This window comes from Ixodes scapularis, unplaced genomic scaffold (assembly GCF_016920785.2).
Source record: "Ixodes scapularis isolate PalLabHiFi unplaced genomic scaffold, ASM1692078v2 PGA_scaffold12__126_contigs__length_90152505, whole genome shotgun sequence".
NCBI classification, from domain to species: Eukaryota; Metazoa; Arthropoda; class Arachnida; order Ixodida; family Ixodidae; genus Ixodes; species Ixodes scapularis.
Genome location: NW_024609838.1, coordinates 33,134,823 through 33,385,441, shown reverse-complemented (window position 1 = coordinate 33,385,441; position 250,619 = coordinate 33,134,823). Strand labels below are relative to the sequence as shown.

The 250,619-nt window shown below is 45.9% G+C and overlaps 7 protein-coding genes, 1 long non-coding RNA gene and 1 pseudogene across 14 annotated transcripts; 5 read left to right on the top strand and 4 right to left on the bottom strand.

Moving 5' to 3' along the window:
* Positions 1–23,392: 23,392 nt before the first annotated feature.
* On the bottom strand, positions 23,393–24,620 carry LOC120842932. The gene is made up of 3 exons (XR_005716056.3): positions 24,560–24,620; positions 24,168–24,269; positions 23,393–23,416 (listed from the first exon to the last, which is right to left on the bottom strand). It is a non-coding gene; the product is annotated as an uncharacterized LOC120842932 (long non-coding RNA).
* A 2,965-nt stretch (positions 24,621–27,585) lies between these two features.
* On the bottom strand, positions 27,586–40,535 carry LOC8036252 (F-box only protein 30-like). Its single transcript, XM_029988616.4, is given in 9 exon segments — positions 27,586–28,073; positions 28,075–28,197; positions 29,785–29,946; positions 32,954–33,068; positions 34,689–34,942; positions 36,448–36,714; positions 39,030–39,308; positions 39,705–39,925; positions 40,372–40,535. Coding segments are annotated over 8 exon segments (1,464 nt in total). The 5' UTR covers positions 39,891–39,925; positions 40,372–40,535; the 3' UTR covers positions 27,586–27,995.
* A 9,709-nt stretch (positions 40,536–50,244) lies between these two features.
* Positions 50,245–66,812, top strand: LOC8027458 (F-box/WD repeat-containing protein 9). Its single transcript, XM_029988615.3, has 9 exons — positions 50,245–50,952; positions 51,040–51,252; positions 51,311–51,453; positions 52,274–52,405; positions 56,249–56,361; positions 57,289–57,529; positions 60,129–60,242; positions 62,257–62,424; positions 65,645–66,812. The coding sequence occupies exons 2-9, from the start codon at positions 51,048–51,050 to the stop codon at positions 65,720–65,722; spliced, it is 1,194 nt and encodes a 397-aa protein (XP_029844475.2). The 5' UTR covers positions 50,245–50,952; positions 51,040–51,047; the 3' UTR covers positions 65,723–66,812.
* Positions 66,813–68,983: 2,171 nt separating this feature from the next.
* On the top strand, positions 68,984–194,855 carry LOC8031429 (ceramide phosphoethanolamine synthase). Of its 5 annotated transcripts, XM_040214151.3 has the most exons (9): positions 68,984–69,076; positions 72,704–72,756; positions 119,333–119,378; positions 147,030–147,346; positions 157,028–157,406; positions 167,482–167,636; positions 187,311–187,433; positions 187,750–187,830; positions 190,257–194,855. In XM_040214151.3, the coding sequence occupies exons 4-9, from the start codon at positions 147,110–147,112 to the stop codon at positions 190,275–190,277; spliced, it is 996 nt and encodes a 331-aa protein (XP_040070085.1). In that variant the 5' UTR covers positions 68,984–69,076; positions 72,704–72,756; positions 119,333–119,378; positions 147,030–147,109; the 3' UTR covers positions 190,278–194,855. The 5 variants fall into 5 exon arrangements, with proteins under 5 accessions (XP_040070085.1, XP_029844472.2, XP_040070087.1 ...); XM_029988612.4 differs by lacking the exon at positions 72,704–72,756; XM_029988613.3 differs by lacking the exons at positions 68,984–69,076; positions 72,704–72,756 and adding an exon at positions 111,886–112,136.
* On the top strand, positions 172,870–183,977 carry LOC115308474 (annotated as a pseudogene).
* Positions 173,511–176,296, top strand: LOC121047226. The gene has a single exon (XM_040502323.2). It carries the CDS (start codon positions 173,625–173,627, stop codon positions 175,635–175,637), a length of 2,013 nt encoding a protein of 670 aa, XP_040358257.1. The 5' UTR covers positions 173,511–173,624; the 3' UTR covers positions 175,638–176,296.
* Positions 194,802–197,400, bottom strand: LOC8031427 (kelch-like protein 3). Its single transcript, XM_002405560.4, has 2 exons — positions 197,172–197,400; positions 194,802–197,084 (listed from the first exon to the last, which is right to left on the bottom strand). Exons 1-2 carry the CDS (start codon positions 197,198–197,200, stop codon positions 195,182–195,184), a joined length of 1,932 nt encoding a protein of 643 aa, XP_002405604.2. The 5' UTR covers positions 197,201–197,400; the 3' UTR covers positions 194,802–195,181.
* Positions 197,401–197,629: 229 nt separating this feature from the next.
* Positions 197,630–208,850, top strand: LOC8031430 (histone H2A deubiquitinase MYSM1). Of its 3 annotated transcripts, none has more exons than XM_029988611.4 (13): positions 197,630–197,856; positions 198,000–198,081; positions 198,174–198,250; positions 198,337–198,442; positions 198,849–198,947; positions 199,058–199,632; positions 200,079–200,245; positions 200,336–200,458; positions 200,755–200,918; positions 201,135–201,321; positions 203,227–203,508; positions 206,287–206,477; positions 207,599–208,850. In XM_029988611.4, exons 1-13 carry the CDS (start codon positions 197,774–197,776, stop codon positions 207,698–207,700), a joined length of 2,238 nt encoding a protein of 745 aa, XP_029844471.2. In that variant the 5' UTR covers positions 197,630–197,773; the 3' UTR covers positions 207,701–208,850. The 3 variants fall into 3 exon arrangements, with proteins under 3 accessions (XP_029844471.2, XP_029844470.2, XP_040358256.1); XM_029988610.4 differs by having other exon boundaries at positions 197,680–197,856; positions 198,000–198,117; positions 207,599–208,597; XM_040502322.2 differs by lacking the exon at positions 198,000–198,081 and having other exon boundaries at positions 197,680–197,856; positions 207,599–208,344.
* Positions 208,851–212,120: 3,270 nt separating this feature from the next.
* On the bottom strand, positions 212,121–241,338 carry LOC8031431 (cystathionine gamma-lyase). Its single transcript, XM_040214154.3, has 11 exons — positions 240,939–241,338; positions 222,595–222,676; positions 217,673–217,768; positions 217,096–217,205; positions 215,860–215,991; positions 215,686–215,743; positions 215,265–215,342; positions 215,045–215,197; positions 214,312–214,486; positions 213,543–213,681; positions 212,121–212,212 (listed from the first exon to the last, which is right to left on the bottom strand). Exons 1-11 carry the CDS (start codon positions 241,197–241,199, stop codon positions 212,201–212,203), a joined length of 1,296 nt encoding a protein of 431 aa, XP_040070088.1. The 5' UTR covers positions 241,200–241,338; the 3' UTR covers positions 212,121–212,200.
* Between the last annotated feature and the right edge of the window lie 9,281 nt (positions 241,339–250,619).

Below are 250,619 nucleotides of genomic sequence, written 5' to 3'. Positions count from 1 at the left end.
CCCCACTGACGCTGTATTTCTCGACTTTGCTAAAACTTTTGACAAAGTTCCGCATAACAGACTGCTTCTAAAACTATCGTCATTAAACCTCGATAATAATGTTCTCTCCTGGATTGAATCTTTTCTCTCTCAGCGTCATCAGTTTGTTCATGTTAATAATTGTTCTACTTTAGCACCCGTAACATCTGGCGTGCCTCAGGGAACGGTGCTTGGTCGGTTACTTTTCCTCATCTACATAAACGATCTTCCTCTTCAGGTATCTTCACCCATGTGCCTATTTGCCGACGACTGTGTTCTTGACCGAAAAATAACATCCCCTCATGACTCTTTAACCCTACAAAATGACCTCGCGACCTAGTTCAGAGCTGGTGTACTAACTGGCAGATGACGCTTAACGTCAGCAAATGTAAATGCATGCGCTTCTCTCGTTCCACTTTTCGAACCTCTCCTGTTCATTTTCTCAATGGCATCCCTCTTCAACCCACGGATATGCATAAATACCTCGGCGTTCTTCTAACTTCAGACCCCTCCTAGGGAAACCATATTAATTCAGTCGTGAGTTCCGCTAACAGAAGCTTGGGTTTCCTTCGTCGCAATTTCAGATCCGCCCCTTCTCAACTAAAACGGCTCCTCTATCTTGCCCTAGTCCGGTCTAAATTAGAATACGCATCTTTAATCTGGCACCCTCATCAAGCTACATTAACAGACTACATTGAACCTGTTCAAAACCGTGCTGCGCGTTTTGTTCAGTCTGATTACTCCAGTTTTTCTAGTGTTTCCCTCATGAAATCAAACCTCTCTCCCCCATTGCTTTTCACCCGTCGAAAAATATCCCGTCTCCGCCTTCTGCATAAAGTTTTTTATTCACCACTTTTAAATCAGTCTCTTCTTTCGCCACCGGCTTATCTTTCCTCTAGACTCGATCATTGCAATAAAATAGCCCGGCCAAAGTGTTTTTCCACAGCGCGTCAGCACGCCCCTCTTCCTAGACTTCTTCCAAAACCGGCGCGCCCCATCGCGGCGAAATGCGACGCAGTGCACTCTGGGAACTAGTTGGCCACTCAGTTTCTGTTTCGAGTAAGCAGGTCACCGTGGAGCAGGTTCATCTCATGCTGTCACGCCGCGACCGAACGCGCTGATTGCGTTTTCGATTATCTGACTTTTACGAATGTACAACACACTCATTCTCGAGCGATACAAAACGAAGACAGGGGCACTTTTTTTGGTTCCCGAAACACCAGATATTGTGCGTGCGTATGCAAACTAGTAAGACGTGGCTTAGTCACCTCACCCACGAGTGCATCTTTGAGCTCGATGTCAGTAATCCCGTCTAGTACGAGTGATTTAAAACTGAAATTTGGTCAAATTAAGCCCTACACGTATTTCCTTTGCCAAACGTCCGCTTCGTTTTTTATTAATTATAATGCAATTAAATGCAAAGGTGCAAGCGAACTGGACAACAAGCTGTAATTGGAGATTTGTGTTTGTCCTTTGTGCCTCTTGTTCCCCCTCTTTAGGGATTCTTTTCGTCCGTTTCTTGTTACTTCATTAGGCGAAAAGCAAGCCGCATCTTCACAGGATTATCGAAAATGAGCCCAGCGTTGGCGCATGAACTTTTAAGGAAACGCAATAAATTCGACCTCACTACTGCACAAAAGTTACTATGATGTCTTCCTCATGTCATCACATATCTCACACTCAAATTTTATGCTGATAGAAGATTAAGTTTTCGCAAACGCTGAGATCGGCTTGCTACGACGGAGGCCCTAACAAGCGTCCCCTACTCCTCGGTAAACCCTTTTGGACGAGCTTTTCCTGACGCCCAAGATCAGTGCCTGAACGGTGTGTCTGAAATTATCTCGGCGTACTCAGTCAGGAAGAAAGCAAACACATAACAAATATTTTATCCATTAGCAACCGCCAAATGCGCTTTGAATAATTTCGTTCGTTTGGCGCACCGCATAGGGATTCATGCCGGTCCGGCGCACTTCCGGCGAACGGTGCGACACTCTTCACACAAGTGCTCGATATTTGCTATATGGTTGCAGGATAACTTTATGCGCATACGCGATGTTTAATATTAGTGGAAGGGAATGCAAGCGGGTGGAAACTTCACTTCGTGCAGTGATGGGGTGCAGTACAGATAAGAGGTGAGAAGTGTGTTCAAATCGAGCTTTTCAATGGCGCCTCCGAGTTTTACCTCGCGTACTAACGCGTATTAAGAAAAACAGTAATCGCAAAAAGTTATATTTCGTCTACGGACGCACGAAACAAACTTCCTGATGAACATTATTAATGTAAAGGCTCGAGCTCGAGTATGCATACTTATTGGTTGTGCTAAACATTCGAAGTCTGGCCATTTAGGTTAGTTTATCAGTTTAGTGACCACAAATGACGCTCTCGGGACCAGAAAGTATTAAATAACGGCCGTTCCACGCTCTGTGTGTGACCTTTTGTCGACGTGTCGATCGAAACCGAAACCATGCCACTGTCCTCCATGGCCAACTAGTTCCCAGAGTGCAACGCGCGCCGTGTTGCATGCAGGGCTTTATGGAAGTAGTCGGAATGACCTTCCCGAAGACATCGACACCATTCAGGATCCCATCAGATTCTGAGAAGCAGTATCAACCATTGTACTGAACACCCACTCCCCTCTCTAACGCCTTATGGCCCTGAGGGTAAGGGTATTGTAAATAAATAAATAAATAAATAAATAAAATACCCGGGGGAGGGGGGCGGGGGCGCAGATCCTTCGTGTTAGAGAAAACAAAAAGAAGGGCAGGATAATGAATATATATAGAGAGGCGGGGGAAGAAGAGGATGGCAGGAACGGGAAAACACAAGTGCACATCAGTCACACGCTCAACTGTCCACCAAGGAGTCGCATTGGCTATGATCCAGTAGACATAAGAACAACCCTCTTTTACTTTATAGCAGTAAATCGCGATAATAACAGTCACAACACCCAGAGGAAAAAAAAATCGGTATAACAACAAACCTTTGTACGCTGCACAAATTTGGTATGACGTACTTACAATGCAGAGGTACAGAGCGATGGTGAACCAATCATCTTCCAGGTTCTGCATACAGAAAAATATTACTTTAGGTTGATTAATCCGACGAAGCACTGTCAGTCGACTCCTTTGGCATCACATCAGCACAAACCCACCACGTGCGACACGTCGCCTATATAGACGCTGACGTTGGTAGTTTCGGAGCCTGCGTTAACGGGGCGCTGGCTGGAGTCGTATCTGGACGGATCAAACAGCTTCGCCCGAACATGTTGAATGTGCGCTACATACTCTTCTCGCACTGCCTCGTCTGCAAAAAAAAAAGAACGTTAAGTACATTGAATTGTTCTCCAGCTAAATTGAATTCACTCCAGCTAAATTGTGAACCACAAATGGGCAACATAAATACAAAGTTTGTGTGTGACTGGGAAAGGGTGGGGGGATGGGGGGACAGCCTTAATTAGCTATTATTACTGGCAAATAGGGAATTTTATTTTAGTAGGTTGTTTCGATATCTCTGGTCATAATATCCGTGGATAAGCCGTAAAAAACAAAGTAGCGAAGAAGCAGCTTTTTTTTCCTCGTTTCCTCGGCATAACGCAAAAAAAATAAATAAATAATAATAATAATAAGAGGAAGGTTCGTTGTATGGCCGTTTTCTGTCTGCCGCTGCATTCAAGATCACACGCGTTTAGCCAAACAACTGAGAGCAAGGTCGCAGCACACGACAGATGCCCAAAAACGCAGAAGCAAGTGAATTTCAATCCAACCCCCCCCCCCCCCCCCCCCAAAAAAAAAAAAAAAGAAAAAATCTTTGTCAGAAGTGTTATTGAACTAGGGAAGCAATTAGAAAGTGATATTATTCCTTTCTAAATCAGGCGCGTAGTTTCTATCATCAACCTTTTGGGCAGTGGTAACTACGCAATTGTAATGAATTACCCCCTTTCGAAGCTAAGTGTAATCATAATTTAGAAAATGCTCACCAAATCCGCTCGTATGGTATTACTGACGATATCAGATGATGTTATCGTTCGTTTGGATGACTGATAGGAACTGCGTTACTCGCTCTGGGCTAACCCATGGTCGTTGAGGGAACAAAAAGTGATTATAGCTTACCACACGTTGCGTATCCAAGCTGCCAGCCAATCAGGGCGAAGATGGAGATCAGGTGTGCCTTCATCTGGAATAACCTACTATATTGACTCCGCGCAGACAGAGGTTCGTACGAATTGAACCTCTTCGAGGGGTGGTGTTCGTTCGGAGATCGGAGACGTTCTCTGGTGTATCGTGTGACGTTTCAAGATCTTTCTCCCGGTGGGCGTTTCTCCCGGTGGGCGTTACAATCGTTTTTCAGAGCGCACCATATCGAATTTCGCCACTTGCAGGTCAATGAACTGGGTGGATTAACCAACCAGCACCGTTCCAAGAAGGTACGTATCATTTCGTGGAAACACGTTTCGTGGACAAGTTTTCATCGACGCACGCGTTTCGTCATATATGGTCGATGAAGCTCGCTGGGCCCCGGTCGAATGACCCCGGTCGAAATGACCCCGAACAAATTGTTCCCGGTCAAAATGGTACCAGTGAATTTTCGAAGTTCGAATCATCTTTAATGTTTGTAGTAAATTTCTACTCTGAAGATTAATTCGACACGCCTTCAGGGTATGTTTCAGTGCTTTAAAACAATTTTGTGATTATCATGCAGTCTTCTCCAAGAGTTCTTTAGTCTCTGAGTATATATATATAAAATTTACGCATACGTGCTCCCGAGCCGAGGTTGACTTTGTTGACGTCACGGTCATTGTGGTGGGAGAGACTCTGAAAACAAAACTCTGCAGGAAGCCTAGAGATGGCTCGAAATGTTTGCATTACAGCAGTTGCCACCCCCGCCACTGTAAAACTATAGTGTTCCGTACGGTCAGGCGCACAGATTCCGTACGGATAGGCTCGGACGAGCATATCAGTCTTTTTAGAGCGCAGCTCTTAGGCGCCCGTTTCCGGGTTGAGCGGCGTAACCGCGCGCGTTCCATTATGGGACGTCACAGTTTCCCCGCTAAATTTAGCGGGGAAACTGAATTGGTGTTGAGGCATCAATTTCCCCGCTGAATTTAGCGGCGTCTATGCCAACTAAACGGTTTATTTATTAAAGAAACGTGCATGATGTTTTTGTGAGTGATCTTTCTAATGAATAAAAGCAACTAAAAGTTTAATTTTTAATATTAAAAATCTTTAAAAATGTAAAAAAAAAAAAAAAAAAAGCTGGAGCTGGAGCTTCACGTCACAGTCTGCACGCCGTGAGTCAGGGCTATTCACAGCCTCTCCGATTCTTGTTCTTGTTTTTTTGTTTTTTTTTTTCTTTTTCGGATCTGTGAAGGCCCCCGTAGCAAAAGGTTTTCCATCCTCAAGGGTAAATGACGTACTGTCTTCTTAGCTGTGCAGCGTTACAAATCGCCGCACACCTGTTTTAGCTACATTGAGCTTGCCGGTACCGACGCTTCCATTCAAGTGTGACTTGACAGCATGCTGGCGAGCAAATGCTCGTCAGCGACTGACGAAATCGAATACGTGCCAAAGAAGTCTGTTGCATCGCGACTTCTTTGAGAGAAGAGCAGAAATTTGCGTAACTTTTTAAAATTTTCGGTAATAGACCGACAAGTTCAAGCGATTGATTAATTTGTGCTCTCCACTTTTTACTAAGAACTGTTTTCGAATTTAAAATCGCTAGCTGAAGAGCACACCACGCATTATGCGCAATTATTTGGGTCTGCAAAATTAAACGTGCAAACAGGACTAATTCGTAGGAGGTGTATACGTGCTACAAATTATTCCCGCCGAAGTGTCACCAACTTACTAGATTTAACAGACTTTGATCTCGAGGGGGGCCCCACACGTTTCGCGTCGACAGTGTGAATAAGCAGGGATTTAGCTGAAACGACTCCGGAAGCCAGACACCGCTTCTTCCTGCCAGTTATCTTGAGTAAATGTTCGTTTACTGGTTTACAAATTTAAAAAAAAAGGAGCCAATTTGGAACTAGTAAGAGACCAGCACCCACAGAACGCATTGGAACCAACAGGATGCACGGAGTCGCTTTCACTGAAGTCTTTACTACACACGCGGGAGGCTCTCGAATTTCGCTTTCTATATTTTCAATTTTATGACACCTCTTTCACAGTGTTATTTTGTCTGAACCATAATAAAAAAATACACCGTATTCGCCGTAATAGATGTTGTAGTGGGGCTAAAGCGCTGGATATTCTATTTTCATTATCCAGCCTTTTGTACTGGGATACAGAACAGCACACCACCATCCCAGCGCTTCGACACCTCAGCGCCAAAAATGTTTGTAAGCACGACTACGCGTGCCACGTTTTCAAGCTTTAGTAAAATGTCCTATTACAAATATCATTCCACCAAATTTGCCGCGCGCTACCCAAACAACGCATGAAGCGAGTTGACGAGCTGAGGGATCAAGACGGTCTGTCCTACCCACTGGTCCTACCCGTGACGTCACAAACGATGATGATGATGATAGCTAGAGTAGCGCCCCCTGTAGTTCGCGCACGCCGCCAATACTATATAGTGTTTGATTTTAATTCGGGTATATCTTTAAAGAAGACGGCACCCGTGAAACTCTTAGTCCATCCTTTTTATTTTTTTTTTTTTTATTTACAGTTACAAATAAAAGATCTGTCAAAATACTAGTGTGGTCTTTGCAGGCGAGTTATACGATCAGATGAATATATTATTAGAGGGCGAAGTCACGATAGGTTGACATTAACTTTTAATTTGTGAAGAAATACATACATGATTCCAACTACAAACTTGCTGAGCGTCATCGAAAACTATTAACTCTGTCAATTTTAGAGTAGCCTGGAGCGCGCGAGGAGCATTCTGGTGCGCTGAAGTTCCACTCCTGCAACAGGCGCAAGGCCGCGAGTACGGAAGCGCGCCCGCTAGTCGGGGCGAAGCAGCCAAGGCGGGGGAACAGCTCGGGTAGGTCAGAAGCGGGATAGGCGCTTCATAAGTCCTCCTTTATTATACGGCGTAGACTTTCCATTTTTCCGGGGGGGGAGGGGGGGGGGGGGGTGCTGCGCGTTACCTTTTCGCCAGAACTGGAGATCGAAGCTAACGAAAGCACGCTGGGATTCCATTTCCCATGTATTTTGTCAATAAAGGCAACTTGGCCATTATTTTGTTTACATGCCATATACGATAGAAGCTCGTTACATGGCACGTAAACAGCGTCTCGGTAAAGATCATAGCCCAAGCCCAGGGGGGGGGGGGGGGGGGGGGGGGGGTTCGGATTTCACAACCCGAAGTCTACGCCTATGCGTGCCACCATGTCAAAGCCCTTACAGCGCATGCTACTTTCATTGTCCGCTTGTCCGGCCGCGTTTAGAGCTTGCACCTGTAATATGGAACTCTGTTCGCAATAGTAGTTTTTGTAGCTCTAATTCTATTTTGGCAGGCATAAACCTTTAGACTCTTCAGGAGAGGAGGCTTGCACCTGATCCCATTTTTACGCCCAGTTAGGCACGTCACCCTTGTGGCGTCGCTGTGTTTCCGGAAAGCCTGTAAATGTTTTCACACGTTTTATAAAAAGAAATTCAAGAGTTCAATGACACGGTTACAATACACATACAATGCGATGTTTTTGCAAGCTTACATTTTTAGTTTTGCTTATGTGCCCGTGCCAACGACGATGTTTAAGGAAAAAAACATTTTTACATGTTATGCTATCTCTATTGTACCCCTGGAAACTAGTAAATTGTGTACGGATTCCTATTCAAGCCTAACCAGATGCCGAAGTTTCAATAGTAACCGTTACATTATTCAAAATTTGATTTTTTTGAAAATTTCAAGGGAATAATGGCGTCCATTCTCGGTAACTGGTGCGATTCAGCTCCATGTGTTCGAGGACTCACTTGGCCACCATTTTCTCCATTAAAAACTTCCGTAAATTACTTATAACTTCTCGAATAAAATAATGGCTGGTTTTGAAACTGTGGCATCTGGTTCAGACTGTTAGTGCTACAGTTGGGCGGAGACTGAGCGTCCGGTGATGCTTAATTTTTGCAATAAAAACCCTGCATTTTCTTTTCTGGAGGTGGGGGGGGGGGGGGGGGGGATGAAATGTTTTTAAGAGAAGAGTTTATGCCTGCTTATTGTAGTGAACGACAAGTTTCAGGAAGAATTGCAGACCAGTTAATAAAAGCTATTGTCAGACCCTTTTACAAAGGCGAGACAAATCAAATTCAAAAGTATTGACCTATCTTTCTGCATACCTGCACTGGTGTTAAAGCAGCATAACCACAACGCAATTGCTTCCTCAATATGTTTGAGTATTTGATATTTCATCCCTAAACCAACATGCGGGTCTTTACATCAGGAAAAATGGTGCAATCATTGTTGAGGGCGTTTCTGACTAACCATTTTGTTTAGATTTAATTTTCATTCACTAGAACGTACGTGTCAATTTTTTTGTGTAGAATATTTATGGGGAATTTTTGGTTTTGATCTGCTCTTGCGTCTCTACCATGTTTAAGGTCAACACAAATTGACTGACAGTGAGCTTAAAAAAAATACATAGGGTTTCCCGAAACTTAGATGGCTGAGCAACTTGACATCCTTTGCAACCCTCAAACTGGCAAAGCGGTGTTTTGCCTTCGAGTCAACCAAATAAGCAAGGATACCATATTAATGCGAAAGCATCAACTGCCTTATGGAGCGAGCCAACGTTATCAGCTTTGAAACCACGCCTAACGGCTCTTTTACACCGCTGCGATCCCATTGGCTAGCGCGCGCCCACAGCCAATGGCACCTTTTACACCGCTTCGATCCTATTGGCTAGCGCGCGCCCACAGCCGACGGCACCTTTTACACCACTTCGATCCTATTGGCTAGCGCGCGCCCAAAGCCAGCGGCACCTTTTACACCGCTGCGATCCCATAGGAAGCGAGCAAGCCGGCCGTGTCGCGGCGGTCGCCTATTGTTCGCCGCGACATGGCGGTAGCCGCCGCAGGAGGATCGGGCAGCAATGGCGACGAACAGCACGGCGGACAGTGTCCCCGTCGTGATTACGACGGAATTTAAGGCAGTTACGAGTTCGGAAAGTTCCTTCGGAAGCCGGTGCCGCCGGCTCAGAATCATCGCGAAGTAATAGCAACGAACAGCACAGAGGACAGTGGGCGACTAAGAATCCGGAAAGCTTCTTTGGTAGCCGGTGCAGAATCATCGGGGGAAGCAGTGGCGATTAGCAGCACAGCGGACACTGTTCCCGGGGTGATTACGACGGGGTTTAAGGCGGTTACGAATCCAGAAAGCTTCTTCCGTGGTGCCAATATGACGAAGAGAAAACTGTTTCATGAATCTGGCCGCGTGTGCGACGTGAAGGAGGTCCGTTTCGACGGACAAGTGGATGTCACGGAGCGCCGTATACTCTGCAAAAAAAATTAAGCGCGCCCGGAAAAAAATTTCGTTGGCGTTGAGTGGACTGCGGTAATTATGTACGTTTATTTCTGAATCAGCTTGACAATAACTGGGCAATTTTTTTCGCGCCGTTCCGCGATTCTCTTTACTGTCTTCCTGTGGGCTGATGTAAACATCCAACGGTAGGCTTAGGAGGGCGACCGCATTCCGCTTCTCGGTTCCGGTGAAGTATTTGCTGCATACTTTAGAGTTTGCCGTCGATGTCGATGCTGTTCCATTGTCGCTAGAAGAGAAAAAGTTAATTGTATTATTCGTCAGCAGCTTAAACAAAGCGCGACCTGGAAGGTAAGAAACACCACTAACCTGTATGGACGCACAAGTCGTACCCAGGTCGCGCAGTACTCCGCCTCGTACGGCTTCGAAGGGACGATGTAGTACTTCGTGCCGTGCGCGATCTTGCCGACCACGCAGCAATTGTTGCGGCTTTCTTGGTGCGGAATAGTAATCTCAGAAATTACAGCGCTAACCCACTACAACGCACAACCAACGCAGCGACTGGCAGAAGATGCCCGATGCAACGGACCCGTTTGCCGCTAGGGGCGCCCTGGTCGGGGCTTGAATTAGATCCGCACGGTTCCTATTGGCTAGCGCGTGTCCATAGCCAACGGCACCTTTTACACCTCTGCGATCCCATTGGCTAGCGCGCGTCGACCAGGCTTCATTCGCCGGGCACTCAGCGCTAAAGTTCCCACAGAAGAGCAATTCCTACAACTAGCGACATTCTTTGACGCGCCGACTGCATGACGTTGCAGGTTTTAGGAAGCGAATGGCGGCGTACAGCAGAGGTTTGAACTGAATGCCACCATTTTGTTCCAGTGGCGTCGTGGCACAGCATGGTGAAGTGGCGCAGTCGTCAGCTTGCTGGTGGCTGGACATCTTTTCCGGTTCATTTTGTTCATGCTGCTCTTTGCAGCTTGTTGACTGTGCTGCAAACAAGTAAGAGAAGTATAACTTTTTAGTTTTCTTTTTACCTGTTAACATGGCTCTTAGAACACACTCGAAAAGAAGTCTGAGTAAACAATTACAGAACCAACTGCGCCAATAATAAATATATATATTTTTCGAAATTTTACGACAGCTTTCTCATCGACAGCTCAGCATAGTCTCTCCAAGCTAACAACAGCAACCGCTGCTCGGAGGCGAGCCAAACACGGCCTGCTGATTGTGTTTTCTAAGTTTTAACGTAAACAAGCTTTTTGAAAAAACTAGGTTGCTAAAAAGCTAGTTTTTTTTTTTTTTATGTCGGTGATGTTAGTCGCGCTGGAGTTACTAGTCTGGCCGAGGAGCACTACCTTCTTTGTTCATCGTGACAGAAGTTTGCACCCTTCTCGTATAGTTAATAATTTCTAGAGAGATAATCCTGCACAGAGCGTATACACGACTCAAACATTTTAAGACTGCGTTTTATTAATGGTGAGCACTGGCGCTGGGCACGGAAATGCCCAGAGTTGCTGAGTACGTCAGTGAAGACAGACGGGGCTCTAATAGAAACGTTGCTAAATTCGTCAGACAGATTTTCCTTTGTGAGGACTTAAACATTCGTGAGTGGGTGCGTCTCTCACTCTCACTGTTGCCTTCGTTCATGAGGCACTTCATTCGCCTCAACAAGATCAGTCATTTTGCTCAACGGGGTCCTGTTGAGGTGCCACGCTATCGTCTACAAACAGACTTCATAGAATGATACCGACACGTGCTGCTATATAGAGACTTTTAATGAAAAGGATATGAATAATTTAACCAACTAAACTGAGATCTGGAATGAATGAATTCAACAACGAAGAAAAATACTACAAGGTCAGTTTACTCGTTTTTTTTCTTGGAAGGATCACATTATGTGAATGAAACGGCCTCTAGGAAGCCTTCATACAAGCACTGAACGTCCCTGAATTGACTCATCCAATCACCAAACCAGTACCGATGTGCACGGTGGACCCCTTCTTTCGTTTCTAATAAATTGCACTGTTCTCTCTTTCTATACTGCTCCGGCAATTTATGGGGTTCTAAAATAGCGGTGTCGTTTGCAGTGGAGGATCCAAGGGGGGGGGCGGTGGGGGCGATCGCCCCCCCGAACGCCTCGCCAGGCACCCCCCCCCCCCCGGGGTTCTTCGTCAGCTCGAAGAAAAAACGTAAGCAATCGACGCAGGATGCAGCTTGTCCAACCAGGTGACCAATTGCTTTTCTTCTCAACTGAGAGAGGAAGCAAATGCTCTGGGTACAGTGTAGTCTGGGTCTGAGCTTCTCCTGAAGACGCTCCGGACTTCCCCACGACCTTGGCTTAAACATAAGACCGCTTTCGTCCTCGCCTCCATCCCTCACTGAGGATCAGATCAGCGCCGCAGCGTGGAATACAGAAAGAAGCCGACGAGCGCCAGAAGAGGGAGATGTTTTCTCTAATGGGCTTCATACTGCCTGCGGTACGACTTCTCGTGGCGGGAAGCTAATAAAAGAAAGATAAACGGTACGAGCACTCTAAAGGCTGGAGGCTGCTTACGCTAGGGAGCCTTCATGTGCGCTCATGAAGGCACCCTAGCTTACACGGGGTCCTCAAGCCGACGCCGTAGGCATTTATTTGTATACAATGCCGTTTCAACTTAGGGTGGCGGGACATACTTTAGGAAAGGCGCCCGCTACCCCTTGTCTTCCCTTGGCGCCGTCTTTACTTTTCGAGTTAAACGCGGCTTCTGTGGATTGACGGCAGAGCTTTCGCGCGGCTTTGCAGGAGCGAATATGTGTGTGTCTAATGGAACAGACGCGGGGCTTGCTGGTTTCCGACTGCGGCTTCGAATTCCCTACCTAAGGGACTTGGGGAAAACGAGCCTTTTCAAAGATCCGACTATACATAAATTAAATAGAGAGTGCCTGTGCCCCTTCGAGGGAACACCAACTCCCAAACATCCATGCTGCAGTCGTGATCGGCCTTTAGCCCAGTTGAGATTCGCCGACCGGACAACCGCTCTGCCCCATCATATCTCTGCACCTGTCCTCTCGACCCTGACGAATGAGCTAACTACCCAGAAACAAGTGTTCTTTTCACACAGAAAATATCCAGACGAATTGCAATTGAATATAATTTGGAAGGATCCATTGCTGGTTTAAGGTCTTATCTAAGTTTAAAAGTTATAGTTGCAGAACTGCAACATGCTTTCATAAATATTCAACAATTATTCGCTTTCGTTCTCTCAAGTTGCATCCAGAACACGTGAAAACACGAGTTTGGGTTGGCAATGCCGCATGTGCTGCGCTCTAGACATTCCAAATATACGGCGAACAACCGACGAACTTGCCTGACAGCTTTCATTTCGCTCGCTGCGTCAACAGTGTTTTGACGCCGCGAGCAGCGTCGAAGCCGCCGGGCCATTTTTGTCGCTTGTTTGCAACGTACTCGCTCCATTGATTTAAGCCGCTCTTCCCGTTGCCGCAGCAGTTAAGCACTAGCTCCAACCAGAATGTCAGCCAAGGCAATGTCTTTAAGCTGCCCTAAATCGACTGCTCACGTAGTGTCGGTCTGAAACCCAAGTTTCAGAAAGGATAGTCCCACCACAATTTTCGAGATACTTGCCTCTAGCGTGGTCACCTGAAAGGTTTTAATTCAAAGAGTTCATCCCCGACAGGTAAACCAGTACAAAAGCTCTCAAGATCTATATTATGTAATCAGAGTTTAGTAAAAACGATAACTCTACAAAAAATATAAACACTCCCTCCCCGCCGTTTTACATTGAGGAACCGCCCCCCCTAAAATGGAGGTCTGGATCCGCCCCTGGTCGTTTGCATGGGCACCGACAGGACCTTCTTTCTAACATTTGTCACACATTCAGTTTTAATATCCAGCCACTAAACTACCAGTATATACCATGGAAAAGTTAAAAATATTTTCACAATTTGGACACTCAAAAAAACTTCAAATTAATTAATCAGATAGCATGAATGATGTGAAATGACCGAAATCTGATATTCGTCCACCCGAGTAAGTTACCAAGCTTTCACCTAATTACGAAAGATAAAGGCAATGTCACTGATGGGTCCGGCTACCAGAGGGCCAGTACTTCTGAGGACTTTCCTGCGAGCTTGGATGCAAGCAAGTCAGTCGTTCAGCTCGATCACTAGGTAGATAGACTTACCTACCTATCTCAACAAGCTGAAAGCCAACCTGAAGGTTCCTGCTCCATGGAATTGCCATGCACTTTGTTATTTCTCAGGATTCATCATCTATAGCATGCAAGCTGCCTGCCTCAAATGTTTCAGCTATTGGCTCCATTCAACCACCTGCTCCGGAAAAATGTGAAATAGAGGTGTGTATTAAAGGAAGACGACGGCTTTAACAAGGCAAAGCAGACACTGCTGCGTCAGGCTCCTGGTGTATCGCAACCACACTGAGGAACTGATCCTGAATGACCTCCAGAGGCAGTTGGACCAGTGTCGTCACACAACATCCACGGAGTCAAAAGGCCCATAGGAGGTTAACCTTCTTCCAAGAATTCCATGACACACGCATGGGTATCAACGCAATGAGGTAAGGCAATGGTTGATGCCGTACAACCTTGAACAATATGCCAACAGGCTGCATTAATGCCACCAGAAGCAGAGCCACAAGCTTGGCCAGAACCAACGGCTTTATGGACAAGAATTTACATGGACTGCACTGCACCTATCGAAGGTAGAACGGTGCTAATTGTGGTAAACAGTTACCAAGATTGAAAGAAACCACTGGCATCAGCAGCCAGCCAACTCTACTGCAACAGTCGAATATCTGAGGAACACGGTCGCCTGGTTAGGACTTCCTGTTTGCTTGGTGTCCAATAATGGAACACCATTCCCCGGCACGCTGTTTACCGACTTCATTACTCAAAATGGAATTGGCCACCTAAGGACTGCACCTAACTATCCACAGTCAAACAGACTTCCCGAGAGAGCTGTCAGAACGATCAAGGACAGTCTAAAGAAACTCTCGGGTGGTTCTTTGGCCGCATACTTGCCAAGATGGCTCCTTGTGTACCGTCGTACACCGCCTACCACAGGAGGACAATCTCCAACAGAGCTCGTGTTCAACTTTTGTCCTAGAGTTTGCTGCATGGACCTCATCACCGAGACCCAGGAGCCAAAGGTAGACCTGGAAAGACCTAGCAACCTTAAAGAAAGCAGCCCTGTTTTCGAAAGAAACATGGGAGCTGTAGAACAATGGGGACCAAGATCATCTTCCAGGTTGTCGAAAACTGCATGACTTTGGTAAAATCCACCATGGCACAATGAAGCACCACCTGGGCCAGTTGTGCCCCAGACGCTTTAACTCAACTCATTTTTAGTCAGATGATGAAATTACCACTGGGCACTAACTTGATTGGCAGTTAACAAGTGAAAGAACCAGGCTAGGAACCAGGAACTGAGCAGGCATTTTAAGCAGTGCAAGGATGCCCCACTCAGGCACGGGGGACACCAACCAAGATGAACCTTTAGCTTGTGCGGCAAAGTGTTGGATCAGGCCACCACCAGGGGTCAGTGTTTCTGGGGGCTTCCCTGTGCAACGGCCATGGGCTTTCTCTCTTTTCCCACACTTTATAATGACCATGTAACAAACATGTATGACACAGCCATGTCAATTATTCCCTAATAAACAAATAGGTATGATCCTTGCACTCCATGGATGAAGCAGCCACCAACAATTTCAACATTGGTCTGTATGGAGTCAAAAAACAAGGAAATAAAGGATCTTCTGACACACAACTATTCTTGATGCATGCACACAATAGACTACTTCCATAAAGCCCTGCATGCAACACGGCGCGCGTTGCACTCTGGGAACTAGTTGGCCAGGGAGGAGAGTGGCATGGTTTCGGTTTCGATTGACACGTCGACCGGAGATTACACACAGAGCGTGGACTATAAACGGTCATTATCTCATGTTTTCTGGTCCCGAGAGCGTCATTTGTGGTCTATAAACTAACCTAAATGGCAAGACCTCGAAGCTTTAGCACAAGCCCGAGACGTATATAGCTTCTCTTAACACATGCTTGTTCTATTTTTGTACTTGAGCCTTTTTGTTAGCGTTTCGAGGTATCTGGACGAGCCAGTGCTAGGAATCTCGACGCTGCGAAGCTCGGGGATCTTGCTTATGTACGAATCAACAGGCTGTAGCAACCAATAAGTATGCATACATCAAGCTTGTGCCTTTACATTATATGTTGTTGATCAGGAAGTTTGTTCGTTTCGTGCGTCCATAGAAGAAATATTACTTTTTGTAATTACTGTTTTCTTAATACGCCTGTGTACGCGAAGTAAAACTCGGATGTGCCATTGAAAAGCTCAATTATAACACACTTCTTATCTCTTATCTGTACTGACCCGCAGCACTGCACGAAGCGAAGTCCCCACCCACTTGCATTTTACTAATATTCAACATTGCGTATGCACGTAAAGTTATCCTGCAATCGTATAGGCACATTCACGCATACAAAGTGTTTTAAGAAAGCAAAAGTCGAGCACTTGTGTGAAAAATGTTGCACCATTCGCCAGAAGTACGCCGGACGGGTATGAACCCCTATGCGGTGCGCCAAACGAATGAAATTATTCAAAGTGCATTTGACGGTTGCTAATGGCCATAATATTTGTCATGTGTTAGCTTTCTTCCTGCCTGAGTATGCCGCGATAATTTCGGACACACCGTTCAGGCACAGATCTTGGGCGCCAGTAAAAGCTCGTCCAAAAAGGCTTAGCGAGGAGTAGGGGACGCTTGTTAGGGCCTCCGTCGTAGCTAGCCCATCTCCGCGTTTGCGAAAACTTAATCGTCTATCAGCATAAAATTTGAGTGGGAGATATATGATGACACGAGGAAGACATCATAGTAACTTTGGTGCAGTAGTGAGGTTGAATTTATTGCGTTTCCTTAAAAGTTTACGCGTCAACGCTGGGCTTAACTTTGATACTCCTGTGAGGATGCGGCTTGCTTTTCGCCCAATGAAGTAACAAGAAGCGGACATTTGGCAAACAAAATATGTGTAATGCTCCAGGTGACCGAATTTCACTTGTAGTTCAATGGTACTAGACGGGATTATTGAAATTGAACTCAAAGATGATGTGACTAAGCCACGTCCTACTACGTTTGCATACACACTCAAATATCCGGTGTTTCGGGAACCAAAAAAAGTGCCCCGGCCTTCGTTTTGTATCGCTCGAGAATGAGTATATTGTACATTCATAAAAAAGTCAGATAATCGAAATTGCAAGCAGTGCGTTCGGTCGCGGCGTGATAGCATGAGATGAATCTGCTCAGTCGAATCCGAAACTGAGTGGCCAACTAGTTCCCAGAATGCACTGCATGGTATTTCGCCGCAATGGGGCGCGTCGGTTTTGGAAGAAGTCCATTGGCCAGCAGTCTCCTTGCAACATCCTGGACACAGCAACAAAACCCAGCCCTTGCACCTGTTACACTGAGTACGAGCGTCTGACAAAAACTAACTCACGGAAAGGAAATGGCGGCAGTTAGGTCTACTGCAAACGAACTAACACACAGATACCTGACAATAATTAAGTCTGCAACTACAATGAAATAAAATGAGACAGACCCAAAAGCTGCAACCGATGACCATGGAGAGGACATGGGTCTCGTGCCTCTGCAAGAAAAAACACAGAAACTGCAAAATTAAAATAGGCAAGTGGATAAACCAAAAGGGTCGGAGGCAAAGCATAGGCTCCCAGAAGCGTAAAGGTGCTGCACGGTGAAGGCTCACATGGAAAGCTCATGAAGTAAAGGGATGGCTTGCAAATGTCTTAAGCAAGTGCAGAAGTGAAAAACTTGAGGATACAGAGAGAGTGCATATTTCGAGGTGTGCGAATGACACGAGGAAAGTGAACAGAAGAATGACAGGGGAAAAGACAAGCTAACATGGGCAGGAAGTCTCTGCATAGGCTTTCATGCAAGACACCAGGAAGGAAAGTGTAGGCTACAAACATCCACATGAAGCAAAAAGGGATGAGTGAAACATAAGCAGTGCACAGCACAAGAAGGAGGACAAGAAAAAAAAAAACATGATACAGAAGAGCAAGTTTGCATGACAGCGAAAGCTTCACATAGGCCTACACGCAGAGCAGAAGAAAAAGTGCTCCCCACAAAGAACCGTAGCAAGCGTAAAAAAATTCAGAGGCTTCATGCAGCCATACGCACAGAGCACAATAAAAAGAAAAGCTTCCCACAAACATGTGAAGCAAGCGTAAAAGTAAAAGAATATTCTGGGACTTCACTCAGGCTTACATGCAGAGCATAAGAAAAAGCAAGCTTCCCACAGAGCTGAAGAAAGTGTGAAAAAAATTTAGATGCTTCACGCAAACTTACACGCAGAGCACAAGAAAAAGAAAGGATTCCCACAAACATCTGAAGCAAGCATGAAAAAAATCCAGAGGCTGCATGCAGGCTTGCACATAGAGCATAAGAAAAGAGCTTCCCACAAACATCTCTAGTAAGCGTAAAAAAAATTCAGAGGCCTCACACAAGTTTACAGGCAGAGCCTAAGAAAAAAAGCATTGCACAAAGACCCATAGCAAGCGTAAAAAAATTCAGAGGCCTCAGGCAGAGCACAAGAAAATGGGCCTCTCACAGACCCGTAGCAAGCATAAAAAAATTACAGATGCTTACAAGCACAGCACAAGAAACTTCCCACAAACATGTGTAGCAAGCATAAAAAAAAAAATGCAGAGGCTTCACGTAGGCTTACATGGAGATCACAAGAAAAAGGGCCTCGCACAAACAACCGTTGCAAGAGTAAAAAAAGTTCAGAAGTGCCTCGGTAAACAAGGAACGCAAAAAATGAAAGCTGCCCTTAACACAAAGAAGAAAGCAAAGTAAAAAAAAATGAGAACGGGACAACAGTTTCATCAACTAAGGCAATCTAAAACACTAATTAGTTCTCCGGGGTCCTGCCATCGACTGCCGAAGTCCCTGCGTTCAGCTGCCCCAGCCGCCAACTCGCGACTTTTTTCCCGCAGGAACAGTTGCAGCCGTGCATGGCAGAATGGCCTGATGAGCTTCATTTTGATTTCATGGCAGTCGGGCAGCTGAACACATTGGCTCTCTGCAGCCATCCTCGCCGATAGGCCGTCCAGGATGCCCCGTGCATGCATCAAATCCGCAATGAGGCTGCGAAAGACACTTTCACAAATTGTGAAGAGGGTGCGTGCAGCTTCAGAGGGGCAGGTCAGAGCGTCAGGGACATAACTCTTTAGCCTGAGGAGGCTATTTGCAGGTGCCATGGGGACTTGAACAGCTGCAGCACACGTGTCAGATGCAGCATTATTTTTTACAACTCTTCGTACCACATACCCGCGTAATAGTCAAAGCTATTCTCCTCAGGTTGTGACATGGTGAGTTCTACCTCCTCAAGAAAAATGCCGGTGGGCACAGCAGGTTGTACATCCAAGTCTGCGAGGTCAGCCAGGTAAAAGGAGGCATCGTCCAGTTCGTAGGACCCTGCCTTGGACGCCTTCAGGTACTGCGAGTGTGTGATGATTTTCAAGGTCATCTTAAACTCCAAGAAGTTGGGATAGGGTTGCCCTGTCGCACTACCGAAAACAAGTTTTCAAGGCAGTCCTGCGTGAATCTGGATATGAGCACAAATGAAAAAGAATGTCTCTCAATGAGACTTTGCTGCAGGTCCAGAATGGACTTGGTAGAGAGGATTACCCCCGCCTGCACTGGCTTGAACGCCCCATCCCCAATAGTGAGGTGAAGAAAAAGATCCTTAAATTTGACCAGAAAGTCAAGGGTGTTCTTGTAGCAGGCCTCATTTTGCCTGCTGATCGCAAGGACTGGGTGCCTGCTGCTCATAAGATCAAACCATTTGTTGACCTGTTCCAAGAACCAAGCCGTGGTGAGGAAGTTGGTGCTCCAGCCATGATTCTCCACCAGGAAGCGCAGGGCAGTGGCCGTGGAGTGACTGAGGACCCGTAGGGCAGTGCTCACCTACAAACACAGAACTGCTTTAGATCATCAAGTGTATGCAATGTTTGGTAAACTGGACTGAAGGAATCAATGATTTGAAACTTCCCCCTCAGTCAATAAAAGAACAGCATGGGCACTAAACGAAGAAAAGGCTACTAACTTCCATTCCTGTTGTCCATACGAATGGTTTTTGCTGGTTTTTTACGAGTTTTTTCCACTCTCTTAAAGTTGGCAGTTCCACTTCATGAGCAAAGGTGATGAATGCCAGCACTGAAGTAAAGTACACTCCATGGTTACTTTGGTAGCTGTGCGTTGCTAAAAGTGTCACCGACTCCGATTTGTGAACCACTGACTGATTTTGTTGAAAACACTTTAAGGGAAGCTAAAGAGGTTCACCAAAAAAAATGAGTTAGAGGTAAATTCTTCCGTATTTGTATCCTGCAAATTTGAATATGCACTATTTGCTCAAGAAGTATCACCCAACGCAAAGAAATATTTAAATTCACTCGGCATGATGTCACGTCAAGAACTTTCACCTGGCCACCGAAGCTCAAGCACCATCTCTCGTGCAGTGTTCCGGCACATGTGACCAGCCTTGCCCAATGCAGCGCTTTTTTTATTCTCGTGAAATGGTGCGTCATCTGCTACAGACGCCTAGTTCCCGCTACAATCTTTCACGCCTGACCAACATCCGCTAAATCTTTTATGAAAGTTTATAGGTGTACTAAACTTACGCCAAACAAACAGGCGAGCGAAAATCGTGAGCATGAGGTGAATCACACACAATTTGTCGACCACTCAAATAAGCTTGCAATAGCTGCAGAGATTCCGAGGATCCTTGTTGCGACGCTGCTGTCTCTCAGAAATTTCCTCCTAGCTTCTTACACCTCGGGAGGGCGGGGCTTCAGCGCTACGGTCAAAATGCTTTGATGGCTACTCCGGGCCTCAAATTGACAAATAATTTTAATATTCGTGATACTGGAGGCCATATGAAGATGATGCAAGTGTTTTTTAAAGGTACAAAACCGCTTTAGTTTCCCCTTAAGCAGGCACGTGCGAATAACGGATTTTACGTTTCAAGCGAATAAGAAGCTAATAGTGACTTGGGTCGAATAATTTCGAATCGCATATTGAATACTTGCGGTGCCTTTCTGATACTGCCATTGCGCTCAGCTTCCGCCATCTTGACAGTGTTGATCTCAAGATGGCGGAAGGTAGCTTAGCTTAATGGAAGCTGACCTAAGTTAGCTTCCAGTCGTGTGTAACTAGCTTAGCTAGCTACAAACAAGCTAAGCTACATGCTAACTTAGCTTAGCACTCTTACCTTAGTACACATTTTTCAAAACATTATAGTATTTGAGTGATGGATGAGTGTGAACGAGTATGAATAAAAAGTCATTTTAGATATGATATAAAGACTATCATACCTAAAACACCTAATATCAAGGGGCACACAGTAATCCACTGAAATGAGGTTAGACAAGAGTAATTTTGAGTATGTTTTGTTCACGTTCTCAAGGATCTGCGTAAATTCTGCTGTTGTTAATCGAAGCAACAAATGAAGCTTGTCATTTAGTTCTCCTTGTCAACAGCATTTTTCCTGTAGAGATAGCTTTCTAGTACACAAACTCAGCATGTCAGCAATGATTATACTTTGTAAAGGAAAATCTAGCTGGTTTCATTTAGGTTATTCTCAAGTATCTGCCTACGCACTGCCAAGGCTCAGTTAATTCTGATCTAAATTACTGAATGACTCTCGCTTCAAATAAATCAAGCCCTACATAGAGATTGTAAGTAGATGAGAGATTTGTCAGTCCTCTTGCTATACCCAAATATTTGTTTTAAATCTTAGACTAAAGAGATGATGAGCAATGATGCACACTGCTTGACGGGACCTCAATTGTAGAGTAACACATATTCATGGTAAAAGTCAGTTTTTTTTTTTTTTTTTGGCCTTGAGGTAAGCACTCATATTGACCAGGAACATGAACAATCATTATGCTACATTACAATGTTTTCCTGAATTCGTCGCACACGCACGTGACCTCTTCTTCTCTGGAGGTGTGCCTTCCACTCAATGCACAATCGCAGTGCCTGCGAAATACGCACGATCACGGTGTTTTCTGTGTAAGTGTCGCTTCTGCACAGCACACCGGTGTTCGTTAAGAAGCGCACTCAACTGCGCTAACTCGCTGCAATCGCGACTTTGCCAGCACTTAGAAACTGTGCACATCACCGAACGAACGGCACGCGGCCAACTCATCGCGAGTCCCAAGGGCAACTGATAAGAGCGCTAGAGTGATCTCGACATCACAGGACACAGGACACACACGATTGGTAGGTGAGATGATGACGTTTTATTCTAGTAGGGCCGCGCCAATCACGGGGTGCAGATTAGACCTACCTTCCACTACATTAATGGGACGCTTAGCACCTGGGAATGGTGACTAGAATGACGTCACATGAGAACTGTGTATAGCCATAGGCTGGGGATGGCAACATGTGCAGCATGTGCTGAGCTGTAAACAATGTTTAATTTTGGCCATTCGTGTGCAGAGATTAGTCATGAGCTGCCCAAATGTTTGCCGAGGCACTTATTGTCACGAACCCAAGTCAAGTGCTCATGCAGTGCTCGTATGGAATCCATAAGCCTCATTCGACCATCATCACCACAGGGTGCTCTCCTAGACACCGTCAGCATAATTACCTCCATGGTCGCATCAGCAAGGTCCCCCTCTAAACTTGAATTCACATCTCGACGCGTGCAAGATACTGAGGTCAAACTAGTGCTGTATGCCTGCGATGAGAGAATCATTCCAACACAATATCAATAATCTACCCCTTCATACCACACTGCAACTAAGTGAAAAAGGAACCATGACACCAACTTATCATTTAAAAATAAATTGTGTAAAATACAAAAACACTACAGTTACTAACAAGGATATTATATCTGTAAATAATCAACAGGGAGCTTTGAAGCATTTGAGTAGCCTGACAACAAACTTGCCTTCCAGCCGCCGCCCCAGAGTTCTAGACGACGGCAATGGGAAGCTCCCCTCCAGTAGCAAGTCGTAGCCCAAGCTGCCACATGCAAATCGCATCTGCAGCGACTTCTTCACCGTCTCATTAGACCACTTGGACCCCCTGTTGCTGGATCTCGATAGAGCTGCCAGTTGGTCCGCAGTGAAGAACTTGTGCAAGTGAGACCGGAATGTCGCTTCCCTTGTCTTTTGTAAGGCAGCCTGCCTCACCAAGCGATGATTCTCGTTCTCCAGCAGCTTGATCTTCCGGCTCATCTGAAGAAAGACATCTTCAGTGAGCCTAGGTGAAACGGGTCATGGAGAAAGAGGCTGTAGGGTTCGCTCAGAGGTCTTGGCCGCTGGTTGCCACAAACACGGTACAAGAATTGAGTGTTGCCCACCTCATGAGATCACTCCAAGCAGTGCAAGAACCATGACACATACCCAGCTGGTGGAGGCCGCCGACACCAAGGTGCCGAGGGCAGCTGCGCTGGCCTGGCCGCGCTGGTTGTCACTGGTCACCTGCAGCGAAGGGTGCGGTGGTATTGCTACACGGGGGTACGCAGGACCCTGGAAGATGCTTACGAAGCACGCCCCGCTAGTGGTGGGGAGCGGCTGCGTTAGCAGGCCGCCCTGCAGGGCCGCTCCAGAGGTCCTGGCTGCTGGTTGCTGCAAACACGGTATGAGAATCGGGTGATTCCCACCTCACAAGATCACTCCAAGCCGTGCAAGAACCACATACCCAGCTGGTGGAGTGTGCCGACACCAAGGTGCCGTGGGCAGCTGAGCTGGCCTGGCCGCGCTGGTTGTCACTGGTCACCTGCGGCGAAGAGCGTGGTGGTATTGCTACACGGGGGTGCGCAGGACCCTGGAAGATGCTTACGAAGCACGCCCCGCTGGTGGTGGGGAGCGGCTGCGTCAGCAGGCCGACCTGCAGGGTCACTCCGGAGGTCCTGGCCGCTGGTTGCTGCAAACACGGTACGAGAATCCTCGTTTTGCAGAAATATGGGTTCGAGAATAAATGGATTTGTCGCCCTTTCTCTCTTCATGCTGGCCGAGCAAAGAGGGACGAAGGCTTCTTTGTATTTACCTCGGGGTGAAAGATAATCCTCAAGGGGGACAAAAGTGGTTTCGGGGGAGCTCTATCTAAGTCACTGCGACACAATAAGCCAACGGGACGCAGTGGACGTGCCTGCGGCCAGGGAACTCTCGTCTTTTAGCCATGCACTCTCGAACCACTAATTCTGCAAATGGTCCATTGGGTGTTGCCCACCTCACGAGATCACTCCAAGCCATGCAAGAACCATGACAGATACTTAGCTGGTGAGGCTGTCATAACATTACAAGGCAGCTGAGAGTGATGAATGCCTTATGCATAAACTTAATAGAAGCAACAGAATATGAGTTATTGGGTTGACTTACATTTCCATGAGGCGGGGTTTTGTGCTGTGTCAGGCTGCAACACTGAACGATGGTGTCTCATGCACTCTTGCACAAGGACCACTCCGATTTAAAAAAAAAAAAAAGGTCTCTGACATGGAACAGAGATGTCAACAGCCTACCAAGTCCACATTATTATAGGTCACCTGTGCCTCTTTCAAATCATATCAGTAAAAACATCTTAACACAAGATAAATTATTGCTGTTAATTCACTCTCATAATCTAGGTAAATACCAAAAGAACAAAAATCTCACTTATCCCCGTTACACGCACTCACTTGACTTTCAGAATGCAGAAACAAGCTCGGAACAGCTGTGGCTTTTAGCCTCCTCCAGCCGTCAGAGCACCTCGTCTGGAACTGGGAGGGCTCGAAGTGGTCCTGCAGCGAATAACGTTTTGGTAGACGTCAAAACTGTGTATTCAGCCGCTCGCGTCACAGTACAGTTATTCCGCTGACGAGAGGCTCACGCTTTCAAAATACGCGATCTTACAAATCCATCATCGCACGACCGCCACAGGCCTGAACCACTCGTCTTTCTGCGGTGAAGCGAAAGCGCACAGGACGCTTCCACGGCAGTAGAGAATAGATCACAAAATACACGGTTTTGTCACAGTGCACTCGCGTCCACTGTGCTCGCGTCACAATATTAACAATGAACAATACCTCACCTCGCAAAGGTACGTTCTGTCGGGAGGTTTCCACCCCGCGCCACGCTTGATTCCTGAAAGCCACAGTTTCCGTCTCCTCGGGGATTTCGGCAGCTTGAACAAGCGAATTCCCCTGGAAGCTCTGTTCCGGCACTTCAGAGCACAACAAAGACCCATTTTTCAAACAAGACCGGAACGGCGGAACTACCGCGGCTACACAAACTTTTGTTTACGTTATTTCAACGCACGTGTCCGCGTGCGCATTCGTTTATTCTACCATTGAAGAAGGCTATGACGAAAAGCTCACATGCACCAAGTTTTCAGTCACCGAGCGTTAACTTTTTTAACTCTAGCGACGCTAAAATGAAATTACCGAACCCTGCTTTACTTTTGAGGCTCACGACCACCGCTAGGGGAGGTTTTGCGGCTTGTGATTGGCCACGAGTGGCCTGTCAATCAACTATTCGACCAATAGATTTTCGCCCCATTGATACCAATGAATGGCCAAACTCTCCCAATATACGGCTCTGCTCTGGGGGGAACAGTGACGCCCTCTTCCTGCGTATCGTTTTTCCTAGAGCGTCCGCAGCTGGAAGTGACTGGCGCGCCTCAGGATTCATGGCCCCACCGATTTGCTGTGTAAAGACAAGATGAAAAGCGTTATACACAAGATAATTTGTGGTTATATTTATGCAGGATATTCATCACATATCGCACATAATATATATAACGGGACTTGTATAACGGGTATAATGGGACACGCATTTTTTGTTTCTTTCGCTCTTTAAATTTTTAGGCGTTAAAAGTTCACGGGGGTGCATCAAGATCATTTGATGGGCTAGTTACTAGTTGGTTGAACATCAAGACTCTGCATTAAAATCGCAAAGGACTAAGAAGACAAGAAGGGGACAGAACAGCTAGGGCGCTTACTTACGACCGATGTAAGTAAGCCCTCTGTCCCGCCCAGTTCTTTTCCTCTTAGTCGTTTGCGCTTTTTAGTCCACAGTCTAGATGTTCGCAGGGGTGACCCAGCGGCAATACACAAAACGTACCTGAAGAATCTGAACCGGTGCGCTGGTGACTCGGAGCGCCTTTTCTTTGATGTTTGTTACTGCTTCGAGCACATCGGCTCGGGTATAGTCTGGACGGTGGTTCTCATGGGGTTTCAACGAGACGACCTCGTGCTCCCCATTAAATGCATCGCGTACAGTAACGACACGACCCCGACATTCACCATATTGTTCAGATTCCTAGTAAACCCGGCAGTCGACTTTCTTGTCAACTACGTACGCGTAGCCATCGAGACAGAGCTTCGGCTTGCCACGCGTGGTCTCCCGCATCTCCATATCAACGAATCCTTACCGGGTGAACCATTTTATAGCCCACCTCGAACACGAAGCTTGTAAATCCCGGATCCTGTGTGGTAAATTACAAAAGAAGACATCGGTTTGTCTTCCAGTTTGAGTTGCCCTTTGTTTACTGACTTCGGCCCACAGAGTATGTTTTCTGGTAACATAAGCTGCTGTTCACCACACACTTTCTTGTCTTTTGTCCCCAAAACAAGCCTAGACAGGAACCACCTCCCCTTCACTGTAATCCTTATCACCAACCCTCTTGCCCATAAATGATCTTCAGGACGCCTTCTGAGGAAGGCCGACCCGCACCAGACAATAGTGAAGACCTGAGTGCACTCTGTCACCCAAGAAGACTGAACCCTTCCGGATCCTCACATAACCCAAGGTTACACATACATGCTGTCAGACAATAAAACACTACCCGCTTCTCGGAAAGCACATCGTGCTTCGTTTTTTTGTCTCATTTTTAATTGTTTCGTGTGACATGGGGATGGGTCATTGTTTCATAGAGGCTTTCTTCTCGAAGCAGGATATGTTCATGACGGAACTTATCTCGTCACTGCACGCTGGGATATAAAAACAAAACAAAAAAACAGAAAGAATTAGATTAAGTTGTGTATAAAAATATAAATAAATTACAAAAATATTACAGGCTGCAACGGCGTTTGATGAAAAGGCGTTCGATGAAACGGCTTCGATGAAACGCCATTCGATGAAACGGCGTTCTGTGAAACGGCGTTCGATGAAACGGCGTTCGATGAAACGGCGTTCGATGAAACGGCGTTCGATGAAATGTCCGGACCCAAAATAGTTTGATACAAGGGGCCTATATTCGCGCCAGTTTTCGTTCCTGTCATAGGCGAATGTCTCAGTCTCGCTCGCGTCTTGTTGCTCGTAGTCTGCCTTCTTTCTCATTCCCACGCCGCCGGCGTGACGGCATCAGGGGTCAAAATCGAGCTGGTTGGGTTCCGATTGCATCCTCTGATCAAGGCGGAGAAGGCTCTCCTTACGAATCTTGACCGCTAGCATAATTGCTTACAGTATGCATCGGTCAAACAGGACAATCCATCAATGAAGGAATGAGTGAGCACAACCTACCTTTCCTTGTTCAGACAGTGTCATTGGCATTAAAAAAATATACAAATTACTGGAAAAGGCAAACATTAACTAGAGGGGGGAATTGCTAGAGGTTTATGCATGGGCGTGTATATAAACTATTTTTGAGGTATACATTTTTTTTTTACTTTGTAATTGCAGACAAGGCAAAAGCAAGAGGGGTGGCTTTCCCCCTCCTGACACCCATGGGACCATGAGAAAAAACAAAACAATGAAAGACAGATAACTGACAGTCAGTCATTCCCTAATCTAAGAGTAAAGAAGGCACTCTACATTTTTGAGATGCCACAGAAAGTTGTCCTTGAGTATAGTTGAACCTTTCCTGCTTTACAATTCCATGTTTTTATGTAGCAACAGAATAATCAAAAAAAGTATTTTGTTGTTAAACTTATTTTGGAAAAATATTTTTGAAAATAATGCAGATCCAGGCTCATTTGCTGTGGAAACACTAGAACAACCAAAATGATGGGTTTTGCAGATGCCCAAGAACCAGCAGATTCAGGAGCGAGGTTGAAAAGCCGCGGAATATAATCAGTAGCATACTGAACATGAGTCAAGCAAAGGTAAAACCAGGGACCAGTCTAAAAAGATGCAGTTTAATTTCACTTTGAAGAAAAGAAAATTCTCTTGCAATGCCAAACACCCACATATATCACATGCATAGAGAACGCAGTTCCCAGTCTTACATATCATAAAAGCCATAAATATTGCACGCAAAAGATGCAAAAAAAGTTAGTCCTGTTAGTAGCACAACAGTTGCTCACTTTCTCACCGGATCAATGTGGGCACCAGACAACGTGCACGCCGGATCATCTGCACACCGGGTCGATGTGCACGCCGGATCAATCTGTACACCGGGTCAACGGGCACACCAGATCAATGCAGACACTGGTTCAGCACACATACCAGATCAATGTGGACACCAGATCAACGTGCATGCCACACCAATGTGGACACCGGGTAGTTGTGGTCAACAGTTTGTTCGTCTAGAACGAGATCTGCAGTAGTTCCTTCCGCTTGCGATTGGACGAGGGCATCCCGTTGTGGAGAGTGAAGCAGTAAGTAATGAGGCCTTGTTTTGATGTTCCTCTTGAAGAAGGGGCAGTCTTTGAGGTGGTTCGACATGTTGTCCTCTTCCGAAAAGTACCACTTGCTGATGGGCGTGAAGGCGTTGCTGAAGAACCACCGCTGGAAACACAAGACGATTGACAAATTTAATCGTACGCATAAGAAAAAACGAGGGTGCTGTTGGAACAATGAGTCTAAAGCTCCTTGACGAGTTTGTGTGTCTCACGGGTAGCGTTAAACATGCCAGTGTGAGGATTGTGCCTCGTGTGGCCCTTGGATAAAAATGGGGGCAAAGTACTCGCGTGTGGCCCGTGTCTCACGCGTTCACGCAACACTGGTTCTTGATGCTTGTATGAAATGCAAAGTGAAAGTTTTATCAAGGGGCTGCAGAAAAGTCTAACAAATGGTAGTTCAAGCAAAAGGGGCAAAAGGCATCCACCCGAGCTGTCACGCTTTATTTGCATCCTTGCCACTTTTAATGTGGCACATCATTTTTTCCACTTATACTTCCATTCACTCATACGAAATCACTGTTCTAATAATAAAGCATTCAAGATTGTTGAGTTATACTTTTGCTTGGTTTTGTGGAACAGTAGTCAGAAAAGTAAGTAAAAAACACCAATATAAAAAAAGCCTTATAACTATGCATTACCTTTTTGCTAATTCGGCATAATCATATAAGGTAACTTGTCCCAAAGACTCATTAGTTGTTCTCAATGCAATGTACATTCAGAAAAAAAGTGTGTCCTTGTGCATACGTGAGGCATGGCAATGCCCAAAAAAGAGGCCAAGTAAAATAAACTAATTCAATCCTTTTAAAGGGATACTTCAACAAAATTCGAAATATACCCGTCATGTTCAGAAATAGGTTGAGCACGATCCGAATATCCGTAAACGACAATCACGCATTTCTATTTTGAGCTTGGTGGCTCTATTATTTGTTTAACCCCCATAACAAGAAGGAGGTTCCTTCTTGTTACGGGGGGGTTAAACAGAACTTAGGAGGGAGTATGTGTTAGTTCGAAGCTATATATATATGATTGTTTTGACAAATAAAGACCAGTCGCAAGTGCGCTCTTGTCTGTTTACTTCCTCGTCCTTGTATTCCTTGCGCTTCTTTAGCTGATCATGAACCAACTGGTCCAAATTGCTACCTTAATGACCAGAACAAGAGAGAGTGATCGTGTATCGGGCCCAGATGTCTTTTTTCTGCTTGTCCTTTTTTTAGTTTCCGCTCCAGAGTGGTCTGCTGTTTGTGTGTTGATGCTTTTGCTTCGTGCGCATTACTCTGCTTACGGGCGGCCGAGGAGCTCACACCGAAGAAAAAGAAACTACCAGACAAGCAGCGTGGTGCTGCTGCGTATCTGTGAAGTCATCAAGTGGATTGCAAACGCGACAGTGAGGAGGACCTGAGCAGTGAGAATGAGTGCAGTCAGAACATCACCAAGATTTCTTCAATTCTATTCCCTTTTCACTTCTGCTAATCACCCGAGTGTGATAACTTTATGCGACCTCAGCTCGTGTTATAATAGCTATAGTTTTTTTCTTTTTGAGGACATTATAACCTGCCCTCGCGTTATATTCGTGCAAATACGGTACATCTTAATTAACCACAAAGAGAGAGACATTTTCACTGAGCTTCTCGAGGTGAATACTAGTATAGAAAGCGGCGATGCTCAACGAGAAAGGACAGTGAGCAAGCCCCACCTTGGAGCCGACCCTCCAGCCTGCGGCCTGCCGCTCCCACTTGAGCACCACCATGCCCCTGCTCTTGAGCAGGCTGCAGGACACGTCCCTACACCGCTGTGACACCAGCGAGAAGTTGTTGAGGCTGAAGCCGTCCAGGAACTGGGCTATGTGCTGCAGGACCTGCAACAAGTACCAGTTTCCAGGTCTGGGTCCGGTGAATAGTGTGCCAAAAAAAAAAAATCTTTTGAGTGGAAAGAAAAAGTGTTTTCCCCAAGATTATGCATTTTCAAACATTTTAATGCTGAGGAACCCCAATTTTTCTTGATTTGATAGCCGAGCAACACTTTGCAGTCTCGGCATTAATACAACAAAGTGGTGAGGAAGCCTACAGGCCATCAAAGCAGTCATGTCTCGTTAATACCGGCCCCGTTTAAGGCCATAAAATGATTTTTCAAAATCTTCCATCTCAGCTTAGGTACAGGGGGAAGAGTATACTGCTGGCAGTTCAAGATGAAGGAAAGGGAGAAACTCCCCTCTAGCTCAAACCCTCGTTTGTGTGCTCGAACTCTCTATTGTGTACTCGAACATTGCCATCCTAGGAGATTAGCCCGTCGCTCAAAATTTGGACGAAAGTTGTTTTCCCTTTCCCCTGCCCGTGGCTTTTGCAGTAGTGTGTGTGCAACTATCCTCCATTCCCTCCTAAGCTGACAGCGCTGTCGAAGCTACGTGCCCGTTGGGCCAGCCATGCTCCCATCTTCTGCTACGTGATCACGCTCCCTCGTGCATATCCAAGCGTAGAGAACGAGGTCAGGTGATGAAGGGGAGGCGGCCGATTGGTCCAGAAAGCGCGTAGCTCCCACTGCACTGTAGCTTATGCTAAAACGGAGGATAGCGAGATAGTATGGTGACGTAGTCCTCATGACCAATGCATGAGCTGGTGCCGGCCGACGTGCTTTGGCTACCGCGGATGTATCACAGTGAAAAAGTCGAGACCTTTCGAAGGAAGAGAGGTACGGAATAGTCTGCCACGCTTTCATATTCTCGTACCAAAAAGCAGGCTCTTGACTTTCTACTCTCTTTCTTGTGGCCCACTAAGCAATATGCTATTAGTAAAATCCACAGATATCTCGCCATGTATAGACAACACTTTCGGGTACGAACTGGGTAAATTTGTGCATTTTTGTCTCATTATTATGAACACCTCACATTATGAAAGCTTTCTTGGAGGAACGGAGGTGTCCGTATTAACGGGACATCCCTGTAACATTAAACATACTAGGGAGTGATTGGCTGATTGTTATGCGTTGGTGGGGGGCTGCAACCTTCCGAAATAGAACTTAAACAGGAAGAGTGATTTACATAGGGATGGAGATGATCAAGGAAATTTGGGAGTTCGGTAAATTCCAGAGAGATCCCTGAACCCGGGGGTTCTTAGAGCACCCAGGTGACCTTGACTGTCCCTGCCTCTAAGTGAAGCACTTTTTCTGTTTGAGTGCTAGTTTAACAAACCCGAGCCACACGCTGATGTCTGCTATATTCGAGAAAATTCAAACTTTGCGTAATTTGCTCTATCTACTGCACAAACTCAAGTATCTTTGGTGATCGTGGCTGGAACCTCTTGACGTACCAAGGTTGACGCACGGCTGAGCAGTCTACATTTATGAGCGGGATCACCGAGAGGGCAAAGTATGCTATCACAGAGACCTAGCACAATGAACGGAAGCAGTGGCGGATCCAAGGGGGGGGGCGACGGGGGTGGCCGCCCCCCTAAACAAAGTTGACCCCCCCCCCCTCCCCCTTCTCGGAGGGCAATTCGCCATTGGCGGACCCCCCGGTGCACAAGAAAGAATAAGAGAATAGTACCCTTACAAATTCCCCCCCCCCCCCCCCCCCGGATCCACCCCTGAACGGAAGCAGGGTCTGCAGAAGCTCTTCACTTCTTGTGCACACGAAAAATTAAAGACTTTTCCGTCACGCAACAGACCAGGTCGGCATGGGCAATGGAATGTTGACTCCAACCTAACGCCCTTGGAAAATGTCTCGCCTGCATGGACTTGCAGGTCAGAGCTGCTCTGTTGAATTTGAAAGCGCCGACGGCCACTTTTTCTAACTCTACTAACACTATGCTACAGAGAGCTATGAGAAGCGACTGACAAAGCACGCGTGGCGGAAGGAGGCTATATTTGTCCTTTTTGCAATATCAATAAAGGCATGCGGCACAAACAATCAAACGTCCTTTTGCCGGCGACGCCAGACATGCTGCCACTGGCACTTTGTTTCCGCATTCACCAGAGCTCGGATGTTCTTTGAACGATCGTCCCAAACTACTCGCTCGGAGGCTCAGACCAAAGTTTGTAGTACACGTCGAGCACAATTTGCGCGCTTCTCTTCCAAGTGCGGATATTTTCCCCCCGAAAACTCTCTAAAAGCAAGCTGGCGAAAGAAATACAGGGGCCCCCGGCAAAGACGTCTGCGTACATTACGGCAAACAAAAGTGAAAGCACAGTTGCACTTGTCAGGTGGCATTTTAAACAGACAGCAAGGTCATTCTAAAGTTCAAATTATTTGTTCCAATAAATATCCAACTCGGGCTCAGTTTGCAGATAATCACATTTAAATATGAAGCCTTCAATCTGAAGATATTTTTCTTAAAGGTGCGTCGCATCGGCTATGGTGCCATGAATGTTGAGTAAGTGAAAGTGACGGCAACGACGGCATTGCCAACCAGAAGTCTAGTTTCCTCTAACGTGCTACATATTTATATATTAAATGCTGCGTTTGAGAGCTTCATTAGAACATAAATTATGTTTCACTGGTACAAAACACAAACATTACATTAAGGACAAAGGCCACGTGCCTTGTACTATCAGACTTTCTTGCACTACTTTGCGATGCGTAAGAATGCCTTGCCAAGGCCGTATCACAGCTCCTAGCCTTCTGCTTCAGTTCGACACAAGATTAAACAAAGCGTAGCGGCGGGGATGGTGTTTTCTCGCTTGTAAGTTATCAATAGCAGAGCTGCGAAACAGATGTTCATAAAACTGCTGGCAAATCACCGTGGTGTCTCATCGCCTCGATTGAGAAAACAAAGTTCATTGTAAGGGATATTTTTCTGGCAAAACAAAGTGTCCTCTTCGTTCTACCTGCCAGTTGAACAGGAGCATTCCCCAGAGTTTGCAACACACACCTCGTAAGGGAAGTCCGTAAATTCCAGCTCCCTACCCCGCCTGGGGACACGGCGAGGTTCATTGTGACCGTTGCACATGGGAGGCCCCTGAGAAGAGCGGACCAAGGACCTAGACCTGAAAGTAGTTTGGAAATTACTATGATGTCAGGGACAACCTAAAGCTACTCAGAGTAACCATGAGTACAAAAACTGCACTGGACAGAGGGAGGGAGGGGGAGAGAGAGCGAGAGATATAGAAAGAGAACATTTGAGAGGTTCCTGTCCAAAATGAGCAAAATCCAGAAACCGAAACTAAGCCAATTTCGGCTGAAATTTGAAGTATATCTGGGGGGTCCATTGTTTACAAAAGGCCTTAATCTGAAATCGGTCATATTATGCGGGAAAAACCCACATAAATGTGGCTGTGGTACAGGGCTCAAAACTAGTTTGATAAGCCCACATCCCTGTTTATCTTAGTTTCACTTCACATTGATTTAAACAATTACCGAAAAAAAAAAAAAAAAAACTCTATTTATTTATAAGTTTGGAGCTCCATTGCGGTAGCCTACCAATCCTCCCTGAGTAAGCCCTTAAAACGTTGAACAACTTTCTATTGGAGAAAACAGAGCGCAGGAATGGACCAAACAACGCGTCTTTCATCACTGAGACTAAAGAGCTACGTTCAGAATATATCAGCAATCTTTATCCCCTTCATCAAACGCAGAGATTCATCCATTTTCTACGTGCCAGAGGTTCGTGGGAGCTGCCATTAAGGTCTCTGCTGATGACAGATCTGGTTTGGAATGGGACTCTGGCATAGCCACTTTGCTCAGTCGCGAAAGGAAACAGAAAGCACCTCCCAAACTTCCTGTTGCACAGGTAGGAAAAAGCTGGTGACAACTGGTGTCGCCGATCTCATTCAATACAATGCACTTCGTGACATTGCTCTCAAACATAATTTATTTGCTGGAGCTAACGCTACTAAGGAGGTGACAAAATAAAACCATTGCATGCAGCTCCCTTCAGCAGCAGAAACTTGTATACCTTTACTTTTATATGCATTATCCGTATCTCAAAGTGCAGAAGCCTAAAAAACTGGAAAGACGTTTACACATGCACATCACACGATTGGCACAAAAGATGTAGCGGATTGCGGATGCAGCAATTTGCTTTATAAGGTGCGAAGGGCACGAGGAAAGCCGCCACGAGTGTCATGAGAACCGACACTGCAGATTGCAGCACACTCGCATGTCACGAAGCGAGAAATATGCGGGATCAACCCGCATGTCGCGGGAAGCAATATAACAGTGTGTGCAGATTGCGGACAAAAAACGCGGGAACCCGCTATGGATCCGCATGCCATGGGGACCGACACCGCAGATTACGAACTTAGAAGACTAACATTTCACAACGCAATAAACACGTGGCATCAACTTGCACGTCCTCTACGCACACCAAGACTGCATGTGTGCGTATATCACAGAAAAAAACCTGTGAACCCCACTACGAGCTCCCTTGTCACACGTACCCGTACCGCAGATCGCACAATGTCCGACGCCCCGTTAGACATTGTGCATTCACAAATTTTTATGTTCTATCTATTTAGCCAGAGAAACTGGACGGCCGACCTCTCGGGGCACGGCGCTCTTACGGAATTTTACGGTAGGTTGCATCTTGGACCCTGGCCGAATTCGCCAACATCTCTACTGACCCAAGCTGGGCCAACACCGGATCCCCTGGATGGATGCCCACTCACGATTCTGCAGCACCTTGTCGGTTTTCTGGGGACCGAGATCTTCGGTGCTGGGCAGTAAAAGTGACGCCGAAGCTCTCGAGGAGCTCGCTGTGCACGATCTCCGTTCCCCGCGGCGCGGGGACGAAGCGTCGTCTCGAGAAGCCGCAGCCGTACTGTGCCAGGGGGCAGCGCTGCTCCAGCCAGCCGTTCAGGCCGCCGTGGATGTCCCGGTGGACGTTCTGGTAGTGCCAGGCATATTCGTCGCGCCGGAAACCCTGCAGCCGAGGACGTCGGAAGGTGAAACTTTAGACGCGTCGAAGTGATGTTGCGCTCCGTGCAGTGTTTGCCGTGCTCCATCTGCCTCAAGCCTCATTCTAGCGAGAGGAACGTGCATGTACAGTGGAATCTCGTTGATACGATTCGGCATAATATATTTTTCGGTACCAATACGTTTTTTTTCATTCTCGGCCAACATCCCATAGCAGCAATGTATTTCGATATGAACAATACAATTTTATTTTTGCTTGGAATCGGATAATACTATTCCAAAAGCTGGTTCTCAGGGGCATTAAAAAAAATTATGCCTTTACATTCCAGTATATATACTGGAATCACAAGCTCGAATCCAATTCTAACGAGCCACGAACGGCCCATTGCGCGGCTACAGCAGGAGAGCCACAGTTGGCACTGGGGTGTTCCAACATGGCCGCCCAGTCGGGCGTTGCCGTTCGTCATCAACCAAGCGGAAAGTAGCGCACCCTGGTTTCACGTGGCTAGGTGCGCATTGCGCCTGGTAGGTAGCGTTGGCGGTGATGGCCGCCTCTCGCATAATTTTTGCATCTCCGAGCATTTTCTTACATTTCCCGAATGTGCTGTCTTGCTTTGTCTGTTTGCTATTCACGGCTCTTGTGGTATCGTTAACCACCGTGACAATGTCAAGGAAACGCAAGCCGCTGTCTCTAAAAGAAAAAAAAAAAAGGACATTATCCACAAGGTCGAAGAAGACCCGAAGAAGAAGCGTGTAGACCTGGCACGTGAACTAGGCTTGCCGGTTTCTACTTTTAACACTATCGTCGGCAAGCGGGAACAAATCCACAACAAGGTGCAAGCCTTCGGCGCAAGTGTCAAGCAAACGAGAGGTGCGCAGCATGCACAGATGAAAGAGATCCTCGTGGCTTGGTTTAAAAAAGTATGAGGAGGACATATGAACGCCGACGGTAAAGTTCTCCGCGAGAAGGCCGGGATCTTTTTTTTTTTACTTTCAAAAGAACTTGTTTATCGATGTCGAAAAGAAGAAAGCCCAAACCCAAATGTCCGACAATTTCAAGGCTGCGGAATAAAAACAAGTTTCTCACCGGGTATGCATATTTGAAATTTTTTAGCTCATTTCGGATAATACGATTTTCGGGTGATATGTTTTATTTTTTGGTTCCTGTGAAAATTGAATCAATGAGATTCCACTGTACCACAATCAATCAGCCTCACACACATAGTTTCTCAGGAAATGCAGTCATGTAGCACTAAAATTGATGCACAGTTCTTTCACACTGCATACACCCTACGGTATCACTAAAATGAATAGATAGTCACATGCCAGCCTAACCTTACCTACAGCTCCTGCGTCACGAGTCTATGGGCAACAGGCTAATCCGCACCAACAACTTCCTCTCTCCTTTTTGTCCTACATCAGTCCCTCCCCGACTCAATATCTCACTCTCTGTGTTTCACAAATACAATGAGAACAAGAAGGAAAGCACGAAAAATGGCCAAAGTCACATGCCTGAGCACAAGGAAAAGTGTGCAGGCTCTCGGGCTTCGTCTGGTACCGGGTGAGGAATTCAAGATGAAGCTCCACCTCCGGGGTCGCCAGAGGCTTGGAGAGGTAGCACGTGCCGGAAGCGGTGAGCAGCCGGTAGTCGCCCACGCCACAATTGCCCCCACTGTTCACACTGCATTCGTCCACGTTCATCGCATCCGGCGCACTCTCGCAAGACTTGTCCACGCCATCGCAGTTCCTGAGTTGTGGCGCGGCCTGTCCGTTCTGCAGCTGCATTTGGAAATGTTTGGTTAGCCTAATCTCGTGTTACTGCAGCCATTTTTTTTATTTTTCTTATTGCTGATTATATGGCTTGTTAGAAAGCCCCTGTTTTTGATTTGTATTTATGCATAGTTTTACATTCCTGTAACAGCCCCAGAAGGGGCTGATAGTAAAAGTAAATAACATATAAAAATTAACACACAGATACTGAAATCAGATGCAACATCAAAGTGCTTTTCTCATAGCCATCAAAGTAAGCGACTATTGTAAGGTGCGCAGAGTTTGGAACTTGCATCGACCACGTCATGAACACGAAGCTACAGATGTGTTATCAGCTACTCCAAGCACATAGCGCCACACCGTTATCACGAGCAAGCGATTAGCAGATTTTTTCTTACAAATCGAGGGTTATCGTCAAAACTGCTTTGGTAAGAGAAAGAACCCCCTCGGGGCACTATGTCAAAATAAAAATTAGTGCTCGCCAAAACCCTGTGCAATTAAAATGTGAAAAAGCACCAGCATCCACAAGCTATTTCGTACAGTGTACGTGCTATATGAAAACCGAATGTGAACTCGTGGAGGATTGTCACCAGGGGGGTGACAGCAACATTTCGGACGCTCATAATGCTAGTTTGGGTCCCATTCTTGAGGCCAACTGCATTTTTCATGCTTTTCTCGATATCAGGGCTCTTTGAGCAAATCGTGACAATCGGCCGTCTGTGTGCTACATGAAAAATCAGACATGGAGTCCTTATTGGGGAGAAAGCTACGCAATATATTTTAATTTGGAGCTTATATAACTTATTATTTTTAAAAAAAATATATTTTTTCTGCATGGCGCACAAACTGTGCTGGGAACACAGGTAAAGTTTGTAGAAAAAAAATTTATGAAATTTACAAAGGCTAATTTGATAAATAAATACTGATTATCAATCTAGATAAATGCAGATTTATCTCCAGTTGGCTCAGGTGTACCCCAGGGCTCGGTTCTGGGGCCCTTACTTTTTCTCATGAATAATAACGACCTGCCCACTGATATATGTTCATCCTTCAGCCTCTTTGCCGATGACTGCGTCATTTATCGTGAAATTAACAGTGATTCTGACGTCTCACTTCTTCAGTCAGATATTAACAGTGTTTCTGAGTGGTGTGATTTGTGGAAAATGAAACTAAACATTAATAAGTGTAAATCTATGCGTGTTTCCCGTCTTGATACTCCGTGTGCTTCTTATCGTCTAAATAATCTCTCTTTCGAAACCGTATCATTGTATAAATATCTGGGTGTGCACATATCTGCTAATCTGTCCTGGTCGTGTAACATTGAATATATTGTAAATAACACCAACTGCATGCTTGGATATCTCCGAAGAAATTTTGGTCTTGCTCCCAGCTCGTTAAAATTACTTTTATATAAAACATTAGTTCGTACTAAGTTGGAATATGCAGCTTCGGTTTGGGATCCTGGTCAAGAATCACTTATCTCCGAATTAGAAGAGATTCTAATTCGGAGATAATTGTAAGTTCAAATCGAAACTGAAACCACTTTCCAAATCAATAGGGGCAGTAATCTGGTGGCTCAAAATAAGATTACAGCGAGTATGATTCAGCTAGTTTATCGAGGACAAGAGGCGATTAAAAGTCACTGGCAGACATAAATGGCAAAACTTTAAGATATATCTCCATCTGGTCACGATCCGCCGGCGTTGCCTCTGAGAAGATCAATGACTGTGCTCTCGATCTGCCGGTATGTTAACTCGTATACCACATGGAAAGCATTAGGGTCTAAAAAATTTCATTTGATGCAGTGAACGACCTGGCTTTTCACCGGCCTAATATCTCCTGAACTCTGCATGATTGTGCCCAGCTTTTGGTAAGCCTAAGAACACCTCAATGTGCATGTTATACTTGCAGAATTCAGGCATCAAGTATGTAGGCATAGTCAGAGTAAATTTGGCTAGTCCTAGTCGAACTATGAAGGCAACATTCCCTGTTCACAGCTCGGATCCACACCAGTGCTGTGCAGAATCTGCTGCGGTTCATCGTAAGGTGAAAGAGTAGAGTGATCGTTTACAACCGAAAGGAAACATATCTGGGGCAACAAACTCTTACCCTCACATGACACAACCGACAGCGCTTAACTCTGTTTACCTCTAAGGTGGCAGTGTTTAGGGCAGTTCAGGGCTGCTTTCCTTTCATAACTTGAACCCGTTCTGTGCAAATCTGGGCAGAAGTATGATCACGTGGCAAAACAGGTTCAACGAGCACGTAACTTCTGCCACACTGTCAGCATGGGGGTGAACGGAGTACAATAAAGAGAAACTCACAGCGGAGTCTCGGCACGCGACTCCCTCCGCCGTCTTGCACGTGCCGCCGTTGCTCTGGCGTAGAGAGCGTAGATCACGCATGGCAAGCGCGAGATCCAGCTGAAGTCTGCCCGTGTGCTGACTGCACGCTGTCCTTGCTCCGTTGCCGGTGTCCAGGATCCAGCGGTTCCACTCGACCGTGCATGACAGGATGCTGGCGGGGCAGTGCTGAAGATGGCTTCCGAGCTGACTGCGCAGAAGCGAGGCTGGACACCCATTGACTGCATTCGAGCATGGCACCTGGACCAAGAAAGCCATTCTCAGTGACCCTCGCATATTTTTAATACAGTATGTGTTACATCAATGCTTCCCAAACTCCAGCCCACTTCGACCCGTGAAAACTATGAAATTGGCGAGTCTGCTTTAGTGCCAGTATGCTCTGAAAAGAAACCAGTTACCCAATCCAATTCAGACGTCACTGGAAGAGTAAACATAGGGACAGACACGACGAGACATCTTTTGTGTGTTCCGTCGTGTCCGTCCACATGTTTATTCTTTCAGCAACACGTAATTTCACCAACGTGCTCCCCTTCTGAACTTACTCCAATCCATGTAGTAAAAAAAAAAAAAAAGATTGCTGACGAAACGTTACAGGTGCACGTGAGCAAGAAAGGGCAGTGGACGGAAACTTCCCACCTTGACGTTTGGACACAGCAGTTGATGCTCTTGGCACTTGCAGGAGTGGAAACTCGCCCCACAATCCAACTTGCACGCGACGATTTGGCAGCTCTTCCGCTGCTCGGAGCGGGCGTTGCACTTGACGATGCTAATGCAGTTGAGGCAGTGCGGGTGAATCGAGTCGGCGTCCGATTCCGCAGACATCCTTTCTCGGAGGGCACCACTGCAACCTACCGTTCCTGCCAAAAAGAGGGAACTTCACATTGCAAAGCAGACAAAAGGCATAGCCGTCGTGACGCCGGACGCCAACGGGTTTTCAAGCAGGGTAAACTGACACGAATAGGAAACGAAATAGCCCACAAACTGGGATGTAAAGTCGGTCTCATATGATCTCGAATCGTACTTTTCTTGTTTGTTTTTCAATGCCACACATCTGAGAAGTTTTCGCTGTGTCACGAGAGAAAGTGAGGTTACAACGTAATGACACTTTAAACTGGACGTGGTTGACCGTTGAAAGTGAGTTACCTAGAAAACAAAAACTATCGGAAAGTTTTAACAAACTGCGTCCTCGAATGATCGAAGCAACAGACCTTACCGCTCGGTTGAACGAACCGTTGACATAAAAGGACTGACATACGTTAGTGGCTTCGGAGACTGCAAGTACAAGCCGCAGCCAGATGCTCACCTGAGTGGATGATTGTAGAAGTGGCAAGCTAGAACGGGGGCGCCGGTGTTACAAATAATGTAACAAAACAGGGCAATTCATGATTAGGAGCATTCAGATGCTCGGAGCGGCGCTAGACACAGCCGACACAGCTTTGACAAAGGAATGGAATAATAACACATACAACCAGCTGATTGCCCAGAGTTGTCGATAAACGCATCTCAAACTTGAAGGAGGCGCTGTATTTAGCGCCAGTCCTAATAAACTTGCTATTAACGACAAACGTAAGATATAAACATGGTTGTGACTGTACAATGCACATAGTTATGTGCGAGAATGTGTATTTCAGTTTTGAACCGAAAAATAAAAACAAAATTGTTGGGAATACATTTAAAGTGTTATCGATTTCAATGAAACCGAAACCGAAACTAGTATAGAAGAGCGCGCGTATTTTTGCGCTTCAAGTTAAATGTATTGGCCTCGCATTTCCTCGTAACGCTGTTAATTCATTAATTTTATTAATCCGTGCAATTCATTACCCAGCGGTGAGATTAAATATTTTATATTTTGAAAAACAATTGTATAGTGCCTTCATTCACCCGATTTCGTTAGCGATATTGGTGGAAAAGGGAAATGAGGCAATAGTGTGTGAGCTCCATGGGCTTACTTGTCATTGCTAGTGTGACTGGTGACTGAATGCTGTGTCAGTACCAAATTTCCATTCTTTAGTGCTTTGCCAACAACAGACGCACCTAGCCGAGTATGTTTCGATTTGCTGTGGCTTCACTGGACGGTAGAAACAGCAGACATGTACAAATTACTCAAAAAAGGTAGTTAAGTTAAGTTACTGAGTATCGACGCCAAAAGTAGTTGGAGTAGAGTAGAAATTACACATTTGTAATAGTAATTGAGTAAACTACTAACTACTGTAAAAAAGTAGCGAATTACTTTGAAGTTACTTTTGAAGTTACTTTTTACGTTTTTGTGGCAGCAAAATGAACAGAAGTTTTGATCAGTGAAAAACCCTGCGAGCCGGAAATAAATGAAGTCATTTTATGACTTCCAAAATAGTTTATTCGCTCGCCAAAGCAATTGTTTTTCAAAGTTGTTATCCGAGAGTTTTCCTATTTTCCTTCTAGTGGCGACCTCAGTCAAGCTAAAAAGACGTTCCACCGTGGCGCTGGATGCAAAGACAGCGTTCAATTTTAGAAGCAGGCTGTGCAGGGTCGGGTAAGCGAGTGTCGGCGTCTTTGGTGTCCATGACGAAACACGTAAGGCTTGCCTCGGCTGGAGAGTCTCTCCTTTTTCTTTTTTCTTTTTTTCTTTTTTTCTTTGGCAAGTTGAGATTGTTATGACTGGCCCCTCTTTATTCCCACGACGTTCGGAGATTTCGCCGAGCGAGTGCACCTGACCGTCAAGGGATCAAGTCTCGCGCCACGACGATGAGATCATCCGGACGACTGCGCGTCTCGTTGCAATGTTATAGCTACGCCACTGAAAAAAGAAAGAAAAAAAAAAGAAATTGCTTTTCGCCGTTGACGTTGGGTCCAACAAAAGGATCTCCCAAGGGTGACTCAAAATCCTCGCCGGCGACTGCGGTATCCTGACGCGCCTGACAAGTAAAACGTTTTCAACAATGAGGAGGTCTCCCTGGCGTGGAAGGTCGGAAAGACGCGAAGGATTACGTGAACAAGCATCGGCGCTCATGCAGTTGCAGCTGGAAGCGGGAACGTGCTCCCATGAACGGATTATCCGTGTCTGCGTTTGTGCGCGGAGGAGTCCGGCTTTGCAAGGAAGTATGCGCTGACGACGAGGCGACCATGGGAACAGGCGCCCGACTGCGAGGTCATCCCAGTGGCGCCTACCGTGGAACCTACCACTTGAGTCAGGACTCACTAAAGGCATACAACATGAAAACAACAACAACCCTCGAAGTGTCCCCGTCTTTCACGGTTGCAGCTGGAAACGCGGCGCTTGCGTGCATTACCGGATTAGGTCAACACCCGACCAAGGCTTGTCAAGTATCTCTGGCTGCGTTCGTGCGCGCCGGTGTTATGTTTTGGATGCTTGTCGTCGCCACCTTGGCCCAAGGACGCCTGTGATACAGTTTCGAGGGCTGCCGAGTGTAAGTGCGTGGGAACGGAATGTGAGGGGGCCCCTTGCTCGTGAATACCACTTAATCTGCCAGCGTCTTATTTATTTCTGCACTCAAACTTTTGCGATGAAAATAAATAGGATTAATTTCGAAAGTAGTTGGTAATTTGAGTAGAAGTTACCTGAAAAACGTAGTTAAATTAAACTACTAATTACCCGAATAAATTTGTAATTGAAAGTTAGCAAGTTACTCGGAAAAGTAGTTAAACTACAGTAGTTTGAGTAGAGTAGTTGAACTACGTCCAAGTCTGAGAAATAGTGTGGCACGTGTAACGTCACTAGTACAATATTTTTTTATTTTTTTTTCGAATCGCCGCCATAAGTTGCGAATTCAGGGATCCTGGGTTCAATCCCCTCCCCTGCGGCTTTCGAATTGGATGAGCATAGTACCCATATGCGGATCCAAAGAGACGTCCTGACCCCCCCTCCCCCCCCCCCCCCCTTAACTTTTCTAATTTTTTTTTTTTTTTATGCGAAAGCATTAATTGTTTGATAGAGCGAACCGACATTATCAGCTTTGAAGCCATGCCAAACGGCCCCTTCTCCTGTCCCTATGTTGTCAGTAGCAGAAATAGTAATAATAATAATATTAATATAATAATAATAATAATAATAATAATAATTTTTATTTTTGCATCTGTACAGGTTACAGACGCCGGAGCCACGGACAAAACGTCAACGCATGGTGACTTGCCGAGGTCCAGGCCCCGTGCACTTTGGCAGATCGCTACGGGAACACAAAAATAACTGCAGAGATTATAGCAACAGGCAACAAGTAAAATACATACGTAAAAGAGCTAGGTTTCATAGGTTTACACAAAAATTCTATAGAAAAAGTAAGTACAACGGTTTAGGGTTTATATTTATTATTTTTATTTTTATTTTGAAATACTACTGGCTCCACTCAAGGAGTCAAGGTAGGAGTGGGTGCAAACATGTAAACAAGATTCAAATTTATAAAAGAAAACTCAATTAAGTATAAATTCAAGAGCAGATACAAAATTAGCAACAGTTGTGTTGACGACGACATCATTTGGTAGCTCGTTCCATTTTTTAATTGCCCGAGGGAAACAAGGATATCTAAAACAGTCGTTTTTGAACTTGTATTCTTTTAACGCTCTTGTGTGGTTTAGACGTCAGGACCCAGTCGATAATGGTTGTATATAGTTAGAGCTTTGAACATGAAGAGTGCCGTTAAGTATTATTGAACAGTAATCTTAATCCATCAATTTTTGCTTTTATTTGCAACGGCTGAAGCTTCGTTCTAATAAATAATTCAGTGGACGATGTTTCTCTACGATAATCATTAAAAATAAACCGAGCAGCTAAATTTTAGATACTTTCAAGCTTCTTAATGTGCCATTTTGTGTGAAAGAGCAGCATACTAAACTACCATATTCTAGCACAGGCCTAATAAGACTTTTATAAGCAATAACTTTAGTGTCAAAATCAGCAAATTTTAATTTCCTGCGACACGCAAACAAAGTGCCCTCGCTTTGTTAACCGTCAATTTTAAGTGCTGGTTCCAGTTCAGTTTCCTAAATACTTGTCCTCCTCGACCCGCTTTACTGGTTGTTCATCAAGTAAGTAACTAAATGTCCACGTAACCTACATGATATTTGTTGAGCAATGAAGGTCGATTATGTTTTAAAGACTGGTAACTGTAGTTCGTACGAAACGGAGACACTTTCCATACCTCTGAGTAGATGGATGCGGATGGCGTTCATGTTTTTGACCAATCCTGATGTCTGTTTTAGAAAACTAATACATGCATTCAGGGGAAGAAAATCGAAAAGACCGAGTCGAAAGGTACTCATAAAATAGATGTATATTTACAATTTTGTATCCTGAAAATAGAACTTCTGTGTGGGCTAAGAAATGAACGTTTCCAACAAAGCGCAAAACACTTTTTACAGCGGAGCTGTTAAGGGCTAGTTTCCCCAGAATCGTGTCCGGTACCAAAGAAATGTCGACACAACACTCTGGTTGCCGCCGTCGCTCACAGATGGCGGCAACATTTCTTCGGAGGAAGAAGAGGTATAACGGAACGAGCGGCGATGTGCGCAGCAGCGCGAATGGTTCGGCAACTGCTGCGAGGCCTAAAGTTACACTGCGTCGAGCGCTTCAGAACCCCTTCCGAAAGAAGAGCAGAACGCTTGCCTGGAAAGCCACCGCTGAGAACAGAAGCTACACTCCGCTGCTCTTCCTTCTTCACCAAAGCAGAAAGACTGAAAGTTTTTTTTTTTTTTTTTTCTAGTAATGATATTTTGTTCAAATTTGTCCATGAGGTCGTTCGTTCCCCAAACGAGATGACAATAAGCTATTTGGAATTTAAATAACGGATGATATATCTGAAGTTTTATTTTTTTCCGGGAGAATGCCTCTACAACGTGCAAGTACATCAACAATTCTGCATAATTTATTGACAACCTAGTTCGCGTGCTTATCCCATTGTAAGTTTTCTGAAAATATAATTCCTAATGTTTTATGTTCTTTCACTAATGCAATCGGTATAGATTGAAAACGGAGAGTTTCATTTATATTTACGTGTTTACTGAACGATTTGAATAGAATTGCCTTTTTTGTTTCATTATTATATAAGCCCTTTTGGTTGCGACCACAAAAAAAAAAAAAAAACTATACAATATAAAGTTTGCTTTGGTTATTAGGTTATCCGCATTTGCGTCACTGGGGAACAGACTGTCGCCGACATACAAGACAAAAAGGACATTTTCGGTAATATTCAAAAGATCACTGATATAAATATTAAAAAGAAATGGACCCAAAATACTACCTTGTGGCACGCCGTACTTTATCTGTAACATTGATGAGAAATGGCCATCGATTACTACAGATTGCCTATGAGGATAAAAGTGAAAGTTATGTACCACGTATACCATATCTGCTTAGCTTGTCGATAAGTATGTTATGATTGAAGCAATTTAAAAACTTTACTGAAATTGATCAAAATGCCAAGTAGCAAGAGTTTGTTTTTCATATTCTGTAATATTATATCTTTCAGTAAAAGAAGTTCGGATTCAGTAGATTTTCTTTTTCTTTATAGCCAAACTGGAATTTTGTAATTACAGAGTGTTTCTGGAGAAAACTATCACGACGACAAACGATAATCTTTTCAATTCCGTTAAAAAAAACAGGCAAAACGGATATGGGTCTATAACTTGGCAGAACATTTCTGTCGCCTCCCTTATATATCATAGACACTTTGGCAAGTTTCATTTTTTTTTTTGTGTGGGAATTACCTGCATGAAAAACACAAATTAAAAAAAAAAATATGTATAAGGCATGGTGTAATTATACCAAGAACAAATTTAATCGGTTTTATTTGAAGATCGTCAATATCACAAGTTTTGCTGTTTTTTTACGCCCATAAATACGCGAAACGCTTCATGTTCGCTTGTTGGATTAAAAAACAGAGATTCACTAATAATTTGAGAAATGCCATTTATTGCAGCACTGCAGTATGAACTCGAAGCCACGTTCAGAAAGTGAGAGTTACACACTCGGCCAATATGGCTCCAGACAGCAAACTTCCATCTACCTCGAGTTACCCTAAATAATTATGTTGTTTATCACGCTGGAGAATATATCATTTATTGATTTCCAGACAACATACCTGGACGTTTATTTTTTTATTTTTTTAAACATTTCTTGAATAAAGTTTTGTAGTAGTCATATTTGGCCTTTTTGTGTTCGAAGTCAGCGGCTCAGAGCATTACGATACTTTTTAAATATTATCAATATATTAGGGTCCCTTGTAGTAAGAAACATTCTGTATAAACATTTTTATGCATGACTTTTTTAGGTGTAAAAACGTAATCTAAGGTTTTCGGTTTTTTTTTTTTTGACTCAGTAATTGTTTTATAAGGAAAGCATCTGTGATAGGCTTTTCTTTTAATGCTAAGGAACGTCATCAATGTTTGCTTGTAACGTAACTGGCGTCCAATTTATGTCTGCCATCTCGTTTCCAAACGCCAGCAAGTTTTTATCAGATATGTCCTGAAAAGAAAAACTTTTTTTTTTCTCATTTTATTTTTTATGTTTAAATCACAGAAAGAAACAAAAATCGGAGCATGGTCACCATACCTCGGCAAACCTCACTCATGAGGGCCCTCACTCACCCTCACTCACCCTCATCTTCACAGGTGAGGTGAGGGTGAGTGAGTTTCCGAACCAGGAATATTCATGAGTGTGAGGGTGAGTGAGGGCCGTGAGGGCGGTGAGGGCTCTGAGGGCCGTGAGGGCTGTGAGGGCGGTGAGGGCCGTGAGGGCTGTGAGGGCCGTGAGGGCTGTGAGGGCCGTGAGGGCCGTGAGGGTGGTGAGGGCTGTGAGGGCCATGAGGGCCATGAGGGCGGTGAGGGCGGTAAGGGGCATGAGGGCCATGAGTGCGTGAGGGGCGTGAGGGCGGTGAGTGGCGTGAGGGCGGTGAGTGCGTGAGGGGTGTGAGGGCCATGAGTGCGTGAGGGCAGTGAGTGGCATGAGAGGCGAGAGGGCCGTGAGGGCGGTGAGTGCATGAGGTGTGTGAGGGCCATGAGTGCGTGAGGGCGGTGAGTGCGTGAGGCTCCCTTCAAATCGAGCATCTTTCTCACCAATTTTGGTGTTAATGGTGGGTTGTTCTCTAGCTTTCCCTAGATCAACACGAATTGCTGAGATCGGGTCCGGCTCGAAATAAGCAAGCAACTCGGAGCAATTCGAATGCGTTTGAAGCGGCTGCATCCAATCAGGGACGCAAAATTTTCACGTGATACCTCGTGCCGGTGATGATGACACCGAAAGACTTGGCTCGGGTTTGAAATTGATCGTTTTTTTGGAAATAAACTGTTTCAGAAAGGTGCATTAGTATTCTTAACGAGATTTAAATGCATAAAAACACGTTTATAACGCGTAATTTTGTCTAAATAGTGCAAGAAAAATAAAATTTTATGATGACGATGGCAAATTGCTGCAATTGGTTGCTGCGTGGTGATCGCGGGCCGGCCCGTGTTGCTGGTGTTGCGACGTGAAGTTTCTGGCGAAATTGCCCCATCTGAAGCTGGCCTGAGTGGCGTGAGCGCCATCAGTGCGTGAGGGGCGTGAGGGGTGTGAGGGCCGCAAGGGCGGTGAGGGCCGTGAGGGCGGTGAGTGGCGTGAGGGCGGTGAGTGGTGTGAGGGCGGTGAGGGCCGTGAGGGCGGTGAGGGCCGTGAGGGCGGTGAATGGCGTGAGGGCTATGAGTGCGTGAGAGCCGTGAGGGCGGTGAGGGCCGTGAGGGCGGTGAGGGCCGTGAGGGCGGTGAATGGCGTGAGGGCTATGAGTGCGTGAGAGCCGTGAGGGCGGTGAGGGCCGTGAGGGCGGTGAGGGCCGTGAGGGCCGTGAGGGCGGTGAGGGCCGTGAGGGCGGTGAGGGCCGTGAAGGCGGTGAGGGCGGTGAGTGGCGTGAGGGCCGTGAGGGCGGTGAGGGGCGTGAGGGGCGTGAGCGCCGTGAGGGCCGTGAGGTTCAGTGAGGGTGAGCGAAGGGCTGAAGGTGAGTGTGACTGTGAGGGTGAGGGTGAGTGAGGGGCTGAAGGTGAGTGTAGCTGTGAGGGTGAGTGAGGGGTTTAGGTGAGTGTGGCTTTGAGGGTGAGGGTGAGTGAGGGCGACCTAAAATGCCGACCTCTGATGGTCACTAATGTCGTTAGAAATTGTGCCAGCACTGTTTACTCGCTTACCTCCATTTGTAACAAAAAGCTCGATTATACTTTCCGACGAATCATGTTGTTCTAGCGGGCGACGAGATAATGTTCAAAAACCTGTAGGAAGCAATAGTGTTATTTAGTTGCAGTGACAGACTCGATTTTTTTTTTTTGCATGTCAACATTAGAATTAGCTCTTACGATAACTGATAAATTATTTGTAGACGCAAATTCTAAATAGCTGTCCAACAAAGAAAAACAAATTGCCAAAATCTGTTGGAGGCGGACGATAAACAACAGAAAACAGTGTATTTTTACATTTCAAACTCAAGATTTCGAATTCCTCTGTAATTTGCGTAAACGAAAGTAGCTTTTCCCACTGAAAGTCCCTATTTACCATAATTGAAACATTACCCCCTCTGCGTCCACTTCTATTCAGGGAAAAGTTATTATAGCTTGGTAAGATTAACACATCCTGGTCAGATTGACACCAAGTTTCGGAAAACATCATTACGTCAAAAGTAACTTTACAAACATCTCAAAAAGAGTGACAATGTAATCTACTTTATGTTTTACGGAGCGGGCATTGAGATGAAAAACAGTGGTACCTTTTGCACCAAAACAAGTATCAATATTAACGGTAAAACTAAATCGATCGTAATAGTTTATAAACAAAACAAAGAACTACCAGCTTTAGAAATCAACTAGTGAATTCGGACAAGGTCATCCTCATGGGCAGTAGCGTCACGAGGGTCAGCGGTACCCAGGGCGGCAGCCCGCCGCGACAGGCCCCCCCCACCCCCCTTCCCCCCCCCCCCCCCCCCCCCCCCCCCCCCCCCGCTCTCGTAGCCCGCCGCGACACCCCCCTGAGCGCTGCACCCAGGGGGGTGTCAAGCTCAGGGGGTGTCGCGCTGCCGCCAGTCTCTGTAACGCTAGCGAAACCGCAACTTGTTTATGAACAAGATGGCCGTCCGGCGGTTTCCCTCGCGGGAGCGGGAAGAGATCAGCGCACGCCACATTCAAACATCAATACAACACAGCACACTAACCCAATCACTACTTCTGTGCTCCGCGTTGGTACGGATTTTCTGTTTGAAAACAAGACTTTCAAGCAGACGACAGGAAAACCCTCCCTTCATCCCGTCGTTACTGGCGGGATGCCGGGGCTCCCCGCTACGCGGCTGACAGAAAAACCCGAAAAACTTGGCTTCCCTGGCGCCAAGAGCGGAGAGAATCAGAGGGCTTCTTCCATTCTTCGCACGCGCGGCGACGATAACAGACGACGTCAAAACGTCTGCAAAGTGTCGCCCGTAAACCTTTTTGTTGGGGCGCCTCTTTGTACCAGTGGTCCTGCCGGCCAAAGCGCATCCTTATTCGAATCACGAAGGTGGACCAAATAGCAGAGTAGCGCAATCCTTTGAACTCCGTGTTTTGCCGACAACATGGCCGACAGAGCGGCTCGGCGCGAGTCACGTGGTACTCAGGGTTCCAGGAGGCAGACCAGGAGGCGGCCCGCCCTATGGGAGAATACATGGAGATCGACATAACATGGCTGATTAAAAAACTAACGGCGAGTTCACATTTTTCAAAACTAGCCTGTCTTGAAGTTAGTAAAGCGCTAAACACTTTATCAAAGTTTCAATAATATCGGATGCGTGTGCAAAGTTTGAGAAGGCAATTTCCAAGGCAATGGCGTTTGAAGCAGACGATTTTGGCTCGCAGCGGAGATGGGCTTTTCGGGTTGGCCGGAGCGGGTCACGTGAATGGTGTGACGTCGCCGTGTCGTCTGCTGCATGATGCCGCTCAGGCAATTTTTAAAAAAAAGTTACGTCCTTGTATGGCACAAAACTTATCGCATATTATTCTAAAATGTTTCATTATTATGTCAAAAATGATTTCCATTCCGCAGATCCCCACAAAACTGAAGAAACGACGATTTTCTCACGTTCTCCATGCATTTCTGACCGCAGTTGGAACCTCCGGGCGTTCGCCGCTAGTCGCCGAGAGACGGCGTTCTAGATTGCGCTACTCTGCTCTAGACCAAATAACGCCAGCTTGCACCACACTTCCCTCTGCTACTTCAAGCCTACGAGCATAGAGATCATACATACTAACTCCTACGAGAGAGGCGAGGTGGTGCAGATATGCGTTCTAATAGGAAACCGAAACTTCCTATCCTTCGGGCGATATTTGAAGTGAATGAGGAGGTAAATTTTAAAAAATAAAGTTAACATACAAAAAAATTCAAATTCAAAGAAATTAATTGATAGAACTTTGATAGGTTCGCAGTTCCTGTAAATTGTTCATTTATTAAAATCCCCACATGCTAGGCGGCGCTATATGTAACCCTACTGTTATATTGGAACTTTATTTTTTCTAGACTGACTGTCGGTGCTTCTCCTTCCTCAAACAGCTGTACCGCTGTTTCTGTGCTGCGACCCGGCTGGTAGTGCTGGTAGCGAACAACGTCGTACCCGTTTCTACCAACCAGCAAGTCAGGCAAGCTTCCAGCTTTGACGAGCTGGAAGCTGGAAGCACACTGCACTGGATACAGAGTGTGTGCGCCATTTTCGATTCTTTTGAAAACCCCGATCGTGTGTTGTGCCGCGCGCGATTCCGCGATGCTACAGCCTCTGTCACTGGTTCGTGAAATGGGACACAGCAAAGACACTTGCCCCTGAAACGAACGTGAAAAGCTTACGTAAGCCTTTGTTCCGAATTTGTTTACGCTTGCACATAGCGAACGCCTACCAGAGTCGCCCTTGTCGCTGATGCCAACTAGGTGAGCACCAAAGAAAACAATGATACATAGCAGAGTGTGGGTGTATGTATTTACTCGAAATTGCTCTTTTTCGTGACTCGTTTTCAGGTTTAAGGATGACGACGACAAGGCCTGCGCAGGCGTGCTTCGAGGCCCTACCGAACGAAATACTCTTTCGGATATTTTATTCGCTGGACGCCAAGTTTGTGGTCAGCGTAGTGAGTAAAGTGTGCACGCGTTTTTCGGCCGTGCTGAGCGACTCCAGCTTCTGGCAACAGAAGCTGTTCCTAAGGTGGCCCAAGAAGTATCCGGTAGCACCAGGTGAGAGTGCGGCGAACTTTGAAACGGTTTATTTTAATTTAACTCCATCTTTCCGCAGACAACGAAAGCGTTGATTGGAAGGAAACCTGCCTTGAGAGGGAGCGCCAGTTCGAGCAATGGACCGACTGGGAAAACAAGATGGCAAAAATAACCATTCGTGACCCCCACGAAGGGTCGCTCAATTCTGTTTTGCTGATAGATGTGAGTGGTTAGTTTCTGCTGTCACCTGTTTGCTTCAAGCAGCCAAAAAGTTTACCTTGATCCAGTCAGTTTTCATCAGTTCCTTTTCGGCTATGCCCCTTTAACACCTAAGCTGTCACCGGACCACCTTCCTTTCGTTGCCTGACCCCCCTTTCTCCGTGTGGGTTTTAAGCAAAAACGTGATAATGTGGCAAAAGATAAATGTAGGGCTGGTCCAATGAGCACATAGCTTCCTCTACACTGTCAGTTTAGGAGCAAATGTTGTATATACCCTTCCGTAACCTTTAAAACACATAATTCACATTCGTTATGATAATTTCTTTTATCTTCCGTGCCGTTAGTGCCAACTTAGGAGCGGTAAGGATAACGCCACAGATAGAGTACTATGCCACGGACTTTGTTACCTCGAACTCGCGAGTTCCAGCCACTCCATGCTGTTGAACATCACCACGCCTAAGAAACTGCCCAAAATTCGTCACTTGTGTATCTCCCCACCTTTTTAACATCACTAAGAAAGCAGCAAACTACACTCTGTTGCATGTTAAGAATGCTAAAAAGAAAAAAAAAAGCCGGGCAAGATTTTCGTGCAAAGTCTCCACTCTTCACTTTGGCGAGTGAACACTAAAGAGGAGGCGGGAGAAGAGGCAAGTTCACTCGCATCCTCTCCAGTGTTTGCTCTGTTAAAGTGGAAAACCTTGAAGGCTATCCTGCTTTTCTTCACCTGCAATTGTGTGCATTAGTTCGGATAACTGTGAAATTTATCAAATGAAAAAGGAAATGTCACGGCTCCCAGAGGTCATACCTTTACCTCAAATTCCAGAAAGGCTCTGTCTGTGCCACGACATCCAGGGACCACGACCTGCACATCTGGGATGTTCGAGAGAAGACCAGCGCTCCAGAAAGTTGCAGCAGGCAGGAGCGACTGGTGCACTCGGTGGTGGATGCCCATGACGTAAGTCGTAGTTGACGAGGGCCGCTCACTGTTTCACGGATTAAAAATGTATGTGTGTGAAGCGTGGACCAGCCCACTGGACGTGTCATAGCTAGTGCGCACGTTTCCGTCAAGGAGCCACGCTGGCACAACCTACCTGGTTGGCCTGGAACACTTTCAATCTTCGTATATATTTTTATAACTGTTTACAGATCATTCTCATACTGTACGCTTGGAATAATTCTGACAATGTTATAAGCGAGCGTTTGTCATAAATGGTTTGTAGATTATATCTTAGAAGTACTCTACAAAACCTTTAGTGTAGTTATATGTGGATTGGAAACATTGCAGTGCTATCTGATAGATGGGACCGCTGCCTTCTCTCATCGTAAACAGTTGAAAGTGAGCACAGTAAACATAAGCCCAATCAGAGCTCAAACGTGCGAAGCAACCTTTATGCTAACTGCAAAAGTGTGACCAGACACACAGTTCAAGAGTGCTACAAACTCTTCAGGTAGGTCTCGAAACCGCTCATGCAGTCAGCTAATGTAACGACGGTCGAGTTAGCTGCACTGTCTCCTCTTGATGATGTGCATACACTCTTCACACTCTTGAATCTTTTTTTAAATTTTTTTAAGGTTTTTATTGAATCAGGTTTTTGTGGTCTTTATCATCAATGCCATCTCTCTTTTGCCGGCTGAGGCCCTATTGCCGCACCCATGACCGAGAAGGAACGCTTCTCTATACTTCTGGACGATTCGAGATTACTCTTGCCCCGAGTGTAAAAGAAAAGGAAGCCAACATGACCATGACTCTTGAACATTCTAGGGCCAACGTTTGAGATGCCGAGCGTAGCAGATAAGAAGCCCGACAGAGCCTTGCCAACTTGCTGTCCCGACGACGAGGCACATTCACCCTCGCAGTCTTGTTCCAGCCAGTTGTCACGCCGACGCTGCGACGTTGGTTGCTGCCGTTTCGGAACTCATTCTTTCTTTTGTTTCTGGCATAAGTTCGCCAGTTATACTTTTCTTTTCAGTTTACGCTTGTTGATCTGTTTTCACCCGCTAGATATCTGTTGGAGGTGCGGGGTAACTTTTTGTGTCCTTTCCTCGTATGCTTTTAAAGAACCACCGGACCAGATCGATTTGAAGCACCGGAAAACTTCCTTCTGTGGAGCAAGCCGATGCCTGAGCAAGCTGCTGTACTTGAGGCCAACTGCCGAAATTTGGTCCAGTGGTGAAACAACCAAGAAAGAAGTCTACGAACCCCAAAATGCTTTCTCGGGGCCAGCTGACCAAGACCCTTGTTGCTGTATCCCCTGTTACGTTCCTGCCCGCCGCACCCCGTACGCCAACGCTCTTCCGCGGCGAAGTTTACGAAGGCATTGACAACCAGACGGAACAGTATAAGCAAGTTGCCCGTCACAATGGGCGGATGCCGGAGAAACGCCCGCAGAGTGTCTACTTCTCTCTCTCAAGGGAACGGCACATACCTGGTATGAAAGCCAAGAGGTGGCAATCACCACCTGGGAAGCTTGCAAGGACGAGCTCTGCCGAGTGTTTGGGACCTAGCGGCGACGGGAACGCGCCGAGGAGCTGCTTCGGGCAAGGGTTCCAGGCCCCAACCAAAGTATTGTCGGCTTCGTTGAGGACGTGCTTTGACTCGGCAGCCGAGCAGATCCCGAGGCGAAGAAATTTATGATCCTCGTACGGGTGGTCAAAGAAAATATCCTTAGGGGTCTCATGCGCAGTACACCCGCGACCGCCAAACAATTCATGACGGAGGCCACGGACATCGAACATGCCTTCTGGGCACTGGCCTCGCATTATCGGCTACTACCTGGTCCAGTACGTCGGACATATGTGGAATCGTCTGGGACGTCGTCCGAGAGGAGCCCTGAAAGCTACTCCTCTCCGACGAATGCCCGACCTTGCCTTCGGTTACCGAGATCGTACGCAACGAGGTCCAGTGGGCCTTGCGACCGGAAGCTCTCGTCGACATGGCCGCCCCAGAGGAGCCAGCGTCGACCTATGCCGCCCGCTGCGACCCAACAACTTTGCCGGTTGCCTGCCGGTACCCGGCCACTTCTCGATGCTACGCGCACATACCCCAAAACGTTTGACGTCGGGAGGAACAACCCCGGTATGTCCGTCGAGAACGGTCGGCGCCAAGGAAGACGGACATCCGGAGAACGGCCGACCGACGCCCACCGTGCTTCCGCTGCGGGGAAGTCTACCACATTTATCGCCGACGCCCTTGCAGGCCAATGGGGATGCGCAAGTTCTATCTGGGTGACCCGTGCCGCTTTGTGCGACGACCGCCCGCAAGAAATGAACAAGTGTCTTCGCCGTCCATTGTTCACCGCGCTTGCCTTGTCCCGAGGAGCTTGCTCGCCTTTGCTGCGATGCCCCGCATAGCCTCCTCATAGGTCATGCCGGGAAGGCCCGTCTCCCCTGCATCGCGAGGAAAACTACGTGCAGCAACACAGGGGTGTGGTATTGCCAAGGACGAACGACGCAAAGGAGCTGCATGAATGTTGGAGGGCTCCCACTCCAGGAACGGGACACATCGAAAAGACGCTCCCGCGAAGGTGTTAAATAACCTCGACGTGGTAGTCGACGAACGAAACGCGACGACGCTCATCGACACTGGAGCAGACTATTCCCTTTTAAGTGGGAAGCTCTCTCGCCGCCTTAGAAAAGTGACGATGCCGTGGGATTGTCCACGAATTTTAACCGCCAGAGGACACCTCATCACGCCAGGGGAGGTGTGCGGCTTGCGTCGAGATCCACAGTGAAACATTTCCAGGAAATTTGTCGTCCTCAATGACTGTGCAAGGAACGTCATTCTCAGAATAGACTTTACATGCGAATACTAGTCATGGACTAGTCGTGGAATACTAAAATACTGGTCATGGAATAGTCGTCGACCTCAGAGCGAACCGTTTGACGCAGCGAAAACCTGTCCCGACTCCAAAGAAAGCCAGAACGACGCCAGCCGCCATCCGAATCATTGCCAGCTTCGCAAACCTGCCGCCACGATCGAGCGTTTTCATAGTTCAGATGACCCCATGGTCTACTGCAAACGGTCATTTGCTTTAGCTTTGTTTTATTTCAAGTAGCGTCCGGACGTTGCGCTTTTCAGGGTGGGAGTAATGCCGCGTGCATGACCGAGAAGGAACACTTCTCTGAACTTCTAGAAGATTCAGGCTTACTCTTATCTAGAGTGCAAAAGATAAGGAGCTCAACATGACCTTGCTGACTCATTCTCTTAACGTGGAGGTGCGCATTCACTCTCGCAGTCTCATTCAAGTCAGCTGCCATGCCGACGCCGCGGTTATTTTGATGCTTGTTCTTTCTCGTTTCTGGCAATAGTTGGCGGATTAAACCTTTATTTTCAGTTTACGCTTGCCAATTTGTTTCCATCATTGACAATACGATAGAGACTGGATTTTTTTTAGTTACAGCTGTGCACGCTGGTTGTAACCTTTATTACAAGTTATTTATAAGAAACAAATTGACCCTGTCTTTTCTTTCCTTCTGCCTCTATTGTCATGTCTTCTGCTGAGTTTGTTAAAGAAATATTCTTGGGGCTGACTGGAATGTCTCCCTCTTTAGTCAATGTCAGGGTAAACGCTTGGTAGCTACTCCGCCTCGAGCACGAGCTTTCTGCTTTCAATTGCACTTCGTCGAATGTGCAGCCAAAGGCAACGAGTGTGTGTTAGAGGCAATGCACCTACCGGATTCTTAACTCCTCACCGACCACGGAGTATCTCTCCACTCGTAGCTCGAGAATTACGGGCCTATAGCAAAGAAGGGGGACTCAAGATGCCGGCCTCTTAGTCTGCCTCATTTCTTGTCGCAGGGCTGGCTCTGGAGCCTACACAATGTCGATGGCGTTCTCATCACCAGTTCGTTCGATCGCACCGTAAAATTCTGGGACCTCGACCACGCCTTGCAGTGCCTCGGCTCCTTCAAGTGAGGGGCTCTTTCACCACCGAACGAGTTGTACAGATCAAAACTCGCTTTAAACAAATCGCAAAAGCAAGATACCCTCCACGACACTTCGATATTGTCGCAGATCACACGCGCCGTCTGGTTGCACCCACTTGGCAACTTACAATGTTGTGGCAGATACAATCAGTTTGATTCACTAGGTGGAGCTGGCAACCATATTTTTCACATGAGGGGGTCAACCCTAGAATTGCGGGTGGGTAGGGGTTTGGGCAACGCCACCTAGAAGTCGAGGTCTGGCAAGAAGTCATAGTTAGAAGTATCCCTGACCCGCCCCAAGCGGCAGACATGTCCGCCCTGGCGTCTCTGCATGCTGAAGTCACGCTTGTGAAGCGACGCTGGTGCGAGGTAGGCGATGCAGCGGGGATCCACTAGTAATGATGTCTGGAGGAAGGAAAGTGCAGGGCTTGTCTTCTAGGTGGTATAGGGGTGAGAGGAGGAGGAGGGGGAGGGGGGGGGCAACTGCCCCCATTCCTTTGCACCCCCACCTCCAGACACCGATGGTTACAGGAGAGCTTCACCATAGTTTCACTTACTGTTGCGAAGTTTCAGTACCTTCTACGCCTGGTACGAGCTATTAGCCAAGGCAGTTTGATGCTTTATTTTGTTCTGTCTTCTTTTATGTTACTTTTTTAAAATTTTTTCTAGGTTGGGATGTGGGTGAGAGTTGGCTCGTAGAAAAGTTTCCTCTTTCTCTTTTACGTATTAAGCCAGGTAACTTCACATTCCCAAACTTCCCTAGTCCATTTCTACTGCAAATTTTGCATTCCGACAGTGTTTCACCTTTTTGCGACGCATAGCTTATTTACGCGGGTCTAAAAACGCCGTTCACTTTTACCGTCAAACGCCACGTTCCCGACATCTCGTTTTTCATGCGCCCCCCTCCCCCAGATTCCGGAGCATAGTGCTATCGATCTGTGACGCCGACGGCCTGCTGTGCTTCGGCACCTTTGACGGCACCGTCTACTGCCACGACCCGAGGGAGGGCAAGGAGCCCACGCCGCGCTACAACCGTGGAACGGGCTGCGTCACCTGCCTGGCAACCGACGGACGGAGCCTCGTGGCAGGCTGCGACTCGCACTGGCTACGTGTCTTCGACCAGCGCGCTCGCAGACTCAGGCAGCAGATCAAGGTTCGAGGACCGCCGGAGCTTCCCGTGTCTCCCGTCGTCTGCAAATGCCGCGAAACCTTCAGTCTATAGTCCGTTGCAACTCAAGAAGGTAGGGTGAGGGAAAGGAAGGCCAGGGAGGAGGATGCAGATGAAATGCTGGGGAAGAGAGGGGGAAACTTTCTCCTCTCCTTAGCGTTCCGTCTGCTTCCTCTTCCCTGGCCTTCCGTTCCTTGCCCTACCCTTATGAGTTGCAATGGACAGCAGTTGTGCGTAATTCCAGGGCTGGCTAGTAGATGACACCACAGCGTCCTCTCGTGGCGAGCAGTTTCAAAGGGATCGGTGTTGTGCAGTGTACATATAAAAAGCACTCGAAGTTAAGTACAAAGTAAATTAGAGGTTATGTGCTTCAAATGAAGTTGTAACTACGTCGGGCACAATGTACATGAAGTAAAATACTAGTATAAATACAGCATACTTTTGAAGTCAAGCACACATAATGCCTTTTCATTCCCCTATACAGTGTTTTCTTATTGGAGCACGCATGGCCACAAGGGTACTCTGGGAGCATCAGCTATTTTCTGAAATGGTGATGAATATTGGATAATATTGAGTGGCCACAGAGTAGTTGTTTTACTCGCTGACAAACTTTTTAACACAATCAACTTACAAGGCACTTATTTGTTATCAAAGCATCATTTTGTATTACAAATTTAAGAGTAGCAAATTTGGGGAATGTACTTTGAACTTAGAGTTGTACTTTCCTCTGAAAGTAACAGAAAAAAATATAGTTCACTAAAAATATATATTTTTAGTGAAGTTCAAGTGCATACTCAGAAATTGTACTTCAAACAGAGTACAAGTTTTCTAACCCTACTTGAACTAGTACCTTAGGTACAATGTACAACACTGGAAGGGACGCAGGGCACGCGAGCTCACTGAAACTCTGAACAAGCCTTTATGGCTGTGAAACGTCACGGAAGTGTCGCAGTCGATACCGACAAGGTAACGATCAATTGAATGGCAGACGGAGGATTGAGCCAGTAGTGCTGCTTGCGTGCCGTTTTGGTAGCCGGCAGTCAGCGTGTTCAACTGGAACGTCGGAGCCGGCTTGCTAGTCTTGGCTAAAACTCTGTGAACAAGCCTTGGATATGGAAGCACTTGGGACCTGACTTTGTGTGTTACCCCGCTTGTACGCTACTACCTCTGGCAGTGCTTTCTTTCGTGCAGTCTTAGCTAAGACTCTGTTTCTAGATTGCTCGCCCAGATGTTCTCACGTAAAAGTTCAGAGAAAATCTTCTCTAACGTTAAACAACGAAAGTAAAAAGATGCGGCATACTTTATTTTTTGAGAATCGTTCGTTGCCACTAAGTAGTTGGTTCAACTTGCAAACCCAGGGCCCATTTCTGAGAGTCCAAATGTTTGTGTCGGAGGCCCTTCTTAAATTATTTTTTCTGGGTGGGGGAATCAAATTTATACGTCTCATAGTCGCTGATACGACAGGACGTCTTGCGTCTTATAATGGCTGACATCCTAAAAAGCTTGGGGCATAACGGTTCCCTGGCATCTTTTTATTGCTTTATCGCTTGTCAGCCAATGAGACTATGGTGTTAACCGACAAGGACTCCGAAGAACGAATCGCAAACCAGCAAGAAGAACTTGTGGTTAAAGGACCCATGAAACGAATTTTGGGCTGGAGTAAATCAATTTATATTGGGATTTTACTAATGGCACATCGTTCAGTGGGCCAAAAAAACAAAGCTAGAAAGTCAGAAGCCTGACTTTTGCTACAAAAATTTGCAAAACATAGCGGACTATTTCGTACCTCCTTCCCTTCGTAAACTCTCCGCCTTTTCACTGTGATACATCCGCGGACCCCGCAGCGCGTCACTGGGTTACTAGCCACCATAACCGGGCCCCCGCAGCGCGTCACCAGGGCCCAAGCGCACTTCACACGACACCGGACCTCACTTAATCCCTTTACCCCTAAGCTGACATTGCGGTGGAAGCTACGCGCTTGCCGGACCAATCAGCCACCTCCCTTTCATCACCTGACCTCATTCTCTGCGGGTCGGTATGCGCGAGAGGGCGTGATCACGTGGAAAATGTGTGGCTGGCCCAACGAGCACGTAGCTTCCACAGCACTGTCAGCTTCGGGGTGAACGGGGTGGGGAAAGCAACTAGTCGGAATTTTGAGCGACGGGTTAATCTTCTAGGGGGACAATGGCTGTGTCCGGGCTACACAAGCGAGATTCCGAGCAAGAGGGGACTCCCTTCTTTCCGACTTCTTGAACTGTTTGGTACAATGCGCGATTTATGAGTTGAGGAGGAAAGCTAAACAGAAAAAAGTTGAAAAAGCGTTTCATGACTCCTTTAAGCTAGCTGATGAACGTTATGAAGCATGGTGTAAGGTGCAAAAAACAATGGACACAAGGAAGAAGGCACGCACACAGCTGCTTTACACCATGCTTCTTTTTTGTGCCCATTGTTTTCTGTGCATTACACTGTGCTTCATAGCAAAGCATGAGCACGATGAGCCACGCCCTAACGTTCCTTGAGCTGTTCGTGACAAGTTTGTCGCATTGCTGATGAGGTAATTAAATTCCCGCGTATCCCTGTGCAGTTCGCTTCGCACCCGTCGGCGCTGTCTTTCGACTCGCGACAGCTGTGGGTTGGATCGAAGGGTGGCGGCGTTCACATCATGGACATGACCACCGGGAGCGCCAAGGAACTCCAGGTACAGCCACGGGCTTTTCTCTACTGTTTTCTTTAAAGCAGTGCTTCAACGAAATTTGAAATGTACCTGTCGTGTTCAGAAATAGGCTGAATATGGTCCACAATATCCCTAAATGACAATTGCATGTTTTTTTTTGAGCCTGATGGCTGTATTTTTTCTTATTAACGGCCCACTCTGGCAAGCTCTCGGAGAGCAGCCAGCGGAGAGTACGTCTCATCCGGCGCAGTCGTGACCAGGGTGTAAGATAGACAGGTGGTGAAACGAGAGCCAAATGAGCGACCGCATTGTGTCCCCCTCGGTTTTCTCTTTTTTTGTGGCGCCATCTATGTGGAGCACCGCGAACTCTCACTCCGGGTGGGCAACCGGTGGCGACCGGCTAAACTGACGGAGATTATTTCTCATGGATTTTCAATGAAGGAATATCGTGCTCTCGGTTTATTTTGCACACTCTCCCATAAAGTTCCATGCAAATTCGATTCCAATTTTTTTCCTCTCGCCGCAGCGCCATCTGTCGCAAATCGGGGGTACCCGCAAGCAGACGAGTACACAATCTGGTCACGGCGCTGCGGTAGGCTTCTATGGGCCGTTTCCCCACCTGTCTATCTTACACCCTGGTCGTGACGTAGATTGTCTCAGGACGAGCAAAGCTGCGGCGAGGCTGACGTCATCAGGATACCCTAGCCGTTCCAGCCACCGAAGCGGTCGAAGCACGCCAGCGATTGAGCCACCGCAACTATCCACAAAGCTGCTTTTGTGTGAATTTTGAGTGACGGGTTAATCTTCTATAATCTTGTAGAGGGACAATGGCGACATCTGGGTAAGTCTGCGACACACAAGAGAGAATCTTGGTGAGAGGAGAGTTTGTCCCTCCCTTCTTCTCTCATGCTGGTCGGAGAGCCGTCGGGATGACGTCAGGTTCAAGGCGCGTATAGTTCTAGGCGAGACGGGCATCCTCACTACCTGTCAAGGTTCCTAGACGGGCATCACAAATGAGGCTTTAGCGACATCCACCAGGTGCCATTTCCTAATCGTTTAATTTGTTTTAAATTTCCTTTTCGTGTCTTTTTTCACAAGATATTGGTGTGTCCGATGTGATACTGCTACTTTGAACAGGTATAGACGAAAAAATAAGTGCCGAAATTTCGTCGTAGTATTCCTTTCAATCTTCAGTCTTGTTTTTGAGCACAGTTTTTCGTTCTGATTACTTTTTAAAGAATGCACAAGCTTACATAGATTATAACTCTTTCTGCATTTTTTTTTGAGACACCTTTACAGTTGTCATTTTTCATTTGTGGTTGCAGCCAGGTCACATTTGTGCTTTGCACTTGGTGGCTTTTGGCAAGTGTTAAAATCAAGATTCTCTGAAACAGTCTAAAGCTTTTTGTTAATTGAGTCTTGTTAGTGTACAAAAAAATTGAGAAAGCTAAGGTTTAATTTTTTTTTTTTTTTTTACTTATAGTTATGAAACACGTAAACGGGTACCAGTCTTGATCATCGCACATGCATCAAAAGCGCCTGTCAAATCCACAAGCTCGTGGTGGCACGTTTGTCAAATTTCCGCATGCTTCATCCACACTCATAGTTAGAATGCGGTGTAGCCAGTTAGGAGTTGGCCACATTACGTCCAAACGCCACACAAAATGTCCAGAGGTTTGAGAACCTCCCTGCTTGTCAGACCTTGGAGAAAGTATGCATTTTGCCCACACAACTCAAAAATCACCACTCCACAGGGACACTTCCACTCGAGCGCCTTGAAGTGGTTCGGCACATACGATCCTTCTCCTCCAGCGAAGATTTGGCGGCAAAAGGGAAAGGAATGTGCTTTTCTGGCTCCGTTATTTAGTTAAGGCTTAAGTCTGCTTACACCCGGAGAGGCTAAAGGCCGGTTTTTAAGCCTTTCGTGACTGCTTACGACCCTCTGCGGACCAGCCCAGCCGGTCAGAAGCAGTCGCCAAAATGTGAACCATCCTTTACGCTCATGGCGTGTGCTGTGGTCTGTGCTTGGGTTTCGCAGTGTGTCAGCGTGGATGTTGGGGTTGACCGGTCGAAAGTCTCGACCGGGATCTACCACTCACTGAGCAGCGTCCTCGTGTCTTACATGGGAGGGCCCATCCTTGTGCTGGAGCCCAGCCTGGACCCAGAAGTCATCTCGAAAGGCGTCGTGGGACAAACGGTCTCCAGGGTGCGTTTCGGTCACGAGCGGGCTGTAGGCTTTCCGGTTCCAACCAAGAAGCACCGAGAAACGTCCGTGGGTGTCAAAAATGTGAAATCGGGTGAAACCGAAAAACACAGACAAACATCCGTTGGTGTCAAAAATACATACTTTAATATCCTGAGAGATGCCCCACCCCCGAAAGATAGCCTGCCTCTATTTTTGGCTCGGTTTGCTGTTTTCTTTTAAACACTGAAAGATAGCCCACTCCTAGTAATTATAGTGTTCGGATCAGTGTTGGCCATGGCATAAATGTGTCTATTGAGCTATGGTGTATAAGCGAACATTGCTGACTGGGAAGTACATGCAGTGATACTTGCTTTCTTGCCCCCCCCCTGGTAACAAGTTTGACAGAGACAGATTTAAAAGTAGCATTTTTTTAACTTTTCTTGATTGTACACTGAAAGTTGGCTCACTCCTTATTTTCACCAAATTTTCTCTTGGTTTTAGGTGGGCTATCTCTTAAGATTTTACGGTAATCGGATCAAACCGAGAAACACTGAATACATTTGCTTTAGCTAGGACTGTTTTTGTTGAAACCCATCCCTCTTAGACTGGAATTCTCAGTTTTGACAGCTTTTAGTGGGAACCTCCTCGGCAAATAGTGCCTTCGTCCTTCGCAAAAGCTTCTGGTGCTTTGAGCATGCAGGCGTTTGAAAAGAGATGCCGTTCTTACTTTGATGCCATAGCCAAAACCCTGATGGGCCAGCGCGTGCGCACAACGATCCAAGCAGACAAACTCGCGTGCCGTACGGCTAGATCTCGAAAGTTTGTAGCGGGTTCTAAAAGCACGACTTCCAGTTACGGGGTGCTGAGGACTCGTCGTAGACAACGTATGGTTTGGTCACGGAAGTTGAATCAAGAGCAGAAGCGAAAATGGCGTGAAGGTCCCCAAGTTTGGGCTTGGGAGTACGTGTAGAAACGCCCCAGAATGATGGCGAATGGCGCGAGTGCCAAGATGACATCGCTACAACACATGTGATGCGATAGCGGAAGTGCACTCCTAGTTTTAGGGGCGAAGCTCCTTAGGGGGCCAACCATGTCCGTCCGCCGTCGGGTGCACGTGCCCCTGCTCGTGAGCTCACACGCTCACGAGTACTTGAGGACGTGCTCCCGTGCTCGTGTAGAGAAAAAAAACAACCGCATCTCCACGTAGTGAATGATGTTGATTGGGGCGAAGCTCTGGTGGTGCTTGTCTGCGTAGACGGTGAGCCGCAGCATGCCGAGCTTTTCGTTCGTTTTCATCCATGTGAGAAAGAGAATGTGTGGTATGGAACGTGGTTATATACGCATTTGAGCATTTGACCGCAGCGTGACATAGATGAAAACGAACGAAAGGCTCAACATGCTGTGGCTCGGCGTCGAGCAGACAAGCACCACCAGAGCTTCGCCCCAATCAACATCATTCACCACGTGGAGATGCGTTTTTTTTTATTATAGATTTTTTTATCAATAATTACCGTTCTTAGTGTGCGTTTGAAGCAGGTCGCCGAAATAGTATGCCAATATTTTAGAAAGAAATTAACAACGAAAAAGCATCCGCCAATTTCCCTTCTAAATTAACCCCGAAAAACCTATGACCTGGGTTTGAAGCATTTTGTCAAGCGACGTTTTTTAGCTACCATAACTAACTATGATTTATGAATACCTGGCCCTTACCCTTTTCCACATGGGCTCTAAATTCAGAATAGTTACTGTGAAATCGCCAAATGAAGGCCATGCGAAAATCTACATTCAGATGTACCCGTGCGCCCGTGCTTCTCAGTACGGTGATGTTGCTGGCAGGCAGGCTTGCAGGTCAAGCGGGCACTCTAGAAAAGCGAGTAAGCCACGCATTCGTTTTGTACTGGTGCGGAAATGCTGGAGCGAGCTGCCAGAGCATTCATTTGTCACCATCAAACTTCTTGTAGTCATTTGGGTACAAATTCTATTTCCCAGAGTGAACCCGTGTCTGCCACTGGCATCACTTTTTCGTTGTTGCCAATAAAGACTTCCAGCGTAAAAAAAAAAAAAAAGTGAGCACCAACTTTTTTAATAGGTTTCTTGAAAAATAATATTTTTGCCTAATATTTGGGCTTAGTTCAGCTATGTTTATTGGTGTGTTTAGGCAATTTTGAGGAAAATTGAGAAAATGAAATAAATGCTGGAGTACCCCTTTAACACCTTACAGCTACCAATCACGACGAGTGTCACTTGGTCCATCCAGTATGGACCAGAAAGGTCTTATCACCAGTGTGGCTCATGTTTCGGAACTTTTAAACTCTTCCTGCAGATGGGAGCACTACCGCCATCGTTCAGCCCCTCTCAAATTATTTTGGTGTTTGTTTCAAACATTCAGAGAGAGAGGGCTCTTTTGTGTCGGGAAAGAAAACAAAAATTGATGACTGCAAGCATGGGGAAAGGTGGTGCGACCTCAATGCGGAGGTTTGCTTTTAATGCGAAAGCATTAACCGGTCCCATGTAGCCGAGCCGGCGTTGTCCGTAACCGCGAAAAACGGCCGAGAAATTCCCTCCGCGGAACGGCTATTAAAATGGTTGCGACGGATTGGCCGCACCAAAATGGCTGCGGCCCGCGCGCCGCAGCACTTTTTCTAGTGCCTGGCCGGCCGGCCTCCGCAGAGTGTAGCGGGGCGCGCAGCTTGTTATTAATGTGCTATGCGTACGTATGCTTTCGCATTCCCACACGTAAGCCGTCTTAGGCGCCGTCTTGTCATTTTTTTAGCTGATGAAGAAATACGGGAAACTTTGCTTTGTTTTTTTAGGCGCCCTCACTTTTGAAGTGACGGATTCTCGGACATCGGCCGCCCTTTAAGACATTGCTATAGAATTGAAAATGCTCGAAAGTCCCTTAACGTCGTACGGTGCCCAGGACTCTTCTCCAACTGGCGACTTTACCGCATCCTAAAAATTGGTTCTTAGATTTCTGCCCCATGAGGTTGCAGAAGTGTCTTGTTGCCGGCTACAATCCTGGCGTTGTCGGAGCAACGATGGGGGTGGGGCAGACGCCCGACAGTCCGCCGAAGCTCCGGCAGCCAGGAGTCATTTTGTGGCCCTTCAGGACCAATTTTTACTGTGTGGGCGGAATAGGACGCCAAATACGCCAGTCAGAGACTCGTTTCGGGCACCGTGGGAACCCCGCCCATTTTCGGCTGCGTCATTTTGTCGCATTTGTGTCTCATTTCGCTTGCAGTTCCACGTGTGCGACCGGACCTTGGCCACGGTCGGAACCGACCTGCTCGAAGTTTGGAGACCCAGATTTTTGGAATGAGGCGCGAAGAACTAAACTACCTGCTTAGGTCATTAATACCCCACCCAGTCAAGGAGGGGACCGTGAAACAAGATGGTGGCATTTACAAACTGGGCGACCTTTACACTTACCACGGGCAATTTTCTCGTCAAGAGGAGACTGGGTCCTGGTGCGACGTAGGCACTTTAAACAACTACCAGCTGCAGTTTTCTTTTTTTAATAGCATTTCTGAGTGAGCCCTACACACTTTCGCGTCCATATGTCCATATATTCGTTTGCAGCCAAGGTAGCAAGTGGAACGCATCTTACGTGTCCACACTGCCACTAGGCATACAAGGGGTAATGTTGCCAATGAATGTGATGTGATATATAAAAGTATCTGAATGGCAAATACAGTTAACAAGGGTCTTAATATGTTTATATGCAGATGTGTTTTTGTCGGTATAGTAAAAGAGGTATGTTTTAATCGCAGTAATGCTACGATAGAGGTCGTTGGTTCGTTGCACGAGGCCTGTCCACAGGAAGTGTAAAATGAGATCAGACATTGATGGAAGATATTCCCAGAAGCAGTCTCAGGTTTTCCTTTTCTTCTTCTTTTACTACTGAAAGCAGTGGCATAGTAGTAGGTGTGCAACTTCCACCAAATTTGTTTGGGTGGATTTTCTGTCGCCAAGAGATACTGTGTATCTTTTCTTTTTCTTTCTTTAGTGTAAAGGACCATCTTTTTGGGAGTAAATATAAAGAAGAGCAAAAAGGGTGGCCAGCCTCGTTAATACTCTTGCTAAAAATAAAATAAAAAAAGAATACTTCATGCAGATATACACAAAATTGTTTCATGGTCCGTTTAACTGTTATGTCAGTTATCTCGGAAAACTGATGGTTGCCTTTCGCCGGTGCAATCATTAATGTTTGGGGCTTGACAGCTCCTGGCACCGGTGTTTCGTTCTGACTCAAAGTGCCTCCGTTTGTTCTTTCTAACATAACTAATTCATTTAACTTATTGAACATATTCTGGTGTATATGCTTTTGTATATAAAATCTTCCCTTACTGACTTTTCTTCTTTTTCTTTTTTTTTTACAAATGTTTAAATAAAGTGATATTCCGCTGTTGTCTCAGTGTGGCAGTTTGTTTCCTCTTAACAACTCGCCATTGACCTGTGGGCTTTAGATTGTACCCTGCTACTTTCAAATCTTTCAAATAAATGTCCACAGTGTAATGAGGTATCTGAGCTTTTCTTTGTTGCCAAATTGTGCTGTAATGCTAAGGACCTATAGTTAGCTCTGTTGTAGATAATTTCTAGCATATAGTACATTGAATACTCTTGGCTGAGTGGTTTCAGCTGCCATCCGATTCAAAGAATGGGCGAATGGGCGTGCTTTGTTTGTGGGGGCGACGGTTTAATCATTTCTTTATGGTTATAGGGCGAGCAAGTGTTCTGAAATGCGTCTTTGGTACACCGGAATGCAAAGAGGTGCATGCCAATCAAAGGACAGCATGGAGAATGCGCAGGGAATGCGAGATGACGAGGCAGCCAAGCACATGCTGTCGGTGGAGGTCGGAGGGGAAAAGAGCATGGTCTCATTTCGGGGGTAAACAGACGCACGAAGTGCACAATGGGCAGACGAACTTGCATGCTGTATAACCTCTTGCAGGTTAAGAAAGGCAGGGCAAGCTCCTCTTGCAAAGCCCTCCACTCTTTCCGTTTTAATGGAGCAAATCTGGAGAGGAGGAAACAACCGATGAAGTACTTCACTGCACCATTCTTGCCACGACTATGGAGGTAACCAATCGCTGGGAGGCATTCACTTGATTGAATGACGTTTTAGCAAACCCCCACGTTTCATTGAATGACACTTTAGCGAATAGTCGGTCGCCGCGAAGCGTCGTTTTCGGGTGGGCCAAATGGGTTCACATTTTTGTAATGAGCCGCCGCAGACTGTCGCCGCAAAGCGGCGTAAGCGAAGCGCGGCGAATGGGTTGACGCGCGCCCCCGTTATTCGCTCAAATGTCGCTGTTCGCTAAAACGTCATTCGCTCATGTGATATGAACCCCCAATCGCTGGTGCTCCCGGAGTCCACTGGAAGTGAAGAAACTGGAGAAGGTAACGTGTCCTCGGGGGGAAGAGGGGCTGCTGCTTATGCAGGACTGGCCTCGCTACACGTGGTTGCATCAACTTTTGGTTAGTGTGGAATGGCTGAGTGGTGAAACAAGATGAATTGGGGCCATGGTTATCTCTTCATTTAGGTTGTTATATTGTTGCAGGTGGTTACCAATATAGAATTTTCTAGGAATTTAGTCCTGTTGCACGCTAGATATTGCTTGAAAGGAAAACTGGTATGGGTCACAAATATTGGACAGAACAATCCATGTTTCATCAAAATTTCTGAAAACTTGGCGACAGAGCGGTTTCAGCATTGCAATGTTGTTTTTCTGCATAAATCTTACATGTGTAAACAAAAAAGAAAAAAAAAAAGGTGCTAACGTGATCATGCTGACAAAGACGGGAGCACCAGAGGTGTTGTGAATGAGCTGAGCACATGCTACGCGTGTGTGAAGTCTCATGACCGTGACGTCACATGACGGACGTCGCACAACGTCATCGTTAGCATTATTAGATTACCGCAGTTACGGACCTGCCCACAGACGCTGCTTGCACAAGCAGTACACCCCCCCCCCCCCCCCCCCCCCCCCACACACACACACACACACACGCACACACACGCACGCGCGCGCGCGCGCGGCTTTCGCATTTTGTTGTTTGACGCGTCACCGTTTTTGGGGTGATAGCAGTGTACTGTACGGAATGCGTGTGTCGATTCACAGCTTTTTTTTTTATCTTCTTATCATCATCAGCTTTTTTTTTTTATCTGGTCTTTTCCTGGTTTCTTGTCCTCGTGTAGAAACCCAAAGAATCTTACTTTGCTTGAATTTCCCGGTAATTTCGTGCTGAAGTGGACAAACAAAAAGAAGCTGACGCCGCGTTGTAGAAACGACATTTAAAAATAAAATCGGTAGAGCTCATTTTCACATTCGGCGCAACATATAAACGTTAATTTTGTCATCCTTATTAAATTTGCGGTGATCGTTTGTTTTTATTGCGGCGCAATGTCGCGCCCCTATCGGTAGATTCCCGTACTGAGGCACTCACTAGCGCGCCGCGTATGGAAGCAGGGTCCGTGCTAGGAGGTGGTCGCGACGGCAGCGCAGAAGGCGGCCGTCGAACAAACTATTCCCGCGCATGACCAATGACGAGCGTAGTTTTCATTCGCGAATGCCTCCACTCGCGGATGAGAGCCAGCCACATGTGATCCCGCCTATGGATCATCAACATACTTCGCTGATCCGCCAGGACGCCGAGAAGCTGGCAAGATCCAGTGAGTCCGCATTTCGCTGTTCCCTAGATCGAATACCCGGGGTTCAAACCTCGCGTTTAAACACCGGGAGCAAAAGAAAAGACAAAAATAAGAATGAAAATACGCGCGCACGGGTCAGAGAACAGGCGGAGTAGTCGAGGATTTGATTGGCTGCGCTTTCGGTATGCTCCGAGGCTTGGAGCGCTTGATTCGTTTGTCGTGTGATGAGCTGTCTTCCGGCGTGGCTATTTTGAGTGGGACAGGGCGGGAAATATGCTTGGGTGGATTCGTGTGGAGCATGAATATGTATATAAGATATGCATTGGTAAACTGGGGTATTTACCTGTCACATCCCGGGTTTGTGGAGGCAAAAGAGGACGATTGTGTTCTTTTTTTTTCTCTCTCTCTCTCCCCCACTTTTCCAAACCTTTTTTTTTTTTTTTGCTGGTGGGGGAATTTTGATTCGTGTTTGGGGTTTATTTTACTTCGTGGGTCAATATAAAAAAATTAGAAAAAGAAATGGTGTGGAGATGTCTGCTGATAAATTCGACTAATTATTGAGCATGATGTTTTAAACACGAGACTGTGGTGAGAAAAAATAAACGTTTTAGCTTCGTTTCAGACTTCTTCTCCTGTGCCTTCTTCTTCCGCTTCAGAGTTTGCTATTTTTTCCCCTCATCACAGTCTCGGGTTTTAAACGTCAGGATTACTATCGCCTGCACGCTCACAGTCTTCTTATTAATTATTAATAAAATTATGCGGCTTGATTGAGAGATATTTATCGAATTAGTAGACCGACCTGCAGCTCCCAGGAGACATTATCGAAGGAAAGTGGTGAAGGTATACAGACGCTGAAGCCCCATAAGCTCCCCCACCCACTGGCTACGCTACCGTCGTGTAGTATGTTATGAAGACAGCAGGAAGTTAATCAGCACCCCCCACGGACGTCTGGTGTCTCGGCTGTAGATCAGACACTTATCCAGTGAAGTACTCCTGCTAGCCTGGGATTGCTTAACATAGCATCACGCAGTAGTGATTCGCGACCTCATGCACGCCGGTTATACGGTGCTCCCCAGATCAAAGCGGACAGAACTGGGGATTGAACTTGGGATCCCTAATCCCTGCGCACACATTACCGCGATACGTGCTTCCCTTGTCATTCTCGTATTCATTCCAAGAACCTTAACAAAGAAAGGTCCGGCTCCTTGCAAGTCGTTACTTTAATTTCTTTTTTCCTCCTTTGGATTTTAGGCGCATTGTGCGCCGTAGATTAGCTTTATGTTATTTTATCATTGCGTACGCGTCTCAAACGCCAAAATCATCGCTTCTTCCTTCTACGACCAAGCATTGTACGAGAACTACTTCGCGCAGCGCACGAGTAATGCGCAAAACGTCTCACGCTGTTTTGACGTCACGCCGTTGTGGTGGCGCTACTGTCGGCGCTTGTGGAGACGCTTCACTTCCCGGGCAAGCGCGGGCATGTTCGTAAACAGCTTGTTCATGTTCTGAATTAACATTCATTTTTCTAAATCATGAAACGAGAATAAGTTTTGGTTTACACGAACTAGCTGGTTCCTGCTAAGAGAAAAAGGTGGAGCGTTTTATAAGGTTTAGATTCCTTTTTATCCCTATCTTCCACTTTTTACCCCTCGTTCGGACGACCCCATGGCTAGATTTTGTAGCGCAGCCCGTTTAATTAATACTCGGGGACATGTTAAATTAAAGTACACGGGGGCGGGCCGTTGCTGCCAACCTTCGTACCTTCATTAATTAGTTCGCTAAACGGGTGCCCTCTCGGGCCGAAAAGGCACGTCTTTCTTTTCCGTGGTTTCGTTTTTGGATGTTTCCTCGTTTATTCTATGGCTCGCAGGAAATTATTTTCCAACCTCGGAAAGGTAGAATCTCATTTCCGGTTCCGCGTTCGCGTTGTTATATATATTTATTTTTATTTTCAGAAAAAAGGGGCGTGCTTTGGAAGTGGTCGCGCACTTTTATTTTTTCCCTTTCACCCACATAAAATAACCGCAAGTCATTTATGTATTTTATGTGCTAAGTGGTCAGAAAGCTACGTATTTTTGTGAAGAAGAAACTGAACTTTGTGGTGTAGCGAGCAAGAAAAGCGTGTGACTGTTATACTGTTGTTGTTTAAGCGTATGCGGAGTTGTCTTGAAGAGGTCGACAACATTTCCGCTAGGAAATCTGCATCACTGCCTCCTCTTCCCAGAATTTTCTACCCAAAGTACACAAACCTATGGTAAACCCCAGAGATGGCAGTAATGACATTACTGTAATGACATTACAGTAATTAAATTACTTTTTGGAGTAATGAGTAATGTAATGAATTACTTCTCTAGGCTAGTAATTTAGTAATGTAATGAATTACTTTCAGGCAGTAATTTTGAGAAAATTACTCATTACTTTTGAAATTACTTTTGTCCTAAATTAAAAAAATTCGTTTGCAAGTTTTAAGAAAAAATAGAACAATTATTTTGCATGGGGAAATGTTGTGAAAGAGTATCAGAGGAAATAATCGACGGCCACTTGAGTGCAAAGCCTTGTACGAAGAGCTGGACAGACTCACAAAGGAGGGCTGGAAAGGCGAAGAAGAAAAGCTTGCGTGTAGACATCGCTGGAAGGCAACGGCGTACGAACTCCAGGCACGACATATTCACGGCGTCACGTCATCACGACGATACTACGCTTCGTTCATCCCTAAGCTGACAGTGCTGTGGGAGCTGAAAGCTAGCCAGAACCAATCAAACACCTTCTTTTAATAACGTGTACCATCCCTTCCTCTGTGCGTGGGTATACGAACGAGAGCGTGGCTACGTGGCGAACGATAGACGTGTGACTGCTCCAACAGGCACGTAGCTTCCACCGTTCATCCCTAAGCTGAGAGTGCGTCAGCTTAGGGATGAACGGCTCATGGGCTACAAGGCGACGGGCATATCACCTGAGAGGACAGGACAAACAGATCCCCAGCCTTGTACTTTCGTCAAGCAAGGTGAAACCGTAAGTTTCGACCATTGTGAACAACAAACAACCGGAATAAATAGTTAATTCCAAATGCCTTGTCAAAGCCCCAGAACGTTTCGTGCGTCCTCGAGCAAAGCATGCAGGTGCCGCTCGCGGTATGTCTCGCTGCCTTCGCTTGGGAAGTTTTCTGGGGAATAAGCCTAAAGCAGATATCGTCCCCCGTTTGCTGGGAAAGTACACAATTTAGGAAGCTCGCGCCATTCCTCAACTGGCGACGCTTGTGCTTAGCAATTATCCGGGCCCTTTGTGTGACAATGCACAAAAGCTTGGACTCTTCGGGTGTTTCGGAAAAATGCTCCTTGAAAGGAATGACCGAGAATAGGTCAACTATACTCGGCGACAAATGTTCTTGGCAATGCAGTGGAGGGTACAGGCACGCGTTCCCCCTCCCATTTTGAGCGCTGAATAAAGCTGTGCGCGGGCTCTCCTCCTCTCCACTGCATTGCCAAGAAAGTTATCGCCAAGTACAGTGCTTTCGGGAGAATAGGTTGTATTTACTGGCGGTCATGGCTGAGCTCACTCCTGCTTTCGAACCACCGGTGTAGAGAGAAAGAGGGGAAAGCTGCTTTTGTACGAATTTTGAGTGAAAGTTAATCTTCTATGATCTTCTAGATGGAGAATAGGGACGTCTGGGGGAGGCCGGGGACATACAAAGGAAAGTCTTGGTGAGAAGAGAGTTTTTCCTTACTTCTCTTGTGATTGCCCGAGAGCTGACGGGAAACTCCTCCTGAGCATGCGCTGTGAGCAGTTACCTCAAATATGGCGTCCAGGGAATACCTCCTATAGAATTAGATGGTGCCCGAGGCGGAAGAGAAACATTTCACGTGACGACTCTTTGTAAGAACGAGCTGCCATTGTCCGACTTAACAAACTGACACAAACTACAACTTCTAAATCAGGAAGACGGAAACATATCACCCTTTTAGTAAAAACCTTCGCCGTTGAATGAACAGCGAAACCGGTGTGTCGACTGTTTTTCTCAGTCACATATAAAGAAGCTATTCATCATGTTTAACACTTATGTTATGCGCGCCAGCAAAACCACTGTTCAGTATGGTTCAATTTGAGGCACATAGGGTTGTTGCGGTGTAAACAGGAAGATATGAGTTTCGATACATCGAGACCAACTCAGCTCTTTGACGTCACATCACTGCGGCGGCGCTGCTATTCGCGACTCCAACTAACTATAGGTGGCGCCACTCATTTTCCAAGATGGCGGGTTTAGTGAGGGTCAGAGATGTGTGCCGCTGTTGAGCCTGTCTAGTGTGCTGGCTTCACTGAGCGACATAAATTATTTCTGGTAATACGAGGAAGCTAATGTTTGATGAGCGCAGGTCACCTCTTTAACCCGAAAACAAGAACGGTGTTTAGCGTATTAATTACGGAAGGATGCGCGTTTTAATATTGGAGCGAAACCGAAACTTACCTCTATTTTGGATTTAATTTCTCGGCAGATGTCTTAATTTCGGATTCTTTCATGACTCAAGATGTGTCTCACATCGTAATTATTTACTTAGAAAAGTTGTTCGCGGAAACTTTATTTTGTGACATACTGTTCGATCCAGGCTGATATTCGCCGTTGTTGAAAAAATCAGTGCCGATATTTGTGCGTTCTCGCTGCCTTTTTCTCTCTCAGATAATTGTCATGGGAAATAATTACAATTATCCCAGCCTTATCCACGAATAAGAGAATAATTTCAATTTTTACAATATGTCCACGAAACGCATAAACTAATAAACGCTGCTCTCACTGCAACAACCCAAGTCGAAATCCGAGTCAGACAGCTGAAGTGTGTGTGTGTTTTTATAGCACCGCGTGACGCGTAGGACTTCATATTAAATCCAGCGTTTAACTGTTTGTCTATCTTGATAACTATGTAAGAGTTTTTTATATGCTATAAAGAAAACAGAATTATACCTTTCTAGAAAGACTATAATGGTTAAACAGAGTATTCTCGTGATCTTGGCGTTAATTAGAGGCATACATTGCCGCGATTTGTATTATAATAATAATATTAAAATTCGCATATTTGAATAAGTAATTATTCAAGCTCTAATGTAATTTGTTGCTTATGATCTAATTTTAAACGCGCGAAGAAATATGACAATGAAAACTGTGCTAATTATCATCACTGGTTCCAATTGTTGCATTATAATTACAAATAAAAAAATAGTCTAAAATCAATAAAGACATTCTAGCTAATGTGAGAAATCCATGTAAAGTTACATTAATTGTGGGTAAAGTATATTGTGCTATCAAAATCGCGACTTTTGACAATCGGCGAAACGCCCAAAGTCGTCGCCAATATATTTCCAGACTAAATGCCCAAAAGTTAAAAAAAAGCCTTTTTTTTTAATTACTAGATTTTCATAACATTTATTTACTTTTGTATTTGCTCGCCGTTGTTTGGCCAATCTCAGCCTTTCCAGTTCGAAGGAACGCCTACCTGCTTGCACGTCTGCTCACTGCAGCACGTTTCGTTGGCGTTGGAAGCCGGTGAAACAGTAGTGAGTTTTAATATTGCGTATACGAGCGAACTCAAGCCCTGTGTATTTCCGTTAGCTTTGCGCGTTCCACACTGCGCGTGCGCGGAGCACGAAATTGTGGTCTTGGATGGCGCATGGCGATGAGGCGCACGCACTAACGTGGGGCACGCAACTCTAACGCAAACGCACACCGCTTGCGTTTGCTTCTATGCGCAATGCTAAAACTCTCCAGCAAGGTGCAATCCCATACCGGCTGCAGCACTACGTTGGGACAGTGAAGAGTGTTGTTTGCATTCGGAAACGACATTTCGCGAGCCATGATCGCGAGCAGTTCCGCCATGCCCGCTGAGCAGGAGAATCGGGGGACCCTCACTAGAGCGCTTCCCGTTTCCGCCGCGGGAGGGCGAGCGTCGAGCTGGAGACGCGAATAGACCTTTTTTCGCAAGGGCGCCGCCATCTTGAATTGTCGTCACTTCCAGTATGGGCGAAAACATTGTTTTGCCGTCGCCACGCCAATAGAAGGCATTTAGGACATTAACGTAACCGTCACGCATTCTCGTTTTGCCTCCCCTCTGTTTTTTTACTATTTGCAGGTTGAAACGTTCTGATATTTTTTCGTCGCCCATACCGGATATGCCTGCTTGGCTGTCGGGGGCGAGAGTAGGCGGAAAAGGTCTATAGGCACTGCGCATGCGCAGCGCCTCGCTTCTCCCGGATCTGGTTCCTGCACACGCGCTGTGGGGGCAAACGATGGCTTGTTTTTTAAACACTGTTGGTGTACACGGTAAATAAAATGAGCGCGAATTACTGCCTCAATATATTTAAAAGTAATGCCAAAGTAATTTGAAAGTAATTTCATTACTTTGGGAAAGTAATTGTAATATAATGTCATTACCTTTAGTCTGTGGTAATTTGTAATGTAATTTAATTCCATTTTTACCGTTTTCAGAAAAGTAATTAGTAATGTAATTTAATTACTTTTTGAAAGTAATTGTGCCATCTCTGATAAACCCCTTTCCCCTGGTAGTATAGTACTAGGTACCCCGTCCAAAAATTTGCCCCTTTCCAGGTAGGCAGTTCCGGAGAAATCTCTGCATGGGGATCTGGTGGCCTATCCGCCATATTTGTGTCCTTGATACAGACGAGAAAGTCTTTCAATGAGAATGCGCGACAGCTAATTGATGATTAACGGTTGTTTTTTTGTATACGAGGGCGAAGAGGACAACCTGCATGAATGCCCGTTTACCGCTCCGCGAGAAAGAAAAAAGAAGTAGGGTCGCCGTGGTTGTCCTTTGCTATCGCGAAACCAGTTATAGATCTATACTTCATCATGCTGTTGGTCATGTTTCTTTACGTGTTCTATCATCGCTGAACCAATCATAAACAGAAATGATCCTGTGACCTGCGCTTGGTGTCATTAGCCGTCGCTGCGTCTCGACTTCAGCTGAAATAAAGTATAGCGGCCGTTGCCCTTACTCCCTCTCTCGATGGTTGGCTGCCTTCTGCGGGCTGCGGTAGCTCTCTTCTGCGAAACGTCAGACGCCACGCATACGTCAAAAGCCCAATGACTAGGCAATTTTCGCCCGGGTGATAAACGATGGGAAGGTATGTACCTTCCGTGATGCTTCGCTGCATATGCGAGCTACATCAGGTGCAATCTTCGTGCACACTAGAATGTCTTAGACTCCTAACGGTGCTTTTCGGTGTTTCCCAGGGCTAATACCCCAAGGGTGTTCCAGCAGCAACCTAAAGGTGCTGCTGGAACACCCTTAGGTTTTAAATGTCTATTGTTTATAGGGCCAGCTCTTAGCGTTTTCGCGTCCGCCCTGCAGCCTCCATAGTTAAGACAGGTTCCTCCACACAATTATTTCGTCCTGGACTCAGCGATTTATTTTAATTTCGCTTTATATATTAGAGAGGGGGAGTGGGGAGGCAATGATTAGCAACCATATCTGGGGAAACACAAGTAAAAGAAAATTCAAATTAATAGGTTAACTATAACTCTTCCCTGAACAGATGACAGTCGGCAATCGAAACAACAGAGACTGGGAGATGGTTCCACTCGAGGAAGGCTCATAAAACGCATTGAAATTGGTATGAGGAATTCCTGCCTTATGGTGGTAATCGCTACGCGAGAAGTGAAATGGCCCGTTTTGCGCAGTGTAATGTGGTAATAAATTTTATAAAATAAGCTAAGAAGAGCTATTTTTCTGCGGAATAGTAAGATCAGAGATATGCTCCTTTTCTTTCGCCATATTTCACGTGAAACGTAATTTCTCGAGGCTCGTAAACTGTATCTCGAGGGGGAAAATAACAAGACAAAAGGAAGCACCTACAGATGTTTCTCTACATACTCCCTAAAACAACCTCCACTGAAGCGCGTGTTGATTGTCGCTTTCAGGCACTGTATCAGTATTGCACCCTTTTAGCACCCTTTCAACAAAGGAAAGACGATAAAAAATATATTACGCGGAAGGGAGGTGCGTAAGGTGTGTAAAGCGCTCTTTGCAAGTCGTCTGAGCTCCTAACACGCAAAAGGGTGTAATAAAAAAAACTTAGCGTGTGGGAGTACAACACGATACTGAAACAAGAGTTATAACGCTCTCTACCTCGGTGAGGGCGACAAACAGAACTTTATGTCCTCCTTTTCGGTGTGTGCACGTCTTTTGACGGTGTTCCACTATACCAAAATTTAGTCTTGGGCGAAGGAACTGTACTTCGTTTCAACTAACCCCTTTCTAACGCCGTTCACCATTTATCGTGGAAAACATTTTCTTCGCAAACTCGGTTTGTGAAGAAAATTTGCGGTAAAATTTTCTCCACAAACTCTGGTAGCTACACTTAGAGTATACAATGCCGCTAAAATTGATCAAAGGGTGCGTATTTTCGGCACCGATTTGAAGTCCAGGGGGCGCGGCCAGTGACGTCATAGACGTACAGATGCTTTGATGTAAACACGTTTTATTTTGGATGCCGCCGACTGCATTTTGAAATGTCGCTCGGTCGGCGAGTATGTGCGCGTGGTCGGGTGCTCGGGGGCTCGGCGGTGTACTCGCTGGTGTGTGTCGACGTGCCGCCTGTGCTCGTCGCGTATCCAGAAACAGTGTTTTCCAATTTCGTTCGCCCGATGCCGTCGGTCACTCCTGTTGCAAAAGAAAATTCGTAGTGACTACAGTACCGTCCGACGGCACTTTTGCAGAGCGTTCACGTGCCGTCCGACGGTACTCCACCGGCGGTACTCCGCGTTAAGTGCCGTCCGAAAGTCTCGTATAAAGCGAATTGTCAAAACGTGATTTCTGAAGCTGTAGCGTGGCTTAGGGGTTAAAATGTCTGTCTCATACGCAAGCGGTCGTGAGTTCGATCGGCAGTGGAGGCTTAAATTTTCTTTTTTTTTTTTTTTCGGAACTTTGGTTTTGTTGGGGCATTTGGTGATATTTACATTTCTTTTTTACGAATAACACTGAAAAAAAAAAAAAGAATGATGTCGACGACAGTGCTAAAAGCGCGGGCTAGTTGCTTTGGATCGCGCGGCACGAGCGCTCCTGCAGCGGGTGCAGTCATGCCAGTCAAGGCCACTCGCTCGCAGCTTGCACGGCCTTTGCAGCTATTGTATGCAAGGGTGATAATCCGTCGTACCGCGCACAAGTACAGCTCCAGAAAAATGACTACAAAATTACTGCGGCTGGGCTCTGTCGCCTCCGGTACACGTAATCTTCGTTTGCAATAGGAGTGACGGACGGCACCGGGCGAAGTTTGAAAATGGAGAACGCCTATTTTGATGTTCCTGAGAACGCGGCAACGTTGACAACACGCACCAGTGCGGACACCGCCGAGCCGCCGAGCACCCGGCCACACACACGGCGAGCGACCGACATTTCAAAATGCAGTCAGCGTCATCGAATAAAACCTGTCTTTGACGTCAAAATAAAAACTGTTATTTTGACGTCTGTGACGTCATTGACCACGCCGCCTGGCCCCCAATCGGAGCCGAAAATACGCAGCCTTGATCAAACGACTCAATATACAATATATTCCCGAAAAAAACAACGACGACAGTGTTTCATAGATGTACACATTTGTGTACGTAGCGTTTGAAAGGGTTATTAAGTCCATATGTAGCCGACACTACGAGCTGGTGGGATCAACGAGACAGCGTCAAATAGCAAACCCACAAAGAAAACGATCGCCGTGACGATGTACTTTTTGGCTCTGCTTGACTGGCTCTATCGAATCGTGTACACCTTTTCCACAAGGGCGCAGCCATTTTGAATGTCGTCACTTCCGGTATGCGGTAAAACATCGTTTGATCTCTCCACGCCGCTGGAAGCTGTTTACGAAAAATGCATGGTTGTCACACATCCTGGTTTTGCCTCCCCTATATTCTCTCGCATATTCCAGGTTCAAATGTTCTATTATCTTTTTTCGTCCAGCATACCAGATACTAAACAGACGTGACTGAGAACGGCAGGAAACAGAAAACGTGCGAGCGTCCACAGTTGTCTTGCAACGTACATTCCGCACCATCACGATTGCCTGTCTCGGCTAATGTGAGCTCGTTCTGAGCATCCGCTCTAAAGATCGCCCCCAAATATGGCGTTCAGTAGATATCTCCCTCTTCGAATGTTACGCACTCTTATGGTCTACTGAAGAAAACACTGCACAATGGTGTGCGCAAGAAACACCATAAAAATAGCAGGTCTGTCAATTGCATACGGCCTCTTAGAAATGGGCGTTATATCAGTTATAGAATTGCCATCTCGTTGGTATTCTTTTTTCTTTTTTTTTTGCGCACGCCACTGTTTAGTATTTTTATATCGACCGTAAGAGGACGTGCCATTTAATGGTCAATATATCAGTCCGTATCAGCGTTTCAAGGATTTATGTGACACCCTCAAATGCGTAACGCATAGAAGCTTGTAAGTCTCGTCGCGGTGACAACGAACTGGCTTCTGGAATGTTCACGCTCCGCGTGGGTGGCCTCTCCGAATTCTTTCTTCACCATCCACTGAAAGGCCGCCATTTGCATCTATGATACACTTAGCTGATGATAGTTATCAATGTGGCCAGACTTAATACGAAGGATAGACGTTAATGACCTCGCAAGTGCGCACAGGTGTTTTTACGCTCACTGTCGCGGAGATGCACGCCTTCAGAGGACGGTTCCTCTCCTTGAAGGTGGTGACGATGGGGGGAGAATCTCCTGTCGTGGCGTAAGAGATAATGCACATTCTTCTTGTTTGGACCCATGCCCTTTTTTGCGCGCGTTTCTCCTCTGCGTGGATGGTCGCTGCAGTTTTCGGCTTTGCACTGTCCCTGGAGAAGTGACCGGGCTGGTCGCAATTAAAGCAGTTACTCTGCCTCGTGCGTTTGAACGGTTTCGGTGATAGGACATTCGTCGGGGTGCCCGTCGTTTGCTGCATTAATGTCACATGTTCGTGCGTGCCTTATTTGCGTCGTTGCGTCTTTTCTCTGGGACGGCGGTGGTCCAGAGTCGTCGCGCAGTCAATCAGTTCGAGGACCGACTTACAGCCTTGCGCTGCCAGGGGATTGGTCCACTGGTCTTCAAAGATTCTGTGTACGATTAAGGAGATCCGTTCGCTGGCTCCTAGCTCACAGGGAGCTCGCTCGAGCGTGGCTTTCTTCGTGTACTAGATATGCTGTACAATGCTCTCGTTGTGGCGGAGCTGTCGATGTTGTTGGTACTCCAAGAAGTGTTTAAATCCCATTTTTCGTTGGAAGCGTTCCTTGATGGCTTCCTTCCATACTTCCCAGTCGTTGATCCGGGAACTGTATATGACTTGTGTCAGTCTCGTGCGGCACCGTGAAGGCGGCTGTCGGCATTGAGCAAGGTGAGGTTTGGTGTCCCATTTGCGTGGAGTCACCCGTTCGATTTTTCGAAGCCACTCAGCGACGTTTTCGTATGACTTCCCCTCGAACCTGGAAATCGCGTGCGAAGTGTCGCTCGTGGAGTGGACGTGGAGGGGCCTTATGGACTGTCGTAGGGTCTCGGCCAGTTGTTGTTGCGTTTGGACGATGGCCGACAGCAAATCGACCGTTGTTGCGCTGCCGCTCACCTTCGTTGTCGTGCCCAACGCAGAAGCATCCGTCGTGATTAATTCTCGTTCTGCTCCGTTCCCGTCCGTCACGTTGACGCCATTTTCTGGTTACCGTGTAGAAAGTGCGTTGTTGAAGGCCACGGTTAACTGCTAGAGCTGAATTTTGATGTTTTGTATCTCCTGACGCATGGTCTCTTGATTGGTGACTTCCGTTCCGTTGTTGGAGTCCGTGATCAGAGCGTGGTCACCGGTTTCTTTGGATTCTGCGGGTCGGGTGCTGACGTTTCGTTCATTGGAAATGCGACGTTGGTTTGTGAAGGAATAAAATAGCATTTATTTTACTGCATTAACTTTTATTACGTGAATAGGTCTCTTCCGTGTCCGTCACGTGCGGGTCGTTCTGTCGCCGGAACGGTCTCTTATTCCCACGCAGATGCTATGGGCACGGAGTCCTAATCGAGTGGCCGTGCTATGGGTAAGGTTCTGTTCTCCAAATTGCGAACGTGCGCTTTCCCACAAACCGCGAAAGGGGATTTTAGTGGAACTTGATCCTGGCGCGCTCACGAAGCGTGACGTGTTGAGGATATACGTTACATCTTGTGTGAAATCGACAGGCAGGCCGAGGCTAGACAAACAAGTTGGGCTAGCTAACACACCTCTAGAGAAAACAGCTTCTGGTTTAGTGGTAGCGTTGCGTGCGAGCGTACAATTGTGTTAGATATGTCTTTCATAAAGTGCGACCCTAGCATAATTTTATGACCCCTTAATATAGAGCAACGAAACTATACTCCGTTTCACCTTATGTTGTACCGCAGCGAAGGCTAGAAGCGCGAGCTCATATAGCGTTGGCAGCAGCCCTTAGGCCTGGTTCACACTTACAGCTTATCCGCTGCCGCCGAAGCGGAATCGGCCGCGGCAATGCACAGTGGACGCTACGCCCGGTGGCCGAATCCTTGCAGATTCGCCCGCCGATTCGCAAGTGTGAACCAGGCCTTACCGCTCATTCACACTGGAAGCGGATCCGCGTTCGCAAAGCGGTTGCGAACGCGGTTGTATAAAGATCGAGTACAATTTCACGCGCACTTGATGTCATCAAGTGCGCGTGCAATTGTACTGAATCTTTATACAACCGCGTTCGCAACCGCTTTGCGAACGCGGATCCGCTTCCAGTGTGAATGAGCGGTTAGTGCGCGAGAGCTTCTGCCGCCGAGATGTGCCCTAGAGCAAGGAGTTCGCGCTTGTAGCCTTTCCTGCGGTACATCATAAGGTGAAATAGAGTATAGCCTTTGATTCCTGCCAACACAACAACAAAAATGATGGCGCGCCGTTTGTTCTGCCGTTCGCCGTTTTGACGCAAAAGTTATTGTGCGTAATTGCATTTCCTGCTTCACGAGCTGTGGCGATTGCTATGCAGTCCCCTGCTGTGGCGTGAGCGGCTGTCAATTTTTTTTTTTCAACCTCACCCGTTTTTTGTTGTACTCAGACCGTAGCTGCGATTTTGACTCAACAGGATGTTTAAAAAAATGCAACCATTGAGACACCGTAACGTAATGAGTGTGTGAGCAATCCTCAAAACTTACATTACAAAAAGTAAGAAAAAAAAAGTATGTTTGTGTTATTTTACGCTTATGTATTTTATTTTATTGGCATAAACACAGACACATTCAGCGACACGTCATTTCAAACTACTTAAAATAAACAAATATGCATTTTTTTCTTCAATTTTGTCATTTCACACAGGTGTACCACACGTTTGGCGGACCAAGCGGCCAAAAGCAGTACGGTTGCTAATTTATGAGCACATAAAATATAAAAAAAAACAAAAAACAGGATTTTTTTAAAGTACGTCTGAATTATCTTTATTGGAGGTGTTAATACAAAGTAGCTATACAGCTATCAATGCCTATCCTTTGAAAATAACAAATAGGCATATCGACAAAAAATTAATAAAATAGCTATAGGCATTAAGAGTGTGCGTGAGGGCATATCGATGAGGTAGCCGTACGAGCACTTTGCTTGAGGTTGAGAAGAAACAGACAGACACCTGTGAGCATACTTAGCTGACGAAGAGATGCGCAAAGTGCGCAGTTAGAGGGTTCATTTAGCGCAAATTGTTCAGTAGTAACTTTGAAAACATACCTGTTCCGTAATGGTTTCTTGTGTCAGCGCGACAGAGAGCCCGAAATATTGCCCGAGAAACTATTTGGTGTGCATGGACGCTTGTAGAGGACAGCGTGTCTACTACACGCTTGTACCCGGTCCTCACGGCGCTACACTGAGCAGAAGGAATACGCGAAGGGAAAGTATGCAGGCGCCGCCTGGCGGGCATGGTAGGAAACATCATCATCTAACCCATGATGCACGGAGAAATCAAATAACGGACAAGTTGTTTGTTTCTGGATACATAGTCCCAAGTACCACAAAACGTATACCCACTATGTTACTAAAACGTTGCCTACTAACGTTGCAAAACGTTGCTAATGTCCAAAAAGATCTACCATCCAGTAACGTTGCAAAAATGTATCAGCAAACGTTAACTGGAGGTTGCGTCAAGAATGTTGCTTGGACGTTGTGGAATAACATCGCCAAACGTTGCTAATAAAAAAAAAAGTTACTATCCAGTAACGCTACATTGAAACGTTGCAATAATGTTGCTCAAGATGCAGTTGCACCAGGGGCCCTATGTTTGACTTCAATGTCATTGCATTTCAAAACGTCATGGAAGTGACGTAGCAGCCTCCGATGCCTCCGATTCGTTAAAGGAGAAACTGACGCCATTTTTCTTACAAAGATGATGGCGGACTTGACTCACGTTGCTTGAAAACCAGTAAATTGCTTCCATGTCGTTTTAAAAACACAATGACATTGAAGTCCAACATAGGGCTCCTGGAAGGTGTTCAGAAAAAGCTGTCGAATGTCACACATACTTAAGACTGAAAAAGTAGACAAACATTAAATTTATAAATATTTTGGGTTAAGAACATGAAGCACAAATTTGCTATGAAATATACCAAGGAAAGATACAAAGAGTGATGAACCAAAAAGACAACTGGTAGTGCAAGCGTTTTGTTTATTTTCTGTATGTTTGAAGGACAACAGCAAGCTCCCCGAATCGTAGCAAACATTGTCCTGTGTCTGTCCAATGCGGGACATGAACAAATGGATGCTACTAAAAAAATCGGTGCATTGAAGTGGAAGAACTGGTACTCTGGTAACAAGCAAAAAAAAAAAAAAAAAGTAATAAAGATAAATTTATTTGGAAAATAAACTTTTTTACAAAGTTGCAGACTATTCATCATAGTTTTATACAGGTTATTAAGCGCTCCAATGAATTGTAAGCAAACTCTAGACCAATCACTATCGGAATTGAAACTGAGGCCAATCACATAAAAAATAACGTAACTGCTGAAAATTTAAATTCCAACAATGCAACGTCAAGCAAATTCACTTCGCCTCGCCTTAGGCCCAAAGTATCCTTTAACCAGAAAGCATAAGTAAATAAACAAATATTACTAGCTTTGTAAATTAAAAATGACTAGTACAGCAGAAGCATGAAAACATTAGTACAGCAGAAACATGCAAACATGAGGTTGCAGCAATAAGCAAACATATACACCATCAAATTAAAAATATCCACTTCACCATCCCTTAGGCTATAACCGTCCTTGGGCGAGAATGCATACCACAATTAGCAGCTTTGTAAATTAAAAATAATTAGTAGGTAAAAAACAAACACCAAAACAGCAGGTGCGCAATGAACGATATCGATGCCATTGACTGTCACAATTGCGACAAACCAGGCTGAGGCTAATCACATAAAATAAAATAAAAAATCTAAATGCTGGAAAGCGTTAAGAAATTGCACCAATAGAAACAAACATACACATGATGAAATAAAACAAATTCCCTTAATCATCCCTTAAATAAAACTGTCTTGAGCTAGAGTGCATAAATACGTGCACCACCTTCGTAAATAAAAATGGCTAGATGACGAAAAGATGCAAACAGCAGGTGCTCAGTAGTTATGTGAGGGCTATAAAAAAAAGAATCATTATATATGAAAGATTCCCAATTCAGGAGGTATGAAATTGGAGGTTTCTCACTGCCAATTTCATGCTCGAACAGTTAGCCAAAGATCAAAATAGTTGAACTGCTCATGCACATGGATAAATAATTCGGAAGCAAAAGTAAGTTACATTTAGAACTGCATAAAGGTCAAGGTAAAATTGTGCTTGCCTTTTCCCCCTACGGTAGCCTTCAGATCACTCCTTGGGAGGAGTACGTTGCTCCTGCAAGAAGTGGCACAAAATAATCAGTTGCATTCAAACTACCCGTGCTAAATCGACCAACTTGTTTACTTTGAAGTAGAAGAGTAGGTGCTCCACTAAGCAGCAGCAAACTACTTAGCCAGCTGCAAATTTGCAAACACCTTAATCTGAACCCAAGTGATCAGGTGACAGAAACTTTCAAAGGCAATTTCAAAATAGTGGTAGGAACCACCACCCGTCTGGGCAACCTCGGTGGAGGAGCGCAAAGTCTTCAACAACGTCCGAGCATCGAGGTGAAGGTCACTGTGATAGGGATACAGAAGTTCCAATGACTGCGTCAGATGCCCTGCGGGCGTGTTCGTGTTACTCGCCCAGTCAGCTAACTTGCTACTGAAAGTGGGGGCCACCCCCTCCCTTTCGCCTTCGCGCATGGGCTGTTCCGAATTTACCTTCCGTGGCGACCTGTTCTATCTCGTCCTCGCACAAAAAAGATTCACGATCCGAGGCGTCCAATGGGGTGCACAACGAACACGATGAACACTCACGCACAAAGGGACAAGGACAATCGAGGAAGGAACACAGAACACGGACTCAATCTCGGCGAAAGCTCGCGCTGCAAAGATCCTGGGTTCAATCCCCACCCCTGCCCGTTTCGATCTGGATGAGCATCGTACCGGCGTGCGGTCGTGTATCACTACTGCGTGGTGCACGTTACAGACCCCAGGCTAGCGGTTGTACCGCACTGGCTAAATTACTTAACTACAGCGAGTGACTCGTCGCAACTTTGAAATGGCTGACCAACTACACGCTGTATAAATATCCACACAACCCCAGCATACAACGAAAACTCGTCCATCTCGGATCCAACTTTAGACGTTAGCTGGCAGTCGGTTTCCTCGGAACAACTTTTTTCATCCGTCACAATCTGCTCTCCAGTTGCCCCTGGAGGCGCCCTCACCATTCTCGCTGTCCACCTCGCAAACCTTTCGCTCCTTTCACAACAGTTTAGAAGCTCCTTGCGAACACCTTAAGCTGTCCTCCGTCTTTTTTTGTCGATCGCATGATTCCGATAACGAACGCTTTACCCGCTCCATTTTTCGGCGTGAATAGCAATAACAAACAGAACAATTGGTATGACCGACATACCTTGATGTCTTCTCTTTCCACAGTGAGACTAGTCGGTGAACTAGCACGAAAAAAAGAAAAAACAACAACACAGATACCATTAGCTGACTCGGCTGGTTTTGTCGTTGTTTCGCGGGCTTTAAAAGGAGCGGGCGAGCTGCGGATATGGCTGTGACGGCTGTGACTGCGGTAGTGATCTTGTAAACAAAAAGGGATTAAAAAGTAAACACCTAAAATTAAAAGTTTGGGTAAACTAAAAAAAAAAACCTTACCTTACAGTTCTATCAAATGTCTTTTTATAAGACTGATCTGCCGCCAACCTGACTGGCCGCAGTGCCGTATTTGATTAAAATGGCGGATTTGGTGCTCGGCGGCTTGCTGCCGAGCCGAGGTGCGCGGTGTTATTGCAGTGTCATCTCAGCACCGTCAGCAGTTTTCACTGCGCAGTCTTGAAGTGTGGGCTGGTTATGTCTGAAGTGGTTGTGCCCTGTTTGGATCCAGTATATATATATATATATATATATATATATATATATATATATATATATATATATATATATATATATATATATATATATATATATATATATATATATATATATATATATATATATATATATATATATATATATATATATATATATATATATATATATATATATATATATATATATATATATATATATATATATATATATATATATATATATATATATATATATATATATATATATATATATATATATATATATATATATATATATATATATATATATAAAAATATATATATATATATATGGAAAATACTGTACTGCATTTGGAAATATTAGACACCAAAACTATTGCCACAATGTTGATACACAAAGTTACCAAGATGTTATTTCTAAATGTTCTCCCAGTGTCCTTTCATTAATGTTCCTGGAACATTTGTCTATGTTTCGTAACGTTACATGACATTTAGCAATATCAAGGAAACGTTACTAGAAAATGTTACTGGAATGTTATGCTTGAAATGTTTCTACAGCAGAGCTACAATGTGCCATAACGTTAGATGACATTCGTTACATTGCAGTAACTTTGCTGCAACATTCTGTGCTACTGGGGGTATCGCTGGTAAAATGTCGTGCTCGCAGATTTATTCAAAAGCCTACGATACTAACCACTTTAATATAAAATTGCCCCGTGAACAGTGTATAATTTTCCAATAATACACGATATATGCTCCAACAGAAAGTTGTGGCGCGTGGCAGTGTGTAATTAGGTATTTAGAATACCTGTTGGGAGTACATAATATATTGTCAGAGGCGCCAGAGGGGTATGAACCTCCAGAGACACTATCATTGGCCGAAGTTCCGAGCTCTTCCTGAGAACTCCAAGTATGATACCTAGACTTATGGAACATATATATTGCATCGATATTTTTAAGAAATGTCGTACGTAGCTTTCTTTTGAAGAAATTGTACAAAAGGGGTTAGTTACTGCGAACACCACACCGGCGCTTTTTACATTTTGCAGGGTAATCATAGCCATCAAACATCTTACTTATTACGTTGGCACTCCCATTGAGCGCTCTTCACCGCACTGTACGGAGACATACTGAGGAAGAGCAGAAGGTGAGAGCGCACGAGGAGCTCTGATAGACCGATCTCACTAAGCGTTCGGTGCATGCGTGACGCCGCCATAACTTTAGTTCTCAGGAGGCAGACGGCCGTGCACGCGAGGGCTCGTGCCTTCTCGTGCTCTACACGCGAAGAGCTCCAGCGAGGTTATCGCACGTGCAAAAAGGCTAAAGTTCCCTCGATGCATTGCGGCAGCGGTGGCGTAGTCAAACTGGCTGGTGAGATCGGTCTACTGGAAGGATTAATGGGTAAGAGGCAAAGTTGCCTTTGTGTCTACACCCTGCAGTCATTCAGTCAAGAGCGTGGTCTGCTCCTCGCTCAGTGTCTCGCGTTGGAACGCCGGACGCCTGCGTACGGCTAAAAAAAAGTTTGTTTTACTGAAATAAATGCTACAATTAAGTGCCCACAATGTCCCCCATTCCTTGTTTTCGTCTTTCTCTTTCCTTTTTTTGCTCCAAGTCACGTTACGTTCTCAAACTTTCGCAATCTATTCCCCACCGCTATAGCGTCGCATTCCGACGTAGTTTCAGCTTTCTGCAATGCGTAGTCTTGTTATGCAAGCCGAAAGACTGGGTTCCATCAATCGAACCTGGTATACATTACAAACACTGCAGTGTTGAGAGAGACGCACTTCCCGATCGGACTTCAACTCGACAAGGCATCGTTGGTTCCAGCTGCGGCGTTCATTTGTAACCTGCGAACGTAGTCGGTGATCGTTAAGAGGACTCGCGCGCCTGCCTGCCATTGAGGTTGACGCACTAATTACTCTCCCGGCTTAATTGTGCCCGAAATGACTTCTCCCGTCCGCTCTACGTTACGGTACGTATTCGTTTGCACCGGTTTGCTTTACACCGACCGGGAATCGCGGCCGATTGGACGCCAAGAACCGTCGAGCAGATGTTCCCTCCTTCGCTCACCCCTAAGCTGACAGTTCGGTGGGAGGAGCTACGCGCTCGGCCGACCAATCAGCCGCCTCCCTTTCGTCACCTGACATCGCTCTCGGCGTTCGGGTATGGGCGGAAGCGCCATCACGTGGTGAAATGATGACGCGCGACATGGTCCAACGAGTCACCATAGCGTCCACTGCACTGTCAGCTTGCGGGTGCACGAAATATACGTATATATAGTTTTGCCTTTTGCTGCGATGCAAAATAGGGGGCGGTGCGGCGTCGGTGTGTGCGATGCTCAGAGAAAGACGTTAGTATGTACGCCGTGTAAAAGAGGAGGAAAAGAAAACGAACGACGAGAAGGACCGCTGCAAATGCTTTTTCTGAGTATTCCGGCGGAATAAATCGTTTCCCGTGTCGTCTAGATTTCTTCTTCGTTCCTCCCCCAAGGTGTTTTTTTTTACTATCTTTGTTACCCAGTCGGTCATAAATTCAATGGGAGATTGGAACGGTCACTCTTTTTTCTTAGCTTTCTTACAAAGATAAAAAAAATTTTTTTTCCCTTTTTTGTGTTTTTAGTTTGTGTGTTTTTGTCTTTCAATTGTGTTTGTGTTTATGAGAAAGGGGGAGGGGGTTGGTGGTGGGAGGGACTTGGGTATGAACAGCAGTGGGGTTCGATATTGCTACAGACATGGTCGATGCCCGCGTGGAGGATAAGGTGTTTCTATGGTAGGGGTTTTGCGACGTTTTCGCACTTTATTTGGCTCCATCGGTCCCCCCTGACACAATGCATCTGAGCACAGGGGAGGCGCAAGCTCTAAGCGTATAACCGTACCAACTCGGGAAAATGGTGTCTGCCCCGATTGTCTGCTTCCGCGTTGCAAAGCTATCAAAATTGACCATTAAACAGCAACAACACAACAACAACAACAGACATTTAGAAGATAATCTTTTGCACAATTCGAACTTGAGCTATATTTAAGGAGACTCGGCGGCCGAGTGTGCTGAGACACCGAAGATCGGAGCTTGTTGATCGAAAGCTGGCGCAGCAGAAGGCAGGGACCCTGGGTTCAATCTCCGCACTTGCTTATTTCGATCATTTCAGACATGTATCGCTATACTCGGTGGTGTACGTTAAAGACCTCAGGCTGGCATAGCTACCGCACTGGCAAAATTTCTCTTCTACAGTATCAACCAGTGTCGCCGGCCAAGTTCGGCACATGCTGAAATTTTAAAGAAGAGTTCGGCGAAAATTCGGCGAAAATTCGGCAAAAATTTGGCGGATGTCTGTGCACACGCAAGAGCGCGACGGGGCCATGGATTGCAAATGGACGCCGTGCGGTTGTGTGGTTATCATCACACAGCGTAGTACAGCCAGTGTTTACGGCGTAGTTTGGAGTAGGCAACACGGCAACTGCGTTTGTGAGCCTTTGCGAGCGTGGTTCTTTTCAATATTTTCTTCCTCAAAAGCAGAAGCTCGACCAGCAATTTACGCAGTCCACTGCGCGAGTGACAATAGAGAGTTTTCGTAGAGCGCGTTTCTCCATCCGCTAAGACCTCCGCAACGAAGAAGTCGCTACTGCGCCGACTGTAGAATTCCGGGTACCGTAGCGGGTTCTGGAGAGCGTTGCGAAACGGCGAAATTTATCTACGAAAACTCCCTAATGATGCGGTACATTCTGGATAACTTAATTTTCATTTGACCTGTCCAGTGATGCAACGAGGTCATTAAAACAATGACTGACAATTACTTTAAAGCACTTCTCGCAATTATAGAACAATTCTGTTTTCGGCTCACAAGTATAGTTTGTGCCAAAACAAAATAATATTGCTTTTTATTTAGCGTTATTTCGCGATTTTCATGTATCTGCATAAAACTAAACACGGAACTATCATGCTCGACGTTGCACATATCCGACATTCCTAACTCTTCCCATCTTCCTAAACGTCTGTGTGTGTCCTATATAACACCAGAAACCGGGATTTTAAAGGTTAGCTGACGTCAAGTGACCGAAATCCAAAAGCACGCATATCTGCAACATTGTTTTCTCTCCTGGTGACGGCTCAGTAACCTTTGCATCCGTTTTCGCGCACGAAACGGTGATACCCATAGAGAGTAAGGACGCAGTGTTATTGCCTTTATTTTAACAATGTACACACACTTACAGGCTTGCCCTGATGAGGCCTCAAAACCGAAGCTCTCGTAGCGTGATTCGTGACCGCGTCCAACCTCGTTGTCACTCCACTTCTGCAATAAGTCACCGTAAAAGTGACAGTAAACACACAAAAAGGATACCGATACAATTACCTTGTAGAATAGCACCTTCATTAATAATAACTGTCAGTATGTATTACGTGTTATATTTAAAACTTAAGAAAAAAAAGTTTTTTTTTTTTTTATAAAAATCTAAATATTAACTTTAAGTCTGGTAGCAATGTATTTTTGTTGAATCTTGATAAAAATTCGGCAAAAGCTTGGCTTTGCCGAAACCCAGGATTCGGCACCGAATTTTTGGGTGCTGTAAAAGTTCGGCCCTAATTTAAAATGTTGGAGAGGTTAAAATGTGTCGAAGTACTTCGTGTCTCGAAAATGTTAGGAACCGTTTATCTCCTGACAATTTTGACTTCGATGTTCGAGAGAGGTTCGTGGTGCGTCTGTGCTCCCGCAGCGCGTACATCGTCACTTTTCCCGCGTCGCCGACGATGGCCCTGTGTGGGTGTGATCGTGCTTGGTGGCTTAATTTTTACGCGGCGGCAGCCCGGAAGTCGTCGTCATCTGACACGTTATTTTATTAGGCCGTTTATATTTCCTTCGTTCCGTGATAAATGGAGTCTCGATGAAGTGGAAAGCGCCCGTGTAAAGGAGTGTCGGGATGCGCCGATGATTGGCACCCCTCATCAGTTCGTTCACAGCTGGGGACCGGCGGGTTGGCTGAGCTCGTTCCACCCCGAGAAAGATAAAAACAAAAACAAAAAACATTAAAGACGTTTACAAATTTTTGTAATGAGAAACTAGAGCTCAGCTCATGAGGAGGAGGGGGGGGGGGGGGTACAGAGGAAAGGGTATGCCCGTCCCTCCGCATGGGAGTGCGCGTTAGGCCATCTTGAAATCCTAGGTTATGTGGGAAAGCCACTCCTCGCGTGTGTAGGAGCCGTGCTCCGTCGTTTTTTGCCGGTCATGCGACTGGATTCGGCGAATAGCGGCGCCGCGCCAACAGCGCCGCGCACGCCGTCGCGTATGGAAAACAGGGAAGGAGGCAAAGGAGGCAAAAGCAGAGGAACATACGCCGAGGCGCGTGAATCCCACATCCAGACGTGCATGCTCCTTTTGTTGTACTGTGGCTGTCGGTGACGCGCCGCCTGTATACATTCCAACGTCGCGCCGCAGCGACAAAACTATCGGGTGATTGAAGGAGCGGCCAGGCTCTTTAAATCAACCGCAAAATTCGGTTTCTTAGCCTATCGCGTTCCGATTTTGTACAGCGTTGGCCACAAGTGGTGCATTTTTTTTTCTATAAAATTCGCAAAGAGCGAGCTTACCCGAGGAAAAAGTAAACAAAGAAAAAAGGCTTAACTCCTATGGAAACACAGTAAAGCCACCGGTCTTCAAACCATAGGGCGCCTTATGGTTTGAAGACCGGTGGGTCTCTTCGTTTTCTTTTAGACTAGACAGCTATCATATCTACATTTACAACAAAATAAAAAATAAAAAATGGTTTTTTTGAATCGATTTCAAAATTGGTACTTTTTTGGTTTTCGCATAACGTTAACGTAAACGTACCGCAAATGGAATTTTATACAGCTGACTGATTTTATAATATATATAAAGAGCGTGTTCTGGGCTCTCCATAGACATAAAAAGTATCGATGTAACCCAAGTATATATATATATATATCTTTTTTTTTAATGGGAGAATGGCGGCCGACGGAGCGTTCGAACACTCGGAGCTGAATGGCGCCAGGAAGTTATTAAAGACGGGCCACATTTTGTCACTCGGGATGGCCTATATAGGCCAGACGGGAAGAGTGTGAGCGACCGTGCTCGCGAGCATGCAGCTTCGACAAGATCAACACCTCCAGGACACCTCGCTGTTCATTGTAGCAGGTGTTCGTGCACCCCTGCCATCGGTGACACCGGGATTTTGGCGCATTATAAAGTGGCGAGGGAAATTCATTAGGCGCTTGAGATTATAGATCTAAAGGAAAAAGACATGCGTAAGTGACGCGTCATTAGCCTTGTCTTCGAGTGAATACGAATATCTGAAATGCTTGGTGGCTATACCGCTCCGCTCTGGGGGTGCCAAACTGCGCATCCGCGGCCTGCTTCACCGGAATGGAAAGCGGAGGTCAAAAAACGCGTTTTAGTAGAGCGTTTTTCTTCAGCGTAAGGGCTCATTCACACTGAAAGCGGATCCGCGTTCGCAAAGCGGTTGCGAACGCGGTTGTATAAGGATTCAGTACAATTGCACGCGCATTTGATGTCATCAAATGCGCGTGCAATTGTACTGAATCAACTTATACAACGCGGATCCGCGTTCGCTTCGCGAACGCGGATCCGCTTTCAGTGTGAATGGGGGTAAGAGCGTTTTGAGCGGGTCCGAAAAATTTGCTTGCGTAGCCCCACAATGGACGTTTATAGTACTAGTAAGACAAAAAAAACAAAAAAAAAACAAACAACCTAAACGTTAACACCAAGAGAGTGAAAGGGAGCGTGTTTGTAGAGGTAGTAAAAACGAAGGCGACAATAATGAACACAAAGAGTAGGCACACACCTGAAAAAATATTAAGCTATAAAATATAAATATAATCGTTCCACCTTGTGTGCGAGTGAAGCCGAAGGTATAAGCTAGGGTGCCTTCATGTGCGCTTTGCTTAGGGTGGAGACATCTCGCCATTTTGTCCCACACTTTTATTTTTATTTTTTGTTCAGTAGCGCGTGAAAGAGCGTGTCCCTGCACGCGTTTGTGGCGCTGACTGTGCTATGGCGACATTTTGTTTTCGTCAATTTCTTTCTATTTTACCCGTGAGCGCGTGCTGTCGGCATCGGGTACTACAAAGGGTGGCATCACCCTTAACAGAAGGACATTGAGGCACCCTAGTATAAGCATGAACATGTTGCTCCAAACGGTACTTGCACTGCACGAGCGCGCGTGCTGGTCAAGGACGCTGAAAGGCCGGCAATCGCTCTTGTAGCTTCTGCTCCACTCGAATTAAAAATGAAACCGATTTACTTATTCGAAGTAGAAAAATAAAAGAAAAGGACGAAGTTTGCGCATTGCGAGTACATCTTTTTGCGTAGTACAAGTACAGTGTTGCTCAAGGCTAGCAAGGCATCTGCACGATGATTCCCCGCTGTTCTCAAGGAAGGAGGCTTCTAATAACGAGATTAAGCTGGCGAGACATCGAATCTATGATTCGTATCCCTCGTGCCATAAAGCGCCGAAGCTTTTTTTCCGAACGCGGTTTGCTGGATATTTCCAACGTAGAAGAGAAACCCTTTAGGAGGCTATCCTAAAAAAGGACCTGGCTGCTCTGCATGCGGGTCTCCAAATACCAGCACCCGACAGATCGGCGCAGGGTGTTGCCAATCTGGTGAGACGCTTTGCATGGTTCTTCCTCGACTGGCCTATCCCAACCGTCTGTTCGTACCTGGATGAGCGTTTGGACGGAACTTGTCGGTGTTCTTCAGTTTTGTGAACCTTAATAATCGTGAGACATCAACGAGAAGTTCGGCAACCTGCTCGCTGACATGAACAAACATAGGTGGTTGACCCTGGCAAAACTGGAGCTGTGCTCACAGGTGAGACCCTGCATGGTTTGTGTAAATTTATCGTTTCCATTGTTTCTAGCACAGCTATATACTCGGTCTGGTGAAAAGTTACTTTTTTCTATACGCCAAAGGTGTACATGGGCAGTGTCAGGGGCGCTATGTTGCGCTTTTTGCACTCCCAGGAGACTAGGGAGAGGGAAGTGACGTTAACGACACAGCAAACGCAGATTGGGTGTTGATTTCGTTTTCTTCTGTCAACATCCAATCTGCGTTTGCTGTGTCGTTGACGTCACTTCCCTCTTCCAAGTCTCCTGGGAGTGCAAAAAGCGCAACATAGCACCCCAGGACAAGTCACGACGAGCGCGTTCGTTATCTGTGAGTATTAGTAGGCCACTTTTATGAGCCCTCTTTGCTCTACTTTACGCTCTGCGAGAAGCATCGTCCCCACCGCGCATGCGTGGCCCGCTCTGAGTTGGAGCGTATAGTTAGCGGAGTGAGCGTGCGCTCCGCTTCACAAGTTGTAGAGCGGACTGCCCTCAGCGTCCTTAGCGTGATCGCTTAGATCTCAAGATGGCTGCACTCACTCAATACGCGTCGATGTTTTTGACCGTGACCTCAGCTTGAAAGAGGTCGAATCAAGAAGTAAAGCGTACGCCCCGCGCGTAAAAAGTAAACCATTCGATTTGAGTTCTATGTAACACAAAACAGCATAATCAAACGAAGTGAACGAGTATCACTTTGCAACCAGCACGGCGTCGGTAAAGTCGTCGCGTTTTTGTGGACGTCCTATGGCTATGCAGTCAGATGTACGGGTGCGCGTGCTTGAACGCTTATTATACCTGTGCACGCGCCCTCCTGTCGAAAATGTTACTGAAAGCTGACCACAAGCATAGCACTCGCAAGCTGCACCAAAGAAACCATTCCACCGCCCCTCTCAGCTTTATTTATTCACACTCGCTCGCAACTTTTAAATTGTATAATTTTCCTCAGGAAATGTTCGCCTTGGATTTCCTTGGTAGAAAATAATAGAGACTTCATTGCAGCCTTTTTAAAAGTGCAACCCATGGTGCCGCTAGTCTTCGAGACCGCCTTATTTTGGACAAGTGTCTGGGAAGCAAGAGAGCTACGTCGTTGTTTGTCGCGGATGCGAGTCTCAATGTATTAGACACGAATGCTGCGTCAATACTGAATATGAAATCGGTTCTACTCACAAGTCTCGCACTAAAAGCGATGCCCAAAATATGGCGGCCGAATATGTTACCCGGTGGTGTTTTGAAAAGAGTTACCAATAACGGTCGAAAGAATATTCCACGTCAATTTTTTGTCTGGTGAAAACCAGACAGGCATAAACAATGCAAAATTTAGCAAACACAACCCTGGACTTCTAAGCAATAGTGGTTGATTAGAACAGTTTTCAGAAGTTTCGTTTTGAATTCCGGAGTAGCGGGCCTCGCATGCACAGTTTGACGGCCTCAAAGCTTAGCAGAATTTAGGAACAACGATATATATATATATATATATATATATATATATATATATATATATTAATTTACGATACCCAGTTTTTTACATCCCACAATGGAAATACGCTTTATCTTAGAGGAGTAACAAGTCCCATATCACACGTTTTGGTAGTGTTTAAATACTGCCGTGTTGTAAGAGTGTCTTTTTGTCTTTTTTATTAGGCCGTCAAGGACAAGGGAACACCCCTGGACAACTGTTGGGGTTTTGTTGACCGCACAGCATGCCCATATGCCGTCCATCAAAAAATCAAAAGAGGACCACAAGAGGGTGCTCGTTGTGAGGCACCAGGCAGTGATGTGCGCAGACGGCCGTATTTGACGGCTGGACGAAACCTACAAAGACCATGGGCATTTTTTTATTTAATATTAGTATGCATTAAATTATTACAGTAAATCATATCGAAGCTTTTGTACTGAGCGAAATACCTGTCCAACTAGGCTCAAAGGCATCTAGAAATATTTTAATAAAAAACGTTTACTAACGACTCTCATTTTACTTCTCAGATCTGCGTGTGAATATTGCATCTAACCAATATACAGTGTTACTGTTGAATTCAGCATTGTAAAAGTTGCCTGTGTTGCGTGGCCTTCTATTGCAAGAAAAGACCGTAGCACAAGTGAGGCTGAAACTAGGCAGGAGCTTAAGCTGAAAAACGCACTTTCAAAAACACACAAAAGAAATAAAAAGAAGTGTAGTCAAGCACAATGGTTTCATGTCACCCCCCAAGGCAGATACATACACTGCGCTCCACTGTTAATACGAAAACGAAAAAATCGCTTTTATTTGCAGTTTATTTCTTTGACAGCTATTGAAAGAGCTGAAAACTTGTCGCTCAGATTAGTGCCCCTCGAATTTAACGTGAAAAATAAAAACAGGATATTGATTGTGCCCGCTAACAGTGCCGCGTAGTGTACATAAACACCAAGGTACCCTATCACAAACCGAAGCATACGAAGAAGAAAGGACTCATTTCATTGGGGGGAAAAAAAAAGTAGAGATATAAATGGAGCACTCACTTTCGCTAATTTTCACTGTCTTGACGCCTAAAGTAACCAAACAAAATGTCTGTCCGTTTGCCGACCGCTTTAGTCTTTGGTCTTTAGCCTTTACTTTTTGGCTCTGGAGAGCCGCGGCACCGCGGAAAGGAAGCAGCCCGTACCACCGAGGCCCGCGGTGCCGCGTCTAGGGAACATGGGAATGTGATGAGTATATACGTGCAAGATGACGACGACATGGGTTGTTGGTATTGGGGAGGATGGCAGTCCGATTCGCAGAAGTCCAGACTTTGTGGAGGCGGGTCGGGCGGGTGAGCAGCGAGCCATGAGGATCTTGCACGCCTTTCGATCAGTGCGTGAAGGAGCACCAGGAATATGATGGCGCTGTTGCTCACTGGGGTTCACTGGTGTCAAAGCATAATGCTTCAAGGAGGTAGTCCAGCCAAAGTAGAAGCTGCCGCCTCCGAGGAACCGAGACCCAGGGCTCAGATTGAGGCACCGCCGTCACTCCGTGTGTCATCCTCTCAACTTCGTTGTCGTCATCTCGCATAAAAAAAAAATCGAGACATCCCACCGTTCAGGGGCCGTGAAAGGATCGCGGCCGGCGATTTCTCGAAGCAGCCAGAGGTTCTTGACCACCGTGAAACGTTTTCTGGAGGACGCCGTTTCAAACAAAGTCTGAGCAGCCATCTTAGTGCAGCGAGGTTCATAACGATCAAGCGCGCTCCCAAGCATGATTTCAAATGACCAGCACTCATTTCGAATTCCTTTCCAGAAAAACGCCATCTAGTGAACTTTAACTGAGAGTGGAACGTGATTCTCAAAATAGCGACGAAAGCGGAGCTGACGCTTCACGCTCAAATCCCAGAGCGGGTCGCGCATGCGCGATGGCGACTCCGCTTTCCATAGAGCGGAGCGAGAAAGCGAAAACGGTCTACTAAAACTCTCTATTGATAGATGGCGCTACCTCCTTATTGAGACTGCTCGCGACGACCGTGATCTACTAAAATATACATACCTAATTGTTTTGTAGTGTACCTTTGTTTTAGAAATAAATGCGGACAATGAAAACATCTCCTGATGAAGAAATACGAACGCGTTTGCGTAACGACGGCGTTTTTACTTTCGACGGATTTCGTCCGCGTGTCATCTACTTTCTCTCGCTGGCTGGATGCATTCCGACGCTGCTCCCGATGCCATCTATCAATACGTGCGCCAAATGCGCCCCGCCACTCGACTCGGTCGTCTGCGTCGCCGACCGCAGTTTACCCTGGCAAGTTTTTTGGACCCATTTCTTACAGAAAGGGAGCTACGCTTTGTAATAATGCGAGAAAAAATCGATCTGTGAAATACACCTTTGACGAAAAGATTAGATTTCTACGTGCAGGCACTATTTTTACGGCCCATTTTAGATCGAGCATGTATATTTTAGTTACCCTGGATTTGCGTTTTAGAGCGCAGCTCTTAGGCGCCCGTTTCCGGCTTGAGCGGCGTCACCGTCGCCGCCGGCGTTACCGCGCGTTGCGTTATGGGACGTTTCCCATAATGACGTCACATTTGGCGTCACGAGGGTCACTGCGGTCACGAATGACGTCACGAAAGCTTCTCGTGAAGGTCACGACCTTCAAGTGACCTTCATTCGTGAAGGTCACGACCTTCACAAGTGACGTAGTGACGTCACGAAGGTCACTAGGCTCACAAGGGACGTCACGAGGGGGAGGTCAGAAGGTGGAGGAGGAGGAAGGAGAAGAAGGAGAGGGGGCGGAGGGGAGGGGGGAGGACGGGAGGAAAGGGTACGGAGGAGGAGGAGCATATCTTCCTCTCCGTACCCTCCCCTCCTCATCTTCAAGAGCTGCGCTCTAATTCGGCATTACCGGGACTTGTAAACGTCTTTCATTTTTGACATCAACTTCAGTTAAGAATGCGGCTCGTCTTGTGCCTCTTGCCTTGGTCTTTGCGTTTTTTCGGCGCTGTTTTCCTTAGCTATGATCCAACTTGCCCAAATCACCAATGCACCTTATCCCATTGCACATGACAATTTTCAGAAAATCACTTATAACATTTCATTAAAATACCAGTTTGTTCTGAAACATTGGGAATTTGGTTTGAACTGCTAACGTTACATTTGGACGGAGGCTAAGCATTTGATAAAAAGTCGTTTACTTCTGCGGCAAAAAACAAACAAACAAACAAAACAATAACAACAACCTGTAATTTTTTTTTTACATTTTGTGTACATTGCGAAGCACATTTAGTGCGAACACGATGTCGGCTCTGTAGAGCCAACATCGCGTGCTCGTCAATAACATGACCGAATAAAATGCGACACATATGTTTCATTTCGATCGATCAGAGTATTGACGACCGCAGTGGACTTTTTCCACCGCAGTTTGTGTATTGTTGTTTCGGTTTTAGCTGTTTTCGGTGGCAAGGTGAAAATGCGAAAATAAACGGGGGTCACTTGTTCGTGCTAAATGTGAGCCTGTTCGGAGGATGGATGGGGGTCCGCTAAAGCGGAGATGTATCTTCACGTCGGGTGTACACTACCAAAAATACGGGGCTTGTACCGAAAAATAAAGAAATAAAAAATGTTCGCGAAAGAATGCGCTTGTGAATTTGTGATTTTGAGGTCTGTAGTGGATTGGGGGAAAGAGGGGGAAAGGGGAGAGGGTGATTGATCTAAACTACGCAGCCGAAACCCCTCTTTCTGCTACGCTTTACTTCTTTATACATTCCGTTTCGCATTTAAGTCCGACCTCGTCTAACGCTCTAATCCGACGGAGCCATTGAAGCAGCGCGAACGGTGGATGGTCATGGCGCTCGCCGACTTCGCACGTTTCCTATATCACCGGTTATCACCAGCTAGACTTAAAGTTCCGGGATAAGAGCTTCAGTAGCTACCTTCTTTGAAGCGCCGACTGCAACGGTGCAGGCTTTAGACAGTACAGCAAATGGCGGCGCACAGCAGAAGACGGAACCGAATGACGCCATTTTGTTCAAGCGGATTGTGCTTCGTCATTTGTATTGGCTGTCGTAACTTCTAAGAAACATCGAGAGACTTTAGCTAGACTGAACTTTTCTTTTCTTCTTTTTTTTTTCTTTTCTGCGTGCCATTTTAGCCGATGACAGCGAACACACGAAGACCACGAGCGCACTGACGGATGGATGGACGGATGGATGTTAATGGCTATACCCTTTGGAACGGGCGGCAACTTGCGCCACCTAGCCTAAGTCGATGCGTGCACTTTTGCCTTTTTATTTTTTTTTTATTGGCTCCATCCGATTGTAGCGCTGGCGCCGGTCGGAGTTAGTAGAGAGCAAACGCAGGCTCTGTGCGTTTTTGTTGCATGCTACACGCACGTGCATGCGCTAATGAAGACCGCAGTTTTTGGCACAACGCTTGCATTCGCCTGAATGCTCACTGCTAGAACTCGCTGCTGTGAAACGGAGTAGAAGTCACAGAGAATTAGAAGATATAGGTGTGCACTTTGTTTACGCTTAGAGCACCCCTTTTCTTTTCTTTTTTTTTTTTTTGCATTTTATGTTCATTGTTTGCTGGTCCGATATACGAGCAGGCAAATGGCCGGGATGCCAAACGGCAGTGAAGATTCTCACAAGGCGCGTCGTGTAACCGCGTGTCGGGGCGCATCTGTGGCGCGACGGAAACTCCTTGGGAGTCATAAATTCGAAGAGTCTCTTGTTCCTTCGCTTACGATCTTGGACTTTTTTTTTTAATTTGTTTTCATTTGTTTCGCGTCGCAGCAGCTGTTGCGCTATGCGTAGACGCCGAAGACTCATCCTGCCAATGCCACCTAGAACACAAGGCATCTGCGACCTTTTCCCACAGACTTCATCACTATGCGGAGCTAAGTTCGTCTGCTTCTTTTGCAGGGAGTGTTGTGACGTCGGAAAGCCGAGCTCTGTTGGCTCGATTGGAGGGATAGTGAAAAGACCTCAAGGCATCTGGCATCGAGGTCTATCCACTATCCTTCCAATCGGAGCCAATTTGAATTCGGTCTTTCTGACGTCAACACAACTCCTGCGCAATTGAAGCAGACGACTTTCTCTTCATATACATATAACGTCGCCAAAGTCGAAAACGCAACGTTCCCACATTTGCCCTGAACCGTGATCGAGTGTGTAGCGTTACCTTGTAAACGCTTGACACACTCAGAGCGGTATATTGGGGGAGTTTGGCCATTCATTGGTTTGAATATGCGAGCATCTCGTGGCCAACTACAGGCCGCGAAACAGCCCTTAGCGGTGGTCATGAGCTCTAAAAATGCGACTGGACTAATTTAAGCCGTTTTAGCGTCACTACAATAAAAAGGTGTAACTCTTGGTGACTGAAAACTTTAGCGCATGTGAGGTTTTCGTCACGTCCATATTCAACGGTATACAATGAACGAACTCACGTTCTAAATCATGCAGAGCAAACTGCATAGTTGCGATCATTGCTTCTCTGAGATTGAACGCTTGTATTTCACGCTTTAAATATCGTTTCCAATATTGCGACGTCGAGGTCTGCTGATTGGTCGACGCTGTGTCGCACTTTTAGTTTACGCTCTAACCGCGGGAGGAATATTCAGCGCTGGCGGCGGCCTTTGCTCCGCCCATTGGCCAAACTCTCCCAATATACGGCTCTCGACACACTCAGAGCCATAGGGAAAGAGTTTGGCCATCTATTGTCCTCGGTGAACCCAGGCCAGTGCCTCCCATATAAGTTACACTATGCCTGTCAGCTCCGAGCACTGGCAAGCGGAAGGGAGAAGGCAAATAGTACCTGTGGTTGCCGTGCGGTGGAGCCACCTAGGCGTACAAACCTGCCATGTAGTGAAGCCAACCATCCCTTCCCTAGGAGGTTCAATGATGTCGCCCCAGCAGCACCGACAGCAAGGAATCTAAATGTTTTTGACTGGCAGCTCGGGACCAGCTCGCCGTTTTCAAGGGAATATAACTTCTTATTTTCCTACCTTTTCATCCGCACACGACCCGGCGCCAACTATTCCTATGCGCGCGATTCAAGGTGACCGCCAAAGCCCCAAACTGCCGCCAAAGCAGACGGTCAAGCGGCCAAGCGTTCCCCGCGTTCGCGCTGCAAAAGCGAAGCCTGGTCGTGCTTGTTTCGTAGTTTCGTATATTGTCTCGACGAAACTCGTTTGAATCAGGGCGGTAACATCCAGAACAGTGTTCGGCATGTTGTTAAAAAAACATATATATATCTTCAGTAATAAAGTAAATAGAACACGCTAGAAAAATAGACAAAACGAACGTCCGCCAGGCGGTGCTACCTAGCTGTACGTGCGTGTTGTGAGGTGAAGCATCGGGCCTGGACACGTCTTGGAGAGAAGCTGACAGGCATAGTGTAACTTATATAGACCTTTTCACCCTCCGCCGCATGGGCGCTGCCATCTTAGCATCACGTGATGCGGCCGCCATTAGGTTGCTTCAACTCGTCGCTCCGCTCTCCCCCCCGCGATACTCCGCGCCTTGGCGGATGCGTTGAATTCGCGTTTTTTGTCGCGTTTCACAGCATTTCTTACCTTTCTGAGTAAAGTGTTATCCGATACTTATATTTACTACGTAATTCCACTACATCATTGTGTGCACAACTTCTGCAGTTAATTTTGTAACACATTTTACTATTTTTACCGTCGGCGTGCCGGCTACGCCTGAAGAGGCTCTATGGGCACATGAATCAGCGTTAGCGCTCACGCACATTCAGCACATATATGACTAAGACAGCACAAGGGGTTCAAAGGTCAAAACTTACGAGAACTGAGGTTTGCTTACTAATAGTGGCAAAACATTCGCAATAGGAAGCGCAATGTAAGTATATTATGATCGCGCTTTTGGGATCTCAAGGACGGTGACAAAATACTCAGTGCAAATAACCACGTGTGTTTCCTGAGAAAGCATCATGTTTTGTATTCATAACAGTTCGAAAGCGGTGGCTTTTGATTATATGGATGAACTCTTGTACAAGGGAATAAACGTTCAATTTTAATTTTTTTCTTCTAATACTAGAAATAATGGTACGTCAACATCAGGGCAATTCATTTGTTTACAATATTACACCTACATCTGTTTGACGTTCTTAGTCGTTTTTCTTTTTTTTTTTTGTGATATAAACATTCCCTTGGTCGGTCTATTTATGAATTTCAAGAAGCTGTATGCCGTTAATTAGTCCCATGTCTAGAGTATTTTAATTGCTTAAATGACATTCATCAGATAACCAGGGTTGGGACTCCCCGCGTAAGAAACTGTCACAGGCAGCTGAGAATGCCTGGGGTCCACAAAACGTGACGCCGAAAAGAAACTGTCTGCATGAAAATCGCCCGAGTGCAGCGTCGTCAACGGCAAATAGTGATTCACTTTTAGTAGCTGGCGACGCCGAAATCTACAAAGCGCGTCGGTTCAAACCAGTAAAGAGCTTTCTACACAGGTCCATGCGGTGCCTAGCACTCAACTTCAATCAAAGTTACCGGGGGTCACTTCTTTTGCGCTCTTTAGTTTAATCGGTCAAAATTTACGGAAGATGAATGTCAGGCTTCATTTAAGGGGCCTGTCACTTATCTCATACCTTGAGAACGTCGTAAGCAAATGTCCAAATCACAAATCATAAGGCCAATATTGTGAAATCCTGTTAATGAGTAATTAGTTAATCAAATTCTCTAGTCGGCCTGGGTTGGTCTATTAAAATATTTCTCGGAAACTTAATTTAATTAAATAAAGCCGACAGAGAGAATGACACTTATTTTTTTATGTATTGTGTATACGTCATTATAGGAGACTTTTCCAGTCTGCGAAGTTCACAAAACGTTAGTGTACGAATCCCAGACATTGAGCACTAAACTTGTCACTTCATGTGCTATTCGTGATTCAGCGCATTACCAATCATGTTGTGGACCTGCTTCTTCACTAATCACTAATACATTATAGTCTGTTACAATAGAAAGTTTTAGAAGATCGTGTTTTCAATTCCACGCTATTTGCAGCGTGAGCTCGCGCTGCCACTTCGATGCATGCTGTGAAGCGCGCGCCCGTAGCGGTAGTGGGCATTTGAAAACTATCTACTAAAACTCATTAATATAATGGCTGGTTCACACATTTGCAAAGGTTGCGTTCGCATGCAACCGAAATGACAAAAGCGACCAAAACACCGGAACAACCGTGACTCATGGATTACTTCACGAAGCTACCCCTTGCATTGCTTGCCACGCTGTGTACGGCGAACACTTGTCTTGGTGACTCTGTCGTAGTGGTCGTTTCGGTTGCATGCGAACGCATCCGAAGCCAATGTGTGAAGCAGCCTTTAAATGAGCGGTCGAATATCTGATTTGAGCGCGAACCCTTCCACAGCACTCGGTGCACGCGTAAAAGCTCGGCGGCAGGCAAGAAGCGCGTGCTGAGGCGAAGCTTGTCCTGCCCTTTACTTATTTATTTTTCTGGAAACTAGTGTTTATGGGTACGACCGTGGGCGATGGTACTCCTCCCTGTGCACCAGCGCAGTTATTTCACCGCCGGAAACCTGACCGAAATTAACGATTGACGTAACCAGACGCATCTGGTGTTCGTGAAAGTGCTCGCCGATTTTGGCTGAAACCAATTTGTGGTTCCCTAAGCGCCTCAGTGCCATTCTTTCATTCGCCGTATGCGACAATAACGAAATTTGTATTACAAAATTAAGCGAAAATGGCGTGAAACAGCAACACAATCGCGTGCACGTCTAAACCGAAACCAACCAAATTGAAGCAACCCCATGGCGGCGAGTGCGCCAGCGCCCTCTACTCGACGGTCAGGCAACTACTGAAATGAAAAGGTCTATACGCTCCGTGCGGGAACTATAGGGGGCGCTTTGAGAAACGCGCGTAGCGCCGCTAGCGGAGGAGCTGGCGTTCGAGAGTGAGGCGCGCTCAGCAGCCTGCGGCGCCTTTTCGCGTGCGAAGCTGTGGCGGTGGAAAGGCGCACGGACGGAACTTTTGCTTTTTGAGCCGATAAGTTGAGGGTGATGTTGCATGAGTGCTGGGAGATATTTAAGAATGGCATTTAGCTGTTCTCCGCTTCTTAAATATCGAGTTTGAGTCGTTATTAGGGGTAATATCTTTAGCTGCGGTAAAAAAGGGGTTTGAGAAATTTTCCGAAAAGCAAGACGGCCGCCACCATCATTGCTCTCAATGGGCAATTTGTTTCGCTCGTCGCTGTAAACGTAGGACTGCTGGGACGATGATATTTGGAGGCGAGTGAGATGTTCACTAGGTTTGTGCACTAAGTGGGCCAAGCTTTATTAAGACACTAGGTGTGAAAGTTATGGCTCTAACGAATAAAGGAATAAAGCTGTCAGGAATATCCAATATTGGATCCGAAATGTTGTGTTATAACCGGGCTGTGCGAAGTGCAGATTTGGACACACAGGTTCTTGCGCCTGACCGTAATTTGGCACAACGGTTATAATACCAAAAATAGCTGGCATGGGGAAACCAAATGGAAATTTGGTTTGGGCGGGGTAATTAAATAGGAAACGGTTTTGACCATGAAAGGTCTGTGAAGAGAATACCGCACGTCGTGGCAAATGGAGACTTTACAGGTAGGAAGGGACTAGTGCACTGCACTTCCAATTGAAACAAGTTTACGAAATGGGGCTTCAAAGCCGAGAAAACCAAGTTGTCGGCCCACACACGGTTTGGCCGTCAAAGGCTTTTGCGGTCAGCTGTTGTGTAGTCATCTGGTTGTGCGAGGTGCTGATTTTCGGCACACAGGTACTTGCAACACCGTAACTTGACAAAACACTTATTATACCTAAAAGTCGTGGCATAGTTTAACCAGGTAGAAATATTTTTGGGCAGCATAACCAAATGGGAACCGGTTTTGACTGTCAAAGGCTGTCAAGAGAATACCACTCATCATAGCCGGGAAGTGCATACTTTACAGGTAGGTAGAGGCCAGTGGACGGTACTTCCAGTTCGAACAACTTTGCGATAGGTGGCTCCAAAGCCGAGAAAAAAAATTGATTGTCTACAAGACTCGGGGTGTCAGCGTTTCCACATCCAAAAGGAGGCTGATCAAAAAAGAAAGCACACCGCATAAACTTCCATACTAAAGATTGATTGGCCATTGACTCCAAGTTTCGTTGTTGTTTTCTTTAGATTTATATTTGTCACTTTTTTTACTCGTCGCATCTTTCTTCATGAAGTACAGATTGCGTGCCATACTGGTCCGGAAATATCATCGACACGTACGATGGGGACGAAACTTCCTTGGAGGGCATTCCTTCAACGAAATTCACACTGCATACCGCGAGTGTGGGATGGCATTTCAGTTCGAGCGGAGATATGTAGGCGTTACTGGTACGAAAACAAACGCAGAGCGCAAAGCGGCAGTGTAGAATATGTCAGCCGTGCCGACACAGTGGCAGACATGATCGGGTGACCAAATTTCTCGCGTCGTACGGCGCGGGACCATCGTTGTCACTGTCCCACAAAACATCGACGCGGTGAAAAACTGTGAAACTTCGTCCCCACGAGATACGGCGCATAACTATTGGAGCACTTAACGACGCAGCAGTACATGCTGTCAACCCAGCGCAACCGCACCGCTCCGACTTCAATGCGTACCAATGAACGCGGCGTGGTTTCGTTTCGCTGGGGCTCTCACTGCTTACCTTCGCTAACGGCCGCGCGGCGGCGCACCGGTCGCGTCGCACGGAGTGTATACCGAACGAAGCGATTTACAGCGCGTGTCCCTGGTTTTGAGAGTGTACGTCAGTGTTGCCCGACTGCGCTGAGCTGTGGAGTTTCTCGTCAGTGAGCTGTGGCAGCCTGCGTAGGCGCAATTCCGGACGCTGGTGGCGGCTGAATTGCCGCGTTTTCTTTTTTATCTTGTGTTCTGTGGCGAACATACTTTATAGAGATCTTTAAGAAAGCAGTGCTCTATTTTTGGGAACAAAAACAAAGAAATAAAAGCTGTTTTGGTGAGTCCGTGCGCGACAGAACAAATGCAACTGGAATGTTTGTTTAATTTTATGTTCATTGTTTTACGGCACCGTACACTCAGCCGTGTCAATCTATAAAGGTCAAAATATTTGACCACACAGGATATCCATACTGCATGGATATTCCCTGCCCACCACATAAAATTCAACGAGTCTCATCAATCGAACAAGAAATATATTGTACGTACCCCACGGTGCCGTGTTATCCGAACGGGATTTGAGAAAGGTCTCAAATAACACAGCATATCCAATATACAGTGTCGACGATAGTCACTTCACGACGATCTGACGGAATCCGGCGTGTTTTGGGGAACACATAGAAGAGAGCTCCTTTTTTGCACAGCTTCAAAGCAAATGAACGAACGTGCTTATTCCGTCGCCACACCCCGGACCCCGCCCTATCAGCTAGTTTTTGCGAAGACCCGGAACACAGCCTGGAAGGCTCTTTGGAGATTATCTCGATGGAAATAATCCTCCAAGCACGTCGACCTGCCTGCGTCGCGGGCTGCTTGACGTTCGCTCTCTTCGTTCGTTTCCTGCGAAGGCCGAGCGGGCTACGAGCCCTGGTATTCTCTGGTTCTCACAGTGGAAGATAACACAAAGGGTAGCATCGTAAACAGGCGAATAAAATAAAAACTTCCAAGAAAAGCCGGAGAACTCCGAATGCAAAATGCAGGTCGGGAGTCACGCTGACCGGGTTTCCACAGCTCAGGCGCGTGCCAGAAATTTCTGGCTGATAGGGGTCGCTCGACTCGCAAAATGGCGGCGGCCAGAGCGCTCTTTTTGCAAAGGTCGATAGGATGCACTGCCCAGGCGAACCCTTGACTCCTCCCACCGGCGTTGACGTTGGCCCTAGCAACCGCGTAGCAACGACGAACGTGCTGCACACGACACGCTCCTGTCCACCATTTTTGTTCTTATTCCCCGCACGCGCGCGTAAGCTACGCTGGGGGTTCACCGGCTCTTTGATTTGTTGAGCATTTCTTTTCACTCCCAAGACGAAAATGATTTGTTGCTGCGCCATTGGGTGCTCTAAAAGCAGCCGTGACGGCTTTCGCTTGTTTATCCCCCCCCCCCCCCCCCCCCACCCACCAAAAAAAAAACAAAAAACGACGGAAAGTTTGGCTAATAAAAATAAAGCGCGACAAGTGGACGCCGACGGCAGGTTCCCGACTTTGTGAGGTTAAGAATGTTTTCATTTATTCCAAAATTCTCCATGTAAATAAAGATTTTCTACAGAGGGCGATCACGCACGGTACGAATTTATAAATAATTGTCAATAGCAGTGATATGGTCATACATGCAGTTCGAACTTTGGCTCAACTCAAGAAAAGGTAAACACAATTATAGTTCGTCACAATCAAAATAAGCATGTGGGATCACTAAAGCTGCGACCCTTGTTTGTTGCATCAAGATATACGAGCAGATGGAATTTAAATCAAACGAAGCAAAACGGCAAAGTTATTTCTAATGTTTAATATCTGCAGCTTCTAAGGGGCCCTGGTTATGACAGCTCTGTTTAAACTAGTAATTGCTAAATAAATTGAAAGTTATAAGTTGTCCTGGATTTAATGTACATTAAGCAACTGTGCATGTAAATGTTAATTATAGGCTATGTTAGGTACAATAAAATATATTTTTCTAGGCACACTTTGAAAAAATCGCAGTTTGAGCAAAATCGTCCAGATGGCTGGAAGAAACTGAAGCAAACTGTCCTTTTAACCGTGTCTGCACATTCTTTGTGTGTTTTGTTTTGACGGTTTAAAATAAATTGTATTTGATGTATAAAAAAGCCTTGTTTTGGTCTCCAGATCCAGCCAAATTAGACTAGCGTTCTCTAACGCCAAGGCACGACAAGTTTGTATTGTAGCCTGCCACTGAAAGAGTTGCATACAACGATATCTGTCATTACTGAGGGCCCCCGTTTGAAGGAAGACAAACGCACGCATGCCGAGATCATCTCATGATGTTACGTGAGCTATGCACAAATTCAGTTTCCCCGCTAGATTTAGCGGGAAAATTGACGTCACGTGACCTCAAAACTAATTCAGTCTCCCCGCTAAATTTAGCGGGAAAAATATAGTCACACGATTTGATGCCTCGTGACCCGCACACGAATTCAGTTTCTCCGCTAAATTTAGCGGAAAGATTAACGTCACATGACGCGATATCACATGACGTATACACGAATCCAGTTTCCCCGCTAAATTTGGCGGTGAAAACGACGTCACATAGCTCGATATCACGTGACCTACACACAAATTCAGTTCACCCGTCAAATTTAATCGAAAAGTTGACACGTGACCTCCCGCGCTAATGCCTTAATTAGACAACGGCATAGTTGGTTCCGCCCCAAATTTTTTTTTTTACTCCTCTTTCGTTTACCGTGGGCTTAAAATAATTCCGACAACGTTGTAAGTCACTATCTGTCAAAGATATTGCGTAGATTTCCTTCAGTCTTATTACAAAAACGGTATGAATGGTTCCAGGGCTGCCCGATGGGTGGCGCCAGCTTACCAGAGTGTGGTGAGCGGCTACAAGGCGACGCAACGCGCTCGATCAGGGTCAAACGCAAATGTGTGAACCCGCCTTTAGGGTCACTGATAATAGAAACGAAACGTAGACGTGCCGTTGTGTTCGCTTCAGAGACATACGTGCACACGCATTAACTCGCCATTTATAATCATTGAAGTTTGTGCCCGCGGGAACTGTGGAGGGCAACAAGCATGCGCACAAAACTGTTTTTCTTAGGAGTTAATTATTTACGCATGCGCCGATTTACAGCCAGCGCGTCACCGCCTATTACGTGACTTGGTGTATCGAGTTGGGACTTTTATTTGAAACGCCTGTAGTACAACTGTCTGCTTGTTTCTTTTGTATAGTATACGCTGGCCGTTTCCACATTCGTGGCACGTCTGTAGAATAGACACTTTTCAAAAAGCCCATCGTCGGCTAACATTGGCGGTCGCCATTTCTCGGGGCACGGAGCGTGTGATTGGATCCGACTCCTCGCCGAACGCTGACGCTCTACTCGTGTCCAATACGAGATTCGCCGAGTCAGCGCCGAACGTTGGCGCATATACCTTCGTGCCGAGAGTATCGTTCCGCCCAAACAATGGCGGACTCGGACAAATGACGCAGCAGCTACCTGCAGGTGGCGCGCACTTTTTTTAAAAATTGTCCATTTATAAAAGCGAGGATTCATCCTCACTTTTTCCGTCGGTTTACGAGCGGGTGGCAAAGCGATCGATCGCACCCAAAAACACAAACGTGTGAAGTCAACCAGCAGCCGCGAAACTCGTTGGAGTTGCAGAGAAGCCTGCACAAAGGACCGCGATCTTGCTGTTTGAATTGTCGACCCCCTTTTTCTTTTTTTTCTCGTGTTACAACAAGCTGATATCGTACATCCGCGCGCTGTTTACACCTGCCCGCGTTCATCCAGACCAGGGTGTGGCCGATGAGCGGAAACTATAGATTGGCGTGAAGCGAAACGCCTGGACGTACGCCGTGCCGACTGCAGCGCCACCGCAGCGACATGACATGAGACTACAGTCGCGGCGTCGAAAACCAGAGTTAATAATAATAATAATAATAATAATAATAATAATAATAATAATAATAATAATGCTCTATTGAATGAAAAGTAATCGCACATAATGAAGTAACAAAACTCCGTGTACTGGGTGTTTTACTGAACACGTCGGTTACATTTTGTTTCAGAAACGGTGCCGTGTTTTCTGGACTGCGGTACGCGGAGCCTACATGCCTCAGACATGACGAAATTTGTGAATGACTGATTATGTTATTGATAATTTCATTTCTCTCCTATGTGTTAAGTTGCTCTGTGCGCTAATGAGGCAGGTATTTTTTGAATGTTTCGTGTATTTTTTTTTTTAAGCCATATTGCAAAATACGCCGTATCTTGTATGCACGAAAGTTGCATATTATTACCGACAATGCATTTTGACTTAAGGCAAGTACTATTTGGCTCCAGTTTTTGGGAGGACTCTTGAGTGAAAATTCTGAATGGGCTCTTATATTTCTTCGAACCACATCGGCGGAGCACGGTTTTCTTGAGAACGAAGCACCATCGAAGTCCAAAAATGCCTCTAATTTTTTTTTTTATTTTTTTTTAAATTTATTTTTAGAGTGTTAGAGCCATTGTTTTTTTTGTTTTTTTTTGCATGGAACGGAGGAAGCCGTGCATCTTTTCCCTAGAAGAGATGAAAACTACTTCCCAATTTCTTTGTTTTACAGCATGGAATTTTTTAATTTATTTTTAACTCTCTGATTTTAGAAATTTGTCCGTCCGTCCGTGAAATATTTCCCTGCTGAATTTAGCGGGGACATTGGCGTCACGGAAGGTCAGGGTATCACGAGACATCATAACTCGACACCATAATATCATGTCACGTGACCACGTCGCGTCACGTCAAGTTTAATGACGTCATAATATCGTGCGATACTACAACATATCGCCGTGACGTCGGTGACGTCAGGCCACATATGCTTACGTCATGTGGTGTCAGGACACTGACACCGTAACGTCATCAATGGAGTTGCGTCCCGTCACGTGACGCCGTTACGTCACATCACCAATGAACTGACGTCAGCTAGGTCACGTGACGTGACATCATATTGTGAGTCGTGGTTGTCGCGCGATACCACGGTGTGACATGACGTCGAGTTATGTGACCCCTATTTCGCCGCTAAATTTTGTTGTATTTTTCTCGAAACATGAAATGAGGCAAACGAAACAGCTCGCGTTCACATTCTTTCGTCATCTTCAAACCTTCGAATCAAACAACTGCTTGCGTTTGAGAAACTTGCCCGGAAACCAAATTCCAAGACTTAACAGAAAGTATTTGGAGCATGCTTGGATGGGAGCAGACGAACAACGCATTGGAATTTCCGCGATCAATTTGGTTGCCCGCGGCGACGTAGCAGAAAGGCGACGATTCCACTTCTTTCTGAAGGCAATCTTATCTGCCCTACTTGTGTTTGCATTTGTTCCTGGGCGGGCAGCTGGGCGTATATGCCCTCTATATATTTATTTAGAGGGAAAGCTTATCAGCTTTCTCGAGCACGGAGCTCTGGGTTTTTCTTCTCTCTACCGACATCGCTTTTTCCGTGCTGCATTGTATGCGGAAACTTTGCTGCGGGTTGAGGTAACGGTCCGTTCGGTCCTTTTCTGCTCTTCTGTTCACTGCCGTTGGTTCAGCATAAACGAGAGTGCTGTCTACCCCGGATTAATCGAATTTCCGTGGTGCGACTTCGCGACCCTGAACTGCTGAAGTGAGTTCATCCTTGTCGTTTGATCCAGGTAAGGTGTACTACCCGACAATTCAGACGAACCATGCTCGCCGACATATTGAGGGGTCGATGGATGGATGGATAAATGAAGGAACCATTTGCATAGGGCGGCAGCTTGCGCCCCCTTGCCAGTGTTGTTAATTTGAATGGCAGATAACATTTTAATAGTACTATTTCTAAGCACTATGATTAGTGGCATAATGGTAGTGTCCGAACAGTAACAACCTTTTTCGTGGCCCCAGCGATCTTCAGCGGTAGCGCTTGTATGTTTTTATTTTATTGTTTGTACTGGTTTCTTTTGTATTTCGGATGCACGCAATCGGTGTTTTTTGATCGACCATCTGACGCTGCAAGAGTACTGGCGTGTGTTCAGCTTCCTTGACGCCAGTGTCTATGGGATATTTTCAAATCGCGTGATGCCGCAACAGCTGCGTTCTCCCCGACCACTTCGGACTTCTTATAGAAAAAACAAAAAAAGAAGACATCCAATTTTTTTTAAAGTTTTCGTGTGTTTGTTTTTTGCTTTAGTAGCAAATGTAGAATATTTGCTGGAATACTATAAAATTCAAGTACTAGTTCACGTGCAATACATATTTAGAGTGTCGGTCTTCCATTCAAGGTCTTTTTACGACACTTGGCTGATCCTCTTAAAAGCTTCCTATTTATTTTAGCGAGTTAACTCAAAGGGAAACTGAAAAAGTTATTGAAAAAAAAAAAAAAAACGAGTAGAGATGAATTTTAGCGTTTTTTTCCCCAGTGAATTTGAATATGACGAGTATTTGACACAGACGTATCAATATATGAAAACAAATTACTGGGGGTGACGTCATACTCAGAGGTTTCAGCTGCCTTGTGCGTGCCGCTTGTGAAAGAACGCGTGCAGAGCTTTCGACTGTTCGGGTAAGGCTTGCGGAAAGCGAGGAAATGTACGAACGCGACGGGAAGGAGGGGCTTCAGCGCCATCTTGAAAGCGCTGTCGTGGCTACTTGTTGCATCTGTCTGTAATATAATTTTAATATTCAAAATCCTAAAATCCAGAAAAAGAAAACACGATTTAAGTTTTTTTTTTGTTTTCCTCAAATACAAAACAGCTTCAGTTTCTCTTTCACCTGCGTTTTCTAAGGGGTTTCATATTATATGGACGTTGGCGCGCGCATCTTGCGTCGATATAAGGAGGCGAACTGTTGAAGTTTGATTTCCAATTTCGTGGTAAACGACTTTGGTCGGAGAAAGGGTACTGGAAGTCACATTTCTAGCTCAACGTCGTTAATTAGCATCACAGTAACCCTTTTGCCCTTTGCAGATCTCCTTATAAAAAAAAAAAAAAATTGCTTTGAAAAGAGTTTTGCCTTTATCTCGTCAACGTATGTAATACTCCAAGTTGGATCTCTTGATCTAAGCGAATTAGCCATTCTAGAACACTACGAATTGTCCGCGCATGCTCATACCGTTTTTTCTTTTTAATACAAATATATTTTTTCTGTGTTTTGTACGCTTTTTACGCAGATATGGGGGAGGGGAGGTTGAGCAGGAAAGAATAAGTGATAGGTTAACTCAACACCCCCCCCCTCTCCCCCTTAATTGTTCCGACTTTCGTTGAAACTTAGATAATTTCCGGTTGGAACTGGCAACACAGCCTGAGCTACTTTTGCTCCATTGGACTGCAGTCAGTCAAGAAAGTTGCAGCCGCACAGGAAGAGCCAACACCTATACTATACTCGTATTCGTCTCATCAACCGCAGTAGAAAAAGTCACCCTCCTGTGGGACCTTACTACTTTTGCCCCTTCAAGCGGTGATTTAAGATATATGTATAGATTCATCTTAGATTATCCTTACGTTATTGTATCAAGACGTCCACGTTTCCAATGCCTAAAGCGTCGTTTCTCCAATCAGCAATCAAATCTTGTAATAACTACTTTCGGCTGCGCAATGCGCAAAACGTTCTGCTGCCCACAGCGAGTATACATAACAAAGCCTTGGTGTTGAACTGTCGGCGCCGTCCGAGGAAAGCCAGCACGGGTTGAACACCATTGCGATGTCAGCGTTCGGCAGGGACTCGCGTTCCCTCGATACTTCTTTTTACAAGTAACGACAACCAATACAAATGACAAAGCACATTCTGCTAGAACAATATGGCGGCATTCAGTTCAGCTTCAGACCCCTGCTGTGCGCCGCCATTTGCTTCCTAAAACCTGCACCGTCACGCACTCGGCGCTTCAGAGAATGTCCCTACTTGTAGGAAGCTCTTACATATGGACTTTAGGCGAAACCAGTCGCGCACAGTAAGTGTGCCGCGATCTTGAACCTTTTTTTTTTTGTGTGTGTGTGTGCATGATTTGTTGATGGTTGGCCGGATCACACGGCACCATTTGCTTGCGTTGCCCCCAGAGCTTACGTATGCTTACGTCGAGAGTCGCGCCGAGAAATCCGCGCCTCGTACGAAGCGTGGCAGCCAACTCAAGGAGTGTATACCTTCGCGCACGGCATACGAAGCACGGATGTTCTGGTGACGCGTAACGTCACGTGACAAAGTCCAAGCAAAACGCACCCTGTGCGTTTTCAGTCTGATACGACCATTTCTTTACTTACGTTGTCGCGCTACGCTGGGGGAAAGAAACCCGTGGATTACGACCCAAAGGCAAAGAAACGGCGGGAGGGAATATTGCCAGCTGATAAAAAAATCGGAACCGTCGAGAAAAAAAAAAAAAACATTATCGGAAGGGAGAGGCTGTTCATCGAGGATCTACATCAACCTGCGGTCTGGGCAGGTCGCCAGAGGGCGTGCTCCTTAGATTACGTCATCCCCACGCAAGGCTTTAGACGTAATGTTGTATGGACTGGTTACACGTTTTGAGCGAAAACTAAATTGTCACTTTGTTCGTGAATTCATCGTCGCCCTCGTTTAGACGTTTTAAAGAAGGTTGAACAGTGCCAAATAGCGAGAAACTGCAGTAAGGTGTTCAGTTGGGGGGGTTAGTCCGAATTAAACATTGTTAAGTTGCTCACAAGAAAGGGGAGTAGCAAGTAGACGCTTGTCTATTGTCTACGCGTGTTTCTCTCCTCTGTTTTTTTTTTTTTTCTCTTTTTGTGCACATGTTTTACCATGTTTAAACTTTAGGAGCGCTGACTCTCAACTAAACGTTCGATGAAAAACATACCAGCAACACTCTTTGTTATGCTTTGCTTTACCGTGAGTTGTTTATTGTTGCTGGTATGTTTCCTTTTAATGTTGGGTTGAGTCGCCGCTTGTCCTGTTCATAGTTTATTCTCAATCCCTGTTCTTTGCGAGCTGTTGAACATTTCCTTTTTTTTTACTATGAACCAGCTCGCTCACATTTCCACCTTGATTTCATTCATTCCGTCATTCAATAATTCATCTTATTTTAGTTTTAGTATCTCACAATATTGTATGTCCAATCGGTGGTTGGACACATACCCAAAGGCTAGATTAAGGTCCAGTAAAAAAAAAAAAATAGATCTTTGAATGCGACAGACCATTTGTCCAACATAAAATTGAACTAACGTTACAAAGTAACAGTGTAAGAAATCTGCATTTTACTAATCCGTAACACGGGACGACATGTTTCTGATGTTGAGTCATCTCTACTTAGTCATCTGCTTTGAATCTCCCGTACATGCATCTGGGTTAGCGCGTGCGGCGCATCTACGTTCCCAGCAACCCCTGGACGCTGGGGAATTTCTCAAATGGTCTGTTTATATTATGTTACGCTCTTTGTTGAGTTGTAGATTGAAATGTTCTAAAAGGTCATTTTGTCCGGGCTTAAGAGAGGGGTTGCCCCAACACTGCGCAGAAGTCACTTTCCCTTTCTCAATACCGGAACTAATAACTTGGACCCGAAACACTGTCGGATCGTTTCGGCAGGCTTATGGGAATTTTCGAAAATTTTTGATTCTTCGAATAAATCAGTAGTTTTCAATTTCATCTCGACATTGAACATTGAGAGTGTTCGGAAGATGCTCGTAATGTTTGTTTTGTTCGTGGCCTGCTCGGACGGGCATGCTAGCCCCGTTGAGTGCGCTTCTCCTTGCGCACTCGTGGACTGGGGAGAAGCGACATCCGCGGAATAGACATTGCGTTATTGGTAGGATTCCGCGTTTCCGAATTTTAGTTCTCATGAAATTCGGAGGGTTGTTTTTCGGAGTTTACTTTTCACTGAAAATGAGGGGATTGACGGAGTTTATTTTTGGTAGATTCCTCATTCCCTGAAATTCAAAGTTTATTTTTCTGTGTTCCCAAATAATAAAAAAAAAAAAAAAGGGCGAGGTACACTTAAGCATTTCTTATGAGTTGTGAATGCGAAAGCATGCAGGCCGCTCGTCCGCTCCGTTTGTCGTCTGCTGCGTACTTTTCGTCGCCGGTCAGCGCGCGTTCTCCTCTGGGCACGCTGACCTTGGACGCTCCGTGTTAATGGAGTGCTGGTAGACACGCAGCGCCATGGGGTGAGCGCGGTCGTGAAAACTGACGAGCGCAGTGGCCAATGGGAGCCCCGTCCACGCGCGCCAGCCAATACCACCGAAGGAAACTAGGTGTCGTTTTCGCGCTTCAAAAGGATGACGTCAGTTCACTCCATGAGACAGTTAATGCTTTCGCATTAAAAAATGTCAGAGGACGTTTATGTTTGGCCATTAACAGTGGAACGCGATAGCGTTATCGAATCCTCGGCCCACTTGTGGCGCATCGCCTCTGCACGCCTAGCCATTTTCTCCGCCTTCTCGGCTCCAGTCTTACGTGGCCATCGCCGAGGAGGAGCAGACGTAGATGCGGCATCCGCACTCGTAGAAGACGACGACTCAGAAGAGCGCTCCGCACTGGTAGAAGGCACTGCAGTCCATCGCACGTGTTCTCTCCCAGTGGCCTGGCGGCGGCCCCGCGGCGGGGTACGCATTCTCCACAGACAAACGATGACTGCAGGATCGCAGCGCCACTGGGCGGACTCGGTGACGGACGAAAACTGTACGCTCCTCTAGACAGACAAGCCTATGTTAAGTTGGGCTAGTTGGTTGTTCATGACTGGAAGGAAGCGCCGAGAGACAGGGACAAAAGAAGTAGGTGACGACGACACGTGGCACTCTAAATTTCTCTAAATTTAGCGGGGCTTCTTTTGTCCCTGTCTTTCGGCGCTTACTTCCAGTCAAGCCTAGGTCATGTGGCTGTGACGTCCTGACACTATTGACCAATCAGGATTTTTCGGGTGACGGCAATTTTCTGGCACGGCACCGAGGCTGGCGATACACGAGCGCGTGAACGCTATCGGGTCATTCGCGTCACGCTGGCTCCCCTCCTCCTCCTCCATACCCTCCCCTCCTTTCACAGTTTCCCCGCTAAATTTAGCCGGAAAATTGACGCGACGTGACCTCAACACCAATTCAGTTTCCGCGCTAAATTTAGCGGGGAAAATAACGTCAAATGACTTCGTGTCACGGTCACCCATAAACAAATTCAGTTTCTGTGCTAGATTTAGCGGGAAAATTGACGTCACGTGACCTCAACACCGATTCAATTTTCCTCTAAATTTAGCGGGGCGGTTACGCCGACGGCGACGGCGAAAGCACTACACGCGGAAACGGGCGCCTAAAAGCTGCGCTCCAAAACTATGTTCATGATGTGCCCTTCACCAATCAGCATTTGCTTTAAAAAAATTTGGCAATCGCCCTACAAAAAAAAAAAAAAAAAAAAAAAAATGTCGACTTTTGGTTGTGACATTCTTGCTTGCGTTTCTGGTGCTTTTCAGGCCAACTAAATAGCTAGTTGCTCGTCCGAAGAACTCAAACGTGTTGCGCAATTACTAACGAGTACTCGCACACAAGTGAGAAAGCAAAGAAGGCATAGTTTTTTTGTCCGACAGGCCAACACACGAATCTTGAGATGGTATTAGCAGTGAAGTGCATGATAACGAATCATATATGCTTGGGCTAGGAAATCACTCGAACCGCTGCCTTTTACGCAGGTATCCGGAGGATGGAAAGAAATGGCCTAATGCTCAACCGCGCAAAACCTGAGTGATAACTCGATAAGCTTGTTATAAAACATCTGGGACACGCGTAGTCGTCGATTGCCTCGCTAAACGGGCATCCAACATAAGACCGCACGCAGACCATGCCGAATCATAGCCTCTTATATACTGACAAAGCCTGGCAGGTCGCGGCGAGACGCCGAAACACACTTCTCCCAAGCGAACTAGTGCGTTTCGGGTCCTCGCCGCTGCAAACGCTCTGCGCTGACGTCCAAGTTCACCGAGAAATGGCTCTTTGATCCTCTGTGCTACCAAATCCTCGCGCTCCAAATCTGCGACCGGGCACTCCATGGCCCGTCGTCGAACTGCCGGGCTTTGTGAGTATAGAGGAGGCTATGGCCGAATTCAGCTTGCTATGCGGGTAGAAAGTGAGGGAGAGGAGGAAACGAGAGCCCGCAAGGGCGTCAGAACGCCGAACTCTGACTAACATGATTAGAGGGTAGTCACAAAGCTAGCTGCTGTTTTCTCTACTCATTCTTCTAAAGGCCCGTTCACACTCTTGCGACCGAGTACGACTGAGAGAGACGAGATCTCTTACAACTTCTTAAATGTTTCTAGAATGAGGGAACACACTGACATTGTGGCGCCATCTATGCGGTGACCCTAGAACTGCATTTCACAAAAGCGAAGGTTTTGCGGGATTTCCGAGGTCAAATGTGCGTAATACCCATAGAAAGGCTCGTTTATAACATTGACAAAAGTTTTTCGAGCCAAAAAAGAAAGGATATTGCGCGAGAAATAAAAAAAAAAATATGGCGGACCGCCGAGTTTACACTGCTTCCCAATAGGTGGCGCCAGTGTGTTCTCTGGTTTAAGAAGTTTTAAGGAACCCAGGTTTAAGAGGTCGCAAGCAGTCGCAAGAGTGTGAACGGGCCATAAGGCGGAACGTTGGTCGCCGGTCTTCGGCGTTCGAACGCGTTCAAAGAGTGACAAAAGCATCTAGCTTTGCGTCTACCCGGTAATCATTCCAGTCGGAGCTCGGCGCTCTTATCTCCCCATCTCCCTCGGTTCCTACCCGCGTACTTACCTGTTTTCACGCTTCGGCGCCTCCAACTTAGCCACAAAGTGACGTGTTTGCGAGCAACACGCGACACTGTGGGTGGGTCACTCGAATTGCCACGAGGCTAATTTTTTTATGTTTTTTTCTTTTTGTGTGTGTGTGTTTTTCAGAGAGGCCGATGTGGGCCCTGGAGGATCGGCTGCGGTTTCGCTCGGGGTGAGTCCGCTGAATGGTAATAATACTAATACTACTAAACGATAGTAACACTTTTAATCGCGGCGAAAGAGGAAAGCACCTGGGCAACGATTCACGAATGAGCCGGGACACCTAGGCTCGTACGGATAGCATCGTGCCTTAAAGGTTGATTAAAATCGCAAGGCGTTTACAAATACAATTTGAAACAGTAAGCTCCAGCTGGACTGGCCACATATGTAGATGATTGATACTGTTCATACAGCTATAAAACGCAACTTCTGTAAAATTATGTAAAAAAAAGAAAAAGACTCCTGACCCATTTAATGTTTTTTTTTTTTTTTTTTTGTGCTCCTTATTCGGCTCCGTCAATTCTTAGTCTTGGCTGCGGACGGGCTTGTGGTCACAAACATGAAGTGTCGCGTTAAATACTCAAAAAAATACTAAATCCCCCTTTGAAAACGTATTTAAGAGTAGTATTTCAGTTAATTTAAGTACGAACTAACTTGAGTAGAGTACAGGCGCTTTGAAAAAAGTAATTTAATTACATTCGAAGATACTTCGGCAAGTCTTGCAAGCCGGTAATATAAGAATCAAAAAGACAGAAAGAGGGGCTCTATTTTTGGTTACGTCTCTGAAAATCACATTTAGCTGCGATCTTTATGTCCTTCAAGAAGCGCTTTAACTGCTGCCAATGGAAGTTTGTTACTCTGAAATATTTTTCTGGACATGCAACGTAATGCGTACCGAACTATTTTAGAACGTGCTTTAGTTTGATGGCAGGCTTGGCTGGTTACGCATTCCGAAAAAAAAAAATCTTAATGTTTTGCCGCGGTTGGGGGCACTCGACATCTAGTCCGGCATTGCCTGTCCATAACTGCCAAGCTAGAAGTTTATCGAGCAACTAGAATTGTTGATAAGTACGCGAGTGAACAATAAACGTGCACGCCCAGGAGGAACATCGATTCAAGGACTGTCAAACTGTCAAAAATAAAGAAAAAAAGAAAAGTTAAGAAGGAAACACGGGGGAGTGCCCACAAAACCGCTTTTAAAACCCCTCACCGCCCCCTCTGTCTACACCAGTTCAAACCATTCTTGACGCATTAAGCTCAAGATGGTCAAGATTCCAGAATCAGAATCCACTAATTCATAAACCATTCCACCTGGCGGAGTCATGTTTGTGCTCTTATTGTCCACTTTCGTTGTTACCTCATATGCCCACGCAAATAGATGTATGTGTATCCAGAAAATTTGTGTCTGAACTAAACTTTCAGAGTACCCAACAGCCAAAACGTCAAGTTCTGAAAGTAGGTGGAAAAGAAATCGGACGCGAAGTCGCGAATAGGTCTGTTTCCCTCGGCCAGAGGGCGCGAGCATGCCCGTAAGGTCAGAGCCGTATATTGGGAGAGTTTGGCCAATGGGTGGAGCAAAAGCCGCCGGCAGCGCCGAATTTTCCCCCCGCGGTTAGAGCGTAAGCTAAAAGTGTTACCCAGCGTTGACCAATCAGCAGACCGTGACGTCATAATACTCTCAACAACATTTAAAGCGTGAAATAAAAGCGTTCAATCTAGGCGTCTGGGTGACAATGGTGTCACTGGCAAATCAGCAGGAATTATCGCAACTACGCAGTTTGCTCCGGTTTGGAGCGCACGTTCGTTTATTCTACCGTTGAATGTGAATGTGATGAAAACCTTACATGCGCCAAGTTTCCAGTCACCCAGGAGTTATACCTTTCTACTCTAGCGACGCTAAAAGGGCTCAAATTAGTAGAGTCCTATTTTTAGAGGCTTACGACCACCGCTAGGGGCTGTTTCGCGGCTTGTGGTTGGCCACGAGATGCTCGCCTATTCAAACCATTGAATGGCCAAACTCTTCCAACACACGGCTCTGCGAAAGACGCGCCCATGTAATGCAGCTGCATCGAGCTTCACACGAGGGAGAAATCCCGGGGATTTCTCCCCGGCACTTGCGCATCACGAGATGAACACGCGAGGCTTTTGCACATCGCAAAGCCTGACGTTTTCGTCGTGGGAATCGCGTGCCGGGAGATATCCCCGGGATTTCTTCCTCGTATGAATGCACCTAAGCGCCAATGCACCGTTCGATCATCCACGAGCATCTCTTGTTTACAAGGGTGTCTCAGGATCTGTTCACGCGCTCTAAAAATGCGCCTTAAAAAAAAGAAAGAATAACATAAAGGTTTGAATAATTAAAAGAAAAATGCAGCTCGCGCTCTCCTGTCAAGACGATAAAAAAAATTATTTTCTTTTACCTTTTTATATTTGTTGTCGTTTATTTTTCTTTTTTTTATCTAGGCGTGTGCGAATAGTGGTTCGATTCGAATAGCACTGCGTCTCATTTATAGCATTTACAGCGCTAGGGGAAACGAAGAATACCTATTGGTTCTCTTTGCTGTGCTGGTGCTGGGAATGACGCTGCGCTATGGCGATTCGAACCATCGTTCGCACGCCCCTAATTTTATCCACCAATGACATTCTGCCAGCAACGTGAAAATGCGCAATGTCACGCTACCGAAACGCGCCTGACACATATTCCACCTTTCTCGCCAAATGCACTGGCCAAGCGTGAGAGCTACAACCTTATAGTCAACTCCTTTTTTTTTTGTTTCACTTGTTTGACCGGGTGCGTTACACGCGAAATGGGTTATATAGACAAGCGCATTTCGCGCGAAGAGCATGGTATTTTTTTTTTCAGTTCATTATGCTGTTAAATAGAGACATGTTCGCTCTGAAACCGTCACTCTCGGGCCAATAGGCTCAGCGAAGAATGCCGCTACTTTCAGGAAACATGACGCAATCTCTTATCTTTTAACCTTTACACGCGTTACGCTAAGGATATCGATAGCTGTTCTTGTAAAATTTTCTTTTAAATCAACTTGAAGACAAAAGCGGGCCCAAATTTGTTGTTGGTACTCCCTTATACTTTAAGTGTCCAGTTTATTGATTTCTCTTCATACAATGAGAGATGGAACAAGGAGATAAATCGGCAAAAACCGTTTGACAAAGCAACTTCCTGCCCCAGCAGAGAGTTTTTTTGTTGTTGTTGTTGTTTCAAATATTGCAACGATGAGCGGAAGAGGACGCAACGAGCCATCTGAACCAATCCAGCGTTGTGAACATCACGTGACTAGGCTCTTTGCACGTCGATGCGCTCCTTCCAAAGATCACATAACAAGTTATACGCAACGTTAGGTCGGCTTCGTCGCCTATTAACGTCCTCTGGGGCAGTATTGTACACGTTCCTAAAAAAATAAATAAAAAAGGAACATAAGGTCGTTGCACGGTCCTTCTAATTTTTGGAACGCATTGCCGTTACAAGTTCCATCTGTGGGAAATATACTCGTTCCCGTTAGAGTTGGAAGAATGGATCGTATCGTTACTTTTCCGTTACTTTTGTAGTTGGCTGATAACCATGATTAGTTAAGCCGAGGAAAGTTTTTTTTCTATCTATCTATCAACATACCAGTTTGAATGTCGTGATGGAAGGGCACCAGAAGGAGACAAGCGGAAGCAGCGGATTTGTTGATATATTCACCTTTAAAAATCTAATCTTTTAAGCATATTCACGTTTGTGGTGGGCGATTCAGACGAGCCAAATGTACCGTTACCCCATATTGCGCGAGTGTTTTACAGCAACCTCGCACGTTTAAATCTAACGAAGTCTCTTGTTCGAACTCAACAACAGTTGCTTCTCGATGTTGCTGTCCGCAAGACGAGCAATTAAAGAAGAGGGTAGGGCTTTTGGAAGGTCAGTCTTGAAAACTACTAGTCCTTCTTCGTGAAGGTTGGATTCGTTGTTTATTTTGAAGGTGGGGGACAAGAGGAAGTAGAATAAAGGTTAATTTTTGTGTTTCTTTAAGTGACCAATGTTCGGGGTACAAAGATGCTTTCGATATCTGGCAACTTGTTCTTTTGTTGTAACTGTAGGCCTCTTTGTGGAAGTTCAGTGGTGGCTTTAGTCAGCCTTAAATTTCTGGGTGTATGAGGAAGTGTGAAAGCAAAGAAAGTAGCTGAGTTTGAAACGTCCCCTTTTTGGTGTCCTTTCCTTCGACTAAAAGTTTTGCTTTTTATGCCGCAGTCTCGTGCACTGAAAAAAAGATCGATGTCGACTAGGTCTCCCGCACCCGACTGTTACCAAGCGAAGACCACACAGAATAAACCCTAATATAACTAACCAAAAAGTTAACGAGATCCTGCTCTTCGTAAAGATATTGTTTTTATACTTTTAAAATGTTCTTCTTACACATAAAATAAAAATTACCCTACTGGACGAAAAGAAGGAACTCCGTTCCTTTCTCCGTTCCAGTAAAAATGTAACGCGTTCCCGTTCCAGTTCCAGCGATGCAAAACGAAACGGCGGCTTTCCTTCGTTCCTCCTAAAAGGAACGCGTTTCCAGGAACGCCGTTCCGTACAACACTGCTCTGGGGTCAAACAAGTAAAATCAAAGCGAGTAGAGTACCTCATCGGGAGCGATTACTGCGCTCGAATCCACATCGACTTCATCCGCCACATTTTTACTCCAGACTCAAAACCCCTTCACCAAACTATACTTCATTTTCTTTCTATCGCAGCTGTGTGCGCAACCTTGCGGCAGATAAATGTGCGTGCTGCGAACCGCAAAGTGTGGAGTGCTTTCCGAGAACATTCGATGGAAGAAAAGGAATTACGTGTTTTTTTGTTGTTTTTTTTTTCCAAGAAAGGCAACCACAATCGATGATCCGAAAGACGCACCGCCGACTGTGGGGCGGGTGAGCATTTCGCGGCGACAGATCAATGTTTGCTGCTCCGCGATGCGATAACGACTTCTTCCGAAATTCCCGTTAGAAGCAAACGAAGGCTGCGTCCTTTATCCGGAAGCGGTCTGCCGTCCAGGACTGGTGCGCTTGAAGCGATCAAAGAGCGCTGTTCGTTCATCTCACAAGGAGCGAGATTCTTTATTTATTTATTAAAGCGTGAAATGCCTTTTAACACTGTCCCCCCTCCCCTTTTAAGAAACAAAACCGCAGATTTTGTTTAATAGTATGTCCGTGCATTTCCCGCTGAATCTAGCGAGGAAATCAATGTTTCGTGGCCTGCCGTTACGAGACCCACATTAGTTCGGTTCTCCCGTCCCACCAAATTATTTCGGTGGAATGATAATCAGCTGCGCAGTGAAGCGGCGTGCTTCAGGCTCTCTATAACTTTGGCTCCATTGCCGCACCTCTTAGCGCTGATACATCTTTATCCATGGGGCTCTGGAGCGACACCTTCTAGAAAGTAAGGCCTGTGCGCATCGTTTTGTGACGTCAGCGACGTCACGTCCGGTGGGCCAAGCGAGCATCAAGTGGCAGCAGGGTGATTTCAGATAAGATCGACCAAAGGGTGGCTGGTCGACATTTTTAAATCAACTGATGTTTTTATATGATATTGTCTAGTGTCTGGTATAAACGAATCCACACTTAGTTTTGACCAGAAAAAAAATTTGGAGACAAGAAAAATCGTAAGGCAGGGAGAGGTGGACAGTTGCAATAACGCGCACTGATGGAGGGGGCAAGTTTGAAAGTGAATATTTAAAACAATAAAATTAGGAGAATTTTAAAACTTTTTACAAACAAACTATGGGTACAACTTGCTTGTAATATAAAGTAATAATATTTATTAAAAATTTATTTAGTTTTCTAAAAATTGCCAAACATGCCTGCTCGAACGACAAATGGCAAACTTTGGAAATCTGTATCTCATGAAATAATTTAATCATTATTACATAACTTGCAGACATTATTTTACTAATATATGGCTATTATTGAAAAAATAAATAAGGTATCTGAGTGACACAATAGTTACAATATATTTAGGCAAACATGGGAAAAAAATCAAAGAAAAATTCCAATGCGAATAAAAAAAAACACTACCTTCGATTTTTTTAAAATTTGGGTACCCTGTTATACTCTATTTCGGCATTCATTTCCATTAAAAACATGTTGCATCATTGCACTGTGAAAGAAGAAACAACTCCCCAAAGTAGGGTCCTTTTTCAAAGCGTATACACTTAGCAGTGTCCTATACAAGAAGTGACTCTGAGTTCCAGTTTCATGAAACTTGCACAAATCTTTTATATACATTTATTCAGATGAGGTCATTGATAAAAAGAGCGATCGGTCACACAGTAAAAGGGAGGAGAAACTATATACAGCATTTTACATAAGCGTACAAAGTGGTATCATATTAGAGACTAATGATTTGAGAAAAGATGATGCAGTGTGAAGTTGTACCTTCCGGTATATTTTACATCTAGAGTAAAATAAATAACTTTACTTCCACACACAAAAACAAAGATATAATAGTAAGATATTTAGGTTGGCTGTGTATTTACGATTACAAACAATTTCAGGTGACGGATGCCATAGTGCCTAACTGGAGCAGCTTCGATGCTCTCGGTGTATGAATGAATCGTGGCAAGCCGATTTATTTTATCCTGCTCGAGGATAACATTTTGGGATTTTTTTTATAGTGATCAGATAAAAATTATTAGTAACCACCAACAAAAACAGTAGGTTAAATACCCCGTGAAGAAAAATGTGATAAATAAGATGTCCCTGCATTCAAAATGAGCAGTCCTTGGGAAATCAAATTCGGCACTTTACGCTAAGGTTTTCCTCGCTGTACCCATTTAATAAAGTTGCTTCCAAGCAGATCCGACTGTCCGTGCTACATATACGTCACAGGTCCCTTCTGTTGATGACTTGCTGAGCCGCCACGCGTGCCAAGACTGAATGCCAGGGAAGGCGCGCACCGTCAGCCACTCTTCTTTTTTTTGTTCACGATACCGAACAACCTCATTTTCGTCCAGATATACAAGATGCACGCCTTTCAGTTTCTTCGATAGAACGCTCACCATTGTCCTGGCCGTCTGAATTGCGCTTACTGGACGTTCTCTCAGGTTGTTCAGCGTGGCCTGGTGCTTCACGAGTCCGCCAACTCCGTCACATGCATTTTTCCCATGTCCAGATGCAGAAAATAACCACTGGGCTTGTGGGCAATCGTCCTTTGCAAATTGGTGAAGCTGGTAGCGATTCTTGAAATGACTGGCGGCGCCGTCACTTACCTACGTCATGTACGAGTATACCGCAACGTTGTCTTCAACCCACTCCTTCACTTTTTCTAGAGCCAAGCAAGCGTGAGCGGCGTCGTGACACAGGTCCTCACTGATGATGGCAAAGCTGTTTGTAGATTTTCTTGTCGTCACTACACATGTAAATATCGAAACTTGTTTTTTTTTTTTTTTCCAGTGATATGCTTGCACTTCGTCAGGAAGCACGATGGTCCAGTTTTCAGCAAAGTCAAAATGAAAGACAATGCTCCCGCGTTGCATGCACTGTTTTTCATCGTAGATCGCTTTACCTTGCGTTTGCCGGATATGGTTGTGAAGTAACCAACTTCCAACCGTCACTTGGATGACTTTTAGGAAAGTCTCAGGTTCCAAAGTTTTTTTCACTAGGTCGCCGGACTCCCATGTTGCAAGCACAATCTCTTCATCCTCCGGGATATCAAGTTCCTGGAGTGTAAGAAACTGGCCTTTTGGGCAGTGATCACAGTCTCCTTGAAGGCACAGTTCTGTTGCTGGGTCGCACAGAAATGCCGAGTTCATTTCACCAGTGTTGAATGTTGAGCCTGTAACGTTCTCTAGAGCGGCAATACAAAGATAATAATTGGCGCAGCGCATACAAACGCACACTTCCTGGTGTGGAATACATTGGACCCATCTAGGGCGCAACGAATAAAATTTCGTTAGCCCAACGCCGGAATCGGGATGCTTGTCTTTGTATATACGGAAGGCCTCTCGTATTGAGCGTGTCATGAAGCGCTTTGGCACGAACGTTTTCTCTCCGTTGAGCATGACAGAGATGACGTCCTTCTGGTTGGGACTTTGGCGCGAACATTGTAGCTCGTCTTTCGTGAAGTACTCTAGGGCAGCAGACAGGTTCTCAGGGCTCACCTTGCACCTCGTGTAAGGATCCGGCTCATACCACACGCCATGCTTTTCCTTGAGTTTTCGGGATTTACTGATGAGGTACATTGAGGCCTGTGGAATCATCTTTTGAACCTCATTCTTCGTCAGTGTTGACGGCAGGAGTGTAAGCAGTTGACAACGTTCCCGGAGAGAGGTAGCGGTTTCAAAGGCCTGCCGAAAGTTGTCCACCCACTTAGTGCATGTGGAGCATGTTGGTTCGGACGACCCCGATGGTGCGTCTCTGTCGCACGCAATACGTAGCCTTGAGCGTATATTCTTGACAGCAACCTGCTCCAGTTCTGTCTGCTTTCTCTTGACATAGGCAGGCCTGTCCCGACTTCTTACGACGCTTGGTTGTCTCAGCGGCGACACATCTGTAGGTAGTATGCTGCGATTTAGATCTTCAGTTGCTTCTTCAGCTGGCACAAATATGTCAGGGCACTGCTCTGAGCTTCGCATCGAGATCTCCTTAGTGATGTGCATGAAGCAATGGTAGCACAGGTAGTCCGTCGCACTCACTTTGGTAGAACAGTCAGGCGTAAGAATTTGCTTCAACGAGTTTAGGTCCAACTCGCCAACACTTCGAAAATTCCGCTGCTTTGGTATAGTCTTTTTGTGTTTGCAAAAGTAATCTGCACAAAACACTCGTTCGGAGCTCCAGGACGTCTTCATAATGTATACATAAATAATAGAAATTAAACCCCAACTGATGGCATATAATTGCCAAGTGAAAGAACTACTGGGTGCACAAGTGACAAGTCCGAGGCTGAGGAGCTCACTCACTGCAAACGTACATTTAAAAAGAGAGGTCACAACTGAGGCTGTCGGCAAAGCTTGATCCACGTCAAAGGAAGAAAGAGGGAAAGTCTCCAGACAAAAAATTGTGGTCAGCGGCCTTCGAAAAAGACTTTCCGGAATCGCACTGTCGTCCCTCCACGCGCTGATATGAAAGCACCCGAGCTTCTACCACGTGGTTCATGACACAGCCTGAGCCATGTCGGCGACCGGTTCGCGAGGGGTTGGCGGTGGGGTTACGTTGATGGTCACTCGGATTAGCCCTTGCTGTACTGAGCTACCGCCTGCAGTGCCTTATCGCCGGCTGGTGTCAACAACGAGAACACACACACCCTGTCTACACCAAAACTACAAGCGTTCACCGCACACGGGTCGCCGCCGCTTTTAAGCTTTTGTGAAATTGCTTTCTTTTGCCGCGGAGAACCGCCTTATCTTAACTACGCGCCTGAAATCCTTCCAGGCGGGCGTACACAATATCAAGCGTTTCGAGAAATGCCCGTGGAGTAGAACTATGGGAAAATTCGGAGCCCGCGATGTTGATATCGTCGCCGTTGTGTTAGTACGCCGTCGCGTACTGCAGTCCCCCGTTGGGGGAGGGGGGGGCGGTCTTACTACGATAACATGGCGACAGCGTTTACACTCTATGTATTTACGCGAGGCTCGAGTATTTGGGGATAATGCTGCCGGTTGGTGTGCCCCTTTGTGCCTAATATTATCGCCCGTGACGCCAGCGAGTGAGATGGCGACAGGCATGACTGCTCAGTAAACAGGCGTCGGCGGCCATGTTTTGCTGGTTGAAGCGAACCCCCTTGTCCTTGACAGCGAGCGGGGAAATGCGAAAAAAAGATTGTATCGGCCGTTTTTCCCGAACTAGCGACGAGTGTCGTCTGCGGTTTCCGGCAACTATTTTGCCATAATCGTGAGCTTAGCGAGGAAATGATTTTTGCTAGCCACAGAACACTACCACGCAGAAAGGGAATGCTTGAACATGTTTTTGTTCTGGATATATATCAGGGATATATATGAGAGAGAGAGAGAGAGAGAGAGAGAGAGATGAAGGTAGAGCGGAAGAGGGAATAGCATATAGTGTCGCAGGAGAATAAAGTAAACAAAGTTCCTAGTGGCCGATGGCTGCATGATCTTTTCTCGGATCACTAGTCCGTAATATGATACCTTTTTGTACACAGTAGTTTCTCCTTAATTTAAGTGTGTGAACGATTTCTTTAGTTATCATTGGCCTCATCTTAATAAAAATATATAAAAGATGTGTGTTGGTTTCATGAAACTGGAACTCAGAGTCAGTTCTTGTATAAAACACTGCTAAGTGTAGGCTTTGGCAAAGGACCCTACTTTGGGGAGTTGTATCTTCTTTCTCAATAAAATGATGCAACATGTTTTTAATGGAAATGAATGCCGAAATAGAGTATAACAGGTTACCTAAATTTAAAAAAAATCGAGGGTGGTGTTTTTTTTTTATTTGCATCGGAATTTTTCTTTGTTTGATTTTTTTTCCATGTTTGACTAAATATATCCTAACTATTGTATCACACAGATGCCTTAGTTATTTTTTAAATATTAGCTATATATTAGTAGAATAATATCTGCAAATTATATCATAATGATTAAATTATTTCATGAGATACAGACCTCCAAAGTTTGCCATTTGTCGTTCGAGCAGGCATGTTTGTCAATTTTTAGAAAAATAAATAAATTTTAAATAAATAGGATTACTTTATATTACAAGCAAGCTATACCCATAGTTTGCGCCAAAAACGTATTAGAGTTCTCCTAATGTTATCGCTTTAGTTATTCACTCTCAAACGGGCCCCCTCCATCAGTGCGCGTTAATGCAACTGTCCACCACCTCATGCCTTACGATTTTTCCTGTCCCCAAGTATCTTTTCTAGTCAAAACTAAGTTTGGATTCGTTCATACCAGACACTAGACAATAACATATAAAAACATCAGTTGATTTGAAACTGTCGACTAGCCATCCTTTGGTCGATCTTATCTGAAATCACCCAGCAGAGATCTTCACCACCGAGCCCCCTTCGATGGTACTGACGATGTTTCTCAGTTTGCCCGGGCAGCCCGGGCCACTGTAGCCAAGGCCGTTTTTTTTTTTTTCTGTGTGTGTTTCTTTATCTTTGTTGTATTCGTTCTTAGCGGCGAAGCTGGAAGTGTGTTGTAGGTTGTGACGACTAGATCTAATCAAAGATTAAAAAGGAATAGGCGATGTGACGACGCAACTTTATCAGGCGCTGGGAGGGGTGGACTCGAAGAAAAGCGAGACAGTAGATTTGCGACGTATAAGGCCGCTGGATATTGGGAGACGAGACACGAGCCTTGTATTTCAGTCCGTTCCTCGTTGACGAGTGTTTGCAGCAGTTGTGAGAGCCATTGCCTTGTGAGTGTTCCCCGTGCCGGAGTGTTGGGGAAATTGTGTCTAGGAACCGAAGGTTCCCAATTCCTTTTCTCTCTTCCCCCCCCCCCCCCCCCCCCCCCCCCCCCCCGGTCATCCCCATGAGACTCAAGTTACGAGCTTTTCGAAGGTATGTCAGGCGGCTTTCTGTTATCCTTGTACTTTCGTGTTGGTACTGTGTCGAGCAAGGTCACGTAGTGCTACACCACTCCGCTCTTTTCTGTATTCTATAGGCGGCATTGTATGCACCTGTGGGGCGAGCGACTGCTTTTGAAGTGTTTTTAAACATTTTGTCGTACTCAGCATGAAAGCTAGCTGCTCAGAAAGTTGTGTTCTGTGTTCTCCTAATCTAAAAAGTAATGATAAAAAAAAAACAAAAAAAACGTTTGTGCCGCCAGTTTTACTTTTTTATTCTTTGTTCTTTTTGTAGTTCTCAAGCAACGCATTTTGTATGAGACTTTTTTTTTTCTTTTTCTCAATCTGTATCGATTTACTTTAAGTTGCTTTATATGTCCACACTTTTTTGGGACCGGGGGGGGGGGGGGGGGGGGGGGGAAGTTAGAAAGCAGATAGTGATCGCATGGATATAACCAGTGTTGGGAAGTACTTTAGTACTGCTTTAAACATGTTGGGAATACTTGTACTTCACTTGGTGTACATTCTCTGAGTATGTGCTTGTAGTTCACCTAAATTATATTCTTCTAGTACTTTCCGAATAAAGTTCAACTCCCGATTTCAAAATACATTCTCCAAATTTGATATTGTTAAATATGTATCAGAAGATGATGGTTTGATCACTCTGGAGCCACTTGACTTTGTCCAATATTCGCCGCCATCTCCAAAAATGACTGACGCACCCAATTACCCCTGGGGTACCAGATAAAAAAAAAAAAACGCTATATAGAGGAACGAAAGGGGATAATGAAAAATATTTAAAAAATACTTATACTTTACTTTCGAAGTACATTGCATTTAAAGTAATTTACTTAAAATACATTGCGACCTGTGTACTTACTACTTCACTGGAAGTACATAACCTCTGATTTTCTTTGTTATTTAAGTACTTTTTAGATGCACTTTACCCAACTCTGGATAATAAGAGTGTGGTTGTGGGGATATTTAGACAGCGTGTGTTCAGCCATTTCAAAGTTGCGACGAGTCACTCGCTGTAGATGAGAAATTTAGCCCGTGCAGTACAACCGCTAGCCATGGAGACTTCAACGTTCACCACGCAGTAGCGATGTACGACCGCGCGAGGCTTATTCAGATCGAAACGGGCAGGGGTCGGGATTGAACTCCTTCCTGTATATTGGCACGCGCGTCGGCGAGCAAGCGCGTGTGTGGCCGAGTGGTTACCCGCGCTTGACTGTCGCTCGGAAGGTCTAGGTTCGATTCCAGTCAGCGGACTGTCCTCTTATTTATTCTTTCAACTTGGCCTTCTCGTAAGGTTGAGAACAATCTCGTCTGATCGAGTTCCGAATGTTCTACGCACCGAAAGTTCTACACCGAATGATCCTGAAGCCTTCGAAGGTACATAAGGGACTCCCCAAGGCGAGACTGAAGTCGAAGTCGGCGTAACAGCATGCTGTTACGCCGACTTCGACGCCCGCGGCGCTCTGTTTTTATCTTTTGTACCGTTTTATTTTTGGCACAAGTTCGCCACATTAAACGTTTATTTATCTTTTGTACCGTTTTATTTTTGGCACAAGTTCGCCACATTAAACGTTTATTTCTTCCAGTTTATTTTCTGTTTTTTTGGTCACCACCCGTGACAATATGGCCCATATATCACACAATTGCGCCTACTCTGGGGATTCGAGCACACATGGGTATCTGCAGACTAATATATTACTAAAAACACCTTCTGCAGCGCACATTTCGCATCACTGATTTTGTTTTCGGTACATATGCACTTTAACGGGCAAAACATTGTTGTTGTTTTTTTTTCTCGGCAAGAACAACCAGCAAAATTCGGTGCCGTCACGTTCAAGCCTTATATTGTATCAACAATCTGCGAGTTCAACACTTCTGCAACACAGAGTCGAGGGCATCTCTCGTCTTTTAGGGTTACCGCGAGAGTTGAAAGGACCCTTCGGTACCTCGAGTGGCTAAATATGAAAAGTTACTCTTTGGTGCCTTCACATTACAGCTGAGAGTCGAGACCAACAGATCGATCACCCTTCCTGTTTCTTTCTTTTATTATTATCATGTTTTACAAGTGCATTGCGCGTGAGTGAATGGAGTCACGCGACATTATATAGGATGAATGAATCGCGTGAGCGCGCAACTGAGTGTCCTTTAAGTGCACCGCTGAGTGGCGGCGGCCATAGAACCGAGCGTGCCTCCATCCATTTCGTAAATGCCGTCGCTTATGAAATCCTAACGATGGCGGACGTCCCGTGTTCATGATACATCCGTTACGTATAGATCTTTTCTTGTCTCTCTTTTTCTTATGATGTTTTTTCGCTCCGTCTTTCGTTGTGCTGCTAGGTGATTCACATCACGGGTATTACTGCACTATATTGGCTATATGCATATTTTAAAAATAGTTTTTTAGGGGGGGGGGGGGGCATTGTTTTTCGAATATAAATTTTGAAAAAAACAGAAGTGGGAGAAATTTTGATTGATTTATATCCCATTTAAAATTATGGAATGAAATGAACGTGTAAAAACTCGACTGCTAGATGCAGTTTCCTGAACATTTTAATATAAGACTACCTTGTTTTTTGTTATTGTTTTATACAGAGTGCCCTAAATTATTTTTTTTTTATAGCAAAAATAAAATTGCCGAACTATCATTTTCTGCCCAGAGGTGGCACTAGAAGTCTGAAACAGATGCCAAATTTTCAGACCGAACTGGTATTTTATTCAAAAGTTATAAGTGATTTTCTGAAAATTTCAATGGGACAATGGGACCCATTTTTTCCCGTTTTCGGTTTCTGGCGCTTTGGGCGGAAAACGACCGTTCGGCAATGCGTAATTTATGTCTGTAATAATTTTTTTTTATTTGGGGGGGGGGGGGGGCATTTTGTTTATTCTAGTTCTTTCAGTTATTTAAATAATGCATATAAGCAAACAAAAGGGGTATGTATATTTTAACTAGCCACGGCGTCTACTGGCTCTAAACCCAAAACCGTCTAGTTTTGTAGCACCGGTGGCGAAACTATAAAGGACTCTTCTCGGCACAAAATGCGTCTCAATTGTGACCTGGGAACTCTGAAAAACATGCCAGTTGAAATCAAAGAAGGAACATGCTCGTTGTTTAGAACTTCGCGACAGACTGAAGAGGAGAGGATGCTTATCCTAAAAACGGTGGTCTACACGTTCAGTCAATGAGCAGCTAAAAATATGACACAAAACTCAAACAGGCAACTTTTTTTTTTCACCTTCAATGTTGAGAGGTACTGCGCGAATGTTCTGCGCATAAATGCCAGTCTTAAGGTATGTCCTTTTACGCTTTATTTGTATATTGGCCTACCCTTCCCGGATAACACTTCAGGAGATTTTGTTTTGTCATTCGCTATTTTTTTTTCTTTTTCAAACAACTCTGGTTTATTTGAAATAACAATTTGAAAATGAATGAATGAATGAATGAATCTATTCGGCAGTGGTTATCTGTATGGTGCCACTTCTGCTGTAAATGTTCAATCGATTACCAACACTTGTTTCCTTTACTTCGCCAACTTAGTTCTTTTCGTGTGTGTGTGTGTGTTCTGTTGTAAGTTTTTATGAGATATCTATTTAAGTGCCAATTGCACGTCCTTGTGTGTATTCAATTAAAAGCGAAATTAACAAAACCAACATTATTGTGTATAGTCCGAGTTACATTTCCTAATAGACGCAAGCGCTTCTCATCTGCAGAGTCCCGGGTGCGAGCACCGAGGAAGTTAAGGAAAAGAAAGCATCATGCTGTTACGACTGACTTCTTTCAATTGCGCTATAAAGTACGGGCCCGCGAATGCTGCTTCCAATAGAGCCGGAACATGTGGTAGGTATCCCTATATCTCGCGCTCGTCTCCTTTCTTTGTGCCGTGCCCGCGCTAAGGTGAGATGCGGTTAAGGCACAGGCGACGCTGGAAGAGCGCTGCGCCGGATATGAATGACGCAGCACTATTCCATTCGAGCCACTGCTCGCGCACCCACAGTGTACACAGGATATGGTAAATAACAGAAAAGGCGCGCTGACACCGAGTCAACACAGGTCTTCGACCGTTGAAGCTATCGGGCATCGAGGGGGTTTGCTACGTAACTGCGCTCAACGTTTGCTAACTATACGTTAGAGCCTCCCTCCTTATAGTTAGCGGATTTGATAAAGTCTACACTCTAAAATATCCGGTGCGTCTACTTTTCGTCAAATCACTGGAGAGGTTCACTCGCATGCAATCGCGGCGAATGACGAAACAGCATTATGTAGACCTAAAATAAAAAATAAAAAAAAGCTTTCATAATTTAAACGTAGCCACAAATAACCTAGAAAATAGCCAAAGATAACTGCATCTGCTTCACTTGCCGAACCGTGTAGACTGCAGCGACCGGCTCTCCTAAATGGTTTACGGGAGAGTATAGAGGCACGAGGGTCTTTTTGTGTGTTAAGGAACGCAAGTTCGTCTGCTTCTTGCACAGGCGTTGCGATGATGTCAGAATGCCGAGCTCGTATTGGCTGATTGAAAGAAGAAAATAGTGGGTAGACCTCAAGGCATCTAGCATTGAGGTCTACCCACTATCCTTCCAACCAAAACCAATCAGAACTCGACGTCGTTCTGACGTCACTGCAAGTCTTGCGCAAGAAGCAGACGACTTGCTCTCCGCGTGTAGGTTTTGTCTGCTATAAAACTGCCACACCGATGAGGAACGGCGACGCGTAAACGAAGTGTGTATATAGCCTGAAACGTTCTTGTTTTGCTATTGCCTTGAAACACATAGCGTCCCCCCCCCCCCCCCCCCCCTTTGTTTTTTAGTGACAATAAAAAAAAATTAAAAGGGAAGGGGCGATAAAAGCCAGGAATGCATCTTCTGGACGTTTATTGCCTTTTGGGCTCATTTTTTTTTTTTGTCTCGCCAAACCAAGTCCCAGGGAGGCATGTATCTTTATGCGCAGAGATGGTCGGTTCTGAAAATGTAATTACTGCTATTGCACCTTGTGCGGGCGGTCGTTCTACCTCAATCGTCGGCAGATATAACCCGAGAACATCGCTATCGAAGGCTATAACTGCAAGGAGTACGTGCGCGTATGTTCACGTGCATTTACAAATGTGTTTGTGGAAGTCGATACCCCGTTTGTGACGTTGCTGTTCTTGTTTCTCGGGAAAAAACGAGCCGTTTTCGGCCGGTTCATGGAGCTTCGACGACGCGAAGTTTTATATAAAACGACCCATGTTTTGAGATTTGTAGCTGATATCAACCCTTTCAGTTGTTACTTGTTCCCAGGTTTGTTGTAATTCTTAGTTTCTTTTATTATTTTTTTTAAATGCCCGGTTTTTTAAAACGTTTGATCATTATTACATCGTGACCCGTGCGCATGCGCGGGAGAGGAAGGTATACACGTGTGCCATCCTCGTCTTTTTTTCGTGCGCGTGCTTGTCTCGCGGGATGAGGTGCACACTGGATGTGCCGCAGTCCTCACAAATGCCTCGGAGCAAGATGAAAGAGCAAACGGAGCATGAGATAGGTGAACACAAATGGCGACGTGCCAAAGGGACACCGGAGGAGAGAGCGACGCTTGGCTAGGGAGAGAGAAGCAAGCCTTTGTAGAAGACAAGTAGTGATATGGCGTGTCGGCGTCCTCTGCAACAAAGCACTGTACAAACGCAGTTTCCCTTTATTTTTAATTTTTCTGTATTTTTTTTTTTTGGGGGGGGGGGGGGAGGGGGAAGGGGGAGGGGGGATCATAATCGGCATACAGAATCTCTAATTATTTTAACTTAAAAAAAGAATTGTTCATTCTTTGGTTCATATTAAGTCATTGGTTTTCGTGCTGGTTTCTGCGTAACGACGTTACATAGAGGGATCTCGGCAAGCTTCGGCTCTCGGGACTTAAACGAACCCCAAAAAATAGGGGTGTTCGGATATTCGAGTTTCGAATACGAATCGAATGTTGATCAACCGAATAATTGGATTCGAATTTTGTATTTCCAGCATCCCGATCTTAATGAATATTAGTATGACGAGACCGGAAACCTGAAGACCACGCACGCCGCCATTTTGAATTCAAGTATCTCGGCTTTTTGCATCCTAAATTCGACTCAAACACGAAAACAACTCAAACACGAATAACAGAACCCGACTCGTGCGCTAACCCACAGGTCGTGCGAAATGCCTTCTGTCAAATTCATTACGCGCAAGGCGTCGGCCGATTGAAACTGTTCGGCCGTATCGGTCCATCCATCCAGCACGCTGCGTATCCAAGCGTGAAGGGGGTGGGCGACACATTAGAGAGTTTTAGTATACCGTTTTCATCTTCCGCTCCGCTCTGACGGTGCCAAACTGCGCATGCGCGGCCCGCTTCGCCGGAATGGAAAGCGGAGGTCCAAAAACGCGTTTTAGTGGAGCGTTTTTCTTCAGCGTAAGAGCGTTTTGAGCGGGTTCGAAAAATTTGCTGGCGTAGCCCCACAAGTGGACGTTTATAGTACTAGTAAGACAAAAAAACCTAAGCGTTAACACCAAGAGACTAAAAGGGAGCGGGATTGTAGAGGTAGTAAAAACGAAGGTGACAACAATGAACACAAAAGAGTAGGCACACACCTGAAGAAATATTAAGCTATAAAATATAAATATAATCGTTCCACCGTGTGTGCGAGTGAAGCCGAAGGTATAAGCATGAGCATGTTGCTCTAAAGGTGTATCCACACGACGGGCCAAATTGCTGTTTTGGTCCGCGGGCCGCGCATCACGTGATCTTACGTCACCGGTTTTCGAGGTCCGCCGGCGGTCCGCGGCCCGCGCTTCTGAGAAATGCCAAGCGACATTTCTCGCCCGGACCTTGGCGGCGGACCGCGGCGTTTTTAGTATAATTGAAGCGCTAAGTCTGGCAACAAGCTGACTTTTGTTGTTTGGATTAGAATCTAAATCCTAAGTCGTTTTCTTTTGGCGCCAACTATGGAAGACGAAGAAGACGAACCTTTTCTTGTGCGACGATGCAACTTTTTACTTCATCGCGCTCATGGAGCAATTCCCCGCTCTGTGGGACAATAGTCGCGACGACTACCCAAATAATCATCTAAAGATGTCCCCATGTCTTTTTCGGTTCACTTAAGTCGTCCTCGTCCTTAATATTCAACGCCAGGGCCACCGCGACCAAACGTCTCTTTCGTTCAACCCCCATCTTGGCTCCTTACAAATAGCCTCAAAGCAGCTCGCTGCATGCGCTTGGCGGAGCTGTGAGGTCGAGGGTTAGACCGGCCGGTTCGCTCTGTCGTCTGCTCTTTTGGTCCGCCGTGTGGATGCTCATTGCAGCCGGGCGGCCCGCGGGCCATGCATCATGTGATCAATCGGTCCGCGGCCCGGTCCGTCGTGTGGATACACCTTTAACGGTACTTGCACTGCACGAGCGAGCGTGCTTATCAAGGACGCTGAAAGGCCGGCACTCGCTCTTGTAGCTTCTGCTCCACTCGAATTAAAACTGAAACAGATTTACTTATTCGAAGTAGAAAAATAAGGGAAAAGGACGAAGTTTGCGCATTGCGAGTACATCCTTTTGCGTAGTACGAGTACAGAGTTGCTCAAGGCTAGCAAGGCATCTGCACGATGAATCCCCGCTGTTCTCAAGGAAGGAGACTTCTACTAACGAGATTAAGCTGGCGAGACATCGAATCTATGATTCGTATCCCTCGTGCCATCAAGCGCCGAAGCTTCCTTTCCGAACGCGGTTGGCTGGATATTTCCAACGTGGAAAAGAAACCCTCTAGGAAGCTATCCTGCTTAAAGAAGGACCTGGCTGTTCTGCATGCGGGCCTCCAAACACCAGCACCCGACAGATCGGCGCAGGATGTTGCCAATCTAGCGAGACGCTTTGCATGGTTCTTCCTCGACTGGCCTATCCCAACCGTCTGTTCGTACTTGGATGAGCACTTGGACGGAACTTGTCGGTGTTCTTCAGTTCTGTGAAGCTCATCGTGGGTCACATCAACGATAGGTTCGGCCACCTGCTCGCTGACATGAACAAACATAGGTGGTTGGCCCTGGCGAAACTGGAGCTGCGCTCACAGGTGAGACCCTGTATGGTTTGTGTAAATTTCGCGTTTCCACTGTTTCTAGCACAGCTGCTCTGTCTGATGAAAAGTTACTTTTTTCTATACGCCAAAGGTGTACATGGGAAGTGTCAGGACAAGTCACGACGAGCGCGTTCGTAATCTGTGAGTATTAGTAGGCCACTTTTATGAGCCCTCTTTGCTCTACTTTACGCTCTGCGAGAAGCATCGTCCCCACCGCGCATGCGTGGCCCGCTCTGATTTGGAGCGTATAGTTAGCGGAGTGAGCGTGCGCTCCGCTTCACAAGTTGTAGAGCGGACTGCCCTCAGCGTCCTTAGCGTGATCGCTTAGATTTCAAGATGGCTGCACTTACTCAATACGCGTCGATGTTTTTCACCGTGACTCAGCTTGAAAGAGGTTGAATCAAGAAGTAAAGCGTACGCCCCGCGCGTGAAAAGTAAACCATTCGATTTGAGTTCTATGTAACACAAAAGAGCATAATCAAACGAAGTGAACGAGTATCACTTTGCAACCAGCACGGCGTCGGTAAAGTCATTGTGTTTTTGTGGACGTCCTATGGCTATGCAGTCAGATGTACGGGTGTCGTGCTTGAACGCCTATTATACCTGTGCACGCGCCCTCCTGTCGAAAATGCCACTGAAAGCTGACCACGAGCATAGCGCTCGCAAGCTGCACTCAAAGAAACCATTCCCTCTCAGCTTTATTTATTCACACTCGCTCGCAACCTTTGAATTGTTTAACTTTCCTCAAGAAATGTTTGCATTGGATTTCCTTGGTAGATTTACAAAATAATAGAAACTTGAATGCAGCCTATTTAAAAGTGCAACCCATGGTGCCGCTAGTCTTCGAGGCCGCCTTATTTTGGCCAAGTGTCTAGGGAGCAAGAGAGCTACGTCATTGTTTGTCGCGGATGCGAGTCTAAGTGTATTAGACACGAATGCTGCGTCAATACTGAATATGAAATGGGTTCTAGTCACAAGTCTCGCACTAAAAGCGATGCCCAAAATATGGCGGCCGAATATGTTACCCGGTGGTGTTCTGAAAAGAGTTACCAATAACGGTCGAAAGAATATTCCACGTCAATTTTTTGTCTGGTGAAGACCAGACAGGCATAAACAATGCAAAATTTAGCAAACACAACCCTGGACTTCTAAGCAATAGTGGTAGATTAGAACAGTTTTCAGAAGTTTCGTTTTGAATTCCGGCGTAGCGGGCCTTGCATGCACAGTTTGACGGCCTCAAACCTTAGCAGAAATAAGGAACAACTATATATATATATATATATATATATATATATATATATATATATATATATATATATATATATATTAATTTACGATAGCCAGTTTTTTACAACCCTACAATGGAAATACGCTTTATCTTAGAGGAGTAACAAGTCCCATATCACATGTTTTGGTAGTGTTTACTTACTGCCGTGTTGTAAGAGTGTTTTTCTTTGTCTTTTTTATTAGGCCGTCAAGGACAAGGGAACACCCCTGAAAAACTGTTGGGGTTTTGTTGACCGCACAGCATGCCCCCATATGCCATCCATCAAAAAAAAATTAGAAGAAGACCACAAGAGGGTGCTCGTCGTGAAGCAGCAGGCAGTGATGTGCGCAGACGGCATAATTTGACGGCTGGACGAAACCCACAAAGATCATGGACATTTTTTTTTGTTTGTTTAATATTAGAATGCATAAAATTATCACAGTAAATCATGTTCAAGGTTTTGTACTGAGCGAAATACATGTCCAACTGGGCTGAAAGGCATCTAGAAATATTTTAATAAAAAACTTTTACCAACGACTCCAATTTTACTTCTCAAATGTGCGTGTGAATATTGCATCTAACCAAATTACAGTGTTACTGTTGAATTCAGCATTGTAAGAGTAGACTATGTTGCGTGGCCTTCTATTGCAAGAAAAGACCGTAGCACAAGTGAGGCAGAAACTGGGCAGGAGCTTAAGCTGAAAAACGCACTTTCATAAACACACAAAAGGAATAAAAAGAAGTGTATAGTCAAGCAAAATGGTTTCATGTCACCCCCCAAGGCAGATACATACACTGCACTCCACTGTTAATACGAACACGAAAAAAATCGCTTTTATTTGCAGTTTATTTCTTTGACAGCTATTGAAAAAGCTGAAAATTTGTCGCTCAGATTAGTGCCACAAACGAGCACTTTATTCCACACCAATAGGCAAATATCAGCCCCTCGAATTTAAGGTGAACAATGAAAACAGGATATTGAATGCTCCCGCTAACAGTGTCGCGCAGTGTACATAAACACCAAGGCACCATATCACAAACCGAAGCATACGAAGAAGAAAAGACTCATTTCATTGGGAAAAAAAAGTAGATATATAAATGGAGCACTCGCTTTCGCTAATTTTCACTGTCTTGCTGCCTGAAGTAACCAAACAAAATATCTGTCCGTTTGCCGACTGCTTTAGTCTTTGGTCTTTAACCTTTAATTTTTGGCTCTGGAGAGCCGCGGCACCGCCCGTACCACCGAGGCCCGCGGTGCCGCGTCTAGGGAACATGTTAATGTGATGAGTATATACGTGCAAGATGACGACGATGGGTTGTTGGTATTGGGGAGGGTGGCAGTCCGATTCGCAGACGTCCAGACTTCGTGGAGGCGGGTTGGGCGGGTGAGCAGCGAGCTATGAGGATCTTGCACGCCGTTCGATCAGTGCATGAAGGAGCACCAGGAACATAATGGCGCTATTGCTCACTGGGGTCCACTGGGGTCAAAGAATCATGCTCCAAGGAGGTAGTCCAGCCGAAGTAGAAGCTGCCGCCTCCGGGGAACCGAGGCCCAGGGCTCAGATTGAGACACCGCCGTCGCCCGGTGTGTCATCCTCTCAACGTCGTCGTCGTCATCTCGCATAGAAAAATCGAGCCCGCTGGCTTAGACAAGGCAGCACCTGTTCCCACCGTTCAGGGGCCGTGAAAGGATTGCGGCCAGCGATTTCTCGAAGCAGCCAGAGGTTCTTGACCACCGTGAAACGTTTTCTGGCGGACGCCTTTTCAAACAAAGTCTGCGCAGCTTCTTAGTGCAGCGACGTTCATAAGGGTCAAGCGCGCTCCCAAGCATGACTTCAAATAGCGAGCACCTACCTTTCCAGAAAAGCACCACCTTTACTGAGAGTGGAACGTACTTCTTAAAATGGCGACGATAGCGGAGCTGACGCTCCACGCTCAAATCCCAGAGCGGGTCGCGCATGCGCGATGGCGACTCCGCTTTCCATAGAGCGGAGCGGGAAACCGAAAACGGTCTACTAAAACTCTCTATTGTCTAGCTGCCTCGGGGGATCGGTGACCGAGTCTGTTGCCCACGCGGGGAGCTAAACCTCGTGCTGCACTGCCCAGGGATCCTCTGTTCAATCTTCACCCTTTTGCCCCTGAAAAAAGAAGCAGACGAACTTGCTCCCCGCATAGCGTCGCGCACGTCGCGGGACGATACGAACTGCGCTGGCGGCGATGCTGCGTTGATCCGCTAGAAATTTCGTTTAATGGGGGATCGTATTGACACAAGTGGCATTGGCACAAGTGGGAGAAATTTCCGTGGACTTTGTGCACACGAACACATCGCGCGAGTCGGGCAGCTCCTCTTCCGAACGCTGATATGCATCGCTCCCCCGGGAGATACCGGGGAGATTTCTATCGCTCGCTGCACTTCTTCCAGTCAGGGCCTCTGATTCTTCTGCTTGACTTCCGTGCTGTGCAGTCCGCGTTCCTCAGACTCCCAGTGGTTTCGTTCACACTCGATTGGGGAACCGTCCACCAGTCGGGTGCTCTCCTCTGCGAGAAGTGGAGAAGGAACTGTATACCTGCAAAGGCGAGCCGATTTACTTGTCTCCCAAATTACCGAATGGACTTTACAATGCGCTTAAATAAGCGGCTAGTTCACACTCGCAGCCAGTCGTATAGTTCACACTATACGACTGACTGCTCCACAACCGGTTTTTAACCGACTCTGGTGCAGTCGTCCCGTCTCTCCTGTCCAGTTTCTCGAGACTGGTTACGACTGACTGCACAGCAGCGCACCGGTGGTATAAGCAGTCACAAGAGGCTTAAATGTCGATGACGCTTAAGCGTTTATTTATTCAATATTTTTGGTAAAACGGAATTAAGTAAAAATTCGAAAATATGGGAAGGAAACAAATGTAAATGTTCACGGTAGAAAAATATCGAAAAATTTACCCGGCTGTCTCCAAAATTGTTTGGAGAAGAATATCGTGTAAAGGTGAGCCAATACCGGTTTGAATCGAACAGGGCATGCAATGTCACCACGAGCTTTAAAACCGTTACGAAAACCGGTTGTCACGGCTGTCCCTTCTACCGTGAAAGTCCCGAATGACGCAGGCAGTGCACTATTCGATTCGAACCGGCGTTCGCACATCCCTAAATATATAGGCTTAGCTATTCAGTGTATGTACATGTCATTAGCGAGTTTTGGGGCATTGCGTACACGAGCGAACGCGAGCACTGTGCGTTCGACGTAGCGTTGCCCGTTACACACTGCGCGTGCGCGGAGTCCACACCCCGGCGGTTGGCCGTGACGCGCATGCGCAGCTTGCGCCATGCGCCCAAAGCGCATGGTGACGGCGCTGGTTGTTTGTGCGTTAGCGAAACTAGTCACTCGCAGAAAAAAAAATAGCAGGGTCATGGCAGATTTACTTTGCCTGATTGATTTAGCCGGTGTAAACATACGCAGACGACGAGCGCTGCGGTGATGCGATTCGGGCGTTCCTCGATTGACGCCGTCGCATTGTGTACCGTCGGCTGCCCTCGGAGTTGGTGCGAAACGGTTAATGACTGTATGAGTAACACGCACAGGGACATTACAGTCTTTGTACCTTCGGTAAGTACCGCTTGGAATTATTCTTTGACATTCCATGGTGTATAGATGACGTCACGTGACGTCACTTTCCCGCCATTTTGGCGGGGAAAATTAATTGGTGTTTAGGTCACTTTACATCGATTTCCCCCGCTACATTTAGCGGGGAAACTGGATGGCTGTCTAGGTCACAGGACGTGAAGTTTCCTGCTAAATGTAGCGGGTAACTGAATTGGTGTGTAGGTCACCTGAAGTCAGTTTTCTGCTAAATTTAGCGGGCAAACTGAATTACGGTTGTGGGCCACAAGACGTGAATTTTCCCACTAAATATAGCGGGAAAACTGAGTTGACGTATGGCTCACGTGCCGTCAATTTCCTCGTAAATCATAACCTATAAAATTGCCTTTTTTTTTTCTTTTTTTAGAGCGCAGCTTTTATGCGTCCGTTTCCGGCTTGAGCGGCGTCGCCGTCGCGGTCGGCGTCGCGGTTGGCGTAACATCGAGCTCACGTGACCCCCCTCCCCCCCAAGATCACGTGACCCCGAGAACACATGACCCTCAGTACCCTTCCCTCCTCCTCCTCAAGAGCTGCGCTCTAGTTTGGCGTCACAGGGAGTTGTAAACGGCTTTCATTTTTTTAGTGCGCAGCTCTTAGGGGCCCGTTCCCGGCTTGAGCGGCGTCAGCGTCGCCGTCGGCGTCACCAAGGTCACCCCAAGGTCACGCGACCCCCAAGGTCACGTGACACCCAAATCACGTGACCCCCGAAGTCACGTGATACCCCCGAGGTCACGTGACCACACCCCAAGGTCACGTGACCCCCCGGCCGAGGTCACGTGACCTCCTCGATGACGTCATCGTCACTGATGACGTCACCGGCATCCGCATCGTCATCATCACTGATGACCTCACTGGCATCCGCATCGTCATCGTCATCATCACTGATGACGTCATCAGTGACGTCACCGACATCCGCATCGTCATCGTCATCATCACGGATGACGTCACCGACATCCGCATTGTCATCGTCATCATCGCGGATGACGTCATCGGAGTCCGCATCGTCATTGTCACTGATGACGTCATCAGTGACGTCACTGATGACATCATCGGCATCGTCACGTGACCCCCAAGGTCACGTGACCCCCCCCCAGGTCACTTCACCCGCCCCAGTACCCTTTCCTCCTCCTCCTCAAGAGCTGCGCTCTAATTTGGTGTTACGGGGAGTTGCAAACGGCTTTCACTTTTTATTTCTTCACACAATGGCAGTTGCGAAAATGTGAGAAAAGACAAATTGCGTTTACCCCTTCAAGCGCGGCCAGAACAAGCCGAAAATCGAATGCCGCGCGCAGTGCTCCTCTTCAATGTATGAGCCGCATTTAAATATCGTCTTAAACGGGAGTCGCAAAACGTAATGGCGAAATTCCGGGGATCGCATTGTTGGCGTTGTCCCCGCAATTTCGTCATCAAGTTTTGCGTGCGAAACACCGAAAGAAGAATTCCGCTTTTATCCTTCGAATTCCACCGCGACGAATACGCTTCTTGGTCAGTGGCGTTGCGTTCGAGTATTCTTGGGTCCCACTAGTGCCAGTAAGCTGGCGTGAAGTTAAAAAGATTTCTACGCTATTGGCGACGTGCGCAATCAAAAACGTCGCGGTGGTCGGCCTTCCACGATTGGCGGAATGCTGACTATGACGTCAGCAAAGAAGTTCTCATGGACGGAAATAAGAGGAACGTGAGGACTTCAGTTTTGACGTTGTTGACACTGTTGGTTCAAGAACGCTATGAGTTCAAGCTTCCGCCATGCTAATTACAAACACCATGGAACTTGTTGTTCGCAAGGTAATGACGTTACGTAAGGTAACCACATGAGGGCGCCACCGAAACATCTCGCCGCTGCACCTTTAAAGACTAATCACGTAAAATAAATGACACGCGCCTATTTTTACGTGAAAGGTGGGCTCGTGTTTCCCCTTGGTTTACGTGTTTATTGGCTCGCCTCCGCAAAGGTAATGATCGTGTCATTTTCCGCGCTACCAGACATTTCATTTGTTTTGATATTCGTTCATGATGCGCGTAACCTTTCGCCCCTCTGGGACCCAATCGCCGTATAACAGTATCTCAACTCCGGATCATGATATCTGTGTATCGGTCTCTGTGTTCCGCCACCGCGTGTTGAGCTATGCTCTCGTAGTCATTGACCGTTCAGGAACCCAGTAAAAGTTCTACGGGTTTTGGCTGCTCGTGCGATGTAGTGTGTATCAAATGCAGAAAGCTCATGGCTCGATGCGGAGATTTTTGCATAGCATATCACCACGCGGTGTTTACATGCAGTCTTGCATGCGGTTCAGCGCACCGTTTGGCAAGTGGTTCAGACAATCTGGCAGACAGTTGAACAAAAGAAAGGGCAACGTACTCTGCGTCGTTGGATCATTCGGCACGGTCGATGTTGCAGCGGCTCGGGCCGTGGTCGTAAAGTCGAGAGAGCCGCGACCGGATACGTCGAGTTTTGCCTTTGCATGGAGCTGGCGAGAACGGCGAAAGAAACGACGCAGCACAATAGCTATTGTTTAATTGTTTCGTCTACTGTGGCTTAGCTACACGCAACACCATATAGGCGCAACGCGCCTAACCCAATGGAATGCGAGCAATGTATGGCAGGCAGTAAAAAGCGCTTTTAAATAATGCGTCAAGTGAATACACCCTATAGGGCCGCCCACAAGCGAGAAAACGCGCCCGGCGCGCCGATAAATCGGTTAAGCGGGAAGATAAAGGGCGTGTCTCTGCACGTGCTCGTGGCGCTGACTGTGCTTCGGCGACATTTTGTTACTTGCCGCGATCGGCGTGCCACGCGCGTTTTCTCGCTAGTCTGGGCGGCCCTTATACCAGTGCCTGCACGAACGCGTCCCGGAGTGGTGTGTGTTTAGCGCGTCTTAAAAAATGGTACCTCGATTTTCACTTGATGACGTCATAAAGGTGCTATGCTGTTGTCATATTCTGCTGCAGACCGCTCTCTAGCTTGGCAGTCACCGGCGTCTTAGGCAAACCGGGAATTAAAACGCCGCAACAACAGCGACACTCGCGTTCACTGGTACGCGTTCACTCGCAAAGACTTTGGCTAGGTGGCGCAAGATACCGCCCGTTACAAAGGGTGTAGCCATTAACATCTATCCATCCATCCGTACTTTTTGTCGCAACTTCGACGCCTTATGACCGCTAGGATTGCGGCATCTGACAGCTCGACGCTCGGGCTTCTGTGACGTCATTGCTTGCCACTGATTGGGACCACTTTCGATGCATGCCTGGGGCGGAATAATAGGACGCTAAAAACACACCAGTTGGAGACGCCTATTCAGGCACCCTATATAGTTACGCTGGAACTTTGGCCGGTTGCAGTGCGTAGCGGCGACGACGACGACGGGGCAGCGGGACCCCGCGTCCCGGAGTGAGGCGGCGAGGTGGCGCTCCAGCTGAAGATGTCGTTCCTGGAGCACCGCGTGACGCTGCTGGTGTTCTTCGCGCTGCTCACCTACTTCCTCTGGATGGACGTGGCGCTGTACCACCGGATCCAGAGCCTGAGCCTGGTCGGGCCGACGCCGTCCTCCCGGCCCTCGGGCCTCTTCTCGCCCTTCACGGGGCTCTCCGTCAAGATGATGATGATGGACCAGGTGAACAACTACATCCACGCGCCGCTCGCCAACCTCTTCAACCAGGTGAGTGATATCGTTGAAGGCGGTTTTACGCAGCGTCGTTGTCGTCGTCTTCATCATCATCATCATCATCATCATCACCCATTATCAATATTATGATTATCAGAGATGATAATTATAGTGGCGTTGCAGCATGGTGGCTGTGGTCAAACTGCACTCGTGTCTCGTTAATAGGGATGTCTAGACGAAGAAGCCTCAACAGACTTGGGCGGTGCACTGCGCATGCGCAGTTTGACGCTCCAAACTGCGGGGGACCCAAAGCGTACCTAAAACTTTCCAACATGGACTCCTCCGCTGCCCCCACTTCCTTCCCCCCCCCCCCCCCTCAAAAAAAAAAAAGAAAAAGTGGTTTATATTAACGAGACAAAAGTGCGTGTATTTACCCTGTTCGTCCACGAGGTCCGCTTAGCGAGGCGTAGCTGTTTTTTGTTCTATCCTGTTTGTTCGGAGTTTGGGCGGCTGGAACTGCGCCGCAAACGTACTCGCTGTTTAAAACCCCAGCAAACGTTTTCTTTTTTTTTTCTTCTTGACTTCATGCAGTCTAAAATGATGTGATCTAGCATTTCTTTTACCTTCATGTTGCAATTGAAAACATAACTCAAAATGAAATTCTTGAATTGTTTCATGCACGAATCCCATTTTGATAACTGCGTCTGTGTTTGTTTGTGTGTGTGTGTATTGGTGCAAGCTTGCGTGTGTATGCGCGCGCGTTTGTGACTAAGCTTTGTCCTCGCTTTTCAGCTCTAATGAATTATACCGACTTATGTTGCTGCTGTTTTGTGATCGGGGGCGAGAGCACGTTCTGGACAATTCTAACTGTATTGCTCGTTGTTGTTGTTTTTTCTTTTCTCTTTTTAACTTGCGAAGTTGCGCAAACTGAAAATGCTGTCAAAGCTGTATGCTTACGAAGTTTGTGCGGAAAAGAATATAGAGACGTGAGGGGCGGAAAATTCAAGAAAACTTCTTTACATAATAGCTCACGCTCGCAACGCCAGCTGGGCCGCGGTGCGGTATAACGGTGTGTATAGCTTCTTGTTTTCTTTTTTTCTCTCAAGGATCTGGCTTAAAATAAATTCAAGAAAAAACGATAACATTTGTGGCAAATGATCGCCATTTTCTGAATTCAGCAACCTCCTCCGTTTGCCCCTTTTCCCGCAGTACATGTACCTTTGACGAGGGTAAAAGAAAGAAAAAAATCTTTAGAGCGAATGGGTTTTTGCTTCTGTTAGTGGAACAGCGGTTGAAATTGATTTTATGTTTTTTTGTAATTTTTGGAAACGATTTTTAGATAAAATGGACAAAACAAAAATGCACTTGACAGAGAAGTGTCTTGAGCTGGAATTAAAGCCTCTCTTTTTTTCTTTTGCGGTAGGCGCTTTGGTGTCCGTCTTGTTATCCTTGCATTGGTATTTGAGTCCCAACTGAGGCGATCCGACGACGCCCAACGGCAATTACGCGAAGCGTCGAAGTAGGAACATTGTTTCTGTTGAAATGCACTTTTGAAAGAAATGTGCGCCGTCGCACATGTCGCCGTCTGGTCGGTAAAGCTTTACGTTCGGTGAAACCAACATACGGGGGTTTGCATTGCGCTCGTGTTTTTTACCTGATCAATTCCACGTGGCCTCCCTCACGCGAAGTTCCTTTAAAGCGGGCTTTAGCACCACATACTTCTGCAGAAGTCCCCTGTAAGCAGGAAGGAAGTGCGTGTTTGAAGGACCGGCTGTCTTCACAGCACGGGCTAACTCCAACAGCTATAGAGAACTGCTAAAAGCACCAGTTATCGGGCGGTTCCCTCGCGCTGGGAAGGCTGTGACTGACGCAGCACTATTCGAGTCAGTAAACAGTGGACCCTCAAAGATCTTCATTTGCATGACGATTAAAACCTACAGCGCACAAAGACAGGGCAGAACAAAGAGGACACCTAATCGCTGACGGCTTTCTCGTGATTTTACGTTGTACCAACCATGAAGGCCAACCACTTGGTGACAAATACATTGTCTGTATTTGGTAACTGCCTATCACAATTAGTCTTGACACGTGTGCTAGCTGTAAGTGGGTCCATACGTTTCCTCGACCGCAGACTTTATCATTGTTCAAAAAACTGCGTTTGTTGGTAGAACCCGGTGGACTAAAACCGTTTTTAGCTTACAATCTTCCCATTCCAAATTAGTAAAAGGGGCAATTAACGTTGATCTGTGCTTCGCGAATGCCTGAAATAAGTCATGTTTTTATTTATCACAGGTCAGTTTTGACACTCAAATTTCCCGTCTTCGGAAGGCGGAGTATCCGGAACATCTTCTAACATCAGTTGCAGGCACTTCGTTGCTAGAAATCAAAATAGAAGGCGTTGTAAATAGGCGGTAGACGTTCCCAAAGGAAAAAATGGAACAAAGTTCCTGTGGTTCTATGTTTACATAAATGTTTTTTATGGCTGGAAGAAAATAGGAAAGAGTTGTTCCCAGGCACCACACAATATTGTGCCAATATTGGCATCGGCTCGGAGGAGTCTGGCCAATATCATTCTGATACTGCCGATATTGGCGCTGGAACTTAAAGATCGTGCCAGTATTACTGCGATGTGGCCGATGTCGGCGGAACATCACTTGGGCCGGCCAACGCCACGCTGATATAAAGTATCCAGCGCCGTTTTCCGGTAATTTTTCGGGTCTGAACCGGCTATATCGGCCCGTATTTGGGATTCTTGACCGTTTCTAAAACACTGAAACGGTCAATCGCGCCGGCAAATCGCGCCGGCCGCCGCTGCTGCCACGGGCCCGCCGAAGGCGCGCCGGGCGATCAGCGGCTGGCACTGGGGTTTTGCGTACTAACAAACAGAGAAAGCTCTTTTTGTAGTAACTTTTATTTGAGATTAGTACAAAGCGGGGGCCGCGCTATATTTTCTAAAATCTTTAGTTTACAAGGTCCGCAGCACAATTAATATTGTTTTCATACAACCACGTCTCAGCGGCAACTTTAGGTAGCGCGTCCCGACCAGGGTTGTAAAGTACCTAGGTACAAGTATCTGTAAATCGGTATCTAGGTACTTTTGTTGTACCTGAGGTACAAACCTAGGTACTTTGATTTCTCAGTATCTGCATCTGTATCTTAGGTACATTTTCCAGTAACTTGTAACTAAGTGAAGTTACTTTTTACAGGTACTTTTCTATTTACTTCCTCAAAATCGTAGATAATACAATATAACATATAACTGAAAATAAATTATAATTACAGTCGTAAAGCAATTTAACATCACGTAGTGTTTCCACGCAATAAATCGAACTCCAATTGTGCACTTTACAAAACTGGAAATGTTTGTGAAGAAAAAAAAAACTGGGAGGACGATTAACCTTCGCCTTTAAGAGTTGAACGCTATAGGGATATCGGGCCCCATTCGCATGGCCTTCTCAACCGCTTCTCATGCTCTTGAGTCACACAACGACCTAGTTCTTATGATAAACACTCTCGGCGCGATCGAGAAGCTTTTGCCAGTGCTTTGATGCCATTTTACCCCGCAAGGTTTATTTATGTGTTTGCTCAGCACGCGCTAACAACACTCGATGCGATAATGCCTTTACGCTGACACAGACATCGAGGCACTCTAATGATGGCAGGATCGCAGTGCCATTCCCAAGTCCTCCGTTGCCTAGTCGGTAGCGTGTCTGGCTCGCAACCGAAGGGTCGTGGGAGCGATCCTGCGCAAATTCTTCAAATTTTTCTTTAAGGCGAATGAATTAGTTTGTCAAATTGAAGTTTGAAGGAAGTTTGCGAGAATTTTAAAATTCCGCGATTCACGAAGCTGCAGACATTTACTTTATTGATGAGTATGTTCAGGTGTTTACACCTCTCGCACAAGCTATAACTCTCCTCCAGCGCGAAAACGGCATGTTTATGGCATATCTCCTGCCTACAGTGGCTTCACTTCGCAATAAAATGTCCGCGTTGCTGACGGAGAACTTGAGGTACTGCCGCCCGGTGGTCGAGAGCTTAATCGCGGCGATCAATAAGAGGTTTGCAGGTATGGAGGAAAAAAAAACATTTGATAATATCTGTCGTATGCCATCCAAAATTTAAGGTTGCATGGATAGGCAACGAAGTGGAATGGAAGCGGGCCTGGGATTATCTAAAGAACGAACTTATGCGGACATCAACTATAGAAAAAGCGTCGTCAGGTGAACAAAGTGGTGAGGATGAAGAAGACTGTGAGCACTTCTTTAACTGCGAAAAATCGTCCTCATCTGCTTCATGGGAGCAGCAGTTTGTACAGTACACCGAACTTGCTCCGACAAGAAGTGTGGACTGCCTCAAGCACATGCCGCTGCTGAAAAGCCTGTTCTTAAAATTCAACACAGGGCTTCCAAGCAGTGCGGCGGTGGAGCGCGTTTTGAGCATAGGAGCAACAATTGCTACCAAACTGCGATCATAGATGTCGGATGAACATTTCGAAGAAGTCCTGAGTCTGAGGTCAAATCGAGCACTCAAGGGAAAAAGACAAAGTCTTCGAATGCTCTAGTGAGAGCGTTTTGCCTTATTTCTCCCATTGACACCAATAAAGCACGTTTATCAAACTTATTTTTGTGTACATCCTATTATACAAAGGATTTACTTCCAATAATAATGTGACAAATTTTAGAAAAATACTTGACGTGAAAATAAAAAGTACCTTTGAAGAAACTGTACCTGTACCTAGGTACATTTTTAAGCGAGTAGCTTGATACGCACCTAGGTACATTTTCGTATGAGTAACTGTAACTGTATCTTAGGTACATTTTTGAAGTAACTTTTACAACCCTGGTCCCGACCTAGATGCATCCTAACTTCAGCAGTAATTCGCGGCGCGTCCTCTTGGGAGTCGGGGGTGGCACCGTTGAAGCTCCTTTAACCATATCTGTTCCGGAGCTAAAATGGCCGATTACAGCCGAAATAGAAGTCACGTGCAGTTCCCCGAGTGACCGGTGTGGGAGAAATGGTGGCGTTGCGATCGCTATAGACCTTTTCATCCTCCTCCGCATGGGCGCTGCCATCTTGGAACCACGTGACGCGGCAGCCATTAGGTTGCTTCAACTTGCTGCTCCGCTCTCCCCTCCGCGCCTTGGCGGATGCGTTATACCCGTGTTTTTCGTTGCGTTTCACCGCGCTTTCTTGCCTTAAGTTCGAAAACTGCTCCACGACTAAGACATCACGAGAGTTCAAAGGTCCTTATGAAACCGAGGTTTGTTAACTAATAGTGACGGAACATTCTCAGTAAGAAGCGCGTATATTTATATTGCGCATTTAGGATCGGAAGGCGTCAAGAGTCAGCGCAAGGAGACTATCTGTATTTCCTGAAAGTATCATTCTTTGTGTTCATAGTATATCAAAAACAGTTTGTTTTGATGATGTGAGGAAACTCGTGGAGGAGATAGACAACGAGCGTTTAACTTGCATTTTATTTGAGGCTAGAAGTAATGGTACGTCAACATCAGACGATTTGTCTGTTCATAATATCACACCTACATGTGTATAAGATTCTCAATCTTTTTTTTTTTTTTTTTTTTTTTTTTTTTTTGCGGCGTAATTATTCGGTTGGTCGGTTTACTTATGAAGTTTAAGAAATTGTATACTGTGCTCGCTCCCATTTCGAGTCTTTTATTTTAACACAAAGGTTGGGTCTTCCCGCGTAAGAAACTTCCACAGACACTTAACAGTAGCGAGTTTTAGAATAGCGTGCACACAGAAATAACTTCATTTCTATTTGCAAATCTAAAACGAAGTTTGGGTTCGGCGCATGGGTAATAATGACAACGCTTTTCTTTTTTTCTTTTTTTTTTTGCGTACGTTGTTTTAACTTTTGCCAGTATCTAAATACCACAATACTTCACGCCGAAAAAAAAAAAGAGCCGTTTTTATAACAATTATTTGAGTCCAAGATTGTCGATGGCGACTAGAGGTTCAATTTTAGTGGCTGGCGATGCCGAAATTTACTACGCAAATCTGTTCAAACAAATAAATATTTGTTAACAAAGGTCCGTGAAGTGGCGCCTAGCGCTAGAATTCAGTAAAACTTTCCGAGGTATTCCTCCTCCTGCGCCCTTTATCTTTATTTCGCCAATTTTGCGGGAGACAAATGCCAGATTCAACTTGACGGACCTGTCACTTACATCATATCTTGAGTAAGCAAATTTTAATATAAAAATAATTTATTTCCTAGGGCCTATATCGCGAAATGCTCCTTATGAGTAGTTCAGCAGTGTTGATAATTTAAGAAATTTCCTACTCGGCCTGTCAAAAGATGCTCGAGTATTGAATTACAAAAAAGAGGTCGAGACGATACTACTTTTTTATATCAATTACCTGCGTCATTACACGATACGGTTTTAGTCCGCGAAGTTAACTAAAGGTTGGGTGCCCACGAAAACCAAACAGTGAGTAGTAAACTCGCGAGTTCATCTGTTCTGGCCGATTCAGCACATCGCTAATCAAGCTGTCGATATGCTTCTTTATATTAACGTGTTAGTCTCTTCATTGGTTGTCTTTACTGGAAACTAGTGTCATCGGGTACGGCCGTAGACGATGGTAATCTTCCCTGTACATCAGTCAGATGTTTCGCAAGCGACCATAATCAGATACATCAAAGGGGTCGGAAAAACAAAGCCCATAATTAAGGCTAAAATACACCTCGTAGTCCTCAAAGTGGCTAAATACCACGGTTTCATTGGTTGTGTGCCACAAGGAAAATAATCGTATCACAAAATTAAGCAAAAACAACGTAAAACAGCAACACAGACGCGTTTACGTTGAAACCGAAACCCACCAAATTGAAGCAACCTAATGGCGCCGACTGCGTCCGCGCCCTCTATCCGCCTGTGAGGCAACCACTAAAATGAAAAGGTCTATTAGCTCGGTTCTCGAGTACGGATCGGTGCCATTTTTTCCGAGCAGGCTCTATGGCAGTTTCCCAACTGATCGGTTCTAGTAACGTTGGCTTGGCCAAACTAAGTCCGCTGACACCGCAGCGGCCATGGCCATGTTAACCGATATTCGCCAATCTCTGCCCAGAACTCCAATGATATCGCCGATTCTGGCCCATTTTTTACAACGATCGTTAACCGATATTGACTTAATACTGGGCCGTGGTCCAAAACATGAAACTGGGCCAATATTGTGAGCAATATTCCCCCGACGCTGGGCCAGTGTCGGCGTGCTGCCTGAGTAAATGTCACGGTCGTCTTCTCTGCCCCTATCGGTTGTTTAAGCTTTGTGGAAAAGTTCATCATACAGCCGAGTCTCTGGGATATACTAAAAAGTATCAAAATTCGGTTTGTTCGATGTACAGAAAAAGTATATTCCATTCCGCTTTCCTGTGGTAACAGTACCTAGGGCAAACTGGCTGATGCCTGAACGATAGATTATGGGAACACTATATTGCAATGTAAACAGGGTGGCATCGGGACACTTGAGTATTTACTGTCGTGATTGTGGGTGTGCTGCTGAATTGGGAGAACGCTGAGTCATTGGAAGAGGCGGCAATGCCCTGACCAGATAAATCATCGAAGCGGTGGAGATAATTGTGGGCCTGCAGAAAGATTGTGTAAGCGCCCCGTCTGTTTTTGTTATCTGGCGAAGAGTTGAGATTCGCTCACGCACTTACTTGCAGTTGAGTGCGACCGACTGAGACAAGACCGGTTTTTAAGCCTCTTGTGACGACTGAGACAAGACCGGTTTTGAAACTTCCTGTGACGACGGTCGTAAGCCGGTACAAGAGGCTTAAGGCCCGTTCACACACTTGCGACCAAGTAAGACCGAGAGAGACCAGACCGGTTTTTAAGCCTCTTGCGATCTCTGAGAGCCAGGTCCGCTGTAGCGCATCCGGTCCTTATTGTCTCTCTCGGTCTTACTCGGTCGCAAGAGTGTGACCGGCGCTTCGAAAACCGGTCTTGCCTCAGTCCGAAAATTAAAAGCGCAAACGACAAGGACAAGAGAGAGACTACACAGGACAAGCGCCTGTCCTCTGTAGTCTCCCTCTTGTCCTTGTCTCTTTCGCTTTTTTAATTTTCGTAATGTTTAACCAACTAGGCCAAACAAATCAGTTTGCTTGCCTCAGTCGTTCGTAGCCAAACGCAAGTGTGTGAACAGGCCTTTACACTTTCTTGCACGACAACAGCGACCGCGATAAGGGTGCTGGAATCTACTTGTGTGTCGTCAAATGTGTTTGTGTGTGTTTCTTTCTCGGTTGGTCGTCGAATATAAGGTTGCACGCCTTGACGATCAAACTTCAGTTATAAGTTCAACGATTGTGTGTCCTCTTTCTTCTGTACATGTCTTTGTGCGCCGTACGTTTTAATCATCGTGCCTTAACGAAACGCCCAGGCTTCCATTTTGAACAGCCTCATTTTCAAGAAGAGAGGTATTGAACTTTTTTCTTTTTTTTTCTTCAGCCCAATTTTTGTCCCCTGCTTCTAGAGAGCCCATATTTCAGAGAGGTTTCCAATTGGTCGATCGGGGTCACGCGGTTTATGGGCCACAATTGCAGTACGAGCTAGCCGCGTGAAGGTGACGAAAGCGTCGATCGTCTGCTAGCGTCTCAACCTTTCTGCCCGTCCTACTTCTCGTCACCTGACGACGCGCGCATAGGTACTTACGACCAATCTGCAGACAGTTTTTGTATGACCAGTGTGACGAGACCGTCAAGCCGCGGTCCCATCGCTAGTACGTCATACAGAAGACAGTCTGCAGACACTAGACAGAGTTAGGGAACCGTGTTTGCGCATCCGATACGGTGCGATGGGGCCCTGCGGTACGAACTGCGCATGCGCTACCGCAGAAGACTAGCGCATGCGCAGTTCGTTCCTTAGGGCCCATCGTACCGTATCGGATCTGCGAAAACGGTTTTCTAAAACTCTCTACTGTCTGAGGCGTGTTTCTTCAGTGTGTGATGGTTCCTGTCGCATTGGTCATACAAGAACTGTCTTTAGTCATGTTGAAGCATACATATGTGTGAAGCTAACATGCTTGGAACATGATTGTTGCTTGTCCGCAGACAATCATGTCATCGTGTCTGCAACGAACACCGTGCCTTTTGAATGATGCGTGATCTGTGTTGGCCGCGGCTTGAGCTAGATATTCGGAGCGCACTTTCGTCTGCTTCTTTTGCAGGCGGTTGTGGTGACGTCAGAACAACGACGAGCTCCGATTGGCTCTGATTGAAGGACTGTGGGTAGACCTGGAGGTAGCTTGCTTTGAGGTCTGCCCACTATCCTTCAATCAGACCCAATCTGAGCTTGGCGTTCTGACGTCACCAAAACCCCCTGCAGCTCCTCATGTCTGTTAGGTAAGGAAATGTTATTTTTAGAAAGATAGTGGGACGGCTGAAAGTGGCGTTGTTTTATTAAAGTATTTAAGTCGGCTTGTTCCTAATACACTTTCAGTTGAGAGTGCGCGCCGTATTGTCCTTACCTCCTTCACTTTGTCCGTGTCCTTCGGCGCTTCCATCAGGTCATGAACCAATTAGCCCAACTGAACATTTTGTCCGCGTATCTTCCATAACTTTTGTTTTCTGAAATATCTCCTCGGTTGCCCTTGCGCCTGTAAACCGTCGACCTGATTCCGATTTTTTTCTGACAGAATGGGTGAGATGGAATGTTTCGTTCATCGGACTATATTCTGATACGCAATCCCGATCGGCACTTTCACCGATGCCTGGTGCAGGTGACGCGCTTCAGCGAGGTGTTCTACTTCGTGACGCCCAACATGATCAGCGTGGCCGGCCTGTTGAGCGCCGTGGCCGCCGCCCGGGTGGTCACCGAGGACAGCCTGACGATGCAGCGGTGCGCCGTGCTCCTCATGATGCTGCGCACCTGGTTTGACGCCCTGGACGGGCTCGTGGCCCGCTCGCGGATGGGCCTCGTCCGGCACATGTCCGTTCGCGAGACGTCGGGCTACGTTGTGGACGGCGCGGCGGACACGCTGGGGTTCGCCGTCTTCCTGGTGGGCTGCTTCCTGCACCTGCGCAAGAAGCTACCCACCACCAAGCACTACCTGCCCATGATGCAGGTGGACTGCGCGGCCGAGAAGACCGCCTCCAGCGGTGAGGGTCCATCACCCTTGCAGCGCTTATCCGGGCCGAAAATGCCGAGTCGCTATAAAGGTCCTTGATAGAAATAGGTGTGGGCATCGCCGAGGTCGATCTACTCTCGATGATTTGATTCGCCTGGAAACCGTTATACGCGAGGCATTTGTGAACAAGCAGCAGTTTGTTGCAGTCTTTTTTCTTTTTTTATTTAGACAAGCTAGCAGCGGCGGACCGCGGATGATGAGATCATTATCGCGTTCCGCCACTGCTAGCTTTGCGCCTGCTGCACGAGTGCTAACTTCGACGCGCTCCCGAATTTCCTACGAGCTTCAAGTCGTTCTAAAAAGAGTTGATTTAGTAGGGAGTTTTAGTAGACCGTTTTCAAAGGCCCGCTACCGCTACGAGCGCGCGCTTCAGAGCATGCATCGAAGTGGCAGCGCGAGCTCCTGCTACGATTAGCGTAGCCTGAAAACACGATGTACTAAAACTGTCTAATAGTTTTCGATGACGCTCAGTAAGTTTTTAATGGGAACCATAAGTCTATTTTCACTCATTAAAAAGCTAGTTAACGAATCTTAAATATTCGTCCGACTTATCGCAAAGATTAGCCACCCATACAATGTCCCCCTGGCCGTCTAACTAACCTGCACAAACTGCATAAGTGTAACTTTCACGCCTTTTTTAAACAAATTTGTAAAGCTTAAAAATATACATTGTATCAGAGGTAGCAGTAATGAAATTACTGTGATTGAATCACAGTAATTAAATTATTTTTGAGAGTAATTCGTAACGTATCTTATTACTTTTTGATGCAAGTAATTTAGTAATGTAATGAATTACCTTATGGCGGTAATGGTAATAAAATCGTAATTACGTTTTGAATATTTCAGGCATGTTCTTTTTATTGGCCCGAAAATAAAAAAAAAAAAAATGTTTTGCCTTTGCAAAAAAAAAAAAGTTTTTTAAGACATAACGAAAAAGAAAAGGACAAATGCGGTTTTCGTTTGTGGCCGCTAGCTGGTGTGACGGTCGGGCTGGGGGCCTTTATGTGCGCGTTTCTTGTAGGCACTCAGGTCGGACTAAAGGGTCGTGACAACTAAATCCTGCTGGGTTCGTGTTGCTGTGACCAAGAATAGGTTTCCCCAAACATGGCTTTTGTCCCGCTTGAAGATTATTCTGCCCAGAAATTCACACTAAGAAGACACAACCCACAGGAATAATCAACAGGAAGGCAATCCGAACCTAGACGCATGCGGAGATGCGTATTTCTAGCGCAGGCGATAAACCCCCTAGCAACGACGCTCACGCCAGATTGGCTGCTGGGCCACGCGCGGGAACTTACGGATTCGGACGGCGCGTGTAGCACTCGGGAGCGCGTTAAACCTCCCCCCGCCCTCCCCCCCTACCTCCTACGTTCACGGCGCTTCGCGGTGACAGTATGCGGCTGCTGATTACAAAACTATTTACCCACTTAGCAGTTGCGTCATAAGGGGGAAGCAGGTGGACGGACCGCCCCGGTGGCAGCGCTTAGGGGGCTGTCGCGGCGGGCCGCGAAGCGGGGGGTGGGGGGGGGGGGGGGTGGTTGTCGCAGCGGGCCATGAGAGCGGGAAGGGGGCGGGGGGGAATATCGCGGCGGCCTACTGCCCCGGGTGCCGCTGATCCTAGTGACGTCGCTGCCACTTCGCCCCCCCCCCCCCCCCCCCCCCATCACCGTCCACGCCGCTTCGCGGCGTCCACCCGCCAACCCAAGTCCCGCTGTCCCCCCATGCACCTCCGGAAAGGGAGTCCCATACCAATTAGTTCAACAAATTACCGTCGACGACATTCGTTTTTTTAATGGTAAGAGTAAAAAAAAGACGTAAATACAGTCAATTTCTAAAAGGGTGTTCATTTAAGCTAGTTGGTGGTACATTTCAGTATTCAAAACGCTAAAAAAGAACAAAAAACGAGGACCAGTAAAAGAAAACATACACACAGTACTGTGTGTGTGTCTTCGCGGAACATTTGTTTTGTGACACGCTTGTCCCAATTAGGCTGTTTAAAAAAAAACTGTTTTTTCCTTGCTGTTACCCTTTAATCCTGAAACAGTCAAACCCAACTATATCGAACCCGTTTACATCGAATTATCTCTTATATCAAACAATGTTTCTGCGCAGTATTGTTACAGTGATAATATATAACGAAAACTACTTCTACATCGAACAAAAATAGCAGCCGCTACCGATATATCGAACTGCCAAGAGCGCTGTTTTGCTCTGCAAGCTGGCTTTCCCCCAAGCCGAGTGTGCGCATTGGAGGAAAGCCAGCTTGCAAAGCACGCGGGCGGGCTTTCGTTTTTTGTTTTAAAGAAAAAAAAAAAAAGAACAAGAATTTTTTTTTTTTCGGAGAGAGCGGAAAGAGGGTGCTCCGTGCTCCCTCTCCCTGCTCCGCCCGCAAAAGAGAATATTATTTTCCTTTTCCGCAACCGCCCCGGAAAAAAAAAAAAAAAAAAAAAAAATCTTTCTTTGCTAGCTGGCTTTCCCCCAACGCGGCCACCTACCTGAGGGAAAGCCAACTTGCAGAGCAAAACGGCGCTCTGCAGGAGAAGGTGCTCCTGCTCGGACGTGCTTCGTGCTCTCGGCATAATTCGGCGCTAACGCGCGAATATAGAAGGCAGCAGCCTCATCATTATAGAGTCCGTCGATAGCGCAGAAACATATCGTTATCGCGGTTGCAGTGAAGAAAAAGCAGAAGATGCAAGACTATTCCATTGTGTAATATGTCAGCAGAAAGCGGATCTTTGCGAGTCGAATTCATTAAAACTTTTATATCGAATTACCCGCTATATAGAACTAATCGGCTTTTTTTTTGCGAACTTGATGTAAACGGGTTTGACTGTATTGCCAGATGCCTAAAAAAAATGTCGAGAAAATAAAATGAAAAAAAGGAAGCCCTCACTGTGGATTGAACCCGGGTCCTCTAGCTGATGAGGCTTACATTTTAGCCGACAAAAACAAGTTTATTCACATATCGCAATTAGACGTAACATGCGTGGACACTTTCACAAGTGTCAGTCTATTATGAGGACAGAGACACATCAGAAACTCGTAACCGCTGCTTATGTTGTCGGCGGCAGCGTCTCCCTCCACGAGCCAGCCAATCCGGCGTGAGCGCCGTTGCTGGGGGGTGTATCGCCTGCACGTTAACAATATACGGGCTCGGCTTGTGGGAGGGGAGTGTTGGTTCGCTTTATCGGTCTTCGCCCACTGGCTTGGTGTGGGATTGACGATTTTTACTTTGCAAATGCAGAGCAGAGTACGTGCATTCTTTCTTTTTGTTTAGCTCCTCCTTTAAAATATATGAAACAGTAACTTGAAAGTAACGTCATTACTCTTATGCAGTAATTTGTAATTGTAATTCATTACTTTCGTGTAGTGGTAATTTGTAATGTAATTTATTTAGATTTCAGTTATTTTAAAAGTAATTAGTAATGCAATTCAATTACAATAAATAAGTAATTTGGCCACACACACACAGAGAGAGAGAGGGGTATTCCACTGAACTTGAGCCACGGTTTAAAAATATTTTGGTGCACTTTAGAAAGACGAAACCAAACGAATGAGTTGTTTATTGCTTGGAGCAAGTCGGGCTATTTTTTTATTTTTCCCGATTAACTAATTAATTAAGATTAATTCATTAGCTTTTGAAATATTCAATTTAAAGCAAGAGTTTCAATGACAAAGTTGTAGAGCGTCCTGAGAAACATCCAATTTACTGTTTTTTGTATCAAGGCCTTAACACTTTTTTTTTGTTGTTAGCTTTGAAAAAACCGTGAATTATGAAAGAAACGTGCGACTTTGCGCATGTGCGCCTTGTACTGCAGCGCTCTCAGCCGTGACTTGAATCAACTAGGCCTGCATGGTGAATAGAGAACTGCTGACTGCGCTCATGACAAATCAAATTCGCGTTTTTTTTGTTTATTTTTTTAAATATAATTTGGGCACTTTTTTTGAAGCCCGGAAAAACGAACCGTGTTACTTGTAAGAGGTTTCTTAATAAAGACCACTGAATTGTATGTTTCTGAGGAGACTGTATAACTTTGTCATTGAAACTTTAACTCTAAACTGAATGTTTCAATAGTTAATTCATTAATTTTAATTAATTAGTTGATTGGGCAAAATACAAAAAAGAAACAGCCTGACTTGCTACAGACAGTGACCAACCTCATTCGTTTGGTTTCGTCTTTCTAGAATGCACCAAAATATTTTTTAAACCTTGGCTGAAGTTACGTGAAATACCCTGTACATACTTTTTTTTTTAACGTTTAGGCAGAGTTTGCATTTTCGAACCCACACTGCGATGCGGAGCCACGCAATGCGCTCGAGATTCTGCGTCTTGTATACTGGGCATGCGTCATGTCCCACAGCGCTCTTTGTCGCTCCATGTTCATCGATAAGGCGCTCATGAAATCGTTTATCACCGGCAGCGTTCGCCGTCACAATCTGCGCTCAGACAAGCGCCGCCGAAAAAACAAGTACGCCATACAAGTGGGCTGCTGCCGCGCGCGCGCGCAGCGGTAGTGACGTTACGCACCCTTTTCGTTACATTGGCTCTTCGCCCGAGCCACTTTCGGGCGACACGTGAAAACGCGTGAAGTTCTCTGAAATTCTTGAAACGAGGGCCGCGACAGTGAGGGGCGACGGCGGATCTCGTCGCGCTCTTTTCACATCGTACAACGTGCGCAAAGCGTCGCTCTTTCTCCGCTCGAATATACACCAGCGGTTCGCACCAGATGCCAAAGTTCCAGAACTAACTAACCGTTACTTTAAAGAAAAGTTAGAAGCGATTTTCTGAAATTGGGAAAAATGGGACCCATTTTTGGCCCGTTTTCAACCGTTTGCCCGTTTTCAACAATTTGCCCGTTTTCAACCGTTTGCCCGTTTTCAACCGTTGGCCCGTTTTCAACCGTTGGCCCGTTTTCAACCGTTGGCCCGTTTTCAACCGTTTGCCCGTTTTCAACCGTTTGCTTGTTTTCAACCGTTTGCCCGTTTTCAACCCTTGGCCCGTTTTCAACCGTTTGCCCGTTTTCAACCGTTGGCCCGTTTTCAACCGTTTGCCCGTTTTCAACCGTTTGCCCGTTTTCAACCGTTTGCCCGTTTTCAACCGTTTGCCCGTTTTCAACCGTTTGCCCGTTTTCCACCGTTTGCCTGTTTTCCACCGTTTGCCCGTTTTTAACCGTTTGCCCGTTTTCAACCGTTTGCCCGTTTTCAACCCTTTGCCCGTTTTCAACCGTTTGCCCGTTTTCAACCGTTTGCCCGTTTTCAACCGTTTGCCCGTTTTCAACCGTTCGCCCGCTTTCAACCGTTGGCCCGTTTTCAACCGTTGGCCCGTTTTCAAGCGTTGGCCCGTTTTCAACCGTTTGCCCGTTTTCAACCGTTTGCCCGTTTTCAACCGTTTGCCCGTTTTCAACCGTTTGCCCGTTTTCAACCGTTTGCCCGTTTTCAACCGTTTGCCCGTTTTCAACCGTTTGCCCGTTTTCAACCGTTTGCCCGTTTTCAACCGTTTGCCTGTTTTCCACCGTTTGCCCGTTTTCAACCGTTGGCCCGTTTTCAAGCGTTGGCCCGTTTTCAACCGTTTGCCCGTTTTCAAACCGTTTGCCCGTCTTCAACCGTTTGCCCGTTTTCAACCGTTTGCCCGTTTTCAACCGTTTGCCCGTTTTCCACCGTTTGCCCGTTTTCAACCGTTTGCCCGTTTTCAACCGTTTGCCCGTTTTCAACGGTTTGCCCGTTTTCAACCGTTTGCCTGTTTTCCACCGTTTGCCCGTTTTCCACCGTTTGCCCGTTTTCAACCGTTGGCCCGTTTTCAAGCGTTGGCCCGTTTTCAACCGTTTGCCCGTTTTCAAACCGTTTGCCCGTCTTCAACCGTTTGCCCGTTTTCAACCGTTTGCCCGTTTTCAACCGTTTGCCCGTTTTCAACCGTTTGCCTGTTTTCCACCGTTTGCCCGTTTTCAACCGTTTGCCCGTTTTCAACCGTTTGCCCGTTTTCAACCGTTTGCCCGTTTTCAACCGTTTGCCCGTTTTCAACCGTTTGCCCGTTTTCAACCGTTTGCCCGCTTTCAACCGTTTGCCCGCTTTCAACCGTTGGCCCGTTTTCAACCGTTGGCCCGTTTTCAAGCGTTGGCCCGTTTTCAACCGTTTGCCCGTTTTTAACCGTTGGCCCGTTTTCAACCGTTTGCCCGTTTTCAACCGTTTGCCCGTTTTCAACCGTTTGCCCGTTTTCAACCGTTTGCCCGTTTTCAACCGTTTGCCCGTTTTCCACCGTTTGCCTGTTTTCCACCGTTTGCCCGTTTTCAACCGTTGGCCCGTTTTCAAGCGTCGGCCCGTTTTCCACCGTTTGCCCGTTTTCAAACCGTTTGCCCGTCTTCAACCGTTTGCCCGTTTTCAACCGTTTGCCCGTTTTCAACCGTTTGCCCGTTTTCAACCGTTTGCCCGTTTTCAACCGTTTGCCCGTTTTCAACCGTTTGCCCGTTTTCCACCGTTTGCCCGTTTTCCACCGTTTGCCCGTTTTCTACAGTTTGCCCGTTTTCCACCGTTTGCCTGTTTTCCACCGTTTGCCCGTTTTTAACCGTTTGCCCGTTTTCAACCGTTTGCCTGTTTTCAACCGTTTGCCCGTTTTCAACCGTTTGCCCGTTTTCAACCGTTTGCCCGTTTTCAACCGTTTGCCCGTTTTCAACCGTTGGCCCGTTTTCAACCGTTGGCCCGTTTTCAACCGTTTGCCCGCTTTCAACCGTTTGCCCGCTTTCAACCGTTGGCCCGTTTTCAACCGTTGGCCCGTTTTCAAGCGTTGGCCCGTTTTCAACCGTTTGCCCGCTTTCAACCATTCGCCCGTTTTCAACCGTTGGCCCGTTTTCAACCGTTTGCCCGTTTTCAACCGTTGGCCCGTTTTCAAGTGTTGGCCCGTTTTCAACCGTTTGCCCGTTTTCAACCGTTTGCCCGTTTTCAACCGTTTGCCCGTTTTCAAGCGTTGGCCCGTTTTCAACCGTTTGCTTGCTTTCAACCGTTGGCCCGTTTTCAACCGTTGGCCCGTTTTCAAGCGTTGGCCCGTTTTCAACCGTTTGCCCGTTTTCCACCGTTTGCCTGTTTTCCACCGTTTGCCCGTTTTTAACCGTTTGCCCGTTTTCAACCGTTTGCCCGTTTTCAACCCTTTGCCCGTTTTCAACCGTTTGCCCGTTTTCAACCGTTTGCCCGTTTTCAACCGTTTGCCCGTTTTCAACCGTTCGCCCGCTTTCAACCGTTGGCCCGTTTTCAACCGTTGGCCCGTTTTCAAGCGTTGGCCCGTTTTCAACCGTTTGCCCGTTTTCAACCGTTTGCCCGTTTTCAACCGTTTGCCCGTTTTCAACCGTTTGCCCGTTTTCAACCGTTTGCCCGTTTTCAACCGTTTGCCCGTTTTCAACCGTTTGCCCGTTTTCAACCGTTTGCCTGTTTTCCACCGTTTGCCCGTTTTCAACCGTTGGCCCGTTTTCAAGCGTTGGCCCGTTTTCAACCGTTTGCCCGTTTTCAAACCGTTTGCCCGTCTTCAACCGTTTGCCCGTTTTCAACCGTTTGCCCGTTTTCAACCGTTTGCCCGTTTTCCACCGTTTGCCCGTTTTCAACCGTTTGCCCGTTTTCAACCGTTTGCCCGTTTTCAACGGTTTGCCCGTTTTCAACCGTTTGCCTGTTTTCCACCGTTTGCCCGTTTTCCACCGTTTGCCCGTTTTCAACCGTTGGCCCGTTTTCAAGCGTTGGCCCGTTTTCAACCGTTTGCCCGTTTTCAAACCGTTTGCCCGTCTTCAACCGTTTGCCCGTTTTCAACCGTTTGCCCGTTTTCAACCGTTTGCCCGTTTTCAACCGTTTGCCTGTTTTCCACCGTTTGCCCGTTTTCAACCGTTTGCCCGTTTTCAACCGTTTGCCCGTTTTCAACCGTTTGCCCGTTTTCAACCGTTTGCCCGTTTTCAACCGTTTGCCCGTTTTCAACCGTTTGCCCGCTTTCAACCGTTTGCCCGCTTTCAACCGTTGGCCCGTTTTCAACCGTTGGCCCGTTTTCAAGCGTTGGCCCGTTTTCAACCGTTTGCCCGTTTTTAACCGTTGGCCCGTTTTCAACCGTTTGCCCGTTTTCAACCGTTTGCCCGTTTTCAACCGTTTGCCCGTTTTCAACCGTTTGCCCGTTTTCAACCGTTTGCCCGTTTTCCACCGTTTGCCTGTTTTCCACCGTTTGCCCGTTTTCAACCGTTGGCCCGTTTTCAAGCGTCGGCCCGTTTTCCACCGTTTGCCCGTTTTCAAACCGTTTGCCCGTCTTCAACCGTTTGCCCGTTTTCAACCGTTTGCCCGTTTTCAACCGTTTGCCCGTTTTCAACCGTTTGCCCGTTTTCAACCGTTTGCCCGTTTTCAACCGTTTGCCCGTTTTCCACCGTTTGCCCGTTTTCCACCGTTTGCCCGTTTTCTACAGTTTGCCCGTTTTCCACCGTTTGCCTGTTTTCCACCGTTTGCCCGTTTTTAACCGTTTGCCCGTTTTCAACCGTTTGCCTGTTTTCAACCGTTTGCCCGTTTTCAACCGTTTGCCCGTTTTCAACCGTTTGCCCGTTTTCAACCGTTTGCCCGTTTTCAACCGTTGGCCCGTTTTCAACCGTTGGCCCGTTTTCAACCGTTTGCCCGCTTTCAACCGTTTGCCCGCTTTCAACCGTTGGCCCGTTTTCAACCGTTGGCCCGTTTTCAAGCGTTGGCCCGTTTTCAACCGTTTGCCCGCTTTCAACCATTCGCCCGTTTTCAACCGTTGGCCCGTTTTCAACCGTTTGCCCGTTTTCAACCGTTGGCCCGTTTTCAAGTGTTGGCCCGTTTTCAACCGTTTGCCCGTTTTCAACCGTTTGCCCGTTTTCAACCGTTTGCCCGTTTTCAAGCGTTGGCCCGTTTTCAACCGTTTGCTTGCTTTCAACCGTTGGCCCGTTTTCAACCGTTGGCCCGTTTTCAAGCGTTGGCCCGTTTTCAACCGTTTGCCCGCTTTCAACCGTTTGCCCGCTTTCAACCATTCGCCCGCTTTCAACCATTCGCCCGTTTTCAACCGGTCGCCCGTTTTCGATAACATGGCTTCATTCAGCTCCATGTATTCGAGAGCTCCGTCGGCCGCCATTTTCCCATTAAAGATTTTAGAAAATCACAAAACTTTTAAATAAGACAACGGTTCGTTCTGAAACTTTGGCATCTGGCTTCGGAAGCGCGTACAGTTATCGGCGCATGAGCACCAGAAATATGAAAATATTTAATGACTTTCGCAAGCTGCCTTTGTGCTCGGCTCGTCTTGGGACGCGTGAAAAAATGAAGAACTCGCACCCTTGAAGTAAACACTTATCGGTTGTCAGGATGAGCGAAATCCGTGCACACAAAAACATTGAACAACAAATACAAAGCACTCTGATAGAAATGTATTTAATTCCAGACGCAATTACAAGTTTAAAAAAGTATTTAAAAACAAACACAATTAGAGGTATTTGTCTATCTTCAGATATCTTTCCAAATGCATTTAGTTGAGGTAGTTTGACAGCTGTGACTTTTTAAACCCGAGTATAGAAAAACGATTATGCATGAATGAAGAGCAGAGTATTTATATGTTCCGTCAAAATACCGAAACGTCGCCCACCTCGTATTCCCGCCGAACATCACGTGATGTCCTACGGCAATTGCGTCAACCGCGCGATCTGCGTTATCTGTATGTGTGACAAGCAAGTTCTTAGACAATCCTTGCGTGTTGATCGCATTGCACAACCTGAGTCTGATCTTTCCATGGTCTGCGCGTGCGAAATCGGTTCCCATGATGTGCGAGTCCATAGTCGGTTCCCGCGTGTTTAGTGCACCCTGGAACTCAAATCTACGGTGTCCGTAATTTGTGCGCGGTATCGTTTCATGTAGTTGGTAGCGGGTGCGCTGGTGTTTATCGGTTATTTTGTTTTATTAACTTTTGCTGTCTCACCTCCAAAGATTGTACACCTAATATTTTCACCATTTATCTATTTACCAGGGGTGGGCGTTTATTCGGGATTTTACGTGGGCTAATTAGTTTTTTTTTTTTTTCTAATTGGCAGGCATCTCCACCTTCTCTGTGATCCAGCATCCTGTGAAAAAAATCATCTTTGTCATTGTGTGTTTCGGTGTGCAAATGGCCATCAGCTGTCTGTTCTGGGATCGCTATATCAACGAATATCACATGCTGCTCGAAACTGCCGGCTCAGGAAAAGGGGTGAGCACTTTAGACACCTCTCTTTTTTTTCCCCGTAGAGCACGTGTCCTTTTACAATTAGAAGACTCATTCGCACTACTGCCATCTTTGACTTGTTTGAATGTACGCTTGCAGGTTCCAACCGAAGTAAGTTTCGTTCGTAAGTCGAGCAGTTAAGGATGATTCACACAGTTCTCGTTCCGTACGCTTGAATGTGTTGCATTCTCTTGTAAATGCTTACAAGGAGAGAACACATCACCGATCGGGCAGCGCAAAAACACTTTCAACCTGCGCACATATTTTTTTTACGCATCCTTCTTTTACCGTGGGCTTGAAATTAATCTGACAATGCTATAAACGACTTTTTCTTACAGACAGTGCCTACATTTGATCTATCAAATACTGCCCAATCTACAGTTTAATTGTATACACATCGGGAGTGTTCCAGGGCTGTCTAATAAATGGCGCCACCGTGTGAGTGTGTTCTCTTGTCGTAGGCGGCTACAAGCGAGCACGGTGAATTTGATCACGCTCAGACATAAATGGGTGAACCAAGCCTAAGGCACCTTAGATATTTCTGAGATGCGGGTTGCTGCATTGGGTATTTCTAACCTGCTCAAAGTTATACATAACACAACTGACACCAGAATTATTTCTTGACTCACATTAATTAAGGCTGTACAATATATTTGAGACAAGATGTTTGTTTTGCAATATACTACCTGCGAAACTCCTCAACATGGATTGCTCAGTAGAACGAGTTGTCATATCCCAGGTAGCACAAAACATTATAATAACATTATTTTTTTGTTGTGTAAGTTGAAATAACGTTTTGTGTTAGGTGTAAATGTTACGGCAACGTTCAAATAAAACACTCAACGTTTTAGGTATGTTATCAATGTTGGTGTAACATTCAAATTAAACATATAACGATAATGTTGTGTACGACACATTATAACAACATTCAATACATAACTGTAAAGCAATGTTGTGAGCACTAACATTAATGTAACATTTAGTAACATTATGCTCCTAACATTATTCTGAAGTTTACAATGAAACATAGTAACAGTGAATGGAGAACCATGAAATAATGTTGCAAGAAGTAACACTGAAATAACATTTTAACATATATTTCCAATGTCATTTTGAAGCTTACAAGGAAACATAACATTCAATGCAAAATAGTAAATAAATGTTAAATAGTAATACTGAAATAATGTATTGGTTTGATCACATATCTGTTTTTCAAACTTCAAATAATTGTTGCAAATACTTATATTCAAGAAATTGTTTGACAATATTGTTTTTAACATTATTTTGAAGTTCACAATGAAACACAACATGCAGTAACAAGTTATTTATTGGTGTAACATTTTGAAAAGAGTAACATTTTTGCAAATGTTGTAAGAAAATGTAGTACACTATTTTAGTTTCCGATTTTATTGAAATGTAGCGTGAAGGTACAAAAAAATGGCAAGCGAAATGAAAATATATGCTATGATACTTTTTTGCATTTCTTGTCTTTTGCCCTATAAGGATGGAAGCATTTTGATTAAGCTTTTCTGTAGCAGCTGCTAACTCCAAACAATGGAAAATCTTGGATACCTATATGTAGAGCCCTGCATATCCGCGGATTACCTGTGGATATCTGCAGTAAACGGGCGGATGCGGATGAAAATTAAACAAATTTTGGCAGATTGCAGATTGGATGGCAGAGGCTGCGAATATCAGCGGATACGGATTTAAATTTTTGCCCAGCGGCATTCAGTTCGTCGACTGACGTCTCATCTACAAATCGTTTCGTCGAGATGAAACGTTTGATCGAAAGGCTTCTCCTGTTCGTTTCATCGAAAAACCTGAGATGTTTTGTTGCACACAACCTTGCTATTTTTGTAACAAACTTGTTGAGTCTCGCCTGGATTACAGGGGAGAGGGGGGCATGGTTTGGTTAAGCTCGCTAGCTTTTAGCAGCTTGGTGAAGAAATGCGTTGTCGACAAAACATTGCAGCGGCATGTGCCCACAAAACGTACAGCGTCGATGAACCGTTTGTCCATGAAAAGTTGTCCACCGATACATATTTCCACAAAAACGCGTTTCGAAGAAACAATAGGGATCCTAAGAAAGATCTGATTCTCACTGAAGATCGCTTCAGTTAGTGTGTTTCCTCTCGTCAAAAATGCTACCTTTAAAAAAAGTAAAGATTGCAGGGCATCAATTGTCCCAAGAAAGCTAGCACATTGGCAGGGAAAGAGCTGTAACTTTTTCTGGGCAAAGAAAACTTCAAACGTACAAGTCACAAGGAAGTAAAGAAACGTCCCCCTCTTCGCAAAGAGTAGTGTGGTCATGATTAAAAACAAAAAGTGCCTCGACAGCGAGTGCGACCCTGTGGCACCACGGTTTGTAAAGTTTCAGAGTCAACAGCGAACTTGCATAGGCAGACGGTAAACTGCCTCTGTGTTTCTTTTTTGTATGCTTAGAGCCCTAGCCAAAACGCCTGGTAGTTCATGTTCGTCCAATTACGACGCCAGTGCGTCGTAGCCGGACTAATATGAACCTCTATTACTTTTTAATTGTTTAACAGAACTGTAATGTCATATTTAGTATGCCCTTTTTTAACTTTTATCCTTCAAAAGTATGCGTCCGCATAAAATAGGTGTTACAAAGCAAAAAAAAAAAAAAAAACATATATAACCTTTTTGTGCGCTCCTTCTGGGCAGAGTGTCGCGGATTCCTAGGATGATCACATAACTGAGATGATTTTTCCTAATCGCTTTTAATATAAATCCGATGAAACTGATAATGATAAAATGACACTTCCTTTGAATGGCGAGCCAGATTTCTTTGGTACAAAGATAAGCAAACAGCTTAAAAAGTGTCATTTCTATTTTACAATGAATGCCTGGATTGTGAGTCGGATCTGGTTCCACATTTTGCGGATGCGGTTCGGATACGGATACAATAATGTAAAAAGTATGCGGATACAGTTTGGATACAAAGTATGCAGATGCAGATCGGATACGGATACAATAATGTAAAAAGTTTGCGGATACGGTTCGAATACAAAGTCTGCAGATAATTAAACTGTTATCCACGCAGGGCTCTACCTATATGTAAGATCTAAATGAAATGCAGCGTAAAGATACAAAAAAATGGCAAGGAAAATTAAAATATGTGCTATGCTACTTTTTTGAAAGAAAGACAGCCACAAATAGTATGTGCTTGTTTCACTTGTTTTATGTTTCACATTAATAGATTCACTTCCCTTTACCAGGAAGGCCTGAGGGAAGAGGAGGTGATTATATAGACTACGGAGCTTGTGGATAAGTGAAGTGATGATGTGTATCACGAAACCGCTTTCATCCCTTCTTCATAAACAGTCAGTCTCTCCGCTTGCCAGCTTGATCCTGCTAACGTTTCCCTTGCCCTCTTGAAGTGACCTGCATCACCCTACGATTTACTCCAGAGGTGCCCGAAGGTGGTGGATTAATTACTGAAGTATAGAAACATGTGCCTCTTTAAATAAAAGATTTTTTTTCCTATGAAAATTTTTTTGTCATGCTTTGTTTTTCTAAATGATCAAAAATGAATCTGGGCATTTCTGGTGTTTATTACGACTAAATAAAGAGTGGGATGGGAAGGGAATGAAATTGGCAAACATAATACTTGTTTCATTTGGCCAGAATGAATGTCTGTCCCAAAATAATTAGTTTTTTTTCTTTTCCCTTATTTGAATTAGATAGAAGTATGATATATTTACTGCACTATGTAGGGAATGTACACATGTGTGCTGGTACTGTGGGGAGGCTGGCATCCATGCAACTATGTGTTTGAGGTTCCTTCGCCGTTCACATGTGAACTGAGACAGTACAATCAGGGCAACTCCTGCCCCTCTCGATGAGATCCTGTCTTTCCGGAAGATGCTAAACTTTTGGGTGTCAGCAATTTGTCCTTCGAATATTGTATCATCCAACCAGGTTTCTGAGACCCCAAAGATTGTGTTCGGCGAAGTTTCAAACAAGACAACGAGGTCCGAGTTTGTTCTTGATGGATAGAGCGTTTGTATACCGGATGCCGATGTGTCGCCGCTTCCTCGGTGCGGGAGGAGTACGTCGGTTACTAGCGTCACTCCGTTTTGTGTCCCGGGCGATGGGCCTGGCAGTTTCGTGGGGGGAAGGGGGGGGGGGGGGGGGGGGGGGGGGGGGGGGGGGGGGGGGCACGACACCGGTGGATATGGGTGCGGGGTGCGAGTCATCGGAGGGAGGAAGCTGGCATGAGCCACAAAACCAGTGCCCGGCGAGGAGGCCAAGCATCGGTAGGCGAGTAGCGACAGCCCTTCACACTTCCCATGGAGCCACCAATCACACAGGTCACATTTTAGGGCGGCCACGTTGTTGTAAACCGCTTTCTCGCAGCTCGGGGAGGTTGGCGACGGCCTGGGATTTCGATAGATGTTCCCGGCAATCAGCATGAGTCATGCAATCGGCGCAGTCGTCCAGGCAGGCCTAACCGCGATGAAGCGGATGTCCGCACTTTCAGAAGTGAGAGAAGCCGCCGCGCGGAGTTGAGAAGCATTGTGCACCTCATCGGAGTGTTCCCGGAGCTCGACTCTCTGTAGAGAGGCGACCAGCAGAAGTTGCAACCATGTCCGCAAGCACGTCATCCCTGAAGACTATAATTTTGCTGAAAGGTTCCACCACCGTATTACACATATGTGCGAAATCCCGTCAAATATGCTGAGAAACTGTTTGATGCGGTCTCTCTAAAGAGCCAACGAAACGTTGTAAATCTCTTAGTACAAACACAAAACACGGCAGAGACGAAAAGGGTACCTTTGAACTTGAAGCAAGCCCATGGTCAACACACGCACTGCACCGCACAAAAAGACCATCCGTGTGCGCTACTTTTAGAGCGTTAACAAGCAAAGCAAGGCGTAAATGAGTAAGAATCGTTCCGTAGAACCCGTAGAACCAGATCACAACAGCCGCCATCACAACCCTAAATATACAAACACAGTGCTGCTAGACTTCTTTTCTTTGGTTTTGTGAGTTTGTCGGGTGTGTAAATAAGTAAAGTCTGATGAGTAAATTTATTAATACTATACACTACAGATATTTTCTTCTTGATGTGTTCTACTTTTAAGTCACAAAATAAAATATAATATAATTTATTAACTACAAAATGCATACACGGTTGGTTTAGCCTATTTTAGACCAATGGCTTAGGTTGGCAACATACGTTCCCGCCGGTTCAAGTATGGTTTAAGTTTGGTTTAAGCGGTCTAAGTTTAAGTTTGTATCGCGGCTCGCACAATTGTGGCTCGCACGGTTCTGACCTGACAACCGTGGCTCTGAAACATCGTGAAGACAAGTTCTAGTAGTTACGGTTCGAAGTGCCTAACGGTCAGGCTGCGTAATCCCACTGTGGCACCGACGCACCTGCGTACCCTGCGTGAAACGTAAGTAGCGGTACCTCATTTCCTTTAGTGATGCTGCTCACTTGCTTAACCGACGGGATCTCGCATATTACGTTTGTGGGTATTCCTGTCTCGGGTACCCGAAATCGGGACGGCTCCTTTGGAGCCTTTGGATCCTTTGGAGGTCGATATCTGACCTCAACAATTCCGTCTAGGACCGGAATTCGGTGCCGGTCCTAGACGGAATTCAAGGCGGTGCGTTGTAAGTGGCAGAGCTTCGCTTTAGGGTGCCCATTATTACCTAAACCTCGCACATGCTCGTGAATGTGCGAGGCTGGTTAGGTAATAATAGACAAGAGTAATTATTTGAGGGCTCTACAGTGATTATTATTTTGAAGAGCGAAGCGCTGCCACTATGACCCGGACGAAATCCGGACAAAATTTTCTAGCGCAACCAATGACTATGATAAGTGGGCAACCATGTTCGCCGATTGCGCGCGATTTCGGTTACGCCAGACTGCGCGACTCGCGATGCATGATATCCCTTTGTGATTGAACGGTGCTAAGAGGAAACGATCTCCTGGTTCGTAAAATGAAGCGACAGAGGCGAGCATTTGATGACGTGTGCGACCGACAGAAGAAAAGAATTATTGCCGAAAACGTGCGCGACCATCTTGCGGACATTTTTTCTAAGTCTGCTCCGGACGAGAGCGATGGAAATTCTGCGGTTGACGGATCAGACGACAGCAGTGACGGAGCCAGGGAGGGTCTGAGCGCACCGCAAGTCGACGATCCCAGAGATCCTTGCGCGAGCACATCAGCTTCCGAAGAAACTGAAACTCATTTGCCAATCTCAAGTGCAGATGAGTTTACTTTGGCAAGCGAGCTGGCCACCTGGGCACGTGAGACCAAAGCCTGCGCATCCCATCTTAGCAAGCTTTTAAAGATATTGAAGAAGTATCACCCGGAGCTGCCTAGTGACGCAAGAAGCCTAATGGGGACACCAAGATCTTGCAATGTGAAAAACATGGGAGCGTCCGGCCTCTACCACTATTTCGGAATCGAATCGTCACTAAAACGAATGATGAGCTCAGGCAGCATCACTGGAGACACCATTTCGTTGCTCATCAATGTTGATGGCCTGCCTATAGCGAAAAGTTCCAGCAAGCAGTTCTGGCCCATTCTTGCATCTGTCGTCGAAAGCTGCGATCCTGAACCTTTCGTCATAGCTCTGTTTGTTGGAGACAAGAAGCCGGAGAACTTGGATGACTACCTTACCGATTTCATTTCGGAGTTAAGCACATTGCTGGAAGAACACGTGACCGAGGGCGGAAAGGAGTGCGTAGTTCGAGTGCATGCGTTCATTTGCGATGCGCCCGCAAGGGCATTTCTGAAGTGCATCAAGGGCCATGGGGGATACTTCAGTTGTGAAAAGTGCACCCAAGAAGGCACCTTCTCTGAAAGCTGCCGGAAAGTAATTCTTCCAGAAGTCAGCAGCCCCCTACGAACAGACGAGTCGTTTCGAAAGCAGGATCAGGAAGGGCACCATCATCGACAGTCCCCATTGGTCGAGCTACAGATTGGCATGGTAAGCCAATTTCCCCTCGACTATATGCATTTAGTCTGCCTAGGCGTTATGCGGAGGCTTCTACTTCACTATTGGGTGCGGGGACGACCTCATCGATCAAAGCTCCCACCACGTGCACAGACTAGCATCTCAACAATGCTCATGAAACTCCAGAGACACACCCCTCGGGAGATGGCTCGGAAGCCCCGGAGTCTTCATGAATTAGAGAGATGGAAGGCCACTGAGCTACGAAACTTCCTCTTGTACTTCGGTCCTGCGGTTCTAAAAGACCACATGGAGAAGCGCTACTACCAGCACTTTCTCAAACTGAGCATTGCAGTGTCAATCCTGTCAAGCCCACGACTCTGCCATGAGGAGATTGATTCTGCAGAGAAGCTGCTTGAAGAGTTTGTTTCTGATGCTGGGGACCTGTACGGTGAAGGCATTTACGTGTACAACATACATTCTCTGCTGCATCTTACTGCTGATGTGCGGAGGTTCGGTCACCTTGACTCCTTCTCTGCGTTCCGGTTTGAGAACTTTCTGGGTCAACTGAAGCGAGATTTGAAGTCACCAAATCGACCATTACAACAGATTGTAAAACGCTTAGAAGAGCGCAGTCATGCTGACTTGCATCCTAGAATACCACCGAAGCAGCAGGCATTGTTGCAAAAGCCGCATAATGCCGGACCAGCACCTCCAGGATTTAAGGGAGAGCAGTATCACAAGCTAGTTCTTCAAGGCATGGTTCTGGAAGTGAACCTACCAGACTCATGTTTTCTGATGGAAGATGGAAATGTAGTCGTCGCAACAAATGTTGTGTCCCGTGATGGAGAGATCAAGATCTGTGGCCAGTTTTTCAAGAGATTAACAAACTTCTATGCCGGCATTGTTGACACAACTGGACTGTGTACTTTCAGGGCTTCTCAGGTTTCGTCTGCAAATGCTTTGTGGACTGTTGAACAGGTCAAATCAAAGTGCTGCTGGCTTCCTTGTGGGGGTGAATTTTTGGTTAAGCCACTCTTGCACACAGGATAGCTCAGATAAGCAATATCTGCCGTAAATGTGCTCTCACTTATAGTGTTGTTTTAATGAGTATATAATCATCACGAATAAAAATAAAGTGTGTGTGCTAATGTCTTTGGCATAAATTATGTCTTTATGCTAATAACTGCTAGGGGATTTTTAAGGACATTTCTTCTGATTATAAGGCATCTGTAGGTTGAAAATTGAGGGATTAGAAAAAAGCTGCTATAAATAGAACTGTTTATATGATGGAAAGACCAAAATAGAAAAGCTGTAAGGTGAATGTCTAATAAAAGGTTAGTTTTCTTTTGCTCATGATGTGTGCTCACTACTTTAGCTCTTTAAATGAATGATAATGTGATTATCCTTTGACTTGGTGATTACACGTAACTATTGTCCCAACTGATAGATATCCCAGCTAAGATGCCGCAAGTATAAAAAGACTGAACACTCTACGCCAGAGGTACACAACCTTTTCGGGACTGCGAACCCCCAAAGCTTCTGAGTGCCCTCCGGCGACCCCCGCCTTAACTATTTTTGGAGCTCTCCGAGGCTCTGTAGCCGCCAGACATTTCCCCACAACCTCCAGTCTGTGCACCTCTGCTCTACACAAGTGAAAACCACTATGTTGTTAGCAGGTGTCTTGCGAAACGCAAGAAAGACTTGGCAAACTTTTAAATATCAATTTTAAGACCAGCAGGATCAAGGTGTCAACTGGCAGGCTTTAGAAGTCTTGAGAAACAGCCAACTGGGGTGTTTTGAACACAATACACTTTGTTTGCTTCCTTTTCTAGCAAAGAAAGAAAGCCCATGAAATATAGGGTGGTTCAAGCCACCAGGCTCGATCTGAAATGGACCGTAAAAATCAATGCCTGCACGTAACAATCTAAACTTTTCGTCAGCGGTGTATTTCACAGGTCGGTTTTTTCTTGTAAAATTATAAAGCGTAGTTCTCGTTCTGTAAAAAATAAGGCCAAGAAACTTGCCAGGGTCTACGGCGGGCAGCGACGTAAACGAGAGGGGTTCATTAGCGGGATGTGTTTGGCATTCGTATCGATAGATGGCGTCGGGAGCAGCCTCCGAAGTTGCAGCCGACCAGTGAAAGAAAGCAGACGACACGCAGACGAAATCCGTTGACAGCAAAAGCGCCACCGTTATACAGACACGTTTTTTTTACTCTAAGTTTTGCTTTTATTGTCCGCATTTATTTTTTAACCGAAGGTACATTTCAAAAAGATTATGCCCATTTTAACAAACCACGGTGGTCACGAGCCGTTGCGATAAGGAGGGAGCGCCATCTATCAATACAAATGCCAAACACATCATGAGTTTTCTTTTGTTTTAGTTTTAGTAATTTTCACCTTCATAAACCATGTACACAGCATTCATATTTTATTTGGTTTCATCAATATTCGATTCATGTTTGATTTGGTTACATCACTATTTGCACACCCCTAATCTTGTTACTTCATAAAACTTGTAGGTATGCTCTTTACTGACGGTCTCAAATTGAATTTTCTAGATGTTCTCGGTCGCCCATTTTATGAAGACTGATGACGTGGCCGTGGTTCCAACACGCTGGATTAAGAACGGGACAGCTCCCTGGCCACCGTTTAAAAATACTGCAAAAGTGAACAGTGCAGTGAGGGACAGAACGGAGCCAGGCAAAGACTGGCCAAAATTTGCCTGCAGGGTCATGTCATATACAGGTAAGCTCCGCCCTGAACGCCATTAGTTTTTTTTTTTCATTCTGAAGAGAGCACTGCTCTATTGAAAGTTATTACAATCCACACTTTCGCAGAATCTACAAAAGAGAAGGGGGTTTGGTTGTGAAATAATTCTTAAAGTACATATCATATCTGACTCCCTTTTTTTAGTTACTATGGTAACGGTACTATAGACCTCCCACTGCCTATGTTAATAGGACACATTGGTAACAGCTTGATAGCTACAAAAAGGCAGCATATGCTTCATTAGCAGAAGCTACGTACAGCTTAGACAAAACTCAGCAAAATATAATGCCTCACATTCAACGCACATTTTTTATTAATTCATTATCTACATAACATCTGACTTGCAGACAGTTACGAAGTTGCCCGCAAGAGGTCCATAAAGGCGGAGGAAGAGTCCGACCTTACATCGGAAGCAGAGACATCGCAAAAAAGAATACGGCGACCTCCGACATTTTTCGATGACTACCTCACTGACAGCAGCGATGAGGAGGGAGTAACTGAAGAACCACCTCCAGAAGGTGACATTGAATTTCTCGCTGAGCCCCCACCGCCACCACCTCTTCAAAGAAAAAGTGGAGCACATTGTGGAGGAGCAGGCCAAACTGATGGTGGCAAGTCCTTTTTTCTTACACGTGTTTTGAAGGAAATGGTTTACATGAACAAATACTAGTGATAAAGTGAAATGCACAAGGTAATCAAAACAAAACTACAGATCATGTATTTCACACTTCGAATGTTTGTAATCTAGAGTTGAGAAAAGGCCTTCCTAGACCCACGTGCAGGCTGTTATGTACACAGTGCGACACTTTTAGCATGAACATGACATCGGCGCTTTTTTGTGCTTTGCTCAAGCTGTGAAACCCTTATGGGCCCTTTTCACCGCATTAGTAATTTTGGTGATATCACCTGATTTGTGTAAGTAAAGCGAGTAAACCCGACGATGTTGTGTTTGTGCTAACAGCGTCGCATAGTGTACAGTATGGGCATGGTATAGATCAGGGGTGGGCAAACCGCGGCTCGCGAGCCGCATGCGGCTCTTTGCTGGTCCAAGTGCGGCTCGCGGATCCCTCGTAAGAGGACTCCCCCCCCCCCCTTCGCCCCTTTCCGCGTTTCCCCAAGAAAAAAAAGAAGAAAGGATTCCAGAATAAAGCACACTGCAGCTTGCAGTTTGACAGCCTTGTACTCCCATCCAAGGAAATACGCAACTGTGACATAGCAGTTCAACTGCTCATCCTTGTTATTACTTATGCATTGCTTGTGGTTTTTCAGATGACTTGGTGTTGCCCAAAGGAAGACCAAAAAGTGCATCTTCTTTGAACTGCTCTGCTGAACCTTCAAGCAAAGGCAAGTATATTTTGTGACTGACAGAAGAGTTAGGATGTATGTGCACTTTTGACACATGAACCTGTAAAAAGTAACTTCACTTAGTTACAAGTTTCTGGAAAATGTACCTAAAATACAGCAGGGGTGGAATAGCTGTACCATTTGCGCCAGACGCATATGTCTGCGCCATCCTGAAACATGTTGTGGAAACTGCGCCACAGCCAATACCTCGTGCCATTATGCACCAAAAGAATTGTATTTTGTCTTGGTTCCGGTTTTTATCGACCCGATTCGCAACAATGAGCGCATTTAGCTTGGTCGGCCTTGCACTCCTTTGCTCTGTTTATTCTCCCTGTGTATCTCGAGTCAGAAGCGCACGAAAAAAATTGGGGGTCAGACTCCAAGCGCTACACCACCTGCTTCTGGATTGTTATCCTTCAACCATAAGCGGTTAAAGGGCAACTCCGCTCAATTCCGAAGATTTCGGGATAATGAGTGATTTCGAATTAAAAAGCCCTAGTAAAACACACTACGTTGTTTGCTTTGCGAAAAGTGGGCTATATATTTTTAAATCTAATTTTAAACACGAGCTGAAATCGAAACCGAAACTTCGGCTCTGCCCGGCAACATTGGCCTCGGGCCGCCAAGTACATGGCCATCACGTGGTACGAGATGTCACGTGATCCTCGGCCCAACGACGGGCGGGATTGGGGCGGGCGTGTGGCAGGCGCGAGTGTCGTCTGCACCGCACTCTTCGCCACGTTTTGGTGTCTACGGCATTCGACGACGTCTGCACAACTGCGGCATAAGTCTGCGCACATGGTGTCCGTGGTGTGGATGAAACTCCGAGAGACAATAATCACAATCGGTGAGACGACGACGGCGGTTGTGACGCGGAAGACGGCGGTAACGGCGGGCGGCCGGACGGCTCCCAAGAAACGCGCTGCGCGGGCGCGTTACACCAATCATGTGGACACCGCTGAGCGCCGAGAGGCAACGTTGCTGACGTCATGCGCTACGCTCGCGCGGAGAAGTGAAAACAAGCAAAAGGGGGCCATGATAATGACGTTTAGCTCAATGTTGGCTCCGCCCATGCCATAGCCTTGACTGCGCTGTTGGTTGCGCCTGATCGCCCGCTCAAGTCAGCCGATTTCGACAACTTGGCGAGTTGCGAAGTTTGCCGGACCGTTTAAGAAACATTTAGACAGAACTGCGTCGTAACATTTCACTCGTGGTCTTCCTAGGCGATACTGAAGAGGACTGCATTGTTTTTTCAAAACCAAAAATGAAGCGGAGTTGCCCTTTAAGCACGTCAGCAGAAGTGAGGTCGAGTCGTTAAGAGTCAGATTGCCTGAGGCTCTGCGGCCCGGGATCCAGACTTCAGCCAGTTGAAGACAGGAGCAAAAGATTCCTGTTAGTACTTCATCGTTAAAAGTTGGAACCGCATTCCCACAAGATAAATCGTGATTTGATAGAACTGAAATGCGGTCCAATCCGAAACCTTGCCGGCCAGCAGCTCTCATGCAAGCGGTAGATCTGCTTGGCATACTTTAACCTTGCTCCTGCTTATCGCCTCGAATATGATAACTACGCTTAATCATAGTCTGCTGCTTCGTTATTGAGTTACACAATAGGATAAATTCGAAATTTATTGCCCTGTTCCTTCGCGCAACTGCACGTTCGTTGCTTGCGCACGTCACGTGATTCGCGCATGTAATTACTAAGACATAAACTGAAGTGCAGTGAAAACTTATCTGAGCTGCTCCTAGCCTGCTCCAGAATGTAGGTTCAGCTGCTCCCGTGGCTCCTCCCAAGTACATTTCATGAGTTCCAACCCTGTACAGATACAGATACCGAAAAATGAAAGTACCTAGGTTTTTATGTCAGGTACAACAAAGGTACCTAGATACCGATTTCGAGTTACTTGTACCTAGGTGCTTTACAACCCTGGCTGAGGCATGTCCTGTTTAAAAAAAAAAAAACTTTAGCCTTGTTGCTTTGCAGCATTGATGCATGCTGCACGTTGTAAGAATGGATAATTTGTTTGTGTAATTAAGCTAAGTGCTTCGGTAACGTGAGCAACAAGAGAAAAGTTTCTGTATCTTTAATGCTCTTACAGCTTTAAGCGATTAAAGTATTAACTCCTTGTCACCTTGAAAATGAATAAAGGCTTGTTTTTTTATCATCTTTATCGGAACACTCAATATTGATAAGGTTCTAACGTATTGCTCTTTTTTTTTTTTTTTTTTAGCTTTGGTCACAGTTCTTAGGGAACTTGAGTGTATTAAGGCACAGTTGACAAGCATGGCTACAATGTTGGCCAGAATACAGATGCATGTGAATGCTGATGACCCTACTGCCATGGCTGGTCCAGTCCATCCAGAAGACCTTCCAGTCTATCCAGTGAAGACAAGAGAGGAATTTGCCTTCCTGGAGGCTAGCTTAAAAAATGAAGCCATTTTTGCAAAGCTAGTAAGTTTCAAGTTGTTGTGCGTTACAGCCAAAGGTTATTATCCAGAACATACATGTACTGAAATAGTCATTGTTTTTCATCTTTCTTCTGTTCTTTGAGCAAGAGAAGCTTTTATGTGTGGCTTATTGTGGATAACTTTTGATTTCTAGGTGAAAGAGCTTGGCCAATTGGAGGTAGAGATGTAGCCTCTACAACAAAAACGGTGTTTAAGAAACTTGTCGGAGATGAAGTTGCCGTCTTCTACAACAGAACCGGGCGAAACGGAAAGCAAGAAGCCGGGAAACTGAAGATCTTTAGCCTGATCTATGGTAAGAGTAATGTTTTTGTATCACTGTCTACACTATGGAGAGTAATGTGCTTGCATGCACCCGTCTTTTTTTTTTTTTTTATTATTAAGTATTACTTTACAGTGATCGTTATAAAACTTCTGATAGCTGTGCATATTTTTTTCAGCTGCTGTACGTGTAACCCGCAAAACTGCAACAGACGACGAGATGGGCCGCGCCATTGGTGATTGGCTGCGCTTCGCCAACGTCCGGCTCCGTGCTCAAGGCAAGCAACAACCTAATCTTTGCAGGAAGGATACAAATACATTGAAGCTGATGATTAATCTAAAAATCTCCTGAGGCTTACAAAATGAAGAATGTAAACCATGCATGAGATCTGTAACACAGCGAAGAGTTCTATTGTACTATCGCTATACATTGAAATACAAAGAAGAGAGCTTGTGGCTTTCTACAAATGCTGCACAAACTGGCCACGAGCCAGCGAAGCTTGCACATGTGTAGTTCGACCAAGGACACTAGATTAATCTCCAACTCTTGAATGCCTTGACTGGTGCCTGGTGTGTAAGCAGTGTACTGAAAGTTATGCGCTTTGTGTTCATATTGCAATGTATTGCAATAGTACATGCTCACTTGTATCATTGCCCCTCCCAATCAAATGCACCAGCAGAAGCAGTGAGCACAACTACAAAATAACGAAGGAAGCTTTGTTTACAATAATTTCTTATTGGAAAAAAGTAAAAATTGGTTTTCTAACATACAGAATGTAGCAGCCGAATAAGAAAGTTCTGCACTCAGCTTGATTTTCTTTGTCTTGCTTTCCTAGAAAATAGGGCAGTAAAAGTATTTCTGACAGCCGTTTGTGGGACTGATTGTGTGTTGCTATTGGGTGAGGCCAGCTGAACATACAAGATGACAACACAGAGAAAATTAGACAAACACGATGCTGGACTAAACTGTTTAATGGAGTGCATTTTTATTCATTTACACAGGAGCAGGTTGGCCCCAGACGGGGCCAACTGGTTCTTTTGTAAATAAAGTATGTGGATGAAGTTAGTCCGGCATTGTGTTTGTCTCATTTTCTCTCTTCCTGTTTTTGTGCTGTAGGTTCATTTGGCCCCATCGACAAGCGCTGCACCAACAAGCTCAGCTCCGGGTCGTCACAAGGTGTATTTTGTCGCGTGTTTCAATGTTGGTTTGCTTGAGCAGGAGGACTGACAACTACTAGGTACAAGTGACTCAACAACAAATTAAAGGATTTGATAGCATGTTGGTGGGAGTTAAGAAACAAACAAAAGAGAGACACTTATGACAAGAGATGCCACGGGTGTACAGTTCAACTAGCAACATCAATAAACTACCACAAGGCATTATTTTATTTTTGCTAGTTGAGAGATGTACCTGTGTTGTCTCTTGTCATAAGTGTTTGCTACTTTGTTTGTTTTTTGCAATCAATTCACTGTTTTAAGCACTTGAACAAGATTGTCATTTTCTTTTAGTTCGTAGTTATGTGGGAAATCAGGTCAGCCTTTTTGCGGCTCTATATGAACTCTCTTTCCCACTAGGATATTTCTAGTACACCCTAATTTCTTGAGGGGTTTCCAAACCTGCAAACCATTGTCACAAAGCTAAATTTCGAATTAAGCTACACTGTTATGTTTTCCACGTATTATGATCATTTGCCACCTCAAATTTAGTTTCCGGCACTCTGTATTAATTATTTTCTTGTTTTGTTTGCAGCCAGAAAAGTCGAAAACATCCCATCGACAGAAACTGTGGTTTGACTTGGGAAGATGAAAATCAGTTTGTTTCAATTTTTTTTTTTTCTGTCTAGTCCTGTTCTAGACTTTCTTCAGCCTATTTCATATTCTATTGTCATATTTTACTTTTTAAAGTGGCAATAAGGCTATTTAATGTCTCGACTTCTGTTCTAGTCTAGTGACAGGCTTTACTGTGGTTTGACTTGGGAAGATGAAAGTCTGTTTGTTTTAATTTTTTTTTTCTGTCTAGTCCTGTTCTAGAGTTTCTTCAGCCTATTTCATATTCTATTGTCATATTTTACTTTTTAAAGCGGCAATAGGCCTATTTAATGTCTCGACTTCTGTTCTAGTCTAGTGACAGGCTTTAGTCAGTCCTTTCCGGCTTTTCTTTAATACGATACCGTTTTAGTAATCAAGTTTTTCTAACTGCTTCTACACATGGCAATTGTATATAGTGCCAGCTGGACATAAAAGGATTAGAGAGAGATAAGAAAGACACACCGTTGGACTAGCAACTGTTTAATCAGATCATCTTTTTCTTCATCTACGTTGAGTTTCTCTTCTTTTTTATCTACACTGCATTTGATTTAATTGAGGAGTTCCTTTTCTTCTAGTCTTATACTCGAGCGTCTCCTCGTCTTCCATTTGTCCACCATGGGTGCGGCCCCTCTAAGATACTCACCTTCCTTGTGGTGTAGTGCGATGGAAGGTATACCCACACACTTGTCCGCTTTTGCGTCAATAGCAAAGGCCTCCAGGATTTCTCGAGTGAACTTGTGGCGGTTTCTTGCCAGGATGTTTAGGCTAGAAAAGTCTGGTACACACAGGCACATATGACAATGGGCAGGTAGGTGCTCTGCACGCTGTGGTGGCCTTCACCGAAGCTGCATGTTCTCTCGTCTAGTCACTGATGCACCTTCCCTTCTGTCCAATGTAACATTGACTACATGACATGGGATTTGGTGCACAACCTCCTTCTCACATTTGGTGTACTTGGCAGTTCATTTTCTCCTTGTTGGCCCTCTTGTTTACATGATGAAAAATTGCACACAAAGAGACAAGGGAAAAACACAGAAGTCAGAGAGGCGCATACTCGCAACTCTGGTATATTAAGTGAAGAAAGAAAAGATGAAGCACGATTCATGACGGGGGACATCAACACCAGGGGGTAAACAGTTCAGTCATAGTGAGGTGTTCGCAAAAAGGCAACTTCTTTTTCGCTCAAAGCAACCGACGGCTGACTAACGCAGAGATCGGTCAGACTCAAGATGGTGAACGCATCGAGCACCTCGCGCGTTTGTTTATCATTAAAGTGCCCAATGATTGAGATTTTTTTCTAAAGATGGTGTGCAGATAGAGGTCTTACAATGCACCAAAAGGTTGACCTCATACAGTTTATGATCGTGCTCTTGCAGCCAGTCATTCAAACACTTTCTAGTCTGTCCGACATAGCATCTTCCACAGGGAAGAGGAATGCTGTACACTACGCTCAATGAACGAGGAGTGAAAGGCTGCACATGTTTTTTGTGGCGCGTGTCTTTTTCGCTTTGGCGCAAACCTTAGAACAAATTTGTCACATCTTTTTAGAGGCTGATAATACTACGGGCACACCATACCTACTTACCACTTGTTTTAGATTATGCGATATCTTGTGTAGATACAATCTAAAACAAGTGGCAAGTAGGTGTGCTGTGCCCACAGTAATATCAGCCCCTAAAAAAATATGACAAATTTGTTTAAGGTCTGCGCCAAAGAGAACAAATTATAAAAAACACGTGCCACAAAAAACATGTGCAGCCTTTTTTTTCCTGTTCATCGAGCGTTGTATACAGCATTCCTCTTTCCTGTGGAAGATGCTAGGTCGGACAGACTAGACAGTGTTCGAATGACTGGCTGCGAGAGCACAATCATAAACTGTATGAGGTCAACCTTTTGGTGCATTGTAAGACCTCTATCTGCACACCATCTTTAGAAAAAACCTCAATCATTGGGCGCTTTAATGAAAAACAAACGCGCGAGGTGCTCAGGGCGTTCACCATCTTGAGTCTGGCCGATCGCTGCGTTAGTCAGCCGTCGGTTGCATGAGCGAAAGAGAACTTGCCTTTTTGCGAATATTCCTCTGCGACTGAACTCGACCCCCTGGTGTCGATGTCCCCTGTCATGAATCGTGCTGTCTGTCTTCTGTGTTCCTTCCTCGTCTCTTTGTGTGCAACTTTCCATCATGTAAACAAAGGGACCAACAAGGAGAAGACAAACTGCAAGGTATCTCACGAGACCAAGCACACCGAATGTGAGAAGGAGGTTGTGTACCAAATCCCACTGTCATGTGGTCAATGTTACATTGGACAGACGGGAAGGTGCATCGGTGACCAGACTAGGGAACATGCAGCTTCGGTGAAGGCCACCACTGCAGCAGGGGACCTACCCGCCCATTGTCACATGTGCCGGTGTGTACCAGAGTTTTCTAGCCTAACCATCCTAGCAAGAAACCGCCACAAGTTCACTCGAGAAATCCTGGAGGCCCTTGCTATTGACGCAAAGGCAGACGAGTGTGTGTGTGTGCCTTCCATCGCACTACACAACAAGGAAGTTGAGTACCTTAGAGGGCCGCACTTATGGCGGACAGATGGAAGATGAGAAGATGCTTGGGTATAAGATTAGAAGAAGAACTCCTCAATTAAATCAAATGCAATGTAGATAAGAAAAAAAGAGGAAGTGAAACTCAATGTAGATGAAGAGAAAGATGATCTGATGAAACAGTTCCTAGTCCAGCGGTGTATGCCTTTCTTATCTCTCTCTCTAACCCTTCTTTTATGTTCAGCTGGCACTATATAGAGCAATGAGCCAACTAGCTCAGCTTCAAGCTTCACCCGCTCTAGTCACCACTTCTACTCAGTTTCAAGCTTGTTTCTGTAGTACATACAGATTTGTCTTAAGTTATTGGCTTGTCATTTTAACAGCTGAGTCTAGCAGCATCCTTACTCGTATGTATATGCTTTTGGTTTAATTTGAAACAATAAATGTTTTAGTACATGTACCTGACTGATTTCATCTTTGCAAGGGTAGTAAATTGCAATTATTTCGTCTCAATATGTGCTGTGATGAAAAGGAGCTTGTTAATTCTAGCGTTTTTGTTAATAGTGTGCAATATTGTGCCTTTCACAAACATTCTTTTCCTCAGTTAACGGACATGCTACGATCAAGCTTCTTCAAAAGGTGCATACAGTCAATTCTCTCCCGTTATGTGTATTGCGCACTGGAGTCCGGTGGTTCATCTTCTGGAAAACATTGCTATGTATGTGAAAAAGGACCTCCTCGAAGACCCAGGACGCAATATTTTGTTGCAAGTCTTAGCTTTTTCAGCCCTCAGAAAAGCCATGTCTGTAGTGAAACACTGCCTGTCGTTGGGTTTCAAGGAGGTTCCTTTCCAACACCCTTCTTTCAGCTTTGACTACCTGCAGTTTTGTTGGTATGCAAGTTTATAAAACATTAGATTCACATCAAAGAAAATGGTACTGCTACACTAGCAGAATATCCACAAAATGTTAGAAAGAACTTTTCAGTTGAAGACAAAAGTATTGTAATCAGACGCAGTTGCTACCCATGCAGTTCGCCTTGTTCACAGCAGAGGCGTAACTGCATGGGTAGCGGTTGCGTCTGATTTATAATATTTTTGTCTTCGTCAACTGAAAAGATCTTTCTAACATTTTGTGGATATTCTGCTAGTGTAGCAGTACCATTTTCTTTGATGTGAATTTAATGTTTTACAAACGTTGCATACCGGTTGTAAAAGTGTTTCTCGAATGTTCCTTCAATGTTAATTTAACGTTTTGCAAACATTAAATTTATGTTGAAGGAATGTTTCCTGTGTGTTCAAATAACGTATGGAAAAACATTAATCTAACGAACAGATAAACATTGTGGAAATATTAAATAAAATGACATTAAGGACATATTTCAAACATTTGGGCCAAACAAAAAAATAACATTATTATAATGTTTTGGTGCTACCTGGGATATAGACTTTCAACCCCATATGCTAGCTGTCACTCAGTGGTAACAGGTATCTTACTCTTGACATGTGCTTGTGTTCTTCTCTTTCTGGTTTCTAGATTGCTCAAACAGAGGTGCTTCGTTCATCGATGATGTGGATTATCATGTGGTTCTGGCGGATATCCAATGCTCATGCCCTCATGGAGATGTTTTTGTGTGCTATTTTTGTCAATCGTATGTGGGTGAGTACATTCCATAGCTCTTTTCCTTAATTTAAGGGATTCTCTTCAAAAGTAACTTAGGTCTGAAACCGGGCTATGTGACTGATAGCATTACTCATGCAATGGTCCAAACACATTGACTTCTTTTTTTATAACACCTCAACATTGTGGAGCACGGGACATTTTTTTTTTTTTTCTGTGTTCATCACTTCTTGTTTTTATCACTCCACGTTTGTAGTTTGCCCAGGGTGCTTGATGGTCCGGCCGTGGGTACAAGCGTGTGTGGTGCTGGTAGAATAAACTTTTTGATGTAATAAAGGTTTTTTTTTTCTTCCAGGAGTTTTTGACGTGGGTTCAATTCATTGGCTTTGCAGAGCTGGGAACGCTCATACTGTTCACCGAAGTTCATCTCAGCAGTGTGAGTTCGAGCATGATTCTAAAACTGACTTAAAGGGATACTGAACCGGAATTTCGAGTCCACACAACGAGACTTGACTGATAGGCAGGACGCTGCAAAACCCAAAAACATCACTCATACAGCGATATGTCTAAGAGATCGCCGTATTTTTTTTTAAAGAAGTGCGCGATTGAACGCTGCCGACAAGGCCAACAAGACAACTCACGTCACGGTTCTCATTCCCTCTCCTCCTCGCTTCGTCCCGTCGAGTGATGAACCGAAGCGAGGAAGATAGAAGTGAGGCCGCTTCCCCTCATTCTCAACTGTTCCAGGAGGATCGTGACGTCATAGCCCTCGCTTGATTGAGCCCTTCTTTTCCTAAACTATGACGATCCATTCGAGATATTGATGTATGAGTGATGTTTTGAAGTTCGTAGCTTCCCATCAACGCTTCTGCGGCCTCACGTTGCGAAATCTAAATTTCGGTTCAGTAGACCGTGGTATCTCTTTATATTTAACTTCAGTACAAATGGTCTTAGCAGCTGCATCACGTTTGTGTATTAAATTATATAACCTGAAACTGACAACTATGGTAAAAGGCTCTGGGTCAGTCCAGAACAAGAATAAGTGAGAAGTTGTTTACTATTGCAAACAACCTTAGCCCAGGGCTGGGAGTCTGGGATGCTCACAACCTTTAATAAGGAATTATTTCTAACCTTTTGCAAATTTATTGTCGTTGTTGCGCCTTTGATTCATGTTGATGAATGATTGGTAAGCAATACTATAATTTAAAAAAAACAATGAGTTTCTTCTGTGTGTGTGTGTGTTAAGATTGAATGTGTTCTTTCCAGGTAGCAGAAAAATTTAACATAGCAATTTCTTTGTCAGAAACACTAGAAAAATGTCCTTAATGTCATTGATTCTATTTTTTACCAAATGTTACTGTAACTCTCACAGTATATATTTCCACAACATACTGTACCATAAGAACGTCCACCCAAAATGAACAGATAAAGGTAAAGGATATAAAAAATTTTACAGCAAAATGTTTTCAAAAATTTGTAATAACGTCTCTTCCCCCTCCCTTTCTCGTGCTACAAACCACGTAGGACGGGAATTGATACCTCAGATCGCGAGCACGACGAATTCGCGTTCCACGATGCGATAAACACAGGTATTCGCTACGAACTCGCCTGTCACGGGAACAGATACAGCAGAGCACCAGCGTAGGAGATTCGCGCTGCACGGTTCGCTAAACACGCGAAAATCCGCTACAAACTCGTGCCACGAGAACCGATATCGCGCGCGCAAATCGCTGACAAAAGCGTGGGAAACCGCGCGCCACGAACTCTCATGTCACGGGAACGAATACCGCAAATTGCGGACGCATCGAATCCGCTTTTCACGGGGCAATAAACACGCGGGAAACCACTACAAACTCGCGTATCGAAAAAACCGACATCGCGTGCAAATCGCGAAAAAAAAAAAAAATTTGGGAAGGAGCTACGAATTTGCGTGTGACAGGAACTGATACTGCAGATCGCGAACGCGGCAGTTTCTTGTGCCAGAGTGCGATAAATACGAAGGAAAGGAACACGCTTGTCATACGCACGTGCCGGTAGCGTAGATCGCGCGATTGATCTGATTTTCGTCGGACATCGCGCGTGATCGATATCCGGCGGGAATCGGAGCGGGAGGAGGAGGAGGAGGAGGACAAGAGGGGGGATTGGAATTTTTATGTTATGGATTCAGTAAAAAAAAACGGGATGGGCGATCTCTCGGGGGCGGGGATTCTTACGATATTTTATTATGTAATGTTTGTTTAACATTAAAGTTGATGCTAGATATACATTGTAATAACACTTGTGAAGCATTCCTACTAGCCTAAGCATTGTATAGCACTAGAGCAACGTTCAGTAAGATATCATTATACTATACACTTGCCAAATGTCAGCAAAACGTTAAGAGGAACATTCTAAGCAATAAAGGGGCTTTTCTAAAAAGGTATGCGGTATTTTGTAATCCACCGTTTCAAAGCACTAGAATTTCCGAATTGCATACTCAATGTCCATACATACACGTGCCATCCGAAACTGCTGGCAATTCTTTCCCGGGTTGTGCCGACTGCCGGCCAAATATCCCCGCCTTTTTTTCATGACATCCTTCTTTCATTCAGTCTGTTTAAAATAATTTTGGTTTCCTTTGCATATATCTTTCGAGATGTTTTAAGGCGCTCGGTCCAAAAGTGTCGCAAGTGTGTGAACGGGCATTTAGGCCACAAGCTAATTTTTTTGCTTCACACATAGCACACGTCCCTTGAGTGTGATAAACATGCTGTGTAATTGAACCTCTTTGTTGTGCTACCAGGGGTATACAATAGTGTAACTTTTAGTTAACTGTGGTGACGTCTTTATTTAATTAACATGCATGCTTTCTTTCCATTTCAGGTGAGGAGCTACCTTGCCTGAGTATGCATGGTTCAAGACAACACGAAATGAAAGAGAATGTCGGACTGTACTTTGTGATATGTTCTACTGCGAGATAATCTGCGCTTCCTAGATTGCCCTCAGAAGGGACACAGATGGGATGGCTTCGTCACAAAGCTTTTCCTGCAAAGCAGAAACAAAGCCACCGTATTTGGAGTGCAGTGCACTTGAATGTAAAACGTGCAACCTTTCTTGAACATTTTCAACATCCCCTTTCTTCTTTCTTTTTTTCGGTGCATTGTCGTCATCACAGGTTGATCGTGAAAGGGATGGTGCCAAGTTTTCCTAAAGTGTACGGGTCACATATCATGTTTGTGCGGCATGTTTCGCAGCCACATTTTTTGGCTCGGCTCTGCGATATGGCACTGTATCTTGCAGCAAACAAGGTGTTTCAGAGAATTTATTGCAGCCAGGCTACAACAGGCTGCTTACAAGTGTAACAACGATTCATGTTTTGCCGGGGCATTTGCGTTTACAATCAGCCATACTTTGTCTTGCCTTTATGTGGACTGCAGCAAAGGCTCAAGCTCGAACTCCATGCACCTTAACTGAGCAGACTAATGTGCAGCAGGTACACAAACATAGGTTATGAGCTTGTGCCTGTATAACATTTGTGGCAGTCTATGTTAAGGTGAGGCAGGCTATAAAAGTGTTACAGCCATGAGATGTTTAGTTCGGGGATTTGATTGTGCACCAATTAATGGCATCATCTGGCAATGCAAAACAATATACAGAGCATTCTTGAGCGCCATTCAGTCGTAAAATAAGAAAGATAAATAAGCCTATGAACGAAGTACATTGAAACATTTTTGCAAAGCTGTCCATAATGTGATGTTTCTATTACACTCAAATTTTGTGTTCGTTAATTCCTCGAAAAGAGAGAAGCAAGAAAAGAAAATAGAAAATAAATCGCCTAGTTGGCGCAGCCTTTTTCCTTGTATTTATTTTATTTTTCTCCAGTAACCTACTTGCGAAATTATGATCGCTAAATGCACCACCTAAAGACACATCTGAGATGTATTTCATTACATTCTGTTCGTTGGCTTATTTACGACTTTTTGTTGCGTGTTGAATAGTGCTCAAGAGCACTCTATAGCTAATACTTGTTACCATGCAAATTGTAGCCAACGAAAAACGGTGGTATTTCAGCAATCTCGACTATGCAGCTGAACATCAAACTGGTGATAAAGAGAGCTCTTTTCAAAGTACGCACAGCTGTATATACTAGTGGATGACAGAAATCGCTCCCCCCTCACTCAAGACATTCCTATACCCCAATAAGCAACTGCACAACGTATTGCAAGGATGCATTTAATTCCAAAGCAACATCCACAAGGGTCAGACACATGCCTGTGCATAGCCGATTCAGGTGGTCTTTGGAATTTCCGAGGTTTGGGCTTTAGATATAGGGTCCTATTTTTTTACCATTGTATTTGACGTGAGAGCATCTTGTATTTTCTAGAACAGGTGCGGAACGGAGTGTTATAGGAATTATGCATTTGTCCGACAACTTTATGTCAAAATGTTGCTAGGATTGAACTGGTTTATTTATAGACTAAATCCTTCGTGTTTGACGATTGCGGCACTCTTGAGCTCCATATCTAGCAAATTGTTACCATGAAACACATATACCTAAACAGGTAAGCACCCATTGTTGCCAACCAGCTGATTAACTTTGTTTGGCCACTACCTTATATCGTCTCTGCATTTTTGTTGTTTTATGGGACGGGAGAAGTTGGTAACTTATAAGTTTCCAGCAATATCTTCAGCCTACAAATGTTCAACGAAATGGATGTTGAAAATTTCATGAAGTCAGCAATGTTCTAATCATTTTTGAAGTGTCAGTGCCTTGCATATCTAAAGACATATCAAACTTAATTTTGTGCAAGTAGTCACTATGTGTAAGGCCGGATTGTAGTCACCATGAGTAATACGCTTCAGTAGCTTTTCGAACAGCCCGTTGTCTGAGTTGTAAGGCAGCAAGTTCCATTGGTGTCGTTCCTCTTGCTCTCCTGCATTTAGAGGCTTGCGTTTCTCATAAAATTGTTCCAAATTTGGCAAAAGCTTTTGAATATTGAAATATGTCGGCCAACTATCCGCCTATGCGCTCTGTAGAAGTGAAGCGCCTGATTGTTTCATGCACTGAGTTTGAATTCACTGGCAGAGAGCAGAGCTACTGTGCACAATAGAGTGTGCACAGTAGACCTGACACTAAAACGAGCTGAAAAATTTGCCGCCGTCGCATAGAAAGCTCAAACTTTCACCGCATGTGCAATAATGTGATCAGTTTTACCTCGCTGAATTTCAAGGCATAATTCATCTCCTGTAAAAAATAAGATCAACAATTTTGCCACAGTGGCGGACGGGTTCGCAGACGACCGAGTTAGCAACGATATAGACACACCTAGAAGACAACTAAGTGCATCATCTGCTCGCTGTGCCTATTGGGAGATGGCGCCATGACTTGCATTCATCTCTAATTTGGTCGTCTGCAAAAACATCTGCAGTTGACTTTGGCAAGTTTGTAGGTTTCATTTCTTACAGGAAAAGAACTGTGCATTGAAAGTTCGCAAGGTAAATCTGACCACCTCAATCCACATCCAGTGAAAGTTTGAGTTTTCCTAACCGTTTTACAGCTCAAGATTTTCTGTGAGCACCGAACTGCATGGATATGTGTGAAACGCGGTCACGGCTGGCGTCGCAGCAGATGTCTTGAGCCCCCCTTTTTTTTCTTTTTTTTCGTTCGGGGACGTTGGTTTGGGGTTGTACGCTAGTCAAGCCCCTGCTACTTGATATGCAGCCGAAGAAGGCATTGCACGTCGCAACGGGTTTCCATAGAGAATTCCCGTCTCTGCCGCCGGTGGTTAGAACAGATGTTGGAACTCTAGTCCAGCAAAGCCAAAGTATTTGTGCTTCCTCACATTCGTTAGATCAGCTGGAGAATTGAAAGTTCATTTTAGACGGTGCCAGTCGTATGCGGCGTCAACTTGATTGCTGCTCTCGTGTTCGGTGCATGCTTTTGAGACTTCCCGCGATCCGAAATTGCTCGTTGGAGCGATTTCAGAATGGAATGGAAAGCAATCCGAAATTGCTTTCCATTAGAGGCTGACCCAGGTTTTGTGTCATCCAAAGCGTGGCTTCGGAGGGAAGCGGAAGGCAGCAGAGTTGGCCGTCTGCCAAACACCTGCATCCGCAGCTTGTCACCCGTCGAAAACACTGTGCATTTTCGACATGTGACAAGTTGCCCGACACTGAGCTGTCCGACCAACTAGGTTCGTTTACACACTTGTGAGTGCTTACAACCGAGCGCATTGATCTTATGATCTGTTATGACAAGAAGATACACTGGCCCGCTGGCACCACCTATGGGTGGCCGCAGAACTGCATTTCACTGGAGCGAAGGTTTTGCGCTGTTTGTGGAGTCAAATGTACGGACTATGAACAAGAAATTGTTGCTTACGATACCATCAGAAAGTTTTTGAAGCCAATAATGAAAAATTGATGTGCGAAAAAAAAAATGTACGGAAATAGCAAGGAGTTTTAAGGCATTAGGTTATAAGCAGCCACAGGTGAACGATCCTTGGCTGTGTGTTCTCCCAGTCATTGCAAATAAAAAGGGGGAAAGACAGTGAGGGCTCGCTTCCTGAAGATGTGGAAATTGTGTCAATTTGATTGACAGGATAGATTCAAATACAGCTACAAATATTTTTAGTAACATTTTTTTTAACTGATTCACTGCATGTGCGAGGAAGCATAGAGGTAGGACCATTTTGCGAACAACCTTCGGTGTTCTTCCAATACGAGACGGACCGCAAAGATCCGGTGCACTTCCCGGAGAAGTGCACCTGCTGTTCCAATAAGAATAAAATGTCTCAAGCCTAGCAATACAGGGGGAAAATTTATCCCACCAAGGGCTCTAGACGACACAAACTTACTTGTGAGAGCATACGACCTGGCTTCAAAGCAGTGTTACAATCTGGAGGCCTAAGCTGCAATCACTTCGGTAGTGCCTCCATATGCCTAAAATTTTTCCAGGATATATACACGTTTTGCTCGAGCTTAATATTTTGGTAGTTAGCTTAGGCAAGAATTACTTGACGAATGAATGTGACAAACTATGCTGTAGATATACCGTAAAATACCATGCATCCGCCCATTAAGCACCCGTTACCAAATTTGTAAGATCTGAGAAAATGCGCACAGTGCATTTATATCTAAAATTGATGACCGGACTAGCTCCCATCCCCCATTTTTTTGTGATTATCTCCAAAGTTTGAGTGGGCGCCTTCTCGGTATTTTACGGCAGTCGATTTGCATCTATACACAATTGGCTGTGTATTCGAGGAGCTTCTTAAAACTGTGCAGAAAAGGTATCCTATGTTCTAGTCCGTGGCTCTTGGCCAATCTAAGCAAGAGTGCATTTGGTATGGAATGTTTTTTGTTGACAGAAGTAGTCCCTGCTCAAACAATGAACAAAACTGGGAGAAGCACTTGATCACAAGGCAATCATGTATAAAATATGTTTTATTAACCGAGACATTAAAAATGAACACCTTTCAACGACTTGCTGGTTCTTAATCCACAAGCACATTGCCTGCATGCACGAGCATTACTTCAGAGATACAGACCCTCCAACATCAGAACATTTGCAGTGTGTGGAACATCGTCTCACCTAGGTGCACCTTCATGGTCAACAAAAAGTCGCCACTAATAGACTAGTCACTCCCCTCAAGCATTGAGAGTATTACCACTCTGCCTCTCACCAAACATCAAAAACTTGCGCAATAAAACACAGCAAGAGCATGGCAAGGACACAGTAAAATAAGCTAAAATAAAACGGACAGTATCACAATCTAAAAACCATCATGCAACAGATAAGTGCGAGCTCAACAATGCTCATCAGGATCGGACCAGGTTTTGTCGCCCCCCAGCATGTGGATCGGTAGGGAGACAGTGGCACATCCGAGCCAGCTCCTCTTGAGAGGCATGTCCCAAACATCACACCACCGATCGGCTTCCGGATCGTAAGCCTCCATTGACACGTGGTGGCGGTCCCAACTCTCCTCCCCGCCGAAAACCAGGATCCGCCTGCCCACGACGGCAGCACCGGGCTTGTAGCGCCGCTCCTTCATGGACTTGCGGAACTCCCAGCTGTTTGTTTTGGGGTCGTAGCACTCAACCTTGTTTGTGTTCTCATAGGATGCGTGCCAACCACCGATGACGAACAGCCGGCCGTTGAAGACGCACGCTGCAGCGCCCGAGCGCGAGATCAGCATTGGGGCCAGCTTGGTCCACGCATCGGTCTTCGGGTCGTAGCACTGCACCAGGTCCACTCCATCGCCGTCGTCCAGGACGGCTCCGCCTACGACGTAGAGCCGTCCGTCCAGGGAAGCCAGCGCGGGATTCGTGAGCGGCGTCTTCAGCGACTCTAGCGTCTCCCAGAAGTTAGACGACGGATCGTAGCGCTCGACGCAGGACAGGCGCGCCGAGCCGTCCCAGCCGCCAACGGCGTAGACCAGGCCGTCCAGCGTTGCGACGCCCAGCTCAGACCTGGCGGTCTCGATGGGTGCGAGCTCATTCCAGACGTTGAGGGCCGGGTCGAATCGCCAGGTGGCCTTGCTAACCGAGCCGTCCGGAAACTCGCCACCCACCATGAAGAGGAAGTTGTGGCCCGTCGCAGCCACGCCGTGCTTGCTGACCGCGAACGGCAGCGAAGCCAAGCTGAGCCAAGAGTTTGTGCTAAAGACATAGCAGTCAACGTTGCGCAGGACCACCTTCTCGTCCTCACCGCCAACAAGCACCGCCACTTCAGTCATGCTCGCCTGGCCGCGGGGCACTGTCCTCTGATGGTGCCTTTCGCGGCGCCTGTCCGGGAGCAGGTGGTAAGACTTGGCTTCCTCCAAAAGCTCGCGGCACTTTGGCGACTGAGAGATCACTGCCACGGTGGCCACGCTGTCATTGAGGTAGTAAGGGCTGATGAGTGGAAGCCGGACATGTTCCAGGATTCTCTCAAAGTCCTCCTTCCTCGTGTCCGGGCTGTGCCTGTACCAGGACAGTAGACCTTCGAACACAAGCTCCTCTTTTTCCACCATCAGGGCGTCGCTGGAGAGGAACTCTGCGAGCTTATTTGCCGAGATTTGAAGGAACTCGTCCTGGCGCATGACCTGCGTGAAGTAGTAGCATGCGAAGTCCCTGGCCTTCTCTTGCAGGTCAGTGCAGGAGTGGATCTCGGCGAATCTGTGGATGCCCAGACAGTTGCCCTGGTCCATGTGGTGTTCTAGGAAGGAACAGCAGGTCTCCCGTATGGGACCGATGTCCAGGAGGTTGGCCGCCGACAGCAGCGACTGGACGTTCGTTCTCGAGATGGTTATCTTAGACGTGTAGGCATACTCCAGCAGGTCACGCAGGGTGTCCGCTTCGACACCATTCAGCACGACGCGGTTCTGCGTGCGCTCGGCCATTTCGTTGGAGAACATGGCCTTGAAGTAGGGGCTGCAGGAGGCGAGAACGACTCGGTGGCACGGGTACTCGACCTCTTCCACGCAGAGCCGCACGTCGCAGAACGCGCCCGACGCACGGAGGGCGTTCAGACCGGCGAGGATGTGGTCGGAGTGCTTCCTGTCCGAGTACTTGTACTCGTCGTGCTCGATGGCGGCGCAACTCAAGGAGCTGAACGAGTCCGTCAGGTCTTCGGTCTTGTCGACGGAGTTTGGGGAGTCGTCGGCGTTGCCCGCAGCCTCGTGTGTATGTCGGCACGGCCGTCGTCGCATGTCGGGCGTCGCCGGCAGCCTGTTGGTCGTGAAAATACGGCGGAGAATTAGGGCAAGGCACCGAAAGAGAACTGTGCGAGCGAAAGTTGAAAACATGCGGATTTACCGCAATGGGTTCGACGACTTGGAAGACATGTTCGCTGCGCCCGTGGTGCTCGCCGCGCTCGCTTTGTCGTATCTCACAAACTAGACAGTAGTTCCAACGTCCTTTAGGCTACGGTCGGGCGACGTAAGCATCCGTGTCCACGAGCATTTTAATGTGCGAGCGAAACTGGTGAAATACGACAAAACTACCCGAGAAACCGCATTAGCTCATTTTTAAACATTTGTTTTATACCGCCGACGATGATGATGGTGGTGGTGGCGCACATTGCTGGCGCCACCTAAGTGTAAAAAAAAAAATATATATTATTTTCAGGAGTTTTAGTAGTCTTTTTTATTTTCTGCCTTTAAAACATTTTGTAAGCTTACGAAATAGTCTTGAATATTTATTGTAACAATTTTTTTAAAATTTTCTATCCAAGAGGTAAAAGCAACGTTGGATAAAGCCGCTGGTGACGTAATGCAATCAAAAACGTAGCGTGAAAAATGTAGCAAGCAAAGTAGCTAGCGAACACACGGTCGACATCGACTTTGGGATCTCTGTCGTCTGACGTTTGTGTGACATGAAAATTGAAGTTTTCTATTTTTTCATTTCGTGTGTATGTAATGCTTATGGCGTCTTTTGATGAAACCGATATTCGTTCCTGGGACGCTGTCGACGTTGAAAGCGAATTCCAAGCCGATTCTGCGTGAGTACGGTTTTTTTCCATTCGAGCTGCGCCAGTGGCATGTGCTGAAATTCTCACCCGCAGCTAACCCAAGCTTTTGCATCTTTTCGCTTCATTTTTATTTGCAGAGTTATCTGAGCTAAATGACGGTTGTTTAATTGTAGGTTGTTCAGGGACTCTACCTGTGACGATTTGCTCGAATTTGACGAGACATTCAAGCCGTTGTGGCGAGTGGATGCACGTCAGGTGTTGTTTACAAACCGATGTTTGCAGCGCGAGCAAGTAAGTACACCCCTTCGATCAGCCAAAAAAACGGTCACCCCGCTCTCATGTTTCAGATACCAGCTTGCCTGGATCCTACGACCGATGTTGAGGTCGGAAGTAACCATTTAGGCGATTCGCCGGCACAAAATAGGTATGCCCAATTAGACGCTCGTGCCTGTTTTTGGTTGAGGTCTTCATCCCTTCTCCCTTTACGTTTTGTGTGCTCATAATCTCTAGAACCGACGGAGCTGGATCGTCTAGCTCCTCGCCACGAACAAATACCACTTCAAGTTCCCGAAAGCGATGGACTACAGAAGAGGAGGCACAGCTGATACAGTGCATGGCAAGAATCCTTAATCTTTTTTTTTATTATTATTTGTGAGAGGGACGCACTGTAGAGTGGTCCTGTGCGACCATTTGCCCAACAGAAATTCACTCAAGAGAGGGAATAACCATTCTCCACATAAAAAAAAAAATGCCAAGAGCATGTAACCTACTTGCATATATCAGCAAGTTGTTTAGAAGCTATAAGACAGCTTCGTGTAGTACATATACATGCTTACCGTTAGCCTAAGAGTCCCAAGTTTTAACTACACAAGTGAGGCATAGGCTACTAGCGATGATCAAATGTACTTACTTTGCCTGTTTAGCTCTGATGCTGTGCCAATTTTCTGCATTGCTTTCCACATGCCCATTATCTAAGCCAGCTCATACAAATCAGAGTTGCAATTAGTTCTCTCGTTCTGCAGAAGGAGCACGGAAATAAGTGGAGCAAAATCGCCGCCATCATTCAAACCAAGAACACCATTCAAGTCAAGACTCACGCTCATTACTTACTGAAGAAAAATGTAAGCATTTGGGGCCCGCAAACCACTGGCCCCACGTTGTCTGTATATTCCTTCTTGTCCCTCTTTCGTTTTCATATTCACCTGAGCAAATTTGATCATTCTTCTTTCAGACTCGGGCTGCCAAAGGTCAAGAGCCTGATCAGAATGCCGCTGCAGATGACTCGGGGGCTGCAAGGGAAGCTGTCCGGTCTCCCAAAAAGTCCTCTGGTGTCAAAGCCAAGGCCCAGGCCGACGTAGAAGCCGAGGACATCATCGTGCTGAAGGAGGCTGAAGCCATAGAGACGCTCAAGAACAAGTTCCCGGACAGTGAGATTGTGAGCATTGACAAGTCTGCAGATGAGGAAGATGACATTGACATAGACGTGGACACTGATTGCGACACTAGGGGTTTCGATGACGACGACGACAGAAGTAATTCCGTAGGCGTCTCTCATCTAGAACAGAGACCAAGTCTTGCTGACCTTGAAATGGAGAGCCCTGCGAGTCTTCCGAAGGCTGGCAGGGAAGCCTCCAAACATGACGAAGTTTCCACAAAAGAAGAGCCGGAAGAACAACTTCCCGTTGGTGAAGAGTCCGACGTTCCAACGCAAGAAGTTGTCGTCGATGAGTCTTCAATTAGTGAAGAAGAAAAATCCATCCATGCCGAGTTCTTCAACGGTATATCCCAGTTTAAGACACCAGAGAGGTATGTAAAATTTTACCGGAATGTGTCATAAGCCAGGAAGAATTTCCTTTTTATTTTCATTTTGAGTTCTGCTACCCTATCAATATACTGACCTGAATCTTCTGAGGCCAAAGTTGATCAAAGCAGTAATTGTTGCAGATCGGCCAAGTGCAACCAGCACGTTGGCGCTTGCCATCTTATCTTTCTGCCTACCCTCTCCCTTTTCCTCTCCTCTTTCACCTGGCTTCTATATAAAGTGCAAGCTGCACAGGAATAAACATTGGTTACCAGTCACTATCACCATGTTTTCTGCAGCGTTGTGACAGTAATGAAAATGTTGAGAGGTTTCCCCATCTCCCTGAACATAGATCTTAGCAGAAACTGACCTTTGTTAACTGCCATCACTTTGTCATGCTAGTGGGCTCGTATATTACCACATTGTAAGAAGAAAGTGTGCCTCTCCACAGATATCTGAAGATAAGAAACTTCATTCTTGAAGCCTGGGCGAATCAGAAGCCAAAGTACCTCAACAAGACTACGGTGAGGCAGGGTCTAAAGAACTGTGGGGATGTCAACTGCATCGGAAGGATCCACGACTACCTTGAGCAGACGGCTGCCATCAACTTTGGATGCTGCAAGTGCCTCTTCATTTGCACGTTTTCTCTAGCCAAAGTGATGCAATCAGTTTCTCATCGATGGCTCTTGACTCTCTATTGCCTAATAGCTCAAGTGACATACAAGAAAAAGAAAGCCCCTTCCTCGTCGAAGAAAACTAAAGCGGCCGCCAAGCGGAAAGACCCCTTGCCAGAGGTGGAAAGGCCGCAGCGAAAGAGAGCAGCAAGCATTGGTGAGGAGGCCGTTTATTTACAGAGCGTGGGTTCTCGAGCCGGGTACCTAGGAACCCAATTGTTCACCGCCAGGCTGCCCTCGAGTGTTTCCAGAGCCTCCCTAGGTCACTCCTGCCTCTCACTAAAGTCCTCTTCCAGTTTAAGCACTATTTCGAAGATCCAAGCCATCCATTGATGCATAACTGTCTGCCGAACATGCCCTAGTGAGTGCAAAGCATGCCCCTAGTGTATGCTTTGCACTCGGTGCATGCTTCACATTCAGTGACATCACTTTCCTTTCGATATTAAACTGAAGGTGCTCTGCTGAACGTCGACGTCAAGGGAGGAGGGGTCACGGTGGAACACAACTCGGGAGGCGGGGTCATCTCGCAGACCCTTGTCCGTTCCAGAGCCAAAATCCCCAAGCCGAAACAGAACCCTTTCAAGCTCATTCCTTGCAGAACCTACGACGATAACCAGGTGACGCTCAGTGCGAGACCGTACTACGCTGCCCGGATCGCGTCTCGGACCGGCACGTTTACCGTCCCATCCCGCCTGCGCATTAAAAATGGTCCCCAAGATAGAGGGGCTACCTTTGAAGACGCAGTAAACGCACCGGTTGGAAACGTGTTCGGGGTGCCGTAACCGCGCGGATCCTCGGTGATCGAACACGTCGAAGACGGGGTCTTTGTGCAGGAGCCGTTCGGCATCCACGTCTGCGTGTCTGCCCTGCTGCAAATGGACATCCACTCGCACCTCCTGGAGACGGAGGTGATCGGACTCCTGGGCGGCTACTATGACGAGCACCGGAGCTGCCTCGTCGTGTCTGCGGCCGAGCCGTGCGACTCGGTCAGCACTGGCCTGGAGTGCGAGATGGATTCAGGTGAGGGTAGCGGACGACATGGGGCCACCGAAATGGAAGTGGAGCGCACGTTCGTCTGCCTCTTTGGCAGTGGTTTCCACCTCAATTGTTTCCACCTGAACCCAGACCAGCACTCATGCAATACAGCAAATGTGAGCAGAAGCTTGGAGACTCAGTGCGAAGCGCAAGTTCGTCTGCTTCTTTTGCAGGGGCTGTGGTGACTTCAGAACACCGAGCTCCGATTGGCTCCGATTGAAAAGTGGTGGGTAGATATACGTCAAGGCATATGTCAAGGCAAGCTGCCTTGAGGTCTACCCACTGCCCTTTAATCAGAGCTCAGCGTTCCCATGTCGCCGCAACCCCACAAAAGAAGCAGACGAACTTGCACTCCGCACTGAGTCTCCAAGCTTCTGCTCACATTTGCTGTATTGCATGAACTCTGGTGTGGCTTTAGGTGAAAACCATCAAGTAGGGCCTAAGAGCAGGGGTCCTTGGCTTCTCGGCATGTATTCATTGTAAAAGATGTGGGAGGGCCGTGGAGTAAGTCGGAGTGGGAGTGAAAGGTGGCATTTGTATTGAAGAGGGATGCTAAGGCGAGGTAGGGCACACTAAATGGGCAGATCCTACAGTTAGAGGCGCAGCAGAAGACTAGTGTCACCTTGCAGCAATATAAGCACCACCTTAAGGATTTTAAAGCAAGCCACTATAGGGGGTTTGCAGCATGTATTTCAGTGCAGCGAGCCTGGTTTGGGATACAAAGCAGCTAATGTAGATAGGCAACTGGAGATTGCTGTAAAAAGGATCCGAAAGGACGAGGAACAAGTCTGTTTTCTGCTTCTCTCCATCAAGCTTGTGCAGCTTCAAGGAAGAAATACATACTGCCAAAGTAAAGCACGTCTAAATGCACAGGCCGAACATTTCCTGAAACAAAGTGTCATGCAGTGCATCTTGATAGATGTTACAAGTGGCTAGAGATGCAAGTGACTCAGCGTGCGACTTTATTGTGCCCACTTTCATGACAGGGTTCTACCGGATTACACAGAACAGCTGTAATGGCCGGTCCCCATTAGCCGCGTTAAGACTGCAGACGGATGTGGGGCTCTGGTTGATCCAGTGCGCCCGCTGCGGTCTGGAAACCGAATATTTAGTATCCTTCCATTGCTTCAGTTTGGCTTATGCGATTGCACGACGGACTCATTTTAATGATTGCGGTGGACTTTGTCCTTGGCGCACGGATTCGACGAGACACTCTCGAAACATCCAGTAGCTCTAAGTCAGCAATGCTCTCCCCACTGTACCGAAAAACATCTCTGGCTCGTCTGCTTACCCATCGAGCATCCTCAATGCATTCAAAGTGTCCAAAAAGAAACAAGAAATTGTGTAGCAGGCACGATAGCTGCAGTCACCCACTAAAGTAGTGGCTGCCGTAATCTCTGTCGGCCATGCCCGTAGACGGTTGCGGCACTAGAGAATCTTGTTTGCCCATTAAGACGCAGCCTTCTGGCCGTGGCCTACGGGAAACACTCGAGGCCTTCAAGTACCGCAACGATCGGACACAACGCACGCTTGCGACCATGGAGGTAGGAAGCTTCTGGAAAAAACACGAGGCTACCACATGCCCCCAAAGCGCCAACAGCTATTTCGGTCACCTTCGAGCCACCGAAACAGCCGTTGGTGCCAAGTCGGCTCTCCTTCTCATTCAATAGCGTCTTTTGGGTTTTGGTTGTCGTTGGTTGCGTGTTTCACCGCAGTTCTGGCATCGCCTCTGGTGGCCTCATGTCACCTCTAGAAGCTTCCTACCTCCATGACTGGACGGAACTTGGGCAGACGTTAGACGCAGTAAATCGCGCCAGTCATACGCACATTCCTGGCACGGTGCCCGCAACTCCTTTGCGGTCTGAGACGTTGACCCCCCCATGCCACCAGTCTCGCAGACGCTCTCCATGGAGTGCCTGATGGGCAAGGGCTACGACGTGGTGGGCTGGTACCACTCGCACCCGACGTTCGTGCCCAACCCTTCGGTGCGGGACGTCACCACCCAGCGAGACTACCAGGCCATGTTCTCGGGGCAGGGGCGCCCCTTCGTGGCGGCCATTCTGAGTCCCTACCTCCCGCTCAACGCCGCCGCACCCCAGGCCACCATCGCCAAGAGCCTTGTCACCAAGGCCAAGTGGTGGGTCGTGGGGGACGGCCACCACGGCGCTTCCGGTGAGTGCTCTTGTCGGGAAGTTGACATGGCGTCTGCCGCAGCAAAACTTTGGATATCGGGAAGCCCGGTCAACGGTGAAGTCAACATTTGATCTCGCAAATGCTACAAAACCTTCGCCCTAGTGAAATGCGGTTCCAGGGTTGCCTCACAAATGGCGCCTGCGTGCCGGTGTGTTCTAAAACCCTTCTATCCTGGGAAACATGGCGCCATTCGTTGTTGTGGAAAGGCTCGAGACGCGTGCCGTACGTTACTTCTGGGAAGAACATAACGTCTGAAATCTAGCTCAGTGCTGCGTTGTGCTGCTATGATCTCCCCAAGGGCTGCACATTGCACGTGCCTCGTGCATCTACACACCTTGCGCTATTTTCGAAACATGAAGGGGCTTTAAGTGTGTTGGCTTGTTGCGAGAGATAACGAGAACTCAGTCGTAAGCAAACACCAGTGTGTGAATGGGCCTGAAAGTTTTTTTCAAAAATTAGTCGGAAGACGTTTTGTGCTGTTTAATTACAATTTCTCTGTCACAAAGTTTTTTGGAAATTCGCTAAAGACTTAGATTTTTTTTAGTTAGCCGAGCGAAGCTTGCTGTACGAGATGCATGCATTCCAGAGCCTGATGGAATTTTCAAAGTAGCCCAAATTGAGGGCTGTAAAGTAAGGGGCTCGTGCACATACTTCGTGCTAGTTATCTAGCACGCTTTACTCAGTCGCTGCTGCACACTATAGAAGGCACACATAGCAAAGCAATGTGCCTGGTACCACAACGAACAGGAGATGTTGTGCGAGCCATTTAAAATATTTGTTGCACGAGATCGTAATTGAGACCAGCGATCTCGTGCGTAATGACTGCAACAGCCAAGAGTCTCCATATGATTAATGTGCCTTTTTGCTGTTTCCTGTCGTAACTTGTAGTGTCTCTGCAGTAGAAGCGCAAGTTAGCATACCTGCCAAGTCTCCTTTGTTACCGGGGAGATTCTCTAATTTGACCAATTTGTATGGTGTTACGATTGACAGGAATATCTCCCAGAAAACGCAAATTCTCCCCCCCCCTCTCCTCGCATTTACACGAGTTTTTGCCATCGCAACAAATGGCTGCATTGGGCGCACTAAGTCCGTGCTCCGGAGCGCGAGAGTTTGGCACTCCTTTCACTAAACGGACAGGAGTGCCACCGCGCACTCCTGTCCGAAAATTTCTCGGAGCGCGAGTGACTCCTTCGCGCTCCGTGACGTCGTGTAAACAAACAAGATGGCTGCGCTGGTGTTGAGACCGTCGAGATGAGAGGCGTAGCCGGACCGCTGCCCCTTTTCAGTTGATTAGTGCTTAATTCAGCCGGTAAGAACAATTTGATTTGAAAGCCAAGACAGCGATTAGCGTTCTGGAAAAGGTTTGTTTGTGCATCTCTCCTGAAAAAGAAATTCATCTGTCAAACGGTAGCGTGCCGATAGCACAGCGACAGAAAAGTTGTCGAGATGAGGAGATTCGGACCGCTCTGTCCGTTTTATAATGCTTAGCACAGCGAATAAAGATACTTCGATTTGAAAGCCGAAACTTCAGTGAGTGTCGAAGAAAAGGTTTGTCCGTGCATCTTGCCTGAAAATGAATTCATCTATCGAACGAGGTGTTGATAGCTCGGCGACAGAAAAGGTGTGATGAAAAGGCAGTCAGGCCGCTGCCCTGCTTAGAATGCTTAGCCCAGCCGCAGCGAATAAAGATACTTAGATTGGAAAGCCGAAACACCAGTTAGCGTTGCGGGAAAGGTTTGTTCATGCATACCACCTAAAAACGAATTGACGTGCTATCGAACGACGGTGTCAGTCTCGCTGCGTCTCGCTGTGAGACGGAACCGACGGACCGAGGGAATCTCTGACAAATTTGGGGGTTTCCTGCGTCGACAAGCGGGTTCAAGAATGTTGTCTTTAATTTAAATCGGAACAGCATGCGTGGTCAGTAAATAGATCGGCCAAGGTAATCTTTCCAGCTTCCACGTATGTGCACGAAACGAGTCTTCAAACCTTTCAGGAATATTAAAGCATTTGTAGAAACTTTATAACGTTGCTGTCTCTTTTGCTTTAGACTCTGCCGCTCCACACGGGCCTAATTATATATCTTCGAAATATTTTCGGCTTCTGCCACCTATATTCACGGTCGGAAGGAGCTCGTGTGGCTCGTTGATAGTTTCTGGCCGTGTTCCTAAACTTACTCGTTTTAACTCTAGGGTAAAGGTGGTTGTCGAAAACCTATCCAAGTCCAACATTTCTCTATTTTTTGTTGTCACGTGACATAATCCGCCAGGGCAACTCGGAGCCATTCAAGTAGGTTTGGAACGCAGCCTCGGTGTGTCGCGCTCTTGTACGCTATGCGCCGTTTAGTTGCTGCGCTCGGAGTAGGAGTAAAGGAGCGTTGACTTAACGTGCCCATTGATAGCGAAGACTAACTGTTCCTCGCTAGGATGAGCAGTACAACATAAATGTAATGAAGTTGTCTTCATGTACATTTGTTGTCAATATTTCGTTTTAAATAACTGCAACCTCCCCCCCTTCTTTCCTCACCCCCCCTCCATCACGCGTAGAAATTTTCCTAGATTTGGTTTCTCCGAACTTGGCAGGTATGAGTTAGCAAGTCCTTGAATTCGCAGTTCACAATGCTGGGTTTGCTCCACACACCATCGAGTGGCCGGAAACCTTGCCGAAAACTAGCGATATCAGTACCGTTTCATCGCTGCAACAAAATGAACAACTTTGTGCACCGACGACCACAGCCCGTTTCCGTCTCGTTCCCAGTGAATGCGAGTAGCAGCGGGAGCTCCGTGCCTTACGGCTTCAGCCCTAAGCTCCTGAAGACGGACACCTCCTGTATCGTGGAGGTCAGAAGGAGAATCGACGACCTGGTCAAACGGATATCCGGCAACCCAGCAAGAGTGGGTCTCTCCAAGGCCTACCCGTGGTTGCCGCCTCTACACTATTTGGACAAGGTATGCAGCCATCCGTGTTCATGCATCTTTTGCGGCGCGCTTCTGAGGGGCCGTTAATTTGTTAACTCCTTAACCATTCAGCACAAGCGTAGCTCATCTGCTTTCCCTGGTTCACGCACTGGGCCGTCTTAGATGAACCAGGCTCGCTCGTGGTTTAGCGTGAAGCTCTGCCAAGAGATGGCAGCACTGAAGTTTTCAGAATTTTGCTCCCCTTTTGTTTATGTCTTTGAAACTTGATTTTGAAGGCAACAAATGCAATTTTTGGAGACTACAATTAAGCAGTCGAGGATCAGACATTCCCCCAAAAGTTGAAACGGCTAAGAAGTTCACTTGGTCTGTGCAGCCGAACTGTCGGACGGGGTGCGATGAGGTCTTTTCATGACGACGTCTTGAAATGGCATAGCAATCATGTTCAGACTTGGTAAAAATGGCTCTCAGATGTAATACGTTTCAAGCAATGTTTCAAACGCTAATTTTAGCTGTGGATCGAATACCTCGATGGAATGTCTAGCTGAGGTTGCCACTCCCACATGCCTTACAATGGACAGTTGCCCAAGTCAAATGGTCTAAGTGCACTCCGCAAGTAACCGAGATTTTGCCATATATCTTGCTTTCACACTATACGAGAGATATTTTTCCATTACATAAGTGAATCACTACACAAAACAAAGACTTCACTTTTTTCACTTTTTAATGGTAGATTTCATGAAGGCATTTAGCTTACAAGTTGCAGTGCTCTTCCTGTTGCAGTGACGGGAAATAACACTTACCAGACAAGTCGGTAGCATTTTGTTTCCTCTGTTCACAAAATTTTCTTTAAAATTTGCTTCCAAGTTTCTCTCTTGAAGCCTTTGCTTACTTAAGTATATAATGAACACACCACCTCGAATTGCCCTTATGGCAATTTGCACTTTATTTTTTTTTTAAAGGGTTGCACTATTTGATGAATGTTTCTGCCGATTGATCTAAGGCGGATCATTGTGCCGTGGGAACATCATAGTCGTGGTCAAAGACTTTTGGGTGGTAATGTGCAAGCTTTCAGATGTGTACTTATATCAGTGCATAACATAAGATTGCATAGCCTAGGAAAGTTGTGTCACAGATTGCCATCTGTTTTGCAGATGCTCACAAGTCTCCAGTTCCACCTCACAAACTCGGAAACGTCGGTCGAGGACGCAGCCGAGATCCTGCAGGCGGTGCACGCCGCATTTACCGAGCGCTAGCACGAGACAGCAGGCCAGTTTATATTGCTAATTGAGCGTGTGTCGATCTGAAACACTGTTACTCGAAACATGTGGAGAAGACTGTTGTGGACAGTGCAATGGAGTTTGTGGCCACAGTATTTGGTAGCGAGCTTGGTTTTCAAAGGAAGGCCACATTGTTCTTGGAGTGTTAACACGACAACCACTCTTCAAAAAAGCTCCCCGTGGCGACGCATCGGGAGCAATCGACGCGCTTGCATAGCTTTGGGAAAAGAGCTAACGCTTGGAATGTACAGTGGAACCTCGTTGAAACTTTCCCAGTTCTGGAGTTTTCCCGGCTTTTACGTTCAGAAGCGCCGGTCCGGCCGAGCCCTGGTAGGAACATGTGTATTAATTTCCTGCTTAGTGCATTTGCTTTCCCGGTTCTTGCGCACAAAAAGCTGCTGGCCGGTTCACATGATGGATTGATTCGCGGATGAATTGATTGCGTAACGACACGTCCACAGATCGTGCGCCTCCCAAGAGCATTTATACGGAGGGAGCGAAGAGGGACAGCGAGGATCGACCAAACCACTTAAAGGGAAACCCCGCTTCATTCTCGGTTGCTAGAAAACACTGCGACTCTCTTTAGTGTCATCTAGAGAGACCGAATGTCAAATTTTATAACGTAATACCACCTAAAAGATCGCTAAACCGGCCGACAAAAACTAAGATGCGCGAAGTCACCAAAATTCGCTAATTTAGCAGGCGACGTGCGGCGCAGCCAACGTTGCATTTCCATTGTGGCTGACGTCTGTTGCATACGCAGTTTTTTTTCTTGGTTTTTTCTTTTCCGGGGAGAGCTGGAAAAGAAAATACCAAGAAAACAGGTCTGAGCAAGCAAAGAGGCGAGTCAGAAAAAGAGAAAAAAAAAAAAAATTAACGCGAACAAGAGAAACAAAAAGAGGGAGAGAGAGTTGTACGGGATCAGACTAGTCGCCTGGGTTGCCGCCTACATAGCCTGCTTCGTCGTTGCTTGCATTCCTGTTCGCCGCAGCGGCTAGGCCCGCCCTCCCTCCTCCCTCCTCACCATTCCCCTCGCATCCGCGTCTTTGTTGGGTTACCGCTGGTAGATCACGTGACCCCTTGTATTCCACATGGGTGCGTATGCAACTGACGGTGAAGGTACAATGTTGCCCGGCTGTGCCGAAGTTTCAGTTTCGGTTTGCGAATATGGTAAATAACAAGATTGCACGAAAAATATTTTGCTTTTAATGAGACAAACGGTATAGGGTTGTTGTGAAGTACTTTTCACATTTATATCACCCACTATCTCAAAACTTCCGAAATCGAGCGGAGTTGCCCTTTAAAGGGAAACTTCGGTCAGTGTTTTCGAATTTGAGATTACAACTTTTTGCAGCCAAGGCAGTGTCCCTGAATTGCAAGGTGCAATTCTTTTTTTCGATATTGTCTGTAGTTTTATAGATATTGCGGCTCAAAGTTTGGTTTCGAGCTTGTATGGCAAAACAAAAACAATCTGCTAGAAAGACAGCAACACTGATCAGCCAAACGGCCGTGACGTCACCACGGTGCTGCGACACAACCACCACAGCTCCAACGTGAAGCGACGTCGCAGGAGTCTGCGCCAGTGTTCCTCGACTAAAAGGGTAACCCACTTGCTGCCTGCTAAAGAGCAGCTGGTTGCATCTTTAAAATCGGTTTCAGTGGAGTATGTGGCTTCAGATTGACGTAATATTTCGGCTGCGATTAGTGACATAGCCAAGATTCTTTTTTTTGAGGGGGTGGGCTGAGGTGGCAGAGATGTCCATGACTTGGGGTGCGGAGAGAGGGGGGGGGGGGGGGGGGGTGTCAAAAATGCATATAGGGTCGACTGGATTTCGGGAGGGGGCTGAAGCCCCATAAGCCTCCTGCCTGAATATGCCACTGGCTGTGATCATATTTGATCATATTTTGTGCCTCTAAAGCGATACCAGCAATTTATTTTGGTTTCGTTTTCGACCGGAGTTGCACTTTAACAACTGCACAGTGGTACCGTCGTCAAGAGCTATTGTGACGTCTGCCGCTACGGTTGTGGCGCAATCGCATTGATATGAAAAATGATTGTAGTGTGCTTCTGCTACGTGCTGTGCGAGACGGAGCGCCGGGAGTGGCCTAGCACCACTACTTTTACTAGCCCAAGGCCTAACACAAGTGTGGTTTTGCTCAAGGAGGGTCGGAGTAGAAGAGATGGAGTCCTGGGCCCCCGTACACTTGCGCGCAAATACTTCGATACATGGCTAACGCAAAAAGGTCTTGCCCAACCTCATTGGGCCTTGGCGTTGCCAGATGAGAGGCTGGATGAACGTGCAAAACAGGGTGTGAGCGTGGCATGCTGGAAGAGTTTTGACAGAAGTTTCTCAACACCGACGTGGAGTAACGCCAGATCCTGCAGTGCGTCGGCGGAGAACAGTTCCCGAAGCCTTCACGCGTAGAACCGGGAATTGCGCGACAAAACGAACGAGCAAACGAATGGAACGGACAAAAGGAAACCGTGTGCCATCTTTGTTTTGCTTGTCAAAGAAAAAGGTGTGTTGTTGCCAGACAAAACACTTTAGTCAAACCCAGGCCCGTTCACACTCTTGAGACCTCTTAAACCTGGGTTCCTTAAAACTTCTTAAAACAGAGAACGCACTGGCGCAGTCTTTTGGGAAGCAGTGTAAACTCGGCCGGTCCGGCATCTTTTTTTATATTTCTCGCGCATTATCCTTTCTTTTTTTGGCTCGAAACACTTTTGTCAATGTTGTAAACGAGCCTTTCTATGGGTATTACGCACATTTGACCTCGGAGATCCCGCAAAACCTTCGCTCTTGTGAAATGGAGTTCCAGGGTCACCGCATAGATGGTGCCACAATGCCAGTGTGTTCCCTCGTTCTAAAAACATTTAAGAAGTTTTAAGAGATCTCGTCTCTCTCAGTCGTACTCGGTCAAAAGAGTGTGAACGGGCCTTCAAACCCCTGCCAAAACTCCGTGAAAAGCGCGAACTAAAAATTCCAAGTGCCTTTTTGCGCATAATTGTTTTTTTTACAGAGGAGTTGTTAAGGGCTAGTTTTCCCAGTATTGTTTCTGTGGACAAGCGGTGTGTCGGCACAAAACTCCAGACAGCTACTGCCATCTATGAGTGACAGCGGCAACCAGACAACCCGCTTGCCGCCATCGCTCATAGATGGCGGCAACCTTTCCAGCCTTTCCACCAGGGTGGAGAGGCTAAATTTCTCGACAGTCGTGTTAGGAGTCGTCCTTGAGGTCGTCTTTGGTCGTTCTAGACGACGTCCTTGAGGTTGTCCTAGACGTCTCCGAGGTCGTCCTAGGCATCGTCCTCTAGGTGGCGTCCTCGAGGTCGTCCTAGACGTCGTCTTCTAGGCATCGTCTTCGAGGTCGTCCTGCAAGTCCTCTAGGCATTGTCCTAGACATCGTAACGATAACAGCTTCGCTGGTTCTCCGTCTTCACGTGAAATAAAAGGGCTCTATATTTTTTAGTTTCTTTTTTGTAAAAAACAACACATTATTGCACTTTATTTCATTTTTGTTCGTTTGACAGTTTGTGTAGTCATGTGGTTCTTAGTTGCACGCACAAAAGAAGGTGCAAGGACTTTGCCCAGCTGACGTGCTGCACGTTCTGGCTCTGGTTTTCCTGCCAGTACGTCTAAAGGAAGCCTAGGTCCAAACACCTATCACGCCGAGATCTCCTTCAGGTGCACTACAGCCTGTCATCCAGCAAGAGCTTTTTGCGGCTTTGGTGTACTGAAGTGTTGTGCATGATTGTGCGGGGACTAACCAACCAGGACATCCGTAAACGTACCTTTGCAAGGCCAGGACTCCGTCGCTCAGCTGCGTTTCAGTCGCCGAAAGCGCCAGGTGGAAATTACAAGTTCTTAATTCAAAAGCATTAACTGTCCCAAAGAGCGAAGTCGGCGTTGTCTGTAACCGTCTGTAGCAGAAAAACGGCACCTAAATTCACATTCTTAATAAAACACATAGAAAAGCACAGCAACGCAGATGCTTAGCCATTTGTTAAAAGGAAGACATGGCATGCTGCATGTAGGAATGCTTTTTGGATTCCCAGATGTAAGCAGTGTTAAGTGTCTCTGCCAAATTTTTTTCCGATTGTATTTTAGTTCATTGTCAAATGTTTACGTAAAAGGGTGTTTCGTGACAGTTGCTATCTGTCATCCCTAGTGCCCATCCAAATGGCGTTGTCGTTCCTTACGTTTTCCCGGATCGTACATTTTATTTCCGGTCCCCTGAAAAAGGTGTCAATGAGGTGCTACTGTATTTCTACCAAGTGTAAAAACAATTCCATGTTGTCACATATATTTGTTTTACCTCATACACAGCTGGGAGTGGTTTCAATGGTCAGCTGGTCTGATATATTATATATAAGTTTTGAATGTTTGTACATATATTGCAGGTAAAAAAATATTTTCTTTAATGATTTTTGAAACGGAAGGAGTTAATGCCGGTTCTTCTGACAGAGAGAGACGCTCACTTTTGTACCTGAAAAAGAAAAAAAAGAGAAGGTTGTTCAAGAATGAGCATCTAAACTGGCATTCTCCACTTACATGTTCTCACAATTTTGCTGTTTGAACATCATTGTGTCATAAATTTAACTTGTATTAACATGCAGCTATACCATGCAATCTTTCATGTGGTTCAATTAAAAACAAGCTTATCAATCATCTTGTGTTTGAGTTATCATCATCATTGTTGCTAAATTCTAAACAAGGCTGATGGCTGCCAAATGGATTAATAAGTCGCGAGTTGATTTGGTTACACAGCAATATACTCAAAAACTTCTGGTTCTTGTAATGTTCAGGTTTCCATGTCCAAGGCATACTATAAAAACATTGATGTTTTGCAGCAATTCCTGGGTTACATTAGCGGTCGGTTGGGTGTACTACTGCAGTACGAGCTTAGTACTGTAGTAGTACTATAGTTCTCAAGTACTAGGTTCTTACCAATAGACCCTTTTCGAAATTCAGTCTGACGGCTTTGATTACTATCATCATCTCTGTGTGCGGCATCTGTGCCAAACTAATGGTGGCCTTCTTGAGGCTGATGAAGGAAGAAGTTGTAGATACTACCAAGCAGAATGTACGAGGCCTGTACTTTTGAGGTGTCAGTACAGCATGACGCACAAACTACAGATACAGCGGCTGCACAAGCGTTTACTTTGGAAGTGTGGCCCAATCAACCTCTTGACAAAAGTATAGCTCGAAAGTCTTTTGATGGCAGAAATTGAATAGAGGCACTTATTGGTTACTGCTTCATACTGGTCAGTTATTTTCACATCAAAACTGAAACAAATCAAGAAAGAATTACAAGGTGATCGAAGAACCAATTCGCGTACAAAAGTGCCAGTGCCCGATGAAATGCGGAGTGCAAGTCTGTCTGCTTCTTGTACAGGGTTTGCGATGATGTGGAAACGTCAAGCTCTTATTGGTTAATTGAAAAAAAAACAAATAGTGGGTAGACCTCAAGGCATCTAGCATAGAGGTCTGCCCACTATCCTTCCAATCAAAAGCCAATCGGAGCTCAGCGTCGTTCTGACGTCACCACAAACCCTGTGCAAGAAGCAGACGACTTGCTCTTTGCATACAGTTTCATGACTGCCATTAATAGTTTGTCAAGTTAAACTGCTTTTCGAGCCACCAGATGGCACTGAATTTTGAAAAGGGTCTATTGAGAGACAAGCGAGGGCAGCTTTCTTAAATCTTGTACACTTCTTATGTGTCTTGTGGTTCGGACTCAGTTACTCTAGCTACACTGGGTAACCAAATTTGGCAGGAACCTTACTAAGTCGGCAAGACCGCACGCTAGCACTCACAGCTTTTTGGAGGGCCTGGTCGATGTCTTTGATCAGGTCGTCCGAGTCTTCTATTCCGATCGAAAGCCGAACAAGATTGTCGCTGATGCCAAGCTCTTTACGCTGGTCTTCTGGCACAGATGCATGTGTCATCACAGCCCTGAAACAGTCGGTGTTCTGGAACAGCGCAGTGCTGTAGAGCTTATGAGGTACAGTCAGGCGAGAAGTTAACTCCATGTGAGGAGGCTTTCTGAGGAGCGCTTAACTGGTGGCTTACACTCAAATTAGTGCCAACGTCAGAGGTGTGTCCACTCAAAGCAGCAGGGGGGAAGTTCATCGACGTAAACAGAGCGCCTTTATTCTCCGTGTTTGGGTCACCGTAGTCTGGGTGAAAGGATGGAGAGGATTCCGTAAAAGGCAAGCGCAAAAATCGCTTTTGCGAGGGCAGGCAGGAAAGAAATGAACGTGGGAAGGCCTTTTTTCCTTTAACGGCGCTTTGCTCCTTTTTGTTTTCATTGGTTCAATGTCGATTTTTTTTTTTTTGAAAGGGCCAACTGTTCATGACCTCGCGAATCGTTTCCGCCTTTCACTCAGACGTGCGACCCAGACACAGATGATAATGGCAGTTGATTTGCATTGAAGAAACGCGAAACACCAGACGAGCACTTTTCAGAAGAAAAAAATGCCCGTTTGCAAGGAGCTGTCAACTTTTTGCCCGACAGTACGTGGAGCATAGAATTTGCTTGGTGGGACCGAGCTTCTCAAAGTGGGGGGGGTCATTGCTTCTTACGGGAGTTCTGCGAGGCTTTCGATGGATCCCAGGCTCTCGGCGAGAATGATGACCTCGAGATTTTTTAGGAAGCTTGTGGACTCTGCCAGCCCACCCTTGATGTAGAAGGACACCATTCCACTGAAGCCGGAGCACTGACGTTTGGCGATTTCATGCTGGGGGTGACTTGGAAGACCTGGGTAAGTTTTTTAGACTCGTTGGCCAACGTCGTCGGAAAAAGAAAATGCTATGTGGTAGCACTTAATTACGGAATTTCCTGATGTCAAGATTCAATCGCCCCTAGACTAACCGCGGCCCTCTCAACAGCCAGAGTTACGACGACATTAATGAATGTTTCAATCGTTGTGCATGCCGAGTCTGTTGACATTGTCAACGTTGCATCCAACATCTCTTTGCTAGGGTCTGATAACTGATTACACAACTTTCCTGTTTAAATCTTTCAAGCAAAAATTATGTTTTCAACAAGCAACTTGAAAACAATTGCTCAACATGTTCGTAATTCCACCATGCTTTCACAGAAAACAAAAATGTACACATCACTGGACAAGTGAACTTGTATGAAGTATACATAGGGGAAAGCTGTTACTTTGCTCCGCTCTGACCATATGGCCTCATTTTTATTATGTCAGTGTGGCATATTCTATGCCTAACATTAATGTAAACAACTTGTGAGATTTCTTTTCTTTTCAATAGAAGTTATCAGCACAAGGTTGAGTAAAAATTTGAGATTTACCTGGATGAAGTACCTTTTCGACGAGCGGATGGCTAGACAGAAACTTGGCCACCTTAAGACCATTCTCCATGTGGCGCTCCATTCGAACGTGAAGAGTCTTGAGGCCGCGGTTCACCAGGAAGCAGTCAAATGGGGAGGGCACCGCACCAGCAGCTGGGAGATGCGGAAGACACAAAAAGATTAACGGCACCCTGATGCAACAGAGCAGTACCAATCATACCATTTTGGAAGTAGCGTAGCCTCTCGTGGATTTCTGCATCACTCGTGCAGACTGCACCCATCACCACGTCGGAGTGGCCTGGAAGGAATCGATGTTACAAAAAGTGAGAAGTTTGGTTGTTGTGTGAAGCACATTTAGAAACTTGATTATAGTTCTTAAAAGTGTCCCTGAAGTTCTTTAACCCTAAAGCATTGTTTTTGGACCTGTAACACCGTCATTCAATGCTCCAATTTTTTTCAAATGGATTTGTGATTATTACAACTCATGAAATTCCTTCAAAGCTAACCATTTGTTAATGGAGAGGAGTAGTGCTGGCGCTGGAGCTTGAGCATTAGCTTTCCTCTTTGGGTCTAGTGCTCTAGTGCAAATTTAACAAGTTTGCAATGGTTTTAGCTGATCCCAGTAAAACAAATAAGCTCACCATTCATGTACTTGGTAAGAGAGTGGACTGATATATCAGCTCCAAGGTCGAGTGGTTTCTGAAAGGAACAAGGGTGGAGGTCTTGCTTTAGGATAGTTCCTTTGGATTTCACTGCCAATCATTTTGATACCAAATTTAACATTGTCTTAATGAAATTAAACCCCGAAGGCTCACCTGAAAGTAGGCCGACATGAAGGTGTTGTCCACCGCAACTATGGCACTGCACTTTCTCTTCACGAGCTTGCAGACCCCCTTGATGTCGACCACCTTCATTGTAGGGTTGCTGGGTGTCTCGATCCAGACCAGCTGCAAACCGAGAGGAGCGACAGGATTATGTGTATCTTAGGCACTTTATCAAATGCAGCGAAGTTGCACTAACACTAATACACAGTTCCTACCCTACTTAGCGCAGCAGAACATCCTTGGTCGCGTGCGGGATGACATCAAACCAAGAGCTGCGCTACGTTGTTGACAGTGGAGTGTTAAATACAGCAGTCCGATACCTCTTTTAACGATATTCGATAATCATACGATGCCTGCTCAAAGGCATAGGTGGAGTCAGGGCCGGCCCCACACGCGCCCCCGAGGCAAGCTCTGGCTGTGGTACACCCCCCCCCCCCCCCCCCCCCTTTGCCCATTTTTATATGCTCTTCCTATATACCTTATAAATGAAATTATACACCTATAAATGAATGGAACGCCTTACCAAGTAACATTGCAGTCATACAGGATTACCAAACTTTTTTAGGCTTCTTGATTTCCTTTGTCTCAGAAAAAGCCTAAGTCATTATCACTCTGTATGCTTTGCTTCGCCATGACAACTTTGAATTATTTCTTCGTGGCTTTTACCTTTTTTTTTTCTTTCCTTTTTTTTCGTTGCTCGCAGTGTGTTACGGCTACTTGCTCATTCTTTGTATTGCTTCTAATAATATTTTTGTAATGAGTTGCCGTAGACTGTCGCCGCGAAGCGGCGTAAAGCGCAGCGCGACGGATGGGTTAACGCGCGCCCCCGTTATTCGCTAAAACGACCATTCGCTCAAATGTCGCCGTTCGCTAAAATGTCATTCGCTCTTGTGATATGGACCCCCTTCTATGTTATGCCCGAAAGGGCCTAAGGCAAATAAATAAATAAGATAAATACTAGGTATAACATCACCTTGTTAGTAAGCATATCATTAGTGGCCACCTGGAGCGTCTTGTCAGACGAGAGCCTCATTCCAAAAATGAACGGCAAAAAGGTTTTTTTTTTCATGAACCATCCGCAGACTGGTGCCGCGAAAAGGCTTAGGGGGGGGGGGGGGGGGGGGGGGATACAAGCCCCCGGTGATATTCCCGCCGTCCCCCACTGTGCCTCCGGAAAGGGCGACCCATATAAAGCCGCCACTTTAAAATGTGTCGCAGTCGTTTCACCTTAGTTGTGGGTCTCAACACGGCCTCGACTTTCTTCAGGTCGGTGGCATCGACGAAGGTGATTTCGAATCCCCGTGGGACCATGAGGGCCCTGAAGAGTCTGTTCGTGCCTGGAACATCAAGGAACAGCAGCCATTGAGCACCCTTTAGAAGGGCAGGCAGAATTCAGAGAGCATTAGCAGATCGTTTCTAAAATGATGCACTCTACTCCGCCGCCGCATCATGTGCATCGTGCCAATGGAGAGAGTTTCAGAAGATAATTCCGACACCTGCGATAGTGGCGCCTGGTAACAATCCGATGCACGTGTAAAGGTGTCGGTGGGATGTGGGGTATCGTCATCGGAGTCGTCGGAACAATCTACTAAGATTCCCTAATAAAGCTTTTTGTAGATCGTGCACTGTGGATTCCGGGCCCTTCGAGCGCGTGCTCGAAGTGAAGGCTTGAGCTCCAGCTAGCAAGACAAAGCTCTGCATGCGATCTACGAGAAGTCCCTGGTCGGGTATCGTCATCGGAACGGTATCCTAAAGCTCCCTACTGTGACGTGCGGCGTGCGCAAAGTGGAGTTCTAGCGTTTACCTCCATACACGTCGTCGAAGCTCACGATGTGGTCTCCCGGGCTCAGCAGATGTGTCACGTTGTGCGTGGCCGCTAGGCCGGAGGCGTACACCAGGGCTGCAAAGGGTAGATTGTGTTGCTTAGCTACATGGTAACTTCGGCCAAAAGTTTATCCCCCGCAGCTTTTTTGTTTTGGTCGGCCATTTTGTTTGGGACCACTTTGTTCGGAACAATTTCCTCCGCGACCATTTCATCCCCCCGCTAACAGGCATCTCTCGAAAGTGACTCGTCAATCCTTAGAAGGTCGGAACTAATGCAAAATGTCGGAACAACTGACACCGCGGAACGCGCAAGTTCATTACGATGGTGTGAGAGACTTCCGGTGTGAGGGTTACGCCCCCAAGGATGACCAAAACCAAAAGACACTGTTGGACGAACTTGGGCACCTTTGGGGGCATTCCCACCGACCGCGACTTCTACTTCCGGCTTCATTCGGGATTTTTTCGTTTGGCTGGCTTGAACCGGTACGTCGCCTCCTCTTGTTCCTACCTCCATGAGCCCACCAAACAGTGCCGAAAGCGCAACGTAACTGTGTTCATCACTTTTTCTCTGTGTGTTCTTTTCTACCGACTCAACGAAACAGAATATAGCGTAGCTTTTCGAAAATGGTATATAATGCACCGATGGCGGGATGCTACACTGCATCCGTCTTCCCAAAGTAATTCATGTTATCGTGTGATGCACTAAAATACGGCGGGAAAACACCGTCCAATTAATTTTTTCTACAGAAGTCGTGTATCTTAGAAAGACGGCACGACTGCTCATACATTTTTTTAGAGCACAGCTCTTAGGAGCCCGTTTCCGGCTTGAGCGGCGTCGCCGTCGACGTAACCACGCGCGTTGCATTATGGGACGTTTCCCCGCTAATTTCCCGAGCAGAGCACTAGACGGCACGGTCCGACCCGTTCACTGTCGCCTGCCCTCTGAGAACTATTGCATTTTAACATTTAAAAAAAAAAAAAAAAAAAAAAAAGAAAGAAGCAATTTTAGTGAACACAGAAACCCCACGCTTCTCATTTCCAAGCGCTGCTTCCGAAAATATTTTAAACATGAACCTCCAATATGCCGTAAAACCTATGTATCTTCGTACGTTGAATTTCGCTGGTGAATATAGAATGGGTTTGGAGCATCTACTTTTTTTTTTTTTTTTTTTCGTTTGCATCTTCTCTTACATGCACAATTATTATTATTGTTTTGTCGGAACGCTTTTCGTGGTAACACGTATTGACATTATTTAATTGACACTAACGTTTCGTGGGAACTCGTTTCGTCGACACTGCGATGTTTTGTGGAAACTGGTTTCGTCGACACGGGCTCTTTTTTTTTTTTTTTTCTTCTTTCTACTAAATGGATTTTAATACTGAATCCATTTTTTCCGTTGGAAGAATTCACCGAAACTGTAGCTAGCAAAAACAAATTAAGGAGCCCTAATCCTAGGAAGCTTCCAAACAGACCTCGCAATGCGTGGTCACCGCTCGCGTCGCTTCGTTCGGGGGAAAAAGAATTACAAATTACGAGGGGTGATCAAAATGTTCCGGGACTGATTTTGTAGCGTAGAAAGTGAAGGCAGTACAGTGATGCGCGCGCAGCAGTCAAAGTAAAGAACCTTCGTGTCTCATTACACCAAAGGGTGTCGGTCTGTGAACATTTAGAGCTGAGCTACACTAGTTTGTTTGAACACATGCACGAGCATGATATGGCGATCTTTCCATGCACTGCAAACCAAGGCGAGAACGAACACCAATTTTACGTCAAGCTCAGCGAACATAAAACAGAGACCTCTAAAATAATGTAAAAAGCTTATGTAAAAAAAAGAAAAAGAGGTATGCGAGGTGTTTTGAGTGGCACTCGCGCCTTAAGAATGGCAGAACAGTCACCGAAGTCAAAAAGAGGTCGGATAAAGTCGCCGTACCGCTCTTCGTCTTCTAGCGATGATCTGCCGTTCCTGAAGCGCGAGTGCCACTTAAGAAACTTCGCGAAATTCACTGCTTTTTTACACAAGCCTGCTGAATCATATCGAAGGTCTCTGCTTTATATTTGTCGAGTTTGACGCAAAATTGATGTTTGCTCTCGCCCTGGTTTGTAGTCTATAGTAAAATCGCCATTGTGCCCCTGCACGTAGTCACAAAAACTCGTGAAACGCAGCTCCAAATGTTCACAGAGCGGCGCCCTTTGGTATAACGAGATAGAGTGCCTCCATACACACGCGCGCTTTTGCTTGAGTGGTGACATCTCAGCCATTTTTCCGCCCAATCGTTTCTTCATGCATTTTGAAGTGCGCGCAATGCGGTGTCACTCAGCTCGAGCGCGTAGCTCTGGCTGATGCATAGACGCCATCTTACCGCCCAAGTCACGCACCGAGTGCGCGAGAGCGTCACGCGCTGGCACATTCCGGACAACAATGGATGTCTTCCCCCTGAGACAGACAGACATCTAGGCACCCTATAACGAGACACGAAGGCCCTTCCTTCGACTGCTGAGCGCGCCTCACTGTGCTGCCCTGTCTTTTTACTCTACAAAATCAGTCCAGGAACTTTCTGATCACACCTCGTATAAGGAACCACGAAAGGTTCCAATTTGTCTCAGGCTCTCGAGCTTGCGCCCAGCCTCGTCGTAACCGCCGAGGGTTCGGCAAGCTATAGTCTACCGTCAGGGTGCCGGCGACCGAAGCGATACGTGCACGGAAAGAGGCTTTCGACGAAACGTCGCAAGACGTGTCGATAGGACGAAACGCAGGAGCCTTTCGACGAAGCGACGTGTCGACGAAACGTCGGTCGACAAAACCGATTGCCACCGCTTTTGGATGGCTCCATATGTCACCGGCGGAACTCCTCGTTACAAAGGTTCACGAATCTGTCTTCGTGTGAATAGCTGTGACCGTAGAACCAGGGTCACACTGCTGATACATCGTGCAGAAAGCAGCTCGGCGAAGTCACGGGCGTTTTTACCACTTTTGAGTGTCGTCGTAGGCGTAGATGCATGCATGCGTAAGGGAATAATAATCGATGCAATTCGGATTCATCGGAGATGCTTCCTCGTCGAGAGACTCTTTTGTAGCCCCGGGTGCCATTCAGCCGATTACACATTTGCCTTGAAATACCTCGCTATCGTCTCGCAACATCCTCTGGATCGCCCGTAATCTCTGCCTGTCATCTATACGCGTCACATTCAGAAAACAAGAAAGAAGAAAAAAGAAAGTTTTGCGCATTATTTGTGGGCTGCGTGAAGAGTTTTCACGAGATTTGATTGTCGAAGGAACAAACGATTCTTTGAGCGTTTGAAACGTGTGCGTCTTGAGAAAGTAACATAAAGCTAATCTAAAATGTACCTATGCATGTATATGTGTATGCAGAAGCAAAAGAAGAGAATAGATGGTGGTATGGAGAATTTGGTATTGTAGGGCGCCCCCCTGTTGTTACCTCTCGTGACGTCATCACCTTGCGAACAATAAGTTCGATGGTGTTTGTAATGAGCCGATTGTAAGCTTGAAATTATTGCGCTCTTATATCAACACTGCTAACACCATCAAAATTAAAGTTCTGACATTCCTGTTATTTCCGTCGATGAGAAATCCTTTGCTGACGTCAAAGTCAGCATTCGGCCAATCGTAGCAGGTCGACCAGAACGGAGCCATTGAGTGCCCCGTTGCAGATTTGAAGCGCGAGGATCAGGTAGCGCATTTCTCGGGGAATCTGGTATTCACAGCGCACAGCTTTTGCAGCGGCGAGGACCCCAAACGTGGTTTTTAAACCCGACGAGAAAAGAAGCGGTAGCCCGAGGAACGCGAGAAGCACGAGAGGACATTCCATCGTTCGGGACCAGTGTGTTTCGGCGTCTCGCCGCAGCGGGGCGCCCGGTACATGACTCTTGTCTGCCGCTCTACCTTTTTACTTTCGGAGGCCGCTTCACGTCACGGTCTGCCAGACTATGATTTCACGCAACTTGAGCCAAGGTTAAAAAAAAAAAAAAATATTTTGGTGCATATTAGGAAGACGAAACCAAACGGATGCGTTTGTGCATTCCTTGGAACAGGTCAGGCTTTTTTTTGTATTTTGTCCTATTTACTAATTAATTAACTTGAAATATTCTATTTAGAGCAAAAGTTCAACTGACAAAGTTGTAGTGCGTCACCAGAAACATCCAATTGAGTAGTTTTTATCAAGAAACCTTAGCACCTTTTTTTTTTGTTTTATTGGCGTTAAAAAAAGTTTGCGAATTATGAAAAAAACGCGTCACTTTGTGCATGTGCACCTTGTATTGCAGCGCTCTCAGCCGTGGCTTGAATAAACTAGTCCTGCATGCTGAATAGAGCACTGTTGACTAACCGCTGTTAACAAATTCGTGTTTTTGTTTAAGCCCGAAAAAAGGATTTCTGTTAGAGGTTTCTGGATAAGAAGCACTGAATTGGATGTTTGTGAGGGCGCTTTACAACTTTGTCACTAGTTAATAGGGCAAAATACAAAAAAATAGCCCGACTTGCTTTAATCAAATAACATACTTATTATTTTCGCTTTGTCTTCCTAAAACGCACCAAAATATTTTAAAACCTTGGCTGAAGTTACGTAAATATCCCATATCTATATATATATATACACATATTAATGCAACACATGAAGGGGCAAATGAGTGACGTTGCGCAAAAAGCCGCACTTTTTTTAATTTGCGGTTTTTGAGGTGCAAACGAGTATAGAGTTTTGTGTAGTCCGCTCAGAAAACGTGGCTGGGAAGCACGCCCGACCGGATCTATATGTAAGCTTACGCAGCTTTCGGTTCCGAGCGCCTTGACACGTGTTCAAAGAGAAACCTCTCGGGCTGTTTATTTTCAAGTTTATGCCATTAGTCAGCCCGTTCAAAAGAAGGACGGCACGGTTTGCAGGACGTACCGTATTTGGCATGTTCCAGCGAGGCCAGGCATTCTTCCAGGCAGTTCCTCGTTGGATTCCCGGACCGCGAGTATTCAAATCCCTAGGAAAGACGAGAAAGGTTAGCGCCACGTTCGGTTTGAATAGCGTGGTGTAAAAAATGCTGTCCATGTGGATGTGGTGATGCATTTAATAATAATAACAAAAATATATATTTAAAAAAAAAAGGCTCGAGGTTCACCTAAGCACTTCTTATGAGTTGCGAATGCGAAAGCATGCACGCCGTTCCTTCGTTCCCTTATTTCGTCTGCGGCGTACTTGCGTCGACGGTCGAGCGCGCGCGGTCTCCTCGCCACGCTGACCTTGAGCGTGGAGCGGTGTAGAGCACTATATAGCTCCTACGGAGCAGAGTAGCGCAATCCTTTGAACCCCGTGTTTTGCCGACAACATGGCCGACAGAGCGGCTCGGCGCGAGTCACGTGGTACTCAGGGTTCCAGGAGGCGGCCCGCCCTATGGGAGAATACATGGAGATCGATACAACACGGCTGATTAAAAAATGAACGGCGAGTTCACACTTTTCAAAACTAGTCTGTCGTGAAGTTAGTAAAGCACTAAACACTTTATCAAAGTTTTTAATAATATCGGATGCGTGTGCAAATTTTGAGAAGGCGATTTCCAAGGCAATGCGTTTGAAGCAGACGATTTTTGCTCGCAGCGGAGATGGGCTTTTCGGGTTGGCCGGAGCGGGTCACGTGAATGGTGTGACGTCGCCGTGTCGTCTGCTGCATGATGCCGCTCAAGCAATTTTTTTTAAAAAAGTCAGGTTGTTGCGGGGCACAAAACTTAGTGCAAATTATTCTAAAATGTTCCATTATTATGTCAAAAACAATTGCCACTCCGTACACCCCCACAATACTGAAGAAACAGCGATTGTCTCACGTTCTCCATGCATTTCTGACCGCAGTTGGAACCTCCGGGCGTTCGCCGCTAGTCGGCGAGAGGCGGCGTTCTACAGGTTTTCCCGCTCATTTTAATCCAAGCGACGACCAATTTAATCCCGGGGTCACTCAATTTAATCCAAGCGCCACACAATTTAATCCCGGGGTCAGTCAATTTAATCCACTATAGATAGATATATATATGCACTCATTGGGGGTGTTCAGTGGTCGTGTTTCGCTTACACATTTGGTAACTTAGAATAACTGTTTATATAAGTTGAATTTTTGGGGGGCAATTGAGAATTGGATCACTAATGTGATTACTTTGAGTTACTAGTCCCACTATTGACGAGGCTTAATTGATATGTTGGTTACTCTTTTTACAGCGAGGCTCTTAGGCACCCGTTTCCGGCTTAAGCGGCGTCGCCGACGCCGTCGGCGTAACCACGCGGTGCATGACGAGCAAATTTTCCCCGCTAAATCTAGCGGAAAATTTTCCCCGCTAAATCTAGCGGAAAATTTTCTCCGCTAAATCTAGCGGAAAATTTTCCCCGCTAAATCTAGCGGAAAATTTTCCCCGCTAAATCTAGCGGAAAATTTTCCCCGCTAAATCTAGCGGAAAATTTTCCCCGCTAAATCTAGCGGAAAATTTTCCCCGCTAAATCTAGCGGAAAATTTTCCCCGCTAAATCTAGCGGAAAATTTTCCCTAGATTTATTGGAAAATTTGCCCCGCAAAGGTCGAGCGGAAAAGCTTCCCCGCTAAATCTAGCGGAAAAATTTTCCCGCTAGATCTAGCTGAAAATTTTTACTGCTAAATCTAGCGGAACCTTTTCCCCCGCTAAATCTAGCAGAAAAGTTTCCCCGCTAAATTTAGCAGAAAATTTTCCTTGCTTTATTGAGCGGAAAATTTCCCCCGCTAAATTTAGCAGAAAATCTTCCCAGCTGGATTTAGCGGAAAATTTGTCCCCCTAAGTCTAGCGAAAATTTTCTCTGCTGAATCTAGCGGAAAATTTTCCCCGCTATATTCAGCGGAAAATTTCCCCCGCTAAATCTAGCGGAAACTTTTCCCAGCTAAATTTATCGGAAAATTTGCCCCGCAAAGTCTAGCGGAAAAGCTTTCCCGCTAAATTTGGCGGAAAATTTTTCCCGCTAAATTTAGCGGAAAAATTTTTCTGCTAAATCTTGCGGAACATTTTCCCCGCTAAATTTAGCGGAAAGATTTTCCCCGCTTTGTCTAGCGGAACATATTCCCCACTATATTTAGTGGAATATTTCCCCCGTTAAATTTAGCTGAAAATTTTCCCAGCTAGATTTAGCGGAAAATTTGCGCCGCAAAGTCTAGCAGAAAAGCTTCCCCGCTAAATCTAGCGGAAAATTTTTCCGCTCAATCTAGCGGAATGTTTTTCCTGTTAAATCTAGCAAAACATTGTCCCGCTAAATTTAGCGGACACTTTTTTTTCACTAAATCTAGCGGAAAATTTTTCCCGCTATATTTAGCGGAAAACTTCCCCCGCTAAATCTAGCGGAAAATCATCCCAGTTAGATTTAGCGGAAAATTTGCCCCGCTAAGCCTAGCGGAAATTTTTCCCCGCTACATGTAGCGTAAAATTTTCTCCGCTAAATTTAGCGGAAAAATGTCCCCGCTAAATTAGGCGGAAAATGTTTCCTGCTAAATTTAGCGGGAAATTTTCCTCGCTGTTTAGCGGAAAAATTTTCCCGCTTAATCTAGCGGAAAATTTTCCCCGCAATATTCAGCTGAAAATTTTCCCCGCTAAATCTAGCGGAAAATTTTTCCAGCTAGATTTATCGGAAAATTTGCCCCGCAAAATCTAGCGGAAAGGCTTTCCCGCTAAAGCTAGCGGAAAATTTTTCCCGCTAATTTAGCGGAAAATTTTTTCTGCTATATCTTGCAGAACATTCCCCCCGCTAAATTTAGCGGAAAAATTTTCCCCGCTCTGTCTAGCGGAAAATATTCCCCGCCATATTTAGTGGAATATTTCCCCCGCGAAATTTAGCGGAAAATTTTCCCAGCTAGATTTATCGGAAAATTTGCGCCGCAAGGTCTAGCGGAAAAGCTTCCCCGCTAAATCTAGCGGAAAATTTTTCCGCTAGATCTAGCGGAATGTTTTTCCTGCTAAATCTAGCAGAATATTGTCGCGCTAAATTTAGCGGACAATTTTCTCCCTAAATCTAGCGGAAAATTTTTTTCGTTATATTTAGCGGAAATCTTCCCCCGCTAAATCTAGCGGAAAATCTTCCCAGCTAGATTTAGCTGAAAATTTGCCCCGCTAAGCCTAGCGGAAATTTTTCCCCGCTACATCTAGCGTAAAATTTTCTCCGCTAAAATTAGCGGAAAAATGTCCCCGCTAAACTTAGCGGAAAATTTTTCCTGCTACATTTAACGGGAAATTTTCCTCGCTGTTTAGCGGAAAAATTTTCCCGCTAAAACTTGCGGAAAAGTTTCCCCGCTAACTTTAGCAGAAAATTTTCCCCGCTAAATTTAGCGGAAAAATTTTCCCCGCTGAATTAAACGAAAAATTTTCCCCGCGAAATCTAGTGGGGACATTTTCCGCTAGATTTAGCGGGGAAAACTTTACGCTAGATTTAGCGGGAAAAAATTTTCCGGTAAATTTAGTGGGAAAAATTTTACACTGGATTTAGCAGGGAAAATTTCCCGCTAGATTTAGCGGGAAACATTTTCCACTAAATTAAGCGGGGAAACTTTTCCGCTAGACTTGGCGGGGCAAATTTTCCGCTAAATCTAAAATTTGCCGCTACATTTAGCGGGGAAAGTTTACGCTAGATTTAGCGGGAAAACATTTTCCACTAAATTTGGTGGGAAAAATTTTCCACTAGGTTTAGCGGGGAAAATTTTCCACAAGACTTAGCGAGGAAAATTTTCCACTAAATCTAGCTGGTAAATTGTTCCGCTAGATTTAGCGGGGAAAATTTTCTGCTAGACTTGGCGGGGCAAATTTTCCGCTAAATCTAGCTGGGAAAATTTTCAGCTAGATTTGGCGGGGAAACTTTACGCTAGATTTAGCGGGAAAAAATTTTCCGCTAAATTTAGTGAGAAAAATTTTCCGCTAGATTTAGCGGGAAAATTTTTCCACTAGATTTAGCGGAAAACGTTTCCGCTAGGCTTTGCGGGGCAAATTTTTCGCTAAATCTGGCTGGGAAAATTTTCCGCTAGATTTAGCGGGGAAAACATTCCGCTAGGATTAGCGGGAAAAATTTTCCGCTAAATTTAGCGGGAAAAATTTTACACTAGATTTAGTGGGGAAACTTTTCTGCTAGACTTAGCGGAGAAAATTTTCCACTAGAATTAGCGGGGCGAATTTTTCGTTAAATCGAGCTGGAAAAATTTTTTGATAGATTTAGCAGGGAAAGTTTTCCGCTAGATTTAGCGGGGAAATTTTTCCGCTAAATTTAGCGGGGGAATTTACCCATCATTCACCGCGTGGTTACGCCGAAGGCGACGCCGACGCCGCTTAAGCCGGAAACGGGTGCCTAAGTGCTGCGCTCTCAAAAGAGTAACACACATATCAATTAAGCCTCGTCAATAGTGGGACTAGTAACTCAAAGTAATCACATTAGTGATCAAATTCTCAATTGCCTCCCAAAAATTCTAATTGTATAAACAATTGTTCTAAGTTACCAAATGTGTAAGCGAAACACGACCACTGAACACCCCCAATGAGTGCATATATATATATCTATCTATAGTGGATTAAATTGACTGACCCCGGGATTAAATTGTGTGGCGCTTGGATTAAATTGTATGGCGCTTGGATTAAATTGGTCGTCACTTGGATTAAAATGAGCGGGAAAACCTGTAGATTGCGCTACTCTGCTCCGAAGGAGCTATATAGTGCTCTAGAGCGGTGAAGCCGCTGCCTTGCGGACGCGCAGCGCCATGGCGAGGCGCTAATTGGAACTGACGCGCGGCGGCTTCGTATCACTGCCGTTTTGCGTGGATTTCTGCGTGGTTTCAACGCTGGGATGCCTCAGATCGCGGCTTCGAGAATTTATCTGCCGTTTGGCGCGGCTGACGACGCCGGCTCGCTCGATGGACCCAGTTAATGCTTTCGCATTAAAAAACCGAGACAGGAACGCAGCTGCAAAATTGATTCACAGGATCAGCTTCTTATTTGGACGGAACTCATCCCCGCCTCGGGGTTTTTAAGTATGAGCGTTCACCAGCTAACCTGTACCTTAACCCTAATTTCTCTCTCTCTCTCTCTCTATATATATATATATAAATAAATAAATAAATAAATAAATCAGGGTGTCGAACCGGAAGCGAACCGAACCGAAAACCGGAACCGAATAGGTATTTTTTTTCCGGAACTGAACCCGAACCCGAACCGTTATATTGTTATCGCGATGAACCCGAACCGGAACTGAACCGGAAAAATATAACTGTTACTGGCTTATGTCAAAACGGTTCGGCCACATGCTGTTGACAATGAATGTGCTATCAATGCCATTTGTTTTTTAAGTGCCGTCAACTGACACACACCTCGCTCACATATTTTTCTTCTCCACTCAGTCTTAGGAATATAAACGCTGCATCCATGAATCTTGACATAGGAACCAGTATTGCGCTGGTCGCGGCTTGTACGGAAAAAAAAAAAATTAAAAAGCTGTGCAAAAAAAAAAAAAAAAAAGATCGCGTCACGGGATTTTGTTTTTTTACAATCTCGTAAATCCTAAATGCTGCTGTGTGCTCATTTCATAACACGTTTCTAGAACGCGCGAGTTCTTGAAGCTTGCTTCCATCGGAATGAGAAAAGAAAAGGCTGTGGAGTTTGATAATAATGCATCCGGTTTCGTATAGGCACTTATACCCTTGTTACACGGGCAGACTTAACTGCAGTTAAGCTAAGCCACAGTTAGCGCACAATACTTGCCGATAACATTCTGCGGCTATGCAGTCGAAGCTATGGGCGAACGTGCGCTTGAGCATCTTGAGCACCCATCAAAGCAGTGCACGCGCTCTCTTCACTTCTTTTGAAATAGCTGTCCGAGGGCATAGTGCGGCATCTATGCTGCCGCTTAACCGCAGTTAAAGCTGCGTTAACCGCGGTTAAGTGTGCCGTGTAACAGGGGTATTAGAAGCTAACATATTTGTGAGACAGCGAACTCTTCTATTTTACAATTTATCCTATTACGTCCTTCTGGCGTTGCGTTCGGTCAAATGTTTTTCATATTCCGTATCTTGTTTAATGAAAACTTCTTTAAGGGTCTAATTTGAGTTACCGAAGGCTAGTTCAAATAAAGAAAGCTGTATTTTCTCCCCACTGTTTTCCTTCAATTGCTTACACGCCGAGGTGGCGGGATAGTTAGCGAGTTCTACTTGTAAGTGGGTTTGTAAGGAGGTCGCGGATTTTACAGCTACTGCGTCGGACCCAATGGACTTCTTCCAAAACCGACGCGCCCCATCGCGGCGAAATACCACACAGTGCACTCTGGGAACTAGTTGGCCACTCAGTTTCGGTTTCGACTGAGCAGCTTCATCTCATGCTATCACGCCGCGACCAAACGCGCTGCTTGCGTTTTCGATTATCTGACTTTTCACGAACGTACAATACACTCATTCTCGAGCGATACAAAACGAAGACCGGGGCACTTTCCTTGGTTCCCGAAACACCGGATATTATGAGTGCGTATGCAAACGTAGTAAGACGTGGCTTAGTCACCTCACCCCACGAGTGCATCTTTGAGCTCAATTTCAATAATCCCGTCTATTACCAGTAAACTAGAACTGAAATTTGGTCATCTGGAGCCTTACACGTATTTTGTTTGCTAAACGTCTGTCTCTTGTTACTTCATTGGGCGAAAAGCAAGCCGGATCCTCACAGGAGTATCAAAGTTGAGCCCAGCGTTGACGCATGAACTTTTAAGGAAACGCAATAAATTCTACCTCACTACTGCACGAAAGTTACTATGATGTCTTCCTCGTGTCATCATATATCTCACACTCAAATTTTATGCGGATAGAAGATTACGCTTTCCCCAATGCTGAGATCGGCTAGCGACGGAGGCCCTAACAAGCGTCCCCTACTCCTCGCTAAGCCTTTTTGGACGAGCTTTTACTGACGCCCATGATCTGTGCCTGAACGCTGTGTCTGAAATTATCTCGGCATACTCAGGCAGGAAGAAAGCAAACACATAGCAAACAGTATGGCCATTAGCAACCGTCAAACGCCCTTTGAATAATTTCGTTTGTTTGGCGCGAGGCATAAAGGTTCATGCCCGTCCGGCGCACTTCCGGCGAACGGTGCGACATTCTTTACACAAGTGCTTGAATTTTGCTTTATTGAAACGGTCTATATGTGCGAATGTGCCTATGATTGGCAGGATAACTTCATGGGCATACTCGATGTTGGATATTAGTGGAATGCAAGCGGGTCGGGGCTTCACTTCATGCGGTGCTGCGGGTCAGTACAGATAAGAGATAAGAAGTGTATTAAAATTGAGCTTTTCAATGGCGCCTCCAAGTTTTATTTCGCGTACTCAGGCGTATTAAGAAAAAGAGTAATTGCAAAAAGTAATATTTTGCCTATGGACGCACGAAACAAACAAACTTCTCGATCAACAACACTAATCTAAAGGCGCGAGCTCGATGTATGCATACTTATTGGTTGCTACGGCTTGTTGATTCGTACACAAGCAAAATCCCCGAGCTTCGCAGCGTCGAGTTTCCAAGCACTGGCTCGTCCACATACCTCGATTGGACCGCTAACAGAAAGGCTCAAGTACAAAAATACAACAAGCATGTGTTAAGACAAGCTATACGTCTCGGGCTTGTGCTAAATCTTCGAGGTCTGGCCTTTTGGGTCAGTTTAGAGACCACAAATGACTCTTTCGGGACCAGAAAACATGAGATAACGGCCGTTAATAGTCCACGCTCTGTGTATAATCTCTTGTCGACGTGTCGATCGAAACCGAAACCATGCCACCCTCCTCCCTGGCCAACTAGTTCCCAGAGTGCAACGCGCGCCGTGTTGCATGCAGGGCTTTATGGAAGTAGTCTATTAGATGAAGTCCGAATGCGTAAACGTCGGTGAGGTAACCTTGGAGTGCACATAAAGAAACCATTCCTGGTAGAAATCCCTGAGGCTTACACTACGATGTATCCCGTTTCGTATGTGCTGATTTCAGATGTTTTGTTTGTAATTTATTTTGATGTTGCAATATGTCGTTTATAATTTCCGAACCGGTTCGCAAACCGGTTCAGCGCCCCGAACCAGTTCGCGAACCGGTTCCCGAATCGAATTAATCGAACCGGAACTGAACTGGAACAAAATAAATTTACCTGAACCTGAACCGTAACCGAACCCGTATTTTTTTGGTTCGACACACTGATATATATATATATATATATATATAACACGGGCACTTCACACCATCGTACGTGGTCTCCGAGGAGGATATAAACGAATATGCAGATGAATGAACCGTACTTAATCCAATTAATCAAAGAATCAAAATTGGATTAAGTACGGTTCATTCATCTGCACATATTCGTTTATATATATATATATATATATATATATATATATATATATATATATACTGTATTTGCAAATTATGGAGAGCGGGTTAGGCCATCCTGTCACTGTTACAATAAATTGCGAGAAGGGCTTTTTTTAATTTGGACTCGCTAAGAGCAGTGAAAAGTGAATACAAAATATGGTGTCGGAATTGAGATAGTTGAACTGTATTGTGCCGCGCAAGCACTTCACGTATTGTTAGGCACGATTCTGACCGGACGCGACGAACGAGACGAGGGAGAAACAGATGTTATCAACGACAGGAGCCGTCGGCACGTGTGCGCGAAAACCGCGAACGCATGTCCTAAACCGGTCCACGCGATGGAGCGTCGTGGCGTGTGACGTCACCTAGATAGGCTGTGTGTGGACACAGAGAAGAAAAAGAAGGACATGAAGGAGATTTGGAGGTAGGTACTCGTCTCGGTGACGAGCGCGTATCGTATTAAAAAAACCGCTTTCTTTTTTTTTTTTTTTTTTTGGGGGGGGGGCGGGGGGGGGGTTCGTGTACATGTACGTGTCGCGCAAAAATATTTGATTGTTTTGCTTCTGACACTCAACCATTTCCTGTGCCTCTTTTTTTCTTTCTTTTTATCTTATCGTTGCCATCTCTGCCGAGTCCTGTCCACAAGCACAAAAGTGCTTTAGCGGGCCTCAAACACTACGTGTACCGCGGACGCTTTCTGAAGCGTTGCGTACACGTTGTTATTATTATTAATTAAATCGGTCCTGGCCTGGCTTAGACTTGAAATCTTTATAACGTGTTTACAAGGGCGGCTGTTCAATAACTGCAGGTGTTTGCAAATCCTCTATGGGCATTCGAAGTTCGAACAATCTCTCTTTCTCGACCCTCCTTAGCCATAATAAATAATAATAACAAAAAGCACCGTGCTTAAAGTTTTTTTTTTGTTTTTGCGTACAATGATTTGTGCGAGTCTTGCACCGATAATCCGAAGGAAAGGAGCAGAGAGCACGCGCGGACGCAACAACGCCAAACTCCGATGATTAGAGGGTAGACTTAAAGCTAGCTGTCTTTTTCTCTTTAAACGCGCTTGAACGCAAAACGCTGGACACCGGCGTTTGGCACTCGAATGCGTTCAAAGCGCGAGGATGACACAAAAGGCGGCTAGCTTCCTGCCTACCCACTATTCCTTCCAACCAGAGCCCGGCGTTCGGACGCCTCCTCCCCCGCGCTCTAGTCTCCTCCTCTCCCTCAGCTTCTCGTCGCACCCTTGCTTTCACCGTCACTTGGCAAAGAGCGAACGCTATACGGCCCCTTCGGGCCAATCGGAGCGACGGAGGCGACGCACGTTACAGTCCTTACCAAAAATGTACGGGGGCGAGAGCGTAACCCCATACACCAACGCAGTGTTTCCAAGCAAACCCGCTTGGCCCACACCAGGGGTGGGCACTGCGCGTGCGCAGAAACCGAATTCGGGAGGAGTGAAGCATTTGCGCATGCGCAGTACCGACAGCAGCACCACCGCAGTGGCGTGACGTCAGTGAGTTGAGTTCGTCTATAGATGTATGGAGAAAAGGGGAAGATTGAACTCCTACCAGGACCCTCGTTCTTGTGTCCTAGCCAGTGTTGTATTCGTTACCGATAAATAGTAACGAAATAGTGTTACTCGTTACTCGCAAATAACAGGAACCCGCCGTTAAAGGGGCACTGAAGTCATTTTTGAAAAATATAGTTTTTGATCTTGTATTTTTTAAAATGGCTTGGTTTCCACACATACCAAGTCCTATATTACAAAACCGCCTATTCTTCTCAGAGCAATAGAAAAACGTGAACTTTTTTTTTTTTTTCTCGCGGACTACATTGTGTGGACCAATGAAAGCTCTACAATACGCACATATTGCGAATGATTTTATTCTAAATCGTTTTGAAGGGAGTCTGATGGGTACCACATTCGGATAATACTCCTATTTTTCTCCGCGGGCAAAGAGTGTAGGCGTTGAAATATATTTAAAACCAAGAAGGGGAAAGGGCGGGAGAGAGGGAGGGAGGGAGGGAAACCGGAACAGTGTGGCCGCTCCTTCTAATTGGGGCCTGCCAGTCCCGGTCTGAGCAGCAAAAGAAAGAGAGAGAGAAGGAAGACAGAGGAAAAGCAAATACTTTACGAGAAGGAGATTGGTTCAATCTTCCCCTTTTCCCCTCGTAAAGTATTTGGGAAAAGGTTCAAACAGGACACTTACTGATCAAAGCGGGCGAAGCCATCGCTTGCAACTCGCCGACAAGCGCCGTCCGTTGACTTCCCAAAGAGGGCTTGTCGCGATCTTTGAACACGCTTTTAACGAGGAAACAAGCTACCCACGATTGGGATTTCGGGTTGGTTGGGATGTCTAGAACGTCTCGATTGAGTTGTCGCCACAGAAGGACGATCTCAGAATCGCGTTACTGTTAGTTTTGTGTGGTGTCTGTTCAGCCTGTCGGCCACTGAAGGCGACAGTGCTTTTCGACAATTTGACAAAGGTTTTTTTTTTTCTAAAGTGGAGAGTGTTTACGTCTGGCAAAGAGAGGAAACGTTTTGAACGTATCTGGGATGACTGCATCAATTCTTACGACACAACGCCTAAAAAAGCAAAAAAAAAATTAAATGTATTTTTTTTATCTCTTGGGAAAGAAGATGTAACGTAACTGCGTCACCCATTACTCGAAATAAGTAACGGATAGTACGTTATTCGTTACGGTTTTGAAATACTAACGAGTATATGTTACGTACACTATTAGAGAGTTGTAGTAGACCGTTTCCGCAGCCCGTTGAGCACCCGGATAGCGCTCCGTAATCCGCCACAAGACCTTGAACTATATGAGACAAGGCTGGCAACGCGCATAAAAAGCTGCGGCGTAACTTTTTTTTTTTTACGGATACCGTAGCGGGGGGGGGGGGGGGGGGGGGGGGGGGGGGGGGGGGAGGGGGGAGAAACGATGTACTGCAAGTCTGCAACTCCCTATTGAAAATAATAATAATAATAATTTACTCTTTACCGGTGACGTCCAAACCGGTAAAGCATTGCCGCCAACACCCCTCTCAGACAACGCTTTTCTTCCCCTAGAAAGTTTAGCCCATCACTCAAAAGTTGTGCGAAAGCGGCGTTCCTGTCTCTCCTGCCGGTGGCTTTCGCAGCACTGTGCGCAACTATAGTGAGGTAAACTGGTCACGTGGCTCTCTCCGGCGCGTTGGTTGGCTCACCGGGACAGTAGCCTTCGCCCTTTGCCAAGTCGCGGCGAGACAGTACAGGCGGTGCGAGGATTAGATAATGGTTCTCTCGTGGTGGAATCATTAGTGTCGCTGCATGACTCCTGGCATGAAATGTCTGACATTATAGCACGGGATGGTGACGTCAGCAAGTCCTCTTTCCTTTTGCGAGGCCTTGAGCGAGTCTGTGGTGAACGTGAGGATGGACAAGGAACGCGGAATTCGGTGAGATAATCTGCGCTGTTCTACCTATGGACAGAAATGTGACGGGTTCTAGATAGGGTTCCGTATTCTCGAGGTTTATATCTCCCTTGAGTTCGGAAACTTTTTGTTTTAATATGCGATTGCATTTCTTTCGGCTCGCGAATTTGCGTAGGTTTTCTGCTTAGGTCATTTAAGCTGAGCACTCGAAAAAATGGGGAAATGTGCGTGAAACCAAACATGATGATGCAACAGGTGGTTGCAGTTGCGAATGTTGGCGACGTGTGCACCCCCAAAATCATGACGTCGGTCGGACTTTCGTGACTGGCTCAGAATAACTCGCTCTGACGTCATCAGTGGAAATTTGTCGTCTTTTTTTTTTCTTTTACCGGGGGAGAGGTCACCAGCTGCCGAAAGGGACAATGGCTAGTCTTGCATCTCAGCGCACAATAGGAGCAAGTTGCCGCCGACGCGTACCATTGAACTTTCTGTTCTCAGTTGAGGAGGACGCAAATCGCTGAGGTCAGAAGCATCTGTGTAGTGACGTCAGATGTTTTCCGCATAAAAAAGATCCGCTGAAGCCAACCTTTTTTCTTTTTTTTTTTTTTCGAAGCATTGATTAGCACGTCTCTACAAGACTGGGGGTCTTTACACATGGAGGAAAATTTAGTGAATACGAATATCGTGTACGTTTTCTGTATTTTTTAAAATTAATTTTACTAAGTGAACGCGACCTAAATATATTTGATTGCGCTCGCCAGGAGCACCACTCAAAAGAACAGCTACTGGTATACGATATTCCCAAAAATAATATATTTTTTTTTATTTTTTTAGCGACTTGGTAAGTAGGCTATGGTATGTCAAAGCACCGCCCATTTAGGTTGTTGCCTCAGTCACATATATTTTAAGGAAAAAAGAGAAAGTCGAACCTGAACAACGGGAACAACGTGGGGAAACGTGCCGCCAGAGATTCCGGAAATCGCTCTGATTGCGATTCACGTACTCCATGCGCCTCGCGCTCAAAGCTGCTCGAAACTCGGAGTGCTTCCGGTGGTGATAAAAAGCACGATTTAATTATTTCTATCTAAGGAATGCTCGTATGTTACTTCTGAGAGAATATGAGACTTGTGTCGTCGTCCCAAGTGATTTAGAAATGTAAAGGGGGAAAACGTTTAGCCGTCTAATTTAAATTAAAACTTTCCTGTCAAAATAAAGAAGAAAAAAAATAATATTTTGTTAAATAGATATTTATGTTTGTAAATTAGTTGAGTTATGGCTTTAATAGGGTTTTTTACATGCTCGCATATTCTGTGCTTAACTCCTTCCTACATAATAAAGAAAAAAAAACGCGCTGTAAATACGTATAAACTTTAATAAAAAAAAGCGCACCACCTGCCGTTTTTTTTTCGTATTCCAATTGGGGCATTTGCTTGCGCAAAACACTTTTTTGCTGAGAAACCTGCACAGTGTTTTTCCCAATATTTTCATCAAGCAACGAAAATTAGCGGTACATTTCTTATTCACCGATGCTTTCTTTAGCTGCCGAATCAACTTTTTTTTTTCTTCGGTTGCACGTGTGCCTAACATGCTGCCACAAAAAACAAAAAAAAAAAAGCATTTTTTTGTTGTTTTGTTTGGTAACGATAATTGTTTCCTCATAAAAAGTCTTTCTTTTTTTCTTTTCGGAGAAATTGGGAAACAGCTATAGGAGTCTCAGAGCTCTACTGAGCACGAAACATGTTATTTAAGCAACAAGTAAAGAAAAAAAAAATACGCGGCATGCTTTTTGCGTACCCATCTGCCCACGCACACGTCAGCGAATCCGAGAACAGCCAGTGTTTACGCAGGTGCGACCATCCGATTCAACATTATTCACACGCTACCCAGGGCTTACGTCTCTTTTGACGTCGGCACTTTGTATGCGGCACAGGTAACTATCGAGACACCTGTGGAACAATATTGAGAACAATAGAGAGTTTTAGAGAACCGTTTTTGCACGTCGGATCATCATCATCATCATTTATTAAACCTTGAAGGCTCCGACGGGCATTACACAAGGTGGGGGTACTCGCTGAAAAAAACATAAAAGAACAAACAAAAAGTGGGTTACATGCTGGAGAACATTTCAATTTGGGCATGTGCAAAAACGGTTCCCTAAATAAGTTTTGAAAAACCGGAGACGACGGACGAAAAAGGGGACAACGCAGGAAAGTTCTAATTTAAATTAGACGGCTAAATGCTTTCCCCCCTTTCCATTTCGAAGTCACTTGGGACGACGACACAGGTCTCATATTCTCTCCGAGGTCAGAATTGAGACGTTTGTGTGTTGTCCCCAAAAATGTGTAACATCAACCAACTCGCCTGGCTACTCTATCTTCTATCTCCCTAAATAATGATTTCTCTTTGCACCGTCTATTCGTGTCTATGGAATTTAAATGGGATGTGTCTGTGCCAACCGGTCCCAAGGGTAACAAACGTTCGGTTTCTAGACAGAAAAAGAAAAAAAAAATTATGCGATGTGTGCACTAATGTTTGCGCTTGAGCGAAGTTTGAACTTGCTCGGAAGTAGTCGAGACGTTGGGGAGTTTTAGTAGATCGTTCCGACGACTCCGGCAACGATACCCGATGTGCAGCCGACGACGCCTTTGCGCACGCATCATGTTTTTTATCGGGTACATAATCGGAGGTATCGGAATGATGTACACTACAACTCTATTGCTACACAGATGCATCTCAGCCGCTGTAAGCGTGATTGATATATATCCAGATTCATCATTCACGATACCTCTTTTTTTTTTTTTTTTTTTTTTTGTCGACAGTATTTGTTGGTGTACACATAAGGGACGCGTGAGATGGAAAAAGCCTTCGAAAACTCGAAATCACCGAGAAATCGAGAATATATAGTCACGTGCGAGGGGGTTCGCGGTCTCGTAACATCCTATAGACCCATCAGAGAAAAAAGCGCCACCTGTCGTAGGCAACAGCAACTAGTGGCAGCCGCCATGCTGCAGGATAGCGCGCGCCGCTGCGTACGCTGCGTTGGCCGTAGACGCTAGTCAATTCCTGCCCACGATGCCAACGTACTGCTGCGTACCCCTCTGTAAGCAGAGTGGGTATCTGGACAAGTCTGGCATTAAGGCACGCATTCGGAAATGTACTCGTTATCGGTTGAGGGCGGCGTAGCCGCGCAAACGTTTCCCTGCTGAAGTGCAAAAACGGAACACGAACCGTTCTCACGCTACGCTTCCTTGGGTGTTTGAGTCAGGTGTTTTTAATCTCACTTTGTTGCGTTTGAAGGTAGAGTTTTCAAGTTTCAGCTATACTTCGTTTCTGCTTCGGTCCAGACGCAGCCGATGCTACTAGCGCGAGCATGTGGCCCAGAACAGTGCTTGCACTGCACGAGCACGCGTGCTTGGCAGGGATGCTGAAAGCCCGGAGCCCGCGCTTGTAGCTTTGGCTGCGTCTGGACCGAAGCTGAAACGAAGTATAGCTTGAAGAAATCAAGGCGTCAAATACAAATATAATGTTGCTCGTGGTATCGTTTGTGGACGTGACAGCTTCGCGAGCGCCTAGCTTCAGGTATGCGCGAGCTCGCGGTGCTTCAAACTTGCGCGTGTAAATTGTATGCTAGGTATGCATGAAGCCATACGACCTGACGCTTTAACCTGCCTGTAGCGCAGACATCTGTGCAGCGCGTGCTTTATGCAAAGCAACATGCACGCGCTTGCAACTTCTGCTTCACTGCAAAATTTGCTGCTCTACATTTCCCAACTCTAAAATCCCGCTCAAGAAAAAGGGACTCGACGTATCAAGTAGGAACTTGTGTCAAATACGTCCTTTACTGGTTAACTTGCGCATTGAAATTTTAGGTCTTAATTCCAAGTAAAAAAACGCGATTTGACGAGCGACGAGTCAAGCGACGAAAGTCGGCTACGAGCAACGAAAATGTTTCACTGTCGCTTGTCGCGTCGCTTGGTTTGGGATTTCTAGAAAACGACGCTCATCGCCTTGGTCGCTCGCTCGTCGCTTTTATGCGGTGTGCTTCATCGCGCGACTGTCCGACCGGCAGCGAAGCGGGACCCCTGCGCCTGTTTTGTCGCACATCCGGAGAGAACTGGCGACTTCTAACTACAGCCCGTAAATTATAACCGGTTCCTATCATTTTTTGATGACATGGTTGATGTCGTAACTACAAAGATCTTAGTAATTACCTTTTTCGTGCGTAGTTGGCCTTTATAGATGCGGCGACCACGAACCCCTCAACGAGAAAGTTGTAACTTCTGTCGAATTGTCGTTTCGAGTCCGATCGGCTCTTTAAGAAGCGATATACCACATCATCTTTAACGGCTGGGAGCTGGGAAAGGTCGTTTACCCAACCCGTGATCGGGAAAACGCTACCTGCAGCCATACAGAGGCGAAAGGATCGACGAAACAAGAACGCTACAGTCAAAACAACCATGCCGGCCGCAACAGGGTCCTTCCCAATGGCGCCGGCCGCCCAATGTTGTTGGACTCGTTCAGCGGATTTTCGCTGTTGCCAGATTTTTTGAAAGGGGTCTATATCACGTAATATTCGCCGATTTATTTGGAAAGAGAAATTACCATTCCCACTACTCGGTTTGTGGTTGCGTCAGCCTTTTCATTCGTGTAGAGTCTGCTCATTCGTACGGTCATTTCGCCAGATGTATGCCCCTTTCAGAAATCTCGAGCACGAACTTCATACTAAAGACGGGGACGGGCGAAATTGGTTAGAATTGACCGACGTGACCGGCTGAACGACGAGGAAACGGCGGGGTGCCGCCTGTCAGAAACGCAATAGACCCGTTCCGAAATTGTGAAATGATGCATAGATTATGCGCAGCCGCCATTAGTTGGTCTCATCGCTTCCGGCGTGAAGCCCGTGATTGGTTGCATGTTTGCGCCGAGCAGTACGGCCGGTTCACGTGCCCGTAACGCTATTTCCTGTCTTCTCACTTTATTTTTTTATCGCCAGTTGTTTTATTTGAGTGCGGTGGCAGTCACACATGCCTGCGCTCCGGAACCACTCACCCCGATATCTGGTCTACGCTGCGGCCGTATAATGATATCTCCACTGCGGCGGAACAACAACTTCGAGAGCAATGGCGGGAATCGTGTCAAAATATAGGCTGCGTTATAGAGTGACTATATACACCGAGTGCTCATTTGAATTCGAACAGGGGGACATTATGTATGTGGCTAATCTTTGCGATAAGTCGGGTAATTAACTAAGCTGCCTTAATTAACTTTTTTAATTAGTATATATGAGCCGCAGAGTTATCAGCAATAAACGCTGGGGGTTCAGGTGGCGCTAGTGTGCTGTTTCATTTTGAAGCAGACAGCAACCAGTCTAAATATGACTTTCGGTAATCCATTCCTATGGAAAAACACAAATGCGTTTTCTCTTCGCGGTCGATTATAAGAGCAAATATTGCTTAGTGTTGTGACAGAAAAAGAAGTTTGGAACGTTTTACAATCGGATGTACAAAAATATGCGTCAGAGCGTTTTTCTTTAGAATTCATGGCGTCGAACACTGCGCTAAGACAGCCCAATACACATGTATAATACGTGTTGACGTTGCGAAGCACACACAGTGAATCACTTTGACAAAACACCAAATGGATGCTAATATATGCCAAATCAAACAATCAAAACAGACGACAAGAACGAAGCATGGATTTATGGAACGAAGAACACGTACTGGATTAGTAACAAACTCTGCATGAATAATGAGAATAAAGCCGTAACCGAGTGTTGCTGCTCTGAAATAAATACGATTGTTGTTGCTCAAAAATAAATTGTATCGACATATGCTGTACAGTAGAGACCTGGGCCCCAATTTTTGCTAACTTAAACATCGCTCAATAACAAAGAAAAACCATTAACTAAATAAATTACGCGCTTTTGTAATGTGAATACAGCCCCTAGTACCCTTTACGAGTAAAGAAACTACGCTGATTTCTATTATTCCCTGGTGAAGAGAAAAATAGTACGTACGTTTTCCCATAGGAATACACAGGAAGACTGGAAAAGTAGACTGGTTGCTGTCTGCTTCAATTTGCAACCGGAAGTCTCGTGGATACTATCTGAGCCTCTAGATATGAGCTATGCATCAGAGTAACGACACTCGAGCAATCTTGGTGCTTCGACTCATGGTTGCCGTTTATCTGACGCACTTCACCTGAAGTCGCAGAAAACCCTTTTTTTTCTTCTTTCTTCTCCGGAAAATGTTAGAACACACCGCGACAGAGCCAAACGATATCGCGTGCAGCTTCTTGACGCCGTAAGTCGCGTCTTTTGAACGTTAACTCGCGCAAATTGCGCCCACCCTGCGTACTAAGAGTCGCACCAACATGGCGGCGCCCACGAGATAATGGGAGCATAATGGAGTGCCGATGCTCTAACGAGCGTGGCTCGATGCCCGTGTCAACGACCGCATGGCTTACGTAGTGTTCGGCCGGCGCTCCTTGCTGGAAGGTGGTTGCCATCGAAATCGGCGGTACCACCGCCCTCGAGTTCCACTGGCTCGGGTCTTGTCCCGCGTGGACTGCGTTGGTGTCGAAGTGCCACTGTTCGGATGCCATGATGAGCTGAGTTTCTGCTCCTTGCTCGTTCGAAGCGTACGCTTGGAATGAATGCCGTTCGGAGCCCAGCTGAAACGCCGTAAGCGGAGGTGGTGGGAGAGGAGGCGGCAGGAAGGGCGGCATTTGTAATCGTGCCCTGCGGCCTTTTTTTTTCTTTGCTACTTTGTCTTTTTGTTATCTTTGTTTTGTCTCTTGTTTCCTCGTCGTGTGACTCGCCGCGTATCAGACGCGTCGTCTGCAATGGAGCCCGTTCACCGTGTCTGGGGTTGTGAATTGCGACGCGTGTCGTCTGCTCGCGTGGCTTGCGCCGTCGTCTTGGAAATGTCATCGTCTTGAAAGCCGACAAAAAAAAAAAAAAAAAAAAAAAACGAAAATTTTTTTTCAAAGATTTGTTTTAGACGATTTTTCTACTAAAGGTAAGAAAAGTCTTCTTGAAGAAAAGAACAAATAACAAGATTTATCTATTATTTTTATCGATCATTTTGTTCTCTTTTACCTTTTAAACGGGTCATGAAACGATTTTTCCGCTTTCGCTAAATTCTATTTAGAATCACTCCATAACGTTAATAGCTGAATAAATTTGCTGCCAATGCAATTAATGATAAGGTACGAGCGAGCTGGACAATAATGACGAAAACAATTCCTGGAGAAGGGGAACAAAGAACAAACATAAATCTCCAAATGGTGACTGATGCGCGACCGAAAAAATCCGCCTGGTTCTGATATCGAACCAGGGACCTTTCCAGGCCCGCTGCTGTTTTCCTCACTATGGGTGGTGCACATGCTACACATTATGCCTTTATGTTCATAGTGCATAGAAACCTGTCAACTTGCCTTAGTTTTTCTTTCTAGGCCAAGGAAGTCGCCAAAAAGAGACCGATAAATATGAGCACGGTTTATCGCCTCAACTCGGAGCCAGAACAAGCGCCCACGTGAGCCACGCGCTGGGGTTGGCAAGCAGAAAACGTGTGCGTGAGCTCCAGGCATTGTTAGGGTTTGGCTATTCTCATCACCGCAGTGGTTGAACACGAGTCACTACCCGAGTGTCCGCCGGGGCAGTGATTGTATACGAGCGGAAGTCGAATGCTCACACATTTCTCGTGTCCAATCCATCATCCGCGCTCGACCGTCGTCAGGCAGGTGGTTTCGATCCAACGTTGTTTCGATCCCACACAGTTACCTCATCAAGCTTTGCGAAGACGAGACTGAAAGAAAATACTCCGCTTTTATCATCGCAATTTCACCGCGACAAAGAAGCTTCTGAATTAGTGCACGGTCCGTGCGAGGATATTCGGCCAGACTTGGACCAGTACACCTCTGCAAAGTCATGAACATTCTATCCGATATTGTTTCGTGACCTCTTTAAGGGAGAGTTGGCAGTTTTTACGTGCGGTGTATAAATTAGCTTGCACACGGCGCCATTGAACCATGTGGTCATTTTTACTAGTTCTTGCCGAGAAAAAAAGATAAGTGGCGCGAATCGAAGATAAGCGCTGAGCAGCAAGGTTTACTACCACCATGCGCGCTGATGTGACGTTAAAGTTTAAAGCGTAACTCGGTTATATGATTTGAGGCTTACGACGGTTTTTAATGAAAGAAGTGTCCCTGAATTACGAGGTGTCCATTTATTTTTTTTTCTTCTTCGATGTCTTGTGTAGTTTTGTAGATATCCTATCTCAAAGTTTTGTTTCGGGGTTCTATAAGTCAGATAAGATGCTACGGCTGTTTTACTGCTTTGCTTTGCAGACACCGAACATCTGTAGCAAATATTACTTATTCATGAAGCTGCCTGCCGAAAAGCGAGTTTGCCATGATGAACGCAGGTTTAGAACGAGCCCCCACTTCTGAAAAGAACTACAATCTTGGTGGTGTGCAATGCACGTCGCAGAAGCGTTATGGAAGCTAATAGCAAGCTCTCTGTGAGCAAGAACCGGCTAAACTATGGCTGCCAGTGAATGCCACCTTCGGCTCTAACCTTCGGCACCACATTGCGCTTGAATGAGCAGGGAGTCGCTCGCGAGGGGCGCTGCTGTTTTCCTCACTATTAACTGATGGCAAAAGTGTTTTATAGCCTCACTTTCTTTTCACTTCGGAGTGATTATAGTTTTCACATTTAAATATTCTAAGCTTAAATGGTAAAACAAAACTGCTAGGTGGCGTAAGCTACCGCCCGATCCAAAGGGCTCAGCCGGATTCATCTATCCATCCATCCATCCTATAAAGCCCCTTCATGTTTCACAAATAGCGCAAGGTGCATCGATGCACGAGGCATGTGCAACCTGCAACCCTTGGGAAGATCATGGCAGCACAGCGCAGTACTGAGCTCGATTTCAGAGGCCATGTTCTTCCCACAAGTGGCTGGCGGCACGTGCCTCGAGCATTTCCACAACTATGAATGGCGCCACTTTTCTCAGGATAGAGGGGCTTTCCCTCACTATGGGTAAATCACGTGCTACCCCCGTGGTTGCGTTTTTATTTTCATAGTGTATAGAAACCTGGGATTGCACGTGCTTGCACCAGCAGAGGAAGTTGAAGTATCCTCACTCTGGGTTGTGAAAAAATTCCGCCAGGCGGCGATACCCAAACTTCTTGCCGCGATAGAGCACTTACAAACTATACGGCCGCTAAAACGGTTCTTTAGAACTCCCTACTGTCTCAGGCATATTTTTTTATTGACCGACGGCCCTTGTACGACGGTGCCACCGCGTCAGTGACGTAGCCAGAATTTTATTTCGGGGGAGAAAGGGGGGAGGGAGGGTTCAGCGGCATTAATCCCCCCCCCCCTCCCCACACACACACATCTGGTGGTTAGTTAGTTTTATTTTTTTATTGGAGTATTTTCTCACAGCTGCTGGAAATTAGCTTAAGGGGAAAGAAGGGGGGGGGGGGGGGAATGGGGGAGTAGGTACAGTGCTAATCACACTTGTCTATAACGCGCGAGCGTGCGGCTTTCTCCGAGGAGCGCTAGACTGGTGGCATTCGCGGAAACTAAGCTAGTCACGTGGCGCAACATGGAACGGCCCGCTCGAGGGGTGTCCTGCCCACTCTATCAGCTGGCGGCGAACGCGGAAGGATGCTCGCACGCTTTTTACAAACATCATTGCTCGAACAACAAATTGAAGCATGAAAACATATAAACAATGTCGTCATAAAAAAAAAAATCATAAAGCACTTTACTTTTATCGCTTATCAAGCGATAGAGTGGGCAGGACACTGTACCTTCCGTTTTGCAACATTTTTACTTCCTGTGAAAGACTGGTTGTCATCTGGTGTTTGCGACGTTTTGCAAGAGCCACCTGGGGACACGCCACGGATATCCCCCTCTTAACCAGTTTGGAATGGGCACGTTCGAAAGATACAAAGCTTTCTTTCAGAACGCCGATTATACATTATACATATATGATCCTCAAAAAAACGTGATCATAAGGTCCGAAAAACGCATGCAGTTGTCCGCAGGCATTTCCCATGTATGACCTATAGCCCAACTTACGAATATTTAAACGTATCCACAATGCTCTCAACAACTTCTTCCAACTCCGAATTCCTGTCTAAAATTAAAAGGTAGAAGTTTACATATCTTCTCTGCATGCTAATCAGCAAGGCCTCGCGCAATTCATTTGTACAAAGACGGTAAAAGTATTACTTAAAACAGGGGCAACCAGACGGCCCAATACAAACGCCGGATTTTTGTACAAACAGAAACAAACAAACATAAAACGTTCATTGTAACTGGCGGCAGTGAACTGAAGAAAAGAAACCAAGAGCTCTGAACAATGTTTGCTGCTAACGCCCGCAGAACTTTGAAACTTGGCCCTTTCTATATTTTCCCAAACCGTTTGAAGTAACCCGTCATGAGGAACGGAATAGTAGAGCTCCTCGACGTTCACAGAGAAACCTAAAATGGCATTTGGACGCCCCTTTCCAAACACCCCAACCTCATCCGAGCTTCGTACAAGAAAAAGGTCACTCAGAGCAAGTATATCTAAGTGGCGCTGTACGTGAACTCATGAACCCGCCATGTGTTCTTCTCAGACACAGTGGCTCGGTATAGACATTCAAGTTTGTGCGTTTTTTTCCGTGAAAAACACTTCTCAAAGCCACCAGAGCAAGTATATCTAAGTGGCGCTGTAGGTGACAGCTAACATGAACCTGCCATGTGTTCTTCTCAGACACAGTGGCTCGGAATAGACATTCAAGTTTGTGCGTTTTTCCCGTGAAAAACGCTTCCAAAAATCCCCTTTTCTGCTTTCTCGGTAGCTTTCGCTCAAGGTTTCCGGGTTCAAATATTTTAGCGCTGTAAGCGACTCAGATGTTTGTCTTCGGACGAAACCTGACTTCCCTTAAAACCTTATCTATCGCTGCCGACGCCCTCTCTTAGAAGAAACCCTTCGTCAAAACAACGAAACAGCCTTCCTTATCGACCTGGAGAAGAGATAGTGCAAAGAGGCTTCGCACTAGGAGGCACTATGAAGACGACTCGCAGTGTCACTGGAGCAGCCAATACATGCATCACCAATGGCAGACTCCTTGTACTGTTCACTATAAAGATTGTGCCTCTGAGGGCTGGACCTCTTCGGTGTTCTGGATCCACCTTGAAGTCGCGCAAGAAGGTTGTGAAACATTCTGAAATCTGAATATTTGGGGCAGGTCAGAATGCATTGGGACTGGCTCCGTGTCATCGTTCATAGAGGATCAGAAGGAGCAGTTGCCTGCCAATCGCCGGTATGCTAATACAAGAAATTGGCGACATAAACTACAGAGTTCTTGTGGCGAAGAGCGCGACTGAAGCTTCCATCAAGGGAGGAGCGCTGACAACGTCACCGTTTTGGGAGGTGCTAACTCTTCCAGATGACGTCAAGCAAGTTATATATATATAAAAAAAAAGTCCATCGTTCAGCTTCGAGCATTCTACGACTCAACCGGAGCTTCCCGCCATGGTTCGAAGGGTTCCGGATCGTGCGAGAGAGCAGAACAAGGAGCGTGCCATCGGTGATGGTGTGGGCTGCCTCAGTGACCACTGTGAGTCGTCTTCCTGGGTCAAAACATCCTTAAAAAAAAGAAAAAAAAAAAGTAGGGGGTTGTTTAGGCCGGAAGGGAAGGCGGGTTCATTGTTATGACGAAGGGTTTGTTTTAAGAGAGGGCGTCGGTAGCGATAGATAAGAATTGGAGGGAAGTGAAGTTTTGTACGAAGGCACAAAAATCTGAGACGCTTAGGAAGCTAAAAGATTTGAACCTGGAAAACTTGAGGAAGGCTCCGAGGAAGGAGAAAAAGGGTTTTTGAAAATGTTTTTTACGGGAAAAACACACAAGCCTGAAGGCCCATTCCGAACCTTTGTATCTGGGAAAAGCACATGGCAAGTTCAGGTTAGCCGTTACCTATACGGCGTCACTTAGATACACTTAGATACACTTGCAAGTTTCTTCGGGTGCTTTGAAAGGGTGTCCGAATGCCATCTCAACTTCTTTACATGTGAACGTTGAGGACCTCTATTATCCTGTTCCTCATGATGGGTTACTTCAGGCTGTATTGGATAAGATAGGCGAGTCAGGAGAGATCAAGCTTCAAAATTCAGTGGTCCTTAGCAGCGAACGTTTTTCGGAACTCTTCGTTTTTCTTATCTTCAGTCTACTGCCATCAGTTACAATGATTTTTTTTTGTAGAGAAATCGGGCATTTGTATTGGATCGTCTGTTGCCACTGTTTTATGCAATATTTTTCTAGCGTCTTTGGACAAACGAATTGCGGAAAGGCTTGCTCATTTCCATGATAAAGACGTTCAGATATGAAGACGAGTATACCTTAACTTTAGACACAAATTCGGGGTTGGAGGTGGTTGGAGGTGGTTGGAGGTAGTTGTTGGAAGGATTGTGGATTTGTTTAAATATTCGTCAGGTGTGTTTTACACGGGAAATGCCTGTGGACAACTGCATTCGTTATTTGAACCTCATGATCGTGTTTTTTTTTTACGACCATGTAAATTAAAAGTATAGACCGCGTTCTAAAAGAAGCCTTGTACCTTTCAAAAGTGCTCATTCGAAATTTGTTGAGAGGAAAATAGCCATAACATGTCTTCATCCAGCTCTTCCTAAAAAGTTGCAAACACAAGATGACAACAAGTTTTTTCGCAGCAAGTCAAAAGGTTGCAAAACGTATGGTACTCCCCTAACCTAAATTCGAGCAGCTGTGAGAGGATTCTTCAAAACATAAGAAAGAACTGTGCAGCCAGACATACGAGGTTGGTCCAGATGAGGAAAAATAAAAGACGAGTACACGTAATTCTGCGCTGGAACAAGGTATCGCACACTATTAAAAAGATAACCAGTAGATAGGATGTTAACGTTGTTTTCTCGGCACCTTGTAAACTGTCCTAAATCTGCCCCATGCTGACAAGGCAGAAAAAAAAAACTTCTATGAAACACGCAGTGCAATATACTGAATGTGTTACGAACGTCGTACGTACGCGAGACAGCCTTTAGGTGCAGGAAAGTTTACATAGGGTAAACATAGAGTTCCTTTAATCATAGATCATGCTGTGGGGTCGGGGGGGGGGGGGGGGGGGGGGCATCTTGCTGATCACTGTAGGCGATGTGGCCGTAAGCCTATTTGGAATCGACAATTAAAAAAAAAAGCAGAAGATAAAACCGAGAGAGTGATTATTAAGGCGTTTTACATTAAAAAAAAAAGACAGATGACAATTGGGTTAGCGAACCTCCTCTTTATTTACTTCAGAAAGAAGTGACATTTCTTGATGGCTGTTTGTAGTAGTGGTGATTGGTTTTGATGTGGGTCGGCAAGAGGAGTGTGCTCTTTGTTCGTGTCGTTTGTGTGTGTCTTATATTGTCTTGTGTCGTTTTGTTTGCGGGTTTCGAACCTTTAAATTAGTATGAACCAGCTAGCCCAAGCCAACATAAGCACAGAACAGATACATTGCACTTCTAACTTGAAGCGGAAGATTATTTTTGAAGCATATGTAAAAATAATTCCACTCCATTTAAAACTGCCCCTCTACATACAGAGTGAACACCTAGTATTAGTTGCCCAGTTCTGCAATCCTATGTGTGTGTGTGTGTGTGTGCACGCGCGCGCATGTGTGTGTGTGTGTGCGCGCGCGTGCGTGCGTGTTTAGGTCTAATTATTTTATAATTTCCTATCAAATTAGACTGATCTCCTGCACCACATCTCCATAAATTGCGCTCAATCTGCACATTTGTGGTGCGAATTTCCGTAATTTCGAAGACCGAGATTGCTTGAGATCTTTCTGAAGTAAGCTACGTCAAGAATTATCCCTTTCCCGGGAGTTCAGCTTGTTTGAAATGTTTCTAAGGGCATCAATGAGCAATCGGCACATTGGTGCTCGTAGGTGCATGCACAGCGGTGCTCATCAGGTTCTTTCCCCAAGGAGGGCTTCACTTCATTCATAAATCTGTACCTTTTCCCAGATTGCAGCTTTTCTGCAGTGCTCTTAAGACCATCAATGAGCAAATGCAAAGTTGTGCACATCGTTGCTACTAGGTTCTATACTTTGAGCTTGACAATGCTCTCAGTGTGAATAAGCCTCTCATTGCTACGACGCTATTTTTTTGTGTACGCAAAGTTCTTATGTACAATATTAGACAGTTTTAGTGGGCCGTATACGAAAAAGCTGTGCGTACGCAAGAAAATTGTGGATCGGGAGTGAGCACTCGCAGAGCGCAAAAGAACGGCTAGCGTATTGCGTACGCACGCAGCGCTGGGGCCTTTGCGTTGCAGGTTAGCGGATTTAGCGGGCCCCTTACGAAGCACTCTCTCGGGTCCAGCGAGGGCACCAGTTTTAAGATGGCGGTTACCTCGACTGGCGCAGCATTGGCGACGCGGTGTTCGCAAAGCTCAGCGTTGCGTAAAGTTACGTGGTTTTCAGCTCAGCAATTCTTTTCTGGTTCTATACCGCAGTCGAGCCGTATATCGCCGTGCAGCTGAAGGAGTGCATAGTGAAATTCTTTCAATGTGCATGAACGCTGCGATCTGGACACCACTAAGCCTTACTCTTTGTACAGTTCGTCGCGGACGGACGGACGACTCTTTAAAGAATCACCGATGTTGTCGCCGTGCACTGGACATCCAGCAGGTCATTAATTTCTTCCCGCGATGGCATTGATAAAAGGTATACCGTTTCCACGAAGCCATTGACTGGAGTACCATGATCTAATTTGGCTATGCACTCGTGCTCGCCTCCGTACCACACGGAAATGCGCAGGGGACCAAACAGCTGCGGCTTGGCTTAATTTAAAATAAAATATGTCGAAACGTCTTCATTTCAAAGTCTTTTTTGAGGAGCACGGTGGCGCTCGAAGCACGCAAATCAAGCAGAGCATGCGAGATATCCACCCGTCAACGTTTACGAAACGCAAGGTGTTGCGTAACGCGCATTTAAAACCGGTCCGAGCAGGTAGTTTTTAGGGACTGTACGCTAACGCTTTGCGTATACGCAAAGCGGGTCGGGAGTGCGCGTGCGAAGGACGCAATAAAAGGGCTAGCGTACTGCGTACGCACGCAACGTTGGGGGCTTTGCTTTGCTGGCTGGCGAGTTTTGCGGGAAACTCTCGAGAGATTTCGAGCCAAGCGAGAGCGCCAGTTTCAAGATGGCGGTTACCTCGGCTGGCTCAGCAAGGGAGGCGTGGTGTGCGCGAAGTGCAGTGTTACGTGAAAGGGAACAGTTAATAGTTTTTCTTTCCAGACAACCTTTGTTAAACCTCAACCTGTATTTCAGTATGGATAGTTTGGTATCTAAACTTTCCGTTATTGGTGACGTGCGGTATCGAACACGTCGCTGTTGTCGACCTTCCACGATTGCCCCAATGCTGACTACGATGTCAGCAAAGTATTTCTCATTGTCAGAAATAAGAGCAATGTGAGAGCTTTAATATTGACAGTTTTGACAGTCTTGGTTTCAGAGCGCAATGATTTCAAGCTTCCATTGGGCTAGTTATAAACAGGATCGAACTTGTTCGCACCGTAATGACGTCAGGAGAGGGAACCATAGGAAGGCGCCACTAAAACATCTCGCCGCTAATTAGCGGTGAAATCTTTTGGTGGCACCCTCCTATGGTTTCCTCTCGTGACGTCCTTACCTTGCGAACAACAAGTTCGATGGTGTTTGGAATGAGCATGGTGGAAGCTTGAAATCCTTGCGCTTTGAAGCGAACACTGCAAACACCGTCAAAATTGAAGTTCTCACATTGCTCTTATTTCTGTTGATGAGAAAACCTTTGCTGACCTCATAGTCAGCATTGGGGCAATCATGCCAGAGCGACGCTTTTGATCGCGCACGTTGCCAAACAGCCCTCGTAGGGACCATATATAACGTGTTCCAAAATGTGTAGGTATACATTAGAAAAAAAGCGAGGAAGTCTGTTTTCGGCGAAGGGGCGTCTCACCTTTGATTTACGATGGCACGCGTATAACAAATTGGGCTGTGTGTATGTTTATTCAGCCTAGAACTTGGTCTAGCTGCCTCAATGGGCGACGAGTCTCCCAGCTGTAGATGAGAAATTTAACCCGTGCAGT

Excerpts from the sequence above, each read along its gene's own strand:
- LOC8027458 (XM_029988615.3), top strand. The coding sequence starts at position 51,048 with ATGACGACGACAAGGCCTGCGCAGGCGTGCTTCGAGGCCCTACCGAAC. Across the intron at positions 51,454-52,273 it reads ATTCTGTTTTGCTGATAGAT|AAAGGCTCTGTCTGTGCCAC; the intron begins GTGAGTGGTTAG and ends CTCAAATTCCAG. Across the intron at positions 57,530-60,128 it reads GACTCAGGCAGCAGATCAAG|TTCGCTTCGCACCCGTCGGC; the intron begins GTTCGAGGACCG and ends ATCCCTGTGCAG.
- LOC8031429 (XM_029988612.4), top strand. The coding sequence starts at position 147,110 with ATGTCGTTCCTGGAGCACCGCGTGACGCTGCTGGTGTTCTTCGCGCTG. Across the intron at positions 187,434-187,749 it reads TTTTTGTCAATCGTATGTGG|GAGTTTTTGACGTGGGTTCA; the intron begins GTGAGTACATTC and ends TTTTTCTTCCAG. Across the intron at positions 187,831-190,256 it reads CCGAAGTTCATCTCAGCAGT|GTGAGGAGCTACCTTGCCTG; the intron begins GTGAGTTCGAGC and ends TTTCCATTTCAG.
- LOC121047226 (XM_040502323.2), top strand. The coding sequence starts at position 173,625 with ATGAAGCGACAGAGGCGAGCATTTGATGACGTGTGCGACCGACAGAAG.
- LOC8031427 (XM_002405560.4), bottom strand. The coding sequence starts at position 197,200 with ATGTCTTCCAAGTCGTCGAACCCATTGCG. Across the intron at positions 197,085-197,171 it reads AAGTCGTCGAACCCATTGCG|GCTGCCGGCGACGCCCGACA; the intron begins GTAAATCCGCAT and ends CACGACCAACAG.
- LOC8031430 (XM_029988610.4), top strand. The coding sequence starts at position 197,774 with ATGCTTATGGCGTCTTTTGATGAAACCGATATTCGTTCCTGGGACGCT. Across the intron at positions 199,633-200,078 it reads CAGTTTAAGACACCAGAGAG|ATATCTGAAGATAAGAAACT; the intron begins GTATGTAAAATT and ends GCCTCTCCACAG. Across the intron at positions 201,322-203,226 it reads GGAGTGCGAGATGGATTCAG|TCTCGCAGACGCTCTCCATG; the intron begins GTGAGGGTAGCG and ends CCATGCCACCAG.
- LOC8031431 (XM_040214154.3), bottom strand. The coding sequence starts at position 241,199 with ATGCCGCCCTTCCTGCCGCCTCCTCTCCCACCACCTCCGCTTACGGCG. Across the intron at positions 222,677-240,938 it reads GAGCGCCGGCCGAACACTAC|GGATTTGAATACTCGCGGTC; the intron begins GTAAGCCATGCG and ends CGTCTTTCCTAG. Across the intron at positions 215,992-217,095 it reads TGTTGAGACCCACAACTAAG|CTGGTCTGGATCGAGACACC; the intron begins GTGAAACGACTG and ends CTCGGTTTGCAG.